Source organism: Arvicola amphibius, chromosome 3 (genome assembly GCF_903992535.2).
Source record: "Arvicola amphibius chromosome 3, mArvAmp1.2, whole genome shotgun sequence".
Taxonomy (NCBI): Eukaryota; Metazoa; Chordata; class Mammalia; order Rodentia; family Cricetidae; genus Arvicola; species Arvicola amphibius.
Genome location: NC_052049.1, coordinates 16,650,533 through 16,938,890, shown reverse-complemented (window position 1 = coordinate 16,938,890; position 288,358 = coordinate 16,650,533). Strand labels below are relative to the sequence as shown.

Genomic DNA, 288,358 nt, shown 5'->3' with positions numbered 1-288,358 from the left:
TGAACATCACGACTTTACCCAATGCCAAGCAATATCTTTGTCACATTGTAACTATTTGGTGTATAGTTAGAGAATGAAAAACAATGTACTGAAAAAATGAAATTTTACCTAAAATTTCACATAGGCCTTATGCAGCCTCTTGGCTCTAAAACTTACTGCTGAGGGCTAGGTCCCACATAATAAGAGTCAACTACACTTTATTGTCCTTGTTTACTGATGACTAACAGGTTTATCAATGTGTTTGTCTGTTAAATGTCACCATTGATTGCTGTTCAAACATTCACCTGTGAAAGGACCCTTTCAATCCATTGGTACCTTTGTACGGCAGCTGCACAGTCAAGCAGTCAATAAAGCGATGGGCTACAGAACCTTGGGTTGCAAAACAGAAAGGAAATGTGAGGCTCCTGGTTCAAAAGCCTTAAGAAATTTCAGATATGATAACTGTCCATTAAACCAATCGTCTGTCCTGTGGATCTGCAGGAGATGCACTCAGATATAGCCAGCTCTTACGAGCAGCAAAAAGACTGACATTTGTTTTGTTTTTATTTTTCTATTGTTGTTTGTTTGTCTCTGGATCCAATTTTTATAAAAGTCTTTCCACTCTCATGGGGTTTCAGTCCTTCCCATTCTCCTCCATTAGGTCACACCCAGCATTCAGACAAGGAAAGTATTATCACGAGAGGAACCAGATGACAGACATTTGTATGCATTGCAGGCTTCCCTAGTCAATGCAGTCTATGGGCAAAGGGTTAAGAGTCCCACCCCCAGGTCAGTTCTCTTGGCAGCTCTGGAAGGACACTGCAATACCAACTTTCTTTTAGGACGGAACATTCCAGTTGCGGTGTTTTCACTGCCGTTGCTCTTCTTCCTCCAAGATGCAGTGCAAACCAAAGGTGACATGCATCAGAGTTGTAATACTCTATTTTGAAACCTCAAGAGTAACTCCTACATTCATCACACACTTGGCAAAATTCCTTCCTCTCTTCCCCTTCATTTACTTTTGGGTATCATTTGTCTTAATTTCTGTCTCTCTCATTAGATGGTTAAACCCTTATTTAGCCAGCGCTGTGATTACAGCTCTCCCCCACAATCTTATAAATAGCATGGTGTTTTGAAATGACTCTGAATATTATGCATAGGTGTGAAAATAATAAGTGATGCATAAACACATCTCTTGTTTATAAATTCTGAACTTTAATTCAGTTTTTCTTTTCTAGGTTGCATTAAAGGATTTGTGTGTGTGTGTGTGTGTGTGTGTGTGTGTGTGTGTGTTTGTGTGTGTGTAGGGATGAGAGGTATGGCCTTCAAATGTAAGATCTCATAATCACCTTAATATGTTTTAAAAACAGAACAGTGACCCTCCCACAGTTTCTGAATCAGTAGGCTTGAGAGAAGTACTGATCATTTTCATGTGTAAGTTGTCAGATAAAGCTAATGTTATCAGCCCCTGAAATACATTTTAGAGCTAATGTTGATGTTTTAAAATTAGTCGTTGGTGGCACATGCCTTTATTCCCAGCACTTAAGAGGCAGAGGCAGGTGGATTGTCATGAGTTCAAGGACAGTCTGGGCTACAGAGAAGTTCCAGGACAGCCAGAGATACGCAGAGTAACCCTGTCTCAAAAAAAAAGGGAAGGATTTAAAATTTGGTTAATATGTCCTCTTCAATATTTTCCTGGCAAGAGAGTGAGCATTGTTTGGAATAGCAGAACTCTCAATATACACATTAAGAACATTGTATATTCTAAACTGGGGCTAGAGAATTGATGGTCACAATGCCTAATCTTGGTTGTTAATTTAATTGCCTCTGAAACCAGTGAAGACACGTGTCTTGACTGGTCAGTTGGAATAGTTCCTGGTTCAAACAAATGGGAAATATTCTTTCTTAAGTTCAGAACCTTCTGTCAGTAGCCCTTACATAAAGAATTTGAGGGTAAAGCATTGTGATTTTTGTCTACTTTCACTCTTTCCTGGTGAATGTACCAAAGCTATCACTTGGTGTCATGGTTGTCATCTTTCAGTGAAATTGCAATCTAACTTCTTTGGCCTTCCAATGTAGACTGAAAACGAGTGGTTCTCCTGGTATCTTCCAAGCCTTCAGCCTTAGATTGGCATTACTAAAGCCTACAATTTCAAGAACTGAGTAGCTATTGGCTTCTCACCCTCTCAACTATGTAGAAAGCCATTGTTGGGCTATCCAGTCAATGGCATTTAAACAGTCTAATAGATTGCCCCCACATAAACACACACACACACACACACACACACACACACACACATGCACACACACACAATTAGTTTCTATTCCTCTAGAGAACCATGACTACTACAAACCCATTTCTGCCTGAGGTTAAAGATGCTGCAGATAGTGGGTGTGGCTATTTATTGCTACAGTATGGTGATGTCCTTGTATGAGATGGCAATCAAGAGATTAGAGAACAGACTTCTAGGAAAATGATCTACCTCATTCTCATTCTCATTATTTCAATTGTAGGAAGCAAAGAACATTCATTACCTGGGAAATAATACCTTAGGATGCTGAGTGTACTTTACTGACTTAAAATGATAGAAAGAGTTGTACCAACTAGTCTTGTTTCTAAGAAATCAAAACAAATTAAGGAAATAAAGTCACGGTTGTGTTCCAGTGATTTTGTTGCATAAACCATTTGTAATGATGGGCTGTGAGCACATTTGCCCTTGTCAAATATTTTTACTTTTGGCCTCCTATTGCCCTACGTAACCTGCAATTTCTGTAGGCATGCCTTACTACAGTGGTCAAAATGATTGTAAATACCATTGCATAGCAGTTTCCTTCAAGATTAAAACCTCTGCTATTGGAGGGAAACTCTTTGAGACTAGATACACATGTGGGGCAGGTGAAACAGGAGTCTATTCTAAGGAGATGTGAAATATTGCCCAGAAGTAAATAAAATCATGAAGTAAACCACTCAAACTAATTCTAGGATGTCCCTGAAAATGAACAGATTCACTAGGCTCTTCCCTCCCCAACAATCTAGTAATGTCAAAACTGCTGAGAATCATTATCAGAGAAGCAAAGTTGCATACACGCCTCAGACAAAATCCAGGCACCAAGAATAAGCAGAGACCAGCTGAAGTGTAGAGAAGAAACAGAGCAGCTGTTGTGCATGAAAGAGAATCAAAGCGACTAAGCCACCTAGAAGGGAAACTCTTCGACCTATTGAACTACCTGCAGGCTGAGCAGTGTGACTCAGGTTTTCAGTTTTGTTGATATGTCACACATGTTGGGGTGGGCATTGGCAATGCTTCTATCTTTGAGTCATTCCTACTCCTGACATTAACCCCTCATCCCTATTCCAGGAAGCAACTCCAATAAAACTCATTGGTTCACCAAGTTAAACTTTAGCAGTATGTGTACTTTGGCCTATTCCCTAATTGGAGTGGTAGCTATTTGTTCTTGACTCCCCAGGAAAAGTATATCACACCAGTGCCAATCAAAAACAATGGATTTGGCTGGAGAGATGGCTCAGAGGTTAAGAGCAGTGACTGTTCTTCCAGAGGTCCTGAGTTCAATTCCCAGCAGCCACATGGTGACTCAAAGCCATCTGTAATGAGATCTGGTGCCCTCTTCTGGCCAACAAGGATACAGACAGACAGAACATTGTATATATAATAAATAAACAAATCTAAAAAAAACCGGATTTCATCCAATTGACACATAATCTGTTCTATTAACATTTATACAGTATATGTTGTACTTTGCTCTAGGTGTACAATTTTTGAAACATTCAAGCATATTAATCAGCAGATCTCCAATATCATCTACTTATCATTTATTTTTTGTTATGAAACTATAAATGATAAAACATATCACAATGAGCTGTGGTCTGTCTTGTTCTACACATACTTAAAACTGACGTCTCCTATCTGACACTTGTAGCTTTTGGTCAATATCCATTTTCCTGTCCATTAAGTGGCGCTGTCACCCATGCTTGTCTAAGCTCGGATATTGTTATACTCTCTGTCTGCTCTAAGTTGACCACTTGCAATTCCACCGACAAATGAAACAATATATAGCATGTGTAGTCATTTCAGAAAATACTAAAGACATTATTCAAAACCAAAATATAATCCTATAATCAATCAGTCCTATTAATGGGTATGACACTAAAGGGTTGAAATCGATGTGTTAGGGAGAGATGTGGACTCCCACAGTTCCTTCAGCATTGTTTAAGGTAGCCAAGATTTGATAACAATTTATGTTTTCATCAACAGATGAAAAACTAACTAAAATGAGCAAAAAGGTAGTATTCTGCCTTTTAAGTCAAGAAAACTGTGTATCAGCAAGAGCAAAAGGATGGCAGAAATTCCTATGGTAACAGAAATTATTTACAGAGAGTGATGTCTTTTGTTATGTTTAGCCAATATGATACTCAAGACCTGGCAGGTGAAAAGGCACATTCACGATGTCTATGGTCTAGGGAAACGAGATACAAGGTATAGTCATTCAGAGAAAGTATACTTGAGAGTGAGGATGAAGTGTGTTCTGAAATAAGGAGCTTTGGACTGGGGGCAGTTTCCTCTGAATAATAAACTTCACAGTTTATTTATTTTAATCATCTTCACTTGTGTAAGACTAAGGAAGATGAAACAAATCATCAAATAAGTAAACACTGTTACACTTGAAATTTATTTAACTTACCAGCCATTGAACCTGTCAATAACAGTCTTGAAAAATAATATTCTGGATATGTCTCACAGTTCTACCCTATAGTCCCTGTTTTCCTTTTGACCACTGCTTAACAGAAATTTACAAAGAGATTGGTCTTGGTATGATTCCCACCAGAGTAGAAAAGGGGATTAAAAAATAGATAGTAAAATACCTCCATCTGAACCAAAATTTTGGCTGTTTTCTATACAGACAGTTTGAATAAAATAGAAGTCTTCCTAAACTGGGGTCTTCTTTAGCTAAGGGATAAACTTTGAGCATACTTAATAACTGCCTAACTATTTTCAGGTATTACCCTCCTGGGAGATGGGGGAACAGAGAAAACTGACATGAATGTTATGGTCTTGTATTCTGTGCTCTGTGTCTGTCTTGGAAGCCTCGAGAATTTAGAGAGAATTCATGACTATCAAGCTTATTTGCTAGCTGAGACTCGGGAAAGAATATCTTGTAGTTGACAATTATTGATAAGCAAGAAGTAAAGAGAAAGGGGAGGATGGAAGGAAAGAAGAAATGAAAATAATAACTATGGTTTGTCTTATATTTTATATTAAATACTCAACTTTATTTTAAAATAATGTGTTTTTTAAAAAGAGTTTCTAAGAATTTTTAGAATTGGTTTCCAGAATGACAATATCGATTAAACTGTAGCTTTCATCACTTAGACAGTCTCTACATTAAAATTATAAAAAGACAAAATAGAAAATTAAAGATTATGCTTACTTTTGTAAATGAAAATGGAAACGAGATTTAAAATGTGTTTCGTTCTGTTAATTTTATCCAAAAAAATTCTCTTTGACTTATTTTCCCACAACTAGAAACAGAAAATCTATCACTGTTTGATAGTTTTAGACTGATCAGTTAAGGATAAAAGCAGTCTATTTGATGGAGAATTTAATTTTCCAATAACAGAAAAATTATTCAGACTCCTTCTTTCACATTTTACTGTGAAAATGGTATTCAACTCACTTGTAAATCTTTATATGCAACCAACATTTTCACCTTCAACACAGTAGCAAAACTATCCAGCTGTCTTGCAAGATGTTGACTACACTGTAAAGATGCACCACTTAGATTGTCTTAATAAAAAGCTGAACGGCCAATTGCAAAGCAGGGTTTGGAGGCACATGGGATGCTGGGAAGAAGCAGAGAGGAGACACCAAGGAAGCAGAACAAGCACCTGACCTTTACAAAGTAAAGGTAACCAAGCCACATAAAAGAACAAAGACTAAAAGATATGGGTTGAGCCGGGCGGTGGTGGCGCACGCCTTTAATCTCAGCACTCGGGAGGCAGAGGCAGGCGGATCTCTGAGTTCGAGGCCAGCCTGGTCTACAAGAGCGAGTTCCAGGACAGGCTCTAGAAACTACAGGGAAACCCTGTAAAAACCAAAAAAGAAAAAAAAAAGATATGGGTTGATTTAAGTTATGAGAGCTAGTTAAAATTAAACTTAAGTTATTGGCCGAGCTTTCATAAATATTAAGTGTCTGTGTCTTGATTTGGGAGCTGACTGAATGGACAGAGAAAAACTTGCAACAAATCTGTGTACGTGATTCAGATTTCTTTCTAAGAAAGTTAAGAAATGGAGGAGTCCCCTTCTACCTAATCAACATGGCACATGGTGGTTTGCCACCTTGACACTCGACAGAAACAGGGGGAAATAAATTCATAATCTCATGTTTTTAATTAAATATGGTATTTCCTACAAAATAATTGCACATTTTAAAACACAGATCTTTCAAATCAATTGGTTTTTTTTTTTTTAGAATTTTATACAAGAGTATTTTTATATGATTCCTCTTTTTTAACCCCTCCAACTCCTCTTTTGCCTGTCTACTCTCAACTTAGTGTCATTCAGTGTCGCTTTTCGTGCATGTGTTAGGGATTGACAACACCGACTTTCATTTCCAGCTTCGCTTTATGTTCCCTCTTCATGCTCCCAAATTCTTAGAGCAAAGCAATGTAGGTATGTGGATAAACGTGAAGGGTATCAGGACCAGCTCACTGGTAGATGACAGACTTTTTTTCCTGGCAACTTCATGCTTTAATTAATATCATAACATCTTTTTGAATAGCAGAGTCCATACCATGAATAGAGAGAGAAGATCGACACAAACACAACAAAGACATTCAGCTCTAGCTTGTCGGCTGGGGCCCAAAGGCTTGTGTTATTGCCTCAAGAATGGGGAACACAAAATTAAGTTTCTCTACTGAGTGTCTTACAGTAACGTAAATTTCTTGCTCATTTCTTACATAAATGTCTTGCTCCTCATTTACACCCGTTTCTATTTAAAGATAAGTAGGGCGTATGGGAACCTGTAAAAAAGCCCTCTTCACTCCTGCTCAGAACATTACCTATAACACAAATGCAAGTTACAATTTTCTCAAACTCTCCTAAAAGTTGAAGTAGAAACTTTTATATATATATATATATATATATATATATATATATATATATATATATATGAAAAAAGGAGGCAGAGGTTTCAAACCATCTCAGACAGATTATTTTGTATGAAATAATTTTTGAGAATAAATAGTGTGGACATTCATGGTGCTTCCACCATAACCACCAGGAGAAACTGGATATAGAAACTGGCATCATCTCCCAAATCAGTTCAATAAACTGAGGCCGACTGCAGAAGCAACTTGATGTCATGTATTACTTTTTTATTTACTCATTCAGAGTTAGGTAAGTGCACCTTAAAGAATAAGGATTACTGTTTATAGCAACTTTTTAGACATTTTGATTGGAAGTTTGTTTTATTTAATTGGTTTTCAAATAGTTGAGTCTGTCAAATTTGTAATAAGGCATCAGCCTTCGCACATTATTATTACTATAATTACTATTAAAATATATCTAGTCTTCTAACAATGAGAATGCTTTTGATATTTTTAGTGCTTTATAATAATGATAAGATACTTTCTGTGCTGTTTATATTTGATTTTAAACCTGTATTTAGAAGTATACATATTATATTCCATCAAGTTTTATTGGCTCCTGACTTCTCATGTACACGAACGTTTTCCTGAGGTCTTCAGGAACTCATCCATTCCCTTTGGAGAAAGCTGGCTAGAGTCATTTATTTTCATTTATGTCACATATCTGGATCTGACTGTATTCTACTTCCAGAGCAGCCACAGACTTCCTGGTGACATAATTTGTAGCATAAAATAAGAAACTGGAGAATGGCATTGTTTAATAAAAACAGATTGTATTATCAAAGGTTTTATATTTTAGCCAGTAGATAGTCATTTTTAAATTTTGATTACTCAGCAGTTTATGATCTCAAGCACAAAGAATAAAGGACTTAGGACTTTTCCTAGAAGGTATTAATAAAAATGTGGTGACTTCTTATGCACAACCTGCATTGTTCCCTTTCTCTCTCCATTCCTCTTTTCCTCTTCTGTATCTTATTTGAACTTACAGATTCATTACTATTCTGGTTGTCATTTACTAAATATCAGATCATGCCTCCAAACCATATCATTGGGAGAATATTCTAAATTTGAAATATAGTACAATCATTTGTGTTCTAAAAATTATATAATACATATTCTGCTGAGATACCGTTACAAGTACTGTAACTCTTGTGTCCATTTGTAGTTTGTCACTGCACTCTTTTTTTCTTCATGGTTTATTTTTTTTATATTTAAAATTTCCATCTCCTCCCCTCCTCCTCCCCCTTCCCTCCGCTCCCCTCCACCCATACCCCCCCTCCCTCCCTCTCCAGGCCAAGGAGTCATCAGGGTTCCCTACTCTATGTTAAGACCAAGGTCCTTCCAACTCCCCCCAGGTCCAGGAAGGTGATCGACCAAGCTGAGAAGGCTCCCACAGAGCCTGTCCATGCAGAAGAATCAGAGCCCAGCTCCATTGTCCTTTGCTTCTCAGTCAGCCCCCACTGTCGGCCACATTCAGAGAGACGGGTTTGGTCACATGTTCCATCAGTCCCATTCCAACTGGAGTTGGTGATCTCTCCTTAGTTCTGTCCCACCGTCTCCATGGGTGAACGCACCCCTCATGGTCCTGACTTTCTTTCACTGCACTCTTTAGCAATGGCAATGAGCCCCGTGGGTGGATGTCGTTTTGTTTTGTTTTTCTTTTCGAGTAATTATTTCTCCAGGCCTTCCTACTAGTACCCTGTGTCTCGTTGTCTCCTTGCCAGGCAGCGATGTCATAGACATGAACACCTGGGCTTCATTTCCCGAGGACTTGTCGCCTTTCCCTTTTTATTTGATTCTCTCTTTCTGAAGATAAATGTGGAGTCATCTGTTCTATAAATGAGTTCAACTCCTTCAATGCGCTGACAGGACAGAGCTAAGTTTCTGATTCTCACATGAGGCAAAGCAATCTTATCAACCCACAGCTTCATGTAAGAGGAGGCAAAGGTCTTGCCAGGAAATTTACTCGGTCATATGTCATGGCAGCATGGCTTATAAGTATTCAAATGAGATTTGAGTTTTAGATCTAAGTCCTTACATTCTTAATTAGACACATTCAAAATTTATCTAACTGTTCCTCCCAGGATGCAGCTATTTATTTTGATATTAAAGAAAAATAAATACACAAAGCCAATAAGAGAACCTTTAAACTTGCATGAATAAATAACAGCCATGAAATCTACTTAATAATGGATGATTCACCTGTAGAACATGTGACTTTGAAATTTCTCTTGAAAGCCAATTCAATGTGTCAATGGTAGATAGGAACCTGAGCGATATAACTACATCTATCCCTAGGATATAAATAATACTTATTTTTGATAGAGGAAAAAGGCAAGGGACTTTGAAAATGTGGGCAAATACTATAGATACTCTTGTCAGAATCCCATTGCAGAACTTTGCCATAGCCATTATTACATTTATCCCCATTGAGGTGCCCTCATCTGTAATATATAAGGAAAATTAGTTATTTCCCACTATACATATCATTTATTGAGTGAAAATGTTTATTTATTTATTTTTGTCTTTTTCCCCCTGTGAGCTAAAGGGTAACAATTAGTGAATTAACAATCTGTGATCCACTCATACTTCCTGGAAATTTAAGAATGTCTCTTGCTTTCCCTCATCAGCACCTTCCTTCTTTTGTTTTGAGTGTGTCAAGCGTCTCCGGGTTGATAAATTATCAAACCTGTTCTCCCTGAGTTCTTGACATCTTATGGCATCTTAAAATAGCAGCAGCCTGGAAAGAAAATGTGAGTTCTACAGACTTATTGTTGCTATTTGTCCACTTAGTGACTGCAACGGTCTTTAACAGCAGACTAGTGTGGGCTTCGCTCCTCAATCACAGTTGCCTGAGACAATCTTCATAATCTCTCCTCTGGCTTTATGTTTTTATAGTTTACAAATGTAAAAATTTATTTATAGGTGACATTTTTAAAAGGAATCTCCCTCCATGTAGCCTTGGGAATGTAAAGGTGTTAACTATTTTGTGGAGCTATACTGACATCTTTGGTTAGGTGGTTCTGTTTGATCAAAATTTAGTGCGGAGTTAGATAAATAGGAATATGGGCAGTTAAAGGGCCGGTCTCGGAATCATCCAGATGTATTGGTATCAGACTGTTCGGGATATAACATATTTATGAGAAAAAACTTTACAAAAGCAGAGAGATAGAGAGATAGAGAGAGAGAGAGAGAGAGAGAGAGAGAGAGAGAGAGAGAGAGACTAAGACAACTCCACAATCTAAATATTTTAATGACATTAATCACATATGTAAATTGTTAATGATATCTTGAAATGCAAAGCTTGTATGATTAAATAGACAAAACTACTCAGAGACATTCCCAAATGATGGTTAAAGTGTGTTCTCCTTATGGCAATAAACAACGAATAAAGGTATTTGGAGAATCAAGAAAGTTCACTTGCCCTCAAAAGAAATTTTTCAAACCGCTCCCCCCCCCCTGCCCCCCAAACATCCTCGGTTGTTAATATACCTGATCTGAGTGCCATTAGCTTGGCGCTCCGCTAATACTTGTGTTTGGACGGTCTGGAGTACGGGTGGTGCAGGCATATTCATGCCAGAGAAAAGCAAAGAAGTTTTTTTTTTTTTTTCTTTTTCCTTTCTTTCTGGTTCTTTTTTTTTTTTTTAATTTTATTGCAAGGAGCAATTGCAGAATCCACGTTTCTGGGATCGTGTTAGGGACGCTGGCGGATCAGATGGGGTTGATTACCTTAGGATGAAAACAGAGAGTCTTTCTGCCCTGCGGGGGAGGGGACGCCTTTCATGCGCAGCCCTCCTCTCAGATGCGCCCTCCCTCGCATTCACTTGCAAATCGCTGTGTGCTGGCAGGAGCCGGCACTTCCAGTCTCTAACCTTCCCATGGCGAGTGCTGCAGCTCCATCAGCAGAACCTTTCTCTCCTAGTGAGGAAGGGCTTTCCCACCCCCTCTTTCTCCCCTCCCCACCTTCCTTAATCAGAATCACTGAATGAAAGCCAATCAGAGAGAGAGTTCGCCCCGTTTTCTTCGGTTCCCTGCCGTCCAGAGTTAAAAGTGACGCTGAGAGAAAGCTTGAGTTAGACCGAAGTAGAAACAGCGGTAGAAAATAACAGCAGAAAACAAACAAAAAGGGGACAGGGTGACAATCTCTTCAGGGTTGTTTTGGCTGGAACCAACTTCCGTTTCCAGAAGCTGATGAAACCAGGTAGGAAGAATTCACCTCTTGTCTTTTAACTCCTTTAAGGTCTTGCGTTTTCTTCACCTCCTTGGGGGGGGGGGGGGGGAGGATCTATATATTTTTTCTTTCTTTTCTTAAGGTATACGCGTAATTATTCCAAAAAGAATACCTTTTAATAAACAAATGAGCATGCAACTCTTTTTTTTTTTGAGTTTCCTGGAACAACTGCTTTGAATGTAGGTAATGCGAAACCGGATGAATAATATATTATGTTCAACAGTGTGGGTCTTGATATTAGAGTTTTTGAATTCATTCATTCTGAGCAACTGCTGAAAAATATTTACGGAGTGTAATTAGTCATGCTCATTCCTGTTTACCTCTGTTTAAAAGATCAGTTTAGCGTGTAGCACTGTTTGCTGTGAACTCTAACATCAGATAACATTACTTTGCATTCCATATGAACGGATTCCCTAAGCACTTATTCACAGTCATAGTTCATTGTACCTTCAGTAGAAAGAGAAATGACAAGCAGAGGACAGATGCCTTGAAGCTGTGAGTGGCCACTAAGCATCTACATAAGGACAGTAGATTGACATTCATCAGAAACAGGATGGGTACAATTCCTAGGTTCACATTGTATATGAGTCAGAAATACGAGGGGGTACAATAAAAAAAAAAAAAAGAGGAGATTAAATACACGCAGTCAGCAGTTGCAGCATTTATTGTCTTTGCTGCAATAAAATCCATATTTTATGTGGTGTTAAGTTAATGCAGCATGTTGCAAGTCTAAATGAAGGTCCCCAACAAGTAAGTATTATAGCACTGTAAGCATGGGCCAAAGCAGCAGTCTGTAAGTGTTTCCATGCTTCCACAATAAAAACCAACTCTCTTTTTACCATTAAAAGGGGGAGAGTCTACAGGTACAGACAAACATCATTTTAAAACTGACCTATCATCTCTTGCTTTCAAAAAGCAGATCTATTTCCTACAATTGTGGTCCTTCATTCCAGTAAAAGCTTCTATTACCCAAAGCTGTGCATGCATTACTTCTCAGCTCTTTGGAGATGCATTATTTTTTTATCTCATTTTTTCTCTCTTGAAAGATCTATTTTAAAAATAATCTGTCCCTGCGCTGCTGACAACTGTTATACTTCAATGCATATGTTAGGAGACTTTCTCCCTTCACACCATCCCCCTTCTGTGCCTTTCCCTAAAAAAAAACGTAGTTACAAGAGCTGCACTGTGGTGAATAACGCTTGGCAAGAGTGTGCTCATTTTTTAGGTCTGGTATGGTGAGGATTTTTAATTAGTGGAACTTTCATGAAAACATTATGTCATTGACAGAGCTGCATGTTCATTTTTAGCTACAGTGAGGAAGGAAAAGGAAGAGATGGTGTCCTAGAGACATGGGTAATAAATTGCATGGGTAATCTGCACCCCTGGGGTGGTAAATGGGGCACATATGTATTCAGTGTGCAAGGCAAGAGGAAATGCTGGCTGACTTGGGAAGAGAATGGTGAACGGATTGAAAGTGAACAAATGTAAGCAGCCTGTGTTTGTGGCCAAGGGGCACATCAATTGCAGAAGCATCCCAAGGGTAACAAGGTAGAGAATTGCTTCCTTTTGCTCTTAACATTTTTGGTTTTTGCCTATGTTTTTAAAGTCCGACTCACTGTCTTCTTGCTTTAAAGAAGACACTTCCTTGATTTCAAATATTCTCTGTTAACCATTTGACTTCAGTGGTGAACGCATATGCTCTCTCTGCCTCCAAAGAATGGAGTGACATGCATTTTGATTGGGGGTGGAGGGTCAGGGACCTGGGAAAACCGAACAGCAACCGTGTGAACCCATCTACCTGTACATAGTTGAAATTAATGGTTAAATCACAGTGTCTGATTAATGCTCCAGGTGAGGCTCCTTGAGCTTTGCAAAAAACAGTGTTCATTAAGAAGTACAGCATATGCAGACCCGGAAGGTAGTGATTCACTCTCAAATTTATTTTATTTTATTATTATTTTTTTAGCCCTACAGTTGGATATCATTGTTGGGAAAAAAAGATTTTTTTTTTCTGTATAGAAAGATATACAGTTCTGGTACACTATTAAGAAACTTCATGGAATATGAAAAATGTGTATATACATATCTGTATATCTATAGGCCCTTGTTAGAATTGTAATATGTGAAACTGGAAAGGTTAATTGTGAAAGACGTGAATCCTCATTAGACTACAAGGTGACGTTCTTGACGTTTTCTTGGCTTCCCCTATAAACCAATAGCTAAGGCAAAGTGTATGGATCTGGCAGATCTCTTGGCACAACGCTGTTTCCTGTGCCTCTTAACCTACTTTGCAGTCACAGATATAACAACAGCACATTCTCTCGGAGCATGTCATTTTTTATACCACATCTCACCACTAGGCGGCAGCACAGGCACAGCTTTGGACAGATGATGCTGATTCAGCAGCTGTGAAACACGTATTGGTGAGGTGTTTGAAGTTTCAGAGTCTTTCTAAGGCACAGAAAGACATTAATGCACACCCAGGATGTAAACTCAGCTACCCTAGTCTGGGCCTTAGGCTTCAAGAGTATCAGCCACCACGTCTTCTTATTTCTACTCTGTAAGTCGCATCCTGTTGATGTCATGTTACAAGTGGCCCCGAAACAGTCTCAAAGGCAGATAGAGAAAACAGAATTATCATTCGTGTTTATTATAGGTAATTTAACTCAGTTGCTTAATTTCTCAAGTTCAATCTTATTTTTTAAGAACTGCTTTAGACCAATCTGAAATATTGTGAAGAATACGGTTTCTCAAATAAGAGACTACTTGCTATGTGTTTGATTGTAATGAAGTGGACGGAAGTTAAAAAGAAAAAGAACATACAGTCCCAAGAATGAGTACCTCTTCTCTTTTCTCACGGGTGATGAAGCTGACCAAACACTGATTCAAGTACCATCTAGAGAGACTATTGTGAAAATCTGAATAAAAAGAAAATTATTAAATACAAAATTGAAAAAAAAGTTGGCATGGGAAGCTCTATATTGATATATATATGACAGTCAAGTGACTTCATCTTGACAAAAACCTGGAATCTGTAGAACAAACATATTGTGTGTGTGTGTGTGTGTGTGTGCGTGTGTGTGTCTTTAAAACAGTGGGTTCATGCTCACAGAATTTACTTCTCATGTTCTCCTGCTTTCAAATTAATACGTTCAGCTTTTGGTTTTCCAGTCAACAAGAAATTCCTGGTTCCATGATGGCAATGCCAGCATGGGGTCACCTTGGTAGTCATTTCTGACTTGGTGATAGATTTACTCCTTACTTGACATTTTGCTCTAAGCCCTTGAGCCATTCCAAATCAGTTCTTGCCTTTCCTCCCTGGGTGGCTGCCTAAAGCAGAAGGCCATACTGCTTTTGCCAAGCCTTGCTTGGCAACATTCAGTCCAACTAACCCTCACCCACCCAGAGAGCTGGAAAAAGCAGGGCTATCACTTTAAAGTGAAAGGTTTCTGTGGAGGTGTACACTGAGATTTTAGCATCAATCTGTTAAAATAATCCAGCAGGCCTTACCCATGCTTTCTAATGCAGCTTTTGCTCAGGTGTTTATTATCTGTTCAGCTTCTCAGAGAAAGATGGGTTTTTGTGAATTTTTTTTAAAGGAAAATTATTCTCACCGATTCCTTTATAGTTTTGTTCCCTTTCTTTGTTGCTGGATGTGTGATGTACTAGACTCTCTATTACTAAGGACATTTTTGTTAAGCTTTAACTATTCTGGAAGTTGACTGTTAAAAAGGGAAAAATGAACATTGAATATGAGTGAGTGAAATCAAATCACAGCCTGCACCATTTCAGAGGCAGCATTCCTGAGAAATAAAGCCTGCTTGTGGGAGGTTGAAATGCCTTCCTGTAGCAATCTCAAGCAGCTAAAAGATTCATATTCTTAAGGAGTTTGTCAGTAGTAACACTATAAAGCACTTTACCAAGTCATGTGATTTCAATGTTCATTTTTTTCTCTCTTTATTTTCTATATGCTGCAGCCCTGTACACTAATGTTAAATGACATTTCAGGCTTCAGGACAGAATGCAGCAGGAGGCTGGGAGATGTAATACAGCATTGTCTCTCATCAGGGATTCCAGCATTAGATGACATGTCTAAACACTTCAGAGCACTGCTCATCCTCATAAATTCAACAGAACATCTGTTCTCCCCCTCTTTTCTTCCCTCTCTTCCTGGGCACCTCTCTGCTTTCCCTTCCTTTCTCTCCCCCTTCTCTCATTCCTGATCTTTGCAAATGTCCATTCGCATGTGATATGATCCCCACTCGTGTTTCTATAGCTCTTGTGAGCTTTATGGCCAGTATTTCCACATCTACTGAACCATCTATTGAATTCTCGGCCTCATCATGTGCTCTGCAACATGCATGACACTTCTGTTGCCCATAGCATGTCCTATAAACTGAAAGCAATCCGCTTGACTCCGAGGCTTCTAAGGACTGGAAACCGACACCAGAGCAGCACAGTTTCCTGAGAATTCAGCTTTCATTAAGAGAATGCCTCCCGGAAATAATCAGAATGGAGAGTGCATAGTCATGAATTATGATTCTCAGTCCATCAGTTATTGATTATGAGGCTGTGTTGATTTAGTGTAAGAAGAGAATATTGAAGTGGCTTGACAGAGCTCTGATTTTAAAAATAAATCAAACACAAATTGCGTGCTTCCAGAAAGCAGTACTCCATTAAGTGTGTTGATTCTTCGCGGCTGTGAAAAACAAATATACCAGTTGCTAACCTAAGAAAGAGAGCGGATGGGTAGGGAGGAGTCTCCATCCCCATACTGTGAGGTAAAGAATTCCCAGTGCTCCTAGGAGCTCCGTGTGGAAACGTTGGAGAGAAAAGTAGAGCAGCCACCAGGTTAGGCAGAATGTGTGACAAACTGAACTAATGAAAAAGTAAATATTTTAACTTGAGCTATTTTGGTAATTCTCTAAAGTGTTAACCCAGTAGGTATAAATACAGAAATTTGATTGAGCTGTCCGAATAGATCAAAGGCAATCAAAGTATCTACTTAGGACATCCAATGTTCTTAGCATATTTTTGTGTGTAATCCTAACAAAAGATCTGTAAAATCATTACTACATTTAATTAATCTATTAATTAACTTCTGGTTTCTTGCAACAGTCTCATGCTGCTCATCTTCCAGTTGCTGGGGTTACAGGTATGAATTACAACACACAACTATAGCATAAGCAGGAAAGATGATGGGTCAATGGTTAGGAGTACTGCATGCTCTCTAGCAGCTGGATGCAGGCTCCAATCCCAGCTCCCACATAGTATGGTGGCTCCCAAATATCAATAATTCTGATTTGAGGAGTTCCAGGAGATTCAGCCTTCTACTTGTTCAGAGGGTGCCAGCTGCTCAATTGGTACCTAGAGACACTTGAATGCCAGACACCCATACTTATATAATATGGATAAAAATGGAAACATTAAAAAAATCAAACATTTTTTTCCTGTTGTTCCATTTCCAATAAAATCAAGGGAAATAAACTTTCAGTTTTAACAGTATGGGTTATGGGACTTTTAAAAGTTATAAAAATTTCTAAAATTCTTAACTCACCTTCCAAATTCAAGATAATTGCCTTCTAAAGATAATCTTTAACAGTCCCACACTTTAGAAAATTTGAAAAATTTGAACTCTGCTAAATTTTCAGGATTTTATATTTCCATATATTATTTATTTCTTATCAACCTATCAGTTACATTCATTAATTATTTTACTAATGTATTTTCTTTAACAAATAAAAAACATTGCAAGTTTATGTTTTTATATGTTTAACTCAATGGATTTAAAGTAATTCTTAATGAAATTAAAAACATGAACGTAGCCGGGCGGTGGTGGCGCACGCTTTTAATCCCAGCACTCGGGAGGCAGAGGCAGGCAGATCTCCGTGAGTTCGCGGGAGCCTGGTCTACAAGAGCTAGTTCCAGGACAGGCTCTAAAGCTGCAGAGAAACCCTGTCTCGAAAAACCAAAAAAAAAAAAAAAATTGAACGTAGCAGTTTTTAACAATGGCATTTCTTTGCTTAGCAATGATGTAAGGTAAAAGTTTCCAAGGCGTATTTAGAATAGTTTCATCAATTAAAAAAAATTAGGACACACAGTTTAACCATTAATATAATCAAGTATAACATTTTTGCCTTTATTTTTTATTTATTTCTAAAGTGTAAGTTGGATATTATTCTTGTCCTGTAGTTTTGAACCCACCAAGTATTATAGAGGAAACCACCACCATGCAGAGCAGATTCTTTTCAGCAATTAGCATCTTAAATGTAAAGGAGACTTTCTCATCAAAACTTCATGGAAGCATTACTATTTAGTTTTAGACAAGGAGCCAGTGCTGACCTGCAACTCAGTATGTAGTTGAAAGTGACTTTCCTATTTCCACCAGAGGCATGTTTTTATTTAATTACTGTGTTCTTGTGCACGCATGTGTTCATATGAATGTATATGTGCCATGCATGGCATGCACATATGCGGAGGTCAGGGGATAACTTGCCGGAGTCAGTTCTCCTTTCAGCTTGGACCTGGAGACTGATGGAAATATGTCCTTCCTGAATATACCTTTCCCCTCTCCACAGATTGCGACAATAGGAAAGATACCTTTCTTTGGAAAAATATTTATTTATTTTTTTACTAACTCTTCTAGAATTTTGTTCACTATTTTGAAAACATAGAAATACAGTTAACTCGCTTTCTCCCTCTAGCCCTTCTCAGTTCTCTTCCCTGGAACCTCTGCTTTGTCTCCTATTTTCAACTTGATAGCACCCTTTACCTTGATTATGATTCTTGCATTTACATATGTTTGTGTGTCTGCTTGTAGTACATGTACAAATATATGCAGATAGAACTTGCTGAGTCCATTCCCGTTGCTTGTCTCTATGTGGTTTCAGAGCTCACAGCCTGCATTGGACAAACAATAATGGGGCTCACCTAGTTCTTCTCTCAGAAATCGTTATTTACCTGTAGTTCTCTGTCTATGGCTGGGGCCCTTTAAAATCTCCTCCTTCCCAGCTAGCATGCTCATTGATGGCGTCATTGTTCTGGTCTTATGTATGCAGTCCCTTCAGTTTCCCAATTAACGACCCGGTATTCTGGCTCTTTCTATTTTTCCTACCCTTCTTGTCAGTGTTCTCTGAGCCCTATGTAGATTCAGAGGCTGTGATGTAGGCGTATCCTTTGGGGCCAGGTGTCCAGGTCCTGTTGATCTCTGTATTGTACCCAGCTGTGGTTTTCTGTGATGGTCCACATTTGCTGTAATGAGAGGTTTCTTTGATAATGAGCGAGAGTGACACTTATCGAAGATGACTCAAAGGAAATATATTCACCATGAACTAAACTTTCCCCATATTCACCCCCTACATTCCTCCTCACCCAGTCTCTCTCTCTCTCTCTGTCTCTCTCTGTCTCTGTCTGTCTCTCTCTGTGTCTCTCTCTGGCTCTCTCTGTCTCTCTCTCTCTCCCTCTCTCTCTCTCTCTCTCTCTTTCTTTCTCTCTCTCTGTCTGTCTCCAGAGTCTCCAGTTGATGATACCCAAATATTCAGAGTTTGGGAGCCATATGCTAGGCAGTGCACCCTTAAAGAAAACTGACATTTTCTTTCCAAACAACCATCAAAACCAAATAGGTCTTCAGCTGGTGGTGGAACTTAATGACCAATTAGCTACTGTGATTTTTGCATGGCTTGAACTTGCACAGATTTTGTGGATGCTGCCCAACCATCATGAGTTTATATGTGCTCTATCCAGAGTACATTGTTTTGTAGGGTGGAATTTTTATTTCTCAATAATTTTTTGTTCATTATTTTAAGGGAAAAAAATGCTCATTGACTCAAGTTCAAGCTCTTCTCCCTGTTTCTCTGTTTTTCTTTTTTTCTTTCTGTGGTGGTTGTGTTGAAGGTCTGATGTGGGGCAGGTCTCAATATGGAGCTGTTAACTTCCTGGAATTCACTATGTACGTAATTTTGGTATTGACTTGTGCAGCTCCTTTGAACTCTTCTGTCCTACTGAAAGCTGAGTTTATAGGCACATATCTACATGCTTATATTTTCTGTTCATTTTACCTCTTGTATGTGGGGAGTTTCTACAAAAGTCTTACACTAAGGACATGATTTCCATCTTTTCTGATGTAAATTTTTTTGGTGTATTGTCAGAAAAAAAAATAAATAAAATTCCACACCCACAAGAAACTTTTCTCTTTTAGCCTCCGTGCTCTATAAAACATGTTTTGATTTTTAACTAAAAATAAATAGTACTACATAATATTTAATCATTTATAAACCTTAACTAACTTGGGAGTAGACACAAATATTCCAGAACAGATATAACATACACACGTATATCTACACACACGTATGCATAGTATTGAGAGCACATACATATAAATATATACAAAAGACATGAAATGGTAAAAAAAAAATAAAAAAAAGACATGAAATGGTGCTCAAGAATGCTAGGAAGCACACATATGTACGTATGTGTGTGTATAATTCATCACTTAGGTGAATCTGTATGTATAGAATTTTTAATATATGTACATTATTAATTTAAAATTATATTTAATTTTTTCTTAGAGTTATCTGATACTGTGTGGTTTAAATCTAAAATCTAGCCCACAGAAAGTGTCAAGTTTTATGAATGGGAACAACAAAGAGTTAAAACTTAGACAGGACTTCATCTAACTTTAGAGTGAAAGGTAAGATCCAGCCTCTTTCTAGTAGGCCAAGGAAGATAAAGATATGAGTGAGAAAAGCCTTCCACATTAAGTAAATTAATTACAACTTTACATGTAAACCACTATCCCACGACAATCCTTCATTAACGTTTTCTACTTTAATACTGTTAATGGCTTGATATTATGATATCAGTTTAGCTGCTTTTTTGATTTTTAGGGCCTTGTGTATTGTACATATTTTAGTTTTTTTTTTTAATTTTCTCTTCCAAATTTAAATGCTTTCTTCGAGACTGTGTACTGACTGCTCAGCTTTTCATGCATCCTTGAGCAGTATTTCATGCCTTTAGGGGAAGGATGATAAGCCACCACTTTTGTGTCATAGCCAGCTATATAGACTCTTTAAAAAATGTGAACTATAAATAGTTATATGGTGTAAATAGAAATATCAGTAGTGTTCTTTGAAGTTTACCATTTTGTGTTCTACTTGTAAAATTAGCATGAATTCAAGCAGCAGTCAATTAGTTCTTTATCTAATGTAGTTGTTTTTAATGGTCCATACCTTCCACCCCCCCCAAAAAATACCGCTAAGTATCGTGTGCTGGACAGAAACTTATGGTCCTTCTGTCTCATCTCCTTTTTGGCTGAGATTATAGGCATGTATCTCCATACCCAACTTGTCTTTCAACTTGACTGTCAATTGCATGTATATTAAAAAAATAGAAACCACTTAACTATTAATTTCATTCACTAATTTATTCTCAAGCTCAAACATCCTTTAGCTGCCTAATAAATGTCAGCTCTCCTTACATAATACGATAAATATTAGGAGGAGAAAGGACAGGGTTGGGGAATTGATGGTAAGCATATGCTTCAGGGGGTGGGTGTGAGATGCGTTATCACACAGTTTACTATCTTATTCTGACTTTGATAACTGATAAACACTAGGTAGTTTTAAACTGCGTAAGATGTGACTCCTTTGCCTCCATTAAACGTTATTATTGTATTGAACACTGCATCGCTTGTTTTAAGAAACTATCAGGGTGAATTATCTGTTTGGTTCCAATTCCTTTCTGTTTAGCCTCAGTTTTTTTTTTTTTTTTTCTTCTTCTGATGGAGTCTCAAGAGTGAACCGTGAACTGTGCTTCAGCAGCAGCAGCAGACCCTCTGTGGATGATCTATGCTGCAGTTAGATTTGCAGCAGCTAATTTTCACCTTGCAGATGCAGGACACTCTGTGGAACGAAACGAAGGTCCAGTGCTGAGACTAATGGCCCATACCAGAGAAGGAACGGGAAGTGGATGTACATGAGTGCAAGCTATACTCCAAAGTGCCATCACTAGAAATGGTTAATAGGAGTTCTCACACCCTCGAATACTGAAAAGCTGCGTGCTTAGTCGCTTCGGAAAGTTTCCCTTGCAAAGACTGTAGAGGGGATTTTTAATAAGGAGTCTACACGAAAAGAAAGCTGCAAATCAGAAACATTGAGATTCTCTTTGTTAGAAAATGTAGTGACCTTAACCTGTGTATTCTCCTACTGACCTTTAATGGCAAAAGCAAGGAGCATGGCACCAGTCTGTCTGAATTAAAATTGTAGCTGTACCACTTATCATACACTTAATATTTAATACCATTGGAAGCTTTTTTCATCAGTTAAATGGGGTTAATAGGTATACTTTTGTAATACGACAATTTTCATGATTAATAGAAGCTATTACCATAAGTCTAAAAATGTACCAAACATTAGCTAACATGCAATCTATGTTCTAGTATTGACTTTAATTGTTATTGTTAAATATTATTGTTATTGGTATAATTCCTCCATATAAGTTCATGTAACCTATGTCTTCTTCATTAGCATTAAGTGTGTTTCATTTTTTCCTTAGAAGACCAGCTTCATGTATTCTAATTTTTAAATTTCAAATTAAATATTTTAACTTATGTCATGAAATATTAATTTGTAATTAAGTTAAATTGAGAGTCTTGCTATTAAGATTTTAGTACTGCAATTTTACCAATAACAGCATTCTTTCATTATTAATGTTTTCTGTAAAATGGGAGTTTGAAACACAAAATTTCCAAGGAATTAGTGCGGTTGCCTATTTTAATTGGAATAGCCTCATTCTATCTGTTATTGTAACTGGCAAAAGCTCTGAACGTACGAGTTACAAACATATCCATCCCCAAATGATTGGGAAAATGTCAGCGCATAAGGAGTTGAAAGAAAGCTGGAAACTTAAATTGCATTCTCTGATGGCCCTTGCAAGAACCAGGGCATTAATGGATATGAATGTTGAAAAGGATGTGAAGAGCCCGAAACAGATATAGAGGAGGGAGGAAGCATCAGAACGAAGACCATGAACTATTGTGAGTTCCATAAACCACATAAACTCAATCAGGTGAAATATGAGCTCGTATTTCTTCTGTAATAATGACCGTTTTCGCAGATTCTCCTTTTAGAGGTCAGAGTAATGAGCATCAGAGCGGTGAACAGAGGCAGTGACTTCAAGGAATGATTCTGGCAAAGTTTTGATACCTATGAATCTCAAGAATCATTTTGCAGTCAGTATTATGAGCTGAAAGGTCAGTGAGTTACTGTTTTCTCAGATTAGGTTTATGAAATTGTCTAATGAAGAAATATAACCTGCTGCAAAATGTGAAAAAAAAAAAAACTGAGCAGGTATTATTTAGCTAATCCTTTCCTGTCACTCTTTATGTTCAAGGTGATACAGAGACCCGTCCAACCAACCACTGTTGCTAGGTTTTTCTTCCTTTTGGAAGGCTAACTTAAAATGCACCAATGACTTTACTTTTAGATTTTGATTTTCAAAATCAGTTTTAGTCTTTCAATTTTACTTAAATCTTAAGAGAAGTTCTTATATTTATTTTATAAACTCACACTTGGATTAAGTATAGTGCCTCACACCTGGAACCCCAGATTAACCGAACCAGGAGTCTATCAGCTCCACCAACTACAAGACAATTAAGGTCCTGGACAGCTTAGGTTACAGATAAAATGCCAGCTAAATGAAAAAAAAAAAACAAAATAAACAAAAAGGCAAACCATACCTTCTACAAAGCACATAGAATTAAAGGACATTTTTCTCCCTACCAGTTTGTAAAAATAAGCAAAACAACAACATACATTACCAATGTTTATGACAGATGTAATTTTAGAGAACATAAAAAAGCTGGTTTTCAGTTTTTGTCATGGTGCTATATTTATAGGTGACCTCTTATCCAGCACAATTTATTTAATCAAGGGAAGCCTGTTTTATCAATGCTAATCCTGCTTCTATTCAGTAGCATTAACATCTACAGCTTCGCTTTCATGTTTGGGTAAATGATCCTGCTTTATAGCTGACTGATTAAGAAGGCCAATTCAAAATACCATATACATTTTAATGCTAGTGTACTTGACTACCTAAGTATACTTGATTAATAGGCCTCTCAAGGCTAGAGAATTAGTTACAGAATTCTTTAATCATACTAGCGATAAAGTTCATTAGCTTGCATATATTTTCCTTTCATTTAATTGAAGAAAATGAGGAGAAAATGTGAAAATATTAGTGGGGAAATTAATTTTAAAACTTTAAGAAAAATGTAATTGAATTGTTAGTTATACAGACGACTGAAAGAATTCTTTGCAAAATCGTTCAGACTTTGTAAAGGTTTGCAAGTATTTGATGGGATTTTTTAAATGTGTTCAGTTTAATAACACATGAATTAGATAGGGAAATGCCGATAGGATTGAGATGAGTTCACATTTGAAGTATTGACCCATTTATAGGTAAACTGCAGCTAGTATTTTTGGCAAATTTACATTCACATTTTGGGTGACACACAGTGGTATTTGGGGCCCCCTAGTGATCATATTGTGCAAATTAGAAAAGATACCTTAATTTAAGGTTATTTTCTCAGTTAACACTGTTCTTCAAAGTTCTGAAATAGTCAACACAGTTTCTCATATCCAAATTAGGAAGGCCTACTTAGAGTTATATCCAATGAAAATAAAAGTAGAGGAAAATTGATATTTAATATGTATGTGTATTACTCTAAGTAAACAAAAATTGTTACAATATTTGATGAAAAAGTGAACCGCATAGAATTCCTCTCAGAATTGACAGTGAACCCAGTGAAAAACACCATAAATTCCCACAATTAATAGCCCTTTTCCAGGTCTCTCCTATTTCAGAACTTCGAAGAACAGTAAGAATTTGGGAGAGAGATTGTTTCTATGAACTTTTCATTATTTACTTTGTTATCTGAATGTAAATGTGGAATCTCAGCAAATTACATTCTTACTTATATCCCATAGCAAGAGATGAGTATCAAATTGTCCCTGGTTTTCCATGTATTTAGTTGGACCTACACATAGAATTTTATCACTCTCTATACATTCACCTGATGTCCTAATTATTAGTTATCATCAAGGTCCTAAAACTTCCATTGCAAGACTGGACACGAAATAGCTTAATCAAATGTAGGGTATAAGGGAACCAGTGGGGGTGGGCCCTCTACAGCATGAGGATCATTTGTCTTCATTAAGAGAATAGAGCTCGACAGAAACCAAAGCGTCCATCTACAAGTCTCAAGACAGCTTCTGAACATCATCCCCCTGGAATGTGTTAAAACCGTGCATTTTTCATCACTGGCAGAAAGTCATTTTCTCTTTCTGCTTGAGCCTCTGAGACAGCCTTGTGACATAAACAAGTGGTCAGAATGTGTGATTTCTCATGCTCGGGCCAAATGACAGACTGAAAACACCGATTACTTCATTCCCATTAAACCACACTGTTTCTATCAACGAAACTGCTCCTATTCTAAAGATATTACTATTGATTTGCTTCTATTGTCAAAAGTCTGCTATTTTTCTATGCAATGGTTCAAACACAGTATTACTTCAAATGAGTATATATTTACCTAAATCCTCAAAGCAAAATAAAGATAAAGTACTGCGTTTAGAGTTGAGAAATGTTCGAAGTCAAGTGAAAACATTTAATGATGTTGTGGTGCCATTTAATTTTTCTAATTCAGGTGATACAGTGTTGTTTTTAAGTAAATAGACAATTTATGATCACAAATGTAGAAAGAAAAATAATGAAAGTCAGCACCTGCATGAGTGAGAAGCATGAAAATACACTCAAAGTATTAAATAGAAGTATCTGTTCAAAACTTTTCCCCTTAAAATATAGTGTAACTGTATTTGTTAAAGATAATCATTATGAAGAAGAAGGGAATTTTCCCATTTAGCTGTCACTAAGGACACTCTTTGCTACCCACCATTTTCAGAGATCTGTAGCTGCATGAGTAGACGCTTAACTCCTTCCTCTCTCAAATATAATTATTCGCCATATCATTTTAGTTTGATGTCTGTTAGGAGGAATGTGCCTTCTCTTTGATTGTAGGTCCATACCACAGATGGACTTAATGTCTCATAGAGGGGCTTGTCCTTCAGGGATGTGGCAAAATAAACCCTCAAAGGTGTGCGAATTCTTCTGTTAGTGACTAGTTCACATCTTCTCCCCACTGCATCTCAAATGACTCCTCAAATCACATAACTATACCTTCTGTGGGAGCCTGTGTACTTAGACCTTCACCATTGTTTCTAAGAGAGAGCTTGGAAATCTTGGCAAAGGTGTTCAGTTTAGATAGACTTCAGTTATATCCTTTGCAACATGGGATAATGATACGGTCATATTCTAAGCAAGCCACAGGGATTACATGATGCTCTAGTAAAGGTTTCTGGAAGGGGTTTTGTGTTTGCGAAGTCTACTGTATGTTACTAGCACTATTGCTGTCTCACTTGAGAAAATCCAAATTCCTTCTTCTTTCTATTGAATCATTATAGGGTCTTTAGACCTCTCAAAATTAACTTGCCTTGGAATATAAGTAGATATATTCATTTTCAGTTCTTGGATAACAAACAGGCTTTACTTTATCATTGTAAATCTTTTAATCTCTTTCCTTTTCTTATTTTAGTCACTTTACCCAAAGGCCTTTCCTGCTAAGATTTATGTGTAAATCAAATAGGCTTCATATATTATTTTTTCATTATGATGTTCTTTGAGGTCTCCACTTTAGCTTGGAGCTACTCTTATAGATTCCAAAGAGTCATACCTCTTTGTTTACAGTTCCTTCCTGATGGGAGTCACTGCTAGCCTTGACTTGATTCTTGTGTGTGTGTGTGTGTGTGTGTGTGTGTGTGTGTGTCTGTGTGTACACAGTACTTTGTTTGTATGTGTATATTTGCATGCATGCACACATGTGCATATGAGTGTGTGTGTAGAGCTTAATCATTTTAAATGTTCTCTCAGAGCATGGGCAATTCTTGTTTTTATCTTCAATTCTATCACTTAGCTCACTCTGTTCACATATTAGCAAAGGTGTGATAAGGTGACACCTGTATCACATGAGAAAAAGTATATTATGGCTTCCATTTATACATATTGAAAGTTTAAAGGACTCATGGAAGACCCAAAGGTATATTTTTTTCTTATTGTTACACCTGGCCAACTTCTCATGTCCATTTTAACATGAATCACCTTTAATAAGAAAAAACTCTAAAGTACATTTGTTCTTTTAAAAATTGTCTAATTTAGCCGGGAAGTGTTGGTACACACCTTTAATCCCAGCACTCAGGAGATAGAGGCAGGTGGATCTCTGTGACTTCTAGCCCATCCTGGTCTACATGAGCTAGTTCCAGGACAGTCTCCAAAACTATAGAGAAACCCTGTTTTTTTTTTTTTTTTTTTTTTAAAAAAGTCTATCTTATTTGTTCAACTTACTTCATCCTACATTTATAAGATTATAATGTTTGGCATATGTCCCGACTACCTATATCTTAAACTTCTTGCTGAATGATTTGGTTTGATCACCAGATTAACAGTAATAACTAGAGGCTACTAAAACTATTTTCATGTGTAAGCTCACAGATTCTAAAATAATTTAAGTTAGAGTTTGCAAAGCACTTCTACAATGGCAGTTATTTATTCTTTAAAGTAAATTCATTGTTAGGGACATTACCCATCCTTGTGATCTTTTTAAAAAAAAAAATTTAATTTTTATTTTTCGGTTTTTTGAGACAGGGTTTCTCTGCAGCCTGTCCTGCAGCCTGTCTTGTAGACCAGGCTGGTCCCTTGTTATATCCTAGTTATATCAGGTCTCTAGACCTGTGTCCTGTTCTAAGCACATATTCTGCATAGAGCTTTGCATTGCACCCTGAACAGAATGCAAAAAGGAAAAAGATGTCTTTGAGAAAGTATTCCTGGTGTGTGATTAAGGTAACTAGAATGAGCCAGCTGTAACTTAGTTTGGGCCAGAGGTATGATAGTGGAGCCAAACAAGTCAGGTCTGTCCTCATGTCCCTACACAAGTGAGTTGAAGTAATGGAGAAATGTCAGAAGGTGATTTTAAATAATAGCTATTTTGGGAAGACAAAGCACATTAAATAATTTTTGCCCTTCCAGGTGCTAACACAGACTTTAAGTTTGAATCAAAGAAGAATTGGGGCTAGTGGCAAGATATATAAAAGTGAACTTTTTTTATAGGTTTATTTATTTATTTATTTATTTATTTATTTATTTATTTATTTATTATGCATGATGTGTTCTGCCTGATTAGTCCTGGACACCAGAAGAGAGCCCCAGGTCTCATAATTGATGGTCATGAGCCAGTATGTGGTTGCTAGGAATTTAACTCAGGACCAATGGAAGAACAGCCAGTGCTCTTAACCTCTGAGCCATTTCACCAGCCCCTGCAAGCTATAAGAAAATTAAGCATCCGTGCTCAAAATTTGGTACTGTTGATTGTTGTCTCAGGTTTGGTTCAGTAAATTCGTTTAAGGAAGTCCTTTTCACTTGAAGAGGCAGGCTGGTGTCTGTGAGTTGATGTTCTTGCTCAGGTTTGATCTCATTGTGGAGAGATCTGTTGGAGAGATTTTGCTATCCCTCGAATCCTAAGAGACTGCAGCTTTACAAAAATGAATGGAGTTCTCAGATATCTTTTGGTAACATATGGAAAATTCTGCTACTCTTATTGTTGAACCTTTAGCCTTTAAGTGGACAAATTACCCATCAAGTCTTCAGACCCACAGTCCATGCCAGTGTACAGATTTGAGCAGGATTCTGATTCAGTTTCAAGAAAACTGAGTCACAAAAGAAAGACAGGTTTGGCACACTTCTTGTTGTGTGGAGGGTGGGTATCTGTTTAAATCGGTCTCCAAGCCTGTGTTGAAAATGTTCAATCCAGGACAAGGAAGACAGGTGTGCCGAACTTGTTATGTTTATTTTCCTAGGGAGATGTGAATAAATACTAGGTCACCCCATAAAACATCAGGCACACCAAAGAGATGATTCCCCACAAGACCAGCTTCTTGACCTAGTGAGTTAATAGCAATGCCCTCTGGGACTGTGTGAAGGCCTAATTACATAGTCGAGTCCTCTCACAGTAGCCGCATGATTGACAGGCCTCCCTAGGGCAGACGACACCTCATGAAGGCTGCCTATTTGAAGCTCCATGTCCAACTAGCAGTTCACTCCTGATGGAACCTCGTTTCCCGAGAAATTGTTTATTTCATTTATAGTTTTGGTAAGGTTTTTTTTCACGATTTACAACTTCTCCTTTTCCTTTTTTTTTTTGAAATTTCTAATATAAGTCCATTATTTCCCCCTTCCCTTTTCTCCCTTCAAACCCTTCCACACATCCCTCCTTGCTCTCTTTCACATTGATGTCTTTTTTTATCTTTAATTGTTGCAATAAACACAAACGTTTGTGCACTCATGAGTGCCTGCACATATGTGCATGTGTGTGTGTTTGTTTTCTAAATACAGACTGCTAAGCTTATATGTTGTTATTTGTATGCATGTTTTCAGGGCTTACCACTCGGTATGGCCCAATGGGTGTGCTCTCCCTCGAGGAAGACCGGCTTTTAAGCTTCCTCAGTAGTCTGTGTTTTACGAGCCTCCATCTTCGCTCAGGGAGAGAATGTCTTCATTCTGAGGAAATAGCTATACAACAGACAAGATTGACAAGCTCAAAAATATGTTATTATTTTAAAAGTCCTTCAGATAAAAATATGTCAAATGAAGCTGGCTCCAAAGGCCCATAATTGTGATCCTAGCAGTTTGGTGGCTGAAGCTAAAAAACGCCTTCAGTCTAGGGTTGGAGACCAATTTAGGCAACATAATGAAACTCCTGTATCAAAATATATCAAGTGAGCCCTACCTACCCACCCCTCCCCAAATATAACAGCAGCAGCAACAGCAATAAAACTCAATGTGAAGAATATGGTAATAAAAATTATATTTGGCATTTTAAGTGCATAAACTAGCAATTTAATATGCATATAAAATATTTGTCATTCAACTAAAATCTAATATTTCCTTGAAGTCAAACGGGATAAAAGAGAAGTTATACCAGCAATCTCTGTGTGTATTTCTTTGCCCATTTTCTATCCCAGCAGTTTTTTTTTATTGTAAAGCTTTAAATACATATGCACTGTGATTTACCACTTGATGTTTTCAGTTTTCTTTTTGGGATCCAATTCCTCAACGTTTGCACCCTGCCTAGCACCTTCCTCTACTGATGGAGGCAGGCTTTTTCTCAGTCTTTGCTTTCTGATGGCGGTCTGGCTTTCCACATATATAGGCACAGAAGGTCACACTGCCGAATTAGTGTGAGGAGTCTGACATACGGTTTAAACTGACTTAAACTGTTTCTTTTAAATCCTGCTTTACTTTAGAGTCGTGTGATCACAGAATGACTCATTGGTTTCAGTCTCTGATATTACTTTATTGCATGCTTCTGTATTCATACTTGGTTACAGTTACCAGCCACATGTGAATTAGCGCTTGGGTATAAATCTTCCTTTATCTTTTTATTACCACTATGCTAAAGCAGTAGATAAAACTTAACTCTTTATGAAGTGAAAATATAGACAATATCAAGGTTTATTAGTAACATTTGTTATTTTTTAATTTCATGCATGTACCTGATGATGTATTTTAATCCTTTCAGTCGCTCTTTCCTCCAAACCCCAATCAGCTATCTCCACAATAAGCATATACCCGTTATTAATTTTATTATGGGGTCCCATGGAGTGTAATCAAGGTCACGTGCATGACCCAGAGTTTAGAACTAACTATTAGAACCTGGAAAGTTTGGGGGTAGGTATACAATTGGATGCCATGATCCCCCTCCCCCAGAATCTGTCAGTTGGAAATAGATAAGCTGTATGTGACAGGGATTCTGTTTTTCCTTCATGATGGAGGAGTGTCTATGTGTTACTTTCATTGGTTAATAAAGAAACTGCCTTGGCCCTTTAATAGGACAGAAAATTAGGTAGGCAGAGTAGACAGAACAGAATTCTTGGAGAGAGAAGGCAGATGCCTCAGGCAGTCACCATAGGCAGTCACCATGTTTCTCCTCTCCGAGACTGAGGCAGGTTAAGATCTCTCCTGGTAAGCCACCCCTCGTGGTGCTAAACAGATTACTAAATATGGGTTAAAGCAAGATGAGAGAATTAACCAATAAGAGGCTGAAACTAATGGGCCAGGCAGTGTTTAAAAGAACAGAGTTTCCGTATAATTATTTCGGGGCCAGGTGGCGGGACGCAGCCCCGCCCATCCATCTGCACCTCCAAAGCTGATTGTTAGGATAGTCTGGCTTCCATTGATCCAGTGCAAGTGTACACAGCTGCTGTGTGTTCTTGACTATCTCATCATTCAAATACAGCATTTGCTTGCTGTTCTCCCAGTCTTGAACTCATATTCTTTATGCCTTCCTTCCCCTTTCCCAATGTCCCCCAAGTCTAAAGGATTAGTATAAATAAATATCAACTTATCAAGTTTATCTTTACAAATGAGATTGTATACATACATAATCATCTATCTACATTATCTATCATCTATCTATATTTATATTTATATATAACAGGCATTTGTCCTACAAAATACACATTGGTTATAATTTATCCGATCATGCTTTCATTTATGTAAATGATATGTCAATATTAGTGTCTTTTTTACAGAAAGGTTTAAAGCAAGTGATTAGATAATGATAGCTGTCAATTATTTAACATTTTCTGCTTTCCAGACAGTGTGCGAGTGATTTGTGTGTGGTGTTTCTATTTGTTGTCCTGTTTCAGGAAGTCAGTGGTATTGGGGAACTGAGGATCAGACACATTACTCATTGTTCCCAGATCATGAAGCTGTTATGTGAGAGAGCTGGGATATATATCTGTTAATACATCCTTGTTTCTCCATCCGTAGTTTTCTTCCATATTTGAAGGTCTGAAATATAAAAAGGAGAAACTATGCGATTAAATTGCATGGAAATATTTGAAATTGCAAGAAATGGACAATTTTAAACATTGTGTGATTTTTGCCAGGATGTAGCTAGCATAAGGGTTATCAAAATCCAGGAGCAATACAGAACATGAAAATAAATTCTAAGTGAAAGAAGTATGATGAAATCATCAGTTCAAAACACTGCTGTTTTATCCTGGCACTCTGCACTAGTTTTCCCTATTCTCAGTTGAACAAATAATGTATATACTGAAATGTTTAGAGAATATCCTTATAACTTAATAGATAAATGTAGTCACAGTAGTCACTTGTGAGTAGAAGGGTCAAGGAATGCACCTGTCCATAGTTTGAGGGCTATTTTCTGTCTGTACATTTATTTTTGAGAACTTCTTGGAATATTGAGTTCGTGTAAAACAAATTTTTAAATGCTCTTCAGTCATCCTTAAGACCAATGGACACAGAAAATGACAACAAAGATCCCAAATGTTTTGTAACAAAAGATGACCAGCCCATTGTCTATCAAGAGGCCTGGGTGTACACATATGCATGTGACCTCACTGCACTGAGTCTTACAAAACTGATTAAGTTTGACAGGGTAAAGTTAGCAATTGTTGCTCCTCATATGGCTGCGAGTATAAGAGGAATACTGTATTTTTATAATGGTTCATTTTTAGAAAGCCATATTAAAATTGAAAAATGTTGATCAGTATTTTGCAAACATAATTTAGGTAAAAAAGGAAGAAAAACTGCTGGCTTTTTGTGATAATAAGAATAGGTTTAATATAGTCATGTGCTTAAGAGTCGTGACTATACTCTCAAAAATTTTATCTCATGTCATTTCAGGACCCATTTTTCTAGTGGATCATTGTCTCTTTTATATCTCCAGTGTTTTTCTAGGTAAGAAGGTGGGTGGATATCTTAGGATTATTTTCCCTAAATAAGAATCAATTGACATTTTGGTGAGCTGTGTGAGTTATGTGAGCATGGTTTTCCACAAAGAAAAGTGGGTGAAGACTTTAATGTTGCCATGTGTCTTGATGACTAAAGCTTCCCCTTGTGTACATCCATACTGAGTCAGCCACCACTTCATCTTTCTGAAGAAGAGAAATTGACTCCATAATATTCATTCATTTGTTTTAACTTGGATGGTTATGTGTCCTGTTTACCTTTTGAGTGTTGGTCTTTTGTGTTTCAAAAGATAAATGTCATTTTACTAAAAAATTGCCTGCAACTTTTAGACTTTTTAAAATACATTTTCCAGTACCAGTATCTGACTAATCCTAGTCAAATAGTTCTTACATCTACACTCAACTGATATACAAGAGAATGAACCTTCAGAGAGTAACATGTATTCTTTTAATGGTCATTTGAATTTTGACTATAGAAAGTGAATTCATCCAACAGCTATCTCCATATCAACTACTGCTGTTTGGCCTCTTTCTCAGACAGTTGTTCTTTTAGTTGTGTGATTTGAGTGCAATAATGTCCAAGTTGGGTCTCAGATTATAACTAAAGAGCAAGAAACGCTGTGTACCTTGACAAAGATAAAAGCAGTATTAATGGTATACTCTACCAATTCCCTTTAATAGTCTAGAATTGATTTATTGCATGTTTTTATCTAAACCTTTTATGAGCCTATTATATTTTTAGTTCGCTACTTCCATGAACACTCCATCTAATAAATAACACAGCGTGGCACATCCCATTATTTTTCTAAAATTTATCTCTTTTAAACTTCAAAGGGTACCCTTAGACCCTGTATAATTGAGTTTGTATATAACTTGGCTTTCACACTTTCCACCTTCTTCATGATTTAATAGATGTCAGAGTTTCTAGATTGAAGATTCTAATCTCTATGTCTTCCTACACAAAGCTATCAGACTTCTTTAAGGATATATTTTCTTTCTATGCATTTTCGGGATGTGGTATGTTTCTCTGAAGTAATATTTTCAACTCTTTAAGATCACTGAGGCACATGGTTTACAGAAGTTATTATTAGGAAGTGTGTGCTCTCAGCGTTTAGGTCCCTATTCTGACTGCACACACTCCAAGGACCTTTAACAGGTGCCTTAATAGTTCTAATTTCTAGTTTGTACTCATAAAAGGGGCATTTGTGGAGAAATTACATGTATACTGCATAAGCCTGGAGTATCAAAATTGAAATGACAAAATTGTTTTTGAAACAAGAAAGTCCTTTAAGAGTGGTTAAAAAAGCGATAATTTTTTGAGATTATAATATAATTTCACCTATTCCCTTGTTGCTCTCTGCCAACTAAACTCTCCCATCATGCGTTGGGACTGAGTTCCTTTTCTGTATGCTTTAGCTTGGAAAACAGTGTGATAAATTTCTTGTTTTAGTAATGTGATATTGTTGCAGAAATATACATTTTAAGGTTAACTCAGTAAAAAGCTGATTTCAGAAGTAAAAATGACTTCATCTTCACTTCTGCTGAGTGTGACTCAGGGAAAGAATAGTGAAGACTCGTGCCCTGCATGGAGACCTTGTGATTCTATCTTGGTAAACACTGTGTCCAGCAGTATCTTCATCTCCTTTAGCCATTTCTGGAGTTTATTTTAGTTTTTCATACTGTATGCCATTTACTCGCAAATTCACTGTAGGATTTTTAGCAAAACTTGGTAATTTTATACCAAATTTAAACATCAGTTTTAAGGCATGAGGTAAATCCAAATATGCACTACGCTAAAGTCTCTCACTTTATTTAGAGTGCTATTCTACTGAGGATTAGAAAAAATAAAACGTCAAGTTACATGAAGACTTTCTGTGCCCTGATTCTGCTAAACTAATGAAAACCAAGGTGCAGATTAATATGGCTCCTTGCTTGTTCCTTCCTAACCACAGGAAACTGGCCTGATGATAAGTTTCTTGGAACATTTGGTAAAATTAAAAAAATAATGTATGTGTGTATTTCATGTATTTCTGCATTGGTATTTCATTCCCCTTTCGCTGTATGTTATGCTTTGATGGTGGAGGAATGGAATAGAAATGTGTTTCTTACACAAAATGAAAGAGAACAAATCTTTCATTTCTCACTAGATGATGAGATGCAGTTTAGCAGATGCAGAAATGCCTTTGAGTAACGCAGTTTTTATTTTCATCACAGAATACCCTTGACAGTCACCTGTAAGGGAAGAAGCAAAAAACAAAAAGCAAATATGTCAAGAGTGAGCAGGGCCAGTGATTCCTTAAAGCACACACAGTTATTCAAAATCACAGCCCAGCCTGCAGTTACGTTTAGATTTCAGTGTTGCTTTCTATTTCCTTTGATTCTAGGCTCATTCCTGCTCTGCAACTTTAGAAATCCTCTGACCAGAGGATGATTTCAGTTCTTATTTTTACTGACATGATACTTAAATGCTGTTGAAAACTCGTGAGAAAGCTGACAATCTCTCTGTTTGGAGTTTTCTTCATTTCCAACACCTGGCTTTCTGTCATTTCCCAGTCACACATACTGAAGTGACTGCAGATAGACTTCTCTGACAATTTACATGGTTTCTGGAGGGGAAGCCTATGCCAGTGGCAAGACTCCTTGGGCATTTGTTCCAGTTCACAGGTTCCAGCCTCTCTCTGCACCTTCTCCTATTGTATATTGTTATTACCGCTGTGCCTCGTCGCATGCAATATTTTATTTGCAGTCATCAGACACTTTCATGCTCAAGTGGTCGTTAGCTGTGTGCTCTCCAGCTGTTAAAGACTGTTAAATAAAACCAGTATCCCTACAAGGACTGTGTCAGAGCGCTTTCCTGTCTCTGTAGGACTACTGGATTGGAACTGGCACCAGTAAGAACAAGAGAGACTGTGCACATACAGTAGCTATGGCTTCCAATTTTCTTATCTTTATCTGAAGCAGAAAGGGAAAATGCAAAAGAGAATACCATTTTTTTTTGTTCAAGTGTAACGTCTTCCTATTTCCATATACTTCATGTTAAACACACAGAGCTGTTTGAAACTACTTAACATTTTTTATATATAACAGGCCATGCCAACACAAATGCTATATGGCAGTCACATGTAGATTTTCTCAATCCCTTTCTGACATTGAAGGGTTTTCCTGGGTCACACACACACACACACACACACACACACACACACAGAGAGAGAGAGAGAGAGAGAGAGAGAGACAGAGAGAGACAGAGACAGACAGAGATAGATAGATAGATAGATAGATAGATAGAGATAGATAGATAGATAGATAGATAGATAGATAGATAGATAGATAGATAGATAGATGATAGATAGATGATAGAGAGAGAGAGAGAGAGAGAGAGAGAGAGAGAGAGAGAGAGGGAGGGAGGGAGGGAGGGAGAGGGAGAGGGAGAGGGAGAGAGAGGAGAGAGAGAGATTTGCATGGCTTACAAAACTGGATGGCTTCTAAACAAATATTTTCTTTTAAAAATAGGCAGGTTAAATGTACACTTGATATCAGAGGGTTTCTCCCCCCATATTTGAATTACTTCCTTTCTAGTTTATTTGCTGTTAAAGTGTGTGACACTTTTGATTTTGTTTCATGAACATTGAGAACCACCCACTGCTACCGCCACTCAGTATTTCCTGTATCCTCAAACTTGTTCTGGGGAACAGTGGGAGACACATTCTAAGTTGAAAACAGTTTTATTTACAAGTTTGAAGTGGATTGTGATTGTCACTGTCGAAATGGACAGGACTGAATGGCAACCCTTCCTCAAATCAGAGACTAGAGTGATTTCCCTGAAACCCATTGGTGCCTCTGGAAGTTCTCATGCATCCTTAACACATTACTAATTCTGCAGTTCATGATTTATCGACAGAGTATCTGAAATAAACTAATAGGTTGGTAGTTTTTTTCCTGAGAACCCCTCTCCACCCTTGATAATTCTTATCATCCACACATGACTAAATAGATTATTTGACACTTTGTAATGGTACAGAAATCATATCAATTGCATAAAATAATCTGGTTTATAGTGACATTTCCTTCCATGAAGATATTATACTGTACTCTTATTCACCTTTTGCACTGCATGTTCATGCTCTTCTCTCCCTCCCCTCACTCACGCCCCCTTCTCGGGAACGCATGGCATCATCTGTAGATCTGGTTAATTTTCATCCTATTTCCCAATGTTGTTCTCTCATCCACTCTCTCCTTTAACTGGATCTCTTATTCACAACTAGTAGTGTGTGTGTGTGTGTGTGTGTGTGTGTGTGTGTGCATGTGTGTGCGTGTGCGAGTGTGTGTGTATGTGTGTGCGTGTGTGTGAATTTAATTGGGTCTAATTTCAAAAGCAGTAGTTGGGCTTTGTTGACTTAAGCAATAGCAACGATGTAGAGATCAGCTTTATTATTAATGGATATAATCCTCTGTCCCAACAACCATTGATTGTCTATTAGTACTCAGGAAGGAGTGGAGTTTCTTGAGCCTTTTGAATGGTAATGGGCTGGGTTCTCTGATAGTCTTGTTCAAGCAGTCACTACTGCCATGAGTATGTGTGTGTGTAATACTCATAGAATGTCTCAAGGGACAGCATATCACAGCATTCCTCCCTGTGTTCCTATGGCTCATACCTTCTTTCTGTTCTTCTTTAGCAGTGTTAGTAAGCCTTGAAAAGGAGCTTAGGGCCAAACATTCGACAACCCCTTATTCTCAGTACTTTGATGGGTTATGACTCTATATTAACCATTGCACATGATGACCAGAAGTTTCTTTGGACAAGGCTCAGAGTGGCACCATTTAGTATACACACCAATATTTGCAAATATTTTGCCACCATGTCTATTAACTTAAGCAATAGTAGAAAGTTCTGCTCTAGGCCATATGAGTTTATAAAGCACATGTGATATAGAATCAGAAGTAGGGAGGGAGACTGGAAATGTAAAGACATGAATGGGGACAGAGGTAGGTAACAGGGAAGACAAGGGAACAGTGGTAGTTGAAATTTGCAATTTGTAGTCTAATTTACATAAAAAAATAATTTGAGGGGAGGTGTACCATATGGATTGATAATGCTGCTACTGAGACGTTATTAAACAAAAGCCCAGTGCCAGATGGGGAATAACTTATTAAAAATTGTTTTCATTTTTAAGTGTTTTTAATTGAAATAGATTTATATAATTTGTCCTCTTTGTCAACCCTCCAGCCTTTCCAAGCTACCATCCCTAGAACCTCTTCTGTAATTTATTTATCTTTTGATTATGTATTTTTTCACTAGTGGGAAAACTTTTAAATTTTATTTTAATTTTTAAATAGTTTTAATTGAAATAGAGTTCCATCACTTCTCCCTCCCTAACCCCACTCTAACTTCGTTTCATAGAACCCAAACCGCAGTCTCTTTATCTTTGACTGTACCTATTAAACACACTCACATATGCATTTAAACATCAAAATATGTGTACATATAATACACAATACAATTTGATGATTCCATTTTGTTATTTGTATATTTATGGTTAAAGTATTACTAACTACTCTGCATTGGACAACCAATAGGGGAGCTTATCCCTGGGAGAAACTAATTCTCCCCCCTCAACATTCAATGGCTACCTGTACTTTTTTGTCTAAGGGTAGAAAACCATGAAATTTACCCTGTTAATGTCTACCATTGTTATTGCTATAGTTCCAGTCTTATTTATAGAGCCATTTCTAGGAAAGACTGCTTCACAGACTTCCTGACATTTTAGCTATTAATATATTTCCACTCCCTTCTTCTGTAATGTTCCCTGAGCCATAGATACCGAAGCAATGATATAGATCCATCTGTTTGAGCTGTGCTCCCCAATATCCCTTATCTCTACATTGTGTCCATTTGTGTTTTCTGTGATTGGATCCATTTGCTGTAAACAGGGGATTCTCTGATGGAGCATAGTAGCTACACTTATCTGTGAGTTTTAGGAGAAGATTAAGAATGCCATAAGAATTATCTTGGTCCAGCAAAGTGGTAGTAGTTGATTTTTTTCTGTGGTCCATGACCTTACTAGCTCCGAGAAGCCATCTAGATTTCCAGTACAAAGCGTGATTTCCCTCCGGCTGAGTGGGTCTTAAATTCAAATAGATAGCTGTTGGTTGCCACTGACATGGAAATGCTGCTTCCTGAAACATTATGAATATCTTGCCATGATGACAATTGTTGCATCTGGGTAGCGCTGTTTAATTGCTTTCCTTCCTAGGCAGCTTGAATAGTATTTGCTGGAACCATGAAAGCTAGACCACAGGAAAGAGAGGCTTTCACATCAGATCTAGCTGACGTCATCAGTGTCCTTTTCTCTAAGTATGTAGTGGCTTCAGCAATTGGGTCCCACCTTCAACTACTGAGAGGCAAGCAAAGGAAGCATTGATAATATCCATTGTTTTGTTAGTCTCACAGCAGTCAGCCGTCCAGTTCTTTATTCATCAACCAATAAAACAAACACATAAACAGAAGGACCTCCCACACCATCTATCTACATATCATATGCCATTTTCTAAACACATAACACACACAGAATTTCTTATTTTATGATGTATTCAATTTCCCTCTGTTGTTGATAGTCTTCCAGTAAATGCAAGCACCCTATGGGACAGTTGTTCTGGTTAGTTTGTTTCTGCTGTGTTATTTTTATATTATATACATTATTTAAACCTGTTTCATAATTATTAAAAATTGACACTTCTAAGAAGGTGCTTTGTCTTTGTCTCACTCACCTCTTGCCATCTTAAAAGATTCCGATAGGTATGTTTTAAATTCGTCTTAACTCAAGGAGGATGAACATCTTCTTAGTTTCGAGATGGCATCTGACTGCCAAAATTTCAGGGAGATTAGATTCCTTTTTTTCATTCTTCCCTCTCCTGCTGCGAGTGACACATCTGTGTTGTGGGTGATCGTGAGGGCAAGAGCATGCGTAGTTTCTGCAAATGCTTCCATGACTGGCAGGTCTCGCCGTCCTTGAGACAGCTAATAGGGGCTCTTGTATTAAACTGAATAAGCTTTACCGATATTTCCTGCATGCTGGCAGATATATCCTCGTTTCAATCTCAAAAATATTAAGTCGAATGCCGATAGATCCAAGTGCCTTGTATATTATACTGGCAAGGAGACCTTGATGATAAGATGGAACTAAAAAGAGTTTTCCATAAACCTTCAAAAGTTGAAACAAGCTGTCCAGAGGCCGTCAGTCATTGGGATTGATTGCTGCTTTATAGGATTTGTATATTTTGCCTTTGCCTCTTCTGTCAACATTTTTATGAATAATATGAATAGCAACTGTTGCAGGCATCACTAACAAAAGTTGGCAATGAAAAAAGTGAGAAAAAACCTTACAGTGTCTCATAACTGGTAATATGTAACTGACATCTTCGGATGTGATTGCCCAGCATTATTCTAAGCAATGCAGAAAGGTCAGAAAGTGCAAGGTTACCTAGAGTATGCTCTGCTGTTCCATTCCTGTGTGTCTGGGACAGTAATTATATTTATTTAATTTTCAACCAAATGCTGCATTCCTGCCCACCTTAATTTTTATCAAGATTTTTTGTTCAAATTTTAGATTTGAAAGAGAAAAGACAGAAAACTTAATTTTCATATGGTTACTTAGAAACAATTTTAATGATTCATTCAAAATGAATAACTATGAGGAGCTAGAGAGATGGCTTAATGGTTAAGAGCACCGACTGCTTTTCCAGAGGACCCAGGTTCAATTTCAAGTACTCATATTGAAGCTTACAACTGCCCAAAACTTCAGTTCCATGGACTCAACACCCTCAGACAGATATACATGTAGGCAAAACACTAATGCACATAAAAATGAATTATTAAAAAATGAAGAACTTTGCTTTTGTTAACTAATATTTTATATTTATCTATTGTGGCACTGGGAATTGTCTCTGGACTTTACAAATGCTAGAGAAGACTCTGCCGTTGAGCTACATTCCGAGTCCTATATCTAATTTTTGTTTTGAGACAATATCTCATACAGTGGGCAGACTGACCTTAAATTCATTCTGTTGGCCCAGCAGCTTTTGATTTTTAGTTTTCAATCCCAGTCTCCTGAGTTTTCAACATAGGATGTTTATAGAGAAAAAAAATGTTTATAGAGAAATACATACTTAAAGAGAAATGATTGCATTCTATCTCTGGCCATCCAAAATTAATTTCATTTTTCATGCATAAATTAACCTACACTAATAGCTCCCCCATATCCTTACTTATTGAGGAATTAACTTTAAAATGTAAGCCTAAATATCATCTATTTAATGCCTAATCATCTATAGAGATTCAGGCTGAATTTCTTTCCCTTAACATGTTCCTCAGCTGGAGGCTTGTGCAAAATGAACACTTAATATACTCCCAAAGTAGAAAGATGGAGCAAGACTCAATACTTGGAGGAAGAACAGGAGTGAAGAAAGGAATGGCAGGCCCAGAGAAATTACACACTTTCCATTACTTCTCATAAGATATGTTAGTTACACACCAAAGTCAGTGGTACAGAACCCATCTTCTAAACATAATTCGGTTGGGTAGGGGCTTCATATTCAGGGCTTTGATCAGTCCTGTCATATCTTGAGGTTTACCTGCAGGGTCAGGCAGAGTGAAGCTTAATCACCTTTGGCTGTTTTTAGATCGTAAGTGCTCTGCAGAATCTCCCAGCGTTTGTGATCTTGGTCTTTGGGATCAAGGTCAGTGCACACCCAATTGTTTTGGGTTCGGATATTTTCATTGCGTCTGTGTATAATTGATCTTGAAAAGTCAGTCAATCCCATGTTTTCAGTAATTGCATTGTACTGTTTCACCAAAAGTCCCACTACAATGTATATATTTTTAAATGACAAATAAAAGCATTAAACATTGTAGCAAAGGACCCTGGAGTCTGTAACAAATATACAATTGGAAAATTAAAATGTATTTTTATCAAACATGAACTAAGAATATAAAACATAATATCTCTTGCAGCATTTTAGTATGTCATTCACAGAATAAACTTATTTGTACCAGAGAACATGAAAACAGATTAAGGATAGGAAAATGTTCATGTTCACATTGAATTTCATATCATGAATAAACAGTTATTTAGGGAGATCAAGCATTATTTAGGTAATTACCAAATAAAACTTTTTCTTTCCCCTTGCTTCTATAAAGTGGCCCAATCCAGTTAATAGAACACTTATTGACTCAGGAAGATAACTATAAGTTGAATGGAATCAGTAATTGTTTGAAATCACCAATTAATATAATAAAGGTAAATTTTATTATATTAAAATTAAGGAAGTTAGGTTTAAAATTAAATAATCAATACATATTTAGAAGTATAACAAAATATATAGCAAAGACCTTTCTGTTTGTCCCTATCTGTATGGATATAAAACAGAAGATATAAAATTTGTCTCCATGAATAATTCTGACAGAAGATCAAAGACAGCTTCAGGTATATAAAAATAGTAGAATAATCATGTAATATTATCTCAATTTGTATACTATCATTAAGCAAATATCCTATTATTTGAAAACATTTTTTAGAAGGTGGTAATGAAGCCTTTACTAGCTTCTTCTATGTTATTGATTGTTCAAGATCATCTGGTTGGAAAACATGTTTCTGCCTTCAAAACTTATCAGCCTTTGCTCACATTAATTATGTTTCTAGAGACATGGAATGTATGCCTTCATATCCACAGTAGGTTATTTATATCCAATTTCATCAATAATTGTGCTATAATTGCATCTGTTTCTCTGAGATGGGCTTTTGTAAATACAGAAAATGAAACAGCCTATATTCTATTAACATTGGGGGAATCCAAATCTTTGTGTGCTGTTGAGTCAAGAAATGACATCTATCATTTTACCCATGCACACTGCACAGCAAAATCACACTGTTCTTATTGGAAGTATGATTGATGACAGCTGGCTTCAAGTCCCTAATGATTCTTAGAAAGCATTTCTAAATTTTCTGTGAGCTGGGCAAGTCATTCAGTACTCATATGCCTTTCTTTCTTCCCTCCAGCACTCCCTCTCTCATTTGATAGTTTCTCATTTAGTCCACACTGCCAGAAACCCACTTTGTAGCTGAGGGTCACCTTGAACTTCTTACCTTCTTGCCTCTACCACCTGGCAGCTAGGATTGCAGACCTTGACCCTCATACCGAGTTTACATGGTGCTAGTGGCAGACCCCAATCTCTGGGTATTCCAGGCCAGCACTCTTCCAATGGTCAATGCTGTAATGTGTATTATTTTAATATACTTGTATGTGCCTATGCTTTTTATGTGGACTGGATATCAGAACATCGACTCAAGCATGCAAAGCCAGTTACGTACGTACGGGTCTGTATGTGCTTTGTAAAAACTCATGTCTCCGTTATAGCCTCATTGCAGTTTCTTGTTTATCTTTTTATCTACTGCCACACTCTCCACTCACCTGAGATGGATTATAAGCTTAATAAGTAATTATGGATCCGCTGACTCATCTTCCTGAGCATTATAATTTTCACCTGTAATATGCAGGCACTCAGTGAGCAATTCTCTCAGATCCCCACAGCAGCTTTGACAACTTCTTTCCATGAGCAAAGAAAATAAGCCTGAAGACAATAAACTGCAAGTAAATGTATTTTTTAGAAGGATATTGTCTTTTTATTTTAGCTCTATTCTCCAAAAACAGTTACTAGAATAACTTAGTATGTTAAAGAAGAGAGAAGTCTTCTTTGGAAATAAAATAGTTTGTTTTATCATGCTTATAAGACTATTAAAAAGTTTGTATGATAAAATTCTGGAATAGAGAATATATATTGAGATATACAAATAAAAAATAGTCACACTTAAAGAAAGTTTACTGACTTTAAATTTGAATATTATATGATAATTTCCTTGGTATACCTTTTAGCTTCTGACAAAATTACTCCTGGAGACAAAGAGAAACACAAACGATGACATGGTATTATTAAATGTTTACACTGGTAAGTTGAAAATTTCTCATAAATGTTACTGGGAATTAATCTTCATATGAGTATTTTTAATGAACAAGACAGTAACCTCATTGAACCTATGTGTTAAATTCAATTTGTGAATTCCCAGCAAACACAAGTCTGACATAAAGGTACATCAACTGTCCTCAATGAAGCCTAATAAAATATTAAATGTGATGAGAAAAAGTAACAGGCAAAAGAATACGCCATTCTCTACTTGGGAACTTCAGTTGGTAGAATTTATTTTCATCTCTAGATCAGTAGTTTGGTCAAAGAAATTAGAAGGGTTTTTTTTATTAGAAGGGTTTTGATTGGGAATTTTTATGAACTTTTAGTTAATAAATCTAAGTAAGACATTTGGAAAATTCACTGCCTCTGCTAACGGTCCCTTGACATTGCCGGATGCCCCGAATATTTCCTATGATTCACAAATCTTCCTCTACAGTTAAAACATCGCTGTTGTAAGAGAAGCTAATAGAATCAATCCTATGTTACATCCTTTCATGTCGATGACTAACAACTGGGAGAGATGAGAGAGAGAGAGAGAGAGAGAGAGAGAGAGAGAGAGAGAGAGAGAGAGAGAGAGAGAGAGAGAGAGAGAGAGAGAGAGAGAACAAAGCCTGGGTACTACTGAGAGCTGAGAGAAATGCCATTGTGATTCAAAAAGGCAAAAGGGGAATGAAATTACTGGAATTTGCAAATGTAGATATAGTCCAGTGTTCTTTTTAGTCTTATACACTGAAATTGGAAGAAAGTCATAAAAATATAAATGTGAGATTATTTAAGAAGGAGTCAATTAAGAGGAATATAGGAAGTAATGCACGCTAGCAAGCTAAAAGGACTGTTCATCCAGTTTCCAAATCCGTTTATCCCACTAACATACTTAAAACTTTTAAATTAGTATCAGAAACATTTGTAGTTCACTAAATTGATCATGAGGTAGATAGATTTCTATTGTAACACAATTTTTCCCCTATCATGGAGAGTAAATCATGATTTCTCCTTGTGTTGGTTAGTTTTGCATGTATGTGTGTTTGTTATCTATGAACTTGAACAAGCTAGAAGAATGTGGGAAGGGGGAACCTCAATTAAGGAATTTCTTCATTTAGATTGACTTTTTTACAAACCTGGGACATTTTCGTGACTAATGATTGATTCCAGTGGGCCTGGCTCACTCTGAGAAGTACCAACCCTGGGCAGGGACCCCAAATGGTACAAAAAAGCAGGCTGAGCAAACCACGGATGGAAAGCCAGTAATCTGCACTTCACCATTAGCTCCAGGTTCCTGCCCTGACTTCCATTCATGATTGCCTTGAGCTTTAGCTTATATAGGGTTTTCCCAGTCCAATTTGCTTTGGGTCAGTGTGTTCTCACAGCAGCAGAAAGCTAGCAGAATGCCTATGTAACTTCACAATTTTGATTTTTTAAAAGTGGTTTTTAAGATATGTAGTTATTTATTTATTTCTAGTTGAATCAGCTTTACCCCATTGTCCAGTGTTGAGAGATCTTTAGGGAAAGTATATTGGTGCATGTTTTAGGGTCATTCCTCAGATTTCCTCAGACATTACACTGTTTTGTGTACTCCAGTCCCCAAACTGATTTCTAGTACTGAGAACTGCCTGTTAAGATCTACATCTCTTTTTGACAAAAAGAGAGGTTACTCACTTGTACCATTTCTGTAGGACATGGAATACTGTAGGTACCATCCCACAGGCTGTATAATTAGTTAGCCAATGGGAGGTATGCTACTGAATGACCATTATTAATTACAGAAATTGCATCTTCCTCTTTATGGCTCATCAGTATTGTTTGTTCTCAGCCTGAGGGATGCCTATTTTGACCGCAGCATCTCCTAGCTAAGGGAGAACGGCCTGTGAAGCACCTTTCAAATGTTTGGATACACCACCATCTGTATCATCCTCAAAATATAAAATCTTATTTGACTCTCTCTTAAAATATTTACAAAGTGTGTTAACTAATCATGATTAAAGAACTACCATTCTCATTTATTTAATTAAATAAACCTTTCTTTAGCAAATGCACAAAATCATCCCAGATATTTGAGCTGTCTAAGCAGTTGAGGACACCTCCCTCTTCTGTGCTCAGGCTGGCAGAGTAGTTACAAATTCTTAGGACACCAACAGCAATAGATATATTGAAAGATTTTGTTTTGAGACCCCCTTGTAGTAAATCCCACTTTTGATCTTACACACGGTTTCTAGTTCTTTACTTACTGATACAACCCTTAAAACTTTTAGTAATGTTTTCACGCTTCATGTCTTCTGAAGTTTGAGTTTGCAATTGTCTCCTTAGGGCATGTTGAATCTCATCTCTAATTTAAATCTACAGATAATTAGAAATGATGGGGATTTTTTTCCCTTGTAAGGTAATTCTGTTGGAGAAGTTGTGAGTGGGTTTAAAGAGGGGTGGAGAAAGTGTGTAATAGGGTGCTGTCCTCTGCACCTGGAGTTTAGAGTACACTGAACCATCTGTATTATAACTCCTTGCTGATTGAATCCTTAGAAGTCCAAAAATTATCACAAATCTTGTGTCTTCAGTCACCGTGGTGATTTTTTGTATGCTAATGACTTTGGCATTTTGTAACCAACATGGCTGTATTTAGAAGTAATACTTTGCTTTCCATCTACAGTTGCAAATCATACAAGATTATTTAACTCAAGTTATAAAATTCTCATGGTTTCTACCTGTTCTTTAGTTAAGGTTTTTAGGCATTTATTTGTAATATTCATTTTTTTCTTTTTTGAGATTATAATTATATAATTGCCATCTCCCTCTTTTCTTCCAAAAACTTTTATTTTATTCAAAGTTTCTTGTCTTGAAACAGCCACCTGATACTCACAGCCTTGCATTCATTAAGCATTAATTTTCAGTTACTGTAGGTCATAACCCAATTAGCTATTGTACTGTTTGCTAAGAAATAATCTCTAAAATTTCTACTGAACATTTGGAGAGAAAGACATAGCAAAATGTCTCCCAGTACTGATGAAAAGCCAATATTTCTTTTATTTTCTGTGATATTATTGTGAGCAATGTCATCTTCTACCAAGTTACTTACCATTTAAAGAGATATGTCTGTGTGTGTGTGTGTGTGTGTGTGTGTGTGTGTGTGTGTGTGTGCGCGCGCATGCATGGGCACAGTTCTGAGGGTATAGGCATCTTTGCATATATAGGACAAAAGAGGGAACTGGATCCATTGGGTTTGAAATTACAGATATTTGAAGGAAGAGACATACTCTTGATATGAGGATTTGAACCTTAGTTCTCAAAATTAAGTTCTGGTCTCTATGACTGAGCAGCAAGAGCACCTAACCATCAAGCCTTCTTTCAAGCTTATAACTCGGAATTTTAGTATGTAAAGTTCATGTGGCCAAATTTATGTGTGAATTTTTTTACTCAAGGCTATGCAAACCCTTTTTCTGATACTATTCCTTTGGCAATAGGAATAGACACTATCCACTTAGCATTTTAAATATTGAAATACACATGTTCAATTTATACTAGAATAAATGGGTGCAAATGTAAGATACAAATAATTTTTTTCTGATTATGAATTTAATTATTATGCCCTGACAATGCTGATGCATGCATGGGCAACCCGTATATGGCAGTTCTCCTGAACTTGTTCGTATATTGTGTTTCATGGCCTAAAATGATAAAAACGACTGACTAGGTCTCTTCCTCAAGAGGGCACTATGCTACCTTTTTTGTTTCTTTGTAGTTTCCTATTATTTTTTTTTAATTTTTCATGTGACTTTCTTCCTTAGAAAGATTAATTTTTGTATGCAACATTCCATGCTATCCTTCTAAAAGCTATAATTTTCTTGTATTTATTTTCTTAGTAACATAACTTAAATACTCTGAGAGGTTTTAATTTTTTGTGCTTTTGTTATAGACATTATATTTTAATTTGCCCTCTGATTCTTTTCCTTTAGACTCGGGTGAATCCTTGAGTTCTATTTTTTCTACAAGTCTCTTTCACAAATCATCATAGTTAAGTTTTCCCCCTATTTTGAAGTAATTTAGATTCAGAAATAAGTCCTCAAAATGTGTCTTGGTGCTTTTCCATTGATAGGCATAAGGATAAAATAATAGGGTGCTGGAGAGAGGACTCAGTTGGTAAGAGCAAAGACTGTTTTTTCAGAGAACCTGAGTTCAATTCCCAGCATGAATGTCAGAAGGCTTACAACTTCCTGCACCTCCAGCTCCAGGAGATTTTACATGCCCTTATGGACTTCATAAGCATCCCCACACATATGACATAAACATATACACCACACATGTGTGTGTGTGTGTGTGCGGCCATGCACACAAACACAACCAAAATAATTAGCCTAAAATTACAACTGCAATCAATAAAATTGTGCTATTCATCTTATTCTTGAATCTGTCCATCAACCCTCAAAACAAAAACTATGATTGAGGTGGGATGTTAGTCTTGTACATGAGAAGGCTTGGGAAACTCATGACAAATATCCTAACAAAAGGAGTAAATGGAGAGTTAGGAACAATTTTTAAATCAGTAAATGGTTTAATCTTTCATCTATTTGTGGTCAGAGATTTCTTTATCCTTTTGTTATATTTTCCTAATAATTATGAAAAATGTTAAAAAATAGCGTTTTGAATATGATTTTTGCCTTTGTGTTTATACATTAGAAATTTTTAAAATTTGTTTCAGATTTCTTTGTTAATGCCCATGGCGGGCAGTCTGCCCCTTTCTGAATAGAAACAGAGGAATAGTATATTGGTGAGGGTGAGGTGGAGAAAGAGAATGGAAAGAGAGAAGAGAGGGGAAATGTGGTCAGGGTGTAAAATAAATGAATAAATAAATGAATTAAGGGAACAGATAAAGCTATAAAACTGATATTTTATTATTGTTAGTCTTTGGAAAATTGAGGTGAAGAAGTGGCAATAGATGGGCAGTCTGTCACATTATAGAATCTCTAGCAACCATTATTGTACCTATTGGATACCATTGCCCTTTTGGAAAACATGTCTTCCCATTCCTCTGAACTGATGAACTTTGTATTTATCTCCCCAGCCTATCTCAAATACTGCTAATTGCAGTCACACTGTTTGCTAATTATTCCTGATTAAAATTGGCTCAGTTTCCTGGATCAACTAAATCTGTGAGTGTATGTGTTCCTTACCCTTTTATTTCTGTGTGCTGGTTCCCTACAGAGTGGAATACACTATGCTTATGCTTGAGAACATTAAGGCATTTATGGAATTTAGTGTGAGATTGTGATCTATAGTTTACAGTTTTAGGATAAATTACCTTATTAGAAATCTTGGGGTAAATAATTTACTACCAACTTTGTGTGTGTGTGTGTGTGTGTGTGTGTGTGTGTGTGTGTGTGTGTGTGAACTTTTAGGGTTTTTGTTTGTTTGTTTTTATTTGAAGGCATAGACTTGAGGAAACAAACCATCATTCTTTAAGAACTTAGCTCACAAGTTGAGATTGCATACAAGTTAATCAGCAAATACGTACTCAGTGTCTATTTCTTTTCACAGATTTATCCCTGCTCTTAAATTTGGTCTTATTTTCCTGCTTAAAACTTGTGCATTTTGTTCAGAGTTTTCTTTCAATGCTCTGTTAAATTATCTACACGTGTTGAGATATTCTGGGAGATATCTAAATTACGTTGCACTCCAAGGCAATTTTATTTCTCCCCTACCCCACCAGCAGGTAATATTTGACAATGCCTAGAGACATTTTTGTTCATGGAAGGTATTGAAACTCAAAATTAGGGAGTAGTAGACAGGGACAGTGATAAGCCTCCTCTGGTGCACAGCATGACCAACCATCTGCAGCAAAGAACACCAATTATCTTGTCCAGAATATCAGGAGTGCAGCAGTGGAAAAACTAACATAAATCCATTGAATGCAACTTGATGCACTCATAAAGGGTTCTGTTGATCATACAGTTTCAGCAATAACTGATGCTGAGTTTGATTAAAGGGCTATGTCTTTCAAACAGGTGATATGTTACTTTACTAAAATAAAAATGATGAGACATTTCTGTTTTTCCCAATTCTCAATTTAAAATGAAATATACTTGTAAGATTGCTGCTCGAAGAACAACAGTGGAGGTACTCTGAGGAGCAGAGTCTCTTACAACCACACCACACAGTGAAGTAAGCTTTCATACTGTTTGATAAACACAGTTTGTCCTCAGTCCAGAGGTTTCATAGGAATGTGAATTTGTCCTTCTTTTTATCTGGAAGTCTGAAAGCATATGACTGCTTGCCCAGACATTCTGAAATTACAGTTTATTTTCTCTATATCTTAGTGACTTAGATAGAAACAAATGATTGTAGGGTCTCCTTATTCCTCTTGCTGGATATTGTTTTTGTCAATACCGCACCTGCTGTACAAGTACTACATCATTGCAACCAATATTAGGGCAAACCACATATACATCCTCTTGACATCTCTCAGTTAAGCTAATGGATGTCTATGTTTGCTACTTTGTTTGCCTTTGAACTTTACAAATAAATCCAAGTAGAAACTATATTTAGTATTTCACCTAAAATAAAAAAGTCAACAACCTTCAGTTTATGATTATGGGAATGCAATACACACACACACACACACACACACACACACACACACCACAGAATGTTTCTCATATATACATTATTTCTTTCTTTTTTTTTTTGTTTTTTTTTTTTTTTTTTTTTTTTTTTTTTTTTTTTTTTTTTTTTTTTTTTTTTCGAGACAGGGTTTCTCTGCGGCTTTGGAGCCTGTCCTGGAACTAGCTCTTGTAGACCAGGCTGGTCTCGAACTCACAGAGATCCACCTGCCTCTGCCTCCCGAGTGCTGGGATTAAAGGCGTGCACCACCACCACCCGGCACATTATTTCTTTTCTTTTTTTTTTTTTTGTCTCATGGTTTATTTTTTTATATTTAAAAATTTCCATCTCCTTCCCTCCTCTTCCCCCCTCCCTCCCCTCCTCCTCCCTCTCCCCTCCCCTCCTTCTCCCCCTTCCCTCCCATCCCCTCCACCCATACCTCCCCTCCCTCCCTCTCAAGGCCAAGGAGCCATCAGGGTTCCCTACTCTATGCTAAGACCAAGGTCCTCCCAACTCCCCCCAGGTCCAGGAAGGTGATCGACCAAGCTGAGAAGGCTCCCACAGAGCCCGTCCATGCAGAAGAATCAGAGCCCAGCGCCATTGTCCTTTGCTTCTCAGTCAGCCCCCGCTGTTGGCCACATTCAGAGAGACGGGTTTGGTCGCATGATCCATCAGTCCCATTCCAACTGGAGTTGGTGATCTCCCATTAGTTCTGTACCACCGTCTCCATGAGTGAACGCACCCCTCACGTTCCTGACTTTCTCCCTCATGTTCTCTCTCCTTCTGCTCCTCATCAGGACCTTGGGAGCTCAGTCCAGTGCTCCAATGTGGGGCTCAGTCATTTTCTTCATTTATCGTCAGGTGGAGGTTCTATGGTGATATACAAGAAATTCATCAGTATGGGTATAGGAACTGTCCTTTTCAGGCTCCCTCTCCTCAGCTGCCCAAGGAACTAACTGGGGGCGTCTCCCTGGAAACCTGGGAACCCCTCTAGGGTCAAGTCTCTTGACAACCCTCAGGTGGCTCCTTAAATTAAGATATATGCTTCCCTGCTCCCATATCCACCCTTCCTATATCCCAAGCACCCCATTCCTCCGAGCTCGCCCCATTCTCCCCTTCACACTTTTCTCTCCCCATCTTCCCTTGGCCCAGTCTCACCCAACCCTCAAGTTCCCAATTTTGCCCGGCGATCGTGTCTACTTCCAATATCCAGGAGGATTACTATATCTTTTTTTGGGAGTTCACCTTCTTATTATCTTCTCAAGGATCCCAAATTTATAGGCTCGATGTCCTTTAATTATGGCTAGAAACCGAATATGAGTGAGTACATCCCATGTTCATCTTTTTGGGTCTGGGTTATCTCACTCAGAATAGTGTTTTCTATTTCCATCCATTTGCCTGCAAAATTCAAGATGTCATTGTTTTTTACCGCTGAGTAGTATTCTAGCATGTATATATTCCACAGTTTCTTCATCCATTCTTCCACTGAAGGGCATCTAGGTTGTTTCCAGGATCTGGCTATTACAAATAATGCTGCTATGAACATAGATGAGCAAATGCTTTTGTAGTATGATTGGGCATCTCTTGGGTAGATTCCCAATAGTGGAATTGCTGGGTCCTGGGGTAGGTTGATCCCGAATTTCCTGAGAAACTGCCACACTGCTTTCCAAAGTGGTTGCACAAGTGTGCATTCCCACCAGCAATGGATGAGTGTACCCTTTACCCCACAACCTCTCCAGCAAAGGTTATTATTGGTGTTTTGGATTTTAGCCAATCTGACAGGTGTAAGATGATATCTCAAAGTTGTTTTGATTTGCATTTCCCTGATAGCTAGGGAGGTTGAGCATGACCTTAAGTGTCTTTTGGCCATTCAAACTTCTTCTGTTGAGAATTCTCTGTTCAGTTCAGCGCCCCATTTTTTAATTGGGTTAATTGGCATTTTACTGTCTAGTCTCTTGAGTTCCTTATATATTTTAGAGATCAGACCTTTGTCAGTTGCAGGGTTGGTGAAGATCTTTTCCCAGTCAGTAGGCTGCCTTTGTGTCTAAATAAACTATTAAGTTATGTCTTTGAAAAATTTACATGGTGATAAGACCTATAAAAAATAAAAGAGGAAGAGTAAAATTAATGAGAATGTTTTTGAGGGACAATTATAAATTGAGTAGTAATAAGCTGCCAATTTGTCTGCATTGATATTGCTGAAATATGAACTAATGGATGTATGTAAGATTTGAGGAGCAGGGATTTCACAGAAGTAGATTAACAATCGGAAAGATTCTGCTGCAGAAATGGACTTGGTACAGTGATAGAAATAAACAGAGGTGATGACACTAGAGAATCACTCAAGGGAAATGGATTAAGAATTTAAGGAATGCGTGTTTGTGCTAGCATGTATCCTGAGTAAGTTAATCAGTTAGAAAGCATATTAGAAGTGTATTTCAACATATGTGTTACAGCAGCACCCACCCTCATCAGTGGCCGAGATCCAGGTTCTTGTCTCAGCAGTTGCAAATGGTACCAATGACTATGTCTGAAGCATACATGTCACCACCATATATTTTACTAGGGAATGGGTATGCAGAGAAAAATTGAGTTCTCTTCTTTTGTTTTTTCTCAAAACATGGTGACAAAATGAAAAACAAATGTCAAGTTAAGCATCCTCCAATTCAAATAAGTTTAAAGTTTGTGTATCCTTATAATTCTTCAAGATTAACACCCCAAATCACATTTTTAAATTTTGGGATCATTATATAGCTACATCATCCCCCCTTCCTTTTTCTCCAAACCCTCCCACACTTTCTTCCTTGCTTTCACAAAATGTGTCCTCTTTTTCCACCTGTTGTTGTGGGTATGTGTTCCTATATACATAATACATAAATACAACCTGTTAAGTCTATATATATTTTAGTTGAATGTGTACATTTTCAGGCCTGACCATTTGCTAATGGATAAATAATTTTGAACGCTTACCTGGAGGATACTATTTCTTAGGCTTTAGGTTTTTGAGTGTTTCCCCAACTCCCTTCCATATTTAATATGCTTATTAGTTTCACTCTTGTTCAGATCATGACTTGCAGACATATTGGTGATACTTTATGGGTATAGCTTCTGAAATTCCTAAAAATATAATCAAATAGAAAATTTCATGTTCCTCCAGATCTTACACTCTTTCACCCACACTTTGGCAATGATTCCTGGGCTTTAGGTATAGGAGTTGTGTTGTAGGTGTATGTGTTGGAACTGGACTCTATAATCAGCACTATTATTGGTTGTGGTTTCTGTCTTTTGCAAAGAGAAGTTTCCTTGATGATGGATGAAGGCTACACTTACATATGTGAATACAGATAAATATTTAGAATGTTGTTGGAGATTATTAAAGTGGCAGTTGTAGTTTCTCCTTTAAGATTCATGACTTCATTAGCCATGAGTGGCTGGCTAGGTTTCCAGTACCAGGCAGGATATCCCTATTGTCAAGTGGGTCTTAAGTTCAACTAATGGGCTATTGGTTACTGCCAAGATGTATGTGCTGCTACTGCATCCATTGGGTTATCATGCCATGCAAGTCAATGTTATTGTCTATAGTAAGGAAGCTGCTTGTTAGTTCCCAGCCTGAAATAACTCTCTGTACATCTACAAAATCTAAATAACATGACTATAAGGTTGACTATTATCGATGATTATCTATTAACCTGTATTTCTTAATTACACATTACATTTTTAAATGAGCTGCACAAACACAATACCTTAATCAAGGGCAAACATTTACATATAACAAAATTGACCTTAAATTTGTATCAATAAACCAAGATCCATACCAATTCAAATTTCTATAGCATATCCCCCTTTAAATGTAAACCATATTTGAGAATATGGGTGTAGTTCTTCTCCAAACTGCTTCCTGCTGTTCATTGGGCAAAGTAATTTTTTGAGCCATGTTCAAGATGAGCTATAAGTGGGTCTTGTTCCATCAAACCACATCAGTATGTAAGGATTTCACAGGTTTTCATTATCTGTGGAAATTCAAGAACCACTTTTCCAAAGCAACATTTCCTTAGACCCAAATTCTGAAGTCAAGATAAATTTAAAATATACATGCTGGTTTAGCTTAGTAGTCAATAAAATAAAATATCCCTCTATAGTTAGCTCCTTCACAGTCAAAATATTCAAAGAAGACACATAGTATACAAAATCCAGATTCTCTGTGTATATTTCATCTTTATGTGACTTACTTATTTTTACTCTATTATTTTATTATCTTAACTCCTTTAATCAATGACTGTTTGTACTCTGTCTTTTTAAAGACCTTGTTTTGTTTTAAAAGCATTTATTTCTTTTTATAGCACTCACTCTATACTCTTTCTCTCCCAAGTCTACATACATTTATCCAACACTGTGACTCATTTAGAGGTCTTTTATCTCTGAATCTGTCCTATCGTGTATCTGTAATTCTTTACTGTCCAGGTGTGCTTCTTAAAATGCTGAGCACTTCTTAAACACTTAATTGGCTCCATTGCTAGGGTATATACTGCCTGCCTGCTTGTTCTCAGTCCAACATGACAGAAAAGGTCTGTTCACTGCCTCTGAGCTGTGCACACTACCCCAGTTCCAAGTATGTCACTGGTCTATGTCAAGTCATTAAGCAGCTTGTAACATGCTGCTTACAAACTCCATTTAAGTGCCCAGCTTCCTGAAAGAGTCAGAGGTCACACTGGCAACACAGCCCAGAAAGTTAGCATTTCAAAACAGTGCAGCATTTTTCTTGCTACCACTGAAACAGGAAAACCTCTCTTAAAGAAACCATGCCTCTGCTTGCTTCTAGCAGAAAAAGCCCACGTGAGAAAATGTTGCTATCAAATCATGCTAAACTCTGTTCTTTTGTGTCTATAAGCTTTCTCCAGTTTTAAGTGGATTTTAGTTGGCTACGTGGGTGCCTATTGGTAGTAAGAAGGCACTAGTTAGTTCCTGGCTGCTTAGTCCTGAAATAATCACACAGAAACTGTACTATTTAAATCACAGCTTGGCCCATTACCTCTAGCTTTTAATTGTCTAACTCTTACAACTTAATTTAACCCATATCCATTAATCTGTGCATCACCACAAGGTTGTGGCCTACCAGCAGAGATTCAGCATGTCTGTCTTCAGTGGTCACTCCAAGACTTCTCTCAAACTCCTCCTTTTTTCTCCCAGCATTAACTTTAGTTTTCCCTTCCTAGCTCTTACTGCCCTGCTATGCCATAGGCTCAAAGCAGTTATTTATTAACCAATAGTATTCAGAGCATACAGAGGGGAATCCTACATCAATTGTCTACAGGCATCAGAGCAGGATGTCACTATTGCTTTCTTCCCCCTTTGGAAGATAGCGTATCATCTTCTGGCACTCTGAGAACTAGTCAAAGGGAGGATGCTTTTAGGTCATTTCAACTCAGATTCTCAGGGTCCAGTGTTTGTGGTACATGATGATTTTAGGAATAAGGAGTTACCAACCAGATGGTGGTGAGACATGCCTTTAATTCCAGCACTCAGTGGGTAGAGGCAGGCAGATCTCTGTGAGTTCAAAGCTAGAACAATAGCTAGTTCTAGGACAGGCTCCAAAGCTACAGAGAAACCCTGTCTAAAAAAAAATAAAAATCAAATAAACAAAAAAGAAATAAGGAGTTACCTTGTGCCTCTAGGGGCAACTGAAGCAAAAGCAGTACCCTGTTATATTTTGGGAATCTCTTGAATAACTCTTAACAAACACTCAAAAGTAGGCTTCACATGACTAATGTTGGGATATTTCTTTTATTTTATTCCATTTTATTTTATTAACGTTTACTTATTTTACACATGAACCACAGTTTCTCCTCTTTTCTCTTCTAATGTTCCCCCTCCCCTCTACCATCTACTTTCCTCTCCATACACTACTCTTATGCATTCAGAAAGTGGCAGGCCTCCCATGGGCTTTAATAAAGCAAGTTGAGGTAGGACTGAGCTCCTTGCCCTGTATAAAAGCTAGGTAAGGTAATCTAATATAGGAAACAGGTTCCCCAAAGCCACCTAAGCACCAGATCCTGATCTCAGGGCTAAGAGCCTTACAAACAGATGAAGCTACTCACATCTGTCACATGCAGAGAGCCTACATTGGTCCCATATGGGCTCCCTAAATGTTGGTCCAGAGTCCTTGTGCTCCCAGGACCTCAGGGCAATTCTCTATATGAGTTCCTCCATCCTGACCTTGACCCCAACCCCTGGCTGGTATAATCCCTCCTCCCTTTCTTCTGGAGGAATCCCAGAGCTTGACCCAGTGCTTGGCTGTGTATCTCTGCATCCGCTTCTATCAATTACTAGGTAAAGTCTTTTCTTATATAGTCTATGGTTCTTGGAAGAAGCATTAACCACGCATTCTCTTTCGTCTCAGGTTCAAGTTTCAAATCTTCAGATGAGAGTACATAATCTGAAGTAAATGCAGAAACCAGATAAGTACAAAGGGGTTGTTGTAGGGGTGAAAGGAATGGGGCAATAGAAATGGAGTACAAGTGACCTGAAAAAGAAAACGGGAGAAATGGGAGAGGGTTCTAATTAGGGAGCCTGGGGAGAGAGAGCTGCACAAGAAAGAGAGGAATGTAATAAAAAAGGAGGATAATCTCACAATAGGGATGCTTATAAAAGTCACAAGGCATCATACTATTAAATATCTTTCTAATAAGTTACCTATAATACTCAAAAGCCATTGTAAAAATATACATATATAATTGAAGTGTAATTTTTTTCCAATATCAAATTTTAGTGATATTTTCAGACAGAATGTTGTAGAAAACACTAGCCTAGTATTTGTCTGTAGTTCCTTATGTGGTATGGACACCTAATCTAAACTGAATAGTATAAACAGGCTGTGCACTCAGGGAATCATGCTATGATTAACCCATGATCATTTTCTTTGCTTCTTCAAAGTCATGCCAGCCATTTTGTCAGATGTGGAGTTTATCAGCTTATTATTACTTACAGTTTAAGATATTTATACATCCACAGCTATGCCAAATACGTCCATAATTTCTTGATTCTTACTTTTCTAAAACTCGTACTGTTGTCTAAGTCAGAGAAATGACTCATGTGGAGTTTTGACTATTAATGAAAGTTTGCCAGAGCTGGAATCAACCACAGTAATGAGATGTTTTCTATTTATCGTTTCTAGAAGTAATAAGGTGTATATATCACTTGCAGTGTTTTGCCAGGTTTTTATTAACCCAGTATATAAATAAAAACTTTCTTGAAAAGATTTTGCAAATGTTTGTATTGATTATAGAGGAACTGACTAGTCTGAATCAAAGAAGCTTATATTATACTTGTCTAACAACACTGATCACACTGTGTCTCTAGAGTCTACTCCGATGGGGTGTGGTTATCAAAGCATATTTCTTAGCTTTCTGCTATGATTTAGCCATACCCTTCCAGCTGTTGACTTACAAAGCCTTGTTTAAAGGTTTGAGTCTTTCTAGAAATGATAATTCTTCCTGTTCTGAGCTTATTTTTCCATTTTTAATTTTTGTTTTGAAAATGTGTGTATGTGTGGGTGTGCATATGCACAATGTATCCATAGAGGTCAGAGGGCAATTTACAGGACTTGGTTCTCTGTCAGCATCATGTGTGTCCTACGGATTGAACCAGAGATTGAAACATGGTATTGGGCATGGTAACAGGTGTTTCCACACATTTAATTATTATCACCTGTTATTTTTCCACTCTTAAGCACATTAGCTCAATAAGCATTTACTTGGGGGAACATGTCATCCAAGATGGTTTTAGTTGATCTGACTGCAGACAATGGACAGTTTCGTAAAGCCAAGTTCTTCTAGAATGTTCTACTAAACAGTGTATTTGTTAATCTATCCCTTGTGGTACATGGTCTTTACAGATTACTTCTGCATTAGACAACAAATATCAGTCCCTCAAATTTGTATATTAAATCTTGAAATAGTTTTCACCATATCCTAGCTAGTAACTCTATACTTCCTCGTAAGAACTAAGGAAGCCATTAACAGCTGCCCGAATCACCTCAGGCTATTTTTCTTTTTGCTTACAGTAAATGAAAATCTGCTATTACCCACACCTCCTTTTGCTCTATGAAGATTGTAACTGCAAGCCTAGCAATGCTGTAAAGACTACAATGAAACATATTTTGAAATCATTCTCACAGACATGAAAGAAAATCTCAGAAAATAAGTTTTAATCTTTAAGCTAAGAAGCCTTTAAAGATGAGTCAATAAAGATATATGGTAACCAACCATGTTATTTGTATTTCTTAGCAGAGGTATTAACAACACAGAGGCCAAATGAACCATTTTTTTCTTCTGAGTTTATTTTTTCTTCATTTACTGTAGCTATCATCACATAAATGTGAGAATGCAGCCATCCAGCTCTGATCCCTAAACCATTCTAGAGACAGTCTTAAATATTGATCTGTACTTACCTATTTTCAGTTTTAAGAATCAGGTACCTATCATAAGGATGTAAAGAAAATCATTTGAGAAGCTTTTATTATTCACAGGTGCTAAAATATGGAAATTTAGTATATGATGAAGTTCTGGTAGTGGTAAGATAAGATCATAATAAAGACATTTACAAACCTCTTTAAAATTTCCTTTGTTTAGATATGTCATTCTAATTACTATCACATCTTGTCATTTTTGTAATTTAAGACGTTGTTCTTATTGAAGATCACTAGGCATTTTTTTCCTACATATAATTGTTATCTGACATTCTTTTTTTTTTTTTTTTGGTTTTTTGAGACAGGGTTTCTCTGCAGCTTTTTTAGAGCCTGTCCTGGAACTAGTTCTTGTAGACCAGGCTGGCCTTGAACTCACAGAGATCCACCTGCCTCTGCCTCCCGAGTGCTGGGATTAAAGGCGTGCGCCACCACCGCCCGGCTTATCTGACATTCTTTAGAGAAAACGGCAGAGCCAGGCAGATCTCTGTGCGATTGAGACCAGCCTGGTCTATACAGATCAAATTTCAGGACACCCAGGACTGTCCCAAAAAGAAACCCTGTCTCAAAAAACCAAAAAAGAAGAACAAGAAGAAGGAGGATGAGGAGAAGGAGGAGGAGGAGGAACATGAGGAGAAGGAGAAGGAGAAAGAGGAGGAGGAAAGAAAAAAAAGAAATTTTGACTTATAATGATATTAAATGCAATTTGGTTATCATTACAGTAGGTGTTCACTAATTTCTAACACACTATTTCTAAACTGAGGTGATAAAAAACATGGATATTTTCAGCTTTTTTGGGGGGAGGGATTCTTCTGTAGCTTCTCACATGTTACAAATAAGGTGTGATCTGATTGGTGGTGAGCAACTGGGTACTGGTGGGCTTCATTTCCTTGTTGACTGCTTGAATGAGATCCTTAATTCACCACTGGCTATTGGCCTGTGGCCACTGTCAGATCTTTTCCTGGCACTCGCTATAGGATGGCAGCTTGCTCACAGTCATTTATAACTCCATATCCAGGGGATCCAATGCCTTTGACTTCTAAGAGCACCCATTTTCCATGTGCATATACCTGTATGTACACACATCCTACATATAAAGAAAAACAATAAAAATAAATCTTTAAAAAATCTACTTTGAAGCAACGGAGACAGGTTTTCTTTAACTGCTTTTCTGGTGATAAAGCTTTGTTCTCTTTTGTATCTGTGTCCTTGGCATTTTAAGTTATGATTTTTCTATTGTTGGAAGACAGAATAATAAAGAAGAAAGAATTCACCTTAAATCCCTGGGTAGCCACTTACCAGCTGTATTATGTTAACTGTGTTACTTAATCCCTCAGCATTTTCAGACTTATTGGTTAAATGATATTTTAACTTAATATAACCAAGTATTGGACTTTCTTTAAGAGGAAACAGTAAGATATATCACCTTCCTGGAATTTACTGGGCAAACAGCTATCTATCTAAAGAATCTATGTTCAATAACCGGACTAAAAGAGAGTTGTCCTGTCCCAAATCCCTAATTAACCTAAATGAGAAACTGGTACAGTGATGTAGAAAAATGTGTGGTCCTTGAGGAAGAAATTTTTCCTTTTATGTGTATATATTTTCAATAATATTTTCTAAATAGTATGCTCTAAGCATCAGAGTTACTTGTATTTTGGACCATTAGTGATTAGCAACCAATAGTGACCATCCTCAGAGCACAACTACTAAAGCCCGATCCATCTTCTTTGCCCCACACTAGAACTTGTAACTTCTCCTTTCTCTGCTGCTTTCTCATTTCCACATAATTTTCCTTGCCTCTCAAGTCCTCCTAAGTGCCGATACTTAAAATCTTTTGACAGTTTTGACTGAAGAAAATAAAACCTAGCATGGGAGTATTGCCTGGAATTATTTATTGATGTTATTAAGAAGATTTCACTAGAATAAATCAATATATAATCACTATATTTAAGGATCGTAACTCCATTTTGTAGAGCTGTTTAACTTTGCCATTCAGAGAAAACCTAATGTTTTATTCATGTGTGTTTTTTTTAAATAGAGGCCACACATTCATATTTATAATATGGAAAAAGTTTCGCATTAATATTTAAATATCTACCTCTAAATTTAATCAAATACAATTAGCATAATGGAAACAAAAATATATTATCCTAGTCAATACTTTCGTAAATGGACTTGCAAGCTACTGTTTATTGGAATGAAAATTTTGAAGTTCAATTTCTATTTTAAAAGCTACTTAATATAATAATCGTCATAATATGTAGGCCAACACATGTATGTTTAAGAATTGTAGCATTTCTTTCTACACCTATATAAGTGGGACTCTACTTCACACTATTTTATAAGCTAATTCAGCTTTTGTAAAAGTGCCCTCTCATCGACTGACATGTAATAGCTGCTTACGTGTGAACGTTTATATTCCAGAAGTGTCTCAATATAAAATTAAGCTCTTTAAACAAGGATCAATTAGTGAGGTTGACAGTCTATGAATAATAACAACATGGGCCATCTCTGTACCTGGGGCCTACTTATTAAATGCTGCTGAGTGGTGTTACACGGCACCCTTCCTATTGGTTTTTTTTGGGGGGGTTCCTACCTTAGATGCTTCAGCCTCAATTCTGGGAATCGTAGGAGAGGAAATGCACGGACACTGCACATGCCATGGTTGGGTTGACCAGCATTTCTGACGGAGGTCTGACTGTGACAAAAGACAACAGACAGAAGACAAAGTCAACTGGCAGTGCAATTAGGAGAGTGGCGACTACTTGGGGGAAGACATTATCAGGCTTGAAAGTCATGGGAGAGCTCATGGTGAAGAGGTGAAATCGAAGTGCTGGTATAGAATTGACAATGCTATATATTGAAAGCAATAGTCTTGAGTGTCTGCTGTTTCCTATTGCACAGTAACTATTCCCTTTCCACGCCTGCATTGGTTTCAGGAGTGATTGTTTTATCGGATATATTTGATTTGTTGTGTGTTGTATGGGTTTTGGTAGACTGTTATGTCCTGTGACTGCCACAGTATTTCCCATCTGACTCAGCCTCTGGGGTCTATAGCACTGGCTTTCTCTTTATTTCTCTCTTGTGTCTTGTTCTTGTGTCTGCTGAATTTCTACCTGAGTACATTCTGGGCTGGATGGGGCTCCTGAAACTCCCACCAATCCACTTCCATCAACTGTTTCTTATCTACCATGAAGTCAAAAGTTCAAATTCTTCCTGGGCAGCCCTCAGTCAACTCTCAGAGTTGCTGACTAAATGGCAGATGAGGTGTAAACATCCATGTTCTAGTGGGTTGAGCCTCTTGTGTCTTCTCTGTTCTATTTTTTTTCAGTCAGTTTTCAGCAGCTAAAATGGTTTTCCTTGACGTGGAGAGGGAAGCTCCTTGCCTGACATTGTACATTCTGTTCTCAGTGAAACACTGAGGAAAGTGTTAAGAAATCAACAGTTACTAAACACTACATCCGTTGTGTTTCAGACACTCTGACGAAAGTACTCTTTGGAACTTAGAGCTACATTAGCGCTTTTATTCTGCCAACAGCACTTGGAGTTTCTTACCCAAAGCTTCACACTCAAGCCAGTGTTAGGCTAATTGAGATGTAGCCAGGCACAATGTGTAGTACAGAAATCAAGAGGCACAACTTTCTTTAAAAAAATTACATTGTGGAATCATTATTTTATTATTAATTTATTAATTTCACAATTTCTATTTTATGTCAACTTGACACAAGCTACATTTATCAAAGAGGAGGGAGCCTCAATTAAGAATATGTCTCCTAGCCAGTTGATGGTAGTGCATGCCTTTAATCTCAACACTCATAGAGGGAGAGGCAGGCGAATACACAGAGAAACCCTGTCTCGAAAAAACAAAAAAAAAGAAAAAAAAAACATTGTCAAAAGAAGACCTAGTCATAGGTTATCGTGTAGTGCATTTTCTTAACTAGTGATTCATGGGGGAGGGCATAGCCCATTGTGTGTGTGTGTGTGTGTGTGTGTGTGTGTGTGTGTGTATGTGTGGCCATCCCTTGGTAGGTGGTTCTGGGTTCTATAAGTAAGCAGGCTGAGCAGACCAAGTGGAGCAAGAGGGCATTGCAGTGCTCTCATAAAAACAGATAGAAGACAAATAAAACAAAATAGAGAACTTATAAGCAAAGCTGCATCTTCAAGGAGACTGATTCTTGGCAAATAAACTAAAACCATACCCTGAAGAGAGAATGATTTCTATAATAAAGGTTCCTAGAAAACTTGGTATCTACATCTCACAGATTAACATTTGACCACTGTCTCTCACTGTGTAGAAAATCAACTCAAATCAATGAAGGAGTTTTGCTGTCATACATACAGGACTGCAGGTGAACATGGGGAAACACTTGGAGATATTGGTTCAGAAAGTGATTTTCTGAATAGGACTCTAAGATCGTTTGCAAATGATCTTATGTCAAACTCGGGAGCTTTGCAAGAATGGAAGCAATCAGCCAGTGATGGGAGACCATTCCTGGGAGAAAACATTTACCAGTTATTCTTCTAACAGTAACAATATACATATAGAATTGAGAAAAATTTAATAAAATCTATTCCAATAAAAATGAGCAGATCACTTGAATAGATAATACAGAAAGATAAAGCTAAATGGTCAATAATTAGATTAAAATACTCACACCATGTTTAACCATCCAAGAAATGTAAATGGAAGCAAAAACACAGACACTATTTTAGACAGAAGTCTATCCCAACTGATCCCGCAGCCATTTAGTCCCATATAAACACACAGAGGGTTATATTCTTTATAAACTGTTTGATCTATTGCTCAGGTTTATTACTAAGTTGCTCTTACAACTTAAATTAACCCATAAATCGAAACTGTGTTTAGCAACATGGCTTCGTACCTCTTGATAGCAAGGAAACGTGCCTCATATTGCTTCATCTTTGTCTGGCTGACTAGATTCTGCCTTTCCTTTTTCCTGAATTTTTCTAGTATGGTTGTCTGACCAGTGGGTCAATCAGTGCTTTTTTAAACCATTATGAGTGACAAGTTTTTCCAGTGGCCAAGAGTATTATCCCACAGCACACTATTACACCTCCTTTAGAATGACTATTACTTTTAATAAAGGAGAATGAGGAGCACTCAGGAAAAAAAAGACCCTTTATAACCACGATGAAATGAAAGTAAATTAATATGAAAACTATGGATAATACTATGGAAATTCTACACAAAAAGTGAAAAGAAAAACATTATATGAGCCAGTTTTCTCTTCATGGTTATACATCTGAGGACAATAAAGTTGACAAATAGCTAAAATTATTGATTGCCTGTTTGCTCTTACAGTAGTCGCAATTGCTTAGACAGAGCATGTCACTAGCTGTCTGAAGACTAGTAAAGGAATACAGAAAATGAGAATGTGCAAGCACAGATGAGACATCCATTAGAAATAAAAAAAGCCCTGCCCTCTACAAGAAATTAGACAGACGTGAATGCCATACCGTTAAGTGTGATAGGCCAGAACTGAAAGAAAACATCATATTTTCTTTTTCAGCAAGTTCGAAAACCATAAATAGAGGTGTGTGGAGATAACTCAGCTGACAAAATGTCTGATTGCATCACAAGGACTTGCATATGTGATATATGTGGAGAATAATAAATTGGGAGTAAAATGCTGCTTTTTTCAGCTAATATTACCAGCTCACCTACTTTTGCTATGCTGAATTTTAGATGTATTTACGATTGTACTGTTCTGCCATTATTTCCTCATCACATAGCACAATAAAAGTTTCAGATAAAATATTAAATGATTGTTTGTGAGGCCACTAGCAGTTGAACCAGAATTTATTCTAGGGGCAAGATTTGGTTGTTTGGAGCCCATTCCCTCTGAAGAAATACATTGCTCAGTCTAGATACTGGGAGGAGGACCTTGGTTCTCTCTCAAGTGATTTGACCAATTTTGTTGACTCCCCATGGGAAGCCTTACTCTCTTTGAGGAGATAATGGGGGTGGGGGAAGGTGAGGGGATCATGAGGAGTGAAGAGAGAGGGAACTGGGATTGGTATGTAAAATAAGATTGCATTAAAATATTTAAATGCTTACTGAATGAATTAATTGTGCTGGCATGATACTTTTTATTTAGATTCATGAGCTTCCAAGGCAGACACCCCAAGCCACTGGTTCTCAACCTGTGTGTCAAGACCCTTTGTGGGGGGGTGTCACATACCTAATGTCTCATGTATCATATATTTATATTGTAATTTATAGCAGTAACAAAATTATAAATAAGAAATAGAATTAAATAATTTTATGACATTGGGCCACCACATCAAAAAAACCTGTTTGCAGCATTAGGGAGGTTTGAAAGCAGAGGTGAAGCTATCCTCTTGGGCCATGCATATTCTTTTCATTACAACTGGATAGAATTTTGAAATTTGGTCATAAATCTGTAGTCTTCCTTAAGCATATATATATATATATATATATATATATATATATATATATATATCTTAATTGAACACTTTTTGTAAAAGGTATTTTAGTGTCAAACTTCGAAGATTCAAATGTTTTCAGACAGTTAAAAATATACACGTGGACTGTATCAATTGAAAAATAGAAGGTGTATTCCAACTATAACATTCTATCTGTAACAATGCTGAGTTAAAATGTTTGCTCCTTAGAAAATCCTTAATACATATACCATTTTATTAGGGTAAATAAGAATTAGTACAATTATGAAAGTCATATATTTTTTATTTGTGAGTTACATTTTAATGAATAAGATCATAAATCAGAAATTCTAGTTCTCTAAAGGATATACAGTTCAATTACTTTGATAAATCTGTATTAATTTGACCTTTCATTTGCAATTTTACAAGGATATATAGAGTGGACCTACAAAGCCTATAACATGCCAATTATACTGTAAAGAATTCCAAGTCATAACACATACATTTCTTTGAGAGTTACAGAATTGTTAGAAAACTTAGCCAGCAGGTCACAAATATTATTCTTTATTAAAATTTTATGCCAAAAATTTGTATGTGAATAAAGTAAGAACAATAGAAGCACTGTGTTAGCTTTCATAAGTTTCTTATAAATAATGCAGTCCTGTCAAGTTCATTTTCCTAGTTGGCTGTGCCTAATATGTGCCTTTTCCTATTTGGATTCTGTTCCATCAGATACTTGTAAATATAAATCCCATTGCAAAATACTCTCCCACCCTAGTGTCTGTCTCCAAGGGAAAACGTAATCTGCTGTCAGTCATCTAATTAGGAGTCAAAGTCTCTCTGCTGCTGGCATCGACATCTGCACAGGTCTGATGAGCCAGTGTGCTGACATCAATGAATACTTTATTAAATTACACACTCCCAGAAGCAGGCATGAGCTCTGAGAGTCCTCATAGTTTATGCACTATTGCACTCACCCCGTTTGCTCAAGCTAAAGGTGTCCAGGCCAAACAGAGAATATAAAGTTCTCATGATGTTATAGATTTTTGTTTTTGTTTTTTTTTTTTTTTTGATAAAACAAGGTATTTGTTAAACTTAGACTATCAAATCTTAAATTTAGGCTGTTGTTTGGATAAGAGATAAATAGCTAGAATTTAAAAAGTGAAAAATAAGACAGGGAGGTAGTGTGGACAATGGATTGATTGCTTTCTTTTTTCCAGTGGCGAAGCATTAATATCTTAGACTAACATAAAGGAACAATTGGTTGCCCTAAACACTTAAAACAATGAGAAGTTCCTGGATCCTCAATAGATATATCATTAATATATAATGATTTTAAATATTCTCTAATTTATAAAATTACATATTCTTTAAGGCTTTTAATTACTCAGAGAATTTCTAATAAGAAAACAACAGAGGCATGATGTTGGGAAGGCGACAGGGTTTGGACATTGGGTAGAACTGGAAAGAAGTAGTGGATGTATAGGATCAAAATATATTGCATAAATGTATGAAATATACAAAGAACACATAAGTTAGTACTTTAAATGATTTAAATATATGATAAATGAAATAAAAGAAAGGTAAGTATTTTCTAAATTTACATTCATTTTTTTTATAGAATTACAAACAGAAGGTGTTATTACATTGTAGTTTTTGTTAAGACCTCACTTTAACAGTGAGTACATTTATGTAGTTGTTGGATGCTCAGATGGTACAAAATTAACCTATAGTAAGATATGTTCTTTCTGTGTGCAGCTTTGTGAATTTTAACCAGTCCTTGCAGTGATTATTACCACAGTCAAGACAGACGTGTTTTCAAGTCCCTCTAATGTTTTCTCATATCGTTTTGGTGTTATTATAATTTGTAATCTGTTTCATAGACCTACATCATTGCCGGTTTACAAAGGCTGTATTAAGAGGAACCAGACAATTGAAATAATTTTTCCTGTTTTGCTTTTTAACAATGTATATTGTATATTTAGTGGTGTTTGTGGCTACATTATTGTCAACAGTTAATTACATTGTTTGTGTTGTGGATACGCTACAATTTGTTAGCTCATTCATCCATTTGAGATGCTGATAGTTTTTTTTTTTTTTTTTTACAGTTTTGGAAAATACTTAATAAACCAATCCTCCATTTCCATATACCTTTTGAAAATTTAAAGATAAGATATTTAGGATGAGACTGCTGAATCAAATTAATCAAATTAGTCTATATGTAAAATTTTAAGAAATAAGAAATATGTTTCATGGAATAACTGATATTTTACATTCTCATTGGAAAGGTATAGTAGTTTCAGTTGTCTATTCTTGTGAACTTCTGAGGGTGCATTTTAAAATGATAGGGTTTTTAATTTTGTGATATGGTATTCATTGTAGCTCTAATATTCACATTTTGTCTACAAAGATGATTAAGTGATACTGAACAACGTTTTACATGCTGTTTTCAATCTACTTTTTTTTTTTCAAGACAGGGTTTCTCTGTAGCTTTGAAGCCAGGACAGAACTAGCTCTTATAGACCAGGCTGGCCTTGAACTCACAGACATCTGCCTGCCTCTGCCCCCAGACTGCTGGGATTAAAGGCGTGCGCCACCACCGCCCGGCTTCTACATTTTCTTTCTGGAAAATTTTGTCTTGTTTTGTATCATGTGAGTATGTGTATGCATGTAATAGTAGTCATGTTTATGTCATGCATGCATGTGGAGGCCAGAGGACAACTGTCATGAGTGGGTTCCCACCCTCTGTCTTTCTGAGACTGAATATATTTCTGCAGAGGTGCTGTCTATTCAGTGCTAGAAGGCTCATGATCCTATGGACAGTTCTGTCTCAGCCCCTCATCCATACAAATGCTGGGGTTACAGGTGTGTCTCATAGCATCTGACATTTTCCATGGGTTCTGGTGATTGAATTTAGGCCTCCACATGCATGCAGCATTTCACTTCGAATTCAAAGAATGTACTCTAGCAATTGATAATTGTAGAGTGGGGATTAGAGTTTGTAGTTAATGAGTACCAAGATGAAAAAGGGAAACATGTACATACTCATCAAAGTCTGTTTTGATTAGGCACTTTACAGTTTTAAATCAACCTTTTTTCTACTAACAAAGTTCTTTAAAAATGCAACGTTAAAAATAGTTGAATATTTGTTCTTAAATGGCTTTTCTTTTTTACTGAACTTCTGCCATGTTAGTGGTATATTTAAGAAAAAAGCAATGTGTGTAATTTACATAGCTAAGACTGTTATCATCCATGAAGGCGAGTGGCCTGAGCCTTGTCCCACGAGGGGTGGTAGGGTGGTAGTGGGTGACCAAGGCTTTGGTGGGTCCCCTGAAGGGTGGCCTGAGGCCACATAGAAGACAGACAGATAGATATACCATGCAGAGAGAGTTTGCATATAGAGTTTATTTAGTGGGTTATGGAAGGAGAAGGGAAGGGGAAAAGGTTGGAGAATGGAGAAGAGTGAAGAAGAAAGAAAGAAGGGGAGAGAGAGAGAAAAGGGAAAAGGGAAGTGTAGTAGGGAGGCCACTTGTTCATTTCCCGGTTGCCCAGATCCCCGAATTAACCACATAGGAACTGTATTAGGTAAGTCACTCCTTGGCCAAATACTTAAGCATATTGCTAGCTAGCTCTTACATCTAGAATTAATCCATCTCTATTATTTTATAATTTACCATGAAGCTTATGTCGTGGCCTACCAGCAAGGTTTCATCATGTCTTTCTTTAGTGGCAGCCCCAAGGATTCTCTAAATTCCACCTCTCTTCTCCCAGCATTCAGTTTAGTTATTCCCACCTAGCTCTATTCTTTTGCCCTATCACAGGCCAAAACAGTTTCTTTATTAACCAATGATATTCACAGCATACAGAGGGGAATCCCACATCAAATGGGGAGTTAACATTAATAAAAACACTTAAATATAAATAAATAAGGCTTGCTTCTTTTCGTTCAGTTGCAACTATGATAGAAAGTACAATTTAGCATTGAGCCAAGCATTATAGAGATCGAACTGTGTTTATACTCAAAACAATAAAAGCTAATATCTATGGGGTAATTTTAGTGTTACATGTTGACTACAGGTGAATAATTTGAGATATTTGTATTTATTTGTTTGACTGTTTACCATGCACCGCGCCCCCATGTCTCCGTTAGGTGCACTTTTACCCAGTTACCGAGCTTCAGGCAAGGGGGCTGGAGGTTAGAATACACAGACACACACAGACAGAGAGACAATGACACGGGTCATCCTTGAATTCCCCAAGAATGCCCCCTTTATTGTGTTCAGGGGCAGATTATATAGAGATAGCCACGCCCCAGCCAAACCAAACAGAAACCACTCTGCCATCAGGAACTCCTGAAGGTCTCGTGCTCAGAGCAGCTGTAGGCACTCAGATCAGGGGATTACAAGAAATTCAGGATCTGGGGTCTCACTGCTCCCAACATCTCCCCCCTAAATTTTTTATAACACAGAAGACCCTCCTGACCATACAGCCTTTTGGTCACTTTGATTAAACCTGTACTCAGGAGAAAGTGAAAGCATCTCGTCAGGAGCATACTGGCTTTTAGGGAACACAAGAGAGCAACTTAGGCCCGTAAGTCAGGTAGATTCAAGTATCCCAGAGACTGTAGGTTCCTCATACTATTTCCCACACACCCTCTTCCCCGCAAGTGAACAGAGGTGTGTGACCATATCAGACTGGGGACTTTTAGGAGCGTCTTTGCCATGACCCCAGGAGCAGTCAAACCACTGCTCCTTCAGCAGTCCCCTAAATAACACACCCCAGCTGCCATACCCCCGTGACACATTCATTCTTGTCAGCTGAGTGCATGGAAGACACCTCGCTCGTGCACCGCTTTGGCTTCCCTAGCAGCCCAGCTGATCCTGCTTCTGCTAAGTGACCATATGCTGCATTCTCATGGGTTGTCTGATCTTACACAGGATTTAAAGATGAATGCCCATGGCAACAGGCATTAAGATTGCCAGCAGTAGGTTCCCCAGTCACCACTGGACCCAACCTCTCATTTGAGCTATGGTCTTCAACCATCCCTTTGGCTAAACAGTACAATCTGGTGTGCTAATTGTAACATTTCAACGGTTATTCAAGTAACCATTGAGTTGTTTTACCACATAAGAGGCATTAGCAATATTAACAGATGTGAACTAGACATTTGTTGTACTAGCCATGAGTCCACCTGCTCCTACAATAGGTCAGTCTCTTGATTTAAATTCGCTCTGCCGTTGACTCTTCGACATGCAGAGCCTGGAACTGCCATTGCCTTTTCCTTTTCCCGCTGTTGCGTTTTCGGGCAGACCAGTGGGGTCTGTGCTCCATCTTGTCTCAGCTCCAGCACTTGTTGCGTTTGCTGATACTTCTGGCACTGCTGTGGCATCCGCCAGGCTAGGCACCGACTGGGCGGAGGCAATGTGCCTTCCACCACAGCCACCTAGCAAAGTTCTGCTCTAGCTGCCTTCTAGCCCCAGCTGCATTCGTTCTAGGTCCAAACTGGTGCATGAAGTGGAGCGGAACTCAGGGAAGCAGGCTTGCTGCTCTGCAACCACTGAAGCGGCCCCACTTAGGGAATTTGGGCATTGTCAATCTGTCTGGCTACTTCCTGCTGAGTGGGGACGCTGCTTTCTTAGGGGTATTTACTGCAATTCACTGCCATTTTCCAGTGATGCTCTGATGCGGGTCGTGGTTGTGCTGTACTGGAGTGGGCCTAATGTTCTTGCCTTCTAGGTCCTTGAGACAGGTCCTGGGGTTTGCACACATCACAGCCACTCAGCAACCATTGCAACATTTCAGAAGGTCTCTGGGATTCAAACCACATGAATATCGAATAAATCCTTAGGCTCTCATCATCTGTGGAGACAAAAACAGAACCTCCATTCCAAAACATCAAATTCTTAAGCCCATATTTTAAGGTCAAGATACCTTTTTTTAGCAGTTCTTAGAATCAATTGTCTTTCTCCAGTCCAGAACACAAAAGACAACACAATCAACATATCATACATCTGTACACATTTATCTTTTAAAGCTATACATATTTTCTTTCTTTCTTTTCCCAATACATATGTCCCCTCTGGCCAGGGACAACCCTGTTCATTTACCCCTCTTTCTTGGTTGGACTTCCTGGAACCAAAACCGAGCGAAGGATGTCAGTATTAACACAAATACCCCAATTCACCCTCACCTTCTGAGGGTGACCTCTCAGCATCCCCTAGTTCCCAATATCTCGGCTGGCACCTCCAATTGCTGATATCTCTGTGGAGACCTCCAATTTTCGCGCACTGCGCCCCCGTGTCTGCGTTTGGTGCGCTTTTATCCAATTACCAAGCTTCAGGCAAGGGGGCTGGAGGTTAAAATACACAGACACACACACAGACAGAGAGACGACGACATGGGTCATCCTTGAATTCCCCAAAAATGCCCCCTTTATTGTGTTCAGGGGCAGAATATATAGAGATAGCCACGCCCCAGCCAAACCCACCAGAAACCACTCCCCTGCCATCAGGAACTCCTGAAGGTCTCCTGCTCAGAGCAGCTGTAGGCATTCAGATCAGGGGATTACAAGAAATTCAGGATCTGGGGTCTCACTGCTCCCAACAACTGTTTATTCATTTCCCATTGAAAATAGATTCTTCTCTCACATAATACATTCCAAACTCAGTTTTTTCTCCCTTTTCTCCTATCTTTCTATCACCTTCCCTCTCCCCCAGATCGAGCCCTTCCTCCCTTTACTCTTTGGAAAAGAGTAAACCTCCAAGAAGGGACAGTCAAACCTGGAGAACATGGCCTACCAGTTCAACTAGACAGGTCTCACATGGGCTCACAGAGACTGAAACATCATACACAGGGACTACATGGTCTTAAGGTCCTGTGTGGGTATATTGTGACTGTTAGCTTGATGTTTTGTGGTACTGCTTACAGTGGGAGCAGGTGTGTCTCTGACCCTTTTGCCTGCCCTTAGTCTCTTTTCCTCATATAGGGTTGCCTTGTCCAGTCTCCATAGAAGTTATTTTATTGTATTTTATAGAGTAGTTTTCCACAGAAATGTGGCATAAGAACGTCAGTGAAAGTTCAGTACTGATAACATTTACCCTGCTTCTTTTGTCTGACACTGACTGTGCCACAAAAAAATTTCTTGTTTATGTGTTTTTCCACATGGAAAAATCTGTCCTTAGGTCTTAAAAATCAATCGAGTATAAATGGGCAGAATATTGTGTCCATCCAATTGCTGCTTTCACTAATTTTCTTAAATTGTATTAGGAAACTTTCCAGTGTCAGGTACAACAGCCTAAACACATAACAAATTCCATCTTAGTTTGCACACAGTGTATAATCCACACAGTAAAATAAACAAAATAGTTGGCATCTACGTTTATGTACCATTTGTTTGTATGTTTATAGAAAGTCTTCTTGGCCAGGCAGTGGTGGCGCACGCCTTTAATCCCAGCACTCGGGAGGCAGAGGCAGGCGGATCTCTGAGTTTGAGGCCAGCCTGGTCTACAAGAGCTAGTTCCAGGACAGGCTCTAGAAACTACAGGAAAACTCTGTCTCGAAAAACCAAAAAAAAAAAAAAAAAAAAAAAAAAAAAAAAAAAAAAATGTCTTCTTGGAAGTCATTTAATAGACAATGATTGCTAACAAATTCTTTCTTTTACCTGTGTTTTTCTCTTGATGTTCAAAAAAGCATGAAGGAATAACTTCAATTGGGATTTATATATATATGTAAGTATATACACATATTAACTGTTTTACAGAACCCATGTACGTCCCAGATCTAAGAAAATTCGGTAGCAAATGGCTTTTTTCTAAACATCTTTAAGATACCCTGAGAGCATTCTTACTACTCATTCCATATAATGAAATAAGCTACAGCTACAGTAAAACGAGATTTCCAATAAGTTGCAATTGTAATGTCACAGCTGTACTGGCACTGCTAACTTGATCATGGATTTAGTTACACCTGGGACTCTCATTTGCTGGCGAATCAAAAAAAAAGTTAAGGAAACAGGAGGGGAAACTCTTGAATGCTCTTCTTTTACCTATTAGCAGAATCTTAGAGAGTGGGATACCCCAGCCATTGAATCTTGTATTACTTACCAACCTTTCAAATTTAAGTGAATTGTGTCTGGCTTTGAAAATGGTTTTGTGAAGACGTTAGCACATACTATGACTTCTGAAATGTATAAAGGGCTTGTGTTAGTCACATTCAGGGTCTGAAAATCCAAGTAATTAAAATTATTTTTTTCTTGAATAGAAATAGCAATGATCTAAGCTTTTTGTATATCATTATGCAATTTGGTAGCATTCTTTGCAGTGAGAGATGGCTTATTTGAAACTAGCAATCTTGGTCTTGCACTTACTGCTCAATTTAAAAGGTACCATTGCTTGTTTGGCCAGCTTATGTAAGGTCTGCCATGTTAATATGCAAATAAGATTTTGTAAATATAAGATCATAATTTAGTTTTGTCTTAAGGCAAAAGAACCAATATTCCTTCATATTGAAATATTTTATGAGGGATTATAATATTTTGTCTAGTTTAAAAATTATTGAGCACTGTGTGGATCCTTGCATTAGTAAAAAAAATGGACATTATGAGACCTTGTTTTAAGTTATACCTAAAAATAAATGCATGTACAGAATACTTATAATAGAATGATAAATATTCAATGTAGAATTACACATTTTCTGACATTAGAGCACAGTAGGTAGTGTGTAATGAACTCTTGGAAAATATGATCAAGCATATGGCCTCATTTTATTTGAGTCCTTAGTGTAATGCTTTGATTCAATTTTCTCATAATTCTTTATTTAATATGCATACATTGGCATTAGTTAAATAAAAAGGAAGTATTTAATATGCTTTGACTCATTTGAATTGTAAAAAGCCCACCTGAAAAAAATGTCTGTTTTTCAATATTGAAATCACATTAGACTGTATTAATTGTATGGAATTCTAAAAGTATTTAAAGTGTCCACCCAAATTGGCTTAAATTTGTTCTCAATAATCATTAACAATTAATACTATTCTTAGAGATGGTGAAAGATTAAAATCTATTACATTTCTATTCTAATGACTATAACCAATTGACTGAAGAATGACGAATTTGTTTTATCAGCCAACAGTGTATGGTAGTGATCAGCAGTGATGACAATGAGTAATTGATATTCACCGATGTGCCTATTACATTATAATTTTTGATCTTGCCTACTTACATACTTATGTTAACTTGTTTTGGAGGAAGCAACATTTGATAAGCATTTCATCAGAAGAATGAAAATTCTTAGATAAGAAAACTGAAATGAAATCAGTATGTCAATCTCATTCATGTGTACTTGCAAAGGGATTTTTTTCTATAGCTTGGCCAGACAAAGAGATGCTGTTGTGCACTATACTGTGAAACAAAGACTTTCCATTAAAATAATAATACTAATAATAAAAGTAATAAGAATATTTAGTGATACTGTTCTGGTATTTCCCATTAGAGTCTTGGTTATCATCCAACATATACAGTAAAACATAAATTTGGCTCTAAAGCACTATACTCAAAATCTCATAAGCAATTTGAAGGATATTTCAGACATAAAGAAGGTCTGTGTTCTGATATTCCTTGCATATGTCTAGCTGCACTAGGACTAGAAAGAGAAAATATTGACAGACAGACAGACAGACACACACACACACACACACACACACGTGAGCTCAGGACTCAAGGAGGCTGCAGCAGAAGGATTGCAATGATTCTCTAGCCAGTCTGGTATAAATAAAGTTAGATTAGACTGACATATAAAGCCAAATCTTACTTCAAGTAAATACATAAATAGATAAGTTAGAGAAACAGAGAGAAATATAGACACACGAAGAGAAACAAATATTGCACTCTTCCCTCCCTCACCCCTACTCCACAAGTGCATGGACAAAAAAGAACTTACCCAGGAATCTGAATTTACATTAAAATTTATATAGTTCTTGTATGAAGAGAATGCAGGAATGAATCATGATGAAAGATGGTTTCAAAACAAGTGGCGGTTTCTCACTAAATGTTAACTTATATTAATTATGTTTAAGACTAAGAAAGGTAACATTTTTATTGTTTTCTCAAATTAATACCTAGAAATTATAAAACTTCATTTGTTTTACTACATTTCTTTATCTCTACCACCTTTTTAATTGCAAAACTATAATTCTAGCTAGTACAATACCTCCTTTTTATATAATTTTATATTTTGATATTTAGCTTTAAGTTTAAAGCATAGATTCCAGCTTATTCATTAAGAATTTCAAAGGACATATCAATTGCTTATCATAATATTATGGTTTTCCTAAGTGAATCTAATTCGGCAAGTTATAATTGCCTGAACAATATTTAGAATTACACATTAATGGGGAAATATACAAATCAAAATATTACATATAAAGATTTAAAATTACTGGAAATAATGTAAAAAAAAACTGTTTTAAAAATAGTTGATTCCAAATGTTGAAATAAGGTTGGAATAGTATTTCCTTAGTTGCAGACATGTTAAAATATTTTAATTGACTTTATTCTTGAGAAATTGGGTTAGGAAAAATTAATTTAGATAATGCCCTGCAGGACTTCTTTAAAGTAAGAAATTCTGATGTTAAGAAAATCTGTTGGAAGACATGTTTGTCTTTTTTTTTTTTTCATGGGAAATGATTGCTTAAAATAGTGTGATGGGCTACCCAGATGGCTTGGCGCATAAAGTGATTTCTGTATGAACATAAGAACATGAGTTTAGATCTCTACAACACTAAAAGTGGCCAGGAACAGTGGTATTAACCTCTACCTCCAGCATTGGGGAAGATGGAGAACATGGGATCCCTGGAACTCCCTGGTCAATCATCCTGGCTTAATCCTCAAGCTCAAGGTTCAAGAAGACTGACTGTCTCAAACAATAAGGTCAAGAGCATTCAGGGGAGATATGCAAAGTTAACCTCTGGCTTGGCTTCTACACTCTTAAATTTCCAAAGATGCTCACATGCACATGCACACGCATATGCACACACACACACACACACACACACACACACAGAGTGATGGCATATTGGATAGGGAAGAAAAGTGTATGTAGCTGAGAGTTATGAAGAAATATACCTCCCCAAACAAAATAATATATTGAATGACTTTGTTAAATATTACTTTGATAGAATCTTTTCACAATTGGTGTCATATTACCAGAAAAATATTTTTAGTAGTATTTATAATAAGTAAGCAATGTTCTCAAATGTCTAGGTATTGACCTCTAACTTCATAGAACATGTGTAGTGGAACTGAACTTTGGAAGAATGTAATAATGAGTGAATTTGGTTTCTTTGAATTAGTTATGTCAAATAGTTTGGATGTAATCTATATTCAAATATACTTTTATTTACATTATACTTATTAAATCATGCATCTTATTGGGGATTTTTAAGGCATTTAAACATTAAACAGTTGCATATAGAAAAATCTTGAAAATATGATTCCATTATTTATGTAGAGTTTTGAATATTTATTAACAGAGTTTAAATATATAATAGTTATTCATTAATTTCTAAAATGTCAGTGTTCTGTTATAATTATTAGCTGTTTATTGTTGTATATAGAGGAAGCAGCAATACTGAATATAGTTGTGGTCAAGTTTGTAAATGATCACAGGAGTGGAGTTAGTACACTGTTGACTCAATAAATGTTAATATTTTTAGAACACAGCAGATATATTAATTCATATACTTCTGTGTCCTTAGAAATACTGTAAGATTCTGGCCAAAGTCTTGTAATATATCCTATATCATAGAAATAGAAACAGTTTAGCTAATGTTCCTACAACCTAGAATTCAATCAATATAAGTGTCAGAAAGGCATGGGTCTGGGATGTAAAACTGCTTTACACATCAGATTATTGCTAAACTCAGGTGGAGTATTACATGGCATATTATAATAGCATTCACATTGATCATGTTGTATGACTTCATGCGCTCACTATCATTTAATATACTCAAGGGAGACATTGGTTCATCATTAATCTTATTTCTAAAGCACATTTGCATTAGCTTTTCAAACTTTTTAATAATAAAGGAATAGGAAACCAAACAGATTGCAACCAAATATGTGAGCGAAAGCATCAATGTGAATCACAGAGTACTTAGAGTGCTTCTCATAGAGCACACAGAGAACTCAGTCCTGTTAGTCTCTAAACGATTTAGAACAATTATGATTTTCAGAAATAAAATAAGTATCTATTAGAAAGCTTTAACAATCTACACAAATTTACAGAATAAAAATGGCCTAAAACAATAATAGAACATAAGTAATTGTTCCTGTCAAAGGTCTTTATGTGTATATACTTGGCATAGATCATAGAATAGAAAATGATAGATGTTTGTACCATTATAATTCCATAATTTTTCTTTACTGAATGTGGCCAATGAATTTCTCCTATGCAAATGGCTCTGTTATAGACACTGAATATAAGAGTAAGGAAGAAATATACTTATCTAATTTCTGCAAGATGTGTTAACAGAGTGTATAATTGGTAAAAATTAAAACATATAGAGTTCAGGTGGTACATTAAATTTCAGAGTACATATCAAAGCAAGAGCTAAAAGGTGATGGGATCTAAGCTGATCTCTGAAAGCAAAGCATGACAGAAAGAGCCCATGCAAAAGTGAGCACAGGATCCTTAATGAACATAATACTAAAGAGCCCTAGCCTTACAGGAGTCATTTTAGTGGGTTGAAGTAAGAAACTAAAGTGAAATATTTGTGTGAAGTAATAGGCCATTGTAAAATCCAGCACCATATATTTGGATAGATCTTGTTTTTTGCTCAAAGTGCAATGAGACTTCCATACAGAAATAAGACATCACCCAACTGACATTACTGGGATTACTTGGAGATGCCATCTAGAAAAGAGTGACAGGTATAAGGTTGGAGAGCAGGGAGTAGGCTATTACCACAGTAGGTATTAGACATCATGGGCTTCTAGTCCAGGGTGAAGGCAGAAGTGTGGTAAGAAGTGCTGAGATCTTGCATTGTATTACACATATATCTGGCACAAGTAGACCCTCCTGCTTACTATTGCTAAGTGTATTACAAACCAGTTCACTGGAGTAGTGCCTTTTATACTTAAGGAAATCCTAGCGAGCCTTTGGATGAACTCAGTAGAAAGGAAGAGCCTTTCAGCAGAAGACTTTTTCATATGTTTGTTTCTGCCTGTTTTTTAATCATTCTGTAATCTATGATCAAATTTCAACAAAAATGTTATTACTTAGAAAGTGCTTAAGTAGTGTTGCCTTTTACGTTCCTCATAATTCTTATATCTTATTTGAATAAAACCTTTCAAAGTTTAATTGTCTGCTAAATTCTTGAAAATTTGACATGCAAAGTGGGGTCTTCTACTTCACTTAGAAATTATAAGTCTTAAAACAGTGTCATCAGAAAAGAGTCGTGGATGGTCTTTTTTTTTTTTTTTTTTTTTTTTTTTTTTTTTTTTTTTTTTTTGGTTTTTCTGAGACAGGGTTTCCCTGTAGTTTCTAGAGCCTGTCCTGGAACTAGCTCTTGTAGACCAGGCTGTCCTCGAACTCAGAGATCTTCCTGTCTCTGCCTCCCGAGTGCTGGGATTAAAGGCGTGCGCCAATATGGATGGTCTTTTAACAGTGTATTTAAAGGAAATTAGTTATCACTTTTTTTAAGTTTTTAATTTTCTATAAGACAAATAATGCTTCCTAAAACTGATCATTATTTTAAATGAAAAAGAATATTAAATTTTGCACTTATACTAGATCATTTTTCTGTTAAAATTATAATAAAAAAGATCAATTTGTTTTCTACTAACTATTTTTAATGTTTGTTTGCTTGAAGCTCTTGGAAATACATCCACAGCGTTATTGAAATGTTGGAGGCCAGCTAAGACCCAGTGAGATCTGATGCCATAAACAGGACTACTTTTTCATCGTCTACACTGGAATTTTTCAAGAAGTGAACTATGACGATCTATCAGTTCTTGAGACTTTTTGTTCTCTGGGCATGCCTACCCCACTTCTGTTCTCCAGAATTAATGTTCAGAAGGACTCCTGGGCTTCAGCAAATGATTGCAGAAGCCCGCGTCCCAAGAAGTGATGGTAAAATCCTTCACCGCCAAAAACGTGGCTGGATGTGGAACCAGTTCTTCTTACTGGAAGAATATACAGGATCTGATTATCAATATGTAGGCAAGGTAAGCAAATCTGTGTTGAAAAGGTAAATGCTTATAGTCTTGACTTACATGTCTAACAAAAGAATATTGAGGGTCATCATGATTCCAGTGACTGTAAATTTGTTAGTCTAAACATTTCCAACTCCTTTGTATTCATGCAACACAAATTGTACTTTGAGAAACTCAGAGATGCATGTATCATCTTCAAAGTGGATAGATAGCCTGAAGAAACCATCCCCTGTAATTAGATTGGTAACTACCCTGATAGCTATCAGAGATCCTTCATCCACTGACTGATGGAAACAGATGCAGAGCTCCACATTCGAGTACTGGGCGGAGTTCAGGGAATTCTGTTGAAAGAGAGAGGAAGGACTGTATGACCCAGGGTGATCCAGGTCATCACAAGGAAACCTACGGAAACTACTAACATGGGCTCACAGGAGCTCCTAGTCTCTGAACCAGCAGTGAGGGAGACTGCATGGGACCTACCTAGGTTTTCTCCAAATGTGTGGCAGTTGTGTAGCTTGATTTACTTGTGAGACACCTAGTGGTGAGAACAGGGCATGTCCCTGATCAGGTGGCTTGTCTTGCCCAGCCTTAATAAAAGGGAGGAGCTTAGTCATACTTCAACTTGATATGCCATGATTTGTTGACACCCAAGGGAAGGCCTGCCCCTCTCTGAACAGAAACAGAGGAGTGGATGGGGGGAGAGTGCAGGAGGGAATGGGAGAGGTTGAAGGAGGGAAAACTGAGGTGTGGATGTAAAATAAGTGAATAAACTTAAGAATAATTATAGTAATTATTGTAATTATAATAATATTGTCAGAACTCATTATAAGCATCAATTTTTGATCTCACAATTTCAGAAGCTACTTAATGTAAATTTTTATATAAATCATTTTTAATGCATTTCTTTAAATAACCATCTGTATGTAAGTTAGCGTTAATGTTTACTACAGCAAAGACATACAAAAGGCATGTTTAATCTTTTACAAAATGCGATACACATAGATAATATGATTGTCCCAAGGGCAATTATATAGCTTGCTTAAAAGAAAATGTATTTCCCTAAATTATTCTTTTATTTTTCTTAAGTTACATGTGAACACAATTTTCAAAAACAAGTCAGGCAAGCTGATATATATATATATATATATATATATACATATATACATATATATGTATATATGTATATGTATATATATGTATATATGTATATATATGTATATACAAAAGCTATTGTATTGCAGTATAAGATTGACAAGACGGATGTTTGGTGAAACTACCCTAAGTTTTCACCCAAGGGGGAAAAAAAAACTATTTGGAGGAAACAAATTTCCATTCGTTTTAGAACTTTGGTGTATTTTTGGGACATTTGAATAATGTCCTGTTAAATATGTGATAAACGGAATAAAAATGACATAAAAAGTAAAATAACTAAATGGAGTGAGAATACAAACAACAAACCTAGCAAACTTAGACAAAGGCAGGAAGTAGCAGACAATCCAGCTCGGAATGAATGCGTGACTGCAGTGTAAAGGTAAATTTCATATATTATATATTGAACTAGGAAACTTAGGTTGTAAATACAACCACATAAAAATAAAGTAACAGAAAATCAAGCTAGGAAACTATAAGTCAATTTTTTTTTGCGTTTCTGTGGGCATAGCCGTTACTAGATTCCCATCCATTTCTCCTCGTCTAGTCTTTAATGGGGATTTAATAAATGTTGCTAAATTGCATTATTATTATAGTATATGCTTTCTCATGATACTCTCCCCACCCCAAGCAACAGAATATCAATACTTTGAATTCAAAACCTGTACGTCATGTCTTTGTTTGTCTAGTGCTCATTAACTCCTTTGCTAATTTAATTATTGCTAGTCATATTGAATAACACTTCCTCAGCCATCTGGTGCCATTCGGCTTTTTGGCACAGAAAACTAGCCTCTAATTTAATATTAGTCTGGACAATTAAAGTTAGAATCATCTATTTACAATATATGCATAATAATAGAGAACCCAATTATAACAGATATGATATTCTTACTCTGCTATATAAAAACCAATAAGATGTCATGAAATTCTATCAGATTCTATAAAATATGTACAATTCCTATTTTAAGAGTATTTGAAGACCTACTGTTCCATAGAAGTTTAGCAGATGTTTTATCTCTCAATTCTATTTTAGCTTCTGTTTAATTCTTTATATATTACTATGACAAAACACTGCAACCAATGCAATTTATGAAAAAAAAATGTTTAATAGGATTGACAGTTTTAGAGAATTAGTGTACATGATTGAATAACACAGGCATGGCAGCCGAAACAGCTGAAAGCTCACATCTTGATACCGAAGCAGAAGAGAGAGACACACTGGGTATAAGTAGCATCTGCTGAAATACCAAAGGTCAGGACAGTGACATATCTCTTCCAATTAGGTTAAACCACATAATCCTTGCAAAATAGTTCCATGAACTGGGGACAAAAATTCAAACATATGAGACTATAGACGCCATTCTCATTCAAACCACATTACAAATCTGTTTCATAATCTACATGGTTTATTCATTTCATAGCATAAGAAATATATGTTTAAAGTCTTTTTCATTGCTCATAGGTTAATACCTCAGACCTAACTGGCATTGTATATCAGTTACTCCTGGAATAAATATTTTATTTTAGATATATATGCCAAAGTACTTTAAATATTATAACAATATATTAAATATATCATTTATGACATTAAATATCATATGTAAATATTTTGGTATTCTATATGTTTGTTAATAAATAAAATTTGATTGCAATATATATTTATTCATAAAATATAAAATCCCTCAAATTCTCTACATATTATTTCTAATATTAATTATGAAAAGCTACTACACTGTCATTTTTCTTTAGGAAATTTATCTTTCAATTTTTACTTGCTTTAAGACAGACAAGTGCTAAAGATGCTAGTGGTTTCAGTGTCTCTAGATTGATTTGGCTGTAAATTTAATATGCATTCTAATTGCAGGCATATGGGGAAATGGTGACAGACATCCCACTGTAGGAGGACTGTCTTGGGGCTGAGAATAGGAAGCAATAAAGGGAATGATTCTGGTGGGATGAGGACACAAGTATAAAGCACATATATAGAGATTGAAAGTATTTTTTATAGACAGTTACATTTTCCCAAGTAAGAACTCTTTATTCTGTATAGCTTTGAAGTTGAAGGCAATTTAGGAAAGCATGCAGTTAGCAAAAAAGACCTTGAAGTAACATCTTACTTTCAACCATTTCTCCTTCCGTGGGTTACTGCATTTATTTGGGCTTCATTATTCTGTCTGTGTAAACAAAGACGATGTTTATACCAGTGAACAAATCCTAAATGCACTTTTACAAATACTGATACATTATTATTGTAAAGGGTATTTAAAACCTCTTTAGAAAGGAAAAAGAAAAAGGGGAGACAGGCCAGAGGCTCAACTGTCACTGCCATGACTTTGTAAATGTGAAACACTGAAGTCAAAGCATTTCTTTGCTCATGTCCCAGTAGTCAAGGATTTTGCTTTACGTGACACAATCAAGTGGTTCATAGTTAAAACATACTCAACATAAGACCTTCTTGTTTCCCCTTTCCCATGAGTAAATGGTGACACTGTAATTTAGACACTTCTTACATTCAGGAATTTATAGCAATGCAGGCCAATGTGTCTGCAGTGCAGCTGCTCTGCCATCACCTTTTCATGGAGATTGTTAAATAAAGGGACCATTGTCATTTGAACACCTTTCCCCCTTCTCAATAGGTTTAAGGTTCAGAAAAAAATGTTTATCAACGCTTAGGCTTTATTTATTGAATAACTGTTTACTTGAATAACTATTTACAATCGCTTTTTGTGACCTTTAACAGACACTTTTATATTTCTAATGGAACTAACACACACACACACACACACACACACACACACACACAGAGAGAGAGAGAGAGAGAGAGAGAGAGAGAGAGAGAGACAGAGAGAGACAGAGAGAGACAGAGAGACAGAGAGAGAGACAGAGAGACACAGAGAGAGACAGAGAGAGACAGAGAGAGAGAGAGAGAGAGAGACAGAGGAGTCATATATATCTTCCTAAGAAAGCATCTCACAATATAGCCTTGGCCTCAAACACATGATCTTATTGTGTGACAAAACACAGCAAACATATCTGTTCTCCCTAGATCAGGATCCCATGCCAACAAAGTCCAAAGTGGTAAACCAATGAATTTTTGGGGGTTGCTTACAGCAGTATGGGTGAGAGGCTATGTACAGGAGCAGAAATGACTCCAAGAGAGCTGCATCACCAATGCATCCCCACCCCCAGCACAGGTGGCAAGTCACAAATCTGGAACTTGGAGCACACTGAACAGCTTGCAGACAGCTCTACAGGTTTGGAGAATGTAATTTTCAGGTGTTTCATTTGTTCTAAAACACTTCCAAGATTCTATCTCATCCAGGCATCTGGTCTCCTCGCAAGAATCTTAGCAGCTGGTCTCAGTGTCTTTCGCAGCACTGCTTTTATTTGTTCATTTGTTGGTTTTATTTATTTTGTGTTCTGAGTTTTGCCATTGTTTGTTGGAACTTGCTTGTTTGAGGGATTCTCTCTCAGCTCTCATTGCTTACTCTGGCAAGGAGGAGTCTGGGGAATCCGGTCAGTTTCAGGACCTTCCTGAAGGTATTTTGAGCTGTTTATCTGTAGTGGCATTTCAATCACATTTTAAGAAATAAAGCTTGCCTGGGGATCAGGAGAGGAAAACAGCCACACTGCTCAGCCTTATAGCCAGGCAGTGGTAACACACACCTTTAATCCCAGTAGCCACACCAGTTGCCATTGAAACCGAGTGGTGCATGTCTTTAATCCCAGTGGTGCATGCCTTTAACCCCAGTGGTGCAAGCCTTTAATCCCAATGGTGCATGTCTTTAATCCAAGAACTAGAGAGGATCGCAAAATGGGAAGAATCAGCTCTCAGACACACTCTCACACTGAGGTTTCCTGAAGGCAGGAAGGCCATTTCAGATTGAAGTCGAGGTAAGAGGCTGTGGCTGGCTGCTTAGATTTTCACGTCTTCAAGCTGAACCCCTATTTTTCTCTCTGGGTTTTTATTATCTGTGCTTCATTTATCTCCCTGTGTAAGGAGTGTCCCTGCAAGGTGGAATGTTTCAATGTTTGAGAAAAGTGTTGCACAACATATTCCACCCCATTTCCTTGAGTGCATGGATTCTTAGTCTGTGTCATCGTATGTAAGCCAACTGCTCTTCAATGTACTTTGAGTTCTAACAATTAATATAGTTCCACATAAGCTATCCATTTATGCAACAATCCCTCTCAAATATTATAGAGACTGTTAAGTAGATTTTAATCAAGTTAGTTCCTGAGAATAATTCTCAAATATAAAACAATCATAAGTAGGTAACCACATATTTGATCCCAAGACCCTATAGCCAAGCAATAAGTGTGCAGAAAGAAAAACATGATTTTATAAAAGTATATAGAAAGCCAGAGCAGCCTTGTGTATCTTCTTGGAATAACAAAACATTCACTGGAATCCAATGGGTAGGGATGGTCTCCAGAACACTCAGTCTGAAAGGACTTGTATCTCCACAGGATACCACAAGACAACATTCTTGACATAAGTTAAATTTATTTGTCCCAGAGTGACAAAGGCCAAAGTAGAAGAGACAAAGAAAGGCAAGAGATAGAGGATGAGAGAGGAGAGGGGAAAGAACAAGAACGGAGGAAGGGATATTTGCTTTGAAAGGACAAAGTACTGCCTCTGGATAGACAGGTGATCAACATGGCCTGTAGGTGAATTGAATGGCAGTTTATAAAGGTAATGGGGAAACCCTGTGTTAGGATAAAATCTTTAATTTTGAAAAAAAAATCTTTAATTTAGACTAGACAGGTTAATTAGGTTAGCTGAAATGGGGGCTTTTGATTTTTGGATTTCAATACTTTGATAGTTGGATCTTGTTAGTCAGCCTCAGGAGAAGGAAGTGGTCAAGTAAAGGAATAGACCTTGGTGGCTAGCTTTTGGAATGCAATATTATGGTTTTCCGTAAGGAAGAGTGACTAGGGAAAGACTTGCCAGAGCCATGTGTACCTTGAGTGGGACATCTAGAGTCACTTTCCTGTCCTTAATAACACGTTTCTTTAAACGTTCTTACATATTTTTGTATTTGTTCTGGAAGTCTCAATTGTTTAACATTCTTGAGAAAAAGAAAATGCTTTCATCAGTTTATTGAGTCCATATCTCTTTGTTTCCCTGAACCAACGATGCCTTTTGAGAACCACAGCAATGATTGTGTTCGGTTTTAGTGCACTTGTCAAGTCATCTAGTTACTGTGGTAATTCCTCTTGGCTCTGTGGGATGCTGATCCTCATAGCTTGCCCATGTTTTTTCCTTCTGTGTATAGTAAATAATCTACTATTAACTTCCATCTTCTCCCTTCATGGCCAGTGAAAGCACTGCCTCCTCTCATTTTTATTCCTCTTTAGAAACAGCAAGATTGCTTGTGTAAATACCTTGCTAATGTATTATTTGATATTACATAATTTTAATTAACAGTCAATGATTCTGAAGTATCCCATGAATGAATATGATGGAAAAAGTTATTCATTTTGTCAGTCCTCCCTGTACTTCATACTGCTTCCTTACTTACCTGTATCCCCTGTTAGACGCAGTGGAAATATATAGCATATGACAATTGGTAATTCAGATGTCAACCGCCAGAGGAGTGATTCTCTGATGGAGGTTAATCCTGTCCAGGCAAGGCCTGCAGGACCATCATCTCTGGAAATTGTTGCTCACTTTTACTAAAGCAGCGTGGCATATCCCTAATACCTGCATTGAAGTGTGTAATCTCATGTGATATGTATATGTAATCTCATGATTACTTCTCAACCTAATGAGCACATATAGCTGCAGGTAGTCAGGAAGATGACTTTCATTTTCTGGTATAATTTCCATATATACAAAATTTACTAGGACATGATTCATAACTAGATATGTTGTCTTACACTTAAAAACTTGCTGTGTTTCTTTTTGCTCAGACTGACTGCACACAATTAGCTCAGTTTTACCTCAGAGCAAATTTAAAATAAAGACTTTTTTTGTAAATAGATCATAAGTTTAAAACTTTACTGCTATGCACAAGGTCAGGGTTACAGATGTCCAAAGAAGGTTGCTGCACAAAGTACTGTAAGAAAAGCATGCTAATTTTTTGCTTGCCAAATCTGCGGACAATAGACCTGTCTCGAAGTTTGTTGCTACTGGGCACTGTGCCTCCGCCCATCCCACTTCTGGTCCAGGCCTTACTTCTGTAACTTTGGGATCTTATGTTGCCTGGGTAAATGGTTCAGTTCCTCATCACTTACAGGAGGAATGTGGTTTTGACTAATAAGACATAACTTTTTTTTTAAAAAAAATTATTGCTCCAAACCTCCTATAAAGAGAGTTTTTAGTTTACAGGAGAAGAAATTAGAAGAAATTAGAATTAGGAAAGGGGAATTAAAATACAAGCATAATACAGAGACTTGTTTGAAAATGCATGATATGAGAGAATTCATTCACTTTCAGCCACCTAAATTCATTTCACTTCCTGTAGCATTCAATGTGAACCCTGAATGGGATGAGCTAAAAATACTCTGTATCAGGATTCTACTAAAAAGTCACTTTTCCATCCTCAGGAAACTGTCTGTGCTTAGGGGCACTTTAGGAAATCTGCTGAGTTCTGTTCCTCAGCTTTACTGCACAGTGATCTAGCTAACCATTCTTCAAAGCATGGGACAAATACCTTTCAAATCGCTCAGTTTCCAGTGTCAGTTGAGTGAATATTGAGAAAACTTTACTAGACCATAGTTTCTCAAAGTTGCTTGTGGAATTCTAAACAACTCAATTTATAGTTTTATAAGTTCAATTTATACATCTAAAAGCATTTCCAATTATCATCATCTCCTTTATTTGGGATTAGCAATTAAAGTTTGTTTAATTCAATTTTGATGTTTTGAAGACCTGGCTTGCCTCGTCTAAAGTATCTAGTTGGTCTGCTCTTAATTTGTATGTTCTACACAAAATGATGAATGAAATAAGTATTGAGTCTTTTAATAGATAGCTGGAAGAAGTTCTGGCTACTACTTTGACATTAACTGTACAGTGGTAAAAATAGAACTTTCGTGTTCACAAGTATCTATCTTCAGGAAAGGATGTACTTAAGGATAGCATGTTATAAATAGGTTTTTGCTTCAGAAACAACATATACCACAGAAGACAAGTACAAAACAATTGAAAACAAATATCTCTATGTTCATCTTTTTCAGTACTTGAAAGAGAAAGGAAAACTGTGAACAAATGCCGGTAGATATTGAGACCATGCAGAGGAAATCCTTCCATTTTGTATTCCCTTTTTAGATTGGGACATTCTTTTTGATAGGAAATTCTTCATAACAACTGAGTATGAGAATTTCAAAAGGAGGGTCTCTCCAAAATTATGGAAGGTTAATCTGAGTGAGAAAGACCAACTTAAATACAACAAAGCCTCATAATACCAGCTCTTTCTTTTGGCTGAGTACTTTCTAACCTTAATTATGTGGATCCAGTGAGCTGGCGATTGCTCTGAAATGAGTAGTTAGAACTAAGATGAAAACAACAACAACAACAACAACAAAAAAAACCCTGCATTTTTTCCTAGAAAGCAGACCTGAAAATTGCAGTGTAAAAATCCTTTAGATTACACAAGAACTCAGTGGAAAGACAATACTTAATTACTGAAATAAAATGGTTTATGAACAAAAATACCAGATAAGTTTTTTTATGTATAAGCAAAAGGATCTACTTTAAAACCTGTGCTGTATACTAAATATGGACCTTACCATAAAGATAAGAATAAAAAAGATGGAGTCTATTGGAATATTGTCATTTCTATTTAAAGCTATGAACTGAAGTCACACAACAGATGGAACAAAAAAAAAATCACAATGAACTAGGTAATATTAGCATAAAGGAAGAATTTTTTGAGCAGAAATCAGGACACTATAACAGGTACTGGAAGAAACTCTTTTAGGTTAAGTGATTGCTAATATCTCCCAGATGTGTGGGGATTTGGATTAAAAGAGATATCCCTTCCCTGATATATCATGACCACACTTAAAATGGAAATTGCATGACATCTGCAGTGATTTTTGTATAACTGTCAGTCAAATGATAGCAAAAGAATTTTAAAATGGAGCCATGGGACAATATGTGTACACACGATGCATGTAACAGTAATAATTAAGGAAGAGTTGATGTATTTGGTGCAAAAGGGTAGAAAAAGGGAGGAGTTGGAGAGGATTGGAGAGAGTGGTGCTGATGCAGTACTCATGTATGAAGTTTACATCAAAAAGAAAAACATAAAAATAACACTCACACGTATGTATGTAAAGGTATGTAAATGGACAAGAGGCCATGAATTTGAGACAGAGCAAAGGAGGGGTTTATAGGAAGATTTGGGGAAAGAAAAGGGAAAGGAGAAGCAATTTAATTATATTATAATCTCAAAACATAATTGGGAAAATTCAAAAGATATTGCAGGGAAAAGTCAGTCTAAAATCTATATCTAATAACTTATATGCACAAACATCATTCCTGAAAAGATAAGATGAAGTGGCAGCATGTGCTTCCAAAGCTTGATAATCAGTTGCAAGCAAACAAGAAAGTGTATTGTAGTGTGCTAAATACATATAATTTCTGTAGTTCTCAAGAAGACATTATGTGATCCAAGAGTCACACATGGAAAATATATTTATATCTCTAATATTGCTGTAACATTCTGAGAGTACTTTGGGGGAAAACTTTAAGAAGATCCAAGAGTCCTAATCTGTTACTATTTTTAATTAATATATCAGCTATAAAGATCTAATAGGAAAGATACCAAAAACTAAAATATCATCTAAACATAAAATCATTATGTAATAAAGGGTTTATAGCAACATTTTGATGAAATATGCCCAACTGTATATTAAAACATTCTGTCTGAGAGTAGCAGAACAGCCATTCCCCCACAGACAGCATCCATAAAGCATTAACTATGGCAGAGAATAAGTCTCAGGATATGCAAGAGTACATAGTTACATTCAATATTTATTCTTACTATAATGGAATAAAACCAGAAATACAAAGAAACATTTTAGAAAACATACAAATACTTGGTAATTCTATAGTTTGTGAACCAACAAAGAATTGTTAAAGAAGTGATAATATAAACGTGATGAAAATGCAAACACAGCGTACTGAAGCTCACAGAAAGAAAAGGTCAAAAGATTAAGCTCATAATATAAATTTGCACATCAAAAAAGAACACCCTTAAAGGATGTGCAAGTCAAGAAACTATAAAGAGAAAAATAAACCAATTGCTGTTGAAAATGAAAATAATAAAGATCAGAGAAGAAATAAATGAAACCAAGTATGAAAGGAAGTGGAATACGACAGTGAAGATGTGAGCTGCCTCTTTGGAGAAAATGAACATCATTAACAACCTTTTACTTGAAAATAGAAAAGGAGATGAAATTACTCATAAATGCAATGAGAAATTTAAAATAAATATTACAACAAATGACCCCAAAATAGAACAGATCAAGACAAATTACAATGTAAATCTTTACAAAGCCAAGTGCATAAGCTAGAAAAATTGCACACTTTCCCTGAAATATATAGTCTGCTGTCCTGAGTAATGAATAAAACTGATCAGATCCATAGTACGCTAGGAAATTGTGTTAGAAATTCCATAAAGTATAGAACTATACTTATTCCACAATGGATTTCTGAGAACAGTTAGAGGAAAAGCTAATAGTCATTTTCAAAGTCTTCTGAGGTATTAAACTGAAAACTTCTTAAATCACTGTAAGATCACTTTTAGCATTATTTTTATATCAAAGCTAGACAAGTGCTAAAACAAAGCTGTAGGATATTATTTCCACGAATGTACATGTAAAAATCCTGAATGTAATACTAGCAAACTTAACACCCAAATATATTCATTCACCAAGAATCAATGAGAATTATATCAAGGATGGAAGAGTAGTTCAACATATACAAATCAATAAAAGGGATGTAACATATTAATTATGAATATAAAAGTTATGTGATCACGGAAAATTGAGTACCTTTTGTGATCCAAGTCAAAAAAGCATTTTATCCCAATAAATTCAAGAGTATTTATAAAAATTCTGTAATTAATATCATACTAAATGGTAAAAAATTAAAAATATTCAATGATTACAAAAAAGATGAGTATCAATTGACCACTTCTGCTTAATATAGTCTGGGAAGTTCTTATTAGAGCAATTATACAGGGGAAAGAAAGAAAGAAAGAAAGAAAGAAAGAAAGAAAGAAAGAAAGAAAGAAAGAAAGATGAATATGGATAGATAGATAAATAATAGAATATAGAGAGATAAATAGAATATTTATATGATAATAATAATAAATATGATATAATATAGACAGATACATGATAAATAGATGATATATACTCAATCAATAGATAGTTGACAGAAGATACATGATTTATGATAAATAGATGATAGAGATAAATGATATATATAAAGATAGATGATAAGTAGATGATAAATATTTAATACGTAGATTTTATATGATAACTTAATAAATAAATAATAGATGATTTATAGATGGATAGATATATAGGAAACACAGGATGGATTTTCTTTCTTTGCTCGTACTAGTATCTATTTGGAAGGAAAACTGAACAAGTCTACCCAGAAATAACAAAACTTCTAAAATTCACCAATTCAGCAACATATAGCATTTAAAATTCCAGAAAATAACTAGTCACTATCTTTTACATTTGCTGTGCCATATCTGAATGAATTTAAGGAGTGCTCTTCTTGCAGAGCACTGTAGTTTGATCTGCAGTACCCATTTCTGCTGGCTCAAAACCACCCATAGCAACAGCTCTTATGATTTTTTTATGACATTTATGGCATTTAGTATGACTTTCTGTGTACCATTTCTTAAGTGAAATGCCAGAAATCTATATATTTTCCCCAAAACTTCAGTATAATCATAGTTCAGATGTCTTCTTCTCATCCCTTAATATCTCTTTATAGAGTTTTTCCATGTCAACATTTATGCTCACTTATGCATCCTATCAGTAAGGCAAGCGTAATGCACCCCCTGGCTTTGACTGTTGCTGACAATGTTTCTGTAAGTATTTCCCAGTAGAAATCACTTTTTGTTGTTTTTTCAACAGTTTCCATCTATCATGTTTTATTTACATTTCTTAATATTAATATTTGTCTTCTTGAAAAAAATCTGGCTATCATTTTGCCAATTGCTTCTTTTGAGTGTCTAGTCCTTTTTTTTTTAAAGACCACTGCATTCTCAAATCATCATCAAGTATAAAGAGATCATTGTTTTCAGGTACTTTCTCAGGCTCCTCTTTAGATGGAAGACCATATCCTGTCCTGAAACTCTCATGTTTAGTGGGAAAAGTAAGGGATGTAAAAGATACACAACATTCTTTTATGCTACATTAGGTGATAAATGTTATTAAAATATAATACTTATTAAGGTAATAAATACTGGGATAGATGAGGTAGAACATTGGTAGTGGCTAATACAGATGACAGTTGAGCAAAGGACTTGGAGGAAGAAATGAAGTTATTATACATTATCAATATGACAGTCTCTGCCTGAAGAAGAAACAGTTACTGGAGAAGATTAAAGTGGAGCGTGTTAGATAAGCAGTGGAGAAAGGCAAAGAATTAGAAGGCAGCAATGCAGGTAGCAGAATCAAACAAAGATGTAATGGAGGATGGATGCCAGGTCCTATAGGACAGGTGCTATCACCAGTCAATGCCAGAGTAAATGCTCCCAAAGATACCATGTCCTATTACCCAGATTCTGAAAACACTGCTTAAATGTCTTAAAGAGATTATAGAGATGTGATTAAACTAAAACTCTTGATGTGAAGTGATTATCCTGGATTACGTAGTGAATTCTGGTATAATTACATGGATCCTTAAAGGAGGAACTCAACGGCAGCAACCTCAGGAAAAAAAAAAGAGACATGCTTATGGAGCCAGAGGTTGAAATGATATACTCTGGAATAAGACAAAGCAGACACAAATCAAGGAATACACACTATTGAAAATTCATGACAAACCTTCCTATGATACTTCCTGTTGATGGTAAATTTTAAAAATGTAATTTACAGAAATAAATTTAATGTATTATTAGTTCAACTCATTGATTATATTAATTTTGTATAAGTGCAGGGTATTAATAAATATTTTCATGAATTCTTATTTATTTTTCTCTGTTAATTGGTAGTATATAGACTTAAAGGAAAAATCATAGAAGATATAATTTTTTAACTTATAGTATACATTTTAATGTTTGCTTCTTTATTTTACTCTTATATGGCTAAAGCTTTCTTCTCATTTTTAATTTAAATTTATTGACTTTGAATAAACAATCTTTTCTCATTTTACATGCCAATCCCAGTTCCCCTTTCCTCCCCTCCTCCCACTCCACCCCGCTTCCCCTATTTCCCCCTTCACTCATCAGAGAGGATAAGGCTTCCCATGGGGAGTCTACAAATTCTAGCACATCACTTTGAAGCAGGACCAAGGCCCTCCCTGCTATATCTAGACTGGGCAAGGTATCCCTCCAAAGAGAATCGGTGCTAAAAAGTCAGTTCAGGCAGTAGGGATGAATCCCGATCCCATTGTCAGTGGCTGTGCTGTCTGCCCCAGCCAGCCATACAACTGTCACCCACATTTAGAGGACCTATTTTGTTTCTATGCAGGATCCCCTGCTGTCAGTCTGGAGTCAGGGAGTGACTAGCTCATGTCAGCTTTTTTGTTAATTCTTCTCTTATTATGCCTTAAAGCTTTCACTCTGGTTTATGGTTACGTATACAAAGATATTATTTGGTTTTTTTTGTTTGTTTGTTTTGTTTTTTTTATTTATTTTTTATTTTTCGAGACAGGGTTTCTCTGTGGCTTTGGAGCCTGTCCTGGAGCTAGCTCTTGTGGACCAGGCTGGTCTCGAACTCAAGAGATCTGCCTGCCTCTGCCTCCCGAGTGCTGGGATTAAAGGCGTGCGCCACCACCGCCCGGTTTATTATTTGGTTTGTGTAAATTTTCACTAGGGAGCAATATTATGGGCAGTGCCAGGGCATTATTCTCATTTTTGTCCTGTTACACCATACAACACCTTGACCTCAGCCCCCAAATGGCGATTCTGACTCCAGGAATCTCAGAATGAGACTGTGTTTGAGGGCTGTTTCCTCCCGTTTTATAATCCTCTCTAGGGCTGAGATTAAAGACTTGCACCACTGTGATTAAAAGCATGCACTGCCCGGTTTCTATGGCAACTAGTGTGGCTACTGGGTTAAAGGTGTATGTCATTGCTGACTGGTCTTTAAGACTGGCCAGTGTATTTGTTTTACTTTTCCGATCCCCAGACAAGCTTTATTTATTAAAATACAAGTGAAATGCCAGTACACCTCTGTGCAGTAAGGAATAGAATAAATGATACGTATGATTCTCATTTTTCTTCATTTCAGAGAAAGCATTAACTGTACTACCGATAATTTATGAACCTTCCTTCCTTCCTTCCTTCCTTCCTTCCTTCCTTCCTTCCTTCCTTCCTTCCTTCTTTCTTTCTTTCTTTCTTTCTTTCTTTCTTTCTAGACAGCATCTCTCTAGATAACTCTGGCAGTCCTGGAATTCTCTATGTAAAGATCCTCCTGAATTGTTTCCAAGTTTTGGGAGTAAAGGCATGTGCTACCACACCCGATAATAATAACAATTTAAAAATTGCTATAAAATTTATTTTATCATAAAAATGAATTACATTTTAATTCTAGAGTGTTATGATGGCGCTTGAACAACTAAGTCATATTTTCCAATACATTTAAATAACTATTGTGGTGTTTCAATGTCCTATTTCAAATTAGATTGAAATTACATTAAATAGCATTCTCATTAGAAAAAATATTAAGTTTTTAAAATATCTATATTGGGAATTATATTATATCTTTAATTTTGTAATCTATAAGGTTTTAATTGTGATTTTGTAGTCATTCATTTTGCACAAGATATTACCCCCCCATGATGTATTTTCTTTACTGTTCTTATTGGATTTAAAAATCAATTTACCCTAGTTGCACAGAAGTGTTTGGATTTGTTACACTTTTTCGTCCATATACACACAAATATTTTGTTTGAAAAAGAATTACTAATATGATAAGTTTGGTGCAGAATTCACAAGGATATCCCAGAGCATCCCATGTTGTGATGTGAATTTTCAGATTTTGTCTTACTCGATTTCAGATACCATAGTCCTTAAATACTCTCTTCACTTGGGGATTTAGTGAATTATATTTTTGGAAATTATTAAATTTCAGTTTTATATGAAACAACATAGGACACAATCTCAAAGAGGCATTTAACCAGAGAGCATTTTTATTGTATTAAGCTTATTTTGTGTCAAGGTGGCAATCAAAGTATCTAAAGATCTTCTATACTCCCACTACTTTCCTCTACTAACTTTTACTTGCATAGTGCATTTATCCCTAGTCATATATTAATATATGTAGGTATCAACTAAATCCCGCTAATTGTGGTTCTTGCATTCTTTCCTTTCTGTTTGTTTATCGATTCTATGATCCAACAGAGAGAATATAGTATATTTAACTGACCTATATTCTTACATTCCCTTGGGACATAGTTTCCCTAATTTCTGATTTTGTTTAGTGAGATATTGTCCAGGTTTACCAATTCCATCAGGTATTTTGGATATATATATACCAGTGGTGGTGTTGTGTATGTACGTGTGTGCGTGTGTGTGTGTGTGTGTGTGTGTGTGTGTGTGATATTTTTCTGATGGGTAGAAATTTTTGTCCCGGGTTTGAGACCAAGGCATACAGGAGGGGTGTCTGTCTCTGTACCTCATACCATGACATGTTCATTACTTCTTAGTGATGAAGACTTTAAGTGTTGGGTAAGATTTGAAATATTCTCATCTCACCTTACTAGACCATGAAAAATATCTGTACAAAATGAAATCCTGCAATGATCAATTATTTCCTCTACAGTAAGATGCTATTGTCAAAGATTTGGCACTGCTCTCTTGGAGAAAGAAAAGTAGAAAAATGGAAACATATGGCAAATTAATATTGTGAAGTATGTAGTCAATGAAAGCAGCAAGAAATTGGAGTGCTTATCAAGCAATAAATAAGTTAATTAAATAATAAGTAATAGCAGTTTAAAGGGATTAGTTTTGTCCCTAGACCATGACACAAAACGAGCATCTTTGTCATACCAGAGTAAACTGTCACACTCCTAGCTGAGTGCATTGCTGTGGAATATCTCCGAGGGCTTCCTTAATAGGATTGTGTGCACTGTGTCATTTCCTCTGCGGCATGTCTTGCTTTTCTTCCCAGCCACCTTCCTCATCACGACAGTTAGTTTCCCTCTCTGTTTCTTCTGTGGTGTAAGGACAATTCTCCCTGTGGTGAGATACACTCACGGAGATCTACTTTCATGTGCTATGTGGTTGGCTTTTAAAGATTTCGTGCTCTTTGTTTTTGTTCAGTTCATTTCAGTCATTACTGTCTCATACCTTGTACTAATCACCTCATTTATCAGAAAGTATGTGAGGCATCTAGGAAAGAAATGCCAAAAATATCTTACGTTATAATATCTTACAGGTGGGAAATTCTATGGTGTGGTCATGAACAATATTTTGAAAAAATTGAAATATTTTGCTGCTAAGAAAAATTATTTTTATTTCTTGTGTGTTTATCTATTGTATTAATAGCAACACAGCTTATGTTTTATATAATTTCTCTAGCTGGTTTGCTGTGATAATCAAAAATGTAAATGTTCTTGAGTAACTGTTATTATTTAAGTTAGCTATAATAATCCAAATCTATTCAGGGAAAGCACAAAATAAGGACTTCACATTCTTATCGTTAACTTATAAACAGTATCCCTACCTTCTATTTTATGATGTCTAGCAACAAGTAAAAGCCTAGTATTTTCCCTTTCATCCATTTTTGCAATAATGGCAGTGTTCCCAAGAAACAGGAATCAATTGAAATTAAAACTTTTGTTTTGTTTGTATTATGCCTTGAAACACTTTTAAGAATAAATTGTTAAAATGCTGAAACACAAGGTAATCTTTCTTCTTCAGTCTCAATTACCAACCTCAAGTAGCAAAGACAGGAAAGCAGAGAAAAATTAAATACATTGTCACAATCTGGCCTCAGCAATTCATCCTATGGGAAGAAAGCCACTTCACATTTCGTATCATATCCAGGTCTCAAAGGAAATAGTACATCATGTTCACAAAGGAATGGTGGTGGTCATATTTGCCAAAAAATAAACATCAGACTTATGGATCATTGATTTTACATGAATACCATGATTCTGTGGCAGCGAGAGGTTAACCCAACACCTAATACTTTGATTTTCCGTGAATCTTTAAAAATATTCAAAGTGTGATATACCAGAAAAAGTCTATTGTTATCAATATTGGTTTCAAAATACCCAGAAACCAAATTCAGTATGTTTATCTAATAATACTAAAAATATATGAGTCTTGCAGAACACCAATAGGAACCCATAATAGAAAGATGAATCAGCCCATGGAAATTCACTCAGAATTTAAAATGAGAAATTAGCAGAGGATGTGAATGCATAACAGTTTTGTTTCACATAACAACAACAGAAAAATTAAGTATGATCACTAAATACATGAAAGGTACACATCCACTTTCTACATTTGGAAACTACAATCTGTATAAGGAAGGGTAGAGAAGACACAGTTATTGATTGATTGGATATTACAGAAAGAAACAGCTTTAGAAGGCAACGGAAATTATGCAAAATGAGACACAATGAGAATCATTTAATTCTCTCCCAAATTGAAGTTTTTATCATTTACGTTCCTGCTCTAAAAGTTTATGAATTCAATTTAGCTATTATAGTGTTAGTTGCTACTTGCTTATTTTTTACGGTTTATCCTAAAAATCACATTATGAACCACACCATTTATCAAAATGAACTTTCCACATGTAATATTATCTAGCAGAAGCACCAGAGAGTATTAGTGTTTTCATTTCCCCTTCTGAATAAAGTTCCAGACACCCTGTGTTCTCCCTGCTTGCTCATACTGACATGTATCTATGTCTTCTGTACTATGCCATTCACACTTCACAGTCAATTAGGAATCAGTTGATTTTGTTTTTTTATATTATCAATGCATTATTATGTTTGAAAATGCACTTAATTATTTTCCCTTCTATTGAAGATACTGCATCTTTTTTGTTACATTTATTTGAATTCTTTTGCTTTCTTTTATGTTTTCACATGAATGTGTGCTGGTTGGGAATGGGGAGGCATGCACACATGAGCATCGCCATGTGGAAACCTGACGACAATATTGGAAATCCATCCAACTTCCAGATTATTAGTTTAGTGGTGATAGTAATAGTAGTATTTTGCAGCATCTCTTAGTTAAACCAGAGCTCACTCATACAGCTAGTCTCACTAGCCTGACTTCCCCATAAGAATTGCTGTCCCCATATTCTGAAGTTGGAGTTACAAGTTACTGACTACATATTACTGTCCAAGCACATTGGGTAGTTTTGTGGGTCTTAGGTGCAGCGCACCGCGCCCCCGTCTGCGCTCTATTCGCTACAATACAGTTCGCGAGCTTGAGGCAAGGGGCTGGAGGTTGAGGAAACACACAGAGAGATAGACAGACACACGGACGTCTAATCACTGGTACAAAGCCCTTTCTTTAATAGCACCATAGAGGCTTAAATACCCTGCAGTCAATGGCCAACAGGTGAAAATCCCATCCTCTGATCCTCTAGGGAAGGCACAGCTTTTAGTAACTCCAATTAGAAGGCTCTAGCAGGGAAGAGCAGCTGAAGGCCAGGACTCCAATTAATCCCAACACTTAGGGAATCAAAATTCTAATCATCTGGCTTGTATGAAAATGATTTAAATAAAGAGCATATCTTCAGACAAACGGGATGCTTTTATTACTTAATCTTTGCTTCGTGATTCTACTTCCTTGATTTTGATTTGTGTATTTCTTGTCTGAGGTGTGGAACAAAACTGAACACCAAAATCCACCAGACAAGCAGCCCTTTTCTGGAAGAAAAAGCTGTGACTGGATGATTATTTTTTTCACCAGTGTGGCTTTCCCTGCTATTATATTTATTATTCATCACCTTTTATGGCTTTCTTCAATATTTTTCCATCACTTTTGCTCTATCTATCTATCCATCCACCTATCTATCTATCTATCTATCATCTATCTATCATCTATCTACCTACCTATCTATCTATCATCTATCTATCTATCTATCATCTATCTATCTATCTATCTATCTATCTATCTATCTATCTATCTATCATCTATCTATCTATCTATCTATCTATCTATCTATCTATCTATCTATCTATCCATCCATCCATCCTATCTATCTGTGTGTGCTCGTGCATTTGTTCGAGTGTATTCTATCACCTTCCACATACAGTTTTTTGCAAATGGACTTTTCCTTTTGGTTCATTTTAGTCCATTTTATCTCAAAGTCTGTTGTTTCTACTGAGCAATGAAACTATTCATTTTGGGTTAGTTCTGTGTTTCATGACACAAATATTGATTATGCTGGACACTTACACCATATGGGAATTAAAGGCAGCCATTTATGCAGTCAGACATTCAAGTACAAGTTTTAATTCTTCCCAATTTAGTTTGCTATTTGTAGGAAATCTTAACTGATATTCTAGTTCAATTTATGTACTGCAGATACAGTAAACTCTATGTAAGAAGCAAGAAAAACATTTTTCCCTGTGATACAAGTTACAGAAGGCATGACCTGAATTGTTTACAGATCCATTAGTATCTTAGGCATCGAAACACACCTGCAACAGGAGCAAATTACTATAGCACCGAAGATAGCTCCATTTTACTGTCAGCAATACACCTGGAGCTGCAGTTACTTTTCTGCAATAATGATTTAATACTGTGTCTTTATGCTCTTTTAGGTTCTCTGTTACGGATGGTCCCATGAAAAGTTTGTGTTTATATAAAATGTTTCCACAAATTTTAAATATCTTTAAATTATCTTTATTTTACTCCTCTTTATGTATCTATGCCTATGTTGGGTTATGTTAATATTGGCACAGGTAGCCACAAAGGACAGTGTGTGGTTTCAGCTCAGATGGCTCTGGAGTTATATGTGATTTTATACCACCTGACTTAGGTTTTGGGAACAATACTCAATTCTCTGCAAAAATGAGCATGCATTACTAATAACTCAACCATTTCTCCAGCCCAGAAATTTAACTTTTTATAGTATGCATAACCATGAATGTAGAAAATTACAGAAGACTGTTTTCTATTCATATTTCACAGATAATGGACACATGAAATACCTAGATTTTTCTTATCTTTTGTAGTCTACCGGGATTTCCCTGCCAACCCCGATGGTTATATCTCTCCAAAAGAAAATAAATACACATTTAGGAAAGCCTGCAGAGTTCAAAGCAATACTATTCAAAGGTCAAGTTTATTTTGTCAAATTGAATTTTCCCAGCCCTTTCTGAGTGTCTCGACTCTGGATCTACTTTCTTCTTTTCTTTCCTTCCTCGTCATTAAATATTCACAGCATGCGTGTGGCCCTGAAATACCTTTTTTTTTTTTTAAAATCTCTGATGTTTCTTAAGCTTTATCTGTGAAATTCTTTTCTGATGTTTTGAAAGAAGTGAGGTCAAATTGCTTGTGTAAATTTTCTTTTCACTGCTACATATTATTCACATTTGGGCTAATCTATTTTAGCAAAACATATGAGCAAGCTTCGGGACATAATTTTATAATGCATGTATTCAGTGGTGATCACTAGTAGCCTTGTTTCATAGACATCCCTGAACCCTGCAGCCTTTGTTACTCAATGTTCTTCATGCACATCAAGTTTGCTCAGTGCCACATGTGAAAAATAATATCCAATATTTGTCCTTATTTAGTTTAATTCACTTAGAATAACATTCTCTATTTCAAACCAGTTCATTGTAAATGCCAAGATTTCATTCTTCGTAGCTGAATTAATCACATTGCATGTGCTTATCACCTTTCTATAGTTATCCAAATATGGGCATTTATGTTATTTTTCTTTGTCTCTTTTCTTGCTTATAGACTCCCTAGTAGGATGCTTAGATTTGGTGTTCTCTCTATCTTTGGTTGTTAAGAAACGAAAAGACCTCTTATTCATTTTACTACTACTTAATACTATCCAAAGCATTACTATAGATTTCCAGGGAATGATTACATCTACTTTTCTACTTCTACCTTATTTGTTTTCCAGTTCTTTTCAAACTCCCTTTTTAACTTTGATTTCTTGTCCAGTTATGAGATCCAAGATAATCTTGGCTTACCCATACTATTGGACATATTTTGTTGCTATTATGGTAGTCTGGTTCCTGAAGACTGACTTTAAAAAAAGACATGCATTTTAAGTTTCATTTTTAAAATGCTCTTCCTTTCCACCCCTTCACTGGTAGACTGTTTCCTTAAGTAGCTCAGCTGGCCTTGAACTCTTAATGACAACTTCTCTAGGGCTCAGATTCCAGGCATAGAACATCACATCCAGTCCAGTTATGGATTTTTGAGCCAGAAAGTTTTTACATAAATTTGAATATGCCTTTGTGGATTTAGTACCTCCTTTTGTCTAATATAAATAGTGCAGTTCTGGTGCCAACGTATGCCTATTTATAAAGACACTATTATTACTTTTTCTATGCCAGCAGATGTCTTAGGGTAGTTTCAAGTTGAGTGTGGTGGAGCATTGATACCACAGAAGTTGGAGAACTTTACAAATCAGATGTGGTAGAAAAGAGTTACTTGGCTTTATAAAAATTTGTACTTTGTGTTATCATAGAATTAAAACTAAAATTGAGCATGATCACTTGGAGACTGTGTGGTAGCATATTATTACAAAAGTCCAGGCCATCTCTTTCACCTTTCTCCGTGTTCCTGCTCTTCGACTAATTGTTTTATTCACTGCAGATCTTCAGGCCGAATTGAAATTTCTTCTGAGTCTATTTCATTGTTTTTATACTGACCTTGACTCAATACTGGAGAATGATGCTTTCCTGGCTTCTGAGTTAAATTAATTTATTTTCTTCTCACATAACTCCTCAGTTACTCCTTACTCTGAGGCATTTTCTTACTGTTGACCCCTATGGCTCTTAGTGTTAATCAATCTCTTCCTGATTTAATTGAAGCTGTTCCTATTATTTCTGACATCCTGTAGTTCATTTTCCCCTCAACTCTTGAAAAACATTTTTCCTTATCTCCACAGTCTTCAATCCGCATCATCAGACTGACTGCCAAGATTTCTAAGCATTAAAACAGTGAATACCTTCTCTATACTATTCAATGTGTCCTCCTGACTTTTAATAGCATTAAGAATCCACAATAAGGTGGAATGATGTTTTCCTTTTCTCAAACATTTTGATTGGAATTCCAATGAGAGTGCATCCCATTTTGAATAATATACAATCCATAAATGAAAGAATCTATTTGCAGAACGCTCTTTTTATTCAAGTTAAATTTGAAAACAAGACATCAGAAACAAATCCCATTATTTTAGGCCTTAAAGTGTGGGGCTTCCTCTCATGAGCCTGTGGTCGGCTCACATTTACGAGACCACACGTGAGCCATTTCCTAAATTTGTTTAGAAAATATAAGAATGGTCTTAGGCGCAAATTATTAACTAAGAGAACTTAATTATGACTACAAAAATATATGTTGTAACATAGTAACTCCATTAAAAATGTGGAAGTATAAACTATCCATAAACTTTTCCCAACTACTCCTCACAGGTTTGTTTAAGTCCGTGTGCCATGATACATTGAGCTGAAACTTATTATGTAGCCCAGACTGGACTTGAACTCATGTTTATCCATATATTGTAGTCTTCTAAGTCCTGGCATGACCAGTGTGAGTCACCACATTTGGCTAAAGGTATATTTAAAATTTTGAGAATGGATTAGTTTGAAATTCACAACTCAATTCCTCGCAATAGTCAAGTAACCTGCAGTTGTGTTTGTTTCAAACAACGCAGCTTTCAAGGGTATTGTTGGGAATTTCATTTGAAACAAATATATGTGGAAGAAGAGATCTATATCTCAGACGTGGGAGGAGTTAGGAAGCAATACAGTAAACACAGGGTCAGCCACCTCCTCTCCTTTCTGCAGCCTAAATATTCCATCAGAACTGTCATCGCTCTCTCCCAGCAAGTACTCTGTGAAACACAGTCCTGGGTAAAGCAGGCCTGGGAAACAGAGGACTTTCTTAAGAGGATCCCCTGCATCAATTTTTAGCCCTGCCAGGAAAATCAGGCCCACTAAATATGTGCAGAAATGTCTGGTTTTCACTAACAGCAATTTGAAGTTAAACTTTTTATGAAGATGTATCACTGATTTTAGTGTTTACATGTGTATGTGTGTGTGTGCTTTTGTGTGTGTGTGTGTGTGTTGTGCATATGCACCGATTAGCACTGTTTGTGTGTTCTTGTCTGCTCACATGTGTGTGTGGCAGTGGTGCACAAGTGCAAGAGGAGGATGAAGGTTGTTCTCAGGTGTCTTTCTCAGTTGCTGTCCACCATATTTTGAGACAAGGTGCTAAAATTGCACTGGCCAATGTGCTGAAGTGTCTGTCGAGAAAACCCCAGGAATGACATAGTCTTTGTCTCCTGAGAACTAGGATTGCAGGCATGAGGTGCTGCTCCTGGGTTAGTTTCGGTGATGAAGAATAGTACTCAGTGTTGCTTCTCACCTGGCAAGGATTCTAGCAACTGACTTATCTCCTTGCTTGATAGGAAGGGGGTGAAATGAGACTTCTTTCTCACTTAATTTGTATTTTACAAATGCTTAGTAATATTTTGTGTGTGTTTTGGGTGTGTGTGTGTTTGTATGTTTACTGATTACTTCTTTGTCCTCCTTGAAGAAATGCCTTCTATAGTTGTTTGCATGGTTTTTAATTAGGCTGCTTGTTTAAATTTCATTTACTGTGAATGCTTTTATTTTTTATGAATTGAGACTTCGTGCTCTCTGGGCTCAATATTTCTTTATAGAGGTAATATTCTTGCTATATTAACATGTTCCCTCTGGTTTCTGGTTTATTTTATTATTTTATAATAACTTTACCTTAAGAACCATTTCTGTGGTTTTCATGGTAACAACTAAATGTAAAAATACACAATTACAGCCAATGATTTTTAAGATATTTTTCTACATGGTAGACTACAAGGCCCATTGACCTGTTTGCACTATAGCTAGCTCTGAATAATTATGGGGAAGTCATGCAATTTCTAGTTAGGTATATGAATGCAGTTACATCTGAAACACCATCACATGCCGTCATTCTGTAACAATAGATGTCAAAGAGAAAGGAAAAAATACAGTTACTGAAATGAGTCTGCTCATTTTGGTTTACTTGAAAGTCTGAAAGAAATCTTATTAGAAATATCTCTAAGAATCCTTGTGTTGAGCACAGTCAGCTCTCATCTTGCAAATGCTTGGATGGACTTTGACAGAGCATGGTCCTTCACTCTCAATGTTCATGTATGACACAACCTTATACCCTAGAAATTTGTCTGTCATGCTGTCTAAGCAATTTACCTCCCCACAGGCAAAATATTTCTGATTTCTCTCACCAAAATCAATATTCCATCATAGAAATAGGCTCACAGAGCACATGTTCTTTTGTATGTGGCTTATTATGTTAGCATTGGCTTTGGGAGAAGTGTAAACCCTCATATGTGTCAGTGGTTCCTTCCTGTTTACTGATGAAATCTCTTCAATTCTGATAGCTTATCACGTTTTGTCTATTGTTCTACTCCTGTTAGTGTGCATTTGGAGTTTATATCTGTGCAATATTTTTAAAATGCATAAATATGCAATTTTAGGTCATGGATTATGCATTTCCTTAACTCAGTGAATTACATTTTCGGAAGGAATAATTGTGTTGATGTGTCAGTGACTTCTCATTCCATCTAAAGGGAAGGTAGTGGACTTTCAAAATGTTCTGTATTTGCTTCTAGTTGATGACTAAGACTGCTCAGCTTGTTTAACATAGTAGCTCAATACAACTATTTAATGGCTTTGTATCTCCTCATGTAGCTTATGTCTAACACTTTCTCAAAACCTTTCCTGGGTTGATGGGTTTTATATGAGTCAGGAGAGTTTAGTTGGCAATAACATATGAATAATATATGCCTTTTCCCTCAGTCACTTTTTGTGCATGAGAAAGTTTTAATTTTGAGGATAATATGCACATATACATATACACACTTATAATGTACATATGTATATATACATTATGTGCATATACGTGTGTGAATATATGTGTATGTTTGTATACACACATAAACACACACACACACATAATCCTTTCATGCTTGGTGCCTTTTTGCATGTTCTACAAATCTTCAGTTATTTCAGTACCGGTAGATAATTCTTGTTTGTGATTTGTTTCTAATTCCTTCTGATTTGGATGCTATAAATTGCAGTTTCAACTTTTTCCACATATACTCTGAATAATTTCTGCGTGGTGTAATGTTTTCATTGAAATATTTTTCAATGAAAATTTTCCAGAACAAAAATAGTTTTTACAGTATTTCTAAAAATGTATAAAAAGTTATCTTGTTGCTTTGCAAACTATCCAAATAATCACACCTTAGGTAAAAGTTGATTGTGTTGAAGAATATTATTTTAAGATGTGTTACTTGTGTTTATGCTGTGGAACATTTGTTTAATGATGTAAAGATGTGTTGCTTTTGTTTATGCTGAATTTGTTTAACTCTGTGAAGCTGTGAGTCTTTGCCTCTCTAAAAAACCTGATGTCCTAATAAAGTATTAAATAGCCAATAGAATGGCAGGAGAAAGGGTAGGTCGTGCTGGCAGGCAGAGAGAATAAATAGGAAGAGAAATCTTGGAAAGGAGGGGAGAGGAACAAGAGCAAAAGGCAAAAAGTTGTGAGGGGACAGCCAGCCTGCCATGGAATAAGGGTGAAAGTTAGATACACTTAAGTAAGAAAAGGAAAAATTGCAGAGGCAAAAGATAGTCAGGATAATTTAAGCTAAGGAAAGCTGACTAAATCAAGGCCAGACATTTATAAGAAAGATGAATAAGTAAGAATAAGCCTCCGTGTATAATTTATCTGGGATCTGGGTGGAAGGCTGCCTAAAAATGGCAAAAGAGCAAAGAGTAAAAAGAGAAAAAACAAAACAAAACAAACAAACAAAAGAAGCAACCACAGGATTAGCCAAACTGAATTTCAGTAAATACCTAAACTGATTTTCCATAAAATGGCAGTGGTGTTGTTGCTGCTGAGATTGCTGCCTCCTCCTTCCCCTCTCTTTTCTTCTCTTGTCTTGGAAGTAATTTTACATTTTTCTGTCTTCATGTGACTGTGGCTTCACTGAAATATACTGGAGTGTTATTAGATTTTAATAAATATAAAAATGAAAATGGAATGATTTAACACCCTCTGTTTGTTTTGTTGGTTTTGCCTAAGAAAATAGATCAAGGCCTAATTAAAAAAAATTCTTTGTTTTGTTTTTGTTTTTGTTTTCTCCAAACACCATATCAAGGTGTATTTGGTAAGTTTGTGGGAATCACGTTTTTTCTTGCTTGCTTTCTGCCAGATGACTCTTCACATGTCTTTGAATTTTTCAAACACTTCAGTTCATAACTTGTTAAATATAGATTAAATTACACCTCTCACTTTGAGGATTAAAGAAGGAACATTTTGGACCCACATTTGGGTAATGAAGAATATTTTGGCAAATGTAAAATGATGCAGACTTTCAGAAGTTGAGCAAGAGATTGGAAGTCCTCGTAGAGACGTAATGAGATGAGTTGTAACAGAAGAAATGCATATATCCACTGTCATGCATAGTGTCCCAGTGTGAGGGGATATGGGGAGCCAAGTGAAGATGGTGTGATACCCTCTGGGACTGTGTATGAGAATCTGAGATCTGGATATAAAAAAAATGGCATCATTTGAGAGTAGAGATGATAGTAGATATGGGATTTCTTTTTACATGCAGGAAGATTGATCAAGTACATATGTTGAACACTTTATCAGTCTTGTATTTTTTTTATAAGTAAATAAGGAAAGGAAGAAAATAACAGTCAATTCTGTGGTCTTGCAAAGCAACAGGAGATATTGGTGTGAGTTCTTACATTTTATTACACCTATATTAAAATACCAATATGTATTTATATGCATATACAAATTCTTCTTGATTGCAGGACATGTGAAGTCCTAATAGTAATCAATAGACTTGAATTCTCTAATCTTTTCTTTTAAGGCCCATTTTGATTAAGGTGGTTCAGTAGTTTGAAAGGATAATACCCCATCAGAAGCAGGGTGTGCATAATACAAATTAGGCTCACCGTGTGCTAGAGAGGAAGGTAGCACTCACAGAACAAAGGTAACATAAGCACCACGAAGCAAGAAAATCCAAAGGGTTTGAACATCAAAATAACATTCATGTTGATGAATTTTACCCATTGGAAAAGACGGGCAGACCTTTCTTCATGAAGCTGTAATTCATTAACTGACTAATAGACTATGAGTTTTTATGAGTTTTTATATACTTTCAAGCTCACTTGAATATGTTTTATCTGCACATGTAAAATATGATCTTAGCAGCCTGAAAGTCATAACTGAGGAGACAAAGTAATTATATTGGGGAATGAGAAAATTGGAACTTTTTGCCGGTTGCCAGAACAGAAGGAGGATACTAGGAAGTTTCTGCGATAATCCTGTGTGTCTATATGAGAAACATCACACCCAAACTGAGGCAAATTAGCAAGTGCTTATGGTGTTTGAATTTCTTCTGAATTTCCAAGTCCAATAAATACTGATGAAGTCTCAAAAATGCTCAAAAGAAAAGAAAACTATCACACCCAAACTGAGGCAAATTAGCAAGTGCTTATGGTGTTTGAAATTTTTCTGAATTTCCAAGTCCAATAAATACTGATGAAGTCTCAAAAATGCTCAAAAGAAAAGAAAACTAAGTCTACCTCATGCTCTGAGTTTGTTAATGTTATTACAACGGTTACTGAAAAATGCTAGGGATTTAATAGCAATCTGTAGGTAAGAATATAAGAAAAAAGGTCTTTATATTATATTTATATTATATTATATTAGCGTTTGCAATGTGTGTGTGTGTGTGTGTTGAGATTGTACTAGATAATTCTTTATCTGTTGGAAATATTGAAAAAATAATTCAGGAATAGTCATGTCAAGGTTACTTGTCAAATGGTGAAGGAGTAGAGTTGGGAGAGAGGTGGGGAGAGAGAGAAGGTGGCTTGAGGGAGCTGGACAGGGAGAAAGGGAGAAAGAAGAGGAGAAAGTAAGTGCATGGTGTGTGTGTGTGTGTGTGTGTGTGTTTGTGTGTACACACGTGTGTTCCTTTGTGCAGAGAACAAATGAGAATATTGTATATTTTTCACCATAGTTATCTTCCTTATTCTCTTTAGATAAGTTCGATTGCTTTCTTAGTTATGGTTTTTATTGCTGTGATAAAAATACTTTGACCAAAAGCAACATGGGGAGGGAAGGGTTTATTTCAGGTTGCCTTATCACAGTGTAGTCCATCACTAAGAAAAATCATGGCAGCGATCCAAACAGGGCAGGATCCTGGATCAGGAGCTGATGCAGGGGGCATGAAAGAATACTGCTTACTGCTTGCTCCCTTGCCCAGTAATACCAGCCCAGGAGAGACACAACCCACAGTGGTCTGTGCCCTGTCACGTCAGTCATCAATCTAAAAATTGCACCATGGACTTTCCCATATGCAAATTGGTTGGGAACATTTTCTTGCTCTAGGTTCCAAATGATTCCAAGTTGTGTCAAATTGACATAAAGCTGGCCAGCACATTCACTGACTCTAAAAGTCACCGTAATGGCTAAGGTGGGTGGTCACTGAGCTCCTGGGATTCCTCAAAGTCAGGGACATAAGCTCGTGTGACCATGCTCACTTTCTTTCTGGTGGTGTTGAAGGTTTGAACACGGGTATTGTGCTTACATAATAAGCAGTTTTAATGACTAAGACATATCTCTAGTTCCCTCAACCATTTTACTTCTATACTAGAGAAAAATTTTATTAGTGTTTAAAAGTAAAAAATTCAAGGCAGGCAAACAGAATCTCAGCAGCTGTCCTGAGCAGGAAGACAGAGAAGAGACGGAAAAGTATTCATTCCAGAGTACGCCACATGGAGAGTAGGGAGCCTTTAGAAAGTTAATTAAGACAGCTCAGTGTGTTAGAGAATGTTGTAGGGGCTGCTTGTTCGTTTCCCAGCCGCCCAGACTCCTTAAATAATCACACAGAAACCATATTATGTAAAGCACTGCTTGGCCCATTAGCTCTAGCTTCTTATTTGCTAACTCTTACATCTTAATTTAACCCGTTTCCGTTAATCTGTGCATCACCATGAGGTCATATCCTACCAGCAAAGTTTCAGCACGTCTGTCTCCTGCAGCTTCCCCATGGCTTCATCCCAACTCCTCCCTGTTTTCTCCCAGTATTCAGTTAATTTTCCCCACCTAGTTCTGTTCTACCCTATCAGGCCAAGCCAGTTTCTTTATTAACCAATGATATTTACAGCACAGAGGAAATCCTACATTAAGAAAACATTGAAGCATCATGAGGTTCTGGTTATCATTGCAAAGAAAGAACAGAGAAGTCACATGACTCAAAGGTGGGCAGACCCAGTGAACCTCATGGCAACCTCATTTTGGCTTGCTTTGTGCTTGATGTCAGGAGTTCTAGAAGGAAAAAGCACAGTAAGTTGCTCATTAAAGGAATTCTTATCCTATCTTATATTCTTCAGGGGGTAAGGTGTTCCTCTGTTGCTAGGGGTTACCCTCCCTCCTGAGGGGCAGTCCTTTGCCAGGTGATTTAGATACTTAATCCAAGTCAGTATCTACCCAGGCAACTGATTATATTCTTTAGGACAGTAGTTCCTCTTAATGAGTCTTTATCACTTATCTAAGAATCCTTCCTCTGAAGAGGTAATACAAAAGTCATTTAGGAAATGAACTAAAGTTGGGAATAGAAACAACCCACTTCCACGCTAAAAATGCAAAGCTGTTCACATGAAGGGAGTATTAATATCTTGAATAAAAGTTCAGTCTCCCTCCCTAATGCAATCCTTCTTAGGAGTGTTCATTTAGAGGACGAAGAAACCACAACACTTTTCTGGTATTCCTAGCTTTAGAACCAAGGGCATTTCAGGAACTGTTGATTTTTGAGCCCTGAGCTTTCTGTATAGTTTCTGCTCCTCTTCCTATCATTCCATCCACTGAAAAGTTAACCCTAATCACCATGGAATTAAGGCAATGGTTTTAAGGTTGATCAATAGTTATTAATATTTTGCTTGTTTTTCTAGTGATGAAGTTTTTTTTTCTTCATGGTACATGTAGATTTATAATACTTCCAGCTCTATATTGTTGAATTTGATCATTCTGCAAAAGTTCTGCCTGTATATCTAACAAAACCAAAAACAAACAAAATTTCATTAGGCCTGCAGTTATTGTCAGGGAGATGTTTCGTTGGTTTGTTGTTTGCTTCGGCTTTTTATTCTCAGTTTCTGTGCTAAATCCATAAAAGAAAAACACACCTGAGTCTGACCCTCCCTCAGTATAAATGATGTCTTCCACAATGTACTACGGATATTGCCTCATGACTTCTTTTTTCATATTATGGTTTCGGAAGCTCAGAGCCTCAGCTTCTTCAGAATGACCTGTGGATGAACCAATCTTATTGGCTGTGATTTTCTGTTGGGTTTTTATTTTGCTTTAATCTCATACCATTCTTTACAATCTGCAGTTAATCCTAAAATATGAGGATCTTCTAATACTCTATAGCTTCTGCTCACATATGCTCTTGAGAACTTGTTCTTATAGATGTTTGTATGCCCTTCCCCTTTGATGGCTTTGTGCCAATGCCCGATTGGCTAGAAGTTAGAATAGTTCTTGTAGAATGACTTTAGGGAAGATAAGGCTGCAGATGAATACAAAAGGTTCATTTTGAGCTCAACCCCAGGGAAATTAGGTTTAAATCAATCCAAGTGAATGTATGACTCTCTTCGGCCTTTGTACTAGAAATGTGATACTACTTAAAATTGGCTCGTCCTCAAAATTTTGAATAGAATTATGTAAAAATAATAATCTTTCAGGAATACGAAATAATTTTATATGAGACATTTTTTTAAAACTTTTAATATAGAGCACAAGCTTCATTGTCATTCTCCAAGAATTTCTGCTTTAAAAAATAATGTAATTTCTCTTCCATTTATATTATTATCCTATGCAATACATTGTAACACATTAGCATTATCTTTACAAATAAAATGTGTATTATTATAGAACAAAATACTAAAGCTAAACAAGTTGATGCTTACTGAAACATTTAAACCAATAATTGCTGAGTATTTTGAAAATGCTCCTGTTAATTCTATTAAACTTTTGAAAGAAAAGTATTATATATCTACTCTAAAAAAGGAAAATTAAAATTTAAGAAGTTTCTATAATATTTATCTAGTTAGCAAATTAATATTTCAGAGTATTTTCAGGTCTAGAACAAGTATTATTAGATTATTAGTAAATAAGCATAAAACTTTCCAGGATAACTGCAGTTTTATTTTGATTTAATTTATTTGCAAGGTTCATACTGAATATACAAATCCATATGCGTACAGATTTGTAACTTTTCAGCCTGAAGGATATTAACCCTAAGAGCATACAGAGAACCATTTGCACAAGATGGACCCTTGGATTTTTAGCCACAGTATGAATGAGCCTGGGCACAGGTTCAGGTCCTGAAACAGGAAGGGACGTCAATGCAAGGAAAGATTCTAAACACCAAGTGGATTGCATTCAAGAGGCCCAGAATAGCTTGAGTCGTCTTTACTTAAACTTAAATAATTTTTGCTTGTTTGTTTCTTTCTACCAGGCCTACACAAACAGCTTTATTAATGGCTCCTAGTTTTTTTACTTTTAAGAAATACATCTTTATCATTATAAAAGCTCCATTGTATCCCATTATGCTTCCCCAAATACTCTTTCCCACCCCCTACATAATCTTATTCTTGACACAGAGTTCAGCATTTTTGCTGATTTAACTAAATATTGAGTCAGACACATCCCACTCTTGCAGAACTTATGTCATCTGCCAGCTACTTGTGCTTACAAACTTAAAAAAGTAATAGACAACATTATTCAAATCCAAACAATTCTTTCATGTCCGCAGATATACTTTATATAGTTCCCTTTTCTACAAGAGGGTTCCATGTCTCAATGGCTCTGTAAAAGTCAGAATTTGTTAAGGCCCTCTTTCCCCACCCCACTAACATTTACCTCTTCCCACAATAGAAGCTCCTGCGTATGGTAAAGATGGAATGATGCCTCCCATACTTTATATTGCATTTTTTTTTCTCATTGAATCAAACTAGATCCTATCATTGATTTTATCTTTTTGGTGTCTAGGGAACTTACTCTCAACAGTTGGCACTGTGTGCATTCCTGAGGCCTTTCCCCTATTCTGTGTATGCATGCCTTACTCCACTTTCTACTGTGAGAAATGGCTAATGTTCCAACTGTTGTTTCCGCATATGTACCTGTCTCTATTAAATTAGAAAAGTTTATAGGATTAGGAGTTGTAATTAATAATGTCAAATAAGAGATTTGAGAAGCATTAGCCCGCTGCTGAATATTTGGATAAAATATTCAAAAAAGAAGGAATTTCCAGGGAAAGTTAGAGCTGATGCCTGTGTGACTGAGAAAGAAAAACTAAAAGTAAAACCCAAAGGATCACGAAAACAATGAGAGAGAAAAGAGCCGGCAAGATGGATGAATTTTGCAAATCTCCGCACTGTCCCATGGAATACTGCTCCTAATTAAGAGCAGAGGTTCTTTGCCCCAAGGAAACCCTGGGACATATGCTGATCTGGGACTGGGACTCAGAGTTCCCAACACCTAATCTTTGAGTCTCAATTTTCCATATTTTTAAATAAAACAATCACATCTATTCATGCAAGCTGTACATTTGGAAATCAAAATTTGATGGTGAGTGTAAAAAAATACTTTAATGTTTATCAAGCTTCGTCCAGAGGCTCCCAATTATTAACACGTTTGTCATACATCAATGAAAATATGTACCACTTTTATCAAGAATTTTATAGGACTTGATACTGTTTTAATTACATAAATAGGAAGTCAAATCCAAAGACCTAAGAGCTGCTATGTTAGTAATAATTGCAATTTTGGCAGGTGCTGAGTTCCTGGCTCGTTTCATTTGTGGCATGTCTTTTCTGCCTCTTTAATATTCCAGAGCTGTGCAGACTGAAGAAAATCTGTAGAAGATCGAAGCACACAGAATAGAAATCATTTCAAATGAAGCATCAGTATGCTATTTTCATTAATCAACAGGATGCAAATAAATCCTGCAGTCATTTGAACAAGTGAGATCAAATATTACTGGGAAAAAATAACCTGATATTGTAAATTAAAAATAGGAAATGAATAGTGCATGTTTATAGATTAATAGATAAAATATTGAAAGCTGACAAGCTTTGTTCAGAGCAGGGATAGAAGAGGAGCAAACATATAAAATATCACATGTTAAAATACAGGAACTATGTTGATTCATTTAATTCATTTTCCAGCCAGGAGAAATATCCAGACAAATATAAATGAATTTGTAAAAGAAAGAAACTCCTTTATAAAAACATTTTAGTCAGTTAACAATTCAAAGTCAAAATTATTCATTTCTCATTTTTAATGTTACTTTTTAACTATAATGTGACATTTCTTTCTTATAAAATTTGCCAGCATCACTTTTCTTTATAATGCCCCAGCTACTGTTTTCCTCCGTATCATTTTCAAGCATAACTGTTCTTTTCTGTCTGCCTCATGAGTGCTTACAGTAAAAAGGCTGCGAGTCTTATTAGAATATTATTTTTTTACATATGTTTCCAAAGGAAAAGGCTAGCATGTCCACAGGAAGTGCAGATTAGATATTGTTCAACAATCAACCTATGGACCTTGTAGGCATGTATGTACTTGAAAAGAAAAATAAAGAAAACTCATTAAAAATGCTTGCTTTATGTCAAAGAATACATTGCTTTCTCAAGCTTATGTCCGATTCCTGGGTGATTTTCAGCAGACATCTAGCCAATCCAAATCCTGTGCCACAAATATTCTAGTAAATATAAAAATTGGGATAATTTCCTTGAAGTGTAAAATATTAACATCCAATTTTATTTACCTGTTTGATTCTTTGTAACAATGTGAAAATAGCCCGTTGCACTCACCTTTTAACAGTATCTTTTATTTGTGAGCACTGGCATTGAAAACAAAAGCATGGCTTTGATTTTTTTTTTTTTTTTGAAATCATAGTTACAAAAACTCCCCTTTCTTTGCCCACCTCCAACCCTGGCTGAACAATGAAGTCGCCAATGGACTGTTAGACATGGAAAGGTGGACGCTCCTGGCATCAACCCTAATCAAAGAACCAAGGGCTACTATGGAATGCTGACAGAAGGGAAAAATGGTCTCTGGGAAACAGCCTCCCAGTTGGTGATGCAATACTGGGTGCATGACTTTTATGAGAAAAATTATTGACTTCAATACTTTTAAAGTAAATATTTAAACTCCATAAGAATTCCACCACCTCTTCGACCCATGCCAAATTAGTTGCTACTTAAGTGATGTCACATGTTAAAAATCACTCTGCATACATGCATGTAGCTGTATACCAAGATCCTCTTTATTGCCAGTGTAAGAAATGATAAGCAGCCGGGCGGTGGTGGTGCAGGTGCACGCCTTTAATCCCAGCACTCGGGAGGCAGAGGCAGGCGGATCTCTGTGAGTTCGAGACCAGCCTGGTCTACAAGAGCTAGCTCCAGGACAGGCTCTAATGCTGCAGAGAAACCCTGTCTCGAAAAACCAAAAAAAAAAAAAAAAAAAAAAAAAAAAAAAAAAAAGAAATGATAAGCATGTGAGCCTTATCATAAACACACTGAGCCTTGAAGTTTCCCCTGGAATTTATACAATTGTCAAGGTTGCCTACTCTAAGTCCTAATAACTTACTTTCAGCAGTGTGTGGTCTCTTGCATACAATGTACTTGCCATTCTCAATTTAAAAACTATCATTTGTTTCTTCCCACACCTTTTTTCAAACAAAGCTTGATTTGTTTAAAATTGCAAAAAGCTGTATTTTTTGTTCTCATGCTTTGTTTCATTAAAAAAATAGTAACTTGAATTGTAAGTTAGGCTCACAGTTTTATACACAGCAGAAATTTCAGTGAAGGTTTTTGAGCCTTAAAACAATGAAACGTTGTTCTTGCCTGAGAGGTTGATAAGCATCATTACTTGAATATTTAATCCATTCCATTCATCTTATTTTGCTTAGTGACTATGCCAATTTTTAAGTAATTGTTAAATTCAGCAGGGAGGAATTTATTGGAACAAAATCAATTGCAGATGCTGAAGTAGTTCTTTGTTCTCAGAGATGCTTATTGGTAACCTCGGGCTTTTTTTTTCTTACTAGAAATTAGCACAAGACTTCATCTCATTTGCTTTTCCCTTGACTAATGACAAAAAAAAGCAAGCAAACAATTTAGATGAAAAAAATAAAATTAAGCTATGCAATTTTAATGGTGTGTTGTCTTTATTTGTATGTGAAAGGGCTGGGGATCATAAATGAAATTAAGCATGAAATTATATAGGATTAATTTGAGAACTTATTGTTCAGCCATCAGTTTGTTGTGTTTTACGAAAAAGCATCAAATGACAGTGGAAAATCAGATACTGTGAAAGAACATAGATTAAACTGAGGATATTAAAACAGGATACAGGAAAAATTATATTATGTTGGCAATCAAATCAAATTTAAAATGATACAATATAAAGCAGAAATTTAAAACCTAAAGAGCAACTTGGAAAGCCAGTGATGGCTGTGCATGTCTATAGTCTTAACATTTAGGACGCTATGATGAGACTGAATGGCTCTGGATCAAGTTGAGCCAGGGATGGCTGTGCATGTCTATAGTCTTAACATTTAGGACGCTATGGTGACACTGAATGGCTCTGGATCAAGTTGAGCAATATAGTGAGTTTGAGGTCAACCTTGGCAATTATAATGAAACTCTGTCTCAAAAAGAAAATGAACAAATCTCCCCACAGAAATCATCCAAACACTTAAAAAATGAAACCATTTAGGAGTTATCTGAGGCAATGAAAAAACATAAATTGAGGTGTAAGAAATAAGAACAACATTAAAAAGAAGTGGACAGATTTTTTTCCAGTTTATTTATTTTTTATTAAAAATTGCCATCTCCTCCCCTCCCCTCCACCCATACCCCCACTCCCTCCCTCTCCAGGCCAAAGAGCTATCAGGGTTCTCTACACTATGTTGAGTCCAAGGTCCTCCCAACTCCCTCCAGGTCCAGGAAGGTGAGCAACCAAACTGACAAGGCTCACACAGAGCCCATCCTTGTCGTTGAGACCAAGCCCATCACCATTGTCCTTGGCTTCTCGGTCAGCCTCAACCATCAGCCACTTTCAGAGAGTCCGATTTGGTCGGATGTTCCATCAGTCCCATTCCAACTGGACTTGGTGATCTCCCGTTAGTTCTGTTCTGGGATGGGGACAACGGGAGATGGGGAGAGAAAAGCGTGAAGGGGAGTATGGGGAGAGCTTTGGGGGAAGGGGATGCTTGGGATATAGGAAGGGTGGACATGGGAGCAGGGAAGCATATATCTTAATTAAGTGAGCCATCTGAGGGTTGTCAAGAGACTTGACTCTAGAGGGGTTCCCAGGTGTCCATAGAGATGCCCCCAGCTAGTTCCTTGGGCAGCTGCAGAGAGGGAGCCGAAAAAGGCCAGATCCTATATCCATACTCATGAATATCTTGCATATCACCATAGAAGCTTCACCTGGTGATGGATGGAGATAGAGACAGAGCCTCACATTGGAGCACCGGACTGAGCTCCCAAGGTCCTGATGAGCAGAAGGAGAGAGATCATGAGAAAGAAATTCAGAACCGTGAGGGATGCGTTCACCCACTGAGATTTTTTTTTATATGGCATAGGCTTCTCACAGATTCATTATGTATGTGAGAATTTTGCTCCGGATGCTGAGATTATTGGTTATGTCACCAGGACAGGTTTTGAGTCAAGCTTCAAATGGAACCACAGCTAAGCAACCATTCTACCAACTGAAATATATATATATATAGTCAGAATAACTCCAGACATAAAATAAATACATAACATTATAGTTGCCATAAAAGTAGAAAAACAAATTATCCTCAATTAATTCCATCTTTTTTATAAAGACAACAATAGGAAATGGGTGGTTTAATCTTAATAGATATGTTAAGTATTTTGAGTTTTTGTTAATATTTTAACTTATTAACTATTATAATATTTTAATTTATTACAAATAACATATCCATTAAAATATGTGTAGTATTTCCTGGTGTTCATTTGATTTGCATTTCTGTGATAGCTAATGTTGTTGAACATTTCCTTAAGTATCTTTTGGCCATTTGAGATACTTCTCTTTTTGGTTGTTTTTTTTGTTGTTGTTGTTTGTTTGTCTTTGAGACAGGGTTTCTCCTTAGCCTTGTGGCTTGTCCTGAAACTAGTGCTTGTAGTCCAGGCTGACCTCAAACATACAGATATCTGCCTGCCTCTGCCTCCTGAGTGCTAGGATTAAAGGTGGGTGCAACCACCAGGCTATTTTTTAAAGTTAAATCTTAAATAAGAAATTTTCCTGATGTAATATGTCTAATAAAATAAGTAAAGCTTATATTTTCTCAACAACCTAGACAATTAGGGTTTCTTTAGAAAGATACATAAATTAACACACCCTTCATTGTTACATTTCATTTAATACCGTAAAGGATGCTGTGATTGACTTTTGTGCAATGAGACATAAAGTTCAGTTTGCTATGATCCATCTGCACTCTGTGCTGGAGAGGAAACCTTTCCTTTACGCTACTTGCCAATTACCCTTGATTATTTTATTTTTCTTTAAGAGAAACGACTACAATAGATATGGATTTGAACCGAAAGAGTTGGTGATCACATCTCCAGTATAGAGGGCAGAAATATGAAGGGTATATTTAGAAATAAATGTGGATGGGGCTAGCATGCTAATTTACATCAATCATGGTAGTACGATATCCTAAAAAGTCTAGGGCTCAGCAAAGCTGAGGGAGAAGTGGACAGTTCTACCTTTACCTCGAACTCAGAGTTCATTCAGTTTGGGCTTCCTGCAGCATGAGCTGTGCTATTTAGATTGCCCCTCGTCTCTCGCCAACTCCTGACTCTACTTTTAACATAAGGAAGAAAACCAACAATATATCTTCCTAGAAGTGATTTTGGCTTCCCCATTGGATAGGATTGCCTAGCGTCGAGTCCAATATTTGTGCTGTGTGTTGGGTATGAAATCTCATTTTCATATTTCCCATTTGTGCAGTTTGTGTTGAAGTTCTCCAATCCCAACAGACATATGCTAGCTGTGCTAGAAGACAATTTTTCATAAATCTCTCACATTTCTTCATTTCTTGGTATTAACAACCAATTCACTTAGATTAATCCACACCCAGAGTGACATAAATATGAAACAACAGACTCCCCAGTGATATCTGAGAAACGAAGATACAAAATCTCATTCTGCATTCCCAGAGAGAATCTGTTTATATTTTTAGGAAAACCTGTAATGTCAGAAGTTTACCTGGGCTCAGTATTTGTGAAATGTGAACCCGTCTGCTGCATGCTAACTGGATTTCTGTTTCTGGATTCCACTGCAGACCCTGCCATTCCAACGCAAAAAGTGAGGCTTGGAATTTTTTATTTCTTTGCAAAATGAACATCAGCCCGAGGAGAACACATAATAGAGAGCAAAGAAAGTAGGTTGATTAAGTCACATGCTCATAAGAGAAATGGGGAAATATAAAGAATTATTAAAAGGAGGTGTGAAAGAAGCAAACGAAACTTGATGTCAAGTAAATCTTTATAGATGGTGGAGGTGACAGAGGGAGAGTGGGGAAGATCAATGAAAAGAGGTAAAAAGAATGACTATGAAAGGCAAGGAAAATAAATTACTGATAAAATTTCCAAAGCTCAAGAAAAATCGCCATGTTGCAAATAAGAGGACTTATTAGAATCAGAGTTTCATTTGTACATTTTTTATCAGATTTTAAAAATAAAATAAAATTTTCATTGTATTCTCAAATTGACTCGTAATTAAATAAATGTTATAATTGATTACAGTTTTACAAAGGAAAAGTGGATATTTATAAGAATGTAGCACATTTAATATTTTCTTCAATAAAAATGTTGAATATAACACTATATAACTAGTTAAGTTCCTAATAAAGATGTTTTGAGGCAACCTTTTACTATTTATCAAAGAAGGGAAAACTCATGTGAAGAAAAAATAATTTGGAAGAGATAAAAACATTGTATCAGGTGAAGATCCAGGTATATAGGTTTTGATATTATTTAGTAATACTCTTCAATGCAGCAGTACCTACCCAACATTAGCCAATGTTTTTGAACAACACCATCTGAGTACATATTTAGATTATGATACTGGGAAATACTTACCTGTCTGTGTCTAGATGAACAGCTCTCAAGAAGTTACAGATACACTGGGCAGGAGGAGACTGGACATCTCAGGGCTTGCTGCATATCACTGTTTCTGTCTTTCTTTACCATTTACTTTCTCTCTGGCCCCCTGTTCTTATGTGGTCTCTGCTTTTCTTGTTGGTTCTGTATTCTGTAGTTTGTGTAACAGCCTAGTAACATCAGAGTAACACATCTAACTCTTCTTATACAGACTGGGGGAAGTTTACAAATTCTGTTTACAATGCAGAAGCTTTATTACCTCTTCTTACCCAGCCTGGAAATCATATGTTATCATCGTGGTAATATTCTATCAACTTCAAGAGAGCCTAGGTGGACATAATGAACACCATCTCTTTATATGATTTATATAATGAGAACACTGAATTGTTCCTATTGATCTGAGAATGCCAACTTAATGTAAGATGACTGTGGAAAACACCACACACACACACACACACACACACACACACACACACACACACACACACGCGCGCGAAAGACTATCAGTGAGTATTGAAAATCTAATAGCCTTGTTAAAATCGCAATAGATGGTTTGAATATTGATAGTAGAAAACACAAGGAAATGAAGCAGAATACAAGGGATAAAAACAGGATCCAAGACACAAAGAAATTGAAGGGAAATTCCATTGGGATTAATATTTGAATAAATAGGAGTTCCAGAAAAATGGAATATGGGCAAAGAAGGAGAGGAACATCAATGAATTTCATTTAATGCTGTAACCCTGGGCACAAACACTGCAATGGCGAAGTGCGAGTGCCTTGTGAGCCCACTGCAGTTTTGATAGAAAGAGCAAACACAACAAAGAACTCTGCCGTGAGTTAAAATTTTAAAATCGAGAGTATGAATTGTTCTGTATGCATTCAGAGAGAAATGCATAAATCCTTTACAAGAATCAGACCTTGGAAAACTACAGATTTACTTGTGGCAATATGAAAAGAAGATAATGCAATGTTATATTCTACATTATCCAGAAAAATAATAACAAGTCTTGATTTCTTTTAACAAAAAGTTACAGAAATCTTTACACTTCTGTTTCGGTATAACAACAAATCAAAGAGTAAACAAACAGAAAAAAGAATAAAACATGAACCACTGAAGGGGATCAGCCTATAAGTACTTTCTGCTGAGTCTGAGGACCTGTGCTTAACCCACAAACCCTACGAGTAGATGCACAGGTTATTCTCTTAACACCACATGCAGGCTGTTCTACTGATGTCCTTTGTCCCTTCTGACTTTTACAGTCATTTCTCACCCCCTTGCTCAGGGCTCCCTAATCTCTTAGGCTAGGTACCCTAAGGAGAGCACCAGTTTATACTCACTCTGCACCTGCTCCCGTTTGCTGCCAGAGGAACCTTTCTGATGATGACAGGGAAAGGTTCTGTTTTATGATCTATGAGTATAGCAGAATATCACTAGGAATCATTTCTTTCTTTTACACACACACACACACACACACACACACACACACACACACACTGCCATTAGTGTTCGATTCTACCCTGGGTCTCTGAGCTATCCAGAGATTGGTTCGTAGCTATCCAGGCAGGATTCATGGGCTTCTTTTTTTAGCATGAAACTCAAGTTAAACATTGATTGGCCATTCCCACAAGTACTGGAAGGGTGAATCAAGGGAGAGAGTGCTGGGAGAGAAGAATTGAAAGCTTTGGTAGATGATGTGGAAACCTAATACAGTTGAAACTTCCTGGAATCTACAAGGGATCGTAGTGAGGACTCCAAGTAATGGTGAATTTGGAGTCTGAACTGACCACTTTCTCTAGTCAGGCAAGATTCCCAGTGGTAGGGCTGGATTACATTTTCAGCTGCATCATTGGCTGAGGAAGTTCCCCTGATATCTCTAAACAATTCCGGCTGATGCTATGACAGAAGGTAGCTCTCTGAAAACTGACAATGGGGCCCCATTGCTGAGAATAGTATCCACATAGCTCATTGAATGTAGAGAAATAGAGCTGGTGCCTGCATGGAGCCCACACTTCTAAGTTCTATTCTATTTGGAGCAAGAAGTTACTCTGTAGACTTCATAAAAAAAAAAAAAAAAAAAAACCTGGATGCCAACCCAGTCAAAAAACCCTCCAAATTTTCCTGGTTGTAAGAATTTTTTTTAATATTTTTGTTATGAAAAGGAGACTATAGTATTAGTGTGTGGGGTAAATAAAATTAACCATTGATTATACAGAGGAACAGAACCAAAATTCGTATTGTATTCAACCCTAATGATGTTGACAAAGTTTGACTGATGGGTGAAGAGCTGTATACTAATAAAACCTAACAGACAGAGTAAAAATATTCCACATAATTCCCAAAAGAATATCAGATTTCTATGAGATCACAAACAAATGTACAAGAAATTATGTTTTATAAAATTTTACTGAAGTAAACTGGAAGCACATTGGCAACTTCACAAAGTTTTTACAGACAACAAAAGATCTCACAAATTCTAACAGTAAAACTAAGCAAATTATGAGGAAAGTAAGATTAGATTATATCATATTTTCCAAGGAATCTACTTCCAGTTTACCCAAATATGTAGTGCAGTAGCAGACTATAGAAATGATCTTATCTAATACTAGCTTGGTGGACTGGTTATTTTAATTGGGGCTAATTATAGGGACCTAGATTAATCTAAATCTCTGAGCAATCCACTTCCTCTAGCAATTGTCTACAATTTATGTCTAGATTTGGAGGAATTTTGCTCAAAAGATTTATGAGTTCTCAGGCTCTTTCAAGAGGAATGATAATTAATTCCATCTTGGGATGGTCTTCAATTATTAAATATAATCACCTAGATTTCAAAATAGGAATGGTCATGTCATACTAGAGCTTCACAAAAAATATTGTATCAAAAGCCAATGAAATGTATTCGTAAAAGGAGCTATAAATAGTATTTGAAGAGGAAAATCATGCATATATTCTCAATCATATACTTTAAATGTAATTTGTAAACTGATTGCAATTTTGATTAAAAATTTACCAAGGATTCTTCTTATAATATAGAAGGTAACGTACATATTTAAAGATCCATGTTGGAACCAGAAAGTCATGATTTAGAATACAGATAAGAAAGAATACTTACAATGACTGTTGTAAGTCTTTAGAAACTGGAGTACTGGGATGTGACAGTGGTGCCCTTCTTTGTTCTTGTTGATGTAGCCCAGAGACTTAAGAGAAAAAAATTTTTTTCACATTTCTGAGAAGTGAGAAGTCCCTTGCTAACCTGTTGGCATCTGACAAGAGCCATTTTGATGCACTCTCCCTTGGTAGAGGCTCCAGAGGATGTGAGATCAACAAAGAAACAAATGTGTCCTTTTATTCGCAGGCCATTCCCACGACGAGGAGCGCTCTTCTGTGATAATAGCATCAGTCTCTTTATGAGGGCAACACTCTTGAACGCGCCTGGCCTAATCTCTTCTCTTAAGGCTTCACCTCTCAACAAAGCTGCAGCAAGGTTTAAATTCCCACCACATGTTCTTTGCTAGAGATACTCCAACAGTAGTGGTACTAGCTTGCTAATAGACAAATGGGATGAAATCAATGCTCTAAAACACACCTGTGGCTACTAAAAGAAGTATTCAGAGGGCTTAATTCCAATTAAAATCAATGACTTCCAGAATGCCTAGTCTATGAAAATCCGGTTAAGAAAAACATTCCATGTGTGATGCCTGTTACATTCTATACATGTGGCCAAACATAAATGCAGATGGTAAATGTTCTTAAATTTAAAAATAAAGCTATAAAAATATGTCAATGGAGGAGACTGTGTGAAGCCATATGTATGACAGTGGGCTAGTAGATTATTTCTGTAATGACTCGCAAAGAGATGTGGAGTGACTGATGGGTGAACTTGACTCTGACAATAAAATATTTCTTTAGGACACCAAACCTTTTATTATGGAAAGAAAAATATCCAATGTATGTAACTAGTAATGACATATTATACTTTGGTAAATTAGAATATATTAAACAGTGCTAAAACTGAGAACAACATGTCAACAGATTAAGAGGACCACAGGGAAAGACAGATATGAACACACACAGGAAGCCTGACAGATCTTAAAAAGTAACTGGCATGAGTATTTCCTAAGAATTGCACATGGAGCATAGTTTCTCAAGGGACAAAAATTTCAGTGCTTGGAGCATAGTAGTAACAGCAGCAATAATGCATTTAAGAATAATCTCTCTGAGTAGCAGATAGATTAACCCTAAATGGATACAAAGAAAAGCTAAGAGTTGAACAAACAGCACAGTTGGTAGACTCTGGGCACATTATAGGAGCACTGGAGACTCTGAAAAGCCATTGGCAATTTATTTTAAAGTAAGAAAATGATTTGATTTTAGTATTAATAAGTAAAGCAAAAACCATGAACAAACCCTGCATTCATTTCTAAATCTAGGTTGCAGTATCAACTTTAAAGGTTTATTTTTAATTTAGAAGGCAACTTAGTATATATCATCATGGTATTTTTGAACAAAATGAGGTTTAGTAGAATTTTCTCCACCATCTTCCCCTATCCATGCAGGAAACTTCTTTTCTAAACCCCAAGCTCCTGTTTTTGTTTAGATGGACTTTTAAGATATCATTACCTATGAATCTCAGACTTCCCAGTCCCAACAATTGAACAGACCAAATCCCTAATATCTATCCTCAATTATCCCCCCATCCACTCCCTCTGGTTTTACTTCAACAGTTAAAAACATCCTCCAGTAGGAAGGGGTCTGTATGCTTCCATATTCTGCTTGGGGGAAATAATCTGCTTCTCTCTTCCTTGCAGTGGACATTTGCCAAGAGACTAAGCCTGTGGATTTAGACCAGAGGCTTAGATAGCTGTGGAATGCCCATGTAGAAAATTGTGTAACTATTACAGTCCTTGCTGGCATTTCTAAAAGACTTTAAAAGTCCATCTATTGTCTTTCTTGCTTTATTTTGGTTGTTATATTTTGAACGTAAGAAGCATTAACAAAATTGATGATTACAAATGATGATACAGAAATTGTCGGGATAGCATTTAGCATGCCCTACGGTTTGTAAGTTTGCACATCTTGAACCTTATGACATTTACTGCACCTCAGTTGTACCTGATTTTGGTTTGTTGGACTTTCTTTTAGTTTTTCCACTTTGTGAACTCCGGTCTTGAATTATTATTTCTTCAGAAATACTGTCTTCATAAACCATAGATTTTCACTTTTAACACTCTGTCCCTCTTAGAGTTCCTGATGCTATGCTAAAACACCATGACAAAAGGCAAATCAGGGAAGAATGGGTCATTTTCATCTTTCACCTCTATTGCATAATCCATAAGCACCTTCACTGAGGGATTCAAGGCAATATTTCAGGGCAGGAACCTGGAGACAGGAAGTGATGCCAAGCAGAGGTATGACTTCCTGCCATGCCCTCATGATCTTATACACCCCGAGAACACCTGCCCAGGGATAGCACCATGCAATTAGCACCACACCATTCACATCAATTATTAATCAAGAAGATGCCCACAGGTTTGACCACAAACCGGTGTGGTGAGATCTTTTCTCAACTAAGCATCCCTATTCTGAAATGATTCTAACTTGGGTCAAATAACCTAAAACTTCAAGGACAGACCCCAAATGACTGGTTTCCTGGACAGCAGCCAGTCACCAGCTACATTTATACCATTATGACTTCTTAAAAATTTTTCTAAACCGGGCGGTGGTGGCGCACTCCTTTAATCCCAGCACTCGGGAGGCAGAGGCAGGCGGATCTCTGTGAGTTCGAGGCCAGCCTGGTCTACAAGAGCTAGTTCCAGGCCAGGCTCTAAAAAAGCTGCAGAGAAACCCTGTCTCGAAAAAACAAAAAAAAAAAAAAAAAAAAAAAAAAGAAAAAAAGAAAAAAATTTCCATTTATTTATTTATTTATTTATTTATTTTCTTGGTTTTTAAAGATGGGGTGCTTATGTGTCCTGAAACTACCTGTCCTGAAACTAGCTCTGTAGTCCAAACTGGCTTCAAACTTACAGAGATCCTCCTGCCTCTGCCAACCAAGTACTGGGATTAAATATATGTACCACCATTCCTGAAAATTCTCTATCTTTTTAAAAATCATATTTAATTATTTTTTGAGAATTCCATAAAATGCATTTTGATCATATTAACTTCTCTAATCCAACTTTACCCAGATACACCCTCATTTGCCTATCCACCCAGCTTCTTGTTCTCTCTCTCTCTCTCTCTCTCTCTCTCTCTCTCTCTCTCTCTCTGTTACTGTTGCTCTTTAAGCCCATCTTAGTACAATTTGTTTTACCCAAAATAGTTCTGGATATGGGACCTGACCTAGAGTGTGGTCACACCTACAGGGATCAGATCTATTCTTAAACACAACTGACTTTCCCTCTTCCTTTTTCAATATCTATCCAATACAAAGAGTTTCTCAAATCAGGATGGAGCTTCATGCTTACATCTGTTTTACTTAGTTTGAGATTGTGAAGATATTGTGTGAACACTATATTACTATATGTTCTATGGCTGATATGTATGATGTCTTCAAAAATAGGCATGTTACTGTCAAATTCTGAATGTTACCCAACAGTTTTAAAAATAGCCAGTAATGTTTGGTGGTTCTTTGGTATTCTATAAGCAAACCACACAAAATAACATGACTCATTCCAAGTACTAGTGTTTTTATTTGCTAGCATGTGGGTTTAAATGGGTTATTATTCTCTGGTTAAAGCATTAATTTCATTTATACATGTGGAAGTATACATTTTAGGAAATGTCTACAATTCCCCTCCTTCTACTTCAATTCCTATATATTTGCAACGATTGAGTCATAATTACCTCATATTTTATTTATTCTTCTTTTTCTTTTTTATTTCCTATTTTGACACTCTGGATATTCTACGAGTTGTCATTGGGAATGGCAGCATCCATTTACTGATAGAACTAATGCTTTATTGAACTTTATTTGAAGATTTTTACGGGGACCCTGCTTCCTCTTACAGAGAAAATTCTTTATCTGAATTACAACTTTTAAAACTTTCATTTATGGTTTCACCTGTTAAAACATGTATACATCATATTCCAATTCTTCTAATTTTATACTTTATTTAAACTTAGAAATAAAGAGTAACATTCTTTTCCCTGTCTTACTCTCTCCCACATGACTTCTCCCTGTTTTATGACAGCATTTAGAGATGTGTCCCAGATAAGCCTCATACTCATAATCTTCCTGCCATCCGCCCCTATTCTAGAAGAGAACAAGATATTCTTAATGCAAAAATTATAGTTTTAACATAATAACTCTTCATGTTTTCCACCCTGTAATTTTTATAATTTCATTTAACTCAAAATCTTCATGCTTTTTAAAATAAATATCGTAAAATGCATCCAATTTTTCATCCTCTTAAAAATGCAATCGCAGTATTAGGCTTTATGTCCATTGATGTTTATTAATAAATGTGTGCCGTGTACTATAAATAGTAGGAATGGAAAAGAAGGCAAATGCTATAGTTAGACACAACGTAAACACATTTCTCTAGAAAACTATTGCAAAAGTAGTATTTCAGAATAATTAAAGTTTTTAATTATATGTGTGTGAAGCCCTAAAGTTTATGCAGTTACATGTAATGCATAGATAATTTTAGATATATATGCATACACATTAAAAAGCATAGTCTGAATAGAGGGCAAAATATGGAACAACTACACATGGAGATTGAAAACTTGGTTTATTTTACCAATAAGGCCTACGTCAGACTTTTTACAGATGACCTGAAATTATAAGTGAGGTTAAATCAAGGAAAGAAGTCAGAGATAAGTGCCCCACGATGAAATTATAGATGTCACTTAGAGGATCAAGCAACCAACCACCTTTTCTGAAGCAATTCCCAAGTCTTTTCTTTGTGGAAAACACAGAAAATTGATGAAAAATAATTTTTAATTAAATAATTGACTGTATCTTAGGGACTCTTTGTACTCCCTCATACTCCACATACTACATGTGTGTTAGCTGTTTCAAGGATAGCTTTGATATTCTTTCTTTCAGTTTCTTTTAGGGTCTCATAACAAAAGCAAAAACAAAGACTGTATTCATCTAAACACCATGCCTTTTTTCTCTCCTTTGGGATATCCAGGGATCTAGCAGGCTCTAGCTTGGTCCCTGGGGTGTCAGGTTATATTCTTGATACCCTATAACTACCAGGGGGAAAGTGTCTCTGTATTCGGTAGAAACCAAAGAGCTTCTAATAAAAATTCTGTAACATCACTCATCAAAACCTTTAGAGCCCCGAAGTTCTAAGTTCTCTTTAATTTAATATATAGAAATGCAACTGAAAATTTACATAAACTCTATCAATGAATGCCATGATCCCAGCCTGGCTCCTTTAGTGTCCTTTCGTGTTTCACTCCCCGCAGTTCAAGTCCTTGCGTAGCTATGAGTAGGAGAAAGCAACTAAATTAAACAGTCAGATAGGGGTGATGCGCACGCGCCTTTAATCCCAGGACTCAGGAAGCAGAGGCAGGCAGATATCTGTGAGTTCAAGGCTAGTCGGGTCTACAGAGCAAGTTCCAGGACAGCTAAAACTGTAACTCAGAGAAACTCTGTCTTAGAAAAAAAAAAAAAAAAACCAATCAATCAATAAATGAATAAACAAAGCAATATCTTTGGTATAAGCCAGTATCAGTATTAGACTCCTCAAGATGGAGGAAAGAATATTCTGTCTAGAACCTTTAAAACTATCTTCTGTAAAATCGAGTCTGCTATTTATTTTTAGTTCTTGTAGTTGCTGTTTTTGTTCATTGGTTTGTGCAGTTTTAGAGGAGGAAAAGGTTTACTTGCCTTACACTTTCTGGTGACAGCCCATCATTGAGGGAAGTCAGGGAAGGAACTCAAGCAGTGGCTTGCATCAGCAATTAGGATAAATGCTGCTTTCTGGCTCACTAACAAGCTTGGGCTTAACTAGCTTTCTTTAACAAGGTCTGAACATCTGTCTAAGAATGGTGCCCCCCACAATGGGCTTCCTCTTACATCAATTAACAATTAAGACAATTTTCCATGCCTATGCGTACTGGCCGATCTGATATGGGCAACCCTACTACTGAGATTCTCCTCTTTGGTGATGTCAGTCTACGTCAAGTTGATAACTTCAGGCAAGACTGCTCAATTGTTTAATGGGAAAAAGAAAAATCTACTTGTTTTCTGCCTCAGGGAGAATCTCCTCATGCTAAAAGAAGATTGTTTCTCCAAGAATCTTCTGATATGGGCTCTGTCTATCATTCTGCACTCCACCCCCATCCACCTACTAGTTCCACACCTTACCAGCAAACTTTGAATAATTCTCAATGGTATCGCACAGAATCCTCACATCTCTCGTGTCTTCTGAGGCGCATCCGTAGTCATAATTGTAATGGGCTAACTTTATAGAAAATCAGATGTGACAATTTCCTAGTTACTCAATCTAGACCCAATATTGTATCTTGTTTTGTCTTGTTTTTCGTGGGGGAGTGTTTGGTTTGGTTTGATATGGTTTGAAGCGATCTCTGGGGCGTGATTTTATAATGATAAGCCAACCATATTTTGGTGCTGTTCTATGGTTCCCCACACTCTCCAAGCACTGATCTATAAATACCCCGTTCCCTAACTCCTAAATCTTTTGTACTCATCTTTCCTATGGCACCAAGGATTTTTCAGAAGTGCACTTATCGAGCTAAATAAAATACATATGGTACATTTAAAAATCATTATAGTTCCTTCATGATCTTTTTATTGCTCTTTTATCTCCTTTTTGTTTCTATTTTTGAATGGAGAATAGTTTCATTGAGGTTTATAAAGCTGACCTATGCATTCTTGTCTCATGAATATTTACACAGCATTCCCAAGAGGAACAGATACACACGTTGATCATTTTGCAACTTAATTTGCTAACTTTCTACATTGTAACAGGATCTTTCACCCTTTCTCCTTTTACTTCCCTAACCAAATGAAGAACTGCTTACTTATTTCTGAGCAGGTGTTTGCTGGCTTTCCTGTGCTTTCAGCTGTGTTCTGTTGCTAGATCCTCTTTATCTGTTTATTGGATGCAAATTGGCCTCTTTGATTCAGTACTCAATTTTTATTGTTGCACTGTTTCTTTCTGGAGCAATTAGATCATTATGCCAATGTTGATGACACCTGTACAGGATGACTTATTTGTCACATACCTGATGTTTTAAAAATAAATATAAAGTATCTCAGTTGTTTGAAAGGAAATGGAGCATAAAATTAGAGGTGTATGTTAGAGAATCTACTCAATAGTTTCTGATGCTTTAGGTTAATGCATGCAGTCTCACACACACACACACACACACAGAGAGAGAGAGAGAGACAGAGAGACAGAGACAAAGACAGACAGAGACAGAGACAGACAGAGACAGAGACAGACAGAGAGACAGGCATAGAGAGAAAAATTGTTAAACTGACATACTATTTACTATAATTTTCTTCATTCATTATTAACAGAGACAGAGACAGACAGAGAGACAGGCATAGAGAGAAAAATTGTTAAACTGACATAGTATTTACTATAATTTTCTTAATTCATTAATCAAAATTCTGTTACAGTTTTATATTCTGATCTCCTCTTTCCTTCCTCAGTCTTTTCAATAAAGCAAAATATAAACAATTATTAATTTTTAAAATGTTGTCAACTATTCTGAAATTAAATATTTCCACAAAAGAAGTAGTTTAATTAATTTTTATCAAATTTCTTGTCCTTTACTGAAAATATCACTTTTTATAATTATTTAGTAAACTTTTATTTTTAATCTCTTTAGTAATGAGTTAAACACATTATTAGGATAGTATTGGGACGTATTTTGTTATTTTACATTAAATCCACTTTTAATTGACTGACATGAAAATGAAAAAAATATTCTGAAACTGAAAGATGAAGACGTGTTATGCTCTGAAGGTTTGTTTCCTCTAAGCTTCCCTTTTCTCATTTCTGACTACCAGGTGCCGATGTTAGGGGTAGGGTCTTTGAGGGGTGCCTGTGATGTATGGATGAAAGAGTTTTGTAATATTTATTGATTATTTTCAAGAAGTTGAGTGAATTACACACACATCTTGGAGGTGTTTGCTAAGACAGATTACAGAGCTCGGATGTACAGAATGAATTGTTTCTTCTGTGCATGGACATAGCACAGCTTATACTGAAGATGTGGAGACCAGAAGATGAGGACTGGTTGGAACAGTGGTCCTCAGTCTTCCTAATCCTGTGACCCTTAAATACAGTCCCTTATATCATGGTGACCCTCAACCAAAAAATTACTTTCCTTTCTAATTCAAAACTGAAATTTTGCTACTATTATGAATTGTCGTGTAAATATTTATGTTTTCGAATGGTCATATGTGACACCTATTAAAGAGTCATTCAATCCCCAAGGGTGATTCAACCCACAGATTGTGAACCTTTGGGTTAGAGGGTAAATATAGCAACTATGAAAGGTAGAAGTAGCTTGGGTCCCCTGAATTGATTAGCTCAGCCCCAGTATACCCTTGCCAATTGAATTTACTAGAAACCCTAAAAACAGGGAACAAGGAGCTATTTCCTTCATTTAAGTTGTTGTCAGCCGGAGTTCTTTGTTTGTTTGTTTGTTTTTGTTTTTTGAGACAGGGTTTCTCTGTGGCTTTGGAGCCTGTCCTGGAACTAGCTCTTGTAGACCAGGCTGGCCTCGAACTCACAGAGATCCGCCTGCCTCTGCCTCCCGAGTGCTGGGATTAAAGGCGTGTGCCACCACCACCCGGCCGGAGTTCTTTTTTCATGACATTTCAAAGGTCTGATTAATTTAGAGAGTTGGTATTGAAGTGAAATTTTTCCTGTGACTATCCGATCATGTTGTTCAAAAGCCTTTGAAAACAGGGGAAAAAAAATTGGATAGCCTTTTAGATGCAAGTGAGTATAAGAACCAAACATGACTGGAGAAAGAGAGAGAGAGAGAGAGAGAGAGAGAGAGAGAGAGAGAGAGAGAGAGAGAGAGAGAGAGAGAGAGAGAGAGAAAGAAAAACATTTCTAATGACATTCTGCTATACTCATAGATCAGTGCCTACCCCATTTGTCATCAGAGAGGACACCATGAGAGCACTGACCACAGAATCCACTCAGCAGACCTCATAGGGACTTATAGAGACAGAAACAGCAAAATGGACCCTGTTTTGGTCTGAGCTAGGTTCTCTGAAAATGCCTTGTGGTTGTTTAGCCTAGTGTTCTTGTGGGATTCTCAACAAGGGGAGTTGGGGTTGTCCTACTCTTTCACCTACTCTTAGGACACTCTTCCTACTACTAGATTGCCTGGGCCAGCCTTAATATGAGGGTTTGTGCCCAGTTATGGTATCTTGTTAGGCTGCCCTGGGAGGCCGTTTTGTTGTTGTTTGTTTATTTTTTAAGGGAAACCAAGAATGAATGTATCTGTGGAGCTGCTGGGAGGGACTATGAGGAGTGGAGGGAGGAAACATTCAGTCAGAATGTAATGTATGAGAGAAGAATAAAAGTTTTTTTAAAGCAAATTATAAACAATGTCTAATGGGTGAATTCAGTGGGAATTTAGAAAAGAAAAATCTAATAAAATGTAGACAGTAAAGATTGTTCATGGAATTTCAGATGGCAGCAAATATTCCACAAGGAGTTGAACCTGGCTCTTAGGTTTACTGCACTAATGAAATCTATATATTGTATCCATGTAATGATGCTTTGTGAGAGACGGAATTTGAAGATGCAGTTAATTTTATTTTAATCAATCATTGATACTATGGAATGGTTATCTTTATTTGAATTTATAAAAAAGTTTCTATGTGTTTTCTTTTGTTTTGTTTGTCTGTTGGAAAAAGAAGTACATGATTACTTGAAGCCAAGTGGCTTAAAACACCTCAGTGGGAAAAGTACAGCTCAGGAAGCTGTGAAGCCTTCCTTACCCATTGCAGGCTCAAGGGTATGAAAAATCAACGCTCAGTTAAAAGATATTTTCAATTAAAGATATAGAGTTCCACAGTGAACAGCACACACAGGTTTATGAAGGAAGTTGTGTACAACGATCCTGTTCACTCTGATTTCTACCCAAGCACACCGAGCTGGATTGAACTATGTTCCAAGGGAATATAGCTGGCAGTGACCTAGCACTGGCCCTGATAGCATGCAGGTCCTGCTCACCTGGGAAATACACAGAATGTAAAAACTGTGGCTTTGTGGCACCTTAGACTCAAAAGGAAAGCTAAGAAGGTCAGCGAATGTATGTCAGGCTCAGAATCCCTGAGAAGGCAATGCGTGAAACTGAGATAAATACGAAGAATGAATGGAAATCTTAGCACACTGACAATCTCTGAAACATAAAAATGTCTGCCAAAGAGCATGGAAAAAAATGAGTAAATATAGCCAAGAGAGAAGCATGGGGGACTACAATAGGAATTGCACCATGACAAGGGTGGCTAAATCCACCTCATGCCACCCTTGCTTCAGATGCTGGAAATGCCACCACAGCCACAGGATTTAATGATCTGTGCTTGATTTTGGTTTTGCTCTATTCTAATACTTCCTTGCTATTCTCCTGTGTACCCTATCCAACCATTTGTATACTGGTGCTACGTAACTGGATTTTTAATGGTTTTATAGAGGTTTGCCACTAATTTCTGCTCCAAGAAACAAAATCCTTTACATTTGCACTTTTTAGCAATTCTGGAAGTGTCAAGACTCTTAAGCATTTTGTCACAGTGATTAAAAAGTTGGAATAGCGCAATTTCTCATGCGTTAAGTCACTGTTCTGACTTAACCCTCTCCATTTTCCTAGCAGTGGAGAAAAGCAGCTAGTAAACACAAATATGCTCAAGGTAACAAACCCTCACCTGCAGTAAGGAATCTGGCACAGTGATCCTCAACTTCCCAGAAAAGGAGATGACTTTGTCTCGTGGTTCGAGAGAGATAGACATAAAGTCAGAGGGGCATAGCAGGAAGAAGGCTTGGTACCTAGAGTAGGAAGAAGAGAAATCATATCTTCAACCATAACCAAAATTTAGAGAGCCAAATGGAAGCAGGAGCAAAGCTACCAATCCTCTGAGTCTGCCTCTAGTGATGTGTTTCTTTCAGCAGACGGACTACTAAAGGGTCCGTAATCACCAGCTGAAGACCAGATATGTAAAGATGTTGGCCTATGGAGGACATAAATCAGGCAAGCCACTAAACCACGTCTAGAATCAAAAGACATACCTTCCTTTTCTTTGGAAGCCACCCAATCAATAGAATTTGAATATACATTACCAATCCTGAAATGTACTTTTATTTAACTCTTTTACAATAAACATTTATTGCCCTGGCTCATATGTGAAAAAGGTGTTTTTGAAACAAGGTCTATTGCCCTATCTTTTTTATCTTACAAACTTTATTTCATGGGAACTTTGAGGAGTGGATGAATAGTCAGAAATAGACTGCATTTCTAAGTATCAAGCATTCTTTAACGTTTGTTTGGGAATTTTCTTTAGCCTATTAACTGTTCAACGTAAACAGGTCCAGTATTAGGTTTTAATTAAGTTTATCCGAGTTTAAAAGTTAGGGAGTTGGGAGATGACTTTTAATGTGCGGTACAGAAGCAGTTGTCCTGTTTTCATTAGTTGTCATGCATCTTGCCATGTCCTTTATCTACTAGAGAATTTACAAGGAACACAGCAGGTTGTGAATTTTTAATAGGCTTTCCTCAAGGAAAGGAAAGGTCAGTATTAACATAAAATTCTTCTTAAAGATTTGTGGCCAAATGTTTCACACCGGAAAGCAGGTGTTACTGCAGAGCTAAAGCCACAATAATCTATTTTCTTTTTCTTCCTTCCTTCCTTCCTTTTTTCCATCCCCTCTCTCTTTCTTTCTTCTCTTTGTATTTAAAGAAAATCTTATATCTCACATAAAAAAGAGCAAAATACAACCCATATGAATTATTTTTTTTTCTTTGAAGGTTGATGCTATGAGCTTTTGAGCATATGATCAATCCACTCGATCTCTTTTCACCATAAATACCTGACTTGGTTCAATTAAATTAAATAAGTGTAAATATCTATGCCTAATACTAAAAAAAAAAAGAGCAGGAATAAACCCGTGTACAATCTCAGTAAAGAAGCTGATTTGTGAAATAGTGTGTATCTCATCGTGTATCATGTGTAAGATTATGAGAAAGAAACAATACCAGGAAGAATGCAGAGAAGTTATTCTCAAAAAGTAAAGTAAACCAATAAAGAAAGGTACTTATTGCTGCCCTCTAGACTCAGTACACCTGGTGTAGCTATCAGCAAAATCATACATAACACATACATAACATATCAGTCCATCACACTGGTCTCACAGAAGCCTGACCCTTTCTACAAGTACATCACAGATGGAGGGTGAACTCATAGGGTCTCACCTTTTACTAGACAGCTAACTACAGCCTCGTGACAGAGGCTGTGATGAGGAATTCTGCACCCACTGCTGAGTCTATAGGATATCTCCAAACCTGCACTCAGGTAGTCCTGGAAAAAACCTATCTGTCATAAATCAAAATCAGTAGACTTGAAAATGAGACAGGCAGGTTTGTGGTGAAGAGGGCGGGGCCAGTGTAAGGATGGTTGGGGTGTGAGAGCTGTAGGTATGCATTACGTACTCATGTAAAATTGCTCCACGACAAAGTATAGTTGCTAAAAGAAACTCTGTCAAAGGAAACCAATAATAAAACTGTTATGAAAACTAATAATAAAGAGACTTGAACATAGAAAGACTTGATAAGAGCAAATCGAAGAATTATGTTGTTTCTTTCTGAATCTAATAAAACCATTGCCACCAATATAGCAATTTAGAAAAGACCTTGTAACCCATTAGTTTTATGTATGAAATAGATTAATTACCCACATCTCAGGAGATATAAAAAGTTTATCATAGTCAAAATGTTGGTTACATTTCTTGTCTATCTAATTCATATATTGTTGAATACTGTTTTATTACCATACAGTAGGATTAAGACCCTAATAACCCTCACCTTTATCTTTTATTCCACTGTAATAGTCAGTTGTGTTGAATCCTTACTCACTGTAAGAAAAGACAGAGCTTAAAAAAACCTGTTTCGGGCCGGGTGGTGGTGGCGCAAGCCTTTAATCCCAGCACTCGGGAGGCAGAGGCAGGCGGATCTGTAGTGAGGAGCTACGGGCAGGCCTGCCTGCCCGGCTCTCGGCCACCGGCTAGCTTTACCCGAAATAATTACACGGAAACTGTATTCTTTTAAATACTGCCTGGCCCATTATTTTCAGCCTCTTACTCACATCTTGACTAACCCATATCTAATAATCTGTGTAGCACCACAAAGTGGTGCCTTACCAGGTAGATTCTAGCGTGCGTCCATCTTGGGCTGGAGCTTCATCGCATCTGGCATCTCTCTGAGGAGAGGCATGGCGGCCTGTCTAACTTAGGAGAGGCATAGCATCTGACTGATCCTTCTACCTCACTTCCTCTTCCTGTTCTGTCTACTCCACCCACCTAAGGGGCGGTCTATCAAATGGGCCAGGCAGTTTCTTTATTAGCCAATGAAATCAACTCAAACAGAAGACTCTCCCACATCATTTCCCCTTTTTCTGTTTAAACAATAAAAGAAAGGCTTTAACTTTAACATAGTAAAATTACATATAACAAAACAGTTATCAAGTAAGAATTACAGTTACAGTATTTATATTTACTTTATCTTTTATCATAACTAAGGAAAACTATAACTATCTATCCATTCTTCAACTCCATCAAAGACTCCAGAAGGATATAATATTACCTAAGTAAATAAGAAATAAACAACCTCCAAACTCTAGAAATGACAGAGACATCTAGCTGCCTGGACAGTCACCCAAAGTTCTTTTGTACTGTTGGGGCATCCATCTTCGGCCTACAGGCCCATAGTTTCCAGGAGACATTTCCATGATGCAGGAAATTTCAAAGGCAGTTCAGTCAGTATCTGCTGTGTCCTGCAGAACATCTCACAGACTCTTTCATGAATCAGGAAACCCGAAGGATCACCTCACTTTTAGGCAAGTTCAGCAGTCCTCTTTCTGTGGGTTCTTTGTGTCCAGTTTATGCCAACAGTCCAGGCAAGAGCAGTTTCTGGCCCAAGTGGCTATCAAACTCCATAAGGATCCTCTTCGATGCCCATCTTCCTCTTGAAGTAGATTGGTGCTGCCAGGAGCTGACGTGTCTCATTGTCATGAAAAGCCCTAAGTTATTAAAGCATCTAAAACGCGATATTCTGTAGTCTTTGAAAGATATGAAGAATGCCTATTTAACTTAAATATATCTCTATATATCTAGAAAATCTAACTAACATAACTACAAGTTTTACCATTATTGATGACTATCCATTAACAACCTCTATACATTACATTTTTTAAATGAACTACATAATCACAATACCTTAATCAGTATCAGAAATACATATACATATAACAAAATTGTATCACTAAAGCAAAATCCATATCAATGCAAATTATTCATATCTATATCATATCCCCCTTTAAATGTAAAAGAACATTTATAAATGATATCTGGGAATATGGACGTAGTTATTTCTCTCCAAACTGTTTCCTGCTGAATGGGGACGCTGTTAATCAGATCTTTCATGGTGTAACCTGTTTGCCAGGTTCATCTCAGTCATCAGTTGCGTAAAGTAATTTTCTGAAGGTGTTCACAACAACCTTTCAGGAGGGCGTGGTCTATCATACCATATTGGGATAGAAGCAATCCACAGGGTCTCATTTTCTGTAAAAATAAAAGAAGAATCTCTTTTCCAAAGTATCATATCCTTAGATCCAAATTCTAAAGTCAAGGTATTTTCAAGATATCTTTCTTGGATTAGTTCAGCAGCATTTGTAAACAAATATCTTTTAGCAGCTGTTGCTCCTTCCTCAGCATTCAAACAATTCAAAAAGAGCATAATAGCATACAGTATCAAGATTCTCTGTGTATTTTCCATCTTTGTGCGGCTTTATTTTAACCTCTATTTCGTTTATTTTTACTTTTATTTTTTGAGACAGGTTCTCTGTATATCTTTGTCCTGGAATAACTCTGTAGACCAGGCTGTCCTTGAACTCTCAGAAATCCGTCTGTCTCTGCCTCCCCAGTGCTGGGATTAAAGGTGTGTGCTACAACACCTTGAACTCACAGAGATCTTTCCGTCTCTGCCTCCCAGGCATTCGGATTAAAGGTGTGTCCTGCCACACCTTGAAGTCACAGAGGTCAATCTACCTCTGCCTCCCAAGTGTTGGGATTAAAGGTGTATACCACCACAACAAACTACTTCCATTTTCTTTCTTTCTTTCTCTTTTTTTTTAACTGTAAGAACTTTAACTTTTAGCCTGCATGTATTTTTAACTCACTGCAAACCATTTAGAGGTTTTCTTTGTCTTTGAATCTCTCTTTACTGTATATTTCTTTTTCTGACCACACGAGTCTTTAATTTACCAAGCAATATAGGTAGGATTAAAGCCGTGGCTTTGACAGCTAGATCCAGCCCATTCCTTAGCTTTCCAGCCTCATGGCAGAGGTACCGGCTATAGCCTTGTTTATCACCTCTACTCTGTGGCGGTTCAAGGTCCCTGCCAGCAAGCAAGCTGCAACAGTGTTAAACAACAATCAAAAGCTCCATAGTCAGGACCGCCTGCTTGAAAGAGTCGGAGTTTGCCCTGGCAGGACGGCCCAGAAAGCCGGCATTTTAAAACAGCACAACTTTTTTCTTGCTACAGCTAAAAACCGAAAAACATGCATTCAGCTTTTCATCAACACCTTTTAAATGTTTCGTGGCAGGACTTCTTAAAAGAGCTGCAGGTTTTTGCAGCTAAAGCTGAGTCAGGAAGCCTCTCTTAGATGAGAGCGCTTGCTCTAGCAAGCAAAGCCAAACCCGAGAAATTGCTGCTACCGAGAAAACATGCTTTACTCTATTCTTTCCCAAGCTTTCTCAGGCTTTCTGTGGATTCAGTTATCCACGTTGGGCGCCATTCTGTAGTGAGGGGCTACGGGCGGTTTCCCACCGCCCTGCTCTCGGCCACTGGCTAGCTTAAAACCCAAAATAACAACACACAAATTGTATTCTTTTAAATACTGCCTGGCCCATTATTTTCAGCCTCTTACTCACATCTTGACTAACCCATATCTAATAATCTGTGTAGCACCACAAAGTGGTGCCTTACCAGGTAGATTCTAGCGTGCGTCCATCTTGGGCTGGAGCTTCATCGCATCTGGCATCTCTCTGAGGAGAGGCATGGCGGCCTGTCTAACTTAGGAGAGGCATAGCATCTGACTGATCCTTCTACCTCACTTCCTCTTCCTGTTCTGTCTACTCCACCCACCTAAGGGGCGGTCTATCAAATGGGCCAGGCAGTTTCTTTATTAGCCAATGAAATCAACTCAAACAGAAGACTCTCCCACATCACGGATCTCTGAGTTCGAGGACAGCCTGGTCTACAAGAGCTAGTTCCAGGACAGGCTCTAGAAACTACAGGAAAACCCTGTCTCGAAAAACCAAAACAAAAAAAAAAAAAAAAGAATTTCTTCAGTTCCCAAACCATAGTACACGCTTAATAGAGCCACTTTCACTCCCACAAGCGCTGTAGAGTTTTCTCTGCATATATGGTTTGCATGTCTCCTTTGGGTCTTCCATAGAACACAGATGGAATTTTCACTCGCTTTTAAAAGCACCTGATTTTATGGAAATTTCAAACTAAAGTTATTGGATGAATAGTTAATAGAAATGGAAGCTGACTACTGTGAACCACAGTGCTGTCTGGTCAAGTGATTGATAATACCAATAGCTTTGGGTTGTTGTGTTTCTCAGACAGTAAGAAATCTGTAATGCTTAGAGTGACACTGGGCAGATGACCACAGTGTTGCAATGCATGTAATTGGAGTGTTTCCGAGCAGCCGAGTACATTTTTGGATGCTAATAACCATCAATCTCTTGACTACTTAAGAGTGATTCCTGGACTATACACTCACATGTGACTTGTGAGAGTTTCAAGATTAATAGCAGATACTTCCTGAGTTTACTCATATTGTTATTTCCAAATAGCTACATACGCAGTAAAATTCCCTTTGTTCTGAAGCTTCATTTTTCATCACTAAAGTACCTACACATTTCAGATATGCATGTACATTATGTCACTCATAATGAATTATTTGCCCAAGAATAAGAAGAATGGAGTTGTATATAGAGTAGATTGCTAAATCTAATGAGCATAAACATTTTCACAAAGTAAACTACTTTTGTAAACCTATCTGCAACTAGCAGCACAATAGCATGAGTAAATATGTTCATTTTTGCTTACTTTAACTGTTTTATGCTCATATAACAACATTGGAGGTTAGGCAGATGACTCAGTCGATCTTGTGGTTGCTATTCTAAGCTTGAAGAGCTGAGGTTCAATTGTCAGAATGCATGGACGGCAGACTGTAATTCTGGATCACCAAGACTGACCCAACTGTCAGTGTGTCTGGAGCAGTAAAACCTAGCTTCAAAAACTGAGGTAGAGATCAGTAGAGATAGACACAGAGTGTTGTCCTATTTTCCACATGTGCACACTTACTCAAATATCCATAGGCATAAGCACCACAAATACTTAACATTCACATTCATTAATGTAAAATAAACATACATAAATTCTCATTAACAAAAAATACCTCATTTGAATAATACATTTTTCTGTTAAATGGAAAATAACCAAATTAAAATTCCTAGCTTTGACTGTCTTGTGTTTTGATATAAATGACCTAAAGAGAAAATCCAATTTATTTAAATAAATGTATAATTCACATTCAATATCTGTGTAAATAACTGTTATTGCTATATTTTAATGATCCAGAATAGAGAGTGGCATGGCTCTTTTGATTTATGCTGATATCTTATGTGACTATTAAAAGCCTAACATTTGTGATTATATATTATTTCCATAAAATAGTTTAAATTTTTAAGCATTGATGTAATGTATTATGATCATATTCTCCCTAGCTGCCTACTTTAACTCCCTCCACAGATTAATCCTCACTTCCCCTTAACTGTTCATAGCCTCTCAGTTAACAGTGCGGACTCACGAACCTCTTCCAACTGTACTTCAGAATATTGACCGGGTTGATTTGGGGCAGATTTTGCACAGGCAACCACAGCTGCCATGAATCCAGGAGCGCAGGGATTCTGCTATGTCCAGAAGACACTGTTTTCCTCTGGGCCTTGCTAGCTAGCCATTTAAAACGGGATACACCTCGTCTTGGGGAGAAGTTGAGATACAGGGTCTCATCTTTGGGGAGAAGTTGAGATACAGGGCCTCATCTTTGGGGAGAAGTTTAGATACAGGGTCTCATCTTTGGGGAGAAGTTGAGATACAGGGCCTCATCTTTGGGGAGAAGTTTAGATACAGGGTCTCATCTTTGGGGAGAAGTTGAGATACAGGGCCTCATCTTTGGGGAGAAGTTGAGATACAGGGCCTCATCTCTGGGGAGAAGTTGAGATACAGGGCCTCATCTTTCACTTATTCTCCGCAGTTTGCTGAATTATGCGATTCCATGTTAACCAGCTTTCACTGCTGGAACTTTTTCAGATGAAGTCCGCGACTTGCGCTAACCCATGGCTAGAGAAATGCGAATTTGGAGGGCAGTTTAATACTGTGCCCATCTAGCAAATTAATAGTTATTAGTTCCGCCCTGAGCCTATGAGCACCCCCAACTGTGGGTTCTTCGGTACATTTTTCAAACGGGGCCATGGGTTTCCTTCTGGGGAGCAGGTCTTAAACACAATCCTAAAAACGGTTGGGTAGCCTCATAGTTCATGCACTACTGCATCCATGGGTATAATCTTGCCATAGAGGTCATTGCTTTAGTTCTCCAGGTTCACAGCTTGCTAAGATTGCTGGCTCTCCTCCTGTTCAGAAGTTTGCACCAGTTCCTCTACTATGTGAGCTGGCCAGCAGGGAGGAAGCTTTCCAGCCGATATCATCTTGATTTCTCCATGTCCTACAGTCAATGTCTGTGTGGGGGTCTTCAGCAGTAATTCTTTCCTATCAAGTTCTGATGCGAAACAAAGAGCAACATGCATATTGTTTCTCGCCTTGGGAGTCTTTCAGACACTTCTGACAGAGAATTGAAGAGAGGTATCCACACCTGTCACTGGGTTTTTAATTTGGAAAACTGGGACTTCTGAAATGGACATAATCCCCTGCATAGTGTAACTCTAATTAAACACTTTTATATAAGCATTCACAGTATAAAGTTTTTAAAACAGCAAATTTCCATGTGACTTTTAATACGTTCTTAGAGTTAGATATTCTTCCCCAAGCCCTTCTTCACCCTACCTTCACATCCCTTTCTCCTGTTAAAGTTCCTTTCCCATTATTCACTTTACTCTTCATATAAAATTTGTAGGCCATGCTCTATAGAATAAGAAAGCCGCATAAGTAGAAGTATCAGTAAGTAAAAAAGTGCATTTTATTGCAATATTAAAATTATAATCATGGCATAGTGAATACCAGTGGTTCTGTGGTACAACTAAAGACGTATTTATAATCATAATTATTCCAAATTTCTGTCCTTTCTCTGAACAAGATTCTTCCACAAGCTAAGAATCACATGGCAAGGAGACATGGATTAATATTGCCTTGGAACACAGTCACATTATCTGGAAGATGCTTAGGATACATTACTCTCCACTACTCAACAGCCTAGAATTTAATTATTAGTTTTAGAGTGACTTCTGGTTTATTCTCTCAAAGTCTGAATTTACTCATCTGTGTGTCTGTAAGCCTGGCTGATTTCCTTTAGGGATACCTTTGAAAAATAGAAAAGTAGAATTTTCTCAGTACACATAAGTTCTTGGACCCACAGCTCAGCTGCAACAATACACTCCCTAGTATGTTCTGTGCACAAGATCCCAAATACAACTCTTAATATGATAAAACAATTTTCAAAGTTTTGATGGTGATTTTGCTATAGACACAGGAAAGTCAGTCACAATCTTGTCTTGAATTCTTTTGTCCTTTGCAGATTTTAAGAAGATATTTTGACAAGGTACAAAGTTAGGACATATTTTACATTATCATTTATTCATTGTTTAACTATTGTTTAGCATATATGTATTAATATTACATAAATATCTGTACTCTATTCTAAGATGCACAAATATCTGCATGGTAGTGGGCATCTTCTATATGAAACCAAACATTATGTTATTGTTATCATATTTGGAGTCTGTCTAATGTATGCTTGAAAGAGTTAGAAATCCTAAGATGTTACTAATTACCAAGCAGAAAAAGCAACCGAAATAAGTTGATAAGAACTGAATTCCTGGTCAAATATGAGAGAGAAATAACCTAACATTTCCAGATATAGTTGAAAGTACATTGTTGACAACCTCATAGCTTATGTCTTTATCAGGATTTATTTGTTCAAAGAAATAGTTATATACCAAGCAGGAAGAGAGAACTTAATTTAATGTGGGAAATTATTTTCTTTTCAGAATAAAGAATCACAATGCTACATGAAAAATTTTGGTGGCGCTTGAGTGTGATAGAACTGATACTTACTCAATTCTGATTTATAGTCCTGAGATTACTGACCCCATTATGTGTGATGGGATTTGAAGGGCCAACTTTGAATTCTTTTACCCATTCTTTAGATATCATCACAGATATGCTCATTTTTATTTCCTCTAGCTTCATTCAGACCAAGATAAAGGAGATGGATCGCTCAAATATATCTTATCTGGAGACGGAGCTGGTACTCTTTTTATTATTGATGAGAAAACAGGTGATATTCACGCCACAAGGCGAATTGATAGGGAGGAAAAGGCCTTCTATACTCTACGTGCTCAAGCTATTAACAGAAGAACTCTGAGGCCAGTCGAACCAGAGTCTGAATTTGTGATCAAAATCCACGATATCAATGACAATGAGCCAACATTCCCAGAGGAAATTTATACTGCCAGTGTTCCTGAAATGTCTGTCGTAGGTAAGTGCAGTTACAGTTTTTAGGATGGTATGAAAAGTATGAAAGCAATTGCAAAAAATTCTTGTGATATTATGTTTAATTAACTTACACCACCATTTTTATTCCCTAGCCAAAACACATATATTTTTGAATATGGAAGCAATGAGTCAGAAAAAAGGTTATTAATGCATTTTAAATGTCTTGTGAATTTGCAAATCTGCACAGCACACTTAGGTAGACCTCAAAAATAAAGAATATGCCAGCACATTCTAGTAGAGAAAATTAAAATGGCACTTGTCATATGAACTTTCAGCACAAGCTTGTAATGTCCTGAAGACAAATATTTTGGGATTAGAGTTGTTTCCTGATGTCCACAGGGACCACTTCTGAGCCCCCTACAGATACTGAATATTCACTCCCTTAAGTGACATAGTATGTACATGTGCTGGTGAATCCCTGCCTGCATGTTAAACTATTCATGAAACCTTTTATTTATCTCAGTGATTGCTATACTGTGTTGTTTATAGGAAGCAACATGGAAAAATTTTTATACATGCTCAACAGCAATATACTTTAAAAACATTTGAAATCCTCCAAGAGAACAAAGGCAACTACAGACCAGTAGAGAGTTAGTCAGCACTATAGACCATAGATTGGTACAGCGAGAGTAGCAACAGTAAGATATGATTTCACTCATATATTCTTTTCACAGTTTATCAAAAGATTTTGCTTAGATTAAAGCTTTAATTAACTTCCATTTTCTTAAATACTGAAATACCTTTGTAATTTAATATTTATGTATCAGTATTCTGCTGCTATAATTCACATATTTACATAACCCCTGTAAGTAACAGTGATATGATATGGCTTTATTTATTTATACATATCACAATTTATCAAAAGCTTTTATTTAGATTGTGTACATGTTCAAATAAAAGCCTGATTATCTCCTATTTCCTTAAGTATGATATACCTTTGTATTTTAACATTTACATAGTAAAAATCTGCTCTTATAGTCTCATATTAAAAATATCACACTGAAACCTCATAGCCATATAATAATTTTGTACAGAATAACGGCAGTGGATTGTGAAATATGTAAAAATAAGATATAAAAGTACAATGTGAAGAAAATGAAGTTATTTTTAATGTTACTGAACGTGATATATTGAGAAGGAAGTTGAAAACATTTGACTTTTATTAAATAGTTAACGATAATATATTCAAACACCAAAAAATCTTGATAATATTTTTAGAGTGAGATATATTTGGTTTCATAGAAAACCAAACTTCCCGATTCTGTATGAACTTGTTTAGATTAATAAAAGCATTTTTTAAAATAGCAACTATTGCTATTTTAATAATAGCTACCAAATTCATACAAATGTTCTCAAAACATTTGTTCTGTATGGGTTATTGCTCTTTGCTAAACCCCTCCCCCCAAAATTTGGGCAGTTACCAAGCATATAGCCCTTATAGATATCATGAACCCTACTAGACAGATTTTAGTTGTTCTGAGAACATGGGGTCATCTTGGATTGTTTCTAAATTTGGAATTCAATCTATTCATAAAATTGTATTCTAGAGCAGAAGTTGGTTATTTTTAGAGTTAATTAGTGCAGAGGGAGAAAGAATATACTTACTCCTTTGAGATTTAGATGTTCCCTTTACACAAAACAAGTCTATCATATGAAAATTCATGTTAATATCGACCTCAATATTTGTAAAGGAACCATGTTTGTTACATTTTGAAATACTGCAAAATTATTTATTTGGTTCATAAGCATGCACCTCTTGGCTAAATAAATATTGTTATTTTGAATTTAAGATTCATTGCCAACATTATATACCTTTATATCTATCGTCCAACTGTATAGTTTCTTAACATGGTCATTTTTAAAGTCAAAAAGCATTCAAGTCTTCAATGAAAACCAGCACTTTTGCTCCTCCTTCTGGTACTGTGCAGAACTAAGCTGAATTTGGATACTTCAGGTACTTCTGTGGTGCAAGTCACAGCTACTGATGCTGACGACCCTTCCTATGGGAACAGCGCCAGAGTCATATACAGCATACTTCAAGGGCAGCCTTATTTCTCTGTGGAGCCAGAAACAGGTCAGAAACAATGTATTGGTGTTTTCTGAAGTTACCATGTTTGCGATCTTTACAAGTATAAATGGGTGAACCAAAATAAAATCTAAGCATTCACACACTCAGGAGAGTAACAGTGCCATGCTGAATTTTTTTCTTCTGTGCGTGTTTATGTTTGTAAGGATATATATGCACATCTGTGCAGATGTATATGGAGGTCAGAGTGGGGCATTCAATGTACTTTTCAGTAGATATACGTGTTGCTTTTAAACAAGGTCTTCCACTGAACCTGATCTCCAACAATTTGGCTAAATAGCCTAGCCATTAAATCCCAGAAACCCTCCTGTAGTGTCCTGCAACATTTGAGTTGGCAAGACCTTGCTGTTCTTATCTGGAGGGTGGGGATTAAAATTGGGCCTTGATGTTTGCACAGGAAGCACTTCATTCACTTTGACATGTCCTCAGTCTTATTCTTGTGTATTTAAAAACTCAAGTAAATAATTGATTGAACTAATAGAAATGTAACTTAGACTTTACTTGTAAGCTTGGATTACTATAGTCCACATGAGGTAACCAGGAGATAGAAAGCAAAATGAACTCCAAAGATTTGTATAAATTTAGTGTTAGAATGGTTACATATGTATAAGTTGATGTCATAAGTATGATACTTGATTAAATTGGCAGCCTACAAACATAGTGTGATAACACAGCATTTGTATTTTTTTTCAAAGGTATCATCAGGACAGCTTTACCAAATATGAACCGAGAGAACAGGGAACAGTACCAGGTGGTCATACAGGCCAAGGACATGGGTGGCCAGATGGGGGGTTTATCCGGAACCACCACAGTGAACATCACACTTACAGATGTCAATGACAACCCGCCTCGCTTTCCTCAGAGTAAGTGCCCTTACTGGTCATTCTGCAGCACATAAGATCTAGAGTAAAAAGGATGACTTAAGAAGATACCTATTAGCTAACGAAAAGATGCTGATAGCTTACTACCAAACTGCCGGCATGAGGTAAAACTAAATACTTTACAAATACCTCTTACCTAACTGGAAACTTTGCATCTCTACTACCTCTCTCTGTTTCCCTGTTCCTCTCACTTTCTCTCTCACACACTCATGCACACGCATACACACATACATACACATACACACAGTGTGTAGCAATTACCTAATAACTGTTTAATCCAGCAAAATGGATGTGTTCATTTTAAAAAGCTAATAATATATAATGAATATTTTTCTCTACTTAGATAGTAATAAGATAGAGCCTAACTTGAAGATAAAATTTTAATAAAATATCTAATCATAAAGACTATATTATAAATGGCAAGGCAGGCAGACTTGAATTACATTTTCAGTCACATGTGTGGGTAGTTTTTCCTGGGTCCACATTAGTTAAATGCATTTTATTTAATTCTCCAAATATCCAGGATCAATTAAGAATCCATTAAAAGACATTCTCTCCTGACCATGTATCGCGTGATTAACACATCTATTTATTCTCTCTTATAAAACTTGGTAGATTATTATGTGTACAGCATAGACAGGATGACAGTTATGCTACTGCGCTCTCAGGACTCTGCAGGATTCCTTCTGTTTCACTAGATCCCCACTGCAAGACAGAATATTGAGTTGTAATGAATCAGCCATAAAAAGCACATTATAGTGTCATCTCTATTCTATTACTTTTAATTTAAAAAAATGCAAATGTAATTTTATCATTGCTCCCTCTTCCATAACTTTGCTCTTTTCTGCCATGTACAAAAACCCCTGAATTCAAGGATCCTCTTCTTTCAGCATCGTTTTCTCATACACAAAGAAGGAAATTAACATATGACTATGTTGCTGATCCATTCACTGTCACCTGCATGTACATGTTTTTAGTGCTGATCCTGGTCTCTGTTTATCAGCATCAAGGTTGATCACATTTTACCTTTTTGCCTTCCACTTAATCTTTTCATGATAAAAATAGATTATGAATTATAAAATGTTTTTATGGTATTTTTAACTTTATGCAAGATGATTACTGTAGTGATGAGCTGTGGGCTGCATTCCCGCCGCCCTGCTTTCGGCCTCCTGACTAGCTTATGCCCCAAAATAATTACACAGAAACTGTATTCTTTTAAACACTGCCTGGCCCATTATTTTCAGGCTCTTACTCACATCTTGACTAACCCATATCTAATAATCTGTGTAGCACCACAAAGTGGTGCCTTACCAGGTAGATTCTAGTGTGCGTCCATCTTGGGCTGGAGCTTCATCGCATCTGTTTCCCTGAGCAGGGGCACAGCAGTCTGGCTAACTTAGGAGAGGCGTGGCATCTAACTGAGCCATCTACCTCACTTCCTTCTTCCTGTTCTGTCTACTCCACCCACCTAAGGGCTGGCCAAGGCAGTTTCTTTATTAATGAATGAAATCAAGACAAACAGAAGACTCTCCCACATCAGATTACCTCGAAAGAATTTTAATATTGTACTGTAATTTTACTCTTTATAAGAAGAATTGTAATTCTTTCTATACTGTTATCCTAGATTTTCTTGTCAGCCCTTCATGATTAGGGTTAATTTGTTTTAAACTGCATGTGTTAAAGAATTATAAAATCAGATAGAATTATTTTAACTTGCTTGCCATGTCTGTATGTATTATGTGTGTGTGTGAATTTATATCTTTGTATCATATATATGGATTATTTTTAGGCATTTAACTTACATGCCAATCAGAATGGGGTCTTAGAAATGGATGTTTGATTTTTGTTTTTATCCTTAAGCATAGGGAGAAAAAAAAGACATCCATATCCACACTTTTCAAATAGTTATATTTCAACCAATGTTATTTGCTTCATTGATCAAAGAGGAGGAAACCTATAGTAATCCTCAATATCTCTTTGAATGTTTTGGTAATCTGAAAAGAATTTAATATAATATAAAATTTTAATTTCACATCTCACATGTGTTCTTGAACGTTCATCTTGAATCAGTTATTAAGAGAATGAACATTTAGAGCTGGAGAGTTCAGTCATTAGAAACCCTTGTTGCTCTTCCAGCACATCTGGGCTTTGTTATCAGCACCTACATGGTGGCTCACAACAGTCCATGATTCCAGACTCAGGGAATCTGCTGCCTTCTTCGAGCCTCTGAGAACACCAGGCAGGCATGTGTTACACATACCTACATGCAGACTAAACTTCACACACATAAAATAAAATAGAAAAGTCTAAGAGAATGAACATAGGAATTGAGGGGAATGAACCATGTCTAACTAATTCCATAACCAGAAAGGAGCAAAATAACTGCTTCAAAGTTTTTTTTTTTTTCCAAGAATGAGAATTTGGAGTGGTATTATATTTAAAATTCTCAGGAAATTTAAATGGCTTGTTTTTGAGTGTAACATTCGATAAAGTAATTCATAGATTATAATTTATTGGAAAATCAGACATTTTAAGCCTAAAAATGATCACTGCACCTTTGTTACTATGTGTTTTCACTCTTAGATCCTTCATTTAATAAGCATTTATTTGTCAATATCCACTAAAGATTAATGATTGCCACAATTTAGGCTTACTACACAAAATAAAACACAATAATATGGCAAGAGTAGTTGTTGTGATATTAATTAATATAAGCTGGAAAAAAGAATACACATAATTTTCTAATGAAAAATATTACTTGACACCATACTTGTATTTTTTACTAATTCATAGTTACTCAGTATTACAGTCTCAGTTCAGGAATTGATTCAAGATTAAATAATACACTGAGCATAGCAACATTGATGTGTTGATCTCAGTATGTAACTCCAAATGTATAGCAGAATAGATTTTGAAAACTGTCAATATACCCTGTAACCTACCTTGTTATTTTAAATTTTAAGTGAAAATATAGTTTACCAATTATTTTTATGTTACAAATATTTACAATCTATCTATTAAGGATACTCTTTCACCCTAAATAGGATATTATTTGGTAATATAGGACATCTAGGATGTGAAAAACTGACTTTTAGTGTGTAATACAATTTGATTAGATATTCATCATTTAGGAATTGCTGTACTGTCTTTGAACATGTCCACATACAACACATCACTGAAGCTTCAATACTGAGATATATGTAATATATAAATATGTATATGTGAATATATAAATACACACACATTTTACTACCGTATTATATTCCCCAATGTATAAAACAAAGGAAAAAAAGCAATAGAAACTGTAATATAAACCAAAAATATTTACCACATTAGAATTTTTTTTTGGTTTGGTTTTTGAAAAAATGTTTCTCTGTAGCTTTGGAGCCTGTCCTGGAGCTAGCTCTTATAGAATAGACTGGCCTTGAACTCACAGAGATCTGCCTTTCTCTGCCTTCTGAGTGCTAGGATTAAAGTCGTGCACTACCTCCCACCCAAGAATTCTTTATTATTGAATATAGATTATTCTTTCATATAATTCATCCCAAACTCTTTCCATTTCATCTACTCCTCCTTGCTCAGCCCCCCCCCCCCACTTGAGATCCTCCCCCATTTCCTTCTCAGAAAATTCTATTTGCCATGTTTAAGGGATGAGAAATTTATTTTAAGGACATTATTTTCTTTAATATTATCTTTAAAGTATGGAATCAATATAACACAGAGATATGTAAAAGTTTCCCTCTAAATCTTATATGAACCTTGCTCCACTTACATTTAATCAATTTAGGTTAACTACATTTCCCGTCCATGGCTTCTTAAGGGTTCCCGGCCTGTCAGTGGTTTGCTTCCTGGACAACTCTAGACCAGACCCTGCATGAGTCTCAATGGTGTAATTCATTTAGCAGCTTTCTACTGTGGTGAATTAAACTGAGCTCTACATTTTTCTTTATTATTAGTAACACTGGGTCGTAGCATATGCTTCACAGAGTGATGATGTAAGACTAAATAATTCAGTGTCTAATATTCAGTGTCTATGGTCTAGGCAGTATTGATTCATTAGTAACTGGCATGCTCTGTTGTGCACTAATGATTGTTTGTGTAAGTGGATGCTCTGCCATCTTTAAATAGTGAAGCCAGATCAAACTTAAAACTTCTTTCAAGTTTTATGAAATACAATATTTAACAAATTTTTTATTATTTAATGCTTAACAAAAGCAAAACAAATTTCAAAACCAAATCACAATTTTTTTATATAAAAATATTTCCCTGTGGATCATCACATAACTTCAGAAATTGAAATTGCATCAAATTTGGCTCTTTGGCTTCTTTGAGACCCCTTTTTGACCAAAAACGTTACTTATTTCTTATAGCGTTACAACTTAAAGACAAAGACACCTAAATATCCTTAGTAGTCATAGTAACCTAACACAAATCCTCCTTACATAAGGATTTCCTCCCTTTCGTTTTTTCCTTATGCAGCTAATTCTCTATTTTTCTCAGACTGAAAACTGCCCTTCATTCATGTCCAAACATAGACACAATAATCCTGGAGGGACCAGCAATAAAATGCACATTCCTTATAAGAGCCAATTAACACTATGTTAGTGAGGACTACAGAGCAACTCCTTTGCAACTCGTGAAAAATTAAGTCCTGTTCCTTGACTTAAGTTATGTTGCATTTTTGTACATCTAATCCTAATGTACCTACTTTATATTTGACTATGCCAGCCCTTGTTTCCTTTATCTTCCCCTAGTTTTATTTTTATTGAAATTAGATTCTCCTCTCATATAACACATCCCCGTCACAGTTTTCCTTCCCGCCCGTCCTCCTAGCTTCCCCTCTACTTACCCTTTCCCCCAGATCCACTCCTCCTCCTCTTTTTTATTCTGTCCCCTAAAGTTTTAAGAAGAAACAAGATTTTTAGATTTAACTGCTGGAACCCATTCATTAAAGTGACTAGAAAAAAAAAAAAAAAAAAAAACAAAACAAAAAAAAAAAAACAACCAGAAGAAGAGGATTTGTTTCTGAATGGGTTTTTTATGTCAACAAACAGACACCTTTGTGAAAATGTTGCAAAACTGGTTTTCCTTCAGCCCAGAGTCAGAAGGCAAGGATATCCAATCAATGGGGGTTAGACTGACCCCAACATTCTTCTTTCAAGAGAAAGAATGATCAGTATTTAATTCTTTCAAATTTATTATAGGAGGGCTGGTAGCAGAAAGCAGGATCTAGTACTAGTGTCTAATAATGATTTGCATGTGGTCTGTGACATGAATTTAGTTTTTGAAGGGACTAGATATGCCAGGAGGATAATGAGCCTCCAATTGAAAGCAAGATAAAGATGAAAATACCAACTTTCATATGATGGTTTGCAAATACCTTCATGTAATTCAAAAGACTTTAAGTCTCTACTCACAAGGACCACACAGACAAAAAAAAAAAAAAAAAAAAAAAAAAAAAAAAAAAAAAAAAACAAAAAAAACAAAGAAGCCAGATACTTTTACATTCTTTGTAGTAAGGACGACAGGAATTTGGGAACCCAGACTTCACAAAACCATACATTTCTATTGAATTGAATCATGGATATTTTAGCATATATTTTCCATTGATAAATCAAAGACTAGTGCCATATAAATTTATGTCCTATCAGGTTAGCTAAGCTTTTATAAGAAGGAAGAACTGTGAACTCCAAAGATCACTCAAAGCATAATTGCAATACTCCTTTGTTTATGGGGTATAATGACTGTAGATAAAAAACCACAGGTTAGTGAAAAATGATGTGCTTATTATGTGAATTTCCAATTTCTTGATAAATTCACTCAAATATTTCAATTAATTATACTCTGCACCACTTTTCACTAAAAGTTATTTGGAATAGTAGCAAGTAACCATTCCTCCTTTATTTGATTACTGTCATATATCTATATCTATATCTATCTATCTATCTATCTATGCACCAAAAATATAATGCAAAGTATCTCAGATGGAAGTTTTTATTTAGATAAGCTATAGGTAATAGAAAATATTTTCAGGATTGCAAATAAATTTAACACAGCTAATAATTCTCAAGATTTCCATACCATCTCTTAATAATTCCGTTCTAGCTCTATCTAAAGATTATATATAGTGATAGAAAATTTAAAAGCAATGACAGTTGGTAAAAATGATTTCATAGCAAGCATGCTTGTATGTTTAATCAGAATTCTCTTTATTGACTAGTGTCATTGGCCCAATAATTTAAATAAGAATTAAATGTTTTGTTCAAAATTAAAAATAATGGTAGTTAAAAATAAAAAAATAGCAGTATAAAATATTTATAAAAAGCCTTATTATAACTTATACTGAATCTTATAAGTGCAAGATCAATTAATCCTTACAACATCCACATTAGGTGGATATTGTAATTACCCATCCGTTTTATGATTTGAAAAACTGAAATCTGCAAATTGTTACCCGACTGGTAATCTAATGTTACTTGATGGTGATACTACTTTGGCGGGGGGGGAGTATAAGAACCTATTTAAAAAGCACTTAACTTGTAATTAAATTCGGCATGTCTAAATGTTTCAATGAAAAAATGGTATAATAGAAATAGTCTGTGACTTATTTTGTTCATTTTACCCTTAGTTAAATCCCTGACTCCATGTTTTATTTATGAATAATGTATTCGGTTTCATACCTGGCACTGAGAATCGTGTTAACTTATTTTTGTAGAAAAAGGAAAAGGAAATTGATGCTATTGTTGGTGGTGTTTCTGTGATGCTAAAGGACAAGAAGGATGAAACCATCCTTGGCTTTCTTAGGCTGATAGACAAGCAAGTATGTACCAAATAGACAAGGTCTTTCAAGGAACTTCTTTATAATGTACATAGGGATTTAAGGCACGTATATCACTGAGCTGTGGGACTGCCGTAATCCCTGCCTGGTACAAGAGAGATTTGATTTAATAAGCGCTGATTTTCTCTTTGTAAATAGCGTCAACTTCTCCTTTAGGAGGATCCCAGGGTAATGTCAGCCCCAGGCTGATCTGCATATTTAAAGTTATCAAGTAGTTTTCAACAAGAACAACTGTCAGGTGTGTCCCCATGAAAATGCTTCAGCTTAAGGAAAAAGAGAATGCAGTTTAAAATGGTCTCTTTTCTTTCTTTGATTACCTGGGAAATAGAAGTATACCTACAATAAGCACTGTAGCTGTACGAGTTGCGTTGGTTTTGATTTTAATTATACACACTAAAATACATTCAAATATTTGCTCCTCCCTCCTCCCACATTGTCTAAGTACTTGTTATTCAAGAATTAGAAAGAAATAATTCTGGTAAAGCCTTTGATTTAGTAAAAGAGCATTAAGTCCTACTGTGTGTAGCCCTTTGTTGTCTAACATGATATATGTTGAGAATGTCAATAATATAATCTTAAATTCTGAAATATGACACAGGACACAATTTAAATTATTTGCATTTTGGTCAGTTTACAGATACAATATCTTTCTCATCTCTCATATTTATTTACTTTACTGTTGTGTATTTTTTAACTGCATAATTCCTCTTACTACTTTTCTTGCTAGAGAGATAGCTCAGTAATTAAGAGAATTTGCTCTTCTTTCAATGAACCCAGAATGTACTTCCTAAAGGCCACATAGTAGCTCACAAATCTCCATGACTATAGTTCAACAGATTCTGATCTAATTCAGGAGCATGGCTTCCATGGGGTCCTACAAGAAGGTTTAGACACATGCATATAAATTTAAAATGTGTTTATATTATAAATATACATACATATAAGTACATCCATGAGTGTACATAAATGAAGATTAATTAAAATGAGAGCTATATTTTGATTAATGCTAAAAGAACAAAATAATAATTTATTTTAAATAGGAGAGGATCAGGCAAGAGACTATCATTTAAAAGTCATTCTAACATATAGCAAAAATTTCTAAGCCGATAAGCAAAAGACATTAAAGATTGTCATTGTTAGGGAAGACCAAATAAACAAAGGTAGCTTTCAATAAAAGGTGTGCAATTTGGCTGGGCTGGACCGCAGGGCTCAACACAACTGGAGTTGTGTCTGAAGTAATGCTGAAGGGAGGAGGGAAGGGAGATCACAGCATCTCTAAGTGTGTGATTCACAGGAGTGAATAACCAGGTCAAGCAAAGATTCAGGGGATAAAAGGCAGAGGTACCAATAAAAAAGGTACTTTGAAGCTTTTGAAGCTTTCTACCAGAAAAGCTTGTTGGAGAGAGGGGGAAAGGAAGGAGGGAGTCAGGCAAGGGCAGGTGGAGGGAGGGACAGTGAAGGATTTCAAGTTGGATTTTTGTATTGTAGAAATTGTGGATTGTAAATGTATACTAATTGGAGAAATATGTGAATAGAAAATGTGGCATTTAAGTAAATGATCATGTAAAGTGTCAGTGAAATACCATGTTTAGGATGACAGAACCTAGATAATTGCCCCATTTTTCATGTGTGTTGAAATAATATAATTGTTTAAGAGGCATCATATGGAAAGCTATATCTCTCTAGACTGCCCATATTTAATCTCATGGAAATTGCCTCAGAGTAACCAATTTTTTATCATTTTTTAAAATTTTTATTGAGCTCTACATTTTTCTCTGCCAATTTAATATTAACATGTCATAATGGGAATCAGAGTCCCTGTTTTGTGCTGCCTTACAAAATTAACGTTGACCATACTCCAAGTACTGGGATATAGATAAGCATTTGCTGTACAAACATGTTTAGTCCATTCTTAATGATTTTTTCGACAGCTAAATTTCAGGTGAGGCGTAAAGGGATTGCACAGTAAGAGTAATGCAATTCTTCGCCTGTGGCTAACAGACTTTAGGTTTTCCAAGAATTCCCTCCCACCAACCCTACATATTTCTGTTTTCATGTGTTGCAATTCTGTGAATCGATGTAATATACTGGCAGACAATTTCAAAGAAATGCCAAGATAGATCCTACAGACTCAGGAGATCAATGGTTGCTCTGTCGTGATGCCTTCCCCAAGGGCATAGGAAAAAAACCCTAAAATATCCAGCATGGCTTTTTGCTCTAATTTAACTTCTGTGCCCCCCAAATAAGCCAGTGATCCTGTCTCTGGTGTTCACAGATTTAGTTTTCTGTCTCCTCTGGTGAAAGTCTTCAATTTCGAAGCCTTAGCAGTTTGTCAGTCTCCAGTGTGACTTTCAACTCTCCTCTGCCTTCTCCTAAACGCCCATTTAGCACGACATAATTTCCTTAACTACCCCGCATTGCCTCCAAGGAGCTTTATCTTGTTTTTAATTTCTTCCTGTTAAGCTCATTAAAAAGCATCTTTTGAGCATTATACAATGGAATGCTTTATAAACGTGCATAATTGTGTCATTTTTCTTAAAGCAAGTATTGTTTGAGATTATTATACAGCGCTGAGATGTTGCAAGAAGATTACACACAAAGCAAATAAAAAATTAGACTAATGTTAAATTATTTTGTTGATTCGTATGTGTGGGGCATTTTGAAAAATCTCCACCGTAGAAAGTTCTTATGTAAATGTGATGGCAACAAGGACAGAGAACAAAGGATAAAGAAAAATTATCTCTTTCAACCTCGTTTTTTTTTTTTTTTTTTTTTTTTTTTTTTGCGACAAAACAAAATAGCAGCTATTTGTTGCTAAGCTCAAAACCTGGAGAAAAGCAATTTGCCCTTGTTCCTCTCTAGGTGGATTTCTGGCATTTCTTTTGTTGTTCTAAAGGACGTCACTTCTCACATCTCTTAGTTTGACTATGCTTTCCCCAAAGTCCCTTACTTAAATTGAACTGCCAATTATTTCTAATTTCACTACAAAAATCTTCAAATTTTTTGATACTGCAATATAGGAACCCTGTTATTTGAGTGCAAGGGAGAGTCTGTGGCCAGTCTATCATTCCCAAAGACAGAAAACCTAGAAATGCACCAAAGCTGTCTGAAATCTTTGATGAAGACAGTTCGGATGTCATGTGAGGTTTTCAGTATCAGTTTGCAAGTACTCTTATTGAAGTAACTACAGCCATTGCTTGCTCCATTGTTTGGAAGGCCTCTTCACATCACCTCTAAATTTTCACTTGCACGTCTTCTCACATCCAGGTGCTTAAGCGGACAACCAAGGTGGGAGCATACTTACCAGGAAGAAATATTTATGTGCTCTAATCATTAAAAGAGAAGCAGATGATTCAATCTGACACCTGGGAATGAATTTCAAACAACTACAAATTGGAATTGATAGGAAAGCTCGCCGCATAATTAAAGCTCCATCAACTGTACAATAAAAAAATAAGTAGCACACACATCGGCGCCTTTAGGAAGAAATGGGTGCCAGGGCCGTGCTCCTTTGCCTTTGTCAGTGCGGACCTAAGAATCTAAGAATCTGTGCTTCCATTCTCTGCTTCTTGGCTTACATGGAAATTACCCCAGCAAGGAGAACAGACTGGCTCTCAATTAAAGCAGTATCAGTTTGCATGACAAACCGAGATATTTGTATTCAGCATAAGCAACTGGAAAATAAATAGTAGAGTGTTAATGAATCACCCTTTTGTACGTTTACAACATGAAAATGAACCTTTAAACTTTGAAATAGACCAAGTAAAGTTTGACCTAAAATTGGATCTGAGCAAAGTGTAATTCCAAAGAAAGCATTCTAATATTATGCATAGAAATCACTGAATAAAACGGCTTCCAAAGACTAAACAAGTAACTTCATACAAAAAGGCAGGTGTGAGGAGTGTTTAACAATATATGTAACTTCTTACAATACTCTGGTTTATTTGTCAGAACTATATCTATGCTACTTTAATGAATGAGCTCACTCATGGTTTTTCAGAAAATTCTGAAACACTTTGAAGAAATTTTCATTTTTATTGTTGGAGAAAATTAATGTATCTCCATCTCCATTTACATAAATACTTCCTAAGAAATCACTAGAGAACTGATAATCAATATGACTATAACATGTTCTGAACTATCAGGCTCATTGTAACCAATCAAACATATCCCCTTTCTTGCTTACGTTGTCAAAGCTGTGAAAAATAGAATAGCATTAATAACACTAACCCAACAATATCAAACCTCAAAATAGATATAGTCTCTATACTAACAGAGAAATTAAGTGAACTGATAATCTTCAATACTTGAACACACATGTAACAGCAACATAAAGTGAACAGACTTTCAGATGTAAGCATAAGCTGTAAAGCAATCAAACGAATTCCAAGCCGAAAATAAAAATGTAGGACAAAATCTCAGAGACATACCCCCAGTGAAATCTACATAAAATTAAAATTGGTGGAACAAAGAACACACACCCTTGTCCTCCCCTTTCTCTCTCTTGCCCTCTTCCTTCATCCTATATCAGTTCCTACAATCTAATATCATAAAAAGTGTGTGTGTGTGCATATGTGTTTGTGTGCGTGCTCACTCATGTGCATGCTTACTCATATGCATGTAAGTGTTAAGGGTGCATGCACATTGCTGTGTACAGGCGGAACTCTGATAACAAGCTGGTGAGCATAGGTCCGCGGTGCCTGTTCTTACTCTTTATTCTATGACATGGATTGTCTCTGAACTTGCAGCTAGAATGGCAGTCAAAATGCCCTAGAGCACCTCATTCCCCCACCTCTCACATCCCAGTCCTCATGCTTGCTTATTAAATGCTCTTATCCATGGACCTATCTTTCCAGACCTCTTTTAACCTCGTGGGTACCTCTGCTCAAACTTGGTTACTGAGTTCTGATGTTTCATTTTCTCCACTTAGAAGGTCAGGTCCCCAGTAACAGTATTAGAACCTTGGTGTGGCTTTTCTGACTTATGTTGGATAATTTCTATAGCTTTCTATAGTTGGGAAAATCTCCCGCCTCAGGCACATTCTCCTTTCTTTGTGGACAGTATGCCTTATGCATTCTTTGGACCCACAGATCTTGATTTACTCTTTTGTTTTCATGGGATACATTCTTCACCAGGATACTTAAAAAGAAACAAATAGAATAGGCTGAATATGAAACGATCTTCCTCTGGGAATCATATTTAATTAATATGTTGGTTAGAGAAAACATTCAGGGGCCAAAATAATTTTATCATCAAATTTCCATGACATTGCTAATTTTCTTACTTGCTTTTAAAAAGCTCACTGACAGTTGCGTTCATTCCCTCTTGTGAACCTCTAAATTATATATTAATTTTATTTATCCTCTAGCTCACTTAGTCTCTTGTTGGCTGCTATTAATATTGTGTTGATCCACCTGCTATTTTCAGCTTCAGTGAATTTTTTGAGAATATAATTTAATTACATTTCTCCCTTCCCTTTTCTCCCTCCAAACTGTCCCATATACCCCTCCCAACTCTCCTTTAATTTCACGGCCTCTTTTTTTTTTCACTAATTGCTGTTGCATGCATATATGCATTGCATAGACATATTGTTCCTAAATGTAACCACTTTGGTCCATATAATTCTACCTTTAAGCATGTATTCAGAGCTGACTGTTTGTCATTGAGCACCAATAGTGTGCTTTCCTCAGGGATGGCCATCTTTTCCATTCCCAGATTTCCTGGGTTGCCTATAGTTCTTTGTTAGAGCTCAGGCTTCCTGGTTTTCTTTGGCTTGATCGTTGTTTTCAAGATAACATTTTGGGTCTTTATCAAATACAGACTACAGTCAAACATAGATGATATCCTGTCCTCATCTTTTTATTCCAAGTTCCTCTTATTGATCAAGGTTCAGAAATGTAGTTTTGCAATATATAAAATACATACTTTTTATGAGTATAAGAAACCTGACTTTTCAATTTAATGTTATGTTTCTACTAGTCATTTACTTTTGTTGCACACAAAGATAGCTAAAAGTATTTCCTTTCAGATAGGAGTAGGCTATATGGTTATGTGCTAGTCCATTCACTGACTTGGTTTTGTAATATCAATGTTTCCTAATTATACAGTATTTAATTTCAAAACATATATTCTCATTTTATCCCTTTTGAGAGCTGAATTCAAGCCTTTTACTACCCAGAATATCAAACTGTGACCTTCTTTGAAATAGGAGACTTAAACAAATTTTAATTTTAATTACATGGGATCATTACAGCTATAGTCTCTATTTATAGGGTTCTGATAATAAATAGCCCTTATAGTAGTCAGGTGATGTGTACACAGTCAGCTGACAAAGCTAGATTCATTTTACCAAAGCCTCCAGAATCATGTACACCCCAAATCAATGTTCATAGCTTACATTCTGCTAGGCCATATGTGAATTTCTATTGTACAAAAGTTCTTCACATTGGTTTTATTAGACTTCATTTTTATAAGTTTATAAGGTATAAAAAGATTTCATGTCCTGCCTTTAATTTACAGGTTTTTTTTTTTTCCTGTTTCTGCTTTGGCACTCTTGTTTTTATTTTTCTGATGTATGCTTTTGTGAATGGTTTTCTACATCCAACCCAATGCTTCCACTTAGCCATCTAGGTTTTACTGTTCTATAGGCCTTTTGACATATGTTTACTAATATAGACACTAAATTATAATCTCATCATGGACAACATACTTTATTTTCCTTGCATTCTCTTACTTAGAAATTTTTGAGAGAGGGATGACTTCATCACAGCAACTTTCATTTTCCCCTATATTATTGGGCCTTGATCTCACCACCGGTCTTTAAAGTCTTAGTCTTTCAAGTGCTGCATTTTTAGGTGTGAGCCAAGCCATCCAGCTAGTCCTCTTTCATTGCTATCTGCTAGCTGAGTAACTGTCTGGTGAATTTCACGGAATTGGTCACCGTCTTTATAGCTTCATGAATCAATCCAAATTAAGATTAATTTATTGTAGAATGAGAAATATTCACAGGCAAAAGTAATATAATTGTCCACTTCTTGTGATCTTTATTTTCCTGGAGTACTATTTTACCACCATACTCTACCTCTGTATATAGATATATATGTGTACACACACACACAAATATATATGTATGTATATATGTACCTTTGTATAATTTAAAGTGTTTAATGTATTTTCAGTATTAGATTGGACTAAATTAACAAGCTAACATTGTAAGAAACAAATCCTGATTTAATTCAATATAAAATTTATCGATGGAAGCTTTTTATTTTCTTAACTTTTATCTAATTATGTAGCCTCCAGCTACAAATTGATTAGTTTTTTTTGTTGTTTTTGTTTTTGTCTATAATCTAGTTACCCAATGATATCTCAGTTAATTGTTCCATAAATAAATTCTTGCCTTATTTTTTTTAAATCCTCAGATTTAAAAACTATAAAATTTCATCAAGACTATGTTCAGAGTATAAGTGGAGAAACACCAGCATTATCGAGCAATATTCGGGAAGTCAAACAGAGTTGCATGTTAATATCAGGGAATGGAATTCTACACCCTTTTCTGCAATACCATTCAGAAATAATGTGCAGCTGTTACTTACAATGAAGCTTAGAAATCAAAGCAAATTATCAGTAATAATGTAACAATGCTCTTTGCTTAAGTACTTCCAGTCTGTCATTGTATGGCATTTGATCTTTTTAAATTATATCTTTAAATATTACATTACTTACTATTGCACTGAAAAATCTTTTCTCAAGGATATATATGTTGCTTTTTTGAAAGACCAGATAAGATGCTGAAAGTTATTAACTGACTTGTATTGAAATTACCCTGTTAAAGTTGTATTAGTGTTATTCAGATTATTATATTCTTATTTCAAGTATAAATAATCATCTTCCTGTTGTCTTTAACATATTTACACATTATGACTCAAGGATTTAATAGTTTGTGATTCTAGAACACCATACTTCATCAAAATTTTCAGAAGTATAGTTTTGGTTAACTAAAATTATCTGAATACTTAGTTGATTTTATGTTTTGGACTGAAAAATTATAAGAAGAATCTAGAACACCTTGTTCTTTAGATTTAAGTAATGATGGGGAAAATATGAGGAAGGAAAATTCATTTGCACTGAAGGCAAGTGGCTAGATTACCAATGTCAAATATGGAAGAGTTACAGGAGGAAATGAAATTATTCTAGTGGGGGAAAAAGCAGACTTTAAAATATAATCAGTGTTTTTGAGGCTTCACTGGTCACTAATCATCTCCATAATTAAAAAATGATTAAAAATGAATGGGGTGAAAGAAAGCTTCCCTTTACAGAATTCTACAAAATAATTATGACACTATAGAAAATCAAGAAGATCACCATCATTAATTCACAGTATATATTATGCTGACTATATTACTGATTGATGCAAAAATTAGGGTGAAGATTTTTGATGAAACATAAGATATTTGTACAAACTCAAGACATTTTCTGTGAGAAAGCCATGAATTGCATCAATTACAAATAAACATATACTAAGTTAACATTAGTGAAAAGTGGCAGGGGCCCTGAAATGTAGTAATCATCCTTCACTCTCGGTCACAAGAAAACCTGATTTCATGCAATGCAGCTAAACACTGTGCAGAAGAAAAACACAAAAACTATTCATATTTAACAAGTACACAAGTATGCTTTCACGATGAAAGAAAGAAAATGCTCTTTTCAAAATAACAGAAAAGTTAGCGAAGGCAGGTCAGATCATATTTGCTAAATATTGGCTTTATTGGAGAAGTCTTTCAAAATGAACTTGGTATTTTTATTGTTTCTCTTGTGGATTTGTTTAAAACTCCACTATTCTTTGTTTTTATTTTAACTCATTTCTTTGAGTGTTAGGTTATTTTATTATAGCATCATTTTACATTTAATACTCAAGTCACTCATTTCATCTCTCCCTGTTCATAATTGCGTAAAGTAATACATTTTTCTCCTCTGTAGTCCTATTTTCTCTCTACATAGTGTGTTTAGCTTCCGTTAGTGCATCCGTTATAAGCATTTTGGAGTTCTATGCTGATGGTTGTTTTGGGTCTTAGCTTTGTGTTTTTGGCCCTCAGATGTATGCCTTATATAGGCCAAAAAGAACCTAATTTTCTATTGTTTTAAACTTTCAAGCATGTATTGGTGGTCATCTACTCTTCTGTAAGTGTGTGATATGCACTTGTGTGTACTTACAATGGGGAGACACAAGCATGTGGGAGCAGGTCTTCGATATCAAAATTCTGTCTTTTCCTATCTTGATCTATAGGTTGTACAATACATGCTTTAACTAAAGAGCCATCTCAGTAGTTATCAAGTGTGTGATGTGGATTGCATTGTGGATGGAGATATTTTAACCAGTGGTAGGATTTAGGAAGGCATACATCTCAGTAAATTCTGAAACTTCTATCCAATATGCAATTTCCATACCCAACTACAAAGAAATGTGTGTACTACAAAGAAATGTATGTATAGTAGAAGAAAACAAACAACTGGAAATACAATATAGAAGTACCAAAAACTTATTTCATTGTATTCTTTGATGCTACACACACAAAATAAAAACTTAGCAATGGAATGGTTTTAGGAAGAATGCCAGAAAGCTCTGGTTTTGGTCATGTTGTTTTCATCTAGTTTACTTTATATTTAGCTCACATTTGAGCAGGAATCTGAAGGAAGTGATCAACAGAACCATTGGGCTGCTCAGGATTCAGGGGTTTCATAGAAAAGGAAGACTTGGCGCAGAGATCATCCGTATGATAGTAATCAAGTCAGTAGTGGAGTTTTGCTGTCAATTTTGCAAGACCTCAAGAACAGATACAAATATGTTTAAAATCATAGAAGGAAACTACGCTGAGCTCCAATGCCATTTGTAAGAAAGACACTCATACTGAGAGACCTCCTTTATACTATTAAATGGCCCCTGAATGAGCACGCATCAAGGAATCTTGTATTTGGAGAACTCTATGATAATATATGGAGATAATGAGGAAATAATTCATGATAAAGACATAACATGATAAAACTACAGTGAAGGACAGAGAAAATTCTTTAGTCAGAAAAATACTGAAGGTCTAATTGAGTGCGAATCTTTCACGGAAGAGACGAGAGGTAAAAGACATTAAGAAAGAAATCTGAATGTAATACCAGGACAACTGAACAGGTCGGGACCTTATGATGTCTAATACAGAGAATTAAGCTTTATGTGAACATGGAGCTATAATCAGAAGCATGCTTACAGTCAATTAACCCATCAGAAATTGTAGTTTATGACCAGGTGTTAAAATTTAAGTCTCATTAGTGGTAGGGGAGGTTCATGTTGAAATCACATACAGGTATACCAAGGGCTTAGATATATATGTGTTTTGCTCCAGAATGAAAGAGGTATTGTCAGAATTTAATATTTATACTCTGACACGGTGAAGGACATCTTTTTATTTCCAACACAGACTAGTCTTTGTTTTAGTTGTCACAAATAGAGATGAGATTCTTATACATTGTGGCTGATTCTGTGGATTTCTGAGCTGTTTTGATCTGCAGCTAAAGTAAGATATGTAAATAACTGCACATAGCATGGAAAATGTTGAGTACAAATAGTCACTGTGTTTCAGGTGACTTGTTGTGATTATGTAAACACATGCAGGGATTCAGGTGCCTCTATGCACTCCGATGACATCTATTTAAATGGAATAAGCTAATTTTCAAAATCAGAATTAACTGCTGACAGTATACAGATTGCTAAATCCATGAAAGCACCCTTGAAATTCCACATTTTCTCCCAGTTTTTAATAAATATATTCAAAATATTAATTCAACATCTAACATAGATTATATGTTGTATGATGTTCTTTTGCAGACACTTTACTTTTGAATATTCTCTAGAAAAATCTACTTAATTACTTTTTTCTCATATATGTATGTATATACATGAGAAAGAAATGATGTATATAAATATGTATAGGTATATTAGCATTTATATTTTTTCTGTTCTGTACAGATACCATCCATCTTCGAGTTCTTGAATCCTCTCCAGTTGGAACAGCTGTTGGAAGCGTAAAAGCAACCGATGCTGACATGGGGAAAAATGCTGAAGTAGATTACCGCATTATTGATGGAGATGGGACAGATATGTTTGACATTATAACTGAGAAGGACACACAGGAAGGCATCATTACTGTGAAAAAGGTGTTCAGCTTCAACATAAACAAGCATCTTTGTGTTTAGCAAGCAGAGATTTCATTGTGTACTGTTTGCTCTTGCATTAGCTACCAAAAGAAAAAAGCATTGGTATGCTCAGTTGAGTTTTGCATTGCAATAAATAAGAAGACTCTGATGCCAGAGAGCCTTTTAGACATTCTGACAATATGCTCTTCTTATTTGAAACATGAAACCTGAGGCTTGAGCAAAAATTTGAACAGTCAAGTTAATATATGTGTAATTATACTCCTTAGTCGTGTTATTAAAAGCCCCTGTAAAAGCAATGTTTTCTTAAAGAGAAGTTAATAACTAATAATGGCAATATATCATCACAGTTGGAGGCATAAAAATAACATGCTATCCAGATGTATGAGTCAATAATTAGAGTTGCTAGTAAAAAGAGACAGAATGGATTGGAACATAATTTAATTGTTCTCATTTTCCCTTCTGCCATATAAATTAAATTTTTCTGCCAACATATGCTCTGTGAAAGAACTTAAAGGTAGCCAGGTTTTATTGTAGTTGGCTCTATCATTATAAGGAAAATCAGGCACATTTTTATTTAGGTCAAATTGATATGCTGCATAAAGAGTAACCGTTGAGGTACTGGTAACTAATACAGTTTTCCTGAGATGCTGTTGAAGCACAGGACACACAACAAACTGTCACTTCCAGTGACTAGTAATGCTAAAAAGCAACTTCTCAAAACCAGAAAGTAGCAATTACTAACCAGAAAGTAGCAGTAATTGAAAAAGAATCTTTTGCTTCTCTGAAAAAAAAAAAAAAAGATGAGCAAATTTGAGGAAGCAATGATTTTCATCTCATTCTAATGGGTCAAGGGATTATATTTAAAATTCATGATAATAAGTTATATCAATAGTAGAATCCATTTTTGTTTTTAATATATTCTACTAATGAAATTGCTATATGTTTTTCTCATTAAACGATGCATTGATTATCTTGAATATTTCTTAAACTGCTGATGTTTGAAATTCTACAAAGACTTCCTAGTTTCCTGCACCATTACACTGATGAAAATACTTGGACACAGATTTTTAAAACCTCAAATGTTTAAAGTCATAGAATTTTTGTCTTAAAATGTTGAGTCCTAACCTGAATATCATCAAGTCCATATACGCACAGAAGTACATAACATATCAACCCATGGTTTGTATGGAATTATCACCCTTATGAGATTAAATATTCACTCAAATTTTTATAATAATTAAAAAATTTCATATGTTCAAAAGCACTACATATTAGACACCTGTAATTATAAATACTAGTGGGAAATAGAAAAATTTAAAAAGTGTCTAATTTTTATTACTTCTTACTAATGAACAACATGCAGGATTTCAAATCCTAGTGTAAATTAAGGAGGGCAGACTCCCACTCTCCAGAGTTTAACTTGATAATTTTTGTCTTATCTAGCCACTTGACTATGAGAGCCGGAGACTTTATACTCTGAAGGTCGAGGCAGAAAATACCCATGTGGATCCACGTTTTTATTATTTAGGACCATTCAAAGATACGACAATTGTGAAAATTTCCATAGAAGATGTGGATGAGCCCCCTGTTTTCAGCCGATCCTCCTATCTGTTTGAAGTTCATGAGGACATTGAAGTGGGCACAATCATTGGCACTGTCATGGCAAGAGACCCAGATTCTACTTCCAGTCCCATCAGGTACTTATGTCCCTGTTAAAGATGAAAAGGAACAGAATTGAAGGCATATTGGGACTACGAAATTCTGCTTGATTACAAGAGTTTCTGTGTAAATTCTACATAAATTTGGTGTGCCCAGAATTTAAGAGATATTTTGACAAAATGTTGTGGGCAAAGCATATTCCTCCTTCATGATTTTCTAGTCCTTGCCCTTTCCATTATGTTAATGAATATGTCATGAGTTTGATTCATTAAAACATTGGTTATTTTGATCATTGATATAGATCAAAAATATATAGTTGAATGCTATGGATAAGCATGATCAATCAATCACAAATGGGAAGATTTTCATTTCAAGTTTGTTTCATGATTGTGTGTGTTTATTTTCTTTTAATTAGCTGTTTCAAAAAAGTTTAAATATCCAGACACACGAGAATAATTTCTGTACATTTTTTTTTTACTTTTCTTTTTATTCAGTTTTGGTTGTGAGCCTAGTCTTTAACTGATGAGCCCTTCCTATGCAATTTTAAAGGTACATGAGATGTGATAGATATATATAAAAACAAGCAAGATTCAAAGTTTTCACTAGCATTTGAACTAGTGTATTAAAGAAATATAAATTGCTTTTTACATTGTTCAGCATCGAGATGAACATTTTCTTTAATCTGTTAGTCTATTGTGGGTTTTGGATTTTATTCCTTTGCCAAAACACTGTAAGCTGAGTTTGCATCTATGTGACACAGTTAAGTATGAGTTGCAATATTTGTTTTGCAGTTTCTGAGTGAAGTTTTTTGAATTTTTCAACTTTAAGTTGTATAGAACCTTAGGTTTCATATTCCTTGGGATTCTGAGTGAATTCAAGTGAACAATTCTGCAGATTCTGCTACTGTTAAAAAATTGTTCTAGTCACAAAATAATGTATCTTTGTATATCACTTATTCATGTATTTTATGCAAATACACTGGCATATTATATTCATGCATTCTACCACACATTATATAGTGGCAGAAGAAAAAGAAAATTGTGCATCATAATCACACAAGTGCTCCCATATGCCAGAAGAAATTTGCCTTAAATGGCTCTTTTCTTGTTGCTTTATTAAAGTTGATACATTTTATGTATTTTTTCTTTTTTTGAAATTTTCTTAAAGTAACTAATATGGTTATTTAATTTTCCCCATTAAGTACTTAACATTTTATTGCCAAAGAACCAACCTAAGTAGGATATGTTCTTAGTTCCTGTTTTAGAAACAGATTTTAGAATATGATGTGTTTGCTTTGTCTGTTTTAAAACAGACTCTTGCATTGCATATTAATCACAAGTATACAATGTGGCCAGTGATGACCTTGAATTTCTTCCTAACTTTACCTCCCAAGTTCTGGGATTACAAACCTATACCACTATGCCCACACTGTGCACTTCTGGTGTCAGTCCCAGAGACTCATACATAATATGCAAGAAACTTGCCCAAGTATACTACATGCCCAAAACCTATACACTGCATATGAGGGATAAATATCAGTCAATTGATACTGATATAATAACAAAATATTTCTCAAGAATATAAAATTTATTTGTATCTTCATACAGACTGGACATTATTATATCAAATCTCTGGATATGTCCCAATAAATTAAAATGTTTAATGATGGTGCTTTCCTAAGTACTGATAGAATAAGTACATTTTTAAGCTATCTGTGTTAGGGTTTGTATTTCTGTGAAGAGACACCATGACCATGGCAACTCTTACAAAGAAAACATTAAGTGGTGGTGTCACTTACAATACAGAGATGTAGTCCATTATTGTTATTGTGGGACATGACATGGAATGGGAAGTTATGGTGCTTGAGAGGGAGTTCTACATGTTGGTATACAGGCAACAGGAAGATAACTGTCTCACTGGGCTGGCTCCAGCATACATGAGACCTCAAAGTCTGTATCTACAATGACACACTTTCTCTAACAAAGTTATGCCTACTCCAAAAAGGCCATACTTCTTAATACCACCACTCCTTTGGAGGGCCATTTTCTTTCAGCCAAAAGCTTGTACATATATCATAATGCAATAATGAATTCAGTTCAACTTCAGAGGTTGCCATGGTCTATAACAGTCTCAAACTTATCTAAAAGTTTAAAATTCAAAGTCACTTCTGAGATTCATGCAATCTCTTAACTGTAATTCCCTGTAAAATCAAAACCAAAAAACAAATCACACACTTCCAACATGAAATGGCACAGGATATGGATTACCACACCAAAACATAGAGTATAATGAGAAAATACTGAATGGAATCAAATCCAAAAACCAGCTGAACAAACAAAAAATCTGCATCTCAATGTTTATGTCAAAATGTTGTGCAGATCTCCAGCTCCTTTTAGTTATATTGACTCAAACACACTTTCTCTTAGGCTGGTTAGCAGCTCTATTCAGTAGGTATCCCAGAGCTCTGCCATCTCAGGCATGCTTGGTCTCCAAAGCAATCCAGGTTTCAAATTCACAACTTCACCCAATGCCTCCATTCAGAGCCAATCTTTATGCCTCCATGCAGAAATACCCCTGTCACTTGCCTAGCCTTAGTGGTTTTCCTTAGTCGTAGAATTTCCATACCCCTTTTCTTCTATCCTTAACTTCAGAGCCATGTGGCTGAAGCTGCCAAGGTTTGCTGCTTACTGGGGTTAAAACACAACCAGCTCTATTTAATTACATTTTGACCAACGTTCTGTTTTCATTGATTTCCTTCACTGCCTAAGCATGGGTATTCTGAAAAATTACTTTGTAGAACCAGCCTACCTCAGACTCAAAGATCTACCAGCCTTAGTCTCCTGAGTATTGGGATGAAAGGCATGTACCACTACACCTTGCTCTAAACTTTTCTTTAATTCCTTTTATAAGTAGGAAACTTAGCTAAGTGGGATCTTGCCCTAAGGTTACCATTCCATTTTTAAAATCCATTTAGCTCCCTGACATAAGATTTAGTTCTATTCTACTTCTTTGTGCCCCCTTTTTCAGCTGTTCACTTTGAAGTTTTATTTGCTTAGCTCAATCCTTTTCATTATAATAAATCTTCATCAAAGTTAACACTAATAATCACATGATAGAGTCTATACTAGGCTGTTTTGAGATTTTCTCTACCAACAGAATTACTCCCAAACTCTTTACTTTAGCCTAAGTTAGACTTATTAGACAAGGATAAAAAGCAGCCACATTCTTCACCAAAATATCACAAGACTGACTGGTCTTATCACATATTAATATTCTTTTCCACTGAAACTTCTTGATCCAGGAACCTGCAGTCCAAATCACACTCAGCACCATTGTCTTCCATGTTCCTACTAGGGTAGTCCATTGAGTAGCATTTAAAGTATTCAGTTGTTTTTCTAATCCATAGTCCCAAGGTCCATATTCCTTCAAATAAAAGCATGGTCAGATCTATCACAGCAATACCCCACTCCTGATACCACCTTCTCCCAGTGTTTCTATTGCTGTGAAGAAACCATGAACATAAAACACTTATAAAGTAAACATTTAAGCCTGGCGGTGGTGGCGCACGCCTTTAATCCCAGCACTCGGGAGGCAGAGGCAAGCGGATCTCTGAGTTCGAGGCCAGCCTGGTCTACAAGAGCTAGTTCCAGGACAGACTAGAAACTACAGGGAAACCCTATCTCGAAAAACCAAAAAAAAGTAAACATTTAATTGTGGTGGCTCACTAACAAATCAAACATTTAATCCATTATCATCATGGTAGGACATGCTAGTATGCAGGCAGAAATGGTGTTTGAGAGGTAGCTGAGAGTTCTACATAGTGATATGCAGACAACAGAAAGTGAACTGTCCCACTGGACATGATTTGACCATATAGGAAACCTCAAAGCCCACCTCCACAGTGACACACTTTCTCCAACAAGGCCACACCTACTCCAACAAGTCCGTATCTCTTAATAGTGCTACTCCCTTTGGAGGCCATTTTCTTTCAAACTATTATATCAGCTATAATGCTCTATATGACAAGTTTATTGTTGCTGTTTGTGGTATATTTTCACTTTGTTTTACATTAGATCTAGGAAATGCAGATAGTTTTAGATGTTATGGTTTAAATAGAACATATATATATATACATATTTATGAAACACACATTTAAATATTATGGGTTATGCTTTCCATATCCATGGGTTCATTATTATCTTGGCAGAAAAAGAAAATATTCAGAATAAAAAAATCTGCTTTTACTGATATGTACAGGCTTTTTCTGTATATCCCATATATTTACATCATATTAGGAATTTAAGACATGCAGAGGTGATGTACAGTATAGAAAGAGACAATAGTTGGAAAAAGATATTGTGGTTATACTGAAAAAATAAATATTTTTCTATGCATATCACCATGACTTTAGATTATACTGGGAGTCATAAGATATGTATAGGTGGTGCAAAGCTTAATATATATTTGTGTGGTTGCTTGAATCTTATTATCACCTATATTAAGGGATTCAGCTTCTGAGAAATTTTGTATCAGAAGAATCAATCTCTAGCTATATCAAGGAAATATTATAGATATTCAAAGTCAATATAGTTGACAGTTTAATACTTTTGTTGAAACTCAAGCTATACATGTTATAAATGTAGTCACTTATTATGAATTATTTATGCATAAATAAGAATTGTTTAAGCATATTCTAGAAATAGTTTTAAGAAAGAAAAAGAAAGGTACCACATAATTTACCAGCAAACAGGTAAATTATGTTTAAAAGGAAGACCTTGGCTGGCGAGATGACCCAGGGTGGGAAGGAGCTCTACCTGCCAGTCTGATAACAAGAACTCAAGTCTTACATTTGCTCTTCTGGGTCCAAAGATATTCAAAGGTCATCGGTTGTCTTCTGATCTCCGAATATGTACTGTGGTATGTGCACACATGTAAAAATGTATTAACATAAATACTAATTGTAATGTAGAAGTCTTATCTCTGCCTACAAGATAACGCCAAATAATCCCCCACATTCTTCTATTTACTTTCAAATTTAGTAGTGTACACAAGATAGAAAACACATGAGACAGAGAGCAGACAGCAATATACTATTCTGGGTGTATTTTATGTAGTAAGAACACATTGAAACTGAAGGTTTTTTTTACATGTAAGGGACCTCCCAGTTTTCTAACCTGACAATTCTTTATTTTCTTTGATTTGATAACTATTCGCAGATTGTTCTCATGTTTGGATATATTTTCCACGCAGAGAAGCTTGCTCATGAGAGTCAAGTAGTATTCAGTGAGTCTCAGCTAGAGTCTGCTGCTGCATAAACCAAGACAAGCAAAAGGCTTCATAATTTCATGTCTTATTTCTTGTTTTAAATTTGTGATGAAACAACTTAATAGGCAATGCCTTAAGTGGATAGGATTAATATTAATACAGATAGATTTAAATTAGAAGGTTGAAGACAGCTTCTACCATGGATAATCATGGAAGACTGTTTAATGTAAAAATTTCCTTAGGTTTTTCTTTCAGTAATTTTTTGTTTGTTTCTTTTGGTTCACTGTATATTTTTGCTTCATTTCGTTTTCAAATTTTTGTTTATTTATTTATTTTCATTTTATAAAGCAACAGTTTCTCCTACCTCTCTTTCTCCTACACCCCCCATCTCCACTCCATACTATCTGCATCTACTCCTTAGAGGGAGTAAGGCTTCCCTTGGAGCAACAACAAAGTCTGGCATACCAGTTGAGGCATGACCAGTCCCCTACTTCCTCCATCAAGGCTGAGTAAGGTATTCCCCCATAGGGAATGGATTCCAAAAAGTCAGTTTATGCATCCTGGATAAGTCTTGGTTCCATTGACAGGGGCCCCACATACAGATTAAGCCATACATCTGTCACCCATGTTCAGAGGGCCTAGTTCAGTCCAGTGCAGGTCCCCCAACTGTCATTCCAGAGTCCTTGAGCTCCCACTAGCTCAGGTCACTGTCTGTGATTTTCGGAATCATGATCTTAACCTCACTTGCTCATATGATCCCCACCTCTCCTCTTGAACTATACTCTAAGAACTCAGCCCAGTGCTTGGCTGTGGATAATTGCATCTGCTTTCATCAGTTACTGAATGGTGTCTATGGTGACAGAGAAGTCAACTAATCTGATTACAGGGGCAGGCCAGTTCAGGCAACCTCTCCACTAATGCTAGGGGTCTTATCTGTGGTCATCCTTGTGGATTCCTGGGAATTTCCTTATCACCAGGTTTCTCCCTACTCCCATAGTGACTGGCTCTATCAAGGTATCTCTTTCATTGCTCTCCCTCTCTGTTCCTCCAATTCTGCCATTTCGATACCTCATGTTACTATTCCCATCCCCTTCCTTCTACACACACTCCCAGTTTACTTATGAGATCTTAACTATTTCTCTTTCATTGGCCCATGAGACATTGTGTGTGTGTGTATGTGTGTGTGTGTGTGTGTGTGTGTAGCATTGGTTATCTTACAAATAGCTCTGTAGACCAGGCTGTCCTCAAACTCACATAGATCTACATGCCTCTGCCTCCTGAGTTCTGGGATTAACGGTATGGGCAACCCCTGTCTAGTGAACATTTTTTTTTTTTTATTTGAAAATTTTTCTAGATGCAGGAAAATAGAGATTTGCTCTATTTAATTATGGCAAAACATGTGGTTTGACAAATGTATTAATGTTTACCTTGATTATGCTGCCTTGTGTGACAAATGCTAGGATTATGCTTTCAAGTGATGTATGACATGATGCCTGCTCTCGGTTTGTAACAGAGAAGTTTTCATTTATTTATAAAGACTTTATTCTTTATAGATGCATAAGCATTTCTTATACCGAACTGTAGCAATTTTAAAAGACCTTAAGGCATTTATTTAATAATAATTCATGTGAATAAAGAACATAAGCTTGGTGGATATTACATATAAAGTTACCAATTACCACAAGCTGATGATGTACTGCTTTGATGAAAGTAATCTTGTCTTCAATATTCTCATTAATGACAAAATTAAGTTTCCTACATTGACATTTTATGATGGACGATTGCAGTGATTCATCATCATAAGACTTGGGAACTGAGTACAGTCAGTTGATAATGAAACTTCATCTGATGCACTGTTCTGTGTACCAAAATACATGCAAATTAGTTGACTTTATGGCAACCAGCAATAGTTTAAGGGATGGAAATAATGAACATTGGCAGAAATTGTTTATCTAAGCAAAACAAAGTGCCAGTTCATGCCTTGAGTGACCCAAACGCATCATTTTTAACAGGTGAAATAGTTTATATTCTACATTAGCTCTGTGGTTTCCGATAATTATGAGTAAAGTGTTTATCTTTGTATTTTATGATTTGCTCATGAAAACCATCAATATTATTGCCCTGTATTTTCTGTACCATCTATTTCTAGATTCACTTTGGATCGCCATACTGACCTTGACAGAATCTTTAACATTCATTCTGGAAATGGATCGCTTTATACTTCAAAGCCCCTGGATCGTGAACTGTCTCAATGGCACAATCTTACTGTTATAGCTTCTGAGATCAGTAAGGAGTTAGAGTTAATGAATATTTTTCTTTTGTGAATGTCTTGACTCCTGCATTTCGAAATATTTGTATGTTTATATTGAAATAGTCTCTCTATTCAAATTAAGTTTTACTGTGTTTTTTTAAATAATTTTTTCAATTGTCAAATTGTTTCATTAATTCCTTTATTTCTAAACTGAGGAATAGTTGAGCGTATGGCAGTTATAGTAAAATGTTTTCTCTCTCAATAATTTTGACATTGTTTGAGTGTTAATTGTCTAAATTTCCTTTGTAGTCCTTCTTCAGGTAAGTCGAGAAGGAAAATATTCACTCATTTAAGAAGACCCCACAGCTCTTGCATTTTCCCTTCATGCTTTCTGACTTTTCTTATTTCTATCAGACACTAATAATTTGAATGTTGTGTTTTCAAGCTCTGCTATTTTTTCCTTCTGCTTAGTCTAATTTCTTATTGAGACTGTCAACTAATTTTTCTTTCTGAGCTTTAGTGTTTCTTATTTCCTGTGTGATCTTTGTCAGATTCTTTTTCAGACATGTTGTGTTCCTTAATTACTTGTTTGTATTTTTATTCATTTTTCTTGTATTTCTATGTGGAGAATTTTTGGTCAATTGAAATGGGCATCATTTCATGTTGTTATGATGTGGCCTTCTTACTACATTCCTCTAATAATTTGTCTTGGGAGGAATCAGTCTTAAATTGAATTCACAGCATTCCCAGATGTGTCTAGGTAGAGGAAAAAGCAAGTTAGAAATAAGATGTTGGGCACTGCATTTCCTTACCAAGCAAAATACAGTGCTAGATCTTTCTCACTCATGTTATAAAGTCCAAGACTAATCCTGCAACATATTTTTCCTACAATCATGCAATGAAGTATAGCAGAGCTAAAATTAGCAGCAAGCTCACATGCCCACAGCAAATCAGGGTGGAGGCATGGATTGTTCTTAAAATCTTTAAGTTAGAATTTCTCTTGCTAATTTTTTTATCAACCTCATTTTATTGAAGATCCTGGTCGTTGGAGATTTTTACAATTTTAGAAATTCACAATGCCAGAAGCAGTAAACTGGGAATCAAATTGATTTTTTGACTTCTAGGTCTAACACTTAATTCTATACATGCTTTAAAAAAATCAATAGTTTATCCAATTAGAAAATGGCAAGTTAAATTCTGAGAACAATACATTTCTAAAACTGCCCCAGATATTGTTTCCAGAAAGGATTCTATCATTGTGGATGCCATTGCCATTCTCTAGTGGACTGTTGAAAATCGTTATGGGATATCACATGCTTATAATCTCTGCAATCAGAAGGCAAGAAGGCTGAATCAGAGTGATGTTGGGGAAATGCCTGAAAGAACAAAAGCTTTATCATATCTGATAGAACAAACAAGAGACAAAAACCATGAAGAAATTTGAGAGTGTGGCAACAGAGCCTTACATCAAATGTGCAGTCTGATACATCATAAAGACATGGAAAAGTCACATATCCATGCTAATGAAAACCTCCCAGTGCCCAATCCCTTGCTGAACCCATTATTAGGCAGAGCAGCTCTGTACACTTTATTTTATTGTTTTTTTTATTTTTAAAATCATCTTATTTTACATGCAAATCCCAGCTCCCCCTCTCTCCTGTCCACTCCCCCAGTATTCTCCCCACCACACCACCACCCATTCGTTAGAGTGGGTGAGGCCTTCCATGAGGAGTCAATAAATTCTTTCATATTACTTGAAGCAGGACCAAGGTTCTCCCTACTTATATCTAGGTGAGCAAGGTATCCCTCCACAGGGGATGGGCTCCAAAGAGCCAGTTCATGCACTAGAGATAAATACTGGTTCCACTGCTAGTGGCCCACAAACTTCCCATGCCACACAACTGTCACCCACATTCATAGAGTCTAGTTCATTCGGTCTTATGCTGGCACCCCAGCTGTCACTCTGGGTTCCATGAATTCCCGGTAGCTCAATTTAGCTATTTCTGTGGGTATCCCCATCTTAGACTTGGGCTGTTTTCTCATAATATCATGCTTCCCTCTTTATGACTGTACTCCAGAAGTACAGACCAGTGCTGAGCTGTGGATCTCTGTATACTTATAATAAGAAATTTTAACTTTCAGTTGAGTCATGGTAAGAAACTGATGTGTGATTCCCCCTCTGTATGCTGTTTTATTACCATTGGTTAATAAATTGCTTCAGCCTGTGGCAGGGCAGAATAATTCCAGGTGGGAAATCTGAACAGAAATGTATAGAGATAGTATGCAGAAATAGGGAGACACCAAGTAGCTCCTGAAGGAGAAAGACGCCAGACAAAACCTTAGGTAAGCCACAGCCAAGTGGCGATACACAGATTAATGGAAATGGGCTAATTTACGATATAAGGGTTAGTTAATAAGAAGCCTCAACCATTGGACAGTGTTGTAATTAACATGGTTTCTGTGTGATTATTCACATCTGGGCTGCCTGAAAACAAAAGAACAGTCTGCATTTACAAGAAACTGTCTATAAATTCCATACATGCCATACTGAGTCTACAAGCAACTGTCCAAACAGAGCTATTGAAACCAATTATTGCAGACTAACACCAGATCCGAATCACCCAAAGTTTCAGAATTGTGCAAAGTTGTCTAGTCAGAACGCCATTCCAGGATTTGAACTGAAATCATGGATTTAGCTTCAACCTTCTAGCTGGGATGTAAATAGAGATTCACTTCCACCTTCCCCAAATCGTGCTTTGTTTAGAGAGTTATAAATGGTGGCGTCTTTTGAGGCTATCAATTTAAACATATTTTCTCCTATAAGGAAAACTTCTATTTCTCTGTCTTCTGTATCTAATGAGATCCAATTTGGAGCTTCTGGAATCTGATTGTTTGTGCTGTCTAATGCACTCAAGATCCTTATTCAAGCTCACTGAGCTTGGAATTGCATTTTCTATTTCAGATACTTTGAGAAATTTAACTTCTAAAGCTAGTTGAAGTAATTATGCTTCTGTAAAAAGCTAAGCCAATTACTTCTTAAGAGCTAAGCCTATTCTTGCCCTTAAGTGAAATCAATCTGTGCAATGAGTGCTAGAAATGCCCACCTGCCAAGCACATGAAGCCACGGTCCCATTATGCTGTTCTGGGCATTTAATGCAATGAGGATGGAAGCAAAACACATATAGGGACTTGTTTCACTAGACTTTAAACACTGGGTTGATGGTAAGTTTGTCCCTCATCAAGTCCTGAGCAGGACAGTGGAATGTGTAAAGGAACCTCTTACTGATGTGCTTCCAGGTCCGCCTTTAACAGTTTAATTCTATGTCGCACAGTAAATGTCACATCATGTGACAAGTGCAGTTTCCCTCAGGTAATTATTCAGTGCATTATAGCATGGCGTAATTCTTTTCCCCTTCTTTAAAAAATATTTTAAAATGCCAGGTGGAAAATGCTAGACTCTAAAATTAATGTCACAATCAGTGACTTCATAATAAACTTGGGATCTTAGAATACTCAGGAAGCCAAAGCGTTCCTATAAGTACATCTAGAAACAGATCATATTGCATATATATATATATATATATATATTTCTCAATATTTATTATATATGGAGAAAAAAGATTTTTCAATGCATACAGAGAAATCACATCTTTTGGAAGCCTCAAGATTCAAGAGAATGATTCAAACTTACCTCTTTTTGGATGATTGGCAAAGCTTATGCATGCATAGGAATGGCCTTACTTGAGGACATACATCCTGAAAGCCTTTATTGCTCATGCATCCTTGTTATAGTTCAGTTTCCCTGAAGGATTCTGAGGGAGATTCAGGTGGTAAATATAAGCCAGCTGCTATTCAGTATAATTCTTCCTTGGAATGCTTTATACTTTTATTTATACATAAGCGGTAGCATCTGCCAGCAAAAAAGATTAGAGTAAGCACTGTCTTCTGAATAGATGGCTCCAGGCCTTACGTTTATAAAGCACATTCATCCCTGTGGATTTAGCTTTTGATTCAAAGTTATTTGGAAAGAGGTTGAAGAGTATTCCTTCTGTGATAGAAAAGGGTCTCATGAAGCAGTTTCTTAGCTATGAAACTTCTTTGTTTCTTTTGTCTCTGTTAGCATAATTCCAACATGAGTTGAGCTTGCTTTAAGAATAGTAAAAATAAATATTTGGTATACATCTCACTCTATCAATAGTATGAAAATCATATTCTAGAAAGATACTTTTCCATTTTTCTCCACACCAAAAAGTAATTAGGTAGCTAAGAGTCAATTTGTAGCGGATATACCTACCTCTAAATATGAGGAACAAGGAAGAACAACATTGCTCTTCTAGTTTTGTTTGTCTGTTCATTTGTTTTGTTATGTTTCAATTTTTTTACTTCTTGCCTAAGTCCTCATCAGATTCATGCAAGTGGAAAAAAACTGACAGCACTCTATTCATATATTTTTATTATGTATACTTTATTATGAGGGAAATTAGCACAAAACTCCTAAGTAACAGAAGGAAATGAAGTTATGTGAATAGTTACAAAGATGATTTTAGTGGTAATAATTAACATTTTGAGCCTAATCTCAAAATTGATGCTCTGTTAAAAAGAATTCTTATCTAATTTTCCTAATAACTCATATGAGATGGGACTTTCTACTTGATATTTATTTCATAAACTGAGGGAAGAAGAGAAGTGGAGTGAATGTATGGACCAAAATTAAACTGCATAAGTTGTGAATTGAGAGTCAACATAGCTCTCTTGTCTTTGGGGCCCAAACTCGTGTTGTGTGCAGTAAGAGTTTGAAAACTCCTGAATAAATTCTGCTGGCTGAATAAATGCAAATTAAGACTTTGGCAAGACTAAAAAAAATTGATTTTTATCTATTTAAATTGATATTTTCCTTTTGTGGAAAGAAGGGAAGATAATTATATTTCAAATTATATAGAACCCTGTGGCTTTTCCTTATAGTCTATTAGCCTTATGAATACTCCTGATCAGATATCAGCTTTTAACTGCATAAAATCATTAATTTAGTAAAAATATAGTTACATAAAAACAGCAGTAAGCTCTTTAAAATTGCAATACATATTACATTTGGACTCAATTTTTTTATTTTTGTGTTTGTAAAACACAAAGAAAAATATTGGAAAAAATGAGCATCTATAGAGTAAGCAATGGTTTTCACAATAATTCTGTCCAAATATTTAAGAATGGTGCTAAACCTTATTTCTTCATTTCAATTATAGACTTCTAATCTCTTACATTTTTTATTGATAAAGAAGAATAACTTTTACATATTAATATTACTGTGTACTGTTTTCTATGTGTACATACTGCATATTGTTTTGCTCAGTTTCTGAATTACATCTAATTATTTTTATTATGAACGTTTAAAATCTTTGACGATTAAAGTATGCACTATTTTCTTATTTGTGTAATAACTCTACTGTGGAATAGCATACCAGAATACACCTGTCTGTTAGGATATATTCATTGGCCTTGCTTATCCTTCCTCCATTCTATTTTCTGAAACCTCTAAAAACCACTGTGATTCTTCCATTGTCCATGACCTCGATGTTTTGACTCAACATATAACTTCAATCATGTAGTACCTGTGTATACTTGCCTTACTTACAATATTGTCCAGTTCCATACATATTGTCTTTTATGAATGATTTCATTCTGTTAATAAGTACTTATCCTTCTGTTGTGTTTATGTTCCTCATTTTATCTCTGCATGCTTAATTTGATGGGCATATTACATTTCTTGATTCTTGTGAATAATACTGCCTTGAACATGAAGCACAAATGTCTTTTATATGACTTTCTGCTTGTGACTGGTGACATTTGCATGCAAATTACACTGTGTTCATATAACCAGCATTATGAAGTCTAAATGACTTTAACTTGAATCCATCATGTAAAACACTCAGCTATCTGTAGGACTGCCTAGAATACACATGGCACGCATACTGCCATTATGACAAATACAAAAATGATATTAAAGGCAAGCTAAATAGACAGGTTTTAAAATTTCATTCATCAATCAAAGCAATGAATAAAATTTATCTTTCTTCAAAACAAATGTGATACTTTTAATTTCACCATTTTTAACAAAGCAGATGTAATGAATTCACTGTTTATTGTTTGGAAGCCGGTTTGGATAGAATAAACTGACATACAAAGTCGCTCTTGGAGCTAGTGTGATGGCTTTTTCAGTAGAAAAAGTAACTTAGTGCCAAACCTGATGACCATAGTTCAATTACTGAGTCCCCCACTGTGGAAGGCAAAACTTTCATACCACAGTTATCATCTGTCTACACTTACCTTGTGGTATTCATGTGAGCACAAGTATAGACACACATGCACATAAAATAAATGAATAAAAATAATAAAGTTCTATTTAGTTTTGTCAGTGATGAATATATTAAAAATGTTTTTACTATATTTTTTCTAATAAGTATGTTAAATCATATCCCTGTAGTCCAGTTTCCAAATGAAGATTTTAAAGTTTGAAAATGTTTTCATTATAGAAATAAACAAAGTGGTGAGTTTTAGGAGTTGGTGATATTGACCAAGTTCTTAATCTATTTTCAATTGTTTCTTCATTACAGGGAAGTAAAACTGTGGTTGGAATATATTTTATGAGAGAAGAATCTATTTTCAATTTTAAAAAATTAAAAATAAAAAATGGTACATAATTAAGTGGCATGGTCATGCATAGCAAGAATTTAATAATTATTATAATACAATCTCATAATTGGTTGTTAGGGATACACATATAATATGAAATCAATTACATTGTATTGTACTTTTAAAAGGAATGTTTAAAATAATGGTACTCTTGTGCCTACTTATAACAGAATTCATAACTAGTTAACTAGGCTCTATAGTAATTTTCTTTATTGCATTTGTTCATTGGATCAGGAAAGTGGATATGATGTTTATTTTTATATGACACTCAATGTCCACAAGATGACTATCTCAGTTGAATTCTGCACACAACTTTGTCTCCCTAAACACTGTTTGCATTTCCTCCTTCTAGATAATCCCAAAGAGACAACTCGTGTGTCTGTTTTTGTGAGGATTTTGGATGTGAATGACAATGCTCCACAATTTGCTGTGTTTTATGACACATTTGTATGTGAAAATGCCAGACCAGGGCAGGTGAGCAACTCCACAACTCCCAGAATAATCCAGTTGTGTGTAAAATGTGTTTTGGCCAAAATCTTGGAAAAGATGAGACAAATGGAGTTAGGAACATTTATTTATATTCTCATTAAAAGTTTAGAAAGTGATTGATGTTTATAAAGTTGAAAGTATTTTAGCAATTAGATTTCTCAATTCCTTTTTAAAGCTATAATGCAAGAAAATAATGAGGTCTTACTCTATATTATAACCATATTGTAGTAAGAAGAAAGATACTGTGTCTCCCATAAAAGTTGAGATGTGGGAAATAGCTTTAAATTTTAAGAATTTCAGAATCAGAACAAATACCAGAATGTGTTCCATGCCATGCCATTGTTTCTACATTAGTAACCGTTTAGGGGAATAGAGGATGGTTATTAGTATAGTTTATTATTTCTATTTTTTTTTGTTTGCTAATTTTTGCCTTTGTTTTGTCTTTTCAAGACAGGCTTTCTCTGTATAACAGTCGTGGCTATCCTGGGATCACTTTGTAGACCAGGCTGGCCTCAAAGTCATGGACATCCTCCTGCCTCTGCCTCCCGAGTGCTTTGATGTATGCACTACCATTCCCAACATAATATAGTCTTTAATGATCATAGCTTGGGTCCTAACAGCTCTAGTCAGGTGGACGCCACCACCCATTCTCAATAAATCAATTAAGTACACATGTAAGAGTGAAAGGCAGAGAAACATGATTTATTCACCCTGGCAAGGTGGAAAAAATAAATAAGGCCAGTGGTGTCTGTCCAACTGATCCATCTTTGAGTCCCAGCATAAAGATTTGGTTAAACAAGTTTCATGGAATATGCATCATAAAGAAGTACCTGTCAAGAGTTCCCTTTCTATCATTGACACTACCTTGTCTCAGTTCCGTTCTGCGTGACTGTCCAAATTATTTGAGCTCTTTTGGGGAGACTAGTTTCTCCTGTGGCAAGTGCCTAGTTTCAGCCTTTTGTTCTCCAGCATGAGATTCCTTAGAAATTTTCATTTTTTTTGATGACTACTGCTTCAGTAGTCTAATAACATAACTGTTGACACAAATTTCTTCCTTAGAAATCTTCATTGCTCCAGGATGTTGGCAGTGAGACTCTGGAACAGAGACAGGTGCACAGGTTCACTGAAACAGTCAGTGTTGAGTTATAAGTGAACATGTTTTGAAGTAAGGCAGCCAGATTCACTGCTATGGATTTCCTGTGTTTCTCTCCTACGTGTGGCAACACATAAAACACTTAATGACTTCATTTTAGTTCTTTGAAGCATTCTTTCCACATCAGCTTTGTTTGGAATTATTTAAATAATTTCCTCAGTGGACTCATTTTCTTGTTTGAAAAGCTTCAGCATATATGGCTGAGAGAAATGCTCTTAATTGTCTTGAGTGCTGTCTTCACAGAAGGAAGCTGCATATTATAAATAATAATTGGGAATCAAAAGCATTTTATTAGAGATAGAGAAGCCATTGAGAAACTGTGTCGTGTTTTGACATCATTTAATGCTTTTATAAACATCAATGTCATTGCTATATTTTTATGCAAATTGCATTGTCGAATAACTCTTCTTGTGAATATTCTAACAAGAATTCAATAGATTGTCTATTGTTTGAAAGGATAGAATTACTGCAATTGGATTTTTTTACTTCAAATGTTATGGAAATGTTTATTTCTGAATATTTAAATGGCTTAGGTGCTTCTAAAATTCCTAATGAAGCAGTGAAGCAGTGTCTACCCTAAAAATACCATGCCAGCCAGTCCTTGACCGACAGGCTCAGCATGATTTAAGCTAAAATCTTTTCTGAGAGTGATAAATTATCCACTTTGCTACTACTACATGCATTGCTTCCTCCATGATTATTGAATTTGATTTTTCAAGAGATACCTTTCAGACCAGTGGAGGCATAAATACTAAAATACTGATGTATTCAAAATATTCAAAAAAAAGAATGGTATTTCCTTGTGCTTTCTCTCTTGTTCACTGTAGCTAACCCACAATGTCTCGAGACTTTTTGATTATTTAAAAAATAGTTAATGGGGGAAAGAATATAATACTTGCATTAAAAAGTGTTTACTGAGTTCTGAGAACCTTAATATGAAGACTATGACTAATTTTTTTCTAACTAGCCACTTGTGCACACATGTCCAGATTAACTCTTTCGATTCTGACTAGTTTGTTTTAGTATGATTGCATGAGAAATGTTTTCATTGGGACAAAGGTTTTATATGTGAAATCATTAGTAGAATGTGTTGGTGTGTGTACTCCCAGCACTTGTGAGACTGAGACAATAGTATCAGGAGTTCAAAGTTTTCCCACCTACACGGTATGCTCAAGGACAGCCCGAGCTATGTATTATTTCTCAAACAGCGAAACCATTTAGGAAGAAGGAGGGGAGTGAGTTTGGACTTAAAAGTTAAGGCATCGGAATAAGACAAGTGGTTATTCACTTACCTTTTCACGAAACCCTGGGTGGAATCCGCTTACCAGTTAGGTCTCCACAACTCCTAGGAAAATTGAGTGTGAGGTCTTCTGAATATACTTGAGCTACTATTTATTGACTGCCTTACTTCAAACAGTAGCCCTATAATTTAGGTGTTCTTTAAGTAACACTTAGATCTACAGCATGGGGTATTATCCCACTCATTTGGTGTGTGGACAAGTGGATGAGTCAGAAGTAAAACCGAGAACCACCACATATTCCTTTACATCCCTGTCCCTTGGTCTTGTCAGTTCCTTGACTTAAGAAAGGTGCATTTCCTTTATGAAGGATGCAGCATGCCACTGAGATGAAGCTAATTGGCTTCTTTCGTGCCTAAATTTGGATACTAAACTCTCACACCCTTAAAAACAGAAAGTCGTTAGAAGTGAGAAGGAGAGCTGGCTCTTTTCACATTCATTTCGCTCCCTCATATCCTCTCCTTCAGCTGGTGAGTATATTTTCATGTCCAAGGGAACAAATGAGCATTTACATCTAAAGCATCCTTTTGAAGGAGTCTCCCAGGGAAAGTGGATGGTATCAAGCAAGATTATCAACTGACATTACATAACAAGTCAAGTGGCAGCCAAGGTTTATCAGACCCAAAATATGCAACATATGTTCTCCAAAGAGCAGTGTTCAGGTGCATCCCTCACAACCAGGAGCCGTGGGTTTGACCAAGGCAAAGGAAAGTTTTCACCAAGAATTGCTTGTATTCTCTCAGAAAAAGTTCAGTATTTTCAAACGTATGTACTGCTTTCCTTTGTGCATCTAAGAATCCACCCCACAACCCACCCACGCTTCATTTTGTTAGGATCCTTGAAACAGCCTTGAAGTTCCTGTAGGATGTGAAATACAAGTCAGCTCTATTCCTGCTAAGGACTGAACTGAATGTATTCTATCTCGTACTTGGAATAAATAATCAAAAGCATTCTTTTGTTGTTGTTTTTTTTTTGTAGTATTAAGATGCAATAAAATAGTGAGTCCTTGGTGAGCCAGAGGAAATCTAATTTTTATTTTGGTCATGAACATGTGTTTGGGAAAGGTAGAGACTCAGCTGTCATTTTGTTTATTGTCCCTTTAATACTATTGCTTTTTCTATAAGACAGTGATTCAGTTAACCACCAATTGTTAATTAATTGGCACTATAATCCTTAATCAGTATACACATTTCATTTGATGCCAGGTAAATTTTGTAATGTCCTGTACACACATTTAAGTAAGCAGACATTGGTCCTCAAAATTATATGATTTTGTTCTATAAAAATAGACTGAAACTTTAATTTGAAATCACAAATACAAATTTTATTTTGAGATCTTGTAATTTTTCTTTAAAGGATCATTAGCTCTACATATATATGTATATATACATATATTTTATATATATTAGCATTGATCCTAGTGACTAAAAATTTCCATTGGTTTTTCATCTTTTGTTACTTTATTTGTGGTATTTATTTCTTCTTCAATACACTAATGAATCACTTTTTAAAAGGAAAAATATAAAAGAAAAGTTAGGCAAGGAGAAACAAATGAATTAATAACTTTTAAGAACCACAAGCCTGTTACCATTATTTGCACATTTTTGTCTAGAATGTATTCAAGTATCTGTTCTATATTTTATTCTATTGTAATATGTTTTTCTTTATTCTTATAATAAATATTTAGTCATCCATGATTTAATGCTGTTTTAAAATTATTTCAACACTTAAATGATTATTCTTGTTCATTATTTATAGAAAACAGTATACTGCTTTGTGTGGTTTAATTAAAATTTTGAATTGCTTTTAAAAATAATTAGAATTATAGTAAGTAGAAATTTTTTTACTGTTATTGCTATTACATGTTTTGAAGGGAAAGTAATTTAATGTAATATAATACAATAATAATTTGATCATGTGCCTAATCATTTTACATAATGTTTTAAGCTTGAAATTTCTTGTTAAATCAACAAAACTCAAGAATTTTTTTTTACCAAGTATGCATACAATGTTGAACTAATACTTTAAAAATGTATTCTTCTAGAATAAGTTTAAATGCTTATGCAAGTGATGGTAACCTTTTGATGTTTTTCTGAAATTAATTCTTAAAACATTATGTGTATAAGTGGAAAATAATTAGAGAATAGTCTCTCAGAGTATATAAATATCCATCCTGATGCACTGTCCCATGTGTTAAACATACAAGGAACGTGACAGATGTCTAAAACAAGATATGGTACTGCCGTGTGTGTGTCTGTACAACACATGTATTTGAGTGCCCACAGAGTCAGAAGGAGGTTGTCACATCCCTTGGAGCTGAATTCCAGGTGTTAGTGAAACGCTGAATTTTGTTCTGTGAACTTGACACATGTTCTCTGGATGAGCAACAAGAGCTCTTCATTGCCAAACCATATCTTTAGCCCTCTAGATTTTTGCTTAAAATGTCTATTCCTTTAAAATCAAAGTAGTCATTCCTCTAATGTGTAGATATAGTCTATCTTAAACTATATTTATAAATGAAGTAGATAATCCTTTTCTTCTTAATTAAAAGTTTTTTCTTTTGGAAAATCATGTATAACCTATAAAGTTTCTATTTTTTTGTATTTTTGTTTTGTTTCTCATTTTGTTTTGAGGCAGGCCCTGTTGTCCCAGAACTCTCTTTGTAAATCAGACTGACCTTGAGCTCACAGAGATCCACCTCAAAGAATGTCACGTGGCACTTTGAAAGACAAGTCAAGTGTTCACAAAAGCAAAGCAATTATTAAAAGTTGTGTTTACTAAAATATTCATGCATGGTGATCAAAACCAATTTACTTTTACAAGTTTTGTTGTAGCTTTTATATTTTTTTATATTGTAATATAATCACATCTTTCCCATCCCTTCTTCCTTCTGAGCTTTCACATTTGTTCTTTCAAAAGTTCATGGTATTTTATGTACATTATCACTGCCCGTGTGAGTGGAGGGTGGGTATGTGCACACATGTGAGTGCACAGATGCATTTAAATATAACCTGCTTAGTCTGTATAATGCTATATGTAGTGTTTTTCTAAATGATATATATGGTTCCTGTTTTACCACAGGAATGTGATGGCTCTAATTTTCTCTTTTCTACAGCTGATACAGACTATAAGTGCGGTTGACAAAGATGATCCCTTAGGTGGTCAGAAGTTTTTCTTCAGTTTGGCTGCTGTTAATCCTAATTTCACAGTACAGGATAATGAAGGTCATTTTTGAACTCTTTTCTTATCTAGTATGACATAAATGGGAATTTCCCCCAAAGTAATTATTGCAATATAACAATCCATTTATTTATGCTTCATATCAACTTAATGATGTAAGCTTAAAAGTCTGTTCACTCTGTATTTAGCAATGTATTCTTATAGTATTTTTGAAGTTACTTACTCTCTTAAATTTGGAATAATACAATAAATTATCAATCTATGAGTGTTTAGAGAAAGATTTAATGTTGAAATTATTAGAAGGGCTCCAGATAATTAGTTAATATTGTAAACATGATAATGGCTGTAGGAAAGGAAGATTCTGTGCATGCATTACACAAAGTTTGATGTGACAGAATGGCAGCAGATTTATTGGAGCCAGGTAGGCATAAAGAAAGACAGTGAAGAAGGAGAAAAAAAAAACAGAGCATCTTCCAAAAGCATGTACATATTCCATGTTGTACTTACAAGCATACCACTATCCTCTGTTAAACACTATTTTTATATCTCTGACATTATTTTTGGTCTCATACAAAGCAGAAAAATATTTCACATAAACATTGTGAAAATTACTATGATATTTTAAATGTTGATAAATAAGTATGATGAGAACTTCCTACTGTAGACTGTTTACATGTCCACAAAGACACATGAGTATGTATGTATGTTTGTTATTACAACTTGTCTGTATTTGAGATATTTCATAACAAACAATGACCTCAGCTCATGTTGGAAGAAGATATATTTGTGGCTGCAGATGTATTTCAAATGAATCTGGTAACCACACTAGCAAATATACAATACTTCCTTCATGGTGTCTGGGAAGTGTTAACAAGACCAATTGGCTGTATTTCCCGAAGATGGTTTTCATGTGCCATAAAAATGCTTAAGGCGTTGGATTATTTTACATCACACTAGCTACTCACCAAGAAATTTCATCCAGTAGAATGTTCACATATGTGAGTCAAGAGAAGTTATCCATTTGAGACGTTTGCTTTCACTAAATCTTCGGATTTGAAATGTCCATGTTTTCTGTCAGTCTAGACACATAGAGTAATTGGATTAGAAAAGAATAACGTAGAGTTGGCAGTTGATATACAGAATGTTGAAGCTGAGTCTGAATTTTGGGTAAACACCCCTCAGCGTAATTTCAATATGCTGAACCTGGCAATCTACACGTAGACTTCAGATTGCTGCTGACTAAATTGAATCCTCAGTACCAAACTGACAATGACTGATTCTGGGTTTATTTAATTGTGATTATTTTTCTGTGAAAGTGAGCACTAGTTATGAAAAAGTGATGTTGATCAGGATTGGTTCTGTCATAACCCTGCTTACAAAGGTCCCGGAGAGACCACTTAAGACTCACCTTCGTTAAATTTTGACATAGATTATGATTTTGTTATGTAGAAAGAATTGTTGAACCTATATAAATTACTCAAAGCGAGAAATAAGCTTACACAAATATCAACCTGAAGAGCTCACTGAGTTGCATTCTGCATAATTTGATGGAATATTTTGTCTAATTTTATATGTGACATTGTTTGCTGTTATTGGGTGAAAGTTTAAAAGAATTATAATTATATAGATATTAAAGGATACATTTTGTGAAGGTTTCCTCTTGTTTATCCACATGTTCCTCTTAAATATTTATTTAATGATACCCATCCTTTTAAAATTAACTTATTTCTGTGGTAAGTCAAATATATATCACAATTATAAAATCCAGTTGTTTTATAAAATTTAAAGGATAGGATATATTTTAAAATAAAAATTCATTTTGGATCTTAAATATGGCAAAATTACAAAATTAAGATTTAAATTTCGCAAAAATACACCTAGACAAGATTTTTTGTTATATTAATTTTATCTATTAGAAATATACATATATAAGTGTAGACATATATGTTTATCATATTTTCTTGCAATCACTTTTTAAAATTGTTTTTAATGAGCTATATGTTTTTCTTCACTCTCCTTTCTACCTCTCCTCTCCCTTCCAACCCTCACCATAGTCCCCATGTTCCCAATTTACTCAGGAGGTCTTGTCTCTTTCTACTTCCCATGTAGATTAGATACATGTATGTCTTTCTTAGAGTCTAGGTCCTCTGGGATTGTGAATTGTAGGCTGTTTGTTCTTTGCTTTATGTCTAAAGGTCACTACACTCATAAGTGGCTTTTAGACATAAAACAATGAAGATTCTAAAAATCCCCACACATATGTGCATTTTTATCATAGACATTAATTCTTGAGAGGAAGGTTTTTGAATTTCTTCATGTATTTCTATCAGTTTATACTTCTGCTTTTGTACCGTATTTAACAGCTCTCTATTAATGGAGAAAGCACGTGTTTTAGATTCAGCCACTGAACCAGTAAGCAACTGTCACTTTCTTTTTCAGTCCTGTTGTTTTCACTTAACAACTGATTGATTGTTGTTTCTATATTGGCCTTGCAGACAGCTCTTTGAGAATCAAGACTACATTTGTCTGCCTCCCCCCAGAGAGAAAGAGAGAGAGAGAAAGAGAGAGAGAGAGGGGGGGATAACATAATCTGTGGTTTTTAAAAGTTGATTATTTGAGACTAGAAGAAACTACATATACTTTCCACCACAACTCCACCTTGAGGAGAACTGGTTCACTTGTTTTTACTTGTTAGATTAGGAAAAACTTTACTAGCAGAATAATAGGCAATTGGTTGGTAAACTTCATTAAAATTCTATATTTTTTGAAATGTTATTTGGTAGTCCACAACAGTGACATCAAATTTCTCATTAATCATATTATATATATAATACAAATATATAATTTTATATAATTTCTTATTTATTGTTTTTATTGAGCTATACATTTTTCTCTTTTCTCCTCCCTTCCGCCCCTACTTTCTACCCTCTCCCGTGCCCTCATGATCCCAGTTTACTTGGAAGATCTTGTCTTTTTCACTTTCCTATGTTGATCCATGTATATCTCTCTCAGTGTCCTCTTTGTTGTCTAGATTCTCTGGGATGGTGGACTATAGGCTGTTTTTTTCTTTTTTATTATTGAATTTTATTTTTTATTGCTTTTCAATAATACCATTCAAAATTTTCACTTCCTCCCCTCCTCCCATTTCCCTCCTGCTCCCCCATTCACCTTCCCCTCTCCCCCTCCAGTCCTAAGGGAGGGCAGGGTACCCTACCCTGTGGGAAGTCCAAGACCCTCCCCCCTCGATCCAGGCTTAGGAAGGTGTGCATCCAAAGAGACTAGGATCTCAAAAAGCCAGTACATGCAGTAGAGACAAATCCCAGTGCCATTATCATTGGCTTCTCCGTCAGCCCCAATTGTCAGCAACATTCAGAGAGTCCAGTTTGATCACATGCTTTTTCAGTCCCAGTCAAGCTGGCTTTGGTGAGCTCCCACTAGAACAGGCACACTGTCTCAGTGGGTGGACCAACCCCTCGCGGTACTGACTTCCTTGTTCATATATTCTCCCTCCTTCTGCCGTTCAACTGGACCTTGGGAGCTCAGTCCAGTGCTCCAACTGGGTCTCTGTCTCTATCTCTATGGTGATATTCAAGATAGTCATCAGTCTGCTTACAGGACAAGGCCAGTTCAGATCCCTCTCCTCTGATGCTCAAGGATGTAGCTGGGGACATACGTGGCTTTTACACATAAAACAAAGAAAAACCAGCCTAGGGCTGGCAAGAACCTTGGCTCTAGAGAGGTTCCTAGGCTGGTTTTTCTTTGTTTTATGTGTAAAAGCCACTGATGAGTGAGTATATACTACATCTGTCTTTCTGGGTCTGGATTACCTCCCTCAGGATGTGGTTTTCTAGATCAATCTGTTTGCTTGCAAATTTAAAGATGTCATTTATTTATTTTTTATTTTTATTTTTATTGTTTTTACCGCTGAGTAATACTTCATTGTGGAAATGTACCACTTTTTTTTTTTATCTATTCCTCAGTTAAGGGGCATCTGGGTTGTTTCCAGGTTCTGGCTATTACATATAATGCTGAGATGAACATAGTTGAACATATGTCCTTGTTGTATAATTTATCATCCTTTTGGTATATGTCCTTTGGGTATATGTCCTTTGGGTATTGGTGGGTTTTGAAGTAGTTTCCTAATTTTCTGAAAAATCACCATACTGTGCTCCAAAGTGGCTGTTCAAGTTTGCACTCCAACCAGTAATTGAGGAACGTTTTTATTTATAGAAGCAGTGTACAGAAATATTCAATATTTTCTAACCTTTAATTATATATTTAAATCTTAATGGATCTTGATAACTTTATTGATTTATGTGCTTATACTACATTGTATCATTTTCTTTTAATTATTTGTTTGAAGCACATTTTGTCATGAAAAATATATATTCCGGCATGTATAAATTTAAAATTTATATGGATTATTATTCTTGATAAAGACATATTTTGCAAACCTCTAGAATATTTATCATTTGTACAGACATCATAAATGAATTTTTATGTTTACCATTTTGAAACTGAGTGAGCATAGAGCTGTAATATATGATCTTAGTAGTTGAGAGCATTATAAGGAAACTGATTCTACTCAAGTCAAGCCAGTGCTACACAGCATTATCCATTCTCAAAATAAATGGATAAATAAATGTTAATATATGATACTAGATTATCTGTACTTTCTAGTATATATGGTTTAGTTTGAATTTAATTATGCATATTGAATAGAAATAGTCATAGTTTAAATAAACTGATGATTATTTAAACCTATCATTCGCAACAAAAACACATTGATTGATCCAAATTATTTGTAATACTTATGTAATTTATTTTAGATAACACTGCCAGAATTTTAACCAGAAAAAACGGCTTCAACCGACACGAAATAAGCACCTATCTATTGCCTGTGGTGATATCCGATAATGATTACCCAATTCAGAGCAGCACTGGCACCCTGACCATCCGAGTGTGCGCCTGCGACAGCCAAGGCAACATGCAGTCCTGCAGCGCAGAAGCCCTGCTCCTGCCTGCTGGACTCAGCACGGGTGCCTTGATAGCCATTCTCCTCTGCATCATAATTCTGCTGGGTAAGAAGTGTTAGATAAAAGGGGATGGTCTTCCAGGATGACTAATTCAGTCTGTTTTTGAATAGGAAGGGTTACCATCAGAACATACTACCCCTCAAGTTTAAAGACCACACAAATTAACTGGGAAACAGTAATAACAAAGAAACATTTTATCTGGTCAGAATATGTAATGTTTAAAGAAGTCTTTGTGGTAATAGAAGTAGCAGGACTCTTATCTGTGGGAATGATTCAAAAATACATAAAAATGCACGCTGAAAAAATAAAATAAAAGCAATAGTGGTAACACAAGCCCCCAGCCCCTAACCTGAAGGCTCTCTCCAGCTGATAACTGCTGACAAGGAATAATTATTTTCTCCAAAAGAGTCTCCCTGGGGATGAAAATCACCACACTTAAGAGCAGGCCCCAGCCTAGCAGTGGCCAACACAACAATAACTCAATGGGAATTTTTAGGGTTTTTGATCTCCAGGATTTGTCAGAGCATTTTTCCTTTTTACTTTACAGAGTTTTAACTTTATATTATGGTTTCTGTTTTTGGGTTCCGATGTGTGCTAATTTATGTGTCGCTGAGTATTTGTGTATCTCTCTTTCTCTATCTTTTTTCTGTTTGCTTTTCCTTATTTTATTATTATTATTATTATTATTATGATGATGATGATGATGATGATGATGATGATGTCTGTTTTCTAATGAGAGAATAAAGAAGTATAGGTTTAGGTGTGTAGGTAGGAGGCAATGATCTGGGTAAGGAAACTTAGTCTATGGTGTATGAAAATAATTAGTTTCAATAAAAAGGAAAAAAATCAAAAAGGACTTGTTAATAGCACTAGTAATGGATGAATGTTCCCCTTACTCCAAACTAGTCCCTCTGAATGTGGTTGACAGTTGTAAGGCTGGGACAGACTGAGGGGGCTATAGCAGTGGCAGTGGAATTTATCTTTACTGCATGTAATGGCTTTTCGGGATCCTATTCTCTTTGAATGTCCACCTCAGCCTAGATGTTGTAGGGAGGGTCTTGACCTTCCACAAAGCAAAGTGCCTTACCCAGTCTTAGGATTAGAGGGCAGTGGGCTGAGAGGGTGAGTGGAGGGAATGGGAAGAGAGGGAGTGGGAATTTGGATTGGTATTTAAAACTTAAATGCCATTCAACTGAAGAATAGTTAAGGAAAACGTAGTACATTTACACAATGGAGTACAGCAGAAAAAAAATAACGACATCATGAATTTTGCAGGCAAATGGGTGGAGCTAGAAATATCATTTTGAGTGAGGTAACCCAGACCCAGAAAGAAAATTCTCACATGTAACTCACTCATAAGTGGTTTTTAAACATATAAGCAAAGAAAACCGGCCCACAAATCACAATCCTAGAGAACTTAGACAACAATGAGGACCCTAAGAGAGACATACATAGATCTAATCTACATGAGTAGTAGAAAAAGACAAGATTTCTTGAGTAAATTTGGAGCATGGGGACTTTGGGAGAGGGTTGAAGGGAAGGGAGAGGAAGGGAGGGGAGTAGAGAAAAATGTAGAGCTGAACAAAAATCAATAAAAAAAATCTAATAAAAAATTGTTAACAGCAAAGTTTTAACAACAGTCTACTTACTGTTTATCAAACAGTATGCTGAACACTTTGCCACAAATATTTTTTTAATAAACAAACAACAGCAAATAGAAACAGCAGTGTCAAAATTGTTGGATCTGATATCGTCACTCAGAATGGAGCTAGAATTCAGAAGTGTTATCAACACGTTTCAAAGCAGAGCAACCACAGTACATTGCCCAGTTCTCTTAGAATGTGCGGGTTGCGTTCATGATTTTTTTCTCTGAATGACTGCAAGGAGGGCTTCACAGCTATCATTTTTACTCGACTCTGGCCAAAAACCCTTTACCTGATTTAATTGGTCACAAATAATACTAGTTGATTTTACAGCCTTGAGTAGAATGATTTTAGCTGATCTCGAGATGAAAATAATGTATTTACCTACTCTCCATTGCATTCCCGTTTCCCTATTGACTATAAGGATAGACACAGTAGCTGCATTTCATGGAAATGAGTCTGGACAGAGTCAGTCTTACAGTTTCTCCTATATTCTGTATCGGAAGCTGTGTATTGTCAACATAGGGTTGAAAACCTTTACCTTACACAGGTTGTGTGTGAGAGACTTTGTGAACTAAGAAAAGTAAGATAAGCGCTTCTCAATGGCGCAAATTATAAATATAAGAAAAACAATCAGGGCATTTAATGTTAATGAATATAATTAATAGGAAACAAAGTATATTTTGAGTAAACAGTGATTCTAAGTTGCTTTAAATACATTTTCTAGGGCTGGAGAGATGACTCAGCAGTTAAGAGCATTGCCTGCTCTTCCAAAGGTCCTGAGTTCAATTCCCAGCAACCACATGGTGGCTCACAACCATCTGTAATGAGGTCTGGTGCCCTCTTTTGGCCTGCAGACATACACACAGACAGAATATTGTATACATAAGAAATAAATAAATATTTTATTTTAAAAGTTGATCACTTTAAAAAAATAAATAAATACATTTTCTAAGTAGAGATATTTAGGGAATTAATTTTTTTCCCTTTATCTTTTCCATCTGAATGAATTCACAGCTGTTTCTCCAAATGTCTTAAGTGATCAATAACAAAATGTTTAAGGATAGTACATAGGAGAACCCCAACTCCATGAGTGGCATTTGCATTAACTTTCTCCTATAGGTATGAGACTGTAATTTTTGTGGTGTGTGTCTCTCCCTGTGCACATTGACTCTCTGAAGATCACAACTTTGTTTTGGAGTTAATTCAGTGTGATATCTGTTTACTCTTTGTTTTGAATTCAGCCATTCTAACAGTTTTGTGGGGTTTTCTTACAGGGCATCAAAGATAGTCCTTTCATGTAAGTTTAGTATTTAATGAAAAAAGATTAATATTTTCCATTCTGTCAGGAATATACTTTAGTTCTCAGAAAAGTAAGTAAAAGGGAGTCATTGTAGATAAGGATTAGTCTACAGTGCTTTAAAAATGAATCAGAAACAGCATACTAGCCACCCCAGCTAAGCCCTTCTCAGCTTCTGAACCAAAGTACAAAAATAATCCCAAACTCTTGCCTCTCATGCAAGATGTAAACACCTTCCCACCTGTGTAGCGCTTGAGTTCTGGATTAGCAGTTTGGGAATTAAGTTCTAACACATCTTCTTGTCTTTGTTTAAGTTATAGTAGTCCTCTTTGCAGCCCTGAAAAGGCAGCGGAAGACCGAGCCTCTGATCTTATCCAAAGAGGATATCAGAGACAACATTGTGAGCTATAATGATGAAGGTGGTGGAGAGGAGGACACCCAGGCATTTGATATTGGTACCTTGAGGAATCCTGCAGCTATTGAGGAGAAAAAGCTCCGGCGTGATATTATTCCTGAAACGTTATTTATACCTCGGAGGACTCCTACAGCCCCCGATAACACGGACGTCCGGGATTTCATTAACGAGCGGCTCAAAGAGCATGATCTGGACCCCACTGCGCCTCCCTACGACTCACTGGCTACCTATGCCTATGAAGGAAACGACTCCATCGCTGAATCTCTGAGCTCCTTAGAATCAGGTACCACTGAAGGAGACCAAAACTACGATTACCTCCGAGAATGGGGACCTCGGTTTAATAAACTAGCAGAAATGTATGGTGGTGGCGAGAGCGACAAAGACGCTTAGCCTGGCACCTGAGTTCTGCTCAAAGAAAGTAACTTTGCGGATATTGTCTCTACTTCACAACCTTTGATATCCAGGAGAATTTTTTCCTGCCACTCAGCACAAGTTTTCCACTTATTTCTTAATTTGTTCATTAATTATATTAATTCTTTCCTGTAGAATGTCTCATGGAATATATACGACATTTTATTTAATCACTTCCAAGAGCCAAAGCTATGGAAATTCAATGTTGTCCATCATAGTAAATAAAGGAAACCTGATCAGGATAGCTCTCCCATAAGCAACCTCATGAACAAGCCGCTTCTGTTAGGTACACGTCTTGCCCTTGCAAATGAAGCTTTGAAAAGGCAAAGAAAACATTTAAGATATATCCTGTTCTGTACATTAAGTTAAAAGCAATGTACATGTGGTGTCGTAGGTGTGATATGCAGCCTGGTATACAAGCATTTGTGCAATTTCATTTCATCAAATTCTATCTGCTAATGTTTTATATTTATATTTTTGTATTTATTTTTAAAAAAATAAACCAGTTTTTACAACTACTTTGTCTCTAGCTTATCTTTTCTGTAGGAGCAAATTTCTCTCTCCATAAATCTTGTTACTAAATCGAATTAAATACCCAGGAAGAAAAACACATTGTAAGCAATGTTGAAAGCCTTGACCAAACTGATATCCCAGGTAAGCATTGCTTTTCTGAAGTAAATCATTGTGCTCTGATATGGGGAAACTTTCACACTAAAAGCAGCTGGCAATTATAAGCCACTTATAATTTATTGTTTGAAATATTTACAAGAATGGTGCTCTAAGCCCAGAGTTGCAGAGTCAATCACACTCGAATTTAGATTATTGCCATTCTTGGTTTCTGTGCTAAGTACACTGGGAGTACAGCATTTTCATCTTGCCCATATTTACTAAAATAGTATCTGAAAGAATAAGACATTTTCTAATTTTTGAATGACATTTATGCTGTTGAGGTTTATATTTATAGGTGTTGAGGTTCAGGCATCTCTCAGGCTGGAATAATCATTGAATGGAATTATATTTACCTCCCATGGTGACTTTGAAAATGCCTAGTAATGACAGTAATAGCACTGAATATTCCATTAAGATGCAAGTTCACAACTCTGTCAGCTTTAGGAGATGCATCACACATTATTGTAACAACGTCTTTTTGTGTAAGAAGAATGACTTGATAGAAAGTAAAAGCACAAGTTGAAAAACAAACTTTAAAGTGCTGGTAGTCGATCACAAAATGTTACTGAGAATCCTGGCGTGAGAACAATGTTATTACTTGTTGTTCAACTCCTCGGCCATGATTTCTTTGCAAATGGAATAATTTATTAATAGATACAGAAGTCACTGTCCCTGCTGAGTACATTGAAAACAATACCAAAGATTCATGTGCTAATTAGTAAAAATGCTATATGACTTGAGTAGGTCTGTGTTCTATGTTGATATATCCTTGATGCAGAACTAATTATTTCATTGTTTTTGGATGGTGGTTTTTTTTTCTAATTTCCAGGCTGAAAGGGCCCACACCACTCTACTCACTGATGCTTCAGTTTGTCTAATAGTCTGATTATGAAAGAGAGACAACCCATGAGGCCCAATTAAAATCACAACCAAGTAGTGTTAAGGACACACCAGGATGGATAGTAACACTTAATTTGACAGAAACCACGAATGTATATCATACATTGGCTTTCAAAAGAGACTAAGTTTCAGAAAGAACTTTTCCCCTTTGTGCTGAAATGAAATAAATAAAATACTATTTCCTGGAGAGAACTGTCATTAATAGAAGAATAAATTGGCAAAAGAAAAGAAAAACAAAGGCCACTGAATGTTTCAAATTGGTCATAATTTAAAATAAGATTTTTGTTGGAATTAATTTTAACTATCCCACACAGGTAGGGTCCTTGTGTGAATCAGTAATGCAATTCTTTTGACTATAATGCAGTTCTTATGTGAAGATGTTTATCTTCATTCAGAAATGTCAAGTGACGCTAAATTATTCTGGCATTTACCTAGTCATCCATTATTTTACAAACCAAGATTTGTGGCAGTGATCTCTAGCATAACCCAAACTAGCTTCAGAAATGAGCTTCAGTACGACTGATGGGCAGGTTTATATGCCAATTGTGGAGAAATTGGTCAGTAGCAAACTGCCAATATTGTTGTTAATGAAGATGGTATCTTAAAGTTATTTCTTGGTAGCCATGAATTTAAAATATATGTTAGGAAAATCTATTTCCAGTTTCTCAGTTACCTTCTGGTATTGTGCTTGCCCAATGGAATGGCCAGTACATAGTTGATTCCAACATTAGTGTTCTGTGTCGATGGGGCTACTGTTTCTCGAAATATTATTGATGTAATTGAAACAATGAAGGTTTTAAATTTCTTCATCCATATTTATCTTCAGAATAAATTGTTTATTGAGCATCTATTATAAAAACACAAGGAATGTTCTGATGCCCAGAGATGTAATAAATTATATATAATTCTTCTATTTATAGCTGTGTTTTTCTTTTGCTTATAAGGTTAAAAGATGGGGAAAACTATGGTGTTATTAAAACCACTGAGGTTATAAGAAACGATCTAGCTCTTGTTATTACTTTTCTAGGAACAGAATTATTCTGTTCTCTTTTTCCATGATTATATATTAGACATTTTAAACTGACTTCTAAGTTTTGGAGCATTAGAAATGCTAAGTATATATAAATTTTACTTGCAGCAAAGTATCATACTATGTATTTACAGATTTATGGTCTGACATTGAAATTTTTCTCTTCTCTTTCTACACACACACACACACACACACACACAAACACATATGTAGGGACACACATACATCCAATTTATATAACTTCAAAAATATTGGGTGGACATGTGCTAATAGGTTAAAACACATAAACTATGCTGATTTAAGGTCTAGAATTTTTAAAAAGAAGGTGCTAATATTAAAACTCATATATCTTAATATATCAATATATCTACATAAGTTTCTAGATATGCTTTATTTATACATTATGTGCACTTGTATGTATAATAACTAAGACTATGCTAAGATGATTTCATAAAACATCCAAGAATATCATATATTTTAGAGTTCATGAATAAACAGAAAAACTCATGTATGCTTTCATGTATAATTTGTCCATTAAATAATGTTATCTAAGCATATACAGGTAGGTGAGTCACTTCCCGTAATCCCTTATAACTATGAGTTCTTGTACCTTCATGACAAAAGCAAAAATAGGGAATGTCCACAATCTCAACTCTTCCACTAGTTGTGAATTAATAGTTACATCTCGTTTGTTTGAAGAATTAAACGAAATAAGTTATTAATTTTCAAAGGATGCTGAAAAGGTGAAATAAATATAGGCCCTTCTCCTAAAAATCATATACAACAAATATAACATATATGTGTTAAATACGACAAAACAGCATATAAAATAAATACAGAGGAAAACTACTAATGAAAATATGGCAGATTTGGTTAATTAAAGAATGGTTGTCTATGTTTGGTTTCTGTTTGGCTTTCAATACACATACCTACCTAGTCTGTGGTAGTCATTCGCATATTCTTCACCATTTTAAAATTACCTTATTGAAAAACAGGTTTGTCCAAACCAGAATTGGGTTTTATTTAATTCTGTCATTGTCTTACCAGTGTCTGCCACATTCTCCCAACTGGCTTACCCATCCCTATTAAGCATCATTTTATCACTTTTTCTGTCACGCACGCAAATCACTTTATCTTTAATCACTGCATTAAATTACCTAGCACTTTAATATCGCCAAGGAAAGCATTATGAGCGGAGTAACTATATTCTGTCTTAGAAGCATGTACCTTCTTACAGCTGACCTCATAATTCCTTCTATGACAGCTACTAAGGTAATTGCCTCAAAAGCTCTCTGCCTCTTCAAATACACTATTCACTACCCACTCATGCATTCTAGTACATCACTGATCTTTCGAAAGTTAGAAGTTAATATATATGTTACTCTGTTTTTAAAATCTTCCCTAAAACCTCCATTATCTTAAGATTAATTCTTAATTTCTACTCAGTATTAATAATTCCCCCAACCCAAAGGTGTTGAACCTCATTTAAAAATAGTTATATTCATGCTTTCTTCCTCATTACCAAAAGAACTTTTATTTTTATTTGAATGCTTGCTATCTCACAATTCATATCTGAGGTTCTTTGGGAATTTTACAGAAGGGTGCTTCTTAATAAGAGCATCTAATAGATGACAGGTTAAGAAAATAGCCATGCATTTGCAATCAAACTTATGAGCCTGTTGCACCTAATAATTGCCCCACTGCTGGTGCAGCACTGACCTCTAACGAGATGACGTCTCCAAGTTCTTAAAGTCCTTTAAGACTCTTTTATCTTTTTTTCCCTTTTTTTAATGCAAACTTGTCACATAATTTATTGTAATTAGATTTTCTCACAGTTCTTCCAAGATCATTCCCAACTCTCTGTCCATCCAATTTTGACCTCTTTCAACACAAAAATGGCAAAAAAAACCCCTATATTTCAAAATCGTACCTCTCTAAATGTGTCCTATCAAGTGTGACCATGCATGGTACCGCAAATAGCACCTATGATTCTGTGACTTTGTCTGATACACAAAGTTCTACATCTCAATATTTCCATTCTCTTGTCTGAGACAACTCTTTTCACAATTACTGGAAGTAGTTAATTATCTTCCTAACACTGCCCTTTCCTTTCATCTACCTATCCAGCTATGGACGTCAGCAGAATGCTTCTCAGAAGGTTTTCTATGACATTGGTTTCTTCTCCTAAGCTCAGGAATGATTTCTGATTTGCATCAGAGTAGAGGGCAAGATTCGTAATATGACAGTCTCTCCACAGTCCTTCATCTGCTCTTACCTTTTACAAACAAACCTTACCACTTGATTTTTCATTCCTTTCCTCCACCATGTGTTTACACTGGCCGCTCCTTCTTTCTTACTCTGTTTAAATTTTGATCAATTAGCTAAATTGAGGTCTCCTCTATTATTTCTACATTATTGGATTGGTAATGCTGTGGCTAGGACTAAAATTGGTTGCAATCACTTGCTTTTTTATATATACATATTCTTTTCCATTTTTAATGACTTTTTCCCTATGGTTATTTTCCTTCTCCTTTAAACAGAATATGTTTACAAGAGCATGAATTTTATCACTTTCTCCTAGTGTATAGAACTCTATACTTGTACAGATGCTCAATAAACATTTGTTGGAAGAATTAAAATAAATATTCTTTTACCTAAAAGGTAATCATTTAGAATACACATAACATATTAAAAGTTTGTCTGAAATTTCTGTTTCCACAGTGACTAATCAGTTTTATAAGGGGTGCCTTCATGATCCCTTCATTTGCTGGCAACCATTTTGAATATCATTCTAATATTATACAATTCTACAGACCTTCAATCCCAGCTACTGGGGCAGGAACATCACAAGACCAAAGCTGTATTGGTCTTCAGAAGTGTGTTCAAAGTCAGTCTGGCAACCTTGCCTCAAAAGGGGCAAAAATAAAAATACAAAATTATAAAAATGTAGCACAGTGGCTCTGTCCTTACCTAACATGTACAAAGCCTTAGGTTCAGTCTTCAAAACTGGGAAATGGAAAAAGAAGAATGTACAGTAGTTTAAACAGGCATTCAAACCTCTGAACTGTTGTCTCTGAAAAGAAGTAATGCACAATCATTTTACAGGGCACACATGCCTAAATTGTTTTCTATGAAACAATATTTAAAAAGTTTTTAAAATCTATGCAAACTACCAAGGATCATATTAATGGGAACACAACTAAATTAAATGGTAGCATCAGAGGACAGTTATCAATTTACAAAGAGTTCAGGTGTCTTTGAGTCTGTGCCATGAGAGGGAAGTTAGTCTAAAACTGTGGAAAGACTTCATGGCGAACCAGGTGATTAGGGACAGTGGGAGGAAAGATCGTGAAGACAGGGAAATGAATAAAAAGGAACATAGACTTCAATGAAAGCTCCCCGTCAATAGGCCAAGGTTTAAGTTTGAAGCAACCTCCACATACATATTTTTGTTTTCTTCAAACAATAATATTTACATATATTTGTATCTTATAGAGTACTTTGTACAAGTTTCACTTGCTGATATCACCAAGATCCTCTGAGCTATTGGCTTTCGAGGAGAACCTTCAAAGATATGTAGGCATGTACTTTAGGGACTAGCTTCATTTGTAAGTCCAAAACGGAACTGAGGCAAAGAAATTGCAAAATACTTTGGTAATGAATGTGCTAGGAGCCATACAGACACTGTTGATTTTTATAATAATGAAATAAATTTAAATAAATATTTTAAACATGTCTCCTTTAAGTCATGAAAGCCACACAGAAATATGCAAATATAAACACTATTGTACTTGTTTCAGTGAATTTATTTTTATCATATGCATATTAATTTGCAGGAGACTCTGCTGCAAATCTCATTAATTATTTTAAAATATGCATATAATGCTTACCTCCATGCTGAACAAGCTATTAATAGAAAGGGGCAAAGTCACTTTTCACAACTATGATTAATGAACCAAAAAAGTAAAAAATAGAAATAGATCTTTTCCAGATACAAGTTTACATTCCTGTTTTAAATGCATCTACTTTAGAGCATATGCAAATTAGCAAAAATGGACATTCTTTATTTTAATGGGAGAGGATTGAAAGCTGAGGAAGCACATCATGGAAGCCTGCTAGACTATTTGCAAAATCTTTTTCCAGTTGTGAAGTTATCCTGAGTTGGGAACGTGACATTTACAACTCCACAGGAAGGTAACACAGCAACTTCATCCCCAAATTTATCTGAGCAAGCCTCCTACACATTGTGAAATATTTAGAAGCAGCCCTGAGAGTCTTAGCATGGGTTTTGCCTCTCTTTTTACAGTCAAAAAGCTTGAAGTTGAGTTTTCATCTCAGCGTGTACCCTGCCTAACTGTTATAGTTCCACTTTTTCTTTGCTTTCACTACTAATCTATTGAAATTTTCTTATATTATTTTCCCAAAAAGTGATGTCTTCTAAAAGACCGCATTAACATACCAGGTTTGTGTTAAATAAAAAGCTAGACAAATCCAGCGATTATTTCTGCTGGTGTTTTAAAGTATTTTTTCCTTTTCTTTTCAGAATAGGCCTTTAGATTTATGAAATTACTGTGTAAAATTTTCATCTAAATACATAATTAAATTTCAAATTTCTTTATTTTAAAAGGGTTATAAATTTTAAGTTTGGCTGCATTTGTGGTTGTGTGAGCACCCCAAGGTTTCAGGTGCATATGTGATCCCAATGCATGAATACTACAATATGCTGACAGGTCTATGTAATTTAGATAAAAAGAAACTCTGAATTTATCCTTCTACTTGCTTAAACACTTAAACCTGATAAAACACTAGTCCCCATTGCACATTGGGCATCTAAATAGCTTTATATAAATACTCGTTGAGTGACTGATTAATCTTGGCATTCCAATACTTTGTTTTCTAAATTCGGCAGCATGGAAAATGTCAGGTTCCATACCTTTCTCACCCTCAACCAAAAAGGCAGCATGTTTCATTCATATTTGAAAAAGCATATTCTAGAAATGTCACAGCAACCTTTAAAGATGACAGTCTCTGCCTAGGAATTCTTGACAGCAACTAAGCACAATTATGCCAGCTATATATCGAAATTTTCTTACATCATTTTACCAGAAATGATAACTTGGTAACACAGCATGTAAGGACTGGTTGGAAGGAAGCAAAAATTTGATACACTCTTTAAATTTTTATTTTTAATATAGGAATAGAGAAAATTGAATTAAATTTTAAGGTGTTTAAAATAGAAAACTGAATGTCCTCAAATATTTTAAGGTAAACTTATTTTATAACTCTGTATATTTATGATAGAGAATAGAGTCCAATTTATATCCCCTCACATTCTATTAGAATAAAAAATGAAGACAAACGCAAAGGGTACACTCCAAATAATTTAAAATATAATGCATAATTTTTGTAACAGAGTAAATCTCACTGTCAAGTAGCAGAACCAACATATGTGCTTAAGAAACCTGCACATAAAATGTTGACTCATTTATACTGGAGGTAGTTGAGGATATAAAGGGATGGTGGAGGAGGTGGTAGTGGTAAAGGTAGTTGAGAATACATAGGGATGGTGTTGGAGGTGGTGGTGATGGTGGTGGTGGTGGTGCAGGTAGTTGAGAATGTATAGGGATGGTGATGGAGGTGGTGGAAGATGTGGTAGTAGTGGTGGAGGTAGTTGAAGATATATAGGGATGGTGATGGAGGTAGTGGTCGTGAAGGTAGTTGAGACTATATAGGGATGGTGATGGAGGTGAAGGTGGTGGTGGCAGCAATGTTTATAATAGCTGAAATTAGCCGGGCGGTGGTGGCGCACGCCTTTAATCCCAGCACTCGGGAGGCAGAGGCAGGCGGATCTCTGAGTTCGAGGCCAGCCTGGTCTACAAGAGCTAGTTCCAGGACAGGCTCTAGAAACTACAGGGAAACCCTGTCTCGAAACCCCCCCCCCCCAAAAAAAAAATAGCTGAAATTGATTTGCATTCTCCGTTCCAGAATTTGCATTGACTTTTATAAAATGACACAGGTAATTGTTACAACGACTCAATATGGTAAATACTATTATTATGCTTACTTTCTAGAAAAGAGTTAAGTGAAATTAGATAAAGTACAACTACTACCCAATAAAATTGGAACCCAAGTAGACTTAGGTCTTGCTCTGAAACTCTTAGACAAACAATTACTAATGAAGAGAAATTTTAAATGTCAAACTTTATCTCTTATGGAAGAAATGACAATGAACAGCCTATTCTCTACAATGTTAATTTGAATGATGACTTTTTATTTAAAATGGTTATATGTTATCCTTGTACATCACTGCTGTTAATAGTATATTAATATCTGAATTTGTAAGAATTTTGGTCATCACAATCTATTTTTATCAAAATTAATATTAATAAATATACATTTAAAAATACACTAGAACAGTGTAGTTTTTCTGTTATATTTTAGCTTATCACACACTTAGAATTTAAAATATCTTATTGGACACATTTATGAAAACCCATGGTGGTTAATGAATTAGAAATAATTGCATCAACAAGAAAAATATGGGCAATAAAATGTTTTTATTGACAAAGAAAAAAGACTCCTGGGTCCTTACTAGTTGAGCAGTCTAGTGAGATGGTAAGGTCTAGTTTCAGCAACAGACCTTATCTCAAGAAAAGTGGGATTTAGAAATACATTCAATACATTCAACGTCATCCTCTGGCTTCTGCTTGATCACAGATAGGTATAAAGATCTTCCCATATATTTGTACTCACACAAATACACTAAACACACACACACACACACACACACACACACACACAAGCACGCAAATAAGTTAAATGAAATGATTTTATTCATTTTATTTCATTTAAGCAACTAGCACCAAATCAAGTAAGTATAAATTTGCTAGTGTACACCCAAGATCATCAATAGTTCAAAATAGCACTCGAGTGTTTGTTGTTATGAGAAAAGAATTACAGACAGATGTAATAATATTTTTTCCAACTATTAGCTTATGATTTGGTATGAAAAATAAAAGGACTATGATACACAAGGCAGTTTTATAATTAGGATGTAAAAAAACATTAAATTCAATACTGAAGAATTAATTTTAACATAAAAGTAATTATAATAATAATATAATAAAACTAACATACTGAATTTAAGTTTTGGATTATGGGGAATAATGAGCAGTTTTTCTATTTGTTTTATTTACTTAAGCAATGTTATAATTAATATTATATTTTCCTTAATTAGTGATAGATTTTTTTCTCTCTACACTGAGTTCTTACTACTTCTTATGGTGTGTCTAGGCGAAGGGGCATTTCTGTTGTGTTTTCTATCATGATGATCTTCACGAAGCAAAATCTTTATTATGAGCAGAAAGTACTACTATAGGATCATATGGGTTTGTTCCATGTGTATTTGGTCATTGCATTTGAAAACTGTATGTAGGAAAAACATGACCTTTAATATACATTTTCTCATTGATTTTCCATCAAATTAAACAAGCCTTCTGAAATTATTTAAGGTTTTGAAACTTTTCAGGTTCCCAGAGAAAATAGCATATCCACATAAATTCATGCTAGTGTGCACTCAGACTCTGTTTTCCAAAACACAACTGCACATTTCTTGTCTGCTTGAGTTTACTTTAACAAATGCAATTTTATATAATACAGTGATTCCAATACTAGTTATGTCTTGGCTTTGATATGTTGCATTGCCATATGAGGGCATTGCTCATTAAGGCTTCCTAATAAAAATTCAATTTCATTTGAATTTACACATGCCCAAAAATTAAATATAATTTCAGCTTATTCCTCTAGCCCAGAGTTCTCTCAGTCTCCTCTCCCCCCCTCTTCCCTTTTTCTCTCTCTCTCGTCATTTCTTTCTTAGAATATGTAATACAAGTGTCAGGTATGAGAAACAAAGGACTGTAAAACAATAAAGTAATATTTGTTTGGATTTTATATGAGTAAATGGAAATATTAAAAGTTTAAATGACTTTCCATATATCATAATTGTAATAAAAAGGAGAGCTGGATTTATGCATTAGGCTGCCATCTGTCTCTACACACTAGATTTTTAATCCTATCTTATCTGTGAAAATTAAATCTAAAATTAAATTAATTCTTTAGGGAAGATGATTATTGATGAGAAGACCATGCTTTGATGCCAGATTGGAGGATCATGACCAGAAAGTAAAGAGATCGCTGAAAGTATGAGAATTATTTAAAGATATAATATGTTCAAGAGTGGAAATATGACAGGCTCAGTCTCAAACTTATTCACTCCTAGGTTTAAAAAAATATGAACCAAGCAACTTATATCAATGAGATAATGGTTTCCAAGGCTTCAAGAGGACCAAACAATGAAAAACTGAACCAAGGAAGGTTGAGGAACCATTCAAATTGGAACTATATAAGAAATACGGTTAATTATTTTTGCCATTTAAAATTATACTTTATATATACTTTATCAGTATGTAGATTTGATTTCTTCTTAATTCTGCACAGTTGATGATTTGGGGAAATACAGTTGCGTTCTGATTTTCGAACTTATATTTCGTAAGATGACTGAAACTTGCATTTGAAAATTTTGTCTTCAAGAAATTTAGCTACAGACAGGAAATCAAATAAATTTATTTATGTATACTGACTGCATGGTTATTACTCTTCGTACTTTGGGTGTTAAAGATGGAAACATTGAGACAGATTGATTCATTAAGATGAGAGGTGGAGTATTACCTGCTAATTGGCTAAATTTGAGAAAATCAAACTGAAGAATAAATATAAAGGATTTTTTTTTCAGCAAATATGCTTGGATTTGAGAAAATGTGTAAAATATTTAAAATATTTTAGATACACACATATTATTATATTTGCAATAATTGATTTTTCTCAGCATTATTATTGTTAATTTTAAATTTGCTTCCTAACATGAAATTTAGCTTTTTTATAACACGTAATGTATTAAATATTTTAAAATAAATTTGTACAGGATAACAACATGGAATTTGCTGTAAAATATTAAACTTTCATTTGGAAAGTATATGAATAATATTTTAAAAATATGTAATATTTGATCTTGAATTACTGAATGTTACAATAGTGAATAAGTTAGAAGACATTTATTTAATTAACTTACTTTATTTTTTAAATAGTAAGTACGGGATTAAATAGTGTAAGCTAGTAATAGCTGGTCTGAATTGATGATGTATCTGTTCTCAATGACAATAACTTGTGGTCAATGTTCAAATTTTATTAAGTAAAACTAGACAATATTCTTATCATCCTTGTTGAAAATTTGCTTTATGTGAAGAGGTATATGCTGATCATCAGTTGCCAAATTATAGCAATAATATTTGGATTCACTAGTTTTCAATTACAGCATTAATTATTGGATTTATGCCTGGTGGTTTAAATAGAGAGCATGTACTTGTTGCTATTCTTGGGAACTATATGTGATGCCCATCACTTGGATGGTCACCTTTTACATACACAAAAGCTGTTCACATCCTTGCTCTTCCCAACTTTCTCCTTTTCAATGGAATCTTATTTTTTAGAGTACAGAAAAGGCGTGTATGTTGTAACGATAATTTTATGTGTCCCCTTGTTTAGGTTAAAGATTTAACAGAAAGTTAGACAATGTTGTTGTGGGTATGTCAAGGAGTAAGTGTATGCAGGAAAAGAGTACTTGCCTTGATAGGATAAGCAAAGAAGCTGCATCACTAAGGGTAGGTATAATCCAAACCAGTGAAGTCCTGCACAGTTCAGAAGAAGGGGCAACATACTTATGTTTGAGATTGAACAGTCACGCTCTTAGGCATTATTTCTTTTGCTCCCCAGGGCTTTAGATACAAGCTAAATTATAATACACTTAGATCTCTGGCTTGCAAACGATAAACTGGGAATTCCCTGCCTTCTTAACTGCAAGGGTGGATCCCTGATAGATCAGTCTTCATCTCCGTATCTCCCATATGCACATATAAATGCCTGCCCCAGTTTAATGCACATTTCTTCTGTTTCTCTGAAGAATCTACACGAATATATATATGCTATTTCCCTGTCCAAGTCCGAGCCTTGATTTTAGTCTTACAGTTCTTACTACTTTCTTGTAAGTAAGCAGTCTTACTACCTGTTGCATTTTATGTTGTTGAAAATTTTCCAGATGTATATGTATAGGTGAACTTAAATATACATATCTAGAATTTGAAGAAACTTTAATTGGCAATATGCTCTTTATTCTTTCAAAATGTTTTTTTTTTGAAAATTTCATGTGTTGGGCTCTATGAGCAAATATAAAATTTGCCAACACTTAGTTTCTAGAGTTTTGTAAAAATTGATAATTATTGCTCAATTTTTATTTATCTTCTTATGAATCTAAAACTAGATAAATATTAACTATAAAGATATTTGGTAGTTGTCTTTCAGCATTTTCGATAAACTCTTCCGCATCTTAATTTTCAAATATTCTTCAAATAATTTAAGGTTTTAAAAAAACATTCTAAAGACTTCTAACACAAGGGTCTGTTGACAATATGAAGTAATGGTGGTCAACAAAAGAGGAAGAGTTATAGTTTAATAAGCAATTAACTTTCATAGAAGAGATACCTAGCCTTATTGCAACTGTGACTGCCTGATACACACGAGAGACCTGCACTTCTCTGAAGGGAAAGGAGGCGTGTATTACGGGCATAAGAAAGTGGAAAGGGGGAAGGTTTGGAAAAGGGAATGGAAGGAGAGGAGAGAGAGAGAGAAAATTATACTTAGGTTGTTAAAAATTAATTAATGAAATATTCCCAACTAGGAGGTGGTGGCTAATGCCTTTAATCCCAGAACTCGGGAGGATAAATCTCTGTGGGACTGAGGACACCTGATCTACATCAAGAGTTTCAGGACAGCCATGATAGTTACACAGAGAAACCTTGTCTAAAGAATCTAAAATAATTAATAAAATAAGTAAAATATTTCAAAACTTTAAAGCTATATAATAAAACATTAAATTCAAACTGTCAAACTGTTCTTTAACTTTCACTCTCTGGGGTATGATTGTTCAATTATCATCTAAAGCAGGAAATAGAGATGCTTCTTCTTGGCACAGAGTCTCTTTTCTGTCAATTTCATTAGTTTATTATAAGAAAAACACCATAATGTTTACAATCTTGCTGTTGATTTGTCAAGCATTTAAACATACTATTTTTTAAATTGGTGGCATTTTTTTCTAATATACAAATTTTTACTGAATTCTTCCATTTCCTTAAGTCAGTTGTCAACACAAATGTATGGGCACAAATTTTCTTTTATAGCAAAAAATGGTAAAAATAATAGAATATTATTACAAAAAAATTCAAATTGAATTGGGTAATCATATTTGAATTTGAATACTAAATAAAAATTATCAATGAGGCTTTTTCTATGTCATTATTATTTAGGGCATTAAATAAACTGAATTAAAATGTAGTAACATGGAATTTTAAAATGTAGCTATAAGATACTTGTTTTAATGATAAGCAAATATAATTTGGTTTTGAAACAGGTTTTATCTGTGTAACATTCCCAGCTGTCCTGGAACTAGTTCTTGTAAAACAGGCTGGCCTCAAACTTACAGAAATCCACCTGCCTCTGTCTCCTGAGTGCTGGGATTAAAGGCATCTGCCAGCACTACCTGGTTTAGTGAACAATTACTCTTTAAATATCACAATACTTCAAAATTCAGTGACATATTTTTGATTGATATGCATGATGAACATTGTATTGGATCTGGACTTAAAGTTCAATATTATTTTTGTAGCATATACATGATTCACACATTCTGCTTCGTGTTTTGTCTTTTCCCGAGTCCATTGATTTCTTACAAATTTTTATGTCTGTGGGTTTTTTTTTTTTTTTTTTTTGTTAGAGGTTCTGGTTTTCAAAAAGAAGATAAAACTGAGAGGATGTGCCAACAGTTGTTGTTATAGAGGCCATTAGGGGAAAGCTGAGTACACCCTCTCAAACACACACACACACACACACACACACACACACACACACACACACACTTATTCCATCACTCTGGAGAAACAGAGAGGTTTTAGGAGCTAATGTTTGAGGACAGTCAGCACAGTATACGGAGATTTCATTAACTAAAGGGTGAGGTTGTGTTTGACGAAGAATCCAGACCTGGTAATGTATTTATTTATTTACTTTTTTTTATTTTTTATTTTATTATTTATTTATTTATTTATTTATTTATTTTTCTCATTTTTTTATTCAAGATTTCCATCTCCTCCCCTTCTCCTCCCCCCTCCCTCCCCTCCCCTCCACTACACCCCCACTCCACCCCTCTCCAAAGACAAAGAGCCATCAGGGTTCCCTTCACCATGTTCAGTCCAAGGTCCTCCCAGCTCCCCCTAAGTCCAGGAAGGTGAGCAACCAAACTGACAAGGCTCACAGTGAGCCCGTCCATGCTGTAGAGTTCATGTTCATTGCCATTGTCCTTGGTTTCTCAGTCCTCCTCCACCGTCAGCCACATTCAGAGAGCCCGGTTTGGTCCCCTGTTCCATCAGTCCCACTCCGACTGGACTTGGTGGTCTCCAGAATGGATGAAGAAAGTGTGGAATATATACATATTAGAGTACTACTCGGCGGTAAAAAACAATGACATCTTGAATTTTGCATGTAAATGGATGGAAATAGAAAACACCATCCTGAGCGAGGTAACCCAGGCCCAAAAAGATGAACATGGGATGTACTCACTCATAATTGGTTTCTAGCCATAAATAAAGGACATCGAGCCTATAATTCATAAAAAATCCTAGAGAAGCTATATAAGAAGGTGAACCCAAAGAAAAACATATAGTTATCCTCCTGGATATTGGAAGTAGACAAGATTGCTGGACAAAAAATGGGAATATGGGGGTGGGGGGGATGGAGGGATGGGGGGATGGGGAGAGAAAAGTGTGAAGTGGAAGATGGGAAGAGCTTGGGGGAATAGGATGGTTGGGATATTTTATTTTTTTTATATTTAAAAATTTCGATCTCCTCCCCTCCTCCTTCCCCTTCCCTCCCCTCCCCTCCACCCATACCTCCCCTCCCTCCCTCTCCAGGCCAAGGAGCCATCAGAGTTCCCTACTCTATGTTGAGACCAAGGTCCTCCCAACTCCCCCCAAAAATATTGGACTGTCTAGCCCTTATGCTCTGGAACTTGCAATCCTCCTTAATCAACTTCACCATGCGAGCAGATCGGCGCTACCGTTCTCTACCCCATTGCACTTGGATAATTTCTATAACAATTTTTCCATCTAAATATGAAGCAAACTCTCCTGAGAGAGGTTCAACAGTCTTAATCATTCTTCGTAGTCTCATTGGCCAACCTTTCTGGAATCAAAGTGATTCTTTTTCCTGTATAAGTGGGCAAGTAGATGAGATCAGGTGAAGGCATTTGATTAGTCATAAGGCAAAGCCTGCTGAACTAGAGTCTCCTAGATTCTATATATAGTGACTGACATAGCTATTCACAAGGCCTTATTTCCCAAAATCCCAGTTGCTTTTAAGCTGTGGCCAGAGGCTATGGCTTAGTGACAGTTTGCTGGTTTCCATAACTGGAATAGAGCTGAAGCTTGAGGAGTTAAATCAACTTGGCTGTCATCAAGACATCTCAGTGGAACATGCAGAAAGTTTGATGGGAAAACTCTCCATTTTCCATGAAAGTAGCTAAACTAAAATTGAAATTGGAGACTATCTTGATGGGATTCCTGAAGTAGGAGAATGTTGCCCACCTTGATTCCAGGGCTGTGGCAATTTCGGTAATGACCTCTTGATCTGACCTGAGACTCTGCCTGACCTGGGGTAGCTACTCCTGTGCCTAACAACAGGATTGCTAACATCTGGTAATTGTAGAGCTTGGCTGCTTGCTGTCATTGCACTTGACAGCTTCAGCCTTTACCAATGAAGACAAGGTATTAAATGCTTGTCAAGGTTCAATGTAACACTAATCTATGACCATGGCAAATTTTGACCAGTTCTTAACGCATTGTGAGTGGGTTAAGACAAAATATACTCCAAGGAAAAGTTTAAATCCACTGTCATCTGTGTTATTATGGGAATAAAATCATTATTATTGCTTTGGAAGACTATCTGTCAGTTTCTTAGGCAATGAAAGCATGTTCCATATAAACCTCTGTGTACTAATAACAACCAAACGGTGAAAACACCCCACGCTAAGCCTGCATTGAGATGTTTGTGGCAATTTAGTCTGCAGTAGACAATTAGATATAAACAGGCAATGAAGTGAGGGATATTCCAACTTAAATAAAGCAACAACTTATGAAAGCACACAATCCTAACTGAAAGGCTCCGGTCTGTGTGGTTTCACTTTGAGAAATTGTGGGAAGAAAAGAGTGAAAGCAAATAAAAAAGTCATAGATTGTACAGGTGGGACAGGAAAACGGACTAGTGGAGCATACAATGTGTTTAAAATCAGTGAAACTGAGCTTTCACTATTGTAATAGTGAATACCTGTCATTAAAGCTCTGTCAAAACCCATGGGAAACTTTGGAGACAACTGCATATCATTATTATGTTATCAGCTATCAAAAACAAGGCACTTGAATATATTGAGCATTAGATAACAAGTTTACATGGGGCATGGACTAAATTATTTGGACTGCCCCCTCAATTTTGCTTTGAACTGAAATTTTTCAGAAGGTATCTTCTGTTATAAAAGCAATAAAATATTTCAGCAAGAGAAATGTTAGAAATAAATGTAAATTAAGAGTGGACCATTATACCAACTATCTCTGTGCCAATCTATGAGAAGGTGATTAATGAGAGTTTTATGAAATAGAGAAAATATTTTGGCCAGATATTTCAAGGATTGAACACTACACCACACTGCATATATTAAATTAAAATACAGAAAATTGCCAAAACACATATTAACCAAAAATTCTGTATTTTATATAGCTCACTAGAATTTTTACATTCACAATTTCTTCTTCTCAATTTACACTGAGCATTGGTTAATAGAATGATTCAAATGAGTATGAGACCAGCTGTTTGTTTATTTATTGTGAAGTAATAAAAAAATTAATACCCAGAAGTAAGGCTTGGCAAACTAAAAGAGATATTAAAATGTGTAATTAAGAGTTTCCATTCTCAATATCAGGTCTGTCTTCAGGTATGCACTCACTAAGTATTGGAATAATACTACTTGGGGTGATATTGACTCATAAATTAAGGGAACCGGATGTATCAATTAAGACCTGTGTATATAAAGTCAGGAATATCACAAAGAGCTGGGGGATGAGATAGAAGTACTGGAAATTTAGTAAAGTGTAAGAATCAGAAAGAGATGGGCTGAAAATATAGCCTTGTACATCATCTTGAGAAATGCTGTTCTCAAGAGTCATTAAATGTTCACAAAACAAAATGTGAACTTTGGGAAAGTCAGAACTTTCCTCATCAGCTAGTTCCAATATGTTTCTAAAAGTAGAACAGACTCAGACAGGGCTGAGCTAGCTTACGTCAGCCACCTTCTAATTAATACCCTCACCTGTGGTGACACGTTGTTTGTGCTTTAACAAATAAAAAAAAGAAAAAAAAATGAAGCCTAGTTTATAATTTAAAAGTAGTTTGTCTCCTGTGTAATATTCTTATTTAGGTGGACATCTTAAAAAAGGAAATGGTCACTGAAGTGATTTTGAAAGAAAAGGCACAATCTGAGAGACCTAAAAATGATAGGCATGAAATCCTTAATGTAGAGATTTTAGTAAAATGCACAGACAAAATACTCCAAATTGTTAAATGGGATTTTAAAAGAAACAGTTAAAATTCAGGAAGCGGGGGAAGGAAAAGGAGCATAAAGGTTTTTCATGGAGACACTAAGGGAATACTGATATTGCTATTTGAAGAATAGAATTGATTTCATGAAAAGAAACAAACATCTAAATTAAGAAATCTCTCATTGCCAAATTAAGTTGAATAAAATAAAAATGCAATATACATGATTTTCAGATTTATATGAGCATACATTAAGCACTGAAATGGTGGTAATAATGAAACCGTTATAATAACATAATAAATTGAGGAGTATGTACTGTCTACTCACAGCATTCTGTGACTGCAGTAAGCATATCGGAAAGATGAGAATAAATGTATAGATACCTTGGTGAATAGGTAAAAAGTGAACCCTGAACAGACATATTTAGAATACTAAGGGCAACACTGGCGTTCAGAAAGAAAGGTGCTCAAAAAACTGGTCAAGGAAACTTCAGAGAGTATGTGGAAATGATCTTTATTACCGAATACGAAGATCGCCAAGTATACCACGCTGAGAGAATCAAGGGGTGCAAGACACAGCAATAAGCTTGGAAATATTTGTTGTCAAGGTGACTAATGGGGGAAATAAATTGGAACAGCAAGGCTATTAGCGCTTCCCTCTTTCTTCTCAGTACCACAAATAGTGGCACTTGATCTTAGCTGAACAAGTGAGTGTCAGAGCTGGGAACAAAGACACAGAGATTGTTCTTGGGAAATAATTATTCTCATGAGGCAGGGACATCTCACACCCAGACAAAAGACCATGGCACATAAATCGTGGCAACATAGACTGTCTATTTCACATATGATCAAGGAATGATCACAACAATGTGGATTATGACTGGAATATGACTGATAAATGACAAATAAAATGAAACTTTCTAAACAAAATCAATGCCAACAAAGTAACAAAATTAAACAGAATGTGAAGGTTCTATGGTGATATGCAAGATATTCATCAGTGTGTCAATAGGATCTGGACATTTCTGGCACTCTCTCCTCAGCTGCCCAAGGAACTAGCTGGGGGCGTCTTCCTGGACACCTGGGAACCCCACTAGAGTCAAGTCTCTGCCAACCCTAGAATGGCTCCCTTAATTAAAACATATAATTCCTTGTTCCCATATCCACCCTTCCTATATCCCAACCATCCTATTCCCCCAAGCTCTTCCCATCCTCCACTTCACACTTTTCTCTCCCCATTTCTCCATCCCCCCATCCCACCCCACCCCCAAGTTCCCATTTTTTTTTTTTGTCCTGCAATCTTGTCTACTTCCAAAATCCAGGAGGATAACTATATGTTTTTCTTTGGGTTCACCTTCTTATATAGCTTCTCTAGGATTTTTTACGAATTATAGGCTCGATGTCCTTTATTTATGGCTAGAAACCAATTATGAGTGATTACATCCCATGTTCATCCTTTTGGGCCTGGGTTACCTCACTCAGGATGGTGTTTTCTATTTCCATCCATTTGCATGCAAATTTGAAGATGTCATTGTTTTTTACCGCCGAGTAGTACTCTAGTATGTTTATATTCCACACTTTCTTCATCCATTCTTCCACTGAAGGGCATCTAGGTTGTTTCCAGGTTCTGGCTATTACAAATAATGCTGCTATAAACATAGTTGAACAAATGCTTTTGTAATATGATTGGGCATCTCTTGGATAAATTCCCAACAGTGGGATTGCTGGGTCCTGGGGTAGGTTGATCCCAAATTTCCTGAGAAACCTCCACACTGCATTCCAAAGCGGTTGCACAAAAGTGACAGAGCCCCACATAGAAGCACCGGATTGAGCTCCCAAGGTCCTGATGAGGAGCAAAAGGAGGGAGATCATGAGCAAGGAAGTCAGGACCGTGAAGAGTGCGTTTACCCATTGAGACGGTGGGATAGATCTAATGGGAGACCACCAAGTCCAGTTGGAATGGGACTGATGGAACAGGCGACCAAACCGGACTCTCTGAATGTGGCTGACAGTGGAGGAGGACTGAGAAACCAAGGACAATGGCAATGAGCATGAACTCTACAGCATGGATGGGCTCACTGTGAGCCTTGTCAGTTTGGTTGCTCACCTTCCTGGACTTAGGGGGAACTGGGAGGACCTTGGACTTAACATAGTGAAGGGAACCCTGATGGCTCTTTGGCTTGGAGAGGGGCGGAGTGGGGGTAAGGGTGGAAGGAGGAAAGGGAAGGGGGAGGAGGAGGAGAAGAGATGGAAATTTTTAATAAAAAAAATTCTTAAATAAAAAAAGATAAAAAAATTAAACAGAATGTAGAAGGAAAGTCAGGAAGTTCAACTAAATGTAACCAAATTTTTCAAAATAATCTTCTTTTATTGAAACTAAAATATTCAGGAATGAACTTAGAGACTAAGTCATATTTTCAAAAATAAATCATTTTCAAGGTTATAGATATTATTACATTTTTATAATCTATCGCTTTAAAACTCTTCTCTCCTTTTAGTGACAAAAGACAGTATAGCCTTCATTTAGTGACTGTCTATAATCTCTTCTTCATACTCATTGTGTTCTTCCTTCTTCTCCCCATTTTCCTCTTGTTCATCAGCTTTTCTTCATCATCTTTTCTTTTTTTTTTTTTTTTTGGTTTTTTGAGAGAGGGTTTCCCTGTAGTTTCTAGAGCCTGTCCTGGAACTAGCTCTAGTAGACCAGGCTGGCCTTGAACTCAGAGATCCGCCTGCCTCTGCCTCCCGAGTGCTGGGATGAAAGGCGTGCGCCACCACTGCCCGGCCTTTCATCATCTTTTCTTCCCTGAAGGTATAAGATCCACACCTAGGTATGTATGCACTCTTCATTCTTCCAGTGAATGCATCTTTGGATCATTTTATGCATCTCCTGGAACTGGGTTTACACAGTGGAAGCCGCCTAATGTATGTGGTAAGATCTTAACTTGTTTCCTCTTAACGAGCAGTGAATGTTGAAAAGTACTGACAAAACTTTTCATCCACTTATAGCTTCTTCTAAGTTAGAATTTATTTCAGGTTTTTAAAAAATGTACCTACACAATTGTCAAAAGTTGTTAATCGCATAAGAAAAGAATTTTAAAATATCATACCAAGATACTCTCCAAAATTCCTTGAACTTACTTTTCTTTGTTAGCATTCAGCTTTGTTAAAAGAAGTAAAATCTTAGAGGTCGTTTTATATGAAACTATATAAATGCACAACAGGGTAACTTTAACTTCTATAGTGAAGTTTAAGTTTACCCTGTTCTGACTTCAATTATAGCATCTACATTTTAGTACTCATTTCTGATAATTAATTCTCTCCTGGTAAGTGTAATATCCAATGAACGGACAGCATTTTAACCAATAAATAGCAGACAGAAGTGGTAATATGACAGTCAGTGGTTTAAGAATTAGTGAAAGATTGCTTAGAAACTTGTTTAAAATCTGTTGTTTTGTTTGCATAATGCAACATCTTTTAGAAATGGTACTTTAAAACAGCAAATATCTTATTCTTTGGGAGAGTAATTTGCTAGCCATCAGGATTACGGCTATAATATATATGGATTCAGCAATGTTCAATGAAACAAAAATCACCTCACTGAACTAATCTATTATATGGAAACATTAAGAAAAACTTAACAGATGCAGTCAAAGCAATCATGAACTAGCTCCAACTAGGAGCATATTGAAGTTGGCTACTTCAACATTTTGAAAGTGAAGAGTAAAAAAATATCTCCTTCACATCCTGTAGTAATTCTTGTTAGTTTCTTCTCAACCTATATAGGATTTCAGAATGTTCTTTTGAAATTATTAAGAGATTGCCTGACATCTAGTGGGCACTCACTAAATCCTTGCTAAGTTATGTTAGAATAAGATTGGGAAACAGAAGAAGAGAGTAGCCTCCACAAGTATTTAAAGAATCATTACCTCGCCGGGCGGTGGTGGCGCACGCCTTTAATCCCAGCACTCGGGAGGCAGAGGCAGGCGGATCTCCGAGTTCGAGGCCAGCCTGGTCTACAAGAGCTAGTTCCAGGACAGGCTCTAGAAACTACAGGGAAACCCTGTCTCGAAAAACCAAAAAAAAAAAAAATAAAATAAAAAAAATTAAAAAAAAAAAAATAAAAAAATAAAATAAAAGAATCATTACCTGTCTTTCAGGTAGAAGAATGAGGATAATATTAGTAGTTTCCAGGGGAAAACACAGAAATTATGTCGACAGAGGATAGTACAAAAGAACATTCAGCCAGAAACAGTTTATTACAAACAAGCAGTTATTTTAAAAATAAGATTGTTTTAGGCAGGCGGATCTCTGAGTTCGAGGCCAGCCTGGTCTACAAGAGCTAGTTCCAGGACAGGCTCTAGAAACTACAGGGAAACCCTGTCTCGAAAAACCAAAAAAAAAAAAAAAAAAAAAAAAAAAAAAAAAAAAAAAAAAGAATAAGATTGTTTTAAAAATGTTACTTGTAGTTGTGATTTAACAAATGACCAGACTATCATCTCTGTAAGTGCATATAACATAGTGAAAGAATGAATCAGGAAACAGGAGGTTTTGAAAATAATAGATTTTTTTGAGACAGGGTTTCTCTGTGTAACAGCCCTGGCTATCCTAGAACTAATTCTTGTAGACCAGGCTAGCCAGCCTCAAAGAGATCTGTCTCCCAAATGCTGGGATTAATATTTTTATATCTAAGATATTAAAAGCAACTTTTACTTTATTAAGGAACAGAACCAAGGAGAATTCACCACACATAGATAATTCCTGAGGAGAATTGTGTAAAAAAAATGCATTGTTTACCTGGAATATCTTAGAGTAAATACAATAAGTTCATTACAAGTTTTGACATTAGAATATGTTGCATGTTATTTTAAATGAAATTCATTTCTACAATTATAACAGAGATGTCATTCCCTTTAAAAAATATCAAAATGCACTCCATGTAAACAAGCCTATTTTTATTTTTCATACTATATGACTTTATTTTTAAAGAAATGTCTCTGCTATCTACCTGGATGAAACTTATAAACTTAAATGTAATGCTCTCACGAAATTCAGGGTATGCCTATTCAATTCCACAAAAAGTCCAAGAATATCACTGGCCACGTTCTGCTTCCGATGATTTTCTAGACTGTCTTGTTTTAATGCAAGATTATCTAATCTCTGAACCTTTCATACATAATGTATCATGAACATATCTACTTCCACTCCTCCTTTAGTTGTTTCTGCACTCCCCAACTGTGTCCCATGTCTCCCTCCTATTTATGTGTAGGCAGAGACTGATTGTTCATTTCCCGGCTTCCCAGACCCGAAATAATCATATAGAAACTGTATTAATTAAACGCTGCTTGGTTTATTACTTAAGTTTATTGCTAGCTAGCTCTTATATATTAAATTAACCCATTTCTATTATTTTGTATTTTCCACAAGACTTATGGTTAACTGGTAAGGTTCTGGCTAGCAGCTTGTATCTTTCTCCTTTGGCGGCTTTATGGTGTCTCCATGACTATATTTTTCTCTATATATTTCTTCCAGTCTAGCTATATTCTGCCCTGTTATTGGCCAAAATCGCTTCTTTATTAACCAATAATAATAAAACATATTCACAGCATACAGAGGGGGAATCCCACATCATTCTCTCTCTCTCTCTCTTTCTCTCTCTGTCTCTCTCATTACCCACTGAGCCCAATAGGTGCTGGTGCTGCATATATGTATGAGTGCAAAGACTTTGACTGGAGCGTGGGCAATCTATCAGGAAACACCACTGAATAAAAGTGGCTCTTTTCCCCAGGAGCCACCCTGCCAGAAAGTCCTCAGCTATGAGGACTCTTGTGACTGTCTTATTCCTGCAACCAAGTGGGTGTAAATTAATGGATGGAGCAGCCAAATGACATTAATAAAGTTGTATTGCTGTACTCTCCCTCAACCTATGACTCAATTTTTCTACTTCTTCCTTCAATGTTTCCCTATTTGTGTTATGTGTTTGGGATGTCTAATTTAGGGACAAGCAAAGACTGTTTTTTAAATGAAAGCTATCAAATATTCAATGTCTTTTTGAATTTTCTGCATCAACATTATTCAAACAAAAACATTCAATAGGAGATGGCACAATATAACTAGGTGTATCTTTATTGTTTAGGTGTTTTATTCTTCTATTCTCTGGCCACCCATTCTTCAGAGGCCTGGAGAAGTATATGATTCAAACATAGATAATAAAAGCACTCTAATTATGAGGTGAGTGTGTACTTTGGTGCTTCTGAAACACAATGAACTTCCTGATATGTGATTCCATGTCACACAGTAACATGAAATACTAGGGTATTAGAAATAAACATATACATCAGATTTTATAGGGAATTGATTTTCCTTTACACTAAAACACAAGTTCTTGTTCTGTAGAGTTTGATGAAAGCATAAGCTTCCAAATTTGCCATCATTAAATTGTAATGATTAGAATTTATATCAACTTGACAGTTATAATGCTTAAATTTCTGAAAATGTCAGATCACCATATCAAAATAAATTTAGATAACGGCTTAGTTTTCTTGTAAAAAAGAAACAGATGGAAGGAACACATGGATGAGATTCTGACAAAAAGAAAAGTATATTGTTTATCGTTTCTAAAATGAGCAAATATGTTTTAAATAAAAAGATTATTTTTGTTACTGTAACAATAAAAGTTCTATTCTTTTACTTCAGTCATTTTTTAGACTAACTTTCAATTACCCCATAGTCAATATTGACATATATCAATGTCTTTCAAAACACTATTGAACCACAAAATGACATAAGAACTATATGCACTATAAAATTGTTATTGAGACACATTAAACAGAAATAGGACAATTGTTGGAAAAAATCTATTATTTTGTTTGTCATCAATTTAATATTTAAGAGATCAATGCATCTATCATAATATTTTTTTCCTTGCCAACTGTATATGTAGTATATACATTAATAAAATGAGATAACTCTGTTTCACTGAGAACAATAAATTTCTGCTTAATTTTAGGAACCAGGAGACTCACATGCTGTTAAGTATGCAACCTGAGTCAGGTGTGGTTCATAATCATGTATCACAACAAGAACACAGTGCATACTATACAATCATGGTTATAATCTGTGGAAACCACAGACTCCAGCTTCACAGAGAACATATAGTCTATCGAAATCTTGAAAGAGGAGTTGGGTGTTATGAATAGATAAATGTAGAAAGATATTTTTAGCAGCAGAGATGACACTTGAAAAGGAAAGAGGCTGGAAATCGATTTTTTTCATCAAAGAGTTTTACTTAAAGAATGAGCATGCTGATCTTTGCCGCAAGTCCTGTAGGATTAAAGCTAAATCGATTTAAAATATACTTCTTTCTTCTCCACCACAGCTCTTTTTTAGAATCCTTCTCTCATACACTTTGTTTTAAAATTAACTGTAGCATGAAAATACATATTCCCTCTGTTTTCAGACTTCCTGTATACATACATGCATGCCTCTCTCAAGAGGTCTCTATTTTCCTTATCTTCCACAAGATGACAGACACAACACATGTATTACCTGATCCTAAGTATGCAGCCACATGTTTAGGTAGCTACTTATCTTTCTCCTGAGTCTGGATCACTACATGTTATGACATCATCACAAATATCTCACTCCCAATTCCCATGCTGTGATGATTAATTTTATATGTCAACTTGAAAACCTTACCATGCTTAGGCTTTGAAGGTGATGTCTAGATGTCTTTTATTGAAGGAAAGAATGAAGGTGGACAAGAAAGGCAGAAGGAGAAATATTACACAGGACTATTGAGTTTTAAAAGGGAAAAAATCTCATACAGCTCTTACTGTTGTGCAAGACACTAAATATACTGAGTGAGCAAAGGCTATTGTTTTACAAAGATTATTCTACTTCTTTTGTTGTTTGGTGCTGTATGATGTAATATTTCATGACAAGGCACTCCTGAATGGAGTGCCCTCTTTCTAAATTGATTCTCTACAAAGCTGCAAGAGTGGTCATTGTAGAAAGCCCAAACAATACAAAGAATAAAGCAAAATATAGGGAAATTTAAGTAAATTTGAGCAGTCCATCACAAAATTAAAAAATAAATGCAAAATATCATATAATTTATAGAGGCATATGTGGAGTTTTGAAGTTCCGTGTCTGAATATACAAAATAATAAAACTAGTAGATATCAAATAATTATTCCATATGTACTTATTAAAGAACAAAGTTAGGATTTAAGCAAAAAATCTACCTCATTTCTTTCTCCCAAACTTTATTAAAAATTTTGCATTTAGCTTTTAAAATCATTTGATAGCTGTGGTGTGTTCTTTGGCACTTTCTTCCCACTTATCACTACTAGAACTGTGGTAGCTTAGTGTTTATTTGAATTATCCACACCCTCTCGTGTCTGAGTTTTCTCATTTGCATGTACATTTCTGTCTGAATCATCTGTGAAAGGTTTGAAATACTGTAACATTCCGCTGAAACCATGATTTGTAAGGTAATTTCCTCACCAACTAAACCATCTGAAAAGTGCATCATCGTTGCTCTATTGGCATTGTTTATGCCAAAATCTACTGCCTTGTGAATCAGATTCTGTGCTGGCTACTTTTGTCAATGGCTCTAGATTTGGGAGGAAATCAAGTGAAAACAAAGACACATTATTTGCCTTTTACTCAAGAACTTAACTGTATATAAGATACATAAAGTGAGTATTTTGTTGTTGAATGCCTTTTAATTAGGCAGCAAGTGGTAAAAATGGTGTTTGTTAATATTTACAAAATTGTGATTAAAATAGGATTTTCCTTGATTGTTTTCAATGGTATAAATTAATATATATGTGTATATATATATATATCTATATTAACTAGGCTAAGAAAATGACATTTAATGTATCATCTGTATTGTATTAATTTTAGGCCTAATGGGCTTTATATTTTCCTAACAATGAATAAAAACTTCTTTCATATAATAGATTCAATGGAAAATTTAGAACTTTTGAAGTTCAATGCATAATTATACAAACTTCTACTTTGCTTTATATCTTTGACCCAAGAGTCATAAAAAGAAGAAAAAAATTTCTAACTCCAGGCAAAAATAAGTATTTTACTAATTACCATGGCTTTATTTTATCTAAAAGCATGAAAATTGATAATAATAAAGAATATGCCATAGTCCAAATTATTCAAAAATATAGAAAATAGATTCGTGCAAAGACAATGAATATATAGTTGTCAGATAATAAAGCATAAATACAGGTTGTTGGCAATCAGAACATCAACATGCAAAATTTCAGGTTTCCAAATGTGACTTAATTTTAATTTTAATTTTAATTTTGTGCATGTCTCTGTATGTGTATATGTCAGACAATTATACTTTTCTTTTAATGTACCTACATGAAGTCAGGATATATAAATTAAATTTGTATGTCATTCCCATGATTGTAAGAAACATGTTGCATTAAAATCTTAAGTTACTTTTACTACTATTTTTAAGCCAATCAAAATTCTTTTGTGGAGAGTTTCAGGACTGCTTTATTCAAGATATATGTTAAACTTCTGATTAAAGCACTACCATTCACTTGCACATATTTTGTTTTAAGTAAGTTTTCATTAAAATAAAAATGTGTCAGAGACTATGAAATTCTTCATCATATAGCAATTAATAGTTCAGATGCCCACCAACAAGAGAAGGGACTCTGATGGAGGTTAATCCTGTTTATTCATGGTCTTCAGAATTACCGACTCTGAAAATTGTTGCTCATTTTGCTAAAGTAGCTTGATGTCTTCCCAATACATCCATTGTAGTGTGTAATCTTATGTGATGTGTATATGTAAGTATGAGATTACATTTCAAATTTATGAGTACATATATCTGTGGGTAGTCAGGAAGATGACTTTTCAATTAGCTATGTTATTTTGATATATAGAATTCATACTTTATAGCTAGATCTATTTGAAGGAGATGTGGTATTCTCCTCCGTGTGCTGTGAATACCATTGGTGAATCAAGAAATGGTCTTGGCCTGTTGATAGGGCAGAACTTAGGTAGGTGAGGAAAACTAAATGGATCTGGGAAAAAGGAGGCAGAGGCAGAGAGAAGCCATTGAGCCACTGCCAGAGACAGACATGCTGAAATCTTGCCGGTAGGCCACGAGCCTTGTGGTAAATAAAAAATAATGGAAATTGGATAATTATAGATGTAAGAGCTAGTTAGCAATATGCTTAAGTTACTGGTCAAGCAGTGATTAAATTAATATAATTTCTGTATGGTTATTTCAGGAGTCTGGACAGCTGGGAAACAAACAAACCAGACACTTAAAAACCTGCTTTGTTTCTTTTTGTTCATACCAACTGCACATAATTTGCTCACTTTCACCTCAAAGAAAGTTCAAACTAGACTAAATACTAAAAACTAGATCATAAGTTTAAAACTCTATAGCTATGCACAAGGTTAGTTGCAGATGTCTAACTACATTCTGAACAAAGTACCCTAAGAAAACCATGCCAATTCTTCGCTTGCCAGTCTGATAACAATAGAAATATGTCTCAAAGTTTATCACTGGGCACTGTGCCCCTACCCCATGTAAGTGCATGTTCTTACTCCTGTAACCTTGAAACCTTGTGTTGCCATGGCAATGGCTCAGCTCCCTATTATTTACCCCAGGAAAATGCTTTTGACCAGTGAGAGGTAACTCTTCCAATTTTTTACAATTTCAATGCTCCGGTAAAGTGAAGAGTTTTTAGGCTAGAGGAGAAGAGAAGCAGCTAGGAAGAATTAGAAAGAGGACAGAAAAATTAGAATGAAAGCAGAACAATAAAAAGACTGATTTGGAAAACATGTGTGAGAGAGTTTGTTCACTCTCAGATACTCAAGAAAAAAAAAGTGCTTTTTGCTTGCTATTGCATCCAATCTGAACCCTGAAGAGAGCCTTGGTGCTGGACCACAAAAGCTGTTGTTAAAAATAGAATAATCAGTGATATAAGAGATGAGATCAGAGCTAAACTCCTCAGAACGTGGCACAGGCTTTCGTCCCTGATTTCAAACTACATGCTATAGAAATAATAAAAGTTTTCAAAGTACTGTATGAAATAACTTTAGGTTATACCTCCCTTTAACTGATAAAGGCAACAATCTTGTCTCTGTAGAGAAGATCATAAACTATGTTGCACACTGACATTTTGCAGCAACCAAGGGATATTTTCTAATTAATTATTGAGGCAGAAATAAGCACAGAAGAAAAAAGTCACAGAAGAAAGGAAAAGAACAAAAGTCAATATTTATGGCATTATTTTTAAACATGATTTTAAGTTAATGAGTGGGGTTATAACATTTTCTGTTTTGCCTTTGCATTATTAACGTTCTTTGGCTATTTCTCTGTGTAGCTGTGTGTATGTAGAAATCTCTCAAAGTGTCAATGTAAAATAAACAAACTTAAAATCAACTTGATGCAGCATGACTTTGATAAACTAATATCGCATAAACTCATACCATGTATATGCCATAATTAGTTATTTCACTAATAAATAAGCCAAGCAACCTAAAACTAATTATGTCATTATTTATTCTGAGAAAGTGGAAAACAAAATATTTGTTTTCAAGCCTCCTGATGAGTCAACAGAGCAGAATAATAAGGCAAAGTAAGTATCAATTTGGTAGTCATAGAAACAAATTAGCACAAATAGCCTGTTGAATTTATTAACATGATAAATTTTTATTAAAGGTCAAAAAAATGTGCTAAATGTTAAAATAAATAAAATACCACCACTCTCTCTGTAGAATCGAATAACTAATAAAAGAAATTTTATCTGTTCCTTATTTTAACATCAGTTTAAAAAGTAAGCAAACTAATTTTATAAGATGTGAACAATGGATGGTAGAAGCATTAAACAAGAGGAATATTCAATTGTTCATGAGCTGCCTGAAACCTCTTGCCTTGTTAGGACAATGGATTTTCTTTACTTTCCAGTCTGTACTGTTCGGTGATAGGAATTACTGCTTGAAATATTGTACACTGTGCGAATTGCAATATACCAAGAGTAGGGTAGTTGTAAATTGTAGGAAATCTATTTTGAGACACCATAGGGAAAAGTTACAATAAGACCGAAGAGGTTAAATAACACATATATTTTGGGCAAAGCTACAAATTTATAGTGGCTGAAACCAGTAAAAGTAGGTAATGTCTACTATTGTAAAACAAACAAAAGCTTATTTGGAGTTTACAAGGGAAAGGCGGTTTTACACAGTGATGAAACCTGGGATGAAAGAAAACTTACTTTCTGTAGCATTTATTCTATCTGTCACCTATTGTATTTTGTGCATATCCTTCAATGTTTGTGTTTATCTTCCTGCAAACTACATTTCGTTTCTTTAAAGAAATTAAAAGCCCTTGAGGGAGCAAATGATATAATTTCCTAAAATAACATTTGTGCCACTAATCTGCATGCAGTAGCAGCAGAATTTTTCAATGACGATAACAGCTGTTTGTAGAAGCCATGATTAATGAGTTGAATAAGAGTCCACAGTGCAAGTAAATCTCTGAAGACGCCCTCCCAAAGCAGAGAGCAAGACCACATTTAAGGAGAGGGCACACACGAGCACAGAGTCATGCTATGCAGGAGATGTTAATTATCACAGTATTCATTGAACCATCAGTGAAAACAGGGATTCCTTTTATTTGATGTCCTACACTATTTTCCTTCTCTATTTGATGTCACTTATGCATTCAGGATATGTTCTTTACTTCTCCATCCTTTATGTTGATTTTCAAGTATATTTATTATGTTTGTCATCAGAAGGTGCTTCTCCGTCTATCTTATTTTCTCCTTTACCATTGCATATTTATTTTGTAAAATTATGCGTTTCACACATGTTTGTTATATACGTTTACCATACTTCCTTTCCTATTACATTCTTTTTTTCCAAGATCATCTTATTCCTAAACTCCTTCCTCTTCTAAAATATATCTCTTTCTGCTTTCAGCACACATGCATGCACACACACACACACACATTGTACAAGGGAGAAAGATGAGCTTGACTTAGAAATGGCTCTATATTTGAATTTAGAGCTCCAAAATATTTTCTTTTTTTATTGTGATATCTTTGTAAAGCAAAGAACTTTGGAAGATAGTATTGTCTTTTGTGCTTTTGTATTGGGAGATAAAGTTAATCTCTAAATCTGAGCCAAAGAATTCACAAGTTTCATGCAGTCCTCCTGGCAGTGTTTCTCCCAGGTTTGCAGCTTCCCATATGTAAAGATACCTATTATGTATAAATTAAAAGATGAGTTACCCATTGCAACCAAGAACAAGAACAGTGAGTGGTACCCAGAACAGTTCTGAAAACATGCTACCCATTGTTCTTCGAGTAATAAACACTTATCTCTAGCCTGTTACCTCTGATATCTGCCAAAGTTTGTGAACCTGTGGAAGAGTAGCTTTACAGGCTTTCCCTCTCTAATGGTGACCTTTTTGATTATTCATCCCAAGAGGAAAGTATATAGCACTTATATTTATGACATTCAAATTCACTAATAGCAGAAACAATTGCCTTTGGAAGAATAAATTATTTCAGTTTCAAATTTTCTCTTTTGAATAGAAATTTCATCATTTTAATAAATAGTTTGAATATATATATATATATGTATATATATATATATATATATAAAATCAGAAGTAAGCCCCTACTAGTTTGCATACTAGCTGTGAATTCTGACATTGCACATCATTCCTCATGCTTAGTTTTGGAAACTGTATCACCCTATAGCTCACAATTGCTTTGAACTCATAATTTTGCATCAGTCCGCTGAGTGCTAAAATTCCATATTTCTGTCACCATATAGCAGTCAGCAATTTATAACTGCTAAAATTGAATAAATCTCTACTTTGTCTTTGATGAGATGATGCCTGTCCAGCACTAAAAGGCAAGCTTTAAGATTTAACTATAGTCAAACTTAACAGAATGGTGTGAAGGATTTTTGCTTCCAAAGTATTACTTAAAATTACATTCCAGACTTGATATCGATCAAGCAACACTAAAAATGAGACACTGTTGACAGAATAATTGTTAAGTGTCATTTAAAAGACTGCTCTTGAATATTGGTAACACTAGTGCCTTCTGTCATGGTGAAAGTGCAGTCGTGAATCTTTCTTTGGAAAGGGGGTCTGTTTTCTGGATAGTAACTGTAATTCCTTATGTAGGTGCTGCACACAGTAAAAATCTCACTTCCCTGTAATTTTTCAGGATGTGTACCTGAGATATCATTTCCAATGATATATTTTCAGCATAAAGATCTTCATGTACAAAAATAGAAATACCAAATGACCACCTCAATATCTTATTACAATTTCTATGGTCTCATTTCCCAACTCCATTCTGATTTCCCTGTCAAAAGATACTGCATGCAGTTTACAGCTTGCAAAGTCTAGATTCCAAGTCCTATGAAGGACGAAAACAGCAGTTTGCAGTTTGTACACTATGCTCAGTGGAACTGAAGGATCGTTCTTTTCAAATGTCACCCTTTTCTGGCTGTCTGTCCTCTGCATCTGCTCTGTACTGTGATAAATAATGGATAATATTGCATTAGAAATGCATTCTCTATGTTCATGATCAACCTTCTTGTCTAAAGATTAAAGAACAAAATCATTGACCTATAATATATCTTTAGTGTAATTCATACTGAAGATGATTTCTGATTTTCTCATTACCACTCGTGGTGACTCATGCTAGTAGGATAAGCTGAAGTGGTGCCAGGATGATCAAATACTATTTATTTACTTAGTTCAAGGCTAGCCTGAACTAAATAAATAAATAGTATTATGTAAAATTATTGATTTGCTTTTATCTTTTTTTTTTTTTTTTTTTTTTTTTTTGGTTTTTCGAGACAGGGTTTCTCTGTAGTTTTTTTAGAGCCTGTCCTGGAACTGGTCTTGTAGACCAGGCTGGCCTCGAACTCACAGAGATCCGCCTGCCTCTGCCTCCCGAGTGCTGGGATTAAAGGCGTGCGCCACCACCACCCGTCTTGATTTGCTTTTATAAAGTGACCTCATGGGAAATTCTTGTATATAATTTCTAAATATCACAAAAATTACTTAGGTGAATTTTATACCTACAAATAATATATTTTGAATAAATCCACTCAGACTTTTTTTCTCTAACTGCTCTTATAATCCCCATCAGTTTTCTTCACAGCTTCAGAATTTTTAAATCTTTGAAAGCTCATCGTGAATATTTAAATTTGTTTCTCAATTCTAATATATCCTCTTTTTGGGGTCCTATCAAACTGAGTTCAATGTAAGATGTTCGATCTGATTTAAATTCACACAAAGTTCTTTCGTTTAAAGTGCACATATCTATCTCTTACCTCTGAGATGACTGGAGGCAATAGCTTTAAGTGCCTAGCTCAATATGTCTACATCCATGGGTAGGTCTTCAGTGCCACCGCTGTGTATATCACCATTCTCCGTGCTCTTAAATGTCCTCAAAGGAAAATATAAGACTCAGGAGACATACTCTTGGCATTAGTCTTGAATCAATTTATTAGCCTAACCTTGCAGTCTTTTCCACTCAAGATTGGATGAAGAAATTACAGCCTATGATCAAAATTTAAGACTTGGGCTGGAGTACATAAATACCGTGTCTGTATTATTTAAATGAAAATTGATGCTCACTCAAGAAGAAAAGTTTTCATAAGAGTTTGTGTCTGCTAGTTTTAAAATATTTGCTTTTGTTTTAATTATTTTTACTATTCTTCATAGAGGAACTAATATAATCTCTGTATTTAATATTTATAACCTAGGGTATAACAGACTAATACATAATAATCAAAATTACCATAAAATAAGATTTTAATGTGTGAAATATTGCTATGAATATAAGAAATCTTCACCTAAACAATACTAGGAGTTAATATTTCCCCAGCCTTCTAGAAGTGTTTCTGATTAAGATAATCTTATCTAAGTAAACTTTCAAGTTCTCTCTCAATAGGGATATTAAATAAGAAACTTCCATTTGTGTGCAAAGAAGCCTGGTTCCTATTCAGAACAGCAATATAAGAAATAGATAATGCTTAAATCTATTTGCCTGCTTATTTTAAAATTAAGTACTGTGGAAAAAAAGTGGCTTGAAAAAAGCTACACAAAGTGTACTTATGTCAACAAAATATTACTATCATCTCAAGTATTAAAGTTGCCAAGTATAAATGAATTTTAAATCTACCAACTTTGCTCTCATAAATCCTTTCCTTAAATCAATTTCACAGCATTAAATTAAGTATAAACAGACAACACTGTATCTTTCAGGAAATATAGCCGAAGTGTCATTTGCTGCTGTGTTATGCATTCAGCTATTGTAAAACATGATTAATTAACAAACTATTTTCAGACCATATGCTGGAATTTTGTATTGTTAAATATACCAATATTTTCAGTAATATTTTTAGTGCTCTACGACATAATTAAACTTTTATGATATATAACATTTCCATAGACCTGTCCCTAGGACTATGGTAAGAATATATGTAAACCAAAGTAAATAGTCATCAAAATAAATTATTAATTATAGCTGAAACACATATCAGTATCTCTGTGGAATGCCAATTAGTGTTTTGTTTAGTTGTGTGTTGATGGTATCATCCTGGTATGTTTGTTTTAGAAATCTATTTTCTTTTAAACTTTAAATATGTCTTAGTGAATATTATTTTCTTGCATTTATGTAATTGCTGAGACGGCTTCATACATTTCTGGCAAATTATCCCCAGAGATTTCCATGCTGTAAAATGCCTTAGTAATATACTGAAAATCAGGCTTCATTATATACATAACTTTTACAAAAGAACTATCATCTTAAGAAAAAACATAGCTGAGTGGTTGTAGCACATGTCTTTAATCACAGCACTAGGGAACCAAGGCAGGTATATGTCTTGAGTTCAAGGCTATCCTAGTACACAGAGTCACTTCAGGACATCCAGAGAAACCTTGTCTCAAAAAACAAACAACAAAGAAAGAAAATACATTTATTATTATAATTTTTCTTACATAAGAATACAATAAGCCCTCATTATTTCAGAACAATGCTAAATAGGTCAAACAAAGATATGTATTGCATCTAAAATTGATGTCACACTATAACAGAGCATAAAATATATAAATTATTGCACATATAACTTAATGGTAGCAACTTAATCTACAATGACAAGGGAAGACTTTGATCCTTATTAACTGTTGGATCAGAAAAAATATATTTTTTTCACATGGGATATTCCTCTCATAAAACTTAGTGAATTTGATTCAAGTTTCATATGTAAAATTCTGTATGAAAACTGATATATTGTACATTAACTTCTTATGGAAATGAAAGATTATAACTGATCATCTTTTAAATTATTATCTACTGTAGATATGATAACACTTGGATATCTGAAAGGCCATACCTGCCAGAAAACCAGTTCAATGCCTTATTCAGACTTCATCAGAGAAGCTTCCTCCTGCAGCAAATGGGAACAAATAAAGAGACCCACAGCATAACATTACACACAGGAGAGAGAGAGAGAGAGAGAGAGAGAGAGAGAGAGAGACAGAGACAGAGACAGAGACAGAGACAGAGACAGAGACACAGAGAGAGAGACAGAGACAGACAGAGACAGAGACAGACAGACACACACACAGAGACAGAGAGACAGAGACAGACAGAGAGGGAGGAAGGAAGGGAAGGAGGGAGGGAGGGAGGGAGGGAGACAGACAGAGAGACAGAGACAGAGACAGACCTTAGAACGCAGAGCCCTAAATGAGATGAATGAGATATTGTCATCAATTTAATCCCCCTCAAATTTCAGGAAACTCCACCAAAGAGGAGCCAGAAGGAGTGGGGGAGCCAGAGGGAGCAAAAGACACCAGGAGAATAAGGACCTCTGAAACAACTGAGAAAATCTTATATGAACTCACAGAGACTGAACCAGCAGTCATAGGGTCTATATGGAACTGCTTCAGGTCCTCTGTATATCTATAACTTTCAGTTTAGTACTTTTATGGGTCACCAGAGTGTGTAAAGAAGTGAATCTCTGACTCTTGGGCCTTCTTTTGGAGTTCTTTTATTTTTCTGTTGGTTTGTCTTGTTCAACCTCAGTAAAATGGTTTTGTTTTATTATATTTTATTTTGTTTTATTATCTCCTAGAAGCCTGTTCTCTGAGAGACAGAGAGTAAATCTAAATGGGAGAGGTAGTAAGAAACTGGGAGGAATAGAAGAGCAAACTGTATTCAGATTATATTTTTGTTTTGCATTTATGAGTGTGTGCCTGGTGCCCAAGTAGGACTGGCATCAAATTTCCTATGGAATTACAGGAGGTTTTGAGATACCCTATAGAATTTAGTAACTGAATCCTGATCTTCTACAAGAAAAATAATGGTTCTTAAGTCCTGATATATCTCTCTATCCACAAAAGTAAAAACTATTAATGAAAATGTTTACAAAGAAAAAAGGCTTAAAGTCAATGAACTAATAATATTTACCACAAAAACATAAAAAGAAAATATAACCTCAAAATTCTAAGAGAATTTAATTAAAGATTATGTGTTATTACCTAATAATAAAAACAGTTATATAGTAGAACGATATCAAAACAAAAATTTATTATTTTGAAAACACTATTAAGCTGGTTAGATCTCACATATTTAATAAACATAGATTTTTAAAAATATATTTTAATGATGGACATGACAATTTAACAGCTTTATTTATTAATTTATTTATACCTATCCCCTAAAATAAACATATTAAAACCTGTAAGCTTTCATGAAAATGTTGTCAGCAGGATCATTCTACTCCAATAATTGTTCTTTGACTACAGAATAGATCAAACAATTGCACAGTTATGTCATTGAAAATATTTTTGAAAATGCAATAATAACATGCAAGTATAAAAAGAACATGGATTAATCTTTTGCATAAATTTTGTGCAAATAAGTAACACAGAAAAATATATTGTTTTCTGAGTTCAAAAATCATTCAAAATTAACTTATCTGCAAGAAGCAGAAAATAACTGTTGACTGAGATTTCTGTCCCACCCAGTACCGCAGCAGTTCAGTCCCAAATAGACACACAGAAGTCTATATTAATTATAAATGGTTGGCTTAGTAGCTCAGGCTTCTTATTAACTAATTCTTGCGTCGTACATATTAACCCATAATTGTTGTCTGTGTTAGCCATGTGGCTTGTACCTTTCATCACTAGGGCATTCTCATCTTGCTTCCTCTCTGTCTGGGTGATGACTGCAGACTGACTCTTTGTCCTTCCTAATTCTCCTGTTCTCATTTTTCTGCGTCTACTTCCAGCATGGTTGCCTCAACTATACTGGCCAATCAGCATTTTATTAAAGAAGTGCAAGAAACAAAATTTTATAGGGTAAAGCCATTGTCCCACAGAGGATAACCTTTGATCTTTTTTATTCTTTTGCTGAAAATGTGAATATAAGAAATAATGGGTTATTGTTGAGAGACTCATGAGGCGTTTGCCTGGTCTGGATGCTGGATAATATTCTTTCATGTTTTTTTTTCAAAAGCTATAATAATATTACAAATACATTATTCTGTTACTATTTTATTAATAGGTTCATAAACAAGGAAACATATAGTCACATGTATTAGCTTTTGTTACTTAAGCACTTTTCTGTATGCATCCTACTGTGGAATGTATAGCAATAATGGGTTATTGAAATTCATAATGCTACAATCTCTAAACATTCACGCATTTCTGAATTACATATGTTGGCTTTAGAATCAAATAAGACAGGATATTTAACGGGCATAATTGCAAAAATACAGCCAAGCCTCCATGTCTAGAAAGTTCTTCATTAGACAAACAATAGGTATGTCTCTTTGGAATTCAATGTGTGCAGTAGGTAGTTTGCTGCATTAGATAAGACAGTGAGTGAATGAGGAGAAGATGACCACAGAAATGTTAAGGTGGCAACACTTCTAGTTTGGGTATTTTGTTCATCTGGCACTGTATATCTGAGGACCAGCTCAACATTTTACTATATTTTTTAGCAACTTTGAAATTATTATACAAATATATTAAGCCAGTTAAATGGTTATTTTAGAATATAAGGCCATGTGAGCAGTAAGAAATAAATAAATTGTATAAATATAACTATGATTGTTCTTTAAAGCAAGCAAAACTCAAAATGAGTCTCTGTCGTAATACTCTAAAGTCCCCTAGCCATGATCTGAACAGTTGACTGCCTTATCCTACTTCAGACTATTGGTGAGCCATGGGTTTGATTTGGCAGGGCTCAGTCTTCATTGCACTATTAGAAGCATGTCTCATAGCCAAGTAAATCACCTTCTAAAAACAAATTCAAAGTGCCACACCTGTCTCATAGCCAGTTAAATCACCTTCTAAAAGCATATCTGAAGTGCTGCACTATGGAAAGATAGAACATTATTCTTACAGAATAGTAAACTCATCAAACCAAAGACTGTAATGTATGAAGCTCTCATGAAAGTAGGAGGGCAAACCCATAGAAAATAGAGAACATAGTGTACTTCTCTTTGTCATTAATCGGAATTACTCATTTTGAATTTTGTACATATGCAGTTGTGCCATCTAGAGATTTATCTGATTTATCTCAAGATAACCTAATCCTAGCAAAGGACAGAGTAGTAGCTCCAGTATTCTGTAAACAGTGGATAGGAAATAGAGGTAGGCAGGGAAAACTAAACTGAATTCTGGAAGGAAGAAGGCAAAGTTAGAGAGAAGCCATGTAGCCCCACCAGACATAGACACTGGAACTTTACCCAGTAAGCTACAGCCCCGTGGTGATACACAGATTAATGGAGATGGATTTAATTAAGATGTAAGAGTTAGCCAATAAGAAGGTATAGCAAATGGGACAAGCAGTGATTTAAATAATATGGTTTCTGTGTGATTATTATGGGACTGAGCTGCTGGGAACCAACAAGTGGCCTTTCCCTGCAACACTCTGGGACCGCCAGATAGAAGTAGAACTCACCACTTTAACTCTGAGAAGGAGCATTTATCACTTAAATCCTTTTTATCTGAGTAACAGGTAAATATGCCATGCAGAGCACTGCTTGACCTGGAAAATATGTGTATGGTTGCCATAATCTGACATGCGCTCCTGCCTATGCACTCCTAACAGACCTGATCCCATTGTCTGCCCAGGAGGTGGGCACTAAGCCACAGGCATGCTCGCAGTCACTTTCCTCCTAACCCCAAGCAATCATACAAGCATTTGGGCCCAGAAACACCATTCAAGTGCTCTGTAGCCAAACTTCCCCAAAGAGTCAGAGCCTTTTGTGCTGGTGAACCAGGAAGCTGCAGCTTTGAGACTGCTAAGTTTTTTTTCTAGTACCACTGACTGAACCAGGAAGACCTCTCTTAAAGGAACCTCCAACAAACAAATCAAGAAGCTGCTTGATTTGTTTTTTGTTTCTAGAATTCCTTTTCGATCTTCCTCAGGTTTTATGTGGATATAACTGGCACACGTTACATTTCTGAAGGTGTTTATGAGTTGCAGGATCTTTTGGTGGAATTTTGTCTTACTGCCCTTGCTAGAACCTCAAGAACTATATTGAGTGGATACGGAGAGTGGAAATCTTTTGTCTTGTTCCTGATTTCAGTTGGATCACTTGCAGTTCTCTCCATTTAGTTTGATGTTTGGCTGTTAGCTTGCTGTATATTGCCTTCATTATGCTTAGATATATTGCTTGGATCCCGGCTCTCTCTAAAACCTTTATCATGAAGGGGTGTTATCAAAATCTACACTTTTACAAGTCACAGACTCATGTGCCTGTGTAATTTCTGTGAGGTGTAAATAATATTCTGAAGTACAAATATTATGTTTGCCATGAAATAAAATATTATACAAAACTATGTTAATACTTTGTGAATTTTATATTATTATATAGTACTTGCAGGCACTATCAAAATTTCTTAAAATACCATTTTTGTACTTTATTTTTAGAGATTTCATTTGGATTTCATGTTTAGGGATTCAGATTATATTACTGGTGTATTACTGGTGATTTATAATAACTGCTAAAACCTGTAGTCAATCATTGATGCTCTTTCAATTATTTGAATATATTGGGCATAAATAATTAATTTTTTCAGTTCTCATTTTAATATTTTTCATTACTCAGACTGAAATTTACCCTTCAGCCCATACACAGAAGAAGAGGAATTTTGACATAGATTTTCTCCCATTCACTCTGTTTGGCGGCGGTAAAAGAAATGAAATGGGAGATGGCATTATTTAGGATGAGTAGTACACAGCTGTATGTCAGGAATGAGCTGAAACTTTCTATAAACCGCTCATATTAACCATCCAAACACATTGTGTTGATGGGCCCTACAATAAATACTTGCAAACAGATGAAAATTAAATTCACGACAAACAAACAAAAAGCTCACTAAGGTTTCCAATTAGAAAACTGAAGGGCCAGAAATTAAACTCAGCCCATTTGACTGCAAAGGCCATAACTTTTTGCTTTGCAACTTATCTTCTCCATTACAGTATTAAAGTTATCAGCCAATGAATGCACACGAACTTAGCCATATATATTATTCTGACAGGTTTATATATTTTATTAGCATTAAAAGAAGCTAATGGTTATTGCCATATTACTTAGATATATGCTGCATTGCCGCAATGGTTATTGCAATATTAATAAGATATGCAGAGGTTTTCTGTAGTGGTGATTGCCATGTTAAGAAGATGTATGAGGAAGTTTATAGCCTACAATAATAATAAATATGCTAAAGCAAAATACTGTCATGATGCATATTCTAAGAGCAACATTGCTTAAATGGTTATGGACTACAAAAGTAATTTTAGGAAAGTTTTAAGGCCTATTAATTTGAAGTTAAAAGGGTAGAGTGAAGATATGCTTGGATGGTCTTTCTCTCTCTGGGTTCACCCTGACAGAGTCTGTTCATGAAAACATGCTTCCATGAGAATATGTTTCTAATGAAATTTGTTTAAAATGTTCCTTTTAAAATTACAATATAATTGCATTATTCTCCCCATCCTTTCCCTCCTTCTAACTCCTCTTACATAGCTGCACCTCGAGCTCTTTCAACTTCATGGTCTCATTTTCTCTAATCGTTATCAAACACACACACACCACACACACACACACACACACACACACACACACACGTGCAGAATCTGCTTAGTCCATATAATACTACATATGTATTTATAATTTCAGGACTGAGTCAACCAACTTGGGGGCTTTTGGGGAGCAGAAGCGGCCTTGAGTGAATGTGTAAGGAGTGCGTGAAAAACACACGTGAAGGTATGGTTTTGATATGAGCACAGCCACGTCAAGGACCTCAATGTTTCAGACCAATAGAAGTGGCAAAACCTTGGAGCTACCAACCACAGCTTCTTTGTTCACGATGACTGCAGCCTGAGACTGCCGCTCTACAGAGACCTCCTACTTAGATTATCTAAACTAGCCTCTTTGTTCTACTGTATACAAGGAACTCATATCCTCATTTCTCATTATCAAATAAACCCATCTTCTCAATTTAGATGTAGAAAACCAGCACACAGATTTGCTGAGTTGTTCTTGCCATAGTTGGTGCATCTTCATCAGAGTGCACATGAGTCCCACACACCAAGTCTTCTGTGGATGTTTCTGGCCTTTCTTCATCCCACCTATAAGTCTATTTAGTTCAGTCCTTGAAGCCATGCAGAGAGTACTACAGAGACTTCTCTGGGGAAGATTATGTAATTCTTCTGCTCTCAGAATTCCTTGGTTGCTTCTATGTCTAGGGTTGAGGTCACCTCAGCTTTTGCTCTTTCAAGTTAGCTTTTGTATTGCTGTCATTGTCCAAGACTGATCTAGGAAACCACGTTGATCTGAATTCAGGATGTAAGTTCTCTGAAATTTCAGGAGAAACCATTTTACAGCTAACTTCTTATTTCACTGGCTCTTACAATCTTTCCACCAATTCTTCCATAAGGATCTTTGAACCTTTGGTGAGAGACTGTGTTGCAGATATATCAGCTGGGACCAGGCACCACACAATCTCTCTATAGGTTGATTGGGTATGGATTCCTATATTGATCTCCTTTTCATGTGAAACTTCTTTGAAGAGGGATGAGAGCTATGTTTCTCTATGGGTATGTCTTAGCTGTGATCTCTACTGCTGGTTCAAAACACTAGAAACAAAATGTAAGGTGGAGACAAGGGATTTATTTGGCTTACACTTCAATATTTCTGTTTTACACTGAAAGAAGTCAGGACAGGAACGCAAACAGGGCAGGATTCTGGAGGGTGTAGCTGATGTATAACCATCGAGAGGTGCTGCTTAACGGTTTGATTCCCTTGGCTTACTCAGCCAGTCTTCTCAAAAAACCGAGGCTCTCTAGCCCAGGGATGACATCACCCACACATGGCTGGGCCTTCCCACCTCGCTCACTAATTGAGAAAATATCTTTCAGCTGGATCTCATGGAAACATTTCCTCAATTGAGGCTTCTTATTCTCTGATGGCTTTAGCTTGTGTCAAGTTGACACACAAGTTGTATTTTCTCCTCTAAGGCCCATGGCATTTTTAGCTCTGGGTATTTGGCTAGCTTTTCTGTATCAACCATGATTACCCCCTTGTTGAGAGGACCTTTATTATTATTGACTTGTTAGTTTCTGTCAAGGTGGGTATGCCATAACTGTACCATTAGGATTATTGTGCTTTGCTGGTTATGGTGGTTCATTGGGTACAGATCTGGATACAACTATTTGTTGGTTTTGGCTCTTGGAATCATGCATGGCACCTTCTGGGATGAGGCTCTCAGGTCAGATCAGTTCAGGCCTTCTAGGTCCAGTGTCCAAAGTAAATGCTGTTTTCAGCAATAGGGATTTACCATCCACTCCCGGTAAGCAATTAAGGAGCACAGAAAGAGCCAATAATGGTTTTAGAATCTTCTCAACAATCCCAATCAACAACTCAAAGTCGAGATTCTCATGTCTTCTGTTAGGTTTTGTTGTTGTTGTTGTTTTCTGTTTGTTTGTTAGCTACTCTATGTCTTTTGGAGAAAACATTGTCAGCCCAGGTGGGAAAATTTCATCAACAACACATGAAAATCTATACAGAGACTTATATACATGTATTATATATAATTTTAGGTAAATAAGATTTAATACAATTGCTAATGATTTTTTCAACCATCCTGTCATATTACTTTCCCACCTCCTGCTTCTGTATTTATCATCCTCACTGTCTTTAATTAAAATCTTGCTATTTTCAAAATCTACTCTATTTCAGATCACTTATACCCTTAGTCTCTTCTCAGTTTTATCTTCTGTAGAAGCCCTTTGAGCTTTCTGGTTTCTGAAGTTACTTCAAGTTGTATACTCACATTTGAAAAATAAAACACAGTCTTTAAAAAGAGAGAAAAAACTTGTGAAAAAAGTAAAGGAATAAAGAAAAAGTAAGCCGTGTAAAAATGAAAAAGATGCAGAGAGTCTGGATTATGTATTTTATTGTGTTTTCTTTGATTTTTTTTTTTTTTTTTTTTTTTTTACTGTGATGAAGCTAAATGCAGAGAAACATTTCATTGTATGGGCTGCTAAGCTAAACCAACTTATACAGTTTAAAGTTATCTTGCTTTCAAAATTTGGGTCTAAGAATATGTTGCTTTAGAAAAAAGTATATGTTCACTGAAGTGGTATGCACCTCCATACCATGTCCAGGTATACATCCGGCAATATATCCAAGCTATGTATCTGCAGACAAAGGGCAAGAAGCAGACAATGCTGAGTCATGGCTCCAAATTAGAAGGTCTCTAGTTAGCTGAAACTCCATTTTGGGTCATTTAGTATTCCGGAGGCTCAGGTTTCTCAAGCAGCCTCAGGAGGTACTGGTACTTCTCACATTCCCTCTCTTTTAGTGACACCATATGCAAAGAGACTGACCCTTCAAAGTACACTTTTAAAGTTAAACAGAAGGATACAAGAAAGACATGTCAAGGTTCATTCGAAATGTCAGGGGTAAACCACGGGACAAGTAGTGTCTTAGCTATTATTTTTTTTCTTGCTGTGATAAAATACAATGACTAGGGCAAAAAAAAAGTGTTGAATTTGAATTACAGATTTGGAGGGTTAGAGCCCATGATGGTGACAATTGTTTTTGCTGATTCAAGCCATTCTGTAGGGGAGAAGTTGAAGTCTGTGTTATGACAGAAAGAGCTTGAATCTTAAACTACAGGCAGTGAGCAGTGCTACCTGGAAATTGTATGAGTCTTTATGAAAACTCAAGCCCTCTGCCAGTGACAAAATCCTTCTCTAAATCCATAACTCGTAATCCCTCAGATTGCCACCATCTGATGTAATATGTTTTCTGTTCCATTTCTCCACTTACTAAATAAAACATCTTAAGTCAAATTCAAAAAGTATAACAGCAGATTTATTGAGCTAAACAATTCCTTGGCGAGTTCACCAGTCCCAGAGATTTAGGCCAGAGAAGTCAGGCACCAAGGCCAGAGCAGGAAAATTTTACAGAATTTAGGCTAGGGGGTGATGATGTGTCTGCCACAAATTGGGTATGTGCCCAAGTACGGTTAAAAACTCAGCTCTTGCTAGGGAGCGGGCAGGCTTGGATGGCTGTCAGCACCAAGGGAAGAACTTGGCAACCATTGCCAAGAATGCAGAACTGAGCATTTTGTTACTTTGGTTTGGAGACTTTCTGAGTGGCCAGGCTTTGGAAAGAGGGAATGTGGTTTCCAGGACAAGAAGGGCAAGCCGGAGTCTCCAACCTGAACCTGAGTGCCAAGTGTTCAAATGCCTAAGACTTATTGGAAATATCTCATGCAAACCATGAAAAATAGAGTCTAGGATAGGTAGCCATATGCTAGTATTTTACAGTTATATGTTAGCACTTTGAAGGAGATATTGAAGAACCGCTGAAGTAAAGTAAAAACATTACAGCTACACTGGCTCTTGAATTATGATCAAGAGATTGGCATAACCTTGGTTTCCAGAAGAAGGGAAATTATTTATGGCTGGTTAAAGGATTGAGGAATCAATTCATGATCATGGAATTCATTGGTATTCCAACTACCACGTAATTCTTTAGACCCTCAGGAACGGGCAGGTTCTGTAAAATTGAGTCTGGAAATGATCCCTGGGACTAAGATGAAGCGGTCAGCCAATTACATTATTCTCTGCAGGTCTACCAAATAATTGTCATAGCTATCTTAAAAGCATGAAGCAATATAATCAGCAAGGGAGAAAAAAGAAACCACAAACAAAAACAAAAACTTGTATCTAACTGAAACTTCCCAGGGATGGTAGAAAATGTACCCGTATTTTGTGATATGTTTTATCTCAGCCTTTGTTCGTGAGGCTTAACACTTAGACAGATACTCTCTTGGGTGGGGACTCCAAGCCACTGAAGGGCAGAATAAACATCATTTCAGGGAAAACAATTCCTGCTCTTGCTCTTAGTGCATAACTGAGCAGGTTGTTTGTTGTAGCCTGGATTTTTTTTTTAGTTGATAAGAAAATTTATTATATAATATATTTTGATTGCAGTTTCCCCTCCATCAAACTCCACTAAAGACCTCCCCACATCCACACTCACATGAATCCAAACTTTGAGTCTAAGGATATGTTGCTTTGGAAAAGAGGCTCTTTTTTTGTTCCCACAGATGGGAACACCCTTACTTTATTTTTCATATTAGAATGCAAACAAACATATGAAAAAATATAACTAAGAAGAATTAAAAACAAAAAAATCATAGTAGGACAATACAAATGGGGTGGGGGGAGTAAAAAGCACTGAAGGTAATGCACAAGAAACACTTGCAAGATGCTGACACACACACATTTGCACACACAGATTACCAATAAAAATAAAATTAGAGATCATATATATAAGCTAAAGATCTGTAAGATTAAAACAATAAAGAAAAACTGAAGGAAGGAAGTAAGGAAGGAAGGAAGAAAGGAAGAATAAAAGAAAGACAAAATATTGTAGGACATACAACCCCCCAAATACTAGTGATTTCATTTTGTTATAGCCATCTACTTTTGGGCTTTTGGGCTTGGGACTTGGCCTTAAGTGTAGCTTATATACCCAGAGAGATTTTGCTGGAGAAACCTAATTTTAGTCTGGCATTTACAAGGAGCCTAGAAGACATTCACTTTGAGTAGGAAGAGCTTATTGTTTTATTTTTTTCCTTAAGATTTCCATGTTTGAGCAGGATAATTGTGTCTATTGGAAAAAGTGAAGTTTTAAATCACCTACTATTACTGATTTGATGTCAATCTGTCTTTAATTCCAAAAGTTTATGTTTATGAAAAAACCTGAGTGTTGTTCATATATATTTAGAATTGCAATATTTTCTTGATCAATTCACCTCTTGATTAGGATAAAGTGTTAGTTTTGTCTTCTGATTAATGTTATTTTGGTGTTTGTCAGGTATTGTAACAGCAATGTTGGCCCACCCATTTTTTGTGAGAGTCAAGTTAACATTTTAAGTCTTAATTATTTGCCTAAGAGGTCCATAAAACAATATTGCTTCTACTCTTCAAGCCCCTTGTCAAGGAAAGATACTTGCTGAAATGCTGGAGGCTGCTGTTTATGGAAGATGACAATCCACATGTTTTTACTCCCCTAAACAAGTTGGACCCATTTGCATTGGTTGTGCCCATTCATAAGTGGGAGGGAGGTACACAGGTCAGAAATAGAAGGTTTGTAGAGAATAGGAAATTTGCCTGCCCATGATTGGACCCGATGGAAATGACTTTAAGCCCCTGTACACTATGACTCAAGGCCATTTCCTTTGAACCTGTTGCCTGTGCTCATTTCTCTTTTTAATATTAACATACTATATTTTCTTTTCGTTTTGTCTGTTAGGTATTTATGCAATTTTAAGACTGTTTTGATCATTGAAAATATTTCTTTATACTTCACCTTTGGAAGAATTTTTTTCCTGTGTACATTAGACTATATTGGCTTGATCTATTAGAACTTGAAGGGCGTTGCTCCAGGCTCTCCTTCCTTTCAAATTTAGATCTTGAAAACCATTGCTTTAGTTTCTCTTGCTTTTAAAGATTTCATTGAGAAACCACTTATTGTTCTTTATGGTTTTCCTTATATGTTACTTCCCCCCCCTTTCCTTCAGTACACTTTGTTCTATGCAAATACTGTTTAAATACTATATGACTTAGAGAGTCTTCTGGCCTACTTAGAGTTCTTTGTTCTTCTGTCTGTTGGAATAAGTCTTTTTGTAGTTTGGGAAATTTTTCTCCTATGATCTTGTTAAAGATCTGGTCTATGTCATTAACCTGGGATTGCTTCCTCATTAAATGTAAATTTGAATGTTTTATTTCATTAATTCAGCACGGACAGGCGAATGAATTCTATTTTTGTAAGCTGCTTTGTAAGTCATTTACCACCTCACTCCAAATTGAATTTTTAGTTACTGTCCCTACAATGTGACATTTTTGGATCATCTCATGTGAGTTAGCTTTGAGTATGTTTTATTTCTTCTGGGTATTTAAAAAAATGCATCATTTTAGATGCCTTTATCTACTTGTAAACACCTTTCTTCCTTTGTTATCTCACCAACAAATATGTGTTATAGATGAATATGTATTATTTTAAGTGATATTTTTAGTATACATTTCCAATGAACATTGCTGTTATATAAAAATACAATAGTCTTCTTAAATACATAATTCACTGGCTATATTTTAAAGTTGGCATACTGTACCCATTATGATGTTAATAAGAACAATATTAAAATTAAAGTAGTTCTTTGATTTCTTATTTTCCTTGTAAAGATAATATGTAGGAGTACTTGAGAGGAGTTTTTATTAGTAATTAAGGGAACTGAGTTGGCACTATAAGAGTGTCTATTAAAATAGTGACCAGAAATTGAACTAAAACTACATGTGTTTGCAGATTCTCCTAAATCAGGGATGTGGGGGGAGTGTTATTTGTCTTGTATTTTGTATTTGGTTTGTTTCTCACTTCATTGTTCCCTCCCTTCCTACTTCTCTTCCTCTCTACTCTTTGTCTCTTTCTCTTTTTCCTTCTCTTGATTTTTTTTCTGGTGGGGAGGGAGATTATTGATTATCATTAGACTTAAGTCCATTGTTTTATATCAGGATACCATATTAGAGGTGTTCCAGAATTCTCTATATCCATCTGGCATAGCTTTCTTGTACAGTTGCAGTTTTAGATCAGGCCTATCATTTTAATGTGAGAGTTTCTAAGGTTTTACTATTAATCTATGTTCAGAATCATATTTAAAACAAAACTTCAAAGCTATACTTACCAACTCAAGTGGCCTGTATCTCAGTATCAGAGAGCCCCATTACTATCTCATCGTGGTTTACAGTACAATTATAAAGAGAAATTTCCTAAGAAGGGGCAAGTATCCCAGTATCTTTCACAAGAAACACTTTAATAAATCATGATTTACCAGCAGGAGATGGCTAACAGAAGTTGTGGTCTGCCATTCCCCTCCTTCACTTGCCAAAAACTCAAATTAATTCTTCAACCTAGTACACCAGTATGAAAACATAGGAGAAAGTGGAGCATATACTAGGGAATACCCTTCAAATTATAGGCTCAGGGAAGGACACTGTGAACAGCATCCCATTAGTACAGGCAATGAGATCAGCACTTGTCAAGTGGGATCTCATGAAACTAAAAAGCTTTTGTACAGCAGAGGATGCCATCATCTGAGTGAAGTTGAAGCCTACACACTGGGAAGAATCCATTAACAGTTATACTGCTGACACAAGTTTTGTGTCTATATATGAAAAATGCAGAAAACTGAACACAAAGAAAGCAACCCAATTAAAAATCAGAACATGGGAACCAGACACAGTTCTCAAAAGAAGAAATATAAATGGTCAAAAATTTTTATTTTCATGTTCAATAGCCTTAACAATCAGGGAAATGCAAGATGGGAAGAGTATGAAGTAGAATTTAAAAAGAAAAAGAGAAGGAAAAAGAAAAAGGAAAAGAAAATTCTGGCATGGGTGTGTGGATTGAATGTGGTAAAAGTGTGAGACTAATTCACCATTGGTGAGTGCATAAATAAGCTGTTGCACTTCCATGGACATCAGTGAAAGACTTGCTCCAAAAGCTAGAAATAGATATGCTATACCTGTCCATTGTACGCAGAATTCTATATACCACTAAAGAAATACTTCCTCATCTGTATTTGTCACTTCTTTACCCATAATATTCTGAAAAAGGAAAGTGTGTATGATTTCCATAAAAGAAGAAGTAATGTAAACATGATTTATCGTCAAATGAATTATTATTCCTCTATAAAGTAATTAAAAATGGTTATCTTTTTTTTAAAAATAAAAAAAATAATTTTTTTTTTTTTTGGTTTTTCGAGACAGGGTTTCTCTGTAGCTTTGGAGCCTGTCCTGGAACTAGCTCTTGTAGACCAGGCTGGTCTCGAACTCACAGAGATCCGCCTGCCTCTGCCTCCCGAGTGCTGGGATTAAAGGCGTGCACCACTGCCGCCCGGATAAAAATATAAATTTAAAAAAAAACCAAAAAAAAAAAGGTTAAGCGAGATGGTGATTGATTGGAGCTAGACACAATCACTTGAATGGAGTAACAGATCAAGAAAGATAAATGTCACTAGTTTTTTTTTCTTATATGTGGATACTAAGCTTTTGGCCTTGAGATATGCATGATGAGATCTGATTGCCACCCCAAATATTAAGAAATTAATAAAGAGATATGGAATAATTTCAAGGAAAGGAGGCTATGCCACTGGCAGGATGAAGGGTAGGAGTAACTGTGGACCAGAAAAGGTTAAATGAGCTGGATGAAGAGAGGGCAGGGAACATGTTAGACCTGGGGTTAGTAGAACAATAGCTAAAAACCTTTGAAAATGTCAACATCTACTACTGTAGAAGTTTACCGATAGCTATATATGGAATTTAACTGGCATTATTCATAATGGGGAGACAATGCCTTTACCAGATGTCATAACATATCAAATAAAAAGCCAAGTTCCAGGAATAGGTTAACTCTCTTTCCTAATGATGACTGGAGATCTACAGAGTCCACAAACACTGTAGGCAATTACTGATGAGTTTTGGTTACTTTATGGAAGTTGATACTAAGACCCTGTTGCTGATCATCACCCACATCTGAAGTACAGGATATGGAGAAATCAACTCATTATTTAGCCTAAAAGCTGCACACCCACTGCTTAATTTTCATAATGATAGAAGGTTCTATACACACTGCCTAACAAAACTGGTATCTATGTTATGGGAATAACTAACCACTTTCATTTGGTAAACAAAATTTTTAAAGTTTCTTTCCTTACCTGACATGGTCAGGGGAATAGTAAGAGTCGTTCACGGTCCGATCTGCTGGTCTAGCTGGCATGTGTGTCCATTATCAGACAGCACTCCCTGGTTACTGGTCACTTGTCATAGGTGACTGATGATTTGTTTATAGGTAGCTCCATGGAAACTTCATGGTTCTACCACATGCTAATGGATTTGCAGAGTGAATGATGTCATAAATCAGGCAGTAGCCAATGGAATGTTCAGGTTCTGATCTTAGAGATAGGATAGGGTAGAAAAGATTCCAGGAGTCCAAGAGCAGCTATGAACAGCTTAACCAGGAGAGACCAAGAACAGCTCAGGTCAGCTTGGCTTATTTCAACTAGGTTCCACCTGTGAACATTTCCATGGCTTCTCAACATCACCAAGAGCTAGAAACCAAAGCTTCAGCACATCAGCCTGTTGGGGGACTGAGGTAGAAGAACCAGGGACACTTTATATCTGTTCTGTGACAGTGTATACTGCTGGACAGTGCATTCTTGGTTTAATTACTTGATAAACATGGGGAATACTTTAAAATGGGATATAAAATGTTACTCTAGTCTCAAAGAAGCAAGACTGCATTTAAATACATAAAACAAGAGTGAGAGATGGTTCAGTCGGTAAAGTACCTTAATATAAGAATAAAGACCTGAGTTTGGATCCCCAAGAAACATGTAAAATTATTCTTGAAGTGGCCCTGCAAATTTGTAACCTAGTACAGAGAGGGGTGAAGTTACTAGATCCCTGAACTCTCTGGACAGACAGTCTAACCCATTAGAGGGTCTAGTTCAGTGAGAGAATTTGTCTCTAAGAATAATTTCATGAATCTGGATGCTGGGGAAGTGGCTCAGTGGTTAAGAATGGTTTCTCATATAGAGAACGTACCTTTGGTTTTCAGCATCCACTGATTCTTCCTTTCTTTGCAGCTTGTAATTACCTGTAGCTTTTCTTTCAGGGGTAGGACTTTGGGAGATCTTCCCCCATCCACTATGGCATTTCAAAAGGTACTGTCAGTGTACAAGTGTTGTTGAGGTGGCCATGTTGTTAAATTTTCAGTTGGGGTAGCTTCACTGTCATGATATAATATCCAGAAGTCACTAGCTTATGAATTTTAGAGGGATGGGATTATAGGAATAATGGGAATAAGGTGAAGGAGAGGGTAGACATTATGTACACCACAATTACATATAAAATTTTCCAATCATTTAAATATTAAAAATAAAAATCACTATACTAGACAAAAATTCAGTTTTAAGATTGACTTTATTGAATTTTATATACATATGAGATTGGCTTCTGAAATTATAAAAGAAATTACTTTTATCTATCAAGTTATCAAGTTGTTCTAGCACCAGAAAGGCTGTTTTGAAAGTGTAACACTGTGTTTGTTCATATGTGTTTGTGTTAGTATATGAAAGATGTGTGTGCCTTTACGTTTGTGTATTAAAGATGCATCTGCATTTATGTTTATGTATGAAAGATGCCTGTATATTTGTGTTTATGTGTGAAAGATGTACACACATCTTTGTTTGTGTTTGAAAGGAAGAGGTAGAATGAAGGAAGAGAGAGCAGGAAAATGGAGAGAAGAGGTGGAGAAGCAGTTAGCTCAAATATTTTATAAGAATCACCTACTGGGGCCCCGTGCAATACAAAACCTTTCATAAAGAAAGTGGAGTAATTTTGTGAATGGAGACTGTGCTTTTGTTTCCCAGCCACCCAGACTTGAACAATCATACAAAAGTATATTAATTACAATACTGTTTGGCCAACAGGTCAGGCATATTCCTAGGTAGCTTTTACATCTTAAATTAACTCATTTCTATTATTTTATATTTTACCACAAGGCTCATGAGTTCTTACCTTGCATCTTGCTTCTTGGGCAGCTACATGGCATCTGTCTGATTCTGTCGTCTTTCTCCCTGCATTCAGTTTACTTTTCCCCACCCATCTCTATTCTGGTCTGTCATAGGCCAAAGCAGCTTCTTTATTAACCAATAGTAATAAAACATTCATAACATACAGAAAGGAATCTTCAATCATAAATTGTGTTCACTTTTACAACAACAAAGCTGTAAGAGCCAAATGGCTATGAAAAAAATGATTTTGAAAAATGATCTTGAGTATTGCTTAGAGTAGTTCCTGTTCATATTATTGTGTTAATTCATTTCATTTGGACAAATTTACTTCTTACATTTAGGTGCAGGCATGGATTGTAACATCAATCATAAATCTAAGGTTTGTGACTATCCAAAATAATGTACAAGAGAGATGAGAAGGAAGAATGCAAGGGTGAGATTAATAATAAGCAATAGAATTAGATTTCTACAAAGAGAAGACAAATCAGAGCATAGACATGGACCAGTCTTGAAGACAGAAAATAATTTCTGACAGTGGTTGATGTAGAGTGAGTTTTTATGCAAAGATTGGATTTGTAATACAACGTTTTAAAATGCTGAGTAAACCGGATATGGCAGATCAGGGAACCAATGATCCAAAAGTTAGGTTGCTACATTCTAGACAATAATGGAATGGAAAAAGGTGGAGGCATGCTTTGAAGAGCAGAAGCTCCTGAGTGTATTTTTAAATTACTCTTACATGCCTTAGAACTAACTAATTAAAACTAGTGAAAATGGTATGCCTTTACTCCCTTTCAATTTTAATTGTATATGTTTTATGTTCTGTTTGATATATCATCATTGATACCATAATTACATGTTGAGCATTTCAAATACTATGGAATACACAATTTTTCAAGATCAAGAACATTTTGAGGCCGGGCGGTGGTGGCGCACGCCTTTAATCCCAGCACTCGGGAGGCAGAGGCAGGCGGATCTCTGTGAGTTCGAGACCAGCCTGGTCTACAAGAGCTAGTTCCAGGACAGGCTCCAAAGCCACAGAGAAACCCTGTCTCGAAAACCAAAAAAAAAAAAAAAAAAAAGAACATTTTGAGCAGCTAAATCACACTGAAACAGTACCAAGTTTATGTATTTATTCAGGTGAATGGTGATCCACTGGGAAAAGTTATGCAACTATTTCAGAGTTCAAAGTTTAATAAACTCTTTCATTGTTTACCTGTGATAATACTTTAGCTTTGAACCACTTTCCTCCCAAGCATTTTTGTAAAGGAAATCTCAACTATCTATATATTTTCCCCCAAACACATCCTTTGACTTTATGTTTTGTATGCCTATTATTTGTGTTTGTTTAACCTATCTTACTAATTTCTAAATAATTTTCAAGTGGAAGAAATTTAGTCAGATTTATTTTTATTGTTTAAATTTATACTGTATTCATTTAAGGAATGAGAATTCACCTAAGGTCTTATGGAGTATTCGAGATGGTAAAAATGACCATGAATTAACTCTTTCTGAATATATAGATATTGTATACGCATTATATCTTACATCTCCAATCTTCTTAAATCTAGAAGAATGCATACATAGAAATGCACATATTTACTGTTATCAACACTGAAATAAGCTTACATATGTAGATATGCACATGGATATTCAATGCAAAACTATGTATATTCATATATACTGCTCCCCAGATATAGCTTGGTCTTACCCATCTGTTTTGGCAACTCATATCAGCTCTCGAGAGAAGTAAAATAGCAAGTGGACTGCACAACAGTCTAACATAATTCACTAGACTGATTGCTTTTTAATTCCAAATGCTATCAGTTTGAACAGTTTATTTCATTAAATTGTCAGTAAAAGGTTCAATGTGTTTGCTTCATTTGAGCACTTATAAATATGCTTCTAAAAGTCAGAAGAATTGAAAACCAGCGTCTAACTACCATTCGAATTAAAATTGAATATACCACTTTATAATTGGCAAAGTGCAATATCTCACTGTAAAATGATGAAACTTTGCTTCACAGACTTTGCTCAGTTGAAAAAAAAATAACTGATAACAAAAAACAAATTGTCACAATGCCAAAATTTTCCAGTAAGCTATATTGCATCCATTATATATAATGTTTTACAATGATGTTACAGCATATTTGTCCATTGTTTTAAGATAATAGTATGAACTAATTGTTAAATATCATTCAAAACTGACAGGGAAAATGACATTTTCTTTCTATCCTACACATTTTTCTTTATTTTACACTGCTCTGAAACAAGAGATTTGGGCATTCAAAGAATGGCCCCTGATTTTGGCAAGGCAACTTGGACTGTCGTGATAAAATACCAGTCAAGTTCTCAGCAAAATTAGGACTGTCCTTGAAGATTAGCCATTAGCTTCAAATCCATGCCAGCAGTACCAGGTGGCCTTTAAAAGTCTGACTTGCTCTTTTCATTTCTGCTCAACTGATTTAAGCAATATGAGTGAAAAAGAATGAAATTAATAAGGAAAAGAGAATGTATGTTTATAAATTGTATTTATTCTGTTCATTTTTGCTATTCCAGGATAAATTTATGTGTTATTATGTTGGTGTGCAGATTTCAGAGACTTCCTCGTATAACATATTTTACACTTTTTTGGTGTACTTGTTTGTCTCTGTTTATATACATACTATGTATACATATATGTATAATATGTATATTTCATGTATTCATGCATATTTGTACACATATAGAATAAGAAGACATAGCTAACTTTACAAGTAGATAGTGTTGACACAGAAGTGTTAAAGCTAAGTGGGAATTCCCTGCTGTGGGCCTCAGATGGTATCCTTAGCCTTTTGGTTAGTGAAACCTGGTGGTCTCTTGAGTTAATTCATTCCAACTGGGTTTAATTCTTAGTCAGAAGGATGCTATGTCAACCAGAAAGGTGAGAAAACAATGGCTATCTTTAGAGGTTAAAGATAGCTTTAGAGCTGGGTGGTGGTAGCTCACAATTTTAAAGCCAGCACTCAGGAGGCAGAGGCAGGCAGATCTCTGTGAGTTCGAGGCCAGCCTGGTCTACAACAGCTAGTTCCAGGAGAGGCTCCAAAGTAGAGAGAAACCCTGCCTCAAAAAACAAAAAACAAAAATGAACAAAAAGATAGCTCTAGAAAATGCAGTTAGGCTTTGAACCTGCAATATTCCAACCTTACCACAGTCACTGAAATTCTAATCAGTTAATCAGCATTGCAGAAGTTTCGAAATAAGGTAAAATGTTTTCTGGAAACTGTCATTCACAGTTGAATGAATGAAGTACATAATGTTTTTTCCTCTTGAATATATATCACCATTATTTATTTTAACCATATGGGCAGGTGACACTTGCTGGTCAATATGATTATCACCCTAGTAAAGCATTAAAGAAAAACAGAAATACTAAGGAATGCCACAGAACTGCTGTTATAATCTACCCATACCACGAATGTCTTATTCATCAGAGAATTTTTACCTTCATTTATCTAATCACCAATAATGGTTTATAGTAGTATCTATTCATTTTAAAAATAATTATTAATGTGTTAGTTATAAGACATGTCTGAGAGCAGCTGGGCAGTGGTGGTGAACACCTTTAATCTCAATACTCAGGAGGCAGAAGTAGGTGGATGGATCTCTGTGATTTCAATGCCAGCTTGGTCTAGAAAAGGTATTTTTCAGCACTGGCTCCAATGCTACACAGAAACGACCCACTAAAAAATGTCTGAGTGTAACACGAGAATGTTAAATGGATTAAAACTTGTCATTTCAGGAGTTGTGGGAAGAGTTTACAAAAGGCTAGCACTGACAGTAGCATTCGTCTTCACATTTGGATGGAAATTGAGAGAGAAGGCTGAGTCTGAGTGGTCTTGCTGCGTAGCTCTTAAATCCTTTGCTTTGTAAGGGGAGCTGTAAGCGATTTTGACTTAGTGCCCAGTAAGATTATTCTCACAAAGATAGCTATCCAAGAGTGGATTGGGATACTTGAGAAGTAGCCAATTTCCTCTCTATGCAGGTGCTCAAGAGCAGAGTTGGGGACAAAGGAGGCTCTAAGGAACCCTTATGGAGGTGGAAGTATTTGCCATCCTTCAGATGGTAGTCCAGCAAAAATAGTACATCCTCTGCTTTAGAAAATGACATCTTTGTGTCCTGGGTCTAACTCTGTACTCCCCTCTGCTCCCTGGTTCTTATGATCTTCATCAAAATAATTCAGAGAATAGTCTGGCTTTATGTTATTTCTAAAGTCTCTAGAGGAATCTGCTTTCTCAAGGATGTTGTCCAGGTGATTGACAGGCCCACTTAAAATGACTCTTCTAGAAGACAACTTTATAGCCTTGTTATTTGTCATAAAACCTCCTGCTAGGTAAACTTTGTAATGTTATAAAGTTTAGGACTACTGGAAACAGGTTGAGATAGAACTCAAGTCCTTTTATCTGATTAGTGATTAAAGTCCTAAGGATTCGGATCTTGGTTTTATAGGTTATTGATGATAAGGGAGGGATCCAGTCCCAGTGTTCTGTGAGTTTGATGATATCTAAGCAGGTACCTAGCATGTAATAACACTTTTTGAAAGCAAAAGTTTATTAAAATTATTTAATTTAGAGATTTTTTCCCCAACTTCCCTTTTAGTGGGCTTTGCCTTTACACTTCCAAAAGATATAGCATAATTTGCCTTAAATACATTCCAAATGGCAACATGTTGTCTCAAGAAGCAGAAAATATGAAAATTCAGGAAGATATCTGCAGTGTTTTTAACAAATCTGTGAGTTGAATAAATTTTGAAATCATTAAAAATAAAGTGAGAAAAGTCCTTCCTCTTACAGGATTTATCTTCTTGGAACATCTGGCACTTGGAATTTAATATTAAAATAAAGTTCATGCAATTTTACAATATTGTTCACAATGTATAATTGATCTTTTTAAGCAAGTTTTTCAAATTAGCCATCTTTTAAAATAGAATTGTATGACCTGCACATTCACAGTGTATTAAAAGTATACCAATAAGAGATTGTTGCACTTTTTTTCTGAAAATTAAAAGTGGTTTCAAAGGACATGGAAATCATGTGGAGTAAACTCCAAATTATATCACATTCCCTGCAGGCAAATTTAATAACCAGAGTATCCTTTCCAGATTAATCATTTGATAGAACCTGTTTTCTTCGTTCTTAGTGAAGCAGCTGTTTGGCTGTCATTTATCCGTGACTTTTGAAAAACAAAATGTGAAATTAGCCAACTCTGAGTAGGTAAGGTTATTCTGTGCACATGACAATTTTCTTCATGTTTCTGTGTCCGGGGAATTGGTGACTAATACCAGCAAGGGGCAGAATGTTGATTTTGAATGCCAAGAAGTCCAATCATAGCCGAGAGTGTATTTTCTCTGACGTTCTTAATTACAGGTCACTTAGGTAGAGAGCCAGATGGTAGAAGGGTAAAGTGGCTAACAAGACACAAAGGCAGGTGGCAGAGACACAAAGGGGATTTTTTTTCTGAGATGTCAGTCTGAGCATTTTGTGACATTGGGGTTCCTAAGGAGGACTCCTTTGTGTGCACAGGCAGGAGAGATCTTAAAGGATTTTAAAAACTAAAATTTGACTCAAACAAATAAATCATATTTCACTTTTGCCTTTAAACAACATGCTGAAATACACCAAACTATCATTTGAAAACAAAAGATTTTCCTTTTATGGTATTTAAATTGTTTTTCATGAAGAGACAACTTAAATTACATATATGCCTGAAACTGAACGTACACTCTTTGCTCATGGGTTGCCTACATCAATGACTCAAGAACACATTTTTATTATTATTTAATTTATTTTTAAAACAATATGCTCATTTTACATACCAATCCCAGTTTCCACTCCCTTTTCTCCTCCTAATAACCCCACATTACCCCCACTCCAGTTCCCTATTCACTCCTGAGAGAGTCAACAAAGTCTGACACTTTGAGGCAGAATGGAGGTTATCCAACCTATAACTAGGTTGAGCAAAGTATCCAACCAAAATGAATGGGCTCCAAAGCACCAGATTAAGCACGAGAGATAAATCTTGGTCCCACTGCCATTGGTCGCACAGACTGCCCAAGACACACAACTATCGCCTACATTCAGTGGGCTTACTTTGGTCCTATGCAGGTTCCCCCACTATCAGTCCAGAGTCAGTGAGCTCTCACTAGCTCAGGTCAGCTGTTTCTGTGGGTTTCCTCATTATGGTCATGACACCTTTGCTCATATTATCGCTCCTCTCTCTCTTGTACTGTGAGGACCTGACTTTACAGATGCAGTTTTAAAGAAGGGGCTTCATCCTGAGCCATATAGTGACGTGAGTGAGGGATGATGGGAGCAACCTCAGTTCCAGGAATGGGCTGCTAAAAAGGAATCTCAATGGATACTCTAAAAATAGCCAATTAAGGAGCTAAGGAGAAGGGCCATACAATTTAAGGAGGTCCGGATATTTCCTGCAGACATCCTTGTCCTTGCAGATATCCTGATAGCAATTTACGGCCCTTTGTTAACAGTTCACACTCAAAGGCTGACCAATGGTTTGAGAAGCCTTCTTACTCTATATCCCCTTCACCCAGTCTCCAAACCGCAAAACATGTATACACTCTACTTGTGACCATTCATTTTTAAAAGCTCTCCTTTTCCGGGCTTGGGTCCTCACTCTCTACTCACCGACTGGGTTGGTGTGTTTGGAGAGTGTGGTTTAGACCCTCATGTATTTTGCTTTGGAAACCAGCTCCGTGGATTCATTTGGAGTTCAGTGACGCTGGCAGAATAGTACTGGTCTCCAGAAGCTCGACCCAGTGCTTAGCTATGGATCTCTGTGTCTGCTTCCATCAGTTGCTCGATGAAGATTCTAAGATGATAAATTAAGGGAGTCATTAATATGATTACAGGAAAAGGCCAGTTCAGACACCCTCTCTTGTGGATTCCGGAGAATTTCCCTAGTGCCAGGTTACTTGCTAGCTGCATAATGGTTCTCTCAATCCAGATACCTCTTTCCTTGCTCTCTGTTCTGTCCCTATCTCAATATTCCCCCTCTCTCATGTTCTCCTCCTTCCTCTCTTCCCATCTCCGTCCAATTTTGCCCTCCCTCCTCCTCTACATTCCCAATTTCCTCAGGAGATCTTGTCTAATTCCCCCCTCAAAGGGAGATCCATATATGTCTCTCTTAGGCTTCTCCCTGTTACCTAGGTTCTTTGGTTTCGTGGACTGTAGGTTGGTTATTCATTACTTTACATTTAGTATCCACTTACGAGTAAGTGCATATCATGCTTGTTTTTCTGGGTCTGGGATACCTTACTTAGGATTTTTTTTTCTGGTTTCACCCATTTACATGCACATTTCAAGATATCATTGTTTTTTTCTGCCTTGCAATAATACTCCATTGTATAAATGTTCCATATTTTCGTTATCCATTCTTCAGTTGAGGGGCATATAGCTTGTTTCAAAAAGAACAAATTTTTTAAAGTAAAAAAAAAAGATATATCTGTAATGTTATCAAAATTCTAAATTGTATAGAAGCTGTCATCTCAATCCATCTTCTAGGTTGTTGCAGGCCCAGGAATGTATACAATGACATCATAAGGAAGAGTATCAGACCATGCCTTTTTAGTTAGACTTGGTGTAACTGCTTTCTAAAGCATATGCTCATATTAGTTCTGTCCTCAAAGATGTTTTGGGCTCTATGAATTGAAGACAGTTATTGATGAGTTTCATGAGATCTTTTGTTTATTTTTCTCAAAAAAGAGTGAATGCTACAGTAAATTTTCATGACGTTAAATGCATTTTTAAGCCCCAAGTTCCAAAGGAAATAGAGAAAAGCCACTTTCTCCAAAACCATGTCAAGTAGTATGATTTTTTTGGCATTAGCCCTTTTCTTATTAAACAGTTTGCTGCATATATAACCTACAACAAAGCTTGTATTTTATGTAGGTTTTCCCCAGAACTATAAATCATAAAATTTAATGCCATGAATTCTTTGAAGTAATGAATTTATACTAGCCATAAACTTTTCAGACATACCAATATTCCAGAAAACTTTTTAAAATTCCTCAAGTAAAAATATTCTGTAGTGTCTTTAAATCCATCTCTGGAGGCATGTCTTTCCTCAGAGTTGAGAAGAGGGTAGAGCTCGGGATATCCTGGTCCATTTAAATGGCTGGGAAAATGATGTCCGTGAAATAGCTACAGGTGACTCTTAAAAGATGGGAGCTGGGTGAACTCCCTAAAACAGCACAGTGATGAAAGGAAAAGCAACAACACACTCTGCTGTGATCACTAAATACTTTCTCTGCAAATATTTATTTGCACTGATCTCCTTTTATTTCTTAGTTGCTACAATAAAATAGTTATGGAGAGCAACCATCTCTAAATTTTTAAAAACTCTCTATTCACTGAACAATTTAAGAATTTTGTAATTGCTCCAAATTGTACAAGAATAGCACACAAACACTTCAGCATGACAGTAATTTGTATAAAAATTTTAATAGATGAATCTTTTCTGTTCTAAAAATAAGAATTTAGATGCTGACAGGTCCACTATGTTTTTTTCTTTTTTTTACTTCAGCATTCATTACAAAATAGCTTTATAGGTTCTTGATAGAAATACTCAAAGATTATATGTATATTATATCACTAAAGGTGTTATAAATTATATAAACTAAATAAGTTCTTTTATAAGCAAGAAAAACATTTGGTTTTATATCCCAGAAACCCATTAGTAAATAATGACTTTTTTATTTTTGCCCAATTAAAGAAATCACAGGAAAGAGACTACAGACAGAGAATTCATAAATTTTTGTAAGGATTCTTACTCTACATCTTCTATTTAATGTATTTGACATATTTAGAATATATTTGTGTCCTTAAAAATTTATTATGATAAATGCCCAAGGGTAACAAAAGAGAAAAGATTTGTGCTTGATTTCATTCTATTATTATCTAGCCTAGTTTGTTCTAGGCTGTTATGAGCCTGTACCATCACGACAGAGGACAGAGTGTGTGTGCTGGGGGGTAGGCTTAGCCTGCTTACATTAGCTCACTGCAGCCATTAAGGGAGAGGTGAGGCAGAAGATAGTAGAAGAAAGAAAGAAAAGAGAGGAGAAGTGGGGGGAGATGAGGAATGGGAGGGAAGGAAGAGGAAAGATGGGAAGAGGGGGTGAGGGAAATGGGAGGGGAGGAAGGGGATGGGAGAGGAACAGAAGAGAAGAGGAGAGAAAAGGAGGAGGTGAGAACTAAGACACACAACTTTTCAGTTGACAAACCCTGTGATCTGCTTCCTCTAACTAAGACATAAATTCTCACAGCATACGGACCAAGATTTTAAAATATGAGCAGAAAGGTGGCATTTTATATTCAAACTTCAACCGTAAACAAAAAATACCTTGAAAAATTGCATTAAGTTGCTTCATAAAGGGTGTAAGAATATGTCTTTTTAATTTTCAAACATAAACTAAATGCAGTGAAAATGTCATTGCATATATTAAGGAATATTTGGAGTTGTATCTTTAATATCTTTATTCCGCAGAAGTGTGAGAGAATAATAGTCATATGGTTTTGATGTTGCATATGTGTCTTAACATTTCTGTTTTAACAATCACAAAACACATTAAAATCTTTCAGTAATATTGCAGCTTGAATGAATTTGACCCTAATAGGGTCATATATTTTTATATGATGCTTGACTCCCAGTGGTTGAAATGTTTGGGAATGAGTTTGTGGTATGACCTTGTTGAGAGGAGGTGAATTACTTGTGGTGAGCTTTGAGATTTCCAAAGCCTACAGAACTTACAGTTTTATGTCTCTTTGCTTCCTACCTATGGGTTAGATAGTTCTAACTACTACTGCTCCAGTGCCATGCTTACCTGCCTAACATGCTCCCTGCCATGATGGCTATCCCACTGCCTTGGCCATGGTATTTTTCTACAACAAGAGAAAATTAACTAAGACTGATATAAATACAAGATATTTTAAAAGGAATTTCTAGGACCATCAATACATCATATTCAGAATACTGTTAAGTATATTGATCTATCCAGGAAATCTGCCTTTTATAACCATTTTTTATCAAGTTATGGAAATGTCAGTATCAAAAGTATAGAGACTTGTGGCTGTTCAATTAACTGGTAGAGGGAATACTATAGTAGTATCTCTTTTAGTTAGTACTTCTGCTTAATGAATTTTTGAATATTTTAAGTATCTGTTAAGTTTTTTCTTCTGCCCAGTAAGCCTCTCCACCAGTGAAATAATCCAAATCAAACTAAATCAGATCAAATTCGAAGAAGCCCGAGTTTAATGGATGCCAGCACACCCAGGCAGCCCTCTGGGAAAACACGGAGGGGGAAAAGGGGAGAACACATGTTTGTTCTCTGGGGAGCAATTTAAGCAACCTATGGGAGTGGTCTTGACCCTTCCTGTGGAGGGGTTACTGTTTGGCGGACTTTATCAGAGGTGGAGTCTGGACTGAGTTAACTCCCAGGAGAAGGGGCTTAAAATAGGTCTTAATATCCTCTATCCAACATTCCAAAATGGATGCCAGGAGCTGGGATGTAATCCCCACCCAAACATTACAGACTTTTTAGATAAAGGGATGCCTGGGAGCTGAGGTGACTTTTGCAACTAATCAGTATCTGTTGAATTAAATAAGATTGATGAATTAGACTAGCACTTAGCATGGCATGATAAAGTGTGAAATTTCCATTTTTTTGTGTGTGCTGAAACCCAGTGAGTGGTTCCCATATCTTACTAGTGCAAGAGAGTACACATTTGATCTTGAGAAGGTCACTTTTTGTGATCAACAAGAACCCCAAGCCAGGTGGTAATGGTGCACTCATTTAATCCCAGCACTCAGGGAGGCAGAGACAGTTGGATCTCAATGAGTTTGAGGTCAGCATGGTCTACAGAGTGAGTTCCAGGTCAGCGAGAGCTACACAGAGAAATCCTATCAAAAACAAAAACAAAAAAACAGAAAACAAACAAACAAACAATAAAAAACAAGGCCCCCAATTTTCCAATTTTCTTCACCATATAGGAAAATTTTACTTAGATGTATTTAATAAGATCATTTTAGGTTTTAGTGATAGAAGCCCCTGAGCAACCTGAGGAATGGATTAAATACTGTATTTAAAAAGAAAATCAGTATCAGGTGAGGGAGCCTGAAATAGCCCTATCCTATAGCCATACTGATGATTATCTTGCATATTACCATAGAACCTTCATCTGGCGATGGATGAAGCTAGAGACAGAGTCCCACGTTGGAGCACTGGACTGAGCTCCCAAGGTCCAAATGAGGATCAGAAGGAGGGAGAACATGAGCAAGGAAGTCAGGTCCGCGAGGGGTGTACCCACCCACTGAGAAGTTGGGGCTGATCTACTAGGAGATCACCAAGGCCAGCTGGACTCGGACTGATATAGCATGTGATCAAACTGGACTCTCTGAATGTGGCTGACAAGGAGAGCTGACTGAGAAGCCAAGGACAATGGCACTGAGTTTTGTTCCTACTGCATGTACTGGCTTTGTGGGAGCTTAGTCTATTTGGATTCTCACCTTCCTAGACCTGGATGGAGGGGGGAGGATCTTGGACTTCCTACAGGGCAGGGAACATGGACTGCTCTTTGGACTGGAGAGGGAGGGGAAGTTGAGGGGAGGGGGAGAAAAATGGGAGGAGGTTGAAATTTTTAATTAAAAATAATTAAAATTTAAAAAAAAAGAAGACACTAAAATCTGTGTTTGGAAAATAGATCCAAACATTTGAGATATATAATTCATAGAAGAGAATTTGAGGTGCTCCAAAGGAATCCTAGATATGAGTTGGTACTCAGATGTGTTTCAGCACTAGGGTGGTGAGTCAATTTGGGCATATAATTTAGCATACAAACGACATAATTTAGAGGTATGATACAGAGGCATGTGGAGGAAAATAGTTAATGCTAAATATATTGGCATAGATAGAGTGATTTTACCAACAAACAACATCATGAATTCTGCCAAAAGTAAGAGGCTATCATGATGCTTTTTACTTTAATAATTACAGTCACAAGCCCCCAGTTTTTAGACCAAACCTTGGCTGTCAAATTATGCACGCCAAATGCTGTCTTAAATTGTATGTATTTCATTTTACTCAATATTGTGAAACATACAGCATATGTATGGTAGAAATACGTATGTATGTACGTATGCAATGATATACAGTGATTTTACTGTTTGGAAACCACTTTCATAATAGAAAGCAACAAACCTGGATAACTTCCTTTAATACCTATTATTTTAATAAACAAAATTATAAGGTATATACAGTAAAGTTACTCAATAAATACTAAATCTAAAGATTATTTACCAATTTTGTCAAAAAATAGTATTGTTATAAATTCATTATATAACAAAGACGGGATCATATATATGTTTATTATATATGTACATATATACTTGTTAAACATGATTTGATTGATCATAACTGCAATTATACTTCAGGAACAGATAATGTGTGAAGGATATTCTTCCTGTGTGTCACAAATGTGAACATTCTAGCATGCCAGATGTAAAGTAAAGATGATCCATACTTCACAACTGTAATACATCACCAAAAACCTCAACAAGCTTTTGTCTAAACTCAGACATTTCATATGAAAAAGTGTTCCTGAATTATGGGACCAGAAAGCTTCAGTCTTAGATACAACTGAGACTTAAAACTCTGAGTCAAAAAAACTTGTTATTAATAGCTTTGTCTCCCTTATAAAGGAACCCACAGAAGGCAGAAGGCATGCCACCACTAAGGAGTGCTCTAAACTGGAAACTTCAGTTAGAATGTGGCACTAGGAAAGAGTTAAAAACAAACAACAAAAAGAAGTAGAGTGTTAAGGAAAATTCTAAACTAGTCAGGAAATCATACTCGTCCAGAATGGGACCAATGCAAAGATCGAGCATCCTCTTGTATCTGAAGTGGATGCAAGTGAATGTTTAAGTTGTAAGGTTTATATTTGCTAGAGAATCTGTTTTAATGTAGTAGTTGGGCCTCCAATTATGTATAGGTTTTAAAAATTGTAGAATCAACTTCTCTTTAAGGTAACTCAGATTTCAACTCTTGGGCAATACAATTGAGGATACTATGGCTTTTTTTTCCCCAAAAAATTTAAGTTAAAGCTTCATATGGTAACTGTGTCCTGTTCAGACACTATTGTCTAAATTTTGAAACTGTGTGCTGTTCACTAAAAATAGGAGTAACAAAATCAGAGCCAATTAAGGTTGCACACTTCTGTGAAACACTGAAAATCCAATTCTTTGTGGTTTTGTTAATTAGTCCTTTCCAGGTGAATTTCTTCTGAACTCTCCTTGTTTAAATTACAGTTAGCTTTTAAATCTCCCATGTGTTGAGATTAAAACTGGACCTTAACTGTGATGGTACCTCTTTCCTCTCATGTTATATGCACAAGTTTTTCTGTAATATTATATCCACTAGTGCAGACATGTGTATATATGCTTGATTCAGGTTGTTTGACCTTAGTTTGGTCAACTTTGAGTTGGCACTTTGTAGAGAGTGGAAAGTGAATATGCTGTTGAACATTTAAGCTTTCAAAACAGTGTTTTAAAGCTGCAGTGTCTTTATGTTTTTACAAAAACATTTCAATATTCTCTCAGATGAGGCATCTAAATGTATTCCTAATTTTGTATATAGGCTTAAGTTTTGTAACCACTTTTTTTAAAGCAATCACATATGATAAAACTTGCAGTAAACTAATATCAAGGTCTTTTTATTATAAAAAGTATTATTGATATTCAGAACTGACTTTGTTAAATTGAAGGACTAGAATGCTACTTTGCAATTTGCAGTTTTACATTGTATATGTGTCATTTTTTATGTAAATGTTATAATCCACAAAGTTATATAAACACAACATAAATAGAAAATCACTCAACAGCATATTTTCTAGAAGTTTCAATTAATCTGTAATTGTATAACCTAGTACTTGTCAGATAAATTACTTTAAAATGCAGATTAATTAATATCCCAAAATGTAGTTTATTTAGTTTGCAAATTAAATGGTTATTTGATATGCAAAATTCACATTTACTTTACCTAATACATCTTTTTGTTTTCGTTTTCATTATTTTTAACAGGAAGATTAACGTCTATAGTGCCTTCATAAGCTTGGATATTTTCAAGTTTAATTATGCATTTTCACTTTTTCATAACTGGTGTTATAGTCTAATTAAATTTGTTCAGAAAAGCTATAATCATCTAATAAATGCCAATGGTTTGGGCTTATCACTCACGGAGGTAGGTTAATTAAAGAACTGATTATATTATTCATTTGTTGTCTTATTACAATTGTATAAAATGTACTTTGATACAAGGTACAAATTAGAATGAGATATATAACAGGCTGAAATGCATGGTAAGTCAACTATCTTTCAGTATTGTGAATATTGTATAGCAGGCATTTTCAAACTTAAAAATCTGACATTTATACAGCAATGCATGCATAATTTTCCTCTTACATGTCATTTCACTGAGATGAAAGTAATTTTAAAATGCAAGGTCAAAAAAATGATTACCCCTAACAAATAATAATAAAAGAAGCTAAAGACAGGTATCAGGAAGCAATTTTGCATGTTTTTTTTTTTCTCTGTGGAACATTTAATATCTAATGCATTTCTTAGGATAAGAATAAGAATCAAGAGGAAGGAAATCCTTGAGGTAAAATTGAAGATTACTTCAAGATAGATAAGTTGTTCCTATGATTTAATGTCTGCTATTGTTCCCTGGTCAAAACACAGTTGGAACTGTTCTTGTGGGAACCAGTGCCTTCTATATCTGATAAATGGCCTGACCAGGACAACCTCAGTCTCAGCAGGAAAGACACTGAACAAATTGTCAGCATGATTTACATACTAGTTGTCAACAGCATCTGGGTTGCTCTGTGAAAGAATGATGGGTAACAGATGTTCTGGGAAATGCTACCATCTGCCCTTTCTTAAAATACATCCCAAGTGAAACAATGCATTTGAATGGATGCCACGGAGATACCTTTTCCTTGGAGGACCACACCAGTGTTTTAATGTTCCATGCAGCTATCACAAACGCATAACAGTCTGCAGAGAATAAATGCAATTAGGTGACGTGAGCTGATAGGCCCTTGGAAGGCTCTTTAAGCTCAGTCATACAATGTGAAAAGAAACATGGTTCATGGCTCTCCAGAGCACACACTGGAAAAATTCCAGGTGGTGATGTGGACATAACGTATGTATCTCTATCAAATGATCTATGGGGTTTTCAAATTTACAAAAGATAATTTCTGTTCAGATACAAAATATACATATCAGAATAATAAGTACTCATTAATTGGGTTCCTTTATTTACCTGCAGTATACACACACACACACACACACACACACACACACACACACACACACACACATATATATATATATATATATATATATATTCAGTAGTTTTACATCCTGCTTAGGGTTGAGTGCTTAATTCATACAGCATGACCACAGGTAATAGTGAGACAGAACTTCCAAACATTTCTGTCATCATGAATCTCTTCACTATAAATTATTAATTTCAGCAGAAGTTTTGTTTCTTCTATCTAGATGTAAAATACATTTGAGTTTACTATCTCTGAAATGCCATATGCAAAAAAGCATTAAAATTTAACAGTATTTTTAAAATGTGTCACTCTTATGTACTCTGATATTAATAATATAACTCTTAACAGTGTAATTTTCATTGAGACAGACTTTCTCCCTGTAGTTATGGCTGTCCTGAAACTTGTTCTGTAGCCAGATTGACCTTGAACTCACAGAAATCTGCCTGCCATTGCCTCCCTAGTGCAGAAATTAAAGGTGTCCATCTCCAATGTTGGTTTAAGCTTGCAATTTGAAATACATGATGTTCATAAAATAAAAAAAATATTCATAGAATATTCTTTTCATTTGGATTTGACTTAACATTCCTCAATTTCTTTCCAATGGAAAGATGTAAATAGTTTAAATATTCTAAAATGTGTCATATTAGAATTTCAAGATAAATAAGACTTGTGTTAGATGTGGTGAGTTCAAATGTAAGGTTGGATGTATGTTCAGGTCATTTTTCTTCTGCTTGGTAAGTGTTTACTACACTTCTAGTGTAAAGATTTTCATATCCATCCCTCTTTGATAACCCCTTCAGTATATCTACCCATTTCTTGTTTAAGTTTATGTCCTCTTCCTCTATTACTATCTCACTGAGTTCAACTTATGTTGAAGAGGTAGAAAGGATAGAGAAGGGATGGATATGATAAAACAGTATATTCTATTAGATTCTCAAAAATGTACAATAAAAATTCTAAGTCATAAAAGTATTGAATGTGTAGGAAAAATAAAGTTTTGGTTATTATATGAGGGAGAATCTTGTGCCAATCTTACTAATGTCCCTAGATTGATTTTATTTAAATTGTTAAAAGTGATAAGACAAACATACTACTAGTACATAAAACATATGTGATATTACTATACATAATGTTGTTTATGTTTTCTGTATAGTTGAATGCCTTTCAAATGATCAATAATGAATTTCAATCTAGTTTATTGCACTTACATATTTTCCATTAGTTTTTAGAGATGACAGTATTATAGTAACCAAAATATTATGTTGAAGAGAATAGTTTAATGGAGGTTTAAAAATGGCTACTTAGAAGAACAACTAGACCGAGAAACATCACCAATCCTTACATTAACATAAAGCCCTAAAAGAACAACAGGTTTCCTTAAGATAAGGAATTAATAAAAAACAGAGAGTATAGAATATATGAATAAATACAAAGTTCTAGTGAATATGTTACTTAGATTTAGTCCACTGTTTTTTTATCTTACAATTTTCAAAATTGCTCATACTTACTTAAGACCATTTCATCTAATTCTTTTGATAAACACTGAGAAGCGGCAAAATTGCCTTATGAAAGATTAAAGGAAAAATTAGGTCTGTCTCTTTTATTCAGTCCAGCTTTAAAAAAATTAAAATGATCAGGGAATTAATGGTTTTTATACATGGTTACAGTGTTAACAAATTCAATTCTTCATTTACCAAGATTCCAATGAATACTGGTCTGTATTAATGATTGTTCCAAGGTACTAGAACATGTTGATAAATGTTACATAGATATTTATCATGGAGTTTCGATGGTGTACGTAGTGGTTAAAAACACCGATTTCCGGGTTGGAAAGATGGCTCAGAGGTTAGGAACACTCATTGTATTTGTAAAGGGCCTGGGTTCAATTGCCAGCATGTACATGACAGTTCATGGAAGTCCATAATTCCAGTCTTATAAGATCCAACTCTCTATTTTGACCCCTGTATAGTGCACATACATAAACACACATAGGAAGAGCACTTATACATATAGAATAATAAAATCATTATATCTAAAATAATTAAAAATCTGTCATAAGGTAATACAAAGTAAGAATCTAGAAAATAATATGTCGAAATAATTTCAGAGTATATATTTACATTTGGTTTACTTGTTTACTTTCTCAACATCAGATATAGGAAGTCCCTCATCAGTTTTCAAGGGAAAGGATAAACCACTTTGACTTACTCTGTACCCTCTCTGCCCTAATAGAAAGCTGGACATTTAAAAATATTTCAAATTTATCTCAAGATTTCTGTTATATTGCTATCAAGTGTAGAGACACACTATAAGTCATAGCACACAATTCACATAAAAGATCAACGGAATCTCTCACTAATCCCAAGAATAAACTTCCCCCAGACCATGTTATCTCAAAGACATTTATTAAACTGGGGTAGTCTGAATGTAATTGGTCTCCATAAACTACTAGGGATTGTCATTATTAAGAGGTGTGTCTTTGTCTGAGAAAGTGTGGTCTTACAGGAGGAAGTGTATCACAGTGGGGGTAGACGTTGAGGTCTCATATGCTCAAAATACCATCCAAGGTCTCAGTCTACTTCCTGTTGTCTCTATATCTATATGTACCAAGCCAACCCAGTTATATGTCTGCCTACATGCCATTATGTTTCCCATCATGATGATAATGGACTGAACTTCTAAAATGTGAGTCGCTCCAATTAACTGTTTTCCTTTATAAAAGTTGCCATGGAGATGGGCAGAGGTAACTTTAATCCCAGCACTTAGGAGTGAGAGACAGGTGGATCTCTATGAGTTCAATGCAAGCCTGGCCTACAAGGGGAGTACAAGGACAGCCAGGGCTGTTACACAGAGAAATCCTGTCTTGGGAAAGCAACAAAAGCAAGCAAACAAACAAAAAACAAATGAACAAACAAAAAAGTTGCTATGTAATACTGTCTCTTCATAGCAACATAACCTGTAATTCAGGCAAAACCAAACCAAGTCCAGTGGAAAATTTCAGTGGTTTCAACTTGGTAAATCTTTATGAAAATATATCTCAGAGGTTTTATTATTGGTTTTAAGTAGTATAAATGTGAATATCTGGTGCACAGATTTGCAAAATCATTTCTATTTTCTTGTTTTGCTTTCTTTTACGTGATTTAAGAGACTTCAGTGTGATTTGAATGAATGTCCTCAGAAAGGCATGAAGATTTCAATTACAGGAAAGTCAGATTGTGTGCTGTCATTATTTCAAACTGGCTCAAATCATGCAGTTATGTTATTAGCCTGTTTCTGCTAAGTATTTATTTTAATGACCATTGATCTTGGAAGACTTTCCATTTTAAAAAAAAAAATTTACTCCTAATCATTTGACACTGGCTGTGATTTTACAAGCCTAGTTATCTACAATTTAAAAAGTCTGAGTAGTTTTCCAAAACGTTATTTCGAGTAAAATCAATCAAAACCATACAAAGAAATATGTATATTATTAACCTTTACTGTAGGGTTCGTTAATTATTAGGACCTACGTCAGAAGGAAAACAGAAATGACACATTTGCAATTATTACGTGTGGCTTTGTTCACCTAATTTCCATTCACTGTTGTGTTGTAAATCTCCTTTGGAGCCCTTTCATTACCCTCTGTCACTTACCCTGGTTTTTCTGCTTGTTTTTTTTTTCCCTTTCTGTCTTCTGTTTAGAGTGAATTCTTCGCTTCTGAGGCCACGCCACCTGCTTGAACTTCACAGTAGTAACTTGTAAGTATTGCTTTCTGCAGGAAGTTTCAGTGTGATTAGGCAGTGGATGTTAATTTAAAGCACGTGGGCTCCTATAAGTCACTCAAGTTAAACTGGCTAAACTCTCTTGCCTTTTAACAGCTTAGCAGTTTCCGGTCTCTGTAGTGTTACCTCTACCAGCTTCAGTTCTCCCAGATGTCTGCATAACGATGAGCAGTTTGGGAGCCCAGATTGCACGTCCCCTGACTATTGCTTCTCTCTCACTGGGGTGTGTATGCCATTTTTCTGCTCTGTTGATTGGAATATTCTACAATACCATAGAAACTCAGCATAGACAAGCATTGTCTATGGGAAGTACACATCGAAAAACTCTTAAGAGGTGAAGAAACCTGGTGTAAAGAATATGTCTTCTCCTGCTTATCGTCTGTCATCCTGGGACACTTTCTTTATGCTCCTTAGAAAGTCCATTAGTATGTGACTATGTTAGATATGCAATAACACCTAGTAAACACTCCTCTATTCAGCTCTTCTTTATCCGTTTCTCTGATGCTGTGGTATTTCAGCTTCTTGAACTCTCCTCTTGCATTTCTGCAGCAAAGCTTTGAATCTTTCCTTTTATGGGAAATGAAATACAGCAAGAAATGCCAGGGAAACCAGTAATAATATGGTGGGAAGCATATTCAAGGAATGTGGAGATAACTCAGTAGTGTGTTTGCCATGTATGCAAGAAGCCCTGAGCTTTTCCCTGGAAGCTGTGTTAAAACAACCAAGTGAGGAGGTGCTCATTTGTAATTCAAATGCAACTGAGGCAAAAGTGGAGAGATGCCTGGAATCCACTGTTCAGCAAGCTTAGCCAATTGATGACTCTGAGCTAGTGAGGTGCCCTCTCAAAATAAAAACAAAAGCATAAAAAAACAGTGAATGGTGTCTGTGATACAGCACCAAGGTTTTTTTTTTTTTCTTTTCTTTTTCTGACCTCTTATGCTGGAACACACAAATACATCCCCACACATAAAACACAGAAAATGGCAGTTACAGCAAATTCAAAAGGGCATGAGTTGTTACAGTGTCAAAATACAGAACCTAACACCAAGATGTGGCAAGTTAAAAATTTATTTCTGGCTGGGCCAATCGTTCAATCTCCCATAAAAGGAGAATGAAACAGCACAGCAGAAAGGCAGAGTAGCAGGAGAACAGGAGGACAAGTGATTAAAAAATGGAATCTTGCAGTTATTTTTATGAACTTGGGAGAGGTACGTGTTATGGATTGATGGCCAGATAGTATGGGAACATACCATGAAATATTTTATGGTCAGTCAATTCTTGGAACATGCTATGAAACAGTTAACAATGTGTAAATCACAAGGTCATAGAAGAATAGGCAGTTAAGAAAACAAAACCCCAAATTGACCTTCAACTTCGGACATAATCACAGACTAACATTATCTTAAACTAGGAAAAAGAAGAAAAATGAGCCATCTTTCCCTTAACATGAATAAAGTCCCAAATGAATTAAAAGAGAATACAATGAAATAGTTAAGTGAAATTAACAAGTCAGTAGAGAGTATGAAAGGGGAATTTAATAAGACTTAGAAATTCTGAGGGAAAATGATATTAAAAGTTTGAAAATGAAAGTTCAATCAAATTGAAAAAATAACATTCAGATAGATAATAATAAAGATGAAATAATAAGTATGAGCAGAGCAAGTGAGGCGTACGTGACACCATTAAACACTTAATCTATGAATTATAGTTTACAAGTTCAAACCAAGGGCATAAGACACACATTCTATACCTAATTCAAGGAAAGAGATATATATTTAGTTACAAGAGCTATTTAAAGGATTATTTTAATTTCAACTTTTGTGTATGTTTTTGTATGTCATGGAGGTAGAAGTGGTCTCCGAGGCCAGAAGAGATTATTGGATTCCTTGTAGCTGTAGTTATAGGCAGTTGTAAATCTTCTGACATGGGTGCTGAGAAGTGAACTCAGATTCTCCAGAAGTAGAGAAAACACTTTTTCACTGACACCCCCCACCCCACACACATGACCAGGTAGTGATGGCACAGGCCTTTAAACCCAGCACTCAGGGAGGCAGAAGGAGGTAGACTTCTGTGAGTTAAAGGCCAGCTTGGTCTAAGGGCTAGTTCCAGAAGAGCCAGAGTTACACAAAAAAAACCCTGTCCCCAAAAGAGAAAAGAATGAAAGAAAGAAATTCATTAGGGTTGGGAAATGGCTTAGTGGTTAAGAACACTTCTTGCCCTATCCAAGGATCCAGGTTCAGTTCTCAGCACCCACATAATGCCTCATAGCCATCTATATTCTAGTTCCAAGGTATCTGACGCTCTCTTCTGATATGTATGGGCACTAGGAACACATGTGATGCACATACATTCATATAGGCAAAATACTCAAACACACAAAAATAAATCTGAAAAATTAGAATCCTTCCAAGCTATATTATAGCTAAAACATTATGTATGAGGAGATAAGAAAGAACGTTAAAAAGCACAGCTAGAAACGCCTGTCCAATACAACCATAAACCCATCAGAATAAGAGTAGACATCTCAACAGAAGCTCCAAAGATAAGGAAGGCATTGGGAAAAAAAAATGCATTTTAGCTTTCATGTACATGATCACAAATACAGATTGCTACATCCAGGTAAGATATCCTTCATAATTGAAAGAGAAAGAAAAGTTTAACATGAGAAGCACAAACTGAAATAATTTGTAACCATTAAGGCATCACTGCAAAAGATACTTAAAGAATCCCTACATACTGAAGAAATTCAAAACAATGAGACCCCAGAGAAGGCTAAATCATACTTGAGCAGAAAATAAAGAAATAAGGATTGGAATAAAGCAATTTATAACATAAAAATGAAAAATCTGATATATACCTTTCAGTAATAATTTTAAATGATAATAGCATCATTGGTAGATTAAATTTATAGATAGTTCCCATGCATTTGTTATGTCCAAGAAACAGAAAACAGAACACACTGGCAATGATAGCAAAGACATTTTAAACAAATGACACTAGAAGAAAAGCAGAGCCACACTAATTCTGAAGTATTCGGCTTCAAATGACAATTAGAGTTAATGTCAGAGGCTGCAACAACACTAATTATTATCCAGTGAATCCTGGAGTACTTGGCTTCACAGGCACTACTGAATGCAAGCACGCTGATTGAACTCAAGTCAATAATAGTATAGAGAAGACATAAAGACAAAAGCAAACCAACAAGGTGGTATCAGAGGTATTGGAAATCACTATTAATCAGACTTAATATCTAAACAAGGGAAAACATAAAAAGCTTCAAACTCACACAAAGAACATACTAGAATTCTGAGAAGAGTAATAGTCTTTCAAAGGGAAGAAAATATCAAAGGATTATGCAATACTGAGTATTAAACCCTGAAAACATTTATACAAATAAAATTTTACAAATTGAGCAGATTATGTCATATATTTAGGAATATATAGCTATGTACCTGTACATATATGTATGAAGTAAACTCTAATGAAAAAAAAGTGTATTAATTTGGAAAAGTAAAAAGAAGGTGATATGGAAGAGTTTGAAGGCAGGGAAGGGAAGGGGGTTGTGATGATTTGAAAGGAAATGGCCACCAGAGGGAGTAGCACAATTAGGAGGTGTGACCATGTTGGAACAGGTGTGGTGTTGAAGTGTGTTAATGTGGAGGCTGCCTCTGAGGTCTCATACATGCTCAAACCACACTCAATGAGACAGACCACTTCCTGTTGTCTAAAAGCCCAGATGTTGGATACTTGGGATACTTATCTAGCAGTGTGTCTGCCTGCACACCACCATGCTGCACCATGATGAGAATGAACTAAATCTTTGAACGTGTAAGACATTCCAATTAAAAGTTTTTTTTTTCTTTGTAAGAGTTTCCCTGATCATGATGTCTCTTCTCAGCAATAAAAACCCTTAAGGGGGGGGGATTTGTAAGTATAATCTAAAAATAACAAGAAACTATATTTCAATAAATTGAAAAATTTAGAAAAAAAATCATAAAATTCTAGACATATATGAGCTGCTGAAATCAAACAAAGAAAACATAACAACTTATGTATATCTGTGACAAGACCTATGAGTGCAGTGGTAGTTAATATCTATTAACTAACAAAAGCTAAGGCCCAGGGGATTCTTTTCCAAATTCTACCAGACCTTTAATGAAGAGCAGCTATGATCCTTAAATTACTCTATAAAATTGGAAGGGAGGAAACTTGCCTTCCAATTTCAAAATTCCATGTGAAATTTATAAAGGAAGCCAGATAATTTCCATCTTCCAAATTGAGTTTGATTTCTTAATGAACCTGAATTCAAACTCTTTCAATAAAACACATGCAAACTAAATTTCACCAAATGTCAATATGACCATGTAGCTTGGTCCACTTATGGGACCCCTAAGAGTGAGGGCAGGGATTATCTTTAACTCTTTATCTGTCTTTTGGGACCCTACTCCCCATACTGGGTTGCTTTGCTGATCCTTACTACATGGGGAGATGCTTCATCTTACTGTAGCTTGATATGACATGTTTTGTTGATACTCATGGGAGATCAAATAAAAATTTATCAAAGACCTTAGAAGAGTTGTCCTTTCTTAAACAGAAATGGAGGGTGAGTACCTTGAGGGATAGAGTTCGAGGGAGGATAGGAGAGATTACCTGGAAATAGAGGAGGAAGGGGAAACTGTGACCAATATATAAAATAAATAAATTTATTTTAAAAATGTTTAAGCCACCAGTTTATGTATATGAATATTCTTGATATAAAACTGTAGTCAGAGGCTGCTCATTTGTTTCTTTTGCACTCAGACCCAAAATAATCATTCGGAAACTATGTTAATTACAGCACTGCTTGGCCTATTAGTTTATGCATACTTCTACCTAACTCTTACATCTTAAATCTACTCATCTCTATTAATCTGTGAATCACCACAAGGTCATGGCCTATGAACAAGTTTCCTGTGTCTGTCCCCTTTGGCAGCTACATAGCATCTCAATGACTATGCCTTCTTTCTCCCAGCATTAAGTTCGGTTTTCCCACCTATCTTTATTCAACCATGTCATAGGTCCAAAAATCTTTCCCACCTACCTTTATTCTACCATGTCATAGGTCCAAAAAAACTAAAATAATATTTGAAATTTGTGTAAATAAGTGAAATTCAATTGAAGCTTATATGTGCTTGGTGATATGTTGAATCATACCTCAATTTATAAAAATATATGTTCAACAAATAAGTAGATGCCAAGATTTCACTTGATAGAATTAAGGAAGCAACATTTTGAGAAATTGTCATTACCCATGGAAACATTCAAAATAGAATCAAACAAAATTCACTAACCAATGTATGTTGGAAAATGTTATGACCCAAAGTAGAGATTACATGGAACATCATCACTTATTGGACTCTCAGATGATCATTTCAGCTTTATGGAAAAAGACAGAGCTAGCTTACACAATTTTCCAGAGAAAAAAATCTAAAAAGTGTAGAAATTGAAGACTATACACTACAATATCTAACTCATGCAACTCTTGCTATTAACAATAACACATTAAGCAATAAATGGTAAATATTCACAATGTTTTTTATGTTTTCTCTTTAGATTTAATCTATTCTCAGAATGTAGTGGTGAATTCAATGCTTGCATGCTTTATATTTGTCAAAATTGGATAAAGTTTCTTTTCTAGATGGCTGAATTAGACTGTCTAGAGTGCTCCTCATTAGGACATAGAAGATATTCAACCATCACTTGCCACTTTGTTTAGGTTTGAAGCCTGCGCTTGTGATTAAAACCTGTGTAAATGAAGATAGCAATGTTTCTGATGAACTTTACATACCTCTTATTTCAAGTTATTTTATAATAATTGACAATAGAACTACTTCATGCTATATTTATATTAATAATATCCTTTTTGTTTTATTATACCATCATATTATATATTTTATATAACTTATTTATATAAAATATAAAATTTATTTATTATATACTTTAATATATATTTAAATACTCTAAGACCACCCAAATGAGAAGGAGCAGAATTGTATTTAATCAGTCACTATTGCTTGTACGTGAAACTTAAGACAGGCAGAGTCAATTATTTTTTTTCCAGTTTGTGTGATTAAAAAATAAATCCCAGAAATCAATGTGAAAAGTAAGGATTTTCTTTGACTTGTAGTTTAAGAGTCCAGTCCATCACAGCAGGGAAGTCTTTGAAGTAAAAATTTAGTCTAGTCTTTACATGCACTTGTAATCATAGAATAGAGATTGATCAGTGTTTGTAGTTAACTCGTTTCCTCCTTTGTAAGGTGTATAAAACATCATAGATTGTATTCCTATTGTACAATTCCAATTGTAGATTGTTCCTTCTCTGTCAATGTAATCAAGATAATTTTTTATAGGCATAATAGAAGTTGCTGAGCGGTGGTGGTGCACGCTTTTAATTCCAGCAGTTGGGAGACAGAAGCAGGTGGATCTTTGAGAGTTCAAGTCCAGCCTGGTCTATAAGAGCTAATTCCAGGACAGGCTCCAAAGCTACAGAGAGACCCTGTCCCTGTCTCGAAAAAAAAAAAGTCATGATGCTAGGAAATTGTAAATCTCAGCAAACTGACAACTGAGAGGAAGATAAAGGGAATGAATATCAAGACATATATGTAGATGAGAGCTCTCTTAACAGAACTTCAGTAACACAGGAAAGAGCCTCAATGTTCAACATATACAACTCCATACATGATCTTTTTCTGAAAAAGAAACAAATTAAAGATGAATAAGAAACCAACATTGTTTGCGACAATCTTCAGAAGCAATATTTCAGGTTGGATTGTCACGCATAATTCACAAAGAAGTAAAGTTTAAGCATTTCACAACAAACAAAACTGCCAGTTATGAAATGGGTTAGTAATTCAGCAGACAGTTCTCAAAAGAAAAATTACAATAACAGACTAATGTTTTAAAAAGTAGTCAACATACATCATGAAGTAGTCACTATACATCATGAAAAAGACAATTAGAAGGACTTTGGGAGACTATCAGATCTCAGAAGAGCTATGATAAAGAAATCATACAACAGATGTTACTGAGACTCTGGGGGAAGAGGAACTCTTTTTCCCTTGATGTGGGAATGCAAACAACTTCAATCATTATAGAAATCTATGTGAAAATATTTAGCAACAGAACTACCATATGATTGGGCTTTATCCTTCTTGGGCATATGTTTAAAAATCTTCATCATACCATACTACAGACATAGTTTAACATCCATGTTTACTTCTACTTTGTTCATAGTGTTTCCCCTATGAACACAAAGTCTGCCTCCATGTCCATCATCAGATGAATGAAAAATAAAAAGGTAGTGTATATATGTAATGAAATTTATGAACTTTGCACAAAATGGATAGATCTTGAAAGCATGATATCAAACAAGATGATCCAATCAATAAGACAAAAAGTACCTTTTCATTCTCATATTCTTGGATCCTAGCCTCTGTGTGTGTGTGTGTGTGTGTGTGTGTGTGTGTGTGTGTGTAAATAAAATCTATAAAATTAGAAAATAGGCCAAGAGAAATTAAAAAATATGTTATGTGTTAGGATAAGAAGATAAGGAACGGATGTAATGCCACATAGAGCATGAAAGAGAAAAATAGAATGGAAGAGGAGACAAAGGGAGAAGAGAAGTAGCAGGAGATGGAGAGAGAAAGGGAAGGGGCAACTGCCAAGTGAACACTAAAACACTTGCTTTTGGACAATGTTATTTTTATATCGAATACATCGCCTTCTCATCTAAACAAATATTAATCATTAGGACAGTGAGTTTGGGAATGACAAGTTAAAGAAGGAAGAGGAGCTTGGTTCATGTGATGGGCTGTTGGGAGAGGGAGATAATGAGAGGAATCTTTCATGATTGCTTTTCTCTTGTTGGCTGTGAACTAAAGTTTGCAGTAGGGTAATTCTGGAAATAATTGACAAAGCCCTGATCTTCAAAAGCCAATTGCTGCAGGGGTTGTGCATTTGCTTCCTCCTACATCTGCAGGTCAGGATTGTACCTTTCTATAAAGTGTATCCATTGCCCCCTGCAATTCGTTTGCTCATTAGATATATAATACACCTCATTCAAAGGGTGTCTATGATAAGGTCCTCAAAAGACTCTGGGTCTTTCATAGTGGAGCCATTCCTCAAGCCGTCTCCTTAGAACTACTGCATCAATAGCTTCCACCTTTCGCGTTTTAGATATTAATAGAGAGCTATCAGTTTAAATTCCTGATGAAATTTGAATCACATCTGTAGTTCACTTACCCCTATTGTGTCAGAGTGAGGTTCATAGTTTCAACAAATGTGCTGTGGCGTGTAGGAAGTCATGGGTAAGGGAAGCATAAGGCATGTACAAAACCATCCTCATTATTTTCACACTTCCATGGGTCTGATTAATTTAAAAATAAAATCTTTAAAATAATCAAAATATGTATGACTTTAATGTATACCAATCAATTCCATACAAATTTTTTCCTGTAAATCAGCATTCTCCTAACTTCCCTCTTTGCTACTGTGCTGATGCCAAGTTTCTATTTTGAATTCTCTTGTTTCTCTTTTAGTTGCAATGAGAACATGGGGAAATATAAAGAGCACTGCACAGTCTGAGGAAAGCAGGAAGCTCCGGAATGTGTGAGGATCTGATCTTTCCATTTGGGTATTTAGTAGATGAAAGACCATTTACCTAGGTGTCTGAAGACTCCATCTGGAGCCAAGTAGAACCTTAACAAACTTGGCATAATGATCAAATCACTTAGCTTTTCAAACTCAAAGAACTTGCCCAAATTTTCATCATGTTTATTTAAATTTAAAGAAGAAAAACAAAATTAATTTTAGATACTGTGTATTACTAAGAAACAAAGAGTAAATTTCCATGGTCTATGTAGAGAAATACTGAAATCAAATCACACCTTTATACAAAATCAAAAATGAATAAGAAAACGTGTAAAAAAAGAATAAGTGGAGCATTTTCAATATCCTTTGAATACTTCTTTAAATTGGTTTGGAAATGGCTTTGTCTACTGAAAAGGCGTTTGAGCAACCTTAATAGATAGGATTCAGTATGGCTACAGTGTAGTCTTTTTTTGACTGTCAGTCCAGGGACTATGTAAATCGTGCTGTAATCATGATACCAAGAATTTGGCATGTCCTATTAGATGAAGAAAAGTGGATGAATGGATCAATGGTTGAATTTTGTTAAAAAATATTTTTGAAACTATTTTTTTCTTTTGAAACATTGGAAGCTTTTGCTGTCCTTTCTTTGGCATAGTGTTGGAAAAGATTCTAATGGAATATGTGTTAATTGAAGAAAATATGTGTCATTGGTTAGACACAATTAAACCCTTTGTGTAGCTAAAAAAAGAATACATGCAACCAAATGAGAAAATGAACATTTTTTTTTGTAGAATTTGACAACCTATTCCTAAGAGCTATTTGAGGGAGAAAATAAAAACTATTGCATCTTGAAGAATTTTGACTAATAATTTGATGAACTAGTTTGGACTACCAGATGAAATTATTTTGGATAAGAAGAGAGTAAAAGAGTTTCACAAAACAAACAGAAAAATGTCCAAAGGAAAAAAATTTCTGAACATTAAAATATGTGTTACATAAATTAATATGAAATGCAAACTAGTATATTATATAAATTTATATTATTATAAAAAACAGAAAAATTTATTTATATGAATAAGAAATAGTTCATTATGGCCTTATATCCAGTACCAAGATTCATACCAAAAAACATGATATGAATGAATGTTAATCATTAAAATCTTCAGAGAGAAATAAGTGGTTCATATTTTTATATTTTAATATAGTAGAACTTTTCAATAATGGCATAAATTACTAAATATTAATATATTCAACTATGCTATATCTACCAATATATTTAGAAGGAAATTAAAAACAAGAATTGGAAGAAGATATTTTCTGTATAAAGCATGGAATAATTAACATTTAGATTACATGAAAAATCTTATATATTAATAAGTAAAACATAACACTATAGAATAATGATCAAGTTCCATGGATAATTTCTTTAAAGGTCTAAATTATTCCAATATATATTCCACATATATTATTCCATATATGTGTATGTATTATATATGTGTGTGTCTGTGTATAAAATTTCCCCGAACTTACCCAAACTAATTTGTACTGAAGAAATAAAAAATCTTAACAAGACCTACTTGATCCTCAGTGCATTAAAACATGTAGCATTCATATTATTGTCAAAGGTTTGGAATAATATAGACTCTTACACATAATAGATATGAAAATGGACTGTCATGAATAACTATCATTGTATTATTTTCATAAGTTTCTAGTAATAGTATATGAACTAAGAGAGGATTGCATACACAGAGAAAGGGATAGATTGTAGCTACAACATCAGTGTAGATGAATCCTATACAGAAATTTTCATGATAAGAATATAAATTCCTAAAGTCTTCTGAATACACATTTTAATATGAGAGAGTCCATGACAATGAAATTCCTGGAATAAGTGAAATCACTCCAACAAATCAGGTTATTCCTCCTATGCAAAGATTTACTTTAGTACATGACTCAAAGAGATACATGTCCTGTTTTCTCCATGTTTAAATCTCTTAACACATTGTCTTCAGGAACATCACAAACTAAGAAATTTCCAAGGATGTTTTACAGCCTCTGCTCCTTTGCTTAGAGCTGGAAAGGTTACATGTCCTAGGTTTGATCCCAAGCAGCAATCTTTGCCAACAAAAGAGACATATAAGTGAGAGTGACTATTTAGGTATATGAGAATTCATTAATAGATACATGCCAGTATAGTTTTAAACATAATCAACCATTATAACCACACTATCTTATTTAGGGGAAGCAGATATATTAAATAGTGAAAGTGGAAAATGAATACCGAGAGCATAGATGTTAGTGAAGGATCTAGAAGAATCACTATAGGAAGGAGAAGGCAATTTCAGGCATGTTTTATTTTTTCATTTGTTTTAATGGGTCATGATATTTACTTTGCTATAAATAATTCTACTATAACTTACACTGAGATTACATGACTGTCTCTTTAGAGATAAAAAGTTTTATAATAGAGATAAATAGTAGCCATTACATGATCATTTAAATTTTTTGAAAGATGAATTCCCATCCTTTAGAATAAATATACAGGGAAGGTACTCACTGCCACATTAAGGCATGAAATGACTCTACTGAAAACCTATAAATTTCTTCTGTTGTAAATTTTTAATATCTTTTTTCAACTGTGCCTCTCACTTCTTCTCCTGAGTTATTAAACACATTAAATAGCATAAAATTAAACTTTATGCTACCCCTAAGTAATGGCAAATCATTTCTAAGATTGATTTTGATAATCCACAAAAGTTGAAATTTGCAATATTTTATTCATGTGCTAAAAATTAGCTGGACCGAAGCTACATACATAAAAGTGTCCAGAAATTCAATGTTGCAGCCAAATCTGGCCTTCGGGAGAATCCAAAGAAAATTGCATTCTCAGAGGTTTCTCCTTCGAAACCTTCATTTCAGAGCCCCACAGCACAAGAGTTGGCCTCATGGCTTAGCAATAACTTCCTGCTCAGGAAGATATTTGCTTGTTTCTTATCCCATAAGCCATTTACAGATAACACTTGCTGAAGTCAATCCCCAGTGACCTTCTGTTCCTTCAGGAGGACAACTGGTCTGCCTATCATGGTTACTAAAGTCACATTTGCACAGCCAATTTCACCTTTCCACTTTTTTTTTATGATGTCCTGGTACTCACGGGGACTTGACTTGCATGATAATTATTTGTGCAACTGCGCAAGAGGCACAAATGTACCTCCTGTCAAGTGCTTATCAGGACAAGAAGCTTGGGCTATGAATAAGAAGATGGTTTCTGTGGAGTTAGTGCTGTTGGAATTTACTCAGCCTCTGACGTTTACTCCAACATCCATAGTGATAGCCCTTTTAAAGGAATGAAGAAACTCTGTACAAGAAGCTAAACCAAGTGCCTCTGGAAATTAATTCCAGTTTCTGTCCTGTGATTGTGACCCTGAAAGATCTGCAGCTTTGTACGGAGTTAGTGGAGATTATTGCAGTCATCAAATGTTTTAATCCTGATTGGTGTCTGAAAATCACAGAAGTGCTATTGTTACAGCAAAATTGCAGTGATTGCTTTCATATCTTTCATCAAAAGGTGAATTATTGTAAGAAAAGCACAAGGGCTGAAAATTCTCTCCTATCATTACTCCTCCTCTCACTGGGAGCATAAACTTACCCCTCTGTGCCTATGCTAATCGAATAGCTTATAAACACAGACCACCTTGTCTATGTGCAAAAGTGACCATTCCAGCTGTTTGTTAAAATCTAAGGGTTTTAAAACATGTCAAAGATATACAATGAAAAAGTATAACTATATTATGTTCTGATGAACAGGGAAGATGCATCAGAATTATGTGACTAAGCAGTAATCTGTAGTAAGTAGTACCAAATCCTGTGGTTTCTATTATTTCATGTATTAATTTATCATTTATGCACTCGGTTTATTTTTTAAATCACTCAGACTATCAGGTCCTAAGTAAGAGATGAAATATGTACTAATCAAAATTATTAAGCTATACTTCTTCAATAGTTCAGTAATCAATACAATAATCAAAATAACTAATTTGTAAATAGACAGAGAGACCTTTGTGTGATTACAACCAGAAGGAAGTAGAATCCTGGGATGCAAAGGAAGGGAGACATATATCCCCAAACCCTACCATCTCAACCCCCACCTAGTGGAGCTTATGGGATTGGAGGACAATGATTGTGTCCAAAAGGATTACTCTTCAGTCTTAGGTTTTAGATTTGTTGGTCCATGCTTGGTAGTTCAGTATCTGAGAATGCATATGACAGCATGCTGATTTAGAAGGCCTTATTATCTTGATACCCTCCATCATCTCTGGCTTTCCACTCTTTTTGCCTTCTCTTCTGTGGATTTTCATCAGCCCTGATGGAAGGGATTTGATCTCTGCATAATGTCTGGTTGTGGGCCTCTGTACTTTGTACTATCTTCTGGAGGAGGAAGATTTTCTGCTGAGGACGGAGCAATACACTGATGTATAGGTAGAGGAGAATGCCATTGGGAGTCATTTTATCACTACTTCTAATTTTTTTCTTTTTTGGTACATTATTATTTGGTTTTTCCCTTGATCCCTGGACTATATAATCTCATGTTCTTGATCACCCAAGCAGTGTTGGGTATGGGCACTATATACGGGAGTGAACTTTAAGTCAAATTAGGCATTGATTGATTACTACCATAAGATTTGTATCACTATCACCGAAGCATATCTTGTAGGCAGGTGTAGGCAGGACACTATAATTGAACTGAAGATTTTTGCTGTTTCTTTTTTTTTTTTTCTGGGAGCTGTTTATTTTTCTCCTTTAGTAGCATGGAGAGTACATTCCAGTATCAAAGGCACTAGAATGTAGGGGCTGAGACTTTATGTAGGCACCAGCTCAACTCCTCTATGTTTAATTATTTGTGTAGGTGTTGTCTTTGGTAATAGGGCCTTGCTCTCAGTTTACGGAGATAATGATAATCTTGGCAATGGCCTGGGTATCTTGGGTGTTCCCATGGGACTTCTTTGGCCAAGAACTCAATTCCATTTACAATAATCTTTCAGTGAACTACATTTTGTAGATATTTTAAAATAATTGCTGTCAAACCAAATTTTGTGAAATATCTTTGTCAATTGAAATTATTAGACTCACGAGAAGCGAAGTAAGGTAGCTTGCTATTAAACTTATATGACTTCAGCGAATTCGTGGTTCTACTTTATATTCATAAGGTCTGGTGTAGGAGTTCCTCTGTCTATGTGTTGCTTTCATTAATGAATAAAGAAACTGCCTTGGCCTGTTGATAGGGCAGAACTTAGGTCAGCAGGGAAGACAGAATTGAATGCTGCGAGAAGGAAAGAGTCAGAGAGCCACAATAGAGCCACCGGCAGAGTAAGACATGATAAATCTTTGCCAGTAAGCCACGGCCACGTAGTGACATAACGATTAAGAAAAATGGGTTAAATTAATATAAAAGTTAGCCAATAAGAAGCTAGAGCTAATGGGTCAAGCAGTGATTTAATGAATACAGTTTCTGTGTGGTCATTTTGGAGCTAAGCTAGCTGGTGGCTGGGACAAACAAGCAGCTCTTCCTTCTACATTTGGTGCCCATATATTTCCCATTAAAATATAATTTCTCTGAAAAAAAGACTCACTTTCAGAGGAAAGAGTATGTGTCAAAAAGAGCGGTAATGATTTGTGATGTTAGAGGGAGGTGTCCTGGACTTTGACATCCAGAACACCTGGACTCTGCTCTTCCACAGCTGGAAAATTTCATGGAAGGAGGCACATTGAAACCTCCTGTGGCTGGACCTGGGCTTCACAAGGGAGACAGGGCTGTTTTAAACCAATCATTGCTTAAAAGGCATGCCTGAAGAATATAAAACCATTTCCAAATTATGAACCAAAACAAACTTGAAAAAATGTACAAATATTTTAATTTTTTGAGTGGATAAAAATAAATGAAGATGAGGGTTTCAAGGGAGAGTGTGAGATTTTTTTTCTTAAATTATTTCAGCAATGATTTTCCTTTCTTATTTAATGTCTTGTACACCATAGAGTGCTTCTGTTTACATGTATTAAGAAGTTGAATTTTGCATGCAAATGGATGGAAATAAAAAACACCATCCTGAGTGAGGTAACCCAGGCCCAAAAAGATGAACATGGGATGTACTCACTCATAATTGGTTTCTAGCCATAAATAAAGGACATCGAGCCTATAATTCGTGATCCTAGAGAAGCTAAATAAGAAGGTGAATCCAAAGAAAAACATATAGTTATCTTCCTGGATATTGGAAGTAGACAAGATTACCGGACAAAAAAAAAAAAATGGGAACTTGGGGGTGGGGTGGGATGGGGGGATGGGGAGAGAATAGTGTGAAGTGGAGGATGGGGAGAGCTTGGGGAAATAGGATGGTTGGGATATAGGAAGGGTGGATATGGGAACAAGGAATTATATATCTTAATTAAGGGAGCCATTCTAGGGTTGGCAGAGACTTGACTCTAGAGGGGTTCCCAGGTGTCCAGGAAGATGCCCCCAGCTAGTTCCTTGGGCAGCTGAGGAGAGGGTGCCAGAAATGTCCAGATCCTATTGCCATACTCATGAATATCTTGCATATCACCATAAAACCTTCACCTGGCGTTGGATGGAGAAAATGACAGAGCCCCACATTGGAGCACAGGACTGAGCTCCCGAGGTCCTGATGAGGAGCAAAAGGAGGGAGATCATGAGCAAGGAAGTCAGGATCGTGAGGGGTGCGTTCACCCATTGAGACGATGGGACAGAACTAACGGGAGACCACCAAGTCCAGTTGGAATGGGACTGATGGAACAGGGGACCAAACGGGACTCTCTGAATGTGGCTGACGGTGGAGGAGGACTGAGAAACCAAGGACAATGGCGATGGGCTTGGACTCTACAGCATGGACGGGCTCACTGTGAGCCTTGTCAGTTTGATTGCTCACCTTCCTGGACTTAGGGGGAGTTGGGAGGACCTTGGACTTAACATAGTGAAGGGAACCCTGATGGCTCTTTGGCCTGGAAAGGGAGGGAGTGGGGGTATGGGTGGAAGGGAGGGGAGGGAAGTGGGGGGAGGAGGGAAGGAGATGGAAATTTTTAATAAAAAAATGAGGAAAAAAAGAAGTTCTTGAAGATTTAGTATCTTTTTTTGTTAAAGCACAGACTTTTATATTTGTTTGTGCTCACACGTCAACAAAAGAAATATAAAAAAGGAGTTGCTTGATCTTTCCATTGATAAGACTTTTGTAAATTCTTAAAAGTAATTGAGTAGCCTAATAATGTTTTATGAGGTAAATGCTATGAACATTTACCATTGTATAAATTGACTTTAAGTAGCTTGGACCATTCAATATTTCATTTGAGACAATGATGAAAAATCCCCTGGCTAATACAATTATATTTTATGCAAATTACTTCATAATAAAATGTTAAGCAGTTCATCATTAAAGAGGCATTTGATCTGGAGAGGTGGCACAATAGTTAAAAGAGCTTGAGGATATGGCAAAGGATTTGGGTTTGGGTTTCCACCAACCATATGGTGGTTAACAACTCTCTGTAACTCTGCTTCCAGAAAATTGCACACTCTTCTGGTCTCTGAAGACACTACATGTAAGTGGTGCCAGAAATGTATGCAGACAGATCTCTTATACACAATAAAAAGTGACATTATTTTTGCATATTTAGTTAATGCATTTAATAAATCCCTTTCCCAAAAGGGGTGGATTCCTGTATTTATGAACTTCATGTGTTGTAATATGACTTTGGCTTGACTATTATGAACAAATTCACCCTTACACAAATGTATTTAGAAAAGCAAGACATTTTAATAGACTTTTCAGATACATATGTATAATCTACTTTGATATTACACCACTCTTTGGCAAGGGACACTTTTTTAAAGGTTAATTGTAGTGTGAAATCTGAAATGTTGCCTCTTTTTCTTTTTAGTGCCATAATAAAGCACAGTATTCTATTTTGTACCATGGAAAGATCTTTTATTCATTCATGCTATTGAAATATTATGTATTTATTATTAATTCTAAAATATTTATCTACTTTGTTGTACACATTTTCTTAAGTTTGACCCCCCGTTATGCTTTTAAGAAACTCACATTTTAAATGTCTCTGACTGACTGTCCTCAAAGAAGTACATTTTTTGATGCTGCCAAGTTCACAGTGACAGAGATAAGTTTTTCAGATTTCCAATTTTTTCCTGAGAGTTTGAATTTTACCATTGGCATCCAATAAGTGTCTCATCTTCACTAAAGTGACAACCTCATGCAATGAAATTTTGCAGAAATTCTACACACTAAACAAAACTGAGAAACCATGGTTTGTTTATTGTTTGCTTTGTTTTGTCATTTCCCTAAGAATGTACTCTATTGAAAGAAGTTGCTAGTTGAGCTTGCAACTGAAAAGAATTGCCATGCATTGATGCATCTTCTGAACTTCTCTAGATAGAAGAAGAGTTCAAGAATAATTTATCATTAACTTGGGAAATGTTGAACCATTGTTATGAGTTTAAGTTTAATGATTAAAACTTAGGTGTCTTTACTATCTCATTAGAGATTTAAGTAAGTTACTGCTATTTAGTAATTAGTCTCGTAATAAATATATAAAGACAATTTTGCTGACTTGTTAGAAACTTCTGACACACACTAATGGACCATTGAATGATCTTTTAAACTGTGTTTAACATTAATCACATGTGATGTTTATCACAATGAATTGGAAATTACCAGACATTTTGTATTCAAGACAGAAATAAAACCAATTTTTGAAAATGCTTGCATTCATTGCCATTTGAAAAGTTTTTTGTTATAAGACTTGTTAAACATAAAACAATGTTATTAGTTGTAGACTAAATATTTTGTGATTGTTGTTAGCAATCAATATGCATATGAATGAAACAGAAATTTTTTTGTATATATACTTATTCACAAGAAAATTTCTAGTAGATAATTTTATAAGTAGCTTCTATGAGTGTTCTTAGTAGTATAATTTTTTAAAGATAGTAAAACATTGTAGAAGGAGCAGCAGAGCTGTGTCCCGCCACCCGGCTAGCTTTACCCAAAATAATTACACGGAAACTGTATTCTTTTAAACACTGCCTGGTCCATTCGTTTCACCCTCTTATTGATTAGTTTTCTCATCTTTATTTAACCCATATTTAGTAATCTGTGTAGCACCGCGAGGTGGTCGCTTACCAGGAGAGATCTTAACCTGCGTCCATCTCGGAGAGGAGAGGCATGGTGACTGCATATGGCGACTGCCTGAAGTGTTTCCCCAACTCTGCTTCTTTTCTCCCACAATTCTGTTCTGTCTACTCCACCTACGTAATTTTCTGTCCTCTTAAAGGGCCAAGGTAGTTTCTTTATTAATGAAAGTAACATATGTAATGTCACATCTTGAATGCTTTGGTTTTCTTTGTATTTGTTACATTTTGATAAATTTATTTTTTTCTTTAGTTAAGTATGATTTAATTTAAAGAACTATGAAAAAATTATATACTTTATAGTACTTAAATAGTTAAATAATTTAAACTTTGGATATCTTACATATAGTTTATATGCTCTAATATTTTATAGGGACTATATCTAAAAGTAACATGCAAAGAATTATGCATAAAATGTATCACATATTGATCAGATTCTACATAGTCTACTTTTGAAGATGCATTTGTCTGAATTATATGTGTATGAGTGTTTAGTTTGTATGTATATATGTAAAAATAATGAATGTCTGGTCCTTAAGGAGGCTTTATTGGGGCATTTCATGCTGTGCAACTAGAGTTACAGAGGGTTTTAAACCATTATCAGGCTGCTAGCAACTGAAATGGGGTTTTCAGCAATAGTAGTCAAGCACTCTTAAATGCTGAGGTATCTCTTCAGTCTGATTCTTATATTCTTTTAAAAATAAGAGTCTACTTTGGAGAGGAAAAGTATTGTACACATTTGCATACCTTAAAGTTCTAAATATTTTACTTTTTATAACTACGGTATGATTATATTTTTCTGGCTTTGTTTTCTAAAAATAATTGAGTCTGACATTAAGTAAAATGTTTTAAAAAGCAATTTATTTCACCTTTAGCACCAGTAAGACTTACATGGTCAGTTGAAAAACAGTGCATTTCTATATCAAATGGAAATTTAATTAATAATTTCCTTAAATGCTGGTTAAGTGGTGTATACTATGACATTAATGCTTAAAAAACATCAAGTATTAGCATATATTGCTTCTCCTCAAAGAAAAATTCACTGTTAGAATTTCTCTCATAAAACCTTCCTCAGATCTGTGGACAGTGTTCAAGAGGTCATGGTTTCAATTTCCCTCCAGCCAGACAACAACTGGCAGCAACATCTGTTTAATCTTCTCTGGGGCCCAAGGAACATATGAACTTCAAGAAAAAGACCTTGCATGAGGGAGTAATTTGATGATCATTTTGACTTAGACTTTTATCCTCTCATACAAAGCACACTAGATTCATGTTCTGACATGTGAAATTAAGTTGCTAAGAAATCATCGCTCTAATAGGAATTCAATGCCTTTTAATATAGCTAAGTAGAAATTATGTATTGGAACTTTTATGTATGAATTATGAGTTTGCTTGATTTTTCAAGACAAAGCATGCTCGAAGATCCTGTCAAGATATTTTAAATCATTTCATCACACTGCTTTCTATCTCACTCAAATGTCTTACTGTTGACAGGATAATATTCCCAGTGAATAATAATATCATTATCAAGGGTTAATAGTCAAGCCTAACTCAAAACTATTATCTGGAGTATCATGATCATGGGTCAAAGAGAAGTAAAGAAGTAAACAGATGTTATACAGACGTATTGGCAATATTTATATAATAATCACTGTGAAATATAAATCAATATAAATATAAATCAAAAGCAGGTTTTAAGTTTCTGCTTAGTACCTATTAAGCTACCTATTTCATGAAAATTCATTAATGACTAATTTTGCTTCCTCTGCCTGCAGTTAAATTACGGACTTATACGAATAGATGCTAGTTTACTAAAATACTGAACATTCAGCTTTCTCTTCTGTGTCTTCAAGATGGGCTTTTTCTAAGTGAGTCTCTAACTTAACACACACAATACATTAATATATGAGATGGAAGTCAGTATCAATGAAGACAATGTATCTACTGCATCTATTTTGCTGAATTTCCTCATCCAGGAGAGATAAGAGAGATGGCAGTATATAAGAAAACTCTAGGAAATTCCGTGTAGTGATGAAGAGAGGGAATAATGCTGTATTATTTTGTTTCGAATTATAACAAACTTGGTGTCCTAAAACAACATCAATTGAACTCATTATTCTAGAGGCACAAATACCAATTTGAAGGGTTTTCAGGGTCAAGTTCACACCTTAAGGTCGATACTTGCTTTTCTTTTGCAGCTTCTTGTGGCTCTAGTTTTTCTATGCATTAGGGCTTCCTTAATAACTTTACTTCTATCAATATGTGACCTTTCTGTTCTCATGTGTTCCTCTACCTGAAAGGTTGCCATTGGATTTAAGGATTGTCCAGAAAATCTAACTAACTTCAATTATAAGTTCTGAAATTCCATGAAATGGCAGAAAGGTTAAGAGCTTTCCAGTTCCCCTCTTTGCTCTCTTTATAATCCATGGCCTTCTTTTCTCATTAATTGTGATTTAAAGCATATATGTGTTTGTGTATATATGCAAATCCCTAAGATAAACTGCTCAGTTTGTATAATGCTGTCCATTGGTTTTGGAAGTTTCCACCTTCAGCATTTGACTTGTGGTTTATTTAACTTCAGTTCTCTAGCTGTCTGTCTCTGTGGATCTGTGAGTATGACTGTGGGTGGGACTTGTGCCATTCGTTCCCACCTATCAGATATCACCACAGTGGGAAAAAAATTACTCTTTCTGGGCCCCTTCTCTTCTCTTCGTATTACTTGGATATGTATATACTTTGTGCAGGATTATCTTTCAACCCTCTCCAAGCGTCTCACAGTAAGAAAGGAACCGATTTTAGAATGAATGTTCAGGAAAATGTAAAAGAGCCATCTTACAAATGTAAATTAAAACATTACCTTATCATAAGAAACAGTGATTCTGGAGAAGAATTAAGGCAAGCTTTTCCAGTAATATAAAAGATGTTCAGTCTTAAGCTGGAGTAGTGAATGGGTGTTGGGGACATGTCACATATCTGATTGTAATTGTTACTAAGGCATAGCAGTGGGGTGGCAAGCATGACAGACTTGAGCAATTGAAGTCTGATTCATGATTCTTTACCTATCAAATTGATTGTTCATTAAATATGTGTCCAAAGAAAATAATTGCATATGCCAAGATGTTACTTACCGTTTGAACTAAAGACAAGAAGATGTATGCAGATACAAGTATTTTATTTATTTAATGTTTTTTTCCTCTCTGATTTCCATTTCTTTATAATTTTACCATACTTATATATGGTAGTCAATTTTATATTTCTTATTAAATATAACTTAGTAATCAAATATCATTATTTGAATAAACTTGGTGAAAGATATTTTAAACTTTTTAAGGATTAAATGTGCAATATAGAATAATATTTTTTATGTTCTCAGATGTAGTATTTAATTCTGGGAGTGATATTTATGCTCTGTTAGGTGATTGCATCCAGTTTAGATAATAATCTTCACAAGGAAGCCTAAATGGGGTAAACTGTGTGTGGACATCGTTGAAAAAACTTTGAGCTATGCTGTGATTTCTCTTGCCATAACTGCAATTCTAGCCATCTGAACGCCCTGTTAAAGGGAAGTATAAAAAAAGTACATTTCAAAGAATCATCTCCTTGCAGCTTGTCCACTGCTTGAGGAAATGCTTGGTGAAATGTGCATAGTTCTAAGGAGATTTTGATAAATTCTTTTGACTTTTTTTCTTATCTTTCTTTCTTTTAAAAAAATGTGTGTGAGGACAGTTAAATACTGTGGCAGGAGGATAAAGAAAGGGTCCATATACAAAGAGCAAGTTGGTAAACTTCCCATTTCTTCAGGTTGGACAAAGGTTTGGAAAACCCTCATTTATACACCTTCTTGCCTGGCAGAAACCCCTATAACTGACGACCTGCTAAGACTTGCCAAACCTGTGCCTGTGCATGTCTTAGCTTTCATGAAGCTGTGGGCCTATCAGCTCCCATTTCTCTGTTTAAAATGACCAATCAAAAAAAAAAAAGAGGAAGGGGGGGCACCTTAAGCCACTAAAAAATTATAAGGCCTCCAGAAAGGGGAGACTCTGATTTTAGTTTCTAAATCCCCTCTTCACTTGAGGAGAGTTTGTCTCTTTGTGCTCCTCACTGTGTGTGTTCCTGTTTTCAATACATCTTGGCTGGATGCAGAAACTGTGTTTTTCATGACTTTTATCCATTAAATCAGCAGGAAAAACTCCTGTTTTTCTGGAATTCTAGGAAAGTTGGTTTCATCGTGTTTGTGTGTGTGTGTGTGTGTGTGTGTGTGTGTGTGTGTGTGTGTGTGTATGTGTGTGTTCACACACTAGACG

General features: G+C 35.8%; 1 protein-coding gene across 3 annotated transcripts; it reads left to right on the top strand.

Annotated features, from left to right (window-relative positions):
* The first annotated feature begins 78,737 nt into the window (after positions 1-78,737).
* Positions 78,738-194,509, top strand: LOC119809712 (cadherin-10). 3 transcript variants are annotated; one of them, XM_038322760.1, is made up of 11 exons: positions 78,738-78,968; positions 142,425-142,719; positions 144,691-144,810; positions 145,518-145,685; positions 163,556-163,743; positions 165,187-165,440; positions 172,817-172,953; positions 179,958-180,079; positions 185,661-185,769; positions 190,555-190,806; positions 194,025-194,509. In XM_038322760.1, exons 1-11 carry the CDS (start codon positions 78,738-78,740, stop codon positions 194,507-194,509), a joined length of 2,361 nt encoding a protein of 786 aa, XP_038178688.1. The 3 variants fall into 3 exon arrangements, with proteins under 3 accessions (XP_038178688.1, XP_038178686.1, XP_038178685.1); XM_038322758.1 differs by having other exon boundaries at positions 194,019-194,509; XM_038322757.1 differs by having other exon boundaries at positions 179,958-180,088; positions 185,658-185,769; positions 194,019-194,509.
* Positions 194,510-288,358: the final 93,849 nt, after the last annotated feature.

Excerpts from the sequence above, each read along its gene's own strand:
- LOC119809712 (XM_038322757.1), top strand. The coding sequence starts at position 78,738 with ATGACGATCTATCAGTTCTTGAGACTTTTTGTTCTCTGGGCATGCCTA. Across the intron at positions 163,744-165,186 it reads GCATCATTACTGTGAAAAAG|CCACTTGACTATGAGAGCCG; the intron begins GTGTTCAGCTTC and ends TGTCTTATCTAG. Across the intron at positions 190,807-194,018 it reads CTGCATCATAATTCTGCTGG|TTATAGTAGTCCTCTTTGCA; the intron begins GTAAGAAGTGTT and ends TCTTTGTTTAAG.